This window comes from Tetrahymena thermophila, assembly GCF_000189635.1.
Source record: "Tetrahymena thermophila SB210 genomic scaffold scf_8254659, whole genome shotgun sequence".
Classification (NCBI taxonomy): domain Eukaryota; phylum Ciliophora; class Oligohymenophorea; order Hymenostomatida; family Tetrahymenidae; genus Tetrahymena; species Tetrahymena thermophila.
This window is the reverse complement of record NW_002476426.1, coordinates 1,245,425-1,532,192: the sequence shown is the minus strand read 5'-3', so window position 1 is coordinate 1,532,192 and position 286,768 is coordinate 1,245,425. Positions and strand designations below refer to the sequence as shown.

General features: G+C 23.5%; 77 protein-coding genes across 77 annotated transcripts in view; 36 read left to right on the top strand and 41 right to left on the bottom strand. All coding sequences in view use genetic code 6, as the record gives it.

The window, feature by feature from the left end:
• Window positions 1-1,189, bottom strand: part of TTHERM_00052680 (BRCA1 carboxy-terminus (BRCT) domain protein) — a gene marked incomplete at both ends in the record, with an annotated part of 3,254 nt that extends 2,065 nt beyond the window's left edge. Inside the window, 3 exons of the mRNA XM_001014964.2 lie at window positions 1-315; window positions 371-802; window positions 855-1,189. The exon at window positions 1-315 is cut by the window's left edge and continues 2,065 nt beyond it. Of these exons, the coding sequence (XP_001014964.2) occupies window positions 1-315; window positions 371-802; window positions 855-1,189 (1,082 nt within the window). The remainder of the gene's footprint in view (window positions 316-370; window positions 803-854) is intronic.
• Window positions 1,190-2,521: 1,332 nt separating this feature from the next.
• On the bottom strand, window positions 2,522-6,625 carry TTHERM_00052660 (kinase domain protein). The gene is made up of 9 exons (XM_001014962.2): window positions 6,133-6,625; window positions 6,021-6,067; window positions 5,886-5,975; window positions 5,744-5,833; window positions 5,605-5,694; window positions 5,474-5,563; window positions 5,335-5,424; window positions 5,180-5,275; window positions 2,522-5,126 (listed from the first exon to the last, which is right to left on the bottom strand). The coding sequence occupies exons 1-9, from the start codon at window positions 6,580-6,582 to the stop codon at window positions 5,042-5,044; spliced, it is 1,128 nt and encodes a 375-aa protein (XP_001014962.2). The 5' UTR covers window positions 6,583-6,625; the 3' UTR covers window positions 2,522-5,041.
• Window positions 2,594-4,861, top strand: TTHERM_00052670 (hypothetical protein; the record flags this gene model as incomplete). Its single annotated transcript, XM_001014963.1, has 1 exon — window positions 2,594-4,861. The coding sequence occupies one exon, from the start codon at window positions 2,594-2,596 to the stop codon at window positions 4,859-4,861; it is 2,268 nt and encodes a 755-aa protein (XP_001014963.1).
• Window positions 6,626-8,369: 1,744 nt separating the features above from the next.
• TTHERM_000052659 (hypothetical protein) lies at window positions 8,370-9,014 on the bottom strand (the record flags this gene model as incomplete). The annotated part of the gene is made up of 1 exon (XM_012797415.1): window positions 8,370-9,014. One exon carries the CDS (start codon window positions 9,012-9,014, stop codon window positions 8,370-8,372), a length of 645 nt encoding a protein of 214 aa, XP_012652869.1.
• Window positions 9,015-9,972: 958 nt separating this feature from the next.
• TTHERM_00052640 (cytochrome b5-like heme/steroid-binding domain protein) lies at window positions 9,973-10,598 on the top strand (the record flags this gene model as incomplete). The annotated part of the gene is made up of 3 exons (XM_001014960.1): window positions 9,973-10,120; window positions 10,173-10,304; window positions 10,363-10,598. The coding sequence occupies 3 exons, from the start codon at window positions 9,973-9,975 to the stop codon at window positions 10,596-10,598; spliced, it is 516 nt and encodes a 171-aa protein (XP_001014960.1).
• Window positions 10,599-11,210: 612 nt separating this feature from the next.
• TTHERM_00052630 (phosphatidylinositol 4-phosphate 5-kinase) lies at window positions 11,211-12,084 on the bottom strand (the record flags this gene model as incomplete). The annotated part of the gene is made up of 4 exons (XM_001014959.1): window positions 11,211-11,389; window positions 11,458-11,539; window positions 11,595-11,810; window positions 12,013-12,084. The coding sequence occupies 4 exons, from the start codon at window positions 12,082-12,084 to the stop codon at window positions 11,211-11,213; spliced, it is 549 nt and encodes a 182-aa protein (XP_001014959.1).
• Window positions 12,085-13,072: 988 nt separating this feature from the next.
• On the bottom strand, window positions 13,073-14,190 carry TTHERM_00052620 (fatty acid desaturase; the record flags this gene model as incomplete). The annotated part of the gene is made up of 2 exons (XM_001014958.1): window positions 13,073-13,410; window positions 13,593-14,190. 2 exons carry the CDS (start codon window positions 14,188-14,190, stop codon window positions 13,073-13,075), a joined length of 936 nt encoding a protein of 311 aa, XP_001014958.1.
• Window positions 14,191-15,716: 1,526 nt separating this feature from the next.
• TTHERM_00052610 (hypothetical protein) lies at window positions 15,717-17,936 on the bottom strand (the record flags this gene model as incomplete). The annotated part of the gene is made up of 1 exon (XM_001014957.1): window positions 15,717-17,936. One exon carries the CDS (start codon window positions 17,934-17,936, stop codon window positions 15,717-15,719), a length of 2,220 nt encoding a protein of 739 aa, XP_001014957.1.
• Window positions 17,937-18,631: 695 nt separating this feature from the next.
• TTHERM_00052600 (clathrin adaptor complex small chain) lies at window positions 18,632-19,603 on the top strand (the record flags this gene model as incomplete). The annotated part of the gene is made up of 5 exons (XM_001014956.2): window positions 18,632-18,649; window positions 18,741-18,963; window positions 19,062-19,209; window positions 19,275-19,352; window positions 19,411-19,603. 5 exons carry the CDS (start codon window positions 18,632-18,634, stop codon window positions 19,601-19,603), a joined length of 660 nt encoding a protein of 219 aa, XP_001014956.2.
• Window positions 19,604-19,951: 348 nt separating this feature from the next.
• Window positions 19,952-24,804, bottom strand: TTHERM_00052590 (hypothetical protein; the record flags this gene model as incomplete). The annotated part of the gene is made up of 5 exons (XM_001014955.1): window positions 19,952-21,065; window positions 21,127-21,560; window positions 21,615-22,793; window positions 22,850-23,676; window positions 23,733-24,804. The coding sequence occupies 5 exons, from the start codon at window positions 24,802-24,804 to the stop codon at window positions 19,952-19,954; spliced, it is 4,626 nt and encodes a 1,541-aa protein (XP_001014955.1).
• A 1,277-nt stretch (window positions 24,805-26,081) lies between these two features.
• TTHERM_00052580 (hypothetical protein) lies at window positions 26,082-30,398 on the bottom strand (the record flags this gene model as incomplete). The annotated part of the gene is made up of 1 exon (XM_001014954.3): window positions 26,082-30,398. The coding sequence occupies one exon, from the start codon at window positions 30,396-30,398 to the stop codon at window positions 26,082-26,084; it is 4,317 nt and encodes a 1,438-aa protein (XP_001014954.1).
• A 1,289-nt stretch (window positions 30,399-31,687) lies between these two features.
• TTHERM_000052579 (hypothetical protein) lies at window positions 31,688-32,221 on the bottom strand (the record flags this gene model as incomplete). Its single annotated transcript, XM_012797414.1, has 1 exon — window positions 31,688-32,221. The coding sequence occupies one exon, from the start codon at window positions 32,219-32,221 to the stop codon at window positions 31,688-31,690; it is 534 nt and encodes a 177-aa protein (XP_012652868.1).
• Window positions 32,222-33,702: 1,481 nt separating this feature from the next.
• On the top strand, window positions 33,703-34,047 carry TTHERM_000052578 (hypothetical protein; the record flags this gene model as incomplete). Its single annotated transcript, XM_012797413.1, has 1 exon — window positions 33,703-34,047. The coding sequence occupies one exon, from the start codon at window positions 33,703-33,705 to the stop codon at window positions 34,045-34,047; it is 345 nt and encodes a 114-aa protein (XP_012652867.1).
• A 2,110-nt stretch (window positions 34,048-36,157) lies between these two features.
• TTHERM_00052560 (hypothetical protein) lies at window positions 36,158-38,692 on the top strand (the record flags this gene model as incomplete). Its single annotated transcript, XM_001014952.2, has 2 exons — window positions 36,158-38,245; window positions 38,549-38,692. 2 exons carry the CDS (start codon window positions 36,158-36,160, stop codon window positions 38,690-38,692), a joined length of 2,232 nt encoding a protein of 743 aa, XP_001014952.2.
• A 2,198-nt stretch (window positions 38,693-40,890) lies between these two features.
• On the top strand, window positions 40,891-46,470 carry TTHERM_00052550 (hypothetical protein; the record flags this gene model as incomplete). The annotated part of the gene is made up of 1 exon (XM_001014951.1): window positions 40,891-46,470. The coding sequence occupies one exon, from the start codon at window positions 40,891-40,893 to the stop codon at window positions 46,468-46,470; it is 5,580 nt and encodes a 1,859-aa protein (XP_001014951.1).
• A 989-nt stretch (window positions 46,471-47,459) lies between these two features.
• TTHERM_00052540 (Serine/Threonine kinase domain protein) lies at window positions 47,460-50,304 on the bottom strand (the record flags this gene model as incomplete). Its single annotated transcript, XM_001014950.3, has 3 exons — window positions 47,460-48,149; window positions 48,207-48,606; window positions 48,743-50,304. The coding sequence occupies 3 exons, from the start codon at window positions 50,302-50,304 to the stop codon at window positions 47,460-47,462; spliced, it is 2,652 nt and encodes an 883-aa protein (XP_001014950.3).
• Window positions 50,305-52,027: 1,723 nt separating this feature from the next.
• On the bottom strand, window positions 52,028-53,422 carry TTHERM_000052539 (hypothetical protein; the record flags this gene model as incomplete). Its single annotated transcript, XM_012797412.1, has 1 exon — window positions 52,028-53,422. The coding sequence occupies one exon, from the start codon at window positions 53,420-53,422 to the stop codon at window positions 52,028-52,030; it is 1,395 nt and encodes a 464-aa protein (XP_012652866.1).
• A 451-nt stretch (window positions 53,423-53,873) lies between these two features.
• Window positions 53,874-56,870, bottom strand: TTHERM_00052530 (hypothetical protein; the record flags this gene model as incomplete). Its single annotated transcript, XM_001014949.2, has 4 exons — window positions 53,874-56,245; window positions 56,443-56,667; window positions 56,726-56,765; window positions 56,829-56,870. 4 exons carry the CDS (start codon window positions 56,868-56,870, stop codon window positions 53,874-53,876), a joined length of 2,679 nt encoding a protein of 892 aa, XP_001014949.2.
• Window positions 56,871-57,584: 714 nt separating this feature from the next.
• On the bottom strand, window positions 57,585-58,373 carry TTHERM_00052520 (transmembrane protein, putative; the record flags this gene model as incomplete). The annotated part of the gene is made up of 1 exon (XM_001014948.1): window positions 57,585-58,373. The coding sequence occupies one exon, from the start codon at window positions 58,371-58,373 to the stop codon at window positions 57,585-57,587; it is 789 nt and encodes a 262-aa protein (XP_001014948.1).
• An 870-nt stretch (window positions 58,374-59,243) lies between these two features.
• Window positions 59,244-60,881, top strand: TTHERM_00052510 (ribosomal protein L22/L17e; the record flags this gene model as incomplete). Its single annotated transcript, XM_001014947.3, has 2 exons — window positions 59,244-60,173; window positions 60,717-60,881. 2 exons carry the CDS (start codon window positions 59,244-59,246, stop codon window positions 60,879-60,881), a joined length of 1,095 nt encoding a protein of 364 aa, XP_001014947.1.
• A 995-nt stretch (window positions 60,882-61,876) lies between these two features.
• TTHERM_00052500 (EF hand protein) lies at window positions 61,877-62,503 on the bottom strand (the record flags this gene model as incomplete). The annotated part of the gene is made up of 1 exon (XM_001014946.3): window positions 61,877-62,503. The coding sequence occupies one exon, from the start codon at window positions 62,501-62,503 to the stop codon at window positions 61,877-61,879; it is 627 nt and encodes a 208-aa protein (XP_001014946.1).
• Window positions 62,504-63,197: 694 nt separating this feature from the next.
• Window positions 63,198-68,278, top strand: TTHERM_00052490 (WD repeat protein; the record flags this gene model as incomplete). Its single annotated transcript, XM_001014945.3, has 5 exons — window positions 63,198-64,051; window positions 64,557-65,916; window positions 65,984-66,613; window positions 66,679-67,353; window positions 67,406-68,278. 5 exons carry the CDS (start codon window positions 63,198-63,200, stop codon window positions 68,276-68,278), a joined length of 4,392 nt encoding a protein of 1,463 aa, XP_001014945.2.
• Window positions 68,279-69,569: 1,291 nt separating this feature from the next.
• On the bottom strand, window positions 69,570-72,661 carry TTHERM_00052480 (hypothetical protein; the record flags this gene model as incomplete). Its single annotated transcript, XM_001014944.1, has 2 exons — window positions 69,570-72,056; window positions 72,167-72,661. 2 exons carry the CDS (start codon window positions 72,659-72,661, stop codon window positions 69,570-69,572), a joined length of 2,982 nt encoding a protein of 993 aa, XP_001014944.1.
• An 828-nt stretch (window positions 72,662-73,489) lies between these two features.
• Window positions 73,490-76,035, bottom strand: TTHERM_00052470 (AMP-dependent synthetase/ligase; the record flags this gene model as incomplete). Its single annotated transcript, XM_001014943.1, has 5 exons — window positions 73,490-73,764; window positions 73,820-74,315; window positions 74,367-74,547; window positions 74,618-74,747; window positions 75,108-76,035. 5 exons carry the CDS (start codon window positions 76,033-76,035, stop codon window positions 73,490-73,492), a joined length of 2,010 nt encoding a protein of 669 aa, XP_001014943.1.
• Window positions 76,036-77,516: 1,481 nt separating this feature from the next.
• On the bottom strand, window positions 77,517-78,454 carry TTHERM_00052460 (V-type proton ATPase subunit G; the record flags this gene model as incomplete). The annotated part of the gene is made up of 3 exons (XM_001014942.3): window positions 78,213-78,454; window positions 77,956-78,052; window positions 77,517-77,705 (listed from the first exon to the last, which is right to left on the bottom strand). The coding sequence occupies exons 1-3, from the start codon at window positions 78,449-78,451 to the stop codon at window positions 77,517-77,519; spliced, it is 525 nt and encodes a 174-aa protein (XP_001014942.3). The 5' UTR covers window positions 78,452-78,454.
• Window positions 78,455-79,191: 737 nt separating this feature from the next.
• TTHERM_00052450 (hypothetical protein) lies at window positions 79,192-86,353 on the bottom strand (the record flags this gene model as incomplete). The annotated part of the gene is made up of 14 exons (XM_001014941.2): window positions 79,192-79,305; window positions 79,368-79,535; window positions 79,591-79,872; window positions 79,986-80,159; window positions 80,208-80,695; window positions 80,761-80,845; window positions 80,898-80,997; window positions 81,072-82,098; window positions 82,149-83,871; window positions 83,924-85,048; window positions 85,108-85,800; window positions 85,913-85,981; window positions 86,037-86,209; window positions 86,287-86,353. The coding sequence occupies 14 exons, from the start codon at window positions 86,351-86,353 to the stop codon at window positions 79,192-79,194; spliced, it is 6,288 nt and encodes a 2,095-aa protein (XP_001014941.2).
• Window positions 86,354-87,726: 1,373 nt separating this feature from the next.
• Window positions 87,727-90,894, bottom strand: TTHERM_00052440 (response regulator receiver domain protein; the record flags this gene model as incomplete). Its single annotated transcript, XM_001014940.2, has 2 exons — window positions 87,727-88,643; window positions 88,734-90,894. The coding sequence occupies 2 exons, from the start codon at window positions 90,892-90,894 to the stop codon at window positions 87,727-87,729; spliced, it is 3,078 nt and encodes a 1,025-aa protein (XP_001014940.2).
• A 1,145-nt stretch (window positions 90,895-92,039) lies between these two features.
• On the bottom strand, window positions 92,040-92,600 carry TTHERM_00052430 (pseudouridine synthase and archaeosine transglycosylase domain protein; the record flags this gene model as incomplete). Its single annotated transcript, XM_001014939.3, has 1 exon — window positions 92,040-92,600. One exon carries the CDS (start codon window positions 92,598-92,600, stop codon window positions 92,040-92,042), a length of 561 nt encoding a protein of 186 aa, XP_001014939.1.
• Window positions 92,601-95,131: 2,531 nt separating this feature from the next.
• On the top strand, window positions 95,132-98,012 carry TTHERM_00052420 (asparagine synthetase; the record flags this gene model as incomplete). Its single annotated transcript, XM_001014938.1, has 3 exons — window positions 95,132-95,254; window positions 95,481-95,919; window positions 96,817-98,012. 3 exons carry the CDS (start codon window positions 95,132-95,134, stop codon window positions 98,010-98,012), a joined length of 1,758 nt encoding a protein of 585 aa, XP_001014938.1.
• A 1,439-nt stretch (window positions 98,013-99,451) lies between these two features.
• TTHERM_00052410 (START domain protein) lies at window positions 99,452-102,961 on the top strand (the record flags this gene model as incomplete). Its single annotated transcript, XM_001014937.1, has 1 exon — window positions 99,452-102,961. The coding sequence occupies one exon, from the start codon at window positions 99,452-99,454 to the stop codon at window positions 102,959-102,961; it is 3,510 nt and encodes a 1,169-aa protein (XP_001014937.1).
• A 1,658-nt stretch (window positions 102,962-104,619) lies between these two features.
• TTHERM_00052400 (cystathionine beta-lyase/cystathionine gamma-synthase) lies at window positions 104,620-106,365 on the top strand (the record flags this gene model as incomplete). The annotated part of the gene is made up of 3 exons (XM_001014936.3): window positions 104,620-105,183; window positions 105,576-106,068; window positions 106,193-106,365. The coding sequence occupies 3 exons, from the start codon at window positions 104,620-104,622 to the stop codon at window positions 106,363-106,365; spliced, it is 1,230 nt and encodes a 409-aa protein (XP_001014936.1).
• Window positions 106,366-109,211: 2,846 nt separating this feature from the next.
• TTHERM_00052370 (PX-SNX-like domain protein) lies at window positions 109,212-110,096 on the bottom strand (the record flags this gene model as incomplete). The annotated part of the gene is made up of 1 exon (XM_001014933.2): window positions 109,212-110,096. The coding sequence occupies one exon, from the start codon at window positions 110,094-110,096 to the stop codon at window positions 109,212-109,214; it is 885 nt and encodes a 294-aa protein (XP_001014933.2).
• A 3,558-nt stretch (window positions 110,097-113,654) lies between these two features.
• On the bottom strand, window positions 113,655-116,923 carry TTHERM_00052360 (Myb-like DNA-binding domain protein; the record flags this gene model as incomplete). Its single annotated transcript, XM_001014932.3, has 2 exons — window positions 113,655-115,485; window positions 116,100-116,923. The coding sequence occupies 2 exons, from the start codon at window positions 116,921-116,923 to the stop codon at window positions 113,655-113,657; spliced, it is 2,655 nt and encodes an 884-aa protein (XP_001014932.1).
• A 1,802-nt stretch (window positions 116,924-118,725) lies between these two features.
• TTHERM_00052350 (poly(ADP-ribose) glycohydrolase) lies at window positions 118,726-120,254 on the top strand (the record flags this gene model as incomplete). The annotated part of the gene is made up of 2 exons (XM_001014931.1): window positions 118,726-119,657; window positions 119,717-120,254. 2 exons carry the CDS (start codon window positions 118,726-118,728, stop codon window positions 120,252-120,254), a joined length of 1,470 nt encoding a protein of 489 aa, XP_001014931.1.
• A 1,504-nt stretch (window positions 120,255-121,758) lies between these two features.
• Window positions 121,759-123,614, bottom strand: TTHERM_00052340 (flavin-binding monooxygenase-like protein; the record flags this gene model as incomplete). Its single annotated transcript, XM_001014930.3, has 2 exons — window positions 121,759-122,676; window positions 122,985-123,614. 2 exons carry the CDS (start codon window positions 123,612-123,614, stop codon window positions 121,759-121,761), a joined length of 1,548 nt encoding a protein of 515 aa, XP_001014930.1.
• A 4,181-nt stretch (window positions 123,615-127,795) lies between these two features.
• TTHERM_00052310 (ADP/ATP transporter on adenylate translocase) lies at window positions 127,796-128,725 on the bottom strand (the record flags this gene model as incomplete). The annotated part of the gene is made up of 1 exon (XM_001014927.3): window positions 127,796-128,725. One exon carries the CDS (start codon window positions 128,723-128,725, stop codon window positions 127,796-127,798), a length of 930 nt encoding a protein of 309 aa, XP_001014927.1.
• Window positions 128,726-132,109: 3,384 nt separating this feature from the next.
• On the top strand, window positions 132,110-132,436 carry TTHERM_000052309 (hypothetical protein; the record flags this gene model as incomplete). The annotated part of the gene is made up of 1 exon (XM_012797411.1): window positions 132,110-132,436. The coding sequence occupies one exon, from the start codon at window positions 132,110-132,112 to the stop codon at window positions 132,434-132,436; it is 327 nt and encodes a 108-aa protein (XP_012652865.1).
• Window positions 132,437-134,717: 2,281 nt separating this feature from the next.
• On the top strand, window positions 134,718-135,419 carry TTHERM_000052308 (hypothetical protein; the record flags this gene model as incomplete). The annotated part of the gene is made up of 4 exons (XM_012797410.1): window positions 134,718-134,789; window positions 134,875-135,019; window positions 135,075-135,174; window positions 135,218-135,419. 4 exons carry the CDS (start codon window positions 134,718-134,720, stop codon window positions 135,417-135,419), a joined length of 519 nt encoding a protein of 172 aa, XP_012652864.1.
• A 1,228-nt stretch (window positions 135,420-136,647) lies between these two features.
• TTHERM_00052280 (EF hand protein) lies at window positions 136,648-157,361 on the bottom strand (the record flags this gene model as incomplete). The annotated part of the gene is made up of 35 exons (XM_001014924.2): window positions 136,648-136,761; window positions 136,812-136,988; window positions 137,046-137,294; window positions 137,342-137,655; window positions 137,712-138,648; window positions 138,797-139,014; window positions 139,081-139,729; window positions 139,785-140,398; window positions 140,464-140,662; window positions 140,762-141,838; window positions 141,896-142,000; window positions 142,055-142,516; window positions 142,572-143,156; window positions 143,222-143,386; window positions 143,443-143,828; window positions 143,991-144,361; window positions 144,416-145,106; window positions 145,178-146,292; window positions 146,345-147,100; window positions 147,163-148,175; window positions 148,240-148,683; window positions 148,740-149,199; window positions 149,255-149,434; window positions 149,482-149,623; window positions 149,718-150,291; window positions 150,390-150,887; window positions 150,944-151,187; window positions 151,244-152,801; window positions 152,846-153,483; window positions 153,539-153,992; window positions 154,054-154,632; window positions 154,810-154,902; window positions 154,962-155,393; window positions 155,444-155,781; window positions 155,866-157,361. The coding sequence occupies 35 exons, from the start codon at window positions 157,359-157,361 to the stop codon at window positions 136,648-136,650; spliced, it is 18,327 nt and encodes a 6,108-aa protein (XP_001014924.2).
• A 619-nt stretch (window positions 157,362-157,980) lies between these two features.
• TTHERM_00052270 (hypothetical protein) lies at window positions 157,981-159,676 on the top strand (the record flags this gene model as incomplete). Its single annotated transcript, XM_001014923.2, has 3 exons — window positions 157,981-159,189; window positions 159,244-159,341; window positions 159,499-159,676. The coding sequence occupies exons 1-3, from the start codon at window positions 158,092-158,094 to the stop codon at window positions 159,674-159,676; spliced, it is 1,374 nt and encodes a 457-aa protein (XP_001014923.1). The 5' UTR covers window positions 157,981-158,091.
• A 908-nt stretch (window positions 159,677-160,584) lies between these two features.
• On the top strand, window positions 160,585-161,888 carry TTHERM_00052260 (cytoplasmic and cytosolic malate dehydrogenase family protein; the record flags this gene model as incomplete). The annotated part of the gene is made up of 2 exons (XM_001014922.3): window positions 160,585-161,308; window positions 161,515-161,888. 2 exons carry the CDS (start codon window positions 160,585-160,587, stop codon window positions 161,886-161,888), a joined length of 1,098 nt encoding a protein of 365 aa, XP_001014922.2.
• Window positions 161,889-162,324: 436 nt separating this feature from the next.
• On the bottom strand, window positions 162,325-162,923 carry TTHERM_00052250 (vesicle transporter SFT2B; the record flags this gene model as incomplete). Its single annotated transcript, XM_001014921.3, has 3 exons — window positions 162,325-162,589; window positions 162,643-162,748; window positions 162,806-162,923. 3 exons carry the CDS (start codon window positions 162,921-162,923, stop codon window positions 162,325-162,327), a joined length of 489 nt encoding a protein of 162 aa, XP_001014921.1.
• A 572-nt stretch (window positions 162,924-163,495) lies between these two features.
• On the bottom strand, window positions 163,496-164,404 carry TTHERM_00052240 (transmembrane protein, putative; the record flags this gene model as incomplete). Its single annotated transcript, XM_001014920.1, has 1 exon — window positions 163,496-164,404. One exon carries the CDS (start codon window positions 164,402-164,404, stop codon window positions 163,496-163,498), a length of 909 nt encoding a protein of 302 aa, XP_001014920.1.
• A 3,082-nt stretch (window positions 164,405-167,486) lies between these two features.
• On the bottom strand, window positions 167,487-169,067 carry TTHERM_00052220 (hypothetical protein; the record flags this gene model as incomplete). The annotated part of the gene is made up of 2 exons (XM_001014918.2): window positions 167,487-167,996; window positions 168,876-169,067. 2 exons carry the CDS (start codon window positions 169,065-169,067, stop codon window positions 167,487-167,489), a joined length of 702 nt encoding a protein of 233 aa, XP_001014918.2.
• A 4,572-nt stretch (window positions 169,068-173,639) lies between these two features.
• TTHERM_00052210 (hypothetical protein) lies at window positions 173,640-177,193 on the top strand (the record flags this gene model as incomplete). The annotated part of the gene is made up of 4 exons (XM_001014917.3): window positions 173,640-173,759; window positions 173,816-174,018; window positions 174,446-174,748; window positions 174,838-177,193. The coding sequence occupies 4 exons, from the start codon at window positions 173,640-173,642 to the stop codon at window positions 177,191-177,193; spliced, it is 2,982 nt and encodes a 993-aa protein (XP_001014917.3).
• A 918-nt stretch (window positions 177,194-178,111) lies between these two features.
• Window positions 178,112-180,433, top strand: TTHERM_000052209 (ubiquitin-like Rad60 SUMO-like protein; the record flags this gene model as incomplete). The annotated part of the gene is made up of 9 exons (XM_012797409.1): window positions 178,112-178,219; window positions 178,320-178,403; window positions 178,480-178,525; window positions 178,600-178,713; window positions 178,768-178,827; window positions 179,053-179,160; window positions 179,217-179,717; window positions 179,772-179,817; window positions 180,058-180,433. 9 exons carry the CDS (start codon window positions 178,112-178,114, stop codon window positions 180,431-180,433), a joined length of 1,443 nt encoding a protein of 480 aa, XP_012652863.1.
• Window positions 180,434-181,363: 930 nt separating this feature from the next.
• On the bottom strand, window positions 181,364-182,461 carry TTHERM_00052200 (zinc finger, C3HC4 type (RING finger) protein; the record flags this gene model as incomplete). Its single annotated transcript, XM_001014916.2, has 5 exons — window positions 181,364-181,668; window positions 181,728-181,872; window positions 182,055-182,114; window positions 182,169-182,259; window positions 182,337-182,461. The coding sequence occupies 5 exons, from the start codon at window positions 182,459-182,461 to the stop codon at window positions 181,364-181,366; spliced, it is 726 nt and encodes a 241-aa protein (XP_001014916.2).
• Window positions 182,462-183,082: 621 nt separating this feature from the next.
• Window positions 183,083-184,756, bottom strand: TTHERM_00052190 (eukaryotic aspartyl protease; the record flags this gene model as incomplete). Its single annotated transcript, XM_001014915.3, has 5 exons — window positions 183,083-183,204; window positions 183,296-183,453; window positions 183,509-183,566; window positions 183,621-183,981; window positions 184,082-184,756. 5 exons carry the CDS (start codon window positions 184,754-184,756, stop codon window positions 183,083-183,085), a joined length of 1,374 nt encoding a protein of 457 aa, XP_001014915.1.
• A 909-nt stretch (window positions 184,757-185,665) lies between these two features.
• Window positions 185,666-190,635, bottom strand: TTHERM_00052189 (hypothetical protein; the record flags this gene model as incomplete). Its single annotated transcript, XM_001471279.2, has 12 exons — window positions 190,525-190,635; window positions 190,217-190,347; window positions 190,066-190,148; window positions 189,889-189,961; window positions 189,623-189,776; window positions 189,396-189,557; window positions 188,485-189,286; window positions 187,903-188,427; window positions 187,717-187,841; window positions 187,608-187,656; window positions 187,263-187,547; window positions 185,666-186,903 (listed from the first exon to the last, which is right to left on the bottom strand). The coding sequence occupies exons 1-12, from the start codon at window positions 190,549-190,551 to the stop codon at window positions 185,666-185,668; spliced, it is 3,654 nt and encodes a 1,217-aa protein (XP_001471329.2). The 5' UTR covers window positions 190,552-190,635.
• Window positions 190,636-191,278: 643 nt separating this feature from the next.
• Window positions 191,279-195,412, bottom strand: TTHERM_00052180 (hypothetical protein; the record flags this gene model as incomplete). The annotated part of the gene is made up of 11 exons (XM_001014914.3): window positions 195,198-195,412; window positions 194,960-195,068; window positions 194,643-194,826; window positions 194,494-194,578; window positions 194,273-194,432; window positions 193,237-194,221; window positions 192,798-193,187; window positions 192,600-192,739; window positions 192,482-192,527; window positions 192,202-192,432; window positions 191,279-192,045 (listed from the first exon to the last, which is right to left on the bottom strand). The coding sequence occupies exons 1-11, from the start codon at window positions 195,308-195,310 to the stop codon at window positions 191,279-191,281; spliced, it is 3,210 nt and encodes a 1,069-aa protein (XP_001014914.3). The 5' UTR covers window positions 195,311-195,412.
• A 1,609-nt stretch (window positions 195,413-197,021) lies between these two features.
• TTHERM_00052170 (metallo-beta-lactamase superfamily protein) lies at window positions 197,022-197,987 on the bottom strand (the record flags this gene model as incomplete). The annotated part of the gene is made up of 1 exon (XM_001014913.1): window positions 197,022-197,987. One exon carries the CDS (start codon window positions 197,985-197,987, stop codon window positions 197,022-197,024), a length of 966 nt encoding a protein of 321 aa, XP_001014913.1.
• Window positions 197,988-200,155: 2,168 nt separating this feature from the next.
• TTHERM_00052160 (tetrin B) lies at window positions 200,156-203,436 on the top strand (the record flags this gene model as incomplete). The annotated part of the gene is made up of 5 exons (XM_001014912.2): window positions 200,156-200,414; window positions 200,731-201,386; window positions 202,044-202,403; window positions 202,466-202,870; window positions 202,921-203,436. The coding sequence occupies 5 exons, from the start codon at window positions 200,156-200,158 to the stop codon at window positions 203,434-203,436; spliced, it is 2,196 nt and encodes a 731-aa protein (XP_001014912.2).
• Window positions 203,437-205,178: 1,742 nt separating this feature from the next.
• On the top strand, window positions 205,179-206,864 carry TTHERM_00052150 (kinase domain protein; the record flags this gene model as incomplete). Its single annotated transcript, XM_001014911.2, has 1 exon — window positions 205,179-206,864. One exon carries the CDS (start codon window positions 205,179-205,181, stop codon window positions 206,862-206,864), a length of 1,686 nt encoding a protein of 561 aa, XP_001014911.2.
• A 736-nt stretch (window positions 206,865-207,600) lies between these two features.
• TTHERM_00052140 (hypothetical protein) lies at window positions 207,601-210,853 on the bottom strand (the record flags this gene model as incomplete). Its single annotated transcript, XM_001014910.2, has 5 exons — window positions 207,601-208,569; window positions 208,631-209,522; window positions 209,590-210,059; window positions 210,121-210,331; window positions 210,495-210,853. The coding sequence occupies 5 exons, from the start codon at window positions 210,851-210,853 to the stop codon at window positions 207,601-207,603; spliced, it is 2,901 nt and encodes a 966-aa protein (XP_001014910.2).
• Window positions 210,854-211,308: 455 nt separating this feature from the next.
• On the top strand, window positions 211,309-212,663 carry TTHERM_00052130 (enoyl-CoA hydratase/delta3,5-delta2,4-dienoyl-CoA isomerase; the record flags this gene model as incomplete). Its single annotated transcript, XM_001014909.2, has 7 exons — window positions 211,309-211,497; window positions 211,561-211,603; window positions 211,676-211,743; window positions 211,806-211,907; window positions 211,964-212,102; window positions 212,169-212,431; window positions 212,487-212,663. The coding sequence occupies 7 exons, from the start codon at window positions 211,309-211,311 to the stop codon at window positions 212,661-212,663; spliced, it is 981 nt and encodes a 326-aa protein (XP_001014909.2).
• Window positions 212,664-213,666: 1,003 nt separating this feature from the next.
• On the top strand, window positions 213,667-216,099 carry TTHERM_00052120 (transmembrane protein, putative; the record flags this gene model as incomplete). The annotated part of the gene is made up of 1 exon (XM_001014908.1): window positions 213,667-216,099. One exon carries the CDS (start codon window positions 213,667-213,669, stop codon window positions 216,097-216,099), a length of 2,433 nt encoding a protein of 810 aa, XP_001014908.1.
• A 550-nt stretch (window positions 216,100-216,649) lies between these two features.
• TTHERM_00052110 (transmembrane protein, putative) lies at window positions 216,650-219,109 on the top strand (the record flags this gene model as incomplete). Its single annotated transcript, XM_001014907.2, has 1 exon — window positions 216,650-219,109. The coding sequence occupies one exon, from the start codon at window positions 216,650-216,652 to the stop codon at window positions 219,107-219,109; it is 2,460 nt and encodes an 819-aa protein (XP_001014907.2).
• An 893-nt stretch (window positions 219,110-220,002) lies between these two features.
• Window positions 220,003-222,432, top strand: TTHERM_00052100 (transmembrane protein, putative; the record flags this gene model as incomplete). The annotated part of the gene is made up of 1 exon (XM_001014906.1): window positions 220,003-222,432. The coding sequence occupies one exon, from the start codon at window positions 220,003-220,005 to the stop codon at window positions 222,430-222,432; it is 2,430 nt and encodes an 809-aa protein (XP_001014906.1).
• A 768-nt stretch (window positions 222,433-223,200) lies between these two features.
• Window positions 223,201-225,639, top strand: TTHERM_000052099 (transmembrane protein, putative; the record flags this gene model as incomplete). Its single annotated transcript, XM_012797408.1, has 1 exon — window positions 223,201-225,639. One exon carries the CDS (start codon window positions 223,201-223,203, stop codon window positions 225,637-225,639), a length of 2,439 nt encoding a protein of 812 aa, XP_012652862.1.
• A 1,831-nt stretch (window positions 225,640-227,470) lies between these two features.
• TTHERM_00052090 (transmembrane protein, putative) lies at window positions 227,471-229,957 on the top strand (the record flags this gene model as incomplete). Its single annotated transcript, XM_001014905.2, has 1 exon — window positions 227,471-229,957. One exon carries the CDS (start codon window positions 227,471-227,473, stop codon window positions 229,955-229,957), a length of 2,487 nt encoding a protein of 828 aa, XP_001014905.2.
• A 1,064-nt stretch (window positions 229,958-231,021) lies between these two features.
• On the top strand, window positions 231,022-233,445 carry TTHERM_000052089 (transmembrane protein, putative; the record flags this gene model as incomplete). Its single annotated transcript, XM_012797407.1, has 1 exon — window positions 231,022-233,445. The coding sequence occupies one exon, from the start codon at window positions 231,022-231,024 to the stop codon at window positions 233,443-233,445; it is 2,424 nt and encodes an 807-aa protein (XP_012652861.1).
• A 417-nt stretch (window positions 233,446-233,862) lies between these two features.
• TTHERM_000052088 (transmembrane protein, putative) lies at window positions 233,863-235,037 on the top strand (the record flags this gene model as incomplete). The annotated part of the gene is made up of 2 exons (XM_012797406.1): window positions 233,863-234,896; window positions 235,013-235,037. 2 exons carry the CDS (start codon window positions 233,863-233,865, stop codon window positions 235,035-235,037), a joined length of 1,059 nt encoding a protein of 352 aa, XP_012652860.1.
• Window positions 235,038-235,613: 576 nt separating this feature from the next.
• On the bottom strand, window positions 235,614-238,055 carry TTHERM_00052080 (DNA topoisomerase II; the record flags this gene model as incomplete). The annotated part of the gene is made up of 1 exon (XM_001014904.2): window positions 235,614-238,055. The coding sequence occupies one exon, from the start codon at window positions 238,053-238,055 to the stop codon at window positions 235,614-235,616; it is 2,442 nt and encodes an 813-aa protein (XP_001014904.2).
• A 222-nt stretch (window positions 238,056-238,277) lies between these two features.
• Window positions 238,278-241,490, bottom strand: TTHERM_00052070 (hypothetical protein; the record flags this gene model as incomplete). The annotated part of the gene is made up of 2 exons (XM_001014903.2): window positions 238,278-240,985; window positions 241,043-241,490. The coding sequence occupies 2 exons, from the start codon at window positions 241,488-241,490 to the stop codon at window positions 238,278-238,280; spliced, it is 3,156 nt and encodes a 1,051-aa protein (XP_001014903.2).
• Window positions 241,491-243,380: 1,890 nt separating this feature from the next.
• Window positions 243,381-243,792, bottom strand: TTHERM_00052060 (50S ribosome-binding GTPase; the record flags this gene model as incomplete). Its single annotated transcript, XM_001014902.3, has 2 exons — window positions 243,381-243,415; window positions 243,513-243,792. 2 exons carry the CDS (start codon window positions 243,790-243,792, stop codon window positions 243,381-243,383), a joined length of 315 nt encoding a protein of 104 aa, XP_001014902.3.
• Window positions 243,793-244,326: 534 nt separating this feature from the next.
• On the bottom strand, window positions 244,327-246,715 carry TTHERM_00052050 (hypothetical protein; the record flags this gene model as incomplete). The annotated part of the gene is made up of 4 exons (XM_001014901.2): window positions 245,813-246,715; window positions 245,458-245,515; window positions 244,866-245,298; window positions 244,327-244,759 (listed from the first exon to the last, which is right to left on the bottom strand). Exons 1-4 carry the CDS (start codon window positions 246,617-246,619, stop codon window positions 244,327-244,329), a joined length of 1,731 nt encoding a protein of 576 aa, XP_001014901.1. The 5' UTR covers window positions 246,620-246,715.
• A 1,748-nt stretch (window positions 246,716-248,463) lies between these two features.
• TTHERM_00052040 (poly(ADP-ribose) glycohydrolase) lies at window positions 248,464-249,834 on the top strand (the record flags this gene model as incomplete). The annotated part of the gene is made up of 1 exon (XM_001014900.3): window positions 248,464-249,834. The coding sequence occupies one exon, from the start codon at window positions 248,464-248,466 to the stop codon at window positions 249,832-249,834; it is 1,371 nt and encodes a 456-aa protein (XP_001014900.1).
• A 1,549-nt stretch (window positions 249,835-251,383) lies between these two features.
• TTHERM_00052030 (zinc finger C-x8-C-x5-C-x3-H type protein) lies at window positions 251,384-253,493 on the bottom strand (the record flags this gene model as incomplete). The annotated part of the gene is made up of 6 exons (XM_001014899.3): window positions 251,384-251,495; window positions 251,562-251,678; window positions 251,866-252,020; window positions 252,507-252,554; window positions 252,714-252,825; window positions 253,381-253,493. 6 exons carry the CDS (start codon window positions 253,491-253,493, stop codon window positions 251,384-251,386), a joined length of 657 nt encoding a protein of 218 aa, XP_001014899.3.
• Window positions 253,494-257,047: 3,554 nt separating this feature from the next.
• On the top strand, window positions 257,048-258,362 carry TTHERM_00052020 (ROK family protein; the record flags this gene model as incomplete). The annotated part of the gene is made up of 4 exons (XM_001014898.2): window positions 257,048-257,594; window positions 257,726-257,878; window positions 257,948-258,241; window positions 258,295-258,362. 4 exons carry the CDS (start codon window positions 257,048-257,050, stop codon window positions 258,360-258,362), a joined length of 1,062 nt encoding a protein of 353 aa, XP_001014898.2.
• A 337-nt stretch (window positions 258,363-258,699) lies between these two features.
• Window positions 258,700-260,251, top strand: TTHERM_00052010 (hypothetical protein; the record flags this gene model as incomplete). The annotated part of the gene is made up of 6 exons (XM_001014897.3): window positions 258,700-258,767; window positions 258,889-259,006; window positions 259,068-259,201; window positions 259,398-259,947; window positions 259,999-260,079; window positions 260,135-260,251. 6 exons carry the CDS (start codon window positions 258,700-258,702, stop codon window positions 260,249-260,251), a joined length of 1,068 nt encoding a protein of 355 aa, XP_001014897.3.
• A 1,056-nt stretch (window positions 260,252-261,307) lies between these two features.
• TTHERM_00052000 (hypothetical protein) lies at window positions 261,308-261,910 on the top strand (the record flags this gene model as incomplete). The annotated part of the gene is made up of 1 exon (XM_001014896.3): window positions 261,308-261,910. The coding sequence occupies one exon, from the start codon at window positions 261,308-261,310 to the stop codon at window positions 261,908-261,910; it is 603 nt and encodes a 200-aa protein (XP_001014896.1).
• Window positions 261,911-263,283: 1,373 nt separating this feature from the next.
• Window positions 263,284-264,167, bottom strand: TTHERM_00051990 (peroxisomal biogenesis factor 11; the record flags this gene model as incomplete). The annotated part of the gene is made up of 3 exons (XM_001014895.2): window positions 263,284-263,858; window positions 263,959-264,069; window positions 264,125-264,167. The coding sequence occupies 3 exons, from the start codon at window positions 264,165-264,167 to the stop codon at window positions 263,284-263,286; spliced, it is 729 nt and encodes a 242-aa protein (XP_001014895.2).
• A 977-nt stretch (window positions 264,168-265,144) lies between these two features.
• On the top strand, window positions 265,145-266,845 carry TTHERM_00051980 (transmembrane protein, putative; the record flags this gene model as incomplete). The annotated part of the gene is made up of 4 exons (XM_001014894.2): window positions 265,145-265,514; window positions 265,573-265,936; window positions 266,087-266,729; window positions 266,783-266,845. The coding sequence occupies exons 1-4, from the start codon at window positions 265,241-265,243 to the stop codon at window positions 266,843-266,845; spliced, it is 1,344 nt and encodes a 447-aa protein (XP_001014894.2). The 5' UTR covers window positions 265,145-265,240.
• Window positions 266,846-267,090: 245 nt separating this feature from the next.
• TTHERM_000051979 (transmembrane protein, putative) lies at window positions 267,091-267,420 on the top strand (the record flags this gene model as incomplete). Its single annotated transcript, XM_012797405.1, has 1 exon — window positions 267,091-267,420. One exon carries the CDS (start codon window positions 267,091-267,093, stop codon window positions 267,418-267,420), a length of 330 nt encoding a protein of 109 aa, XP_012652859.1.
• A 1,889-nt stretch (window positions 267,421-269,309) lies between these two features.
• On the bottom strand, window positions 269,310-271,417 carry TTHERM_00051970 (methyltransferase domain protein; the record flags this gene model as incomplete). Its single annotated transcript, XM_001014893.2, has 2 exons — window positions 269,310-270,425; window positions 270,767-271,417. 2 exons carry the CDS (start codon window positions 271,415-271,417, stop codon window positions 269,310-269,312), a joined length of 1,767 nt encoding a protein of 588 aa, XP_001014893.2.
• Window positions 271,418-273,128: 1,711 nt separating this feature from the next.
• Window positions 273,129-278,028, top strand: TTHERM_000051969 (hypothetical protein). Its single transcript, XM_012797404.1, has 9 exons — window positions 273,129-273,255; window positions 273,306-273,634; window positions 273,815-273,896; window positions 273,992-274,166; window positions 274,412-274,841; window positions 274,991-275,362; window positions 275,406-276,019; window positions 276,084-276,995; window positions 277,053-278,028. The coding sequence occupies exons 1-9, from the start codon at window positions 273,197-273,199 to the stop codon at window positions 277,848-277,850; spliced, it is 3,771 nt and encodes a 1,256-aa protein (XP_012652858.1). The 5' UTR covers window positions 273,129-273,196; the 3' UTR covers window positions 277,851-278,028.
• A 279-nt stretch (window positions 278,029-278,307) lies between these two features.
• Window positions 278,308-285,936, top strand: TTHERM_00051950 (hypothetical protein; the record flags this gene model as incomplete). The annotated part of the gene is made up of 8 exons (XM_001014892.3): window positions 278,308-278,472; window positions 278,625-278,963; window positions 279,068-284,173; window positions 284,226-284,377; window positions 284,421-284,545; window positions 284,597-284,684; window positions 284,744-285,494; window positions 285,550-285,936. 8 exons carry the CDS (start codon window positions 278,308-278,310, stop codon window positions 285,934-285,936), a joined length of 7,113 nt encoding a protein of 2,370 aa, XP_001014892.3.
• Window positions 285,937-286,768: the final 832 nt, after the last annotated feature.

Below are 286,768 nucleotides of genomic sequence, written 5' to 3'. Positions count from 1 at the left end.
GCTAAATCATTAATAACCTTTCTTTATTCATTAATTTCAGAATTCTTTAACTTATCCTAAATTCTTTTTAAAAACTGTGAATCCAGCTTCATCGAATCCTCATCATGTTATTCTTATTAAGTTTAAATTCCATTATTCTTTTTATTACTTGCAGCTCTCTTTCTGGTAGCTTATTCTTCTTCATGGTTGTTGCTTTTTTTAAATGATTTAGGAAAGCTAAACTAAAAATCGCAGTCCTCTTCCTCTTCATCAGAAACTTTATAAAGCTGAGTATCTGTTATATCATAAATATCTTCTTTTTTTAAATTTGAATCCCTATTTATAATAAAATACTCATTATTTTGTTGTTTTTTAAATCATTATTTTTTACTCATCTTTTTAATCATTCTTAAAGGCTCCTTTTATTCCTTTAGCAAGTTATCCTTTTGATTTCACAAAATTTTTTTAGGTGTTTTGAGCTTTTTTTGATTATGCAGTGCTTGATGCTAAAGCAGTCTTACTATTATTAATCTTCTAAAAATGTTTTTCATCTTCCTCTTCATCAATATTTTCAGCTTCTAAGCGGTTTTAAATAATCTTAGAAGAGATTTAGTTTTTTTTGTGCTACTATTTAGAAGGTAAATCAGTATAATCTTCTATATCATCCTCATAGCTTTATATCTTTTTGGAACCTCTTTTGCTATTAGTTATTGCATTTTGAGGTGCAGAAGTGTTGCTATTATTCTTTTAACTATTCAATATGTCAGTTGGACTTAAAGAAAAGGCCATTGCTCTGCCAGGTTTAACTATTTAAAACTTACATCTAGATGATTATAATAAATGTGATTAAATAAAAACATTAAATATTTTTTTACTTGTATTTTCCAATGTAGAATATGTGGTTATTTGAAAGATCATAAGATTTATTGGGTTTCAGACGTATTAAACTATTATCAGACTTGATCTTAAAAGTACCCTTCTAAGAACCTAAATCTTCGATTGTATAATCGTCGTCTTCAATGCTTATTTTAGTGTGAACATCATCTATTTCATCTGTAAAGCGAAGCACTATTGAGCAAAGAGAGCTATTCTTTCCTATAATATTATCACCATATTTTAAATCAAATACTAAATACTATTAAGAATCCTTTTCGTTGCAGAAGATGATCAAATCTGCAACTTTGACAGAATCTTTTTACTTTCTAAACATTTCTTGGTAAATTTCTAACTAAAATTTTAGATTTTCTTATTAGAAATAATTTTTGATAAATATAAAAATTTGATTGATCTTCTTAAATTTCTTTTTTTTATTAAGATTTTATTAATTTATGATATTATTTAAAAGTAATGGTATTTCCCGCAAAATCTTTCTTTCTAATTGTTAAAAGAGCCAATATATAATAGAGTCTATTTTTCTATTAAATTACTATTCCAATCCCTCCAAAACTTCTTCTGATATTCATTTTTCAAATCAAAAATATCTTTTCAGCTCAATTAATAAAAAAATTTTTAATTATCAAATAAAATCAATCATTACAAATTTCTAAACTTTTATAATAAAATTTTTTATAAAATACCATTTAATTCACACATTTTTAAAATTATAAACTATTTATTTTAAATTTGATTTGGCTATATTAATAGCATTTTAATTATTTTATTCAAATTATAATATTAATTTTTATATTTACTAGAATAAAGTTTTATATCTAAACTTAATAAACAATTTTTATTTAGTTTAGAATAAATTTTAATCATAATAAATTTTACTTATTTAATTTTTGAAAAAAAGAGGATATTTGATAATTGAAATACAACATATTTTGTTAATAAAAACAAAAATGCTTTTTTTTTAAGGAGTTTTAATTAATCAATAACTAAAAATAAACTTATTTATTTATTTGGTTTAAATAATTTAAAAATATTTTATTCAATATTTTGACTAATTTTTAAATAATCTTGAAAAGAAAAAATAATTTCTAATATTTTCATGCTCTTAGAAATTAATTACACAATTTACTTTGTTTTATCAAAATTTGTAAAGAAAGCACTAAATTTTATCAGTTAATAAAAACTTGAAAGACAACCAAAAATTTTAACTCTTTCCTTGAAAAAATAAAACTCTGAAATTGATTTAAAAATTATTAATTGAAATTAATAAATATGATTAAATTTCAATTAAGAAAAAAAAGAATAAAAATTAAATACAAAGAAATATTGTCAAGCATACTTGTGTAAGCTGATGCATTATCTGCATATTTTATTCAACCTCACAAAAAAATGAATTTTATTTTTGAAATCTAAATACTGATGAAATAAATTTTATTATCGTTTTAATTCTCAATCAAAAAAATTAAATAAAATTTAATAAAAAAGCAGAATAAAAAGTAATTGACTGACTGACTAATTTTTTTTGTATTAGTAATAATTTATTTTATAATATTTAGAGTGATTGATTATATCTTCAATTTTACAATTAATAAATTTAATTAATATTTTTAACGATCAATATTTAATTTTTATAAGATAAGCAAAAATCATATGTAAGTGAAAATCCATAACAGCTCTATGCAAATAAAAACTAATTTCTTTATTAAAATTATAAAAAGTAGAAATGAGGGTATTAAAAAGTGCAGACAAAAAGAGAAATGCAGAGAACATAAACTTGATTCAATAGATTTGTGAGATTGATTAGCTATGCAAAAGCAAGCAATAGTAACTTTATATGAACACTATGCAGTCTCAAATAGCGACAAAAGTCAACTTTTCTAAAAAAAAATCAGCAAATTAATCTCCATTCACACTAATACAAGGAATAAATATTCCTAATTAGCATGGATTTTTGGCATAAAAAAGGATTTTACAAAATAATAAAAATGCTACCAATTAAACTATATACAGCTAAAGCGCTCAAAAATCTAATAGCAACTAAAATACTGAATAAAGAATTATGAATACATAATAAGATTTAGCTGTGACTGAAAACAATTTTCTTACTTAATCTTAAATTTTAAAAAGTATGGAAGATGAAAATTAAATAAGCATAACACCTTTTGTCCCTAATAATTATACAAGTCAAGAAGATAATGAAGGCATGAATTCATATAATTTGATTCACCATTTCGATAGTAGACCATAAACCAGCAGTAGCAGTAACACTAACACTACTAACTACACCTAAAAAAATGATACAGCAGTTCATATGTCAACATACTCATAAGAAATGCCACATTACAATATTGTTACTTAAATTCCTGAAGATGATTAAAATAATCTAAATAATAATAGTAATACTCTTTCTGCTAGTGTTATTGACATAAATAATTGCTTTTAAGATTGTTCTAAGTAAATGTCTTACTCTACAAACTAGAAGTCTACAGTGGGCTAAAATTCATTCAGAGCAGGAAAAAATCAATCTGAGACTTAGGAAAAAATCAAAAAATTGAGAATGAGGAGCCACTAATCCGCGATGAGAGGAACAAATACAAGCAGCTCTAAGAAGGGAAGTTAGATTTAAAATGCTAGTGGAAATAACAATTTTGTAAAGCTATTGAAAATGTCTGAAGAAGAAGTTAAGCAAAAGAGTAAATAAGCAATAGAATCTATTAAAAGTAAGTTAGCAATTAATTCTGAAAATGATTGTGTGTTAGTTTTAAAGACACAACCTCATGTTTATCAGGATGAAGATTATCTTAACAATTTAAGTGTTTATTAGCCTAATTAAACTAATTGCAATTTCCTAAGTAGAAAGAAGAATTCTTGTATCTTGAATGATTCTTCTTTACCTTTTAAGCCAATATCTCAAAATAATATGATGAGTAAAACATCAAATTAGTTTATGAATAACACACATACTCATGGATTTTCTGGTAGTGTAGAAAAACCAGCTTTTTCAATGGGCGGAGTTGATAATAATAAAAAAAGCATAAATTAAAATATTTCATCTTTATGTATCACTCCAAATAAATCTTACAAAGGAAAATCCTACAGTAAGCAGTTGAATAGATCTATAGATAATGAAAATGGCTTAAAATTTGACTAGAGAGGAAATAGAATAAATGATGAAAACAGAAATAATCTGTACAAGCGAATGTAAAACTACAATACATTTATGAGAGGAAAATTTGCATTTCACAAATTAAATAAACAGAAAAAAGAACTTTGCAACATTAGCAATGTACTCTACAATAGCCTTCTTGAAAATTATGAAGTTGAGGGAATGCTCAAGTCATTTAATCCTTCATTGCAAAATACTTAGCCAAAAAAAAGAATATACGACGCAGATGATGACAATGAAAATGATTCCCCAGATTTCAATCATATGAAAAAATATTACAACAAAAAGTATGGGCTTAAGCTTTAGCAAATCGAAAATGAGAAAATTGAAAATTAGACTGGTAAAAATCGTTCTTTCCACACAAATACTCATACTCCTATCAAGAGAAACAAACAACTTAAAATAATAAGAGCAAACGAGATAAGCAACACCTCACAGAGTAATTCAACAAATCAATACGAAAAATATTACAGCTAATCAGCTACAGTAAATGAAGAAAATAAATTCTCAAAAATCTATACAGAAAACCTTTTAAACTAGTCTTGCACTGATTTCCTAAATATTTGCAATTTAAATGATTTTTCATAGATGCAATAAGAACACATTTAAGACTTAGACAACGACAACACTTCATCTACTTAGAATTCTAAAAAACAGCAAAATATGACAAGCAGCTATAATCTTTAAAACTTTAGCTAATTTAGTTCTTCTGTCATCAACTAGTGCTAGTAAGCGAAGAGATATATAAGCGTGGGAAATAAGTAAAAAAAGAAAAATGACATAGATTTAGTACCTTGGGAAAATGATTACAATACAAAAGTATGAAAAAAATATATACAAAATAAATATTTATAAATATATAAGATAAGAGTTTGTTTTTATTTTTTAGTAAATTTTTTATATTTTATTTAGGTGTCTAAAATTTGTTTATATAATTTGATTATACTACCTATTTTTTTAATGCGAATGTCTGTAATTTCCTCAGCTCTCAGCTTTGACACTCATTCATTAAAAGATTTAAAATTTAATAAGACTATCCATTTTTTACAAAATAAATTGGGCTTATTAAAAAAGAGAAAACACCTATAAACTTAATCATTTTTTTTATTTGTTAAATTTTATTTTTCTAATAGTAAATTTTACTTCAGCATTATGTTAATCTCCAAAAATATAAGCTTTTTTAATTTTTAAATAGCGTACAAAAAGAAAATCATGCCCTTATCCCCAATTGAATTTGCACTATTTTTTATTAATTGTGTAATGTTAATTTAGCATGAGTAAATTTATAATTAGATTACTTCATATGTATTGTCAAATTAATTAAGTTTTTGCATTACGATATTCTTTATCCAAATTAGCTAAAAGCTTCTTATTCTATTTTATTCCAGCTTTTTTTAATAAAATTAAACAAGCTGAAAAATACAAAATTAAATTTACCCTAAAAATAAACTTAGATATTCCAGATTTTTACATTTTTGTAATTACTCGCCTAATTTCAGCAATCCAATATCCTCTATATTATTATTTCTAAATAATGGTTTTATTTCATTTCATATATTGGTAATTACGCTAGTTCAAGATTTAATTTTGTCAGATTAGGTAATTAAGCTAAAAAATAGGCTAAAGCATGGGTTCCTTAACTTTATACAGTATTTGCACTATTTATCCATTTAAATTAATAAAAAACTAAGATAAAATAATATTTACCCTAATAGTAATGTTATTTATTTCAACATGATGCATTTTGCTAGATTTTCTGAGAAACATTTTATATCTAAAGCCGATATTGAGTTGTTGCTATTAAAATACTAGTCATTATCTTATATCAATAAATAAAAAGGGAATTTACTATAGATCTAATCTTAATTTTTGCAAATGTATGCATTTAGATATTTCTAATCCCAATTCTTAAAACTCTTTTGATCCTATTTAGTTCCATCTATAAAAGAAAATTACTAGAATCAAATATTATAAAAATATTTACTTAAATTATCCTTCTAAAGTAAGAACTAAGTGATGATTTTCTTTGAACTTAATTTAATTAATCAAAAAATTAATTATTGCATTTTCAATCTTTTTGAAAATAATAATTATACCATTAGAAGTGTTTATGTTTCTTGAAAACACCTAGATTTTAGACATTCAATGTATTTATCATATATCATTTCCTCAACGTAAAATTTAGTCTTTTGTGTAATTTTAAATAATTGTCTCTACTTTATGAGAGGAAATTTACAAATGAGTATGCTGTTTTCTGCTACTTCTAAAGTACTGAAACATTAGCTCTTTGATTTTTCAGGGGTAAACTCAGAAATGCAGTTCAGAGAGCTAAAACACACTCTTAATGCTACTTTTTGTTTTATGTCCTTATTGTAAGCAGCTACAACTAATGAAGAGGAATCATTAGCAAGGTATTAGAGATTTAAATATTTTTTGTAGCTCATAAGTGATGCTACTATATATTTTAAATATGTTTTGAGCAAACATTGTTCTGATATTACAGAGATAAGATTATGAGTTATCAATTTACTTTGCCTTTTTCCCATCTCATAAATTTATTTATTTTTAATTTTATTTATTCTTATATATAATTTCTCTAATTAATGCAGACAAATTTATTAAAATGTTCTATTAGCATAGTTATTTAATTTTTAGTCATTAGAGAATCAGAAATCCATTAAAATTTCTAATCGTTTTTTATCAAAGATTTTTTAATTAATTTTTCACTCACAAATCTATTAAGTAAATTAATTGCTATTTTAATCATTCAAAATTAAAAATAACTCAAAAATAAATAAATAAATAAAATCTTACTTTAATTCTAATTTATTTCAAAAGATAATAAATAACTTAAATTATTAATTATCTTAGCAAAAATTGTTAGTCATCTTATCAATAATTTTAATTCATTAACTAAATCATATAATAAAAAAATTGGTTTTTTTTAAGGTAACTGAATAAAACTAGCTTTTTAGATTGCTAATTAAATAAACTATTTAGGAAATAAATGCATTCAGTCAATTTTGTTTAAGATTAATTTCTGTAAGTAATTAAATTGTGTTATAAAAATTAATAACTAATTCATCTAATAAAGCAATAATACTTATTATTAATTACTTCAATCAATTAATAATATTTATATATTTTATAATGATGAGTGGTAGCACCTAAAAATAATTAGTTGCAGAGGAGGGTGACTAAGAAAAAATCCATGAGGAACTCTTAACCTCTTAACATTACTAAAACAATTCATATAGAAGCAACGAGTAATCGAACGAGAATAAAATGAGTTCTAGAACACAAAACGAGAAAACAATTAGCAGAGAAGATTTTAATAATAATTCAGTAAATAAATCTCAAATCGAGCAAATATAAGCAGAACATAATCCTTAGTTTAAACAGATAGCAAATTAAGAATTAAATAGTTAGTAAGAATTATAATATAACAATTAATCGATTGTTAAGGGCAATACAGGATAGAGGAGAATATAGTCGTCTCAATAAAGGAGTATGCAACTTAATGATAGTTTTGTAAACTAACAATCTAAAAAAATAAAAACTTATCTCCTTACATAAAAGCTTGAAAAGCCTAAGATCATGCAAAAATTTCCCTTCAGTTCTGTTGGAATGTTTCCTCATAACTAGCAGAACTCAATGAATTTTTTCTTTTATGATGATTAACTTATAGATAATCTCTAATATAGCAACACTTAAAAGGAGCGCAAAGACATATAATTGCATCTTTAGCAACTCTAAAATAGAGTATAATTACTTTAAAAGGAAGATAAGAAAGCTCTGATAGAGTTTAAGAATACTTAAATATAAACTCAAAAGCTATTACTAGCAAAAAAAAATCATGAAGAAAGATTATAACTTAAGGAATACATAAGATAAAAGAAAGCAAGTGATCAGTAATAAAAATTAATTGAGAATAATATTCAAAAAAGCTACTCAAAGACTAATATCTAAAATAGAATGAGTGCTTCTAAATAGTTTGTAAGATAATAGGCAGATCTAGTCAAACAACAACTAAGCTAGCTGAAAGAAGAACAAAATCTTAATCATTAATAGATTTAAATTAACAATGTACAGGCTTCTAGTTTAATCAAACACTAGAGAAGTTAAGCAAGTAGTACTCGTTATGCTTAAAACGATGATAAAAAAAAGTTAGCTAACATGTATTATAATCATAGGATTAAATTAGAAGAAAAAATAAACAATTAAAAACTTTAAGAATACAGGGAATTAGAGGAACGTGAAAGGTAGCTGCTGGAAAGATTTTAAAGTACTTAAATGATGCTTAACAGTGCTGTAGAAGATATGCAAAAAGTAATCAATATAAAGGTTAACAAAAATGCCTATAATGAATAAATTGAATAGCTTAAAATGAATATTATAAATTAATCTAAAATTACTCCTGAAACATAAATCTATGCTTAAAAAATTGCAGATAGCTTTATTACCCAAGTTAATTCAAAATAAAATTTACTTAATATTCAATTTCCAGATATTTCTCAAGAAAATTAGTTAAATTAATAATAAGCTACTACTACTTCTGCTAGTAAATCTGCTGTTAATCCTAACAACTGTGCTTCATCAATTTATTCTTAAAACTCGCCATACCGAACACTTTCTACTCAGCAGCCTTTTACAAACAGAAGTGATAATATTTAAACTAAACATTAGAATTAAATTACCTTGGAACACTTTGAAGAAGATGTAGACTCATTTAAATTAAAAACTTAAAGATATTAACACAAAAGAAATATTTTTGTAAAAAATCATTAACTTTCTTAGTAATCACTATCGTAGACAGACAGTAAAGATCATTTGGCTTCGACAACTGGCTCATCTCAGTTTAGGTAGATTAATATAAATTTAGCCAACTCTTAATAATCTCTAACTAGGTATTCTTCTATGTAGCTTAATTATCCAACTTAATTAAATCAAAATATTAACCAAAAAAGTCATGTGGCATAAAATCTTTCTATGGGGAATATAGCTACTAATCTAATTATAGGTAAACCTTTTACACCTAAGTAATCTATAAAGAAAGCTATCAGATAGTCTGCTAAATGAGTATCCTTCTCTTATTGTTTTAATAAAATTGAAGGTGCTCATAATTTTATTTTTTTAAACTTGAATAAAAATTTGTTTGTTATAAATCCATTCATTAAAAAAAAATATATTCTAAAATGAAAAATAGTTTATGTTAAAAATATTATATAAATTTACTTTTTTTAAATATATTTTTTGTTACTGTTGTAACAAATAACACTTTACCAAAACCTTAAAGAATTTAAAAAACTTTAAATGAAACTTTATTAATTGAATAAATATTTTACAGATATAAGATGTTATTGTATTTACATATACTTTTTATAAATGGAGTTGCAAAAAAGAAAAAAAATTTTTTCATACTACCAATAGATTTTTTTAAATTTACAATAGGGTTATAATCACTTAAGAATTAAATATAATTTGTGATTTAAAATTAAAATAAAATTTTTATAAAAGGGAAGATTGTATAAAAGAGTGTTACAGATACCCCCTTTTAAATCAAGTTATTTTTTCATTGCTTAAAAATTATTTTTTACAATTAAAATATATATACAATTAATCTTAAACTGCTGAAGATTATTTAACAGTTTTAAGTTTATAATTTAATTATTTTAAAAAAAAAATGATTTATTTTTATATTATACCATTTAAAAAGAATAGCTCACAAATTTAATCTCGCTTTTGTAACTCAAATTTGAATAAACAACTTAATAAATTATTTAAAAATGCTTTAACATTTGTAATAAAGAGGAATCAAATAATTTCAAGCTGATATAACTAACTTTAAAAATAAACAAATTAATTAGTTGATCAAAAAATTAAAAGAAAAAAACTTTAATCAAAAGAATTTAAAAATATTAGAATAAATATATAGAATGGAGCACATATTTGAATCTTTTAATGCAACTTGGATTGCTTATGCAATAGCAGCAGTTGTGATTATTTGGTAGGTTTATGATTTCTTTAACCCTAAAAAACCTACTCCAAATGCATAACCTGAAATCTACTAAAGATTGGAAGAGAGTAAATCTAAATTTTTTTAGACATTTTAAAAATTATCAATAAAAAATAATAGTTAAGCGTTAAAGAAGAGAAAGAAATGAAAAAGGTGTTTTCAATTATAAAGACTTAACAAAATATAATGGTTTTAATAACCCCTAATTGTACATAGCAATAAAAAACGATGTTTTCGACGTTTCTAATTCAAGTAAATAAAAGCACTTAAAACTAGATGTTTAATTTTTATATTAATATTAAATTTTTAGCTGATTTTTAAGAAGGTGGCCCTTACTAACCTTTAGTTGGTAATGAAGTATCTGTTAATTTTGCAAAATGTGTAGGAGACCCAGAATATTTCTTTAAATATGGAGAAGTAGAATTAACCGAAGAAGAAACTAAGCAATTAGAAGCAACATATGCTGCATTTAAGGCTAATTATAAAAAAGTTGGAACACTTTATAAAAATTTACCCATGTCTGATAACGACAAAAAGCACATATGAGCATTTATTTGTAATCTGTTTATTTTTTATGCAATTTTGTTAGAGAAAATTTATTGAATTTTAAATACATTTTTATCTAAAATCTGTTATTATCCATTTAAATTTTGTAGAATTTAGCTATAATTTTTAACTCTTCTAAGCAATTATTATTAAAATAGGCTTAAAAAGTTTATTTAAAAAGCATTTTTAAAAATGTAATTTACAAATCTAATCATGATAAAAAGGTTTTTTTAGTAATTTAAATTAATTAAACAAAGTATTGAATGTATTATTTAAATTAAATTAAACTAATACATAATTCAATATTTTTTTGTAGATAGATAATTACAAAAGTATTACTAAAATAGTTGAGGAATTGTAAAAATACTATTTAAAGAACTTTATAAAAAAGTAAATTAATTAAAAGCAAACTTAATTTTTATTTAAAAAGTTATTTTTAAAATAAAAAAAATATTTTTAAATTCAATTGTTTATTTTTAAGCTGTAAAAGAATCATTAAAACAATTTAATTAAAGTTAAAAGACGTAATAAATATATATATTAGTGAGTATATATAATTATTTTGCTTTAATAATAACTAAATATGTGAAGCTTTTCAAAAATTTTAAATATTCAATCAAAGTGGCAAATTCTCCAATCTTTTTAATTGGTATCTGATTCTCTTCTTTCAAAAACATTAAATTTAGCCACTTCTTTACCTAAAAGCTTGTCATAATAAACGAATTTGCATGTAACTTAATGCCAAGTCTAATTTGGATTATTTGCATGTTTATGTTAGGAGTATATTCTAGCTATTAGTATTTGAAATGAAAATTATTTTTGGAATTAAATATAAACAAACAAATAAATAAATAAATACCCATGTAAAATTGAATATCTTTAACATCTTCATATAATGTGAAAGGAAGAGGTCTGTTTTATTTCATTGATAACTTGAAAATCTTTTTATTTATTAAAATATTTCATTAGCATTTGAACAAACATTTTGCTTTTTACATCATATAAAGGAATAGATAGGTGTTTCATCAAATCTACTTTATCCTTTCTTTTATAAGCAGTTAAAGTGTCAAAATATTTATCACGAGCAACTTCATGAAATGTACTTTTCTTAAAATCTAAAAAGATTGATTCAGTGGTGTTAAGGACAAGTTTATTTTTGAAAACATTTTTTATATTAGTCATGAAAGTTGGATTATGAACATCGATTAAATCCTAGTTAAATTTTTAATAAACAAGAGCTTAAAATATTTAATTTTTGTATTTTCATTATTTTTAAATTATATTTTAGCTTATTTGAAATTTTAGCTAATCTATTATAAAATGTTTATGAATTTTTAATTTCTTATGCACTGCTTAACTCCTATCTATAGATTGCTAGCTAAATTTTATAATAATTATTCTAAAATTTGTTTACAACTATGGTTCCTGATGATATATTGTGAGATATACGATCAGCGCTTTATTTCAAAATACTTCCACCCTTCATTGCTAGCTATTTATTAGTATTTCTTTCTACTTTTAATATAAATTAAAATCTCGATTTTTCTTTTCGTTATTAGAAATTGATTTTAAAGTATTGATTTTTCTGAAGAGTTCTTTTAGAAGATGTAAATTCAATTAAAAAGATATTTTAGTTTATTTTTAACTTAAAATAGTAATAATTCTACTGCTAAATTACTAAAATTTAATGTAAATTTAATTTCAAGCAATTAGTGTATTTTTTTTATGGAATGAATTAACAAAATTTTAATACAACCATTTTAAATAATTGTTTTAGAATATTTTTAGACAAAATCAAAACAAATAATACAAAAGTAACTGGTCAAGTTATATTTTAAAAAATTTTATATTTCTAAAGTATTTTAGAAGTAAGATTAAAATGATTAAATATTAAGATAAATAAATAAGCTATTTTAAAGATAATTTTATTTATTGATAAAAGATTAGCTTCTTTTTAAATAAAAAAAATAATTTTATTCTTAAAAAGAATTAGTTAGCAATTTAATTTTAATTATTTAAAATATTAAATAAAAAAAAAGATAATCAATTAATAATTATAAGTTTTTATTTTAATTTTTATGGTGTTTAATTAGCTAGTTAGCTAGATAACTAACTAAGTATCTAAAAACATATTATAAATATGTATAAGCGTAAATGATATAAAAGAAATAAGATTTATTATATAAAAGAAATTTTAGTTAATTATATCATTTATTATTTGTTTATTAATTAAAATCATCATTTGTAAAAAATTATTCATGTTAGTAAATAATTACGTACATTTTAGCAACAACCAACCATTCATTTTTAGTTAAATTTGTAATTTACTATTTACTTTTAATTGTAAATTAAATGTTTATTTTATTAAGATTAGTGTGTAAGTAAGAGATTCAATAAATTATTTACAAAACATATAAAATAAATGCTAATACTTATTATTATACCTTTACTTTTATTAAATTTTATATTTTTTTTCATTATGCCTTTTCCAAATGTGTATTTGCAAAGCCAAGTAATTCAGCAATTTATATAAACCAGCCATTAGGATTCCACTTATACCATTTGTTTTCGCAAGCTCTCCAGTCTCTAGGGTATTCATGGTGCCAATTATGCCATCCTTCACCGCAAGCAAAAATAGAAACAAACAAGTTTTCAGTAGGTAAAATATCAGGGTTGTAAGGTCTTGTTCCAAACATGTGGCAAACTGAATTTACACACCAAGTAACGTGGAGCATGAAAATATATCTAAAAACACCAGCAGTTAAGAATCCAAAAATAAGGCTTCCTCCAACAATAAAGTAGCTTAAAATGGCTTTTTATAAATTTAATTTGGGTTAATAAAGATATTTACATTATTTTTCAAGTAATTAAAAGTAATAATCTGTAAACAGTAAAAGTTGAATTTTAATTAATTTGTTTTTTATTTGTTTAACTCCTTTTTTTCTATATTTGGTTATGTGCAAGAAATTTAAAATGAATGGTAAAATATTTTACTTGGAATAATAAAACAAATTAATGTTGAGAGCTTGTAATAGTTTTTCTTTTGGAATTTAACAACAGGGTCATTTAAAAGATCCTAGACATCAATTTTGTAACCTTCATCTACTAAAGCTTTGCTCTTCTTAACCAAAAGCCACCCCATATGAGCAAAGAAGAATCCTCTATTCATAGAGTGAGGATCTAAATCAGTGTCTGAGAACTTGTGGTGCAATCTGTGATCTCTAGACCAATGGAAAATGCTCCCTTAAAATGCAAGTGATTGTAAAATCATCAACAAAACACGGTATGGAGTACTTGCTTTATAAGAACGATGAGCCCAAAGTCTGTGAACTCCAGATCCAATACCCAAGCAACTTAAGTAATGGAGAAAACCCATAAGGCACAAAGATCTAATTATTGTCTATTTATCATAGGTAAATAGTAGTATCAAACCAGCAAAAGCAAGAACATGCATGATTCCTAAAAAAATGCTCTCAGGAACTCTTATTTCTTCTTTTTCTTGAATTGGATCATTTTTAGTATTTTCTTTGTGAGCAAACTCCTTGATTTTGCCCTCAGTAGAGTTTTAGTGTTTTTTTACTGAAACTTGCATATTTACTATAATAAAATGCCGAGATTATTTAGTTAAATTAATGTGATTGATTTATTAATTTAGATGTTGTATCTTTTTAAGCTTTTATAATTTAATATTAGAATTTAGAATATTTAATATATCAAAAGTGTTAGTTTTTAAGCTATAATAGTAACAAAATAAAATGACATCATTTAGAAGCAGTTTTAGTTCTGTAACCAGAAAAAATGTGTTTATGATGTAATTTAAGAATTTAAATAGCGTCATTTATCTTTTAATTAAGAATTTTTGCTTTATTTTAATGTTAACTATATCACTTTATCAGGTTTTGTAAGTGTAATTTAAATTATTAAGACTCTAGCTTAAATCTATTAGTTTATTTGATTATTAATTAAAAGCAAGGTAAATAATACTATTAAAGTAATTTTTTTTAACTTACTTTAGTTATTCGTCAAAATTAATTGATTATTTAATACTTAGATTGTTTTAAGATTAAATATCGAATTGTTCTCTATAAATAAAATCACTTTTAAACTTATCAAAAATAATCAAAAAATTTTTTGGAATACCATATTTTTGGTTAAGCATTAGAAGATTTTTTAGTTACTTAAATGAAATTAATTTGATGAAGAGAAAAAATCTTTCACAATTATACCATCAATTAATTACAATAGTTCATGGTGATATTTTACTTTGATCTCCAGAATATATAGGTATTAAATAATCACTAATTTTTATAAATTGCGTCATTAAAACTCTACCTTTGATGAATAAATTAGAAATTTACTTATAAAAATGAAAAAAAAAATTAAATAAACCTTTTATCAATTAATAAATTACGAAATTAATGCTCCTAAATAATATTACATTTGGATAATCATTTTAAAGATAAAAGATTTTGTACTTAGAATAAGAAAAATGGAGCAGTTATTTTTTGCTAAATAAAACTAAAAAATGAAATTTTTTTTTGTGAATAAATTTTTTTATTTATTTTACATAATCTTAGTTTATTTTATATATTAATAAGATTGGAAATCCTAATTTCATTTATTGTATATCATAAAGAAATAGCATATAAAGTTAATAAAACAAAATAGAGATTAATATGTTATTCTAAATATTTTTATTTTATTTGAAAAAATTCATTTAGACTTACCTATTAATACATTATTTTTCCTACAATCACAAAAAATTATCTTGAAGTGTTTTGATATTTTTAAATTTTGTATTTTATGCTTTTTATCTGTGAATAATACAAATACAAAGTGTAAATTATTAATAAAATATTTATTAATTAAAATTTAAATTTAATATAAAAAATATAATTTTGTTGAAAAGTGATCAAGAGTTTTTTAAAGAAAAATTTGAATTTATTTTTCAAAAATCTAAGTAGCAAAATATTCATAGCAAAAATAAATAATAAACAAAATATAAATATATAGAATTAATTGCTATTTATTAAATATTTTATAATTTATTTTTTATAAATTATGAATTACTCACTAATCCTAAATTAAACCAAATTAATTAATTAATCAATCAATCAATCATTCTTCTAATATTTTAAAGTTTGAGAGAGCTTCTTTTAAATAATTCATATTTTTTAGTAATTTTTCATATTTAGCAGTTAATTCAGTATTTTTTCTCATTAAATTTCTGACTTCTTTAGCAAGTATCTTTAGATTATTATCAGATTTAATTTTACTTTTCTCGATGGATTGAATTTTCTATTATAAATTGTTATTATCGTCTTTAAGCTCTTGAATGAGTTTATTATTTTTTAAGAATATAGTATCGCTTTAAAGGTTTTTTTTCTCAGTCTCCTTAAGCTTTTAGCTCAGGTAATCTTTCATTTACTCGAGTGCTTATTTTGAAGTGGTGGTATCTTCAAGTTTGTTTTAAACATCTTGCAATTTCATCTTATTTTAAATTAGTTCATATGAAAGGTAAGATTACAAGTTGTAGAGGGCCTTACTTTCTTGGTACAAGAACTTGCTAAAAACATAAATATTACAAAAACTGCTTTCTAATGTTTCAAGAAAATAACTGATTTTTTTAGGATCTTAAGAGTATTTTACAGTGAGTGCTTAAATTTTTTAAATGACTTCATCCTATTCAATTTTTAATTACTTTAATACAATATCTTTTTCTTCTCTAAACAGCTACAACACTCTGTTATCAATTAATAGCTTTATATTCATATCCTGAATTAATTTATTAGCTATTTCCTCTGTGACATTTTCATTGCTTAAGAAAGTTTTTTCTAAAGTGTTTCTACTTACGTTTGTTATTGTTTGAGCTTTTTATGAATTATCAGCATTAGTCGGAGTTTCCTTTTTATCAAATAGTTTCTTCATAAAACTGATTGTCTTTTGTGTTTTGCTTTGCTTTGCTTAAGGAGTATTTTCTTAGGGCTAAGAACTTCCATTAACTTTGTTATTAGCAATAGATTATTTGTTTTATTCTTGCTGCAGCTGCTATTATTGATTTTCATTTATATTCACATTTTCCTCTCCAGTTAAGAATTCACTTAATAAATCGACATTTCCAGAATTTAATTATTATGCATCATTATTTGTACTATTTATAAAACTACTTTAAGGTGACTATGGAATAGAACCTCTAGTAGATAAATTTGAAGTAGATCCATTTGATTCACTTTCAGATTGGAATAGCAATCCTTCAATAATTAATTAAGCAGAGTTAAGTGAAGGTACCATTAAATCACCAACTTTATGGCGCTAGCATAGATACTTGAGTATCGAAACTTTAAGAACTTCATCTGGTATGTTTTCAGCTAGGCTCTAAAAGAAATTAGCTCTATTATATAATTCTCTAGTTTTTTGTGTAAAATTGAAAGCAATATTGTTAATTAGGAGGCGCTAGAGTTAGAAATCTCTCGTAATAATCAAGTTATACTCTCTATTTAGTAATCTTAGTTTAAGAATTTGCTTAAATGTTAGAAAAGACAAGATTCTGTGCTTTGTATTTTTACTAGTCATTATGCTCTTAAAACTTTTTTCATGCATTGTGTCAGAAACTTCTCCTTAATGAATTGCTTTAAGTTTAACCATCTCAATATTCAAAGTGTTTAAAGTGTTCTATAAGGAGTTGTTTTATAATGTTAGTTAATTAACGTGTTCTTTTACATTTATTAGAGCTACAATTTGCTCATCTTATAATTTCTTTTATAAGTTTTTCTCTTAAATCAGTATTTCTATTTATTTATTTAGTGCTTCTATTTCGTTTTAATATTGAACTTGCATTTCAATAAATTCCTTTTTATGTGAATTCTCATATTATATCATAGAATCATTAAATCCATCAATGACGCTTTTCAATTATTCATTTTCTTTTTTAAGTGATTAGTAATCTTGTTTGAATTATGCTACTTCTTCTCTTTCGTTTAGTGTAAACTAAACAAAATCTGCAACTCTTAACATCATAAATGAAATCTCTGAAAAAAGTTAATCGGATATTACTAATTCTCTTTATTCTGTATTGCTATTTATAAGCTTTTCTATGCTTTCAAGTAAATCTGCATTACACACATTATCAATTTTAAGCTAAAAATCTTCTTCATGAATAATTTATTATTGCTGACTTTATTTGAAATCACTTTAATTCTTTGTAGATGACTAATTAGATGGTGTGTTTTCAGCACTACCTTTAATTAATGGTATTTTAGACTTGACAAAACTAAATAATGCCTTTGTCTTTTGCAAAACTTTTTTATCTATAGTAATCTAAGTTGTTTTGGGATCCATATAACCTAACCTAATTTATTAAAATATATTGCTTATCTAAAATAGTAATATTTATCTTTCGCTGATTTTAAATAAATAAATTAATTAATTATCAGAATAAAATTGATAAGATCTTAAAAGACTCAATATTTCAATCAATGCCTTATGTCTTCCTGATATAATATATTATATTGAGATGGCTTCTAATTTTAATAAAATATCTTTAAATTCTTCTTTGTAAAATAATCAAATAGATTTAATATAATATTAATACATAATTTATTTATTTAATTTATTATTTTTTTAAGTTTAAACATTTTAAGCAAATCATTTTAATAAAATTATTAATAAAAAAGCAACAACAAAATACTTTACTTTAAAATGTCAGAGTTTAAAATAATAAAATCAAAATTTATCAGTGCTAAATTTTGATGTTTTCAGTTTTAATATTGTTTGAAAAATCAATTTGCAACAAAACATTGCTTGCTTTTATTGCTGCTTTATTTATGGTTTAAGTCATTTTTTTAATGTAAAAGCTATTAATTTCCTACACGTATTATTTAATAGATAGATATAGAGATCTCTTTCAATTCAATCATTCCTTTACACTCACTATTTATAAAAAAAATATCTTATCCAAATTAAGTTAAAAAAATAAATTTTGTTTACTTCAAATAAAATTCAAAACAAATATTTTTAGGATATAGCAAGTTAAAATGTCAACTAACAGCAAGGTATTACACAAATTAAATATACCGATTTTAATAGCTAAAATTATTAATAAATAAACAAAGAAATAATTTTTTTATTTTAATTCTAATAAAGCAACCTTTATCAAGCTCCATTTCAAAAGTTTTTAGCGTAGCTGTTTTAAGAAATGATGGATCAAGAATATATTCAAAATATTACAATTCATGCTTTCCTGATTATTTTAGCACTGTTAAAGAGGGTGATTTAAAAGATTTAAATGTATAAAAAGCTTTTGAAAAGAATATATTTGAAAAAAGTAGAAAATTGGTCAATATTAAAGCCATGAAACCTTCAGACAGTAATCAATATATAATATCATTAATTCATACTATAAAAATAGCAAGCAAAAGAAGTACATTTTTAAACTACTTTATTGATATAAATTATTAAAAATAGCTGAAATATTTGGATATGGTCGCTTTACCATACTTTTCAAGATTTTATCAGATGTGTAAATTTACATAATCGCTGATCCTGATGAAAATGAAGCACTTCTTGCAGCTGCATTAAAATGTTTGGTTGATAGTATGAGTAACTTTTCTAAGTAAATATTTTAAATAAACCTATGCATTCTATTAATTAATTATTCTTCATTTGATTTAAATTTAGGGAGTAAATCAATAATAAAATAGTATGCGAAAACTATGAAGGGTTGATACTAATCATTGATGAAATAATTGATTAAGGGTATGTTTTGAATTTGAAGGTCATAGAATATAATTAAAATTATTCTTACAAAAAATAGTATTATAGTCAATATTGAACCAGGTGTTATAATCTCCAGATATACTATGTTAGATTGCGATGATGCATTAAGTGCAGGAGTTGGATAATCTCAAGCTAATACAACAAGCAGTAGTTAAAATAGTTAAAGTTCATCAATATCTACCTAAGCCAGTAGCACAGTAGGTTTTTTAAAATCATTGTTTAACAGATGAATTATAATTAAAGTAATGAGATTATGTATAATAGAATATAAATTTGGCTTAAAATTTATCAAAATTAGTATATGTATTATATATTTTAATTAATTTAATGTCAATTAACTTTAGATCTTCATAAAAAAAACTAATTCTAATTTAAAAATCTTAATAATTTTTATAATTTGGATATATTTTTTTAATTTAAAAAATTTTTTTGGAAATCTTATTTTAATATGTTTATAGACAATATATAATATTTATTTATTTATTTGACAATAAAAAAACCGAATTTATGAATAATGTAAATTATTTTTATAAAATATATCCAATATTATTGGTTGGTTGACTGATTGATATTTATTTTCAATCAGAAAGATCATCAAAATCATCTTTTCTTACTGGTTAATCATTTTCATCACCAAAATCTTCATCATAATTTTCTTCAGCATGATCTTATTACTTTTATACTTAAGCTGCTGAGTTGTTTGATTTATCTATATTATTAGCTGATTGTTTGTTATCTTATTTTAACTATTCTTATATCTATTTTTATGAGTTTTCTTGTTATTAATTATTTTCTTAATCTTATACAGGAGGTTTCATTTTTCTATATTTATCCAAAGCACTAGAGCCATGAGATTTAGCTTCTGTAAGAAGTTATCTATTTTTAACTCTGCTCTCCATATCTTTTATTTATTGCTCATATTCTTATTTTTGTTATCTAGCTACTTCTTAGCGTTCTTTTAGTTTTTATTTTTCCATTTCCTCTTAAGCTTACTTGGCACTACGAGGATCTCCAAATTTATCTTTAACTTCACTAGCTCGTTCTTTTAGTTTTTTATCACGTTCCTCTTTCTCTTTCTTTCTTTAGTTTTCCTCTTCTTCTTTTTTCTTTCTCTCATCTTCTCTCTTCTTAATTAGCAGTTATTCAGCTTTAGTTGTACCCTTTGGTTTTCCATCATTATCGAGATTAGCGTTAGAGGTTTAGCTTTAAATCTTATTAGCACTACCTTCAATCTTAGATTTAGTCTTTTTAGGCATATCAAATACTTAATCTTCAGCTTAATCTTCATTTTTTTTTTATTGCTCTGCCTCTTCTTACTGTTATTACAAATTATCTAATTCATCTAACTATTACTCTGTATTTTCTTCTTATTCTTCAGGTTCTTTGACAGCTTTTTCTGATAATTTTTTCTTAGATAAAGGAACCAAACGAGACAATAGATTTTTGTGTTCTAACTTATCTGCTTTGATACTTTCATTATAAGAATCCATATACTCTCTACTAGCTTATTTCGGAACAGGAGGCTAAAAATTAAATGGCTTTTACTCTGTTGGTGGAATTTTATCTTTTAGTAAACCTGTAAAAGCTGAAACAGCCTTTAATTTTGCTTATGTAGCAGGAGCTGAAATTTAAGTTTCTGATTTTTTACTTGTATCTGGAATTTCCTTGTTTATCTTTGGTGCAAATGTGCATCTATTAATAATTAAACCATAAAAATTTTTAAAATGAATTTAAATAAAATAGCTTAAATTACTTCTCTTCTTCAGAAGTTTTTGCTGTTTCCCTTTTTTTTAGAGTTTCTTTCCATTTTTCAGAAGCGCCTGCGAGTCTTGTAAACTCTTAAACACTTTTTATCTACTCTTGTTTTCTTTCTTCAACTCTCTTTTTTCTATTCTCTTCTCTTTCTTATTCCATTTGTTTTAACATGTCAACCTTACTAGAAGCAGGCACTTCTTTGGCTTTAAAAGCTTTTTATTTGAATCCTGATACTTCCGTATTAACTGTCTCAACTATTTTTTATTTCTTTTCCTCTCTTTTTTAAATATCTTTTTCATAAAATGAGAAGGGATTCTGAGTCTCAAGAGTAATTTTCACAGACTCTTGTCTAATTTTTTCTCTTTTCTCTTTATTTTTTTCAATAATGTTATTGAACATAGGGATTTTTGTTGTAGTTGGTATAGGATTGGCCTAATAATTAAATAAAACATATTAATTTAAATTTCAATAAATAACAATAAATACTTTAAATCTTTTTTTCATTTCTTCTTCATCTCTGTTTAATACTTCATTTAAATATTGCTCTTTTTTTTGTTAATAAATGCTTTTCTATTTTGAAGTTTCTCTTTTTTCGAATGAAAAAGGCTTAGGTACAGTTATATCTACTTTTTCTTACTCGTTTAAGGCTTTGTTTTTAATCATTTTACCAAAATACTTATCATAATCAACAGCAGTATGCTTTAATATTCCATATTTAACGGGATCCTCTAATTATTCTTTTTGCTTCAAAGATTCAAGTGGCCCTAATTAGGCTTCCTTTTATCTTTGCAATAATTCCTTATAATATTTATCAAAGTCATTAATTTCTTCTTTTAGCTCTGTATCTTATTTTTAAGCTTAAACCACTCTTTTTTTAGTATAATGCTCTTAAATTGCTTCTTCAGCTGTTAATTTATTTTTTTAAGGTGCATCTCCTTTCATCATATAGTCTAATTATTTCAGTTAATTGTATTGCTCACCTTCGAAATCATCTTCATCAGAGTTTTGCTATATTTCCTTCATATAGTCATCGCTCATCTCTTCACCAGAATCATATTAACCTTAAAGTCTAAGATTTGCTATTTCTTCTTAGACAGTAGGTTTCCTTACTGGTACATGTTGTTGATACATATCATATTTTTTTGAATTTATAGTTTGCTCATCATAATATTAGTTATCATCATCATCATTATCATCATTAAATCCATTACTTTTTTTGATTGGAGAAGACTACTTTTGTGGAGAACTTTTTTCAATTTTGAATTATACTCCAGATTTCATTTCTTCAATCTAAACTTAAGATTTTTAACCTTAATCTACATTTTAATTTTCATCTTAGTTTCCAAATTCTTCCCCTATCGGTCTTCCTCTTTTAGAGAAAAAGAGTTTTACTTCATGCCATTAAATATACTCTCCTCCCTCTGCAATAATTCTATCTAAAACTTCGCTTAAAATTTCCTATGGTAGTCCAGTTTCTTCTGATTTAGTGCGAACTACTTCACTCTCTATTGATCTTATTTATGGATCTTTTTTAGCTGCAATTACAAAATCAGTTGTGCTAACATAATCTAAGGTTGTGGAAACTCTTGGGATCATATCAAATACATCTTAAATTAATAAAAGATAATCTTCGCTGATATCAAAAATTTTAGCCTCTTGAGAACTCTAATTTTAACAAAAATTATTTTATACATTTGAATTAATATAAAAAAACAAATTACACTTATTTCATGATCAAGAATAAAGCTGGGTTTTTAATAATTTTTAAAATACTCAAAAAATTGATTCCAACTTATATACTCTCTAGGTTTCTATTATTGCTCATCTGCTAAAGTGTACTCTTTCTCGACTTGCTCTAGGATATTTTGAAGAGATACTTTTCTATTAACGATAGGTATTTTTACAGCTGGATAAGTAAGTATTTTTTAAATTTTATTATTATTGAGCAATTCCTTAACTAAATCTAATCTTTTTACAATAAAATCATTGAAAGTATCCAATTCACTAAATACTTCTCTAAGCACATCCAACTTAGCTTCATTTAAAACGCATGTACCATAAGTATTCTTAGGATCTTTCTCATACAATAAAAATAGCTCATTTTTATCTTTTAATTTATCAATTTTATGTAAAAGGTTTTCTTCCTGCATAATTTGAGATTTAAGAGCCTCTTTTTCTGTTTGTAAAGTTTTCTTGCTCATTTAATTTTATTGGTTAACAAATGCTGAAAATTCTTCAATGTTGAAGAGACCTTTTCTCTGAGTCTTAAATTTATCTAAATCCGAATATAAAGTCTTAACACAAAGATCAAAATATACAATTGCATCTTTATTTTCCTTCAAAGAATCAAAAATTTCTTATGAAGAAACTAAACCACTTTTTTGAGTGTCAATTTGCATAAATAAAAACTTTAGAATGAAATCATCATCTTTTTGTTTTCTTTTTTATATACTTTGCTTGCTATCACTAATTATCCTTGTGTACAAATTTTTCATACGTTTTTCTTCTGTACTTCTCTTGCCCTATTCAATTTGCTATGAGTACTATTCTATTAATTATAATAAAAAATGAAACCTACATACAATCAAGATTTAATTTTCTTACAAATTTTGGCTTCGTCTTCATCTTTTATGATTTCCTCATAAGTTTTTTTAATCTCTATTGGGCGATCTGTGATTCCAAATTCTTGGTCAGATTCGGGATGAAGTTTTTTATATTTATCAAAAGATTTGGCACTCTTCATTCTTTCAAACTCAGGTCTTTATAACTTTTAAAAGTAATTGTCAGCTTGCTATTTAACTTTTTTATCAACAAGAAATTCTTCATATTTGTGTTAATATATTTTTTTCTCAATAGGAATATGAGTTGCATTTTCAATAGCTTTATCTGAAGGTTCAATATAAACTTTCTTTCTTTCAACACCTTTTTCTTGCATTAGCTTGTCGATTTGTTGCATTTCTTCACGTAAAATCTATAATTTCCTATTTCGCTCATTCATTAAAGTTTATTATTTTTTTATTTCAATACTATTACTCATATCTTTTTGCCCATACTACTTTATAGGGCTTTCGATTTGCTTTTCTTATTTAATAGGAATTTTAGGAGCTTACATTTTTTACTACTCTTGTTTATAATGAAATTGTTTTTCTTTTGGAGTATCTTTTTACTGATCATACTTTAAAAAGTTAATACTTTAAGTGGTATCAGATAAGAATCCTATTCCAACAGAAGGGCTTTAATCTTTATGCTAGTTCATCTTTGTATATTATTCATAATTTTCTTTTTATTTTGATTTTTTAGGAATTGCTATTTCGAAAGCATCTTCATTATCAATATTATCTCTTTATTGATTTAAATTCTTTTTAACTCTCTTGTTGCTATAACTTTCATAATCATATATATCTGCTTTTAGGCTAGTAATCTAATTCTTTTTGTCACCTAGAGTATTATTTTATTTTTTTAAATTTATTAACTCTTTCCCATCAGCTAAACTCACTAAAGTTTCATCTTCTAAATACAATGGTTGGCTTCTAATAATGTTTGAAGATGCCTCTGAAGTGAGTTTCTTTTTATAGTAAAGGTATTCAAGTTCTTTCATCTTTTCTCTATGTTTATCTATTTCTTTTTCTACCTATGAAATCGGGGAATTAGATTCCCCTTTAGTTTATTGTATCATTTTAAAAAATCAGATTTTAATAATAAAATTTGATTTTCAGTATTTTTTTTTCTTTGGTATATGTGAAAACTACTATAAATAAATAAATAAATAAATAAATAAATAATTGAACGGATTATTTATTGGATATATAAAATTTAAATTATAATTTTCAAGAAAAGTATAACAATACAAAAGCAATTGATTAATTAACTTGTTTATTTGTTTCAAAAGTTGTATTTAATAAAAATAAACAGTGAGGAGTATTTAAATAGTATCTTTATCAAATAATTAAGATTTTTATACATCTAATGATAAACTTATTAGAAGTTTGAGAAGCAAATAAATTCTTTGATTTGATTAAGGCTAAATAAATTGATAATAATTCAAAAATAGTTTAAAATAAATTTAATAAATGATTAAGGAAGCAAAATGAGGAATTTTTAAAATGTAGTGTGTGATTTAAAATTAGATCTACAAGATTTGATATAAAATAAAGAATTTAAAATACTAAATAGTGAAAGAATTAATATAATTATTTTTATAAAGAGTTAGCAAAAAAAGATAAGTTTATATAAATAAAATAAATTATAAAAAATTGAAATTAAAGAATTGTTTTTTTTTTAAGATTATTGTAATTTATTTTCTACCTGAGAAAAAGTAATTAATTATTTAGTGTATTAAATATAAGTATGAAATATATCAAAGATTTATTTCATAGCTTTTTCAATTAACATTTTTTTATAACAGCAGTTTTTTTTGTTTTGGATTAATAATATAAATAAATAATATTCGAGTCTTTACTTACAAGGATGGATGGAAGAAATGAGCTAGTTGATTAGTTAATTAAACAAGTTTTATTAATGAATAACAAATTAAGAAAGAGTTATGGAGATCTTTATTCTTTTTTGAAGAGTTTATTGGCATATTTAATTGTGTGAGTCTAAGTGAATGACAAATGAATTATTTGGTTCTATGGTTATTTACGATTCTTTATTAATCTTTTTATTTTAATATGATATTAAATATTTTTATGCAGTAACCAGCTAACCAATTATTCACTCACTAATTTTTTTAATTTGGTATAACCTTTTACTCTTATTTGAAGTAAAGTTGACGATTATTTATTTAATAATACGATTAGTTTTTTTTTTTTAATTGAATTATCCTTATCTCCATAAGATTTTAATTTTTAACTGGTTAATAAATATTTTGTTTTTTTAAATTAAAATAATAATTTTGGAGATTACAAAAATAAGAATAATTTGATGTATGTGTGTATGGTTGAATGTATATATTCAAACCTTCGAAGATACGTTATTCTTGGACTTTACAATTATTTATTCCAGGATGAGAGGTTTAATTAATAAAGGATTAATAAAGTACTAAATGATGTCACAATCTTGGTTATTTACTTCAATATCTTAGCTGTTACTCTTTTTAGAGCGAGATGTTTTCTTTTTAGGAGGCTATTTTTTGGAATCCTATATTTGGCTACTCATCGACTATTGCTTCGAAAGTTATTAACTTTTTTAACCTTTGATTACATTCATTTCCTAATCTTCCTTGATAAAATCCTCTTTCTCAATCAACTCTTATTTAACTTTTAAATGTTCTTCTGCAGATAATTCTAATTTATTGCCACCATCATTATCATTTTCATTAAATTATCTAAGCTAATTAGTTCCTCTCAGATCTGTTGGGTCTGAGCGAGTTTGGGGCTATTTATTCAACTTTAAAGGAGGCAAGCCAAATATCCTTTCTATGTCAGGCTCAACAACAATAAACATAGATTTCTATTTTTGATGGGAAGTTACTTACTTGATATGAATTTTTTTGAAAGTGCAAGATCCTTTAAGCAAATCTTAGCCTAAAATCCCTTTAATATAATCTGATTCAAAAATAGCAGGAGGATTGTTGTAATTATACATACGAAGACGGATGGGTATAGGCTGTAAATTACAAACTTCTCTTTTGCTCATAGAATCAATTAAAGAAACATCTATTACAAAATTTTTATCTTTAATAAGAGGTTCTTTGAAATCTCCTTCTTTCAGAACAATTTCATATTTAGAATAAAAGGATGTTTAAGAATCTAATTTAGAACCATCATAATCTTAAAGCATATCAGGGCGACTTCTTACATATTCTTTAAGTCTACCACGCATGAAGTCTAGCAAGCCTGACTAACCTTAAATATCTTGTGAATGAAGGATCATATCATCTACATCCTACCTGATACTTCTAACTGACTATACAGTATCAACTAATAGTTAACTTTGTAAATCAAACGTTTGATTCAAAGATTAATATTACTATTTATTAATATTAACATTTAATTGTACCGAGTCTAGTAAAAAGCTAATTAGTGAGACTTAGCCATTCAATAAATTTTGGTAGTTTTATTATCTATCTTGCTAAGTTGTTAGCGCAGTCTCTTCTTATATTTAGCTCTGTTAGCGCTATACTTACACATTACCTTGAAGTTCTTAAAAATTTTACTCATTTATATATTACTCGTTTTAATCATGAGTAATAAATTAGTTTGGTTACATAAATTAGAATGCTTGGTTAGAAATATTAATTTATTGACTATTTTATGATACTTGAGAATCCCCAATGTTCTAAGAAATGTTAAATTTTCTATTTTAATAGACTTATTAATGTAATTTTTTTGTAGTATTATTTTGGATAGTGAAATCAGCGGCTATTTCGATTCTTGAAGGTGATTCAGTTTACACTTTAAATAATTAGTTTTACTTTTAAAGAGATTGCTTTCCTTAATATTCTATTTCCGAATCATAAGTTAGATTTTCGTTTTCTGCAGCAATTAGCTGCTTATCATTAGGAATTTTTTAATAAAAGTTACTCTGGAAAAATTGTTTTGGTGCTTTTTCACTTTAACTAAATATTCCACTAAGATTTTTGCTTTAATCCTAATTTTAGCTTATAACATCTTTATTCATTTACTGTTATTAATAACTTCTCATTTCTCCAACTTACGTTATATTTGCGTAATTACATTATTAATTATATGATTTTTAAGGTATCTCCTACTAATCTTATTTATGAATTTCCTAATATTTCTCATTAGATATTTCGATTTGGTTGGCTATTTCTGCTTGATGAGGATTCAGTGTTTAAACAATTGCTTAATTTACCCTCATATCTAAATGTTGTTGAGCCTTAATTTTTTTATATCCTATCTACCCTTAAGTTTCTTCTTTCTTTGCTGACTCAATATCACTTTGATTAGCTTTTTGAGAGGATTATATGTGTCCTTCTATTGTTATCTGTGTTTGCATTTTGTACTTTTATTCTATTTTTTTATCTAAGGACGTTATATTTTGATTTGCAGGTGAATTTACACCTTATATCATCTATTACTAAATTTTTATTTATGCCTCAGTCGGCTTTACACTCAAAACACTGTTTTGAGATAACCCCTAAGATTTATCATCTGAAATTTACTCTAATTTTCTCTCTGCAATATTAACCTCTGAAATTATCGTTCCCTCGAATTCTCTAGCTTTCCTCTTTTTCTTGGCATTAGTGTGAAACATCTAAGCATTTTAGCTAGATACTTTTTCACTAGAAATTAAATTTTTTCTATCATTTGGTTTTATTTATTCATAAGATGTATCCTTTTAGTCTTAATTATTTTCTAAAATTGGGTCTTCAACCATCTGTAGAGAATCATACTTTCCTGTATTTAGGAGTTACTTCATAGATTATCTTGTTAGAGGATTTTATTCTTCTTAGAAAGATTAGAGATAAGTTGCTTGCGGATCTGAGAATTTCTGTAATTAATTATTTCCTTAATTTATAAATTTGTTATGAATAGATGACGATTGGTAATTATCTTCTTCTTGTTTAATTTTCTGATTTATTTGTTAAGAATCACTTTAATTGAAATTTTTTTGAAGGTTGTATACTTCGTTGGATTAAAGAACACTTTTTACAGTCTAATTTAGATTACTGGGCATGTTTTCATTTTCATTTATTTACTCGCTTATAGACCGCAATTTTTCGGAAAAAGCTGTATTTTGTTAAAAAGTAGGAAAATTTGATGAGCTAGAAAACGACTCTTGAAGATTTTTCTTTTCTATTGTATTTTAAGCGCATTTTTGAGGAATTCCAGCTTAGAAGCCAGAATTTTATTAAGGAAAACCTAATACGTTACTCAAAACTGCTGCGTTATTTTATTAATAACTGTAATGGATGTTATTTGGAAAACTCATCATCTACTAACGACCAGGGAGGCCAGATGGATGATTCTTAGAGACTGTACCAATAGATTGTTATTCCTAATACTAATAATTATTTGGAGGCCTTTCTTAGATTTTGTTGGAGAAAGAAGGATTTAAATTATTATATTATTAGTGTTATAGCTATTACTGTTATGTTACCTATTGCATGTAATGCTGTTATGAGTTGGCTTTCAGATTGCTAGCTATTTGCTAATTAAAGGATTATTTAATAGCGCTTTCTGTGTGCATTACATTTTAATTCTAATTTTGAACGATTCCTTATTAAAGCTGTTGCTGCTGTTGAGAAAGATGTTATTGTGAGGGTTATTACTAAATAACTTAATTTTAATTAGGAATTTATACAAAATTGTAGTTAGGCTAACTTAATAAAAATGATCCTTATGATTGTATTAAATGTGGGTATACGAACTGCATGTTGGCAGATATTTAAGGATATTAAGAGCTAATTATAGAAGGAATTTATTACTAGCCTAAGTAACTAATTTATGGATAAATTGGAGTTTATTGTAGCGCAACTGGGTTCAGCCCAGCTTATTAATTGCTTTGAAATTAAACAGGCGGGTTTAGAGGTAAATTGTAATTTATAGACTAGGCTGGGATATTGCTGTTATTTACACTTATTGGTGGATTAGCTGTCCCAATTAACGAATTACTATTAAAGCGAATGTTATTTGCCACATTATTAATATTGTTGCTATTATTTATATTATTCTACGTAAATATTTAATTTAAATTGTTCGATGATTAGCCCATTGTTTGGTCTGATAAAATTTTAGATTAAATTTTATTTTACACATCTAATTATTGTGAAACGTTATCCATTTTTTCTGTTAAACTAGGGATATTTTTCAAAGATTAAATGATAGGAAGAGTGTTCATTTAGCTCGTATTATGTGTGCTTTGGTAGTTAGCATCAGCCACTGATTTAGTACTTAATGAAAATCTATTATGATCCTCCTAAATTTATCCTGTAGATATTAACGAAACACTTATTTATTTTTCCTGATCACCAATAAATTAGACTTAGGATCCCATAGGGAGGACTCCTCCTCCCTATTTATAATTTTAGTTTTCATTTATATTTTTGTACTGCTAATGGACTTATGGCATAGATTCTTAAAAAGTCTGTTATTATTATTGGTTTATGAATTATCTTTAAAATTCTTAGTTATTATTTTAGACCTTTTGTGTTTTCTAAGCCTATAACTAGTGGAATTATTCATTTAGCGTTTATTCGTTTTACTGGGTGCTTTCTATTTCTTCCTTGTCTTAAGTACGATGCTGTGTTTGCAATTGCTCATTTATTTCATTACTTTGCACTGATTGCTAGCCTTTCTAATTCATTTTAGTTGCAAGCAAAAGTGCTTCTTTTTTTTGATCCTAAGGTCTTCTTACTTTTTTTGAATTTTGAACCAGGAAAATTATGCTCCAGAATGATTTATTTTAAATTTATCAATCAAAAGAGTTCTTTAATTTGGGAGAATGAAAATACTTTTGATATTTAGGATTATCAAAATTTTTATTTGATTTTGATTATTTTTAACAACGTAAGTCTATTCCTTAAGTAAGTATTTAAAATATGGATGTATATAGGGTCAAAGAATTAAGGAATCAAAAAATGAGCGAAGAAAAAGAAATTTTTTTATACTGACTTAGTCTTACTTTTTTCTTTTAATTCTTCTTATCTTTTTACTTAGTTTCAAAAATATTTTTAATAAGTATTTAAATTCATTAATTTTTTTCTTTTTTTTACAGAATCTCTTTTAAAGCTTTCCTTAAATTAGATAACAACGGATTAAATTCTCCTACCCCATAATTTTAATTTCGGTGATATATTGATTGATTAATTAATTAATTAATTCATAAATTCTTTGATTGATTGAAAGATAATTAGATTGATAGAGATATAGATGAATTGTAGATTTGACAGAAAGACCGGATAAATCAATAAATAAATAACTTGTATAAGGAGTAAAATATATAAATATGCCTGCTTTAATAAATAACATACATTTAATTTTAAATTTAAGGTAGTAAATAAAGTAGGAAATAAATTACACATGTATTTTTGAATATTTAGGACCAAATGGTCTGCATATCCCCAATTTATTTATCTGAAAGCCTGATTGTGTGCTTACACTATTTTAATAGTTCAAAGAGTTAAATTTTATAATTTACTCTTCGAAGTCTATTTCAACTCTTCTTAGAAAGTTTAAATTTTAATTTCTATTTGAAACTATTCGTGCATCAATTAGATTGGTTAGTATTATTTGAAAAATTAAATTTTCACCTCATTTTTCATTTTATATATATGCATTTTCAAACAGCACATACCTATCATTAATTAACGAAACTTTTTAAGTTAATTTTTTTATTGCAACGAGAAATAATTTAAATGAAGTAACTTTCTAAAAGTTGTCCTTTACCTGCAAATATTTAAAACAAATTTATTTAATATATACAAAAGACGTCTGTTAAATTATTTGGTAGCAAAAAAGATATATTAACAATATATTTTGTACTATTTGGCTTAAAAAAGAGCAACTTTATACAAAAATTTCAAATTAAATCTTTCAATAAAAGAAAAAAGCTATCACATTCCAACACAAACTTAGAAAAAGTAGTAAAATCTCTCACTATGATTGTTATATATATGAAGGTGCTTATTAAAATTTCAGAGCGCAAACGATTATTGATTACAATATTTTAAAAATTTGTTATTTTCTCTAAATCAATAACCTTGATTAGATAGAATTAACGTTAAAGAGCCTTCCAAAAATATAAACAAATAATAAATTTATTTAACTTTATTATATATATTTTATTATGTTAATAGCACATATTTTGAATCTTTATACATAAAAGGTAGTAAGAAATACTTTTTAATCTAAAGAATAATTAATTAGTTCTAATGACATAGAGTAAAGATATTAGATACTATGAAAAGAATATTATTTATTATTTTTAAAGAGTTAAGCTTATCTGTATGTTCTACACAATTCGACTACCAAGCGATATAGCTATTTATATTAGCTTCTAAGCATATATTTTAAAAAAATATTTATTTTAAAAACAGTAAAAAAACTAATTATTTCGCTAGCCAAATTTATTTTTACTTCTTTTATAAATAAATTGTTGAGAACATTGAATTTAATCTTAATTTACATTTTTTATCCGCTCAAATATTTTTTTTGCTTTTTCTTCTCTACTTAAGTAAAAATGACACTTTCTTAAATAGGTATACCACTTTGTTTCTTAATTCAAGCAAGCGCTTTCTTTTATTAGCTGCTTATGATATTGTAAAAATGCATTTTATGTGGGTAATTGTTTTAATTTATTCGATGTAATGATAGATTGCTTACTACATATTTTATTGAAAAATTTGATGTCAAATTATTAACATATTTAAAGAAAAAAAAATTTTTTTTCCCAATAAATCAAGAACAGTATTTTGATATTATTTTAACGTTCTTATTAACTAGCTTATATAAAATTGCAAAAAATATCAAAAAGAACAAAAGTAATATATTCTATCTATATATAGGTAGATGGATAATTAAAATACAATACTAAAATTCATTTTTCCTTATTTTTACAATTTTTGGGTTCTTAAAAAATTTTCCATAGCAAATTTAAAGCATTCATTAAATGTTAAAGGGCCCTATAAGTCTCAAGCTTGATAAAAAAATAGCAAAATAAATTAAAAATTAACTAGTGAGATAGCTTTATTTAAGCTCATACCTGTTCTTTGATTAAATTCGCCTTTGGCTGTTCCAAAATTTTAAACAGGATTTATCTCAAACTTCATAAAACATCTAAAGAAGCATTCTAAATAAATAAAAAAATCTATCTATTTAAATGTACTGAAAATGCTATTTTAATAAGACTGATAATTAAAACCTAACTAACTCAGTTTAAAATGTTATGACTCTGTCTTCAATTTTAAACAAGTAGCTAAATTAATTCAAAATTATTTCTAAACTTTTTCGAATTTTTAAAACTAAAAAAAAGTTCCCCTGATTGATTGATTGAATGATCAACAGATAGATGGAAATCTTGTTAATTTCAGCTAAAAATTTAAATGAATTTTTCTAATTTATTTGATTTGCACAATATTTATTTTAATGACTGAAAAATAACAAAAAAACAAAAAAGCAAAGAATGGCTAATAGTTAGAGAGATATACATTTTGAAATACACAATTATTTTCTTCAATTAAAACGTCACTTTATCTTCTATTTCTATTTATATTATATCCTTATAGATCAATTCCTTTTAATTTTTCACTCAAAAAATTTTTTTTATCTTGTTCAAGTAAATACAGAAATAGTAATTTAAGATTCATCCCAATTATTCAATCAAACTCTAATATCTAATGGGGCAGGGTATAAGTTTTTGAATGAATTAAAATAAATTACTGATATTTATAAGGAGTTGATTTCTTTGAATTTTTTTTATTAGTTTCTTATTATCAAGGCTGGCAGTAAAATTTAATAAACTAAAGAAAAAATATACAAGAAGTGGAGGATCTTACCTTAGAGATATGGCAAGTTTATTTGGTTATTTCTATAGTTACAAATTCTCACCTTGTATGTCCTGTACATTCTAAAGGTGATTTGGCAAGACGTAATGGTTATTGAGAAACTAAATGCTTATTGAAACAAAACATAATTTTTAAAAATATCAAAAAATTGCATGTTTTAAATTTTCATTAAAAAGATCTAATTATTTACAAATAAATGCATCTAAAAAGCCTTTTAGGCTTAATATGCTAGCTAAAATAAATATAGAGAATTTATCATTTAAAAATATTAACTTATTTTGTCCATTTATGACAAAAACTGTAGGTATTAATTGTAAGTATTGCAAAAAGTTAAATTCACCTAATTTAAGAGATTACATTCATCATTAAGTTATCAACTTTTTCAAAAAGATCTAAACAAAAAAATTCAAGAATGAAGAAAAATGTACATCAAAAATTAATTATTCTTGATAAATAAAATACTAGGTGAATACTTCTCAAGTATTTTTTAAATTTTAGCATTTTGTTTTTGTAGGGATAATCATAAGAATTAATTTATAAAATGAATTTATTAAGAAAATATTAGGGAGCAAATACTATCATATTTAAAAAAAAGAACAAAACATCATCTCCAATCTTTAAAAAATTTTCCCCCTTTTCGAAAATAAATCTTCATAGAAATCGCCTTTATAGAGAATTTACTAATATATAGCTTCTAAAATTAAAAAAAATATAATTTATTTCACTTTAATTAACGTAATTTTGTGAATAAGTAGCATTCTATTTCCTAATCTAAAATAATAATTTATATGCCTTCTTTAAAATACTTAATAAATTTAATTTAACCTTTTATAGCTATTAATTTTTGTTCGCCTAATTTTTTAGATATGCTTTAGAGCCAAAAATAGAACTTGTTTTTTTAATCTATGAATTTAATTAATATTACGAAGTTAATTAATAAATAAAAAATTCATCATTTAAAGTAGTTTTTTGGCAGATAACAAATATACTTTAAACAAACAATGTAAATCAATTAATAACGCTTTTTATTTGTAATTTCGCATCATTAATTATGATAAAATTAATTCTTTTTATTCAAAAAATAAATAACTACATATCATTTATTTATTAAATGCGCATATAAAAATAACAAATTTAATTAAAATTAAAAGAACTGCCCTTTCACTTAATTACAATATTAATTTAAAAGTGAATAATAAATTTTAACTTTTTTGACATATAATTTATTATTCTTTCGATAAGCTAAAAAGGTTTCTTTTGATAACAAATGCTATTAATTGATTTCTTCTAATTAATAAATAATATTTGTACATAAAAAATGTTAATTAAAAATATATTTCAATAATTATTTAAAGAATATGCCATATAATTATATATGAAAAGCATTATTATCAAATCAAAACAATTATTTTCAAATTAAAAATAAAGTATTTAATTTATTTATAGCAATGCGTAATTTGACAAATAATGCAATTATATATTGAATTTCTGTTATGAATTAAAGGACAAATGATCATTTTATTTATTTTTTTGGTTATTATTTTATTAAATTTAGAAGTAATAATAGGCATTTTTTATTTTTATCTAGTATTTTTCTAAGTTAGATTTGATAAATTTAAAATACTTTCTTAAAAATTAATTTTTTAAGTTGATTGATTATGAACTATTAATTTTTAGTTTAATTAATAAAAAAGAATTTATTTATTCATTTATGATTAAAAATGAATATTTAACAAATTTTTTAATTTGCATTTCTGCTTAAATTTTGTTTGAGTAAAAAGTAGTGATTTTTAAATTTAAAAAAAGCAATACAAAATTATGATTATTATATATTTTTATCTATCATTTATCAGTCAGAATATTTAAAATTTGAAAATTAAAGAGAAGAAATATATTTATCATTCAATTATCAAATTATCAGATGATAAAACTGTTTTTCTTAACAAAATAAATTTTAAAATAGCTTATTTGAACACAAACATTCATGAATGCATAGATTTTAACTGAATTAATTCTAATAAAAATCCTATTTGGAAATTAGAACTAAAATGATGAATTAAAAAATTATAATTAAGTATTTTCTCATTCATTACTTTAAAAATAATCTATATGGCTTATTAAAATAAGCATTTACTAAATTTTAAGAAAAATATTAATGTTATTTTATTACTGGCAAGATAATTTTATATTAATAATCAAAAAGTTTTATTGAAGCATAGGCTAATTTATTATGGAGATGGATAATCTATCAATAACCTTGGTCAATAGAATAGATAAAATATGTTATAAATAAATATAAATTTTAAATATAAATGAATGAATCAATTTAATTTAATTTAATTCAATTGGTTTTTTAGAATAAATTTTTGATCTTTTTTAAAGTATGCTTATGAGCTTCCTTATATTTATTTGATTTAGATATGAATAAATACTTATTAATATAACTCTGCCAAGCTTTATAAAATATAGAGAATACATAAATAATAAATTGACATATACATAGGTATACAAATTTGAACTTAAAGCTAAAAATTATAAAATATAAAGCAGAGTTTGTTGAATGTCTTTAGATCTAAGTAACTATTCCTAAATGTAGTAGTATTACATTTAGAAAAAACTACCTGAATTCTCTTCTATCCCTTAACACCCTAAATAAATTAAGAATCATCAGTATTACAATGATAACACAAATATTTGGAATAATAGAGCACAAACTGCAAATAAAAACTATGCATTTTACCATTAGTAGATAGATCAAGGAAAACCCATAATTTAAAAAATGAAGGATAAAGAAGTTGTGGATCGCTTGATTCAAGAAGAGTGCAGAAAGGATTTTATTATCACTTAAAAATAGATAGATAGACAAAGACTTTAATCTCGTAAATAAGAGAGGTTAGCTCTTCAATTAGAAAGTATGCAAGATATTGTTAATAAAGATGGGAAAGAGATAAATTCTTTTTTAGAGCTTACAACTCATCCTTCAAATATAAATTCTATGAGCATTAATAACATGGTTTATGTGAAAAGTAGTGCATAGTAGAATTAGAATCCTTTATTAGGAAGAGCTCCTTATCAGTGGAATAAGCTGAATTAAACGTCAGAAAAGTATATCAAATAAGCTATAAATCCTAAAATTATTTAAAAAGATGAAGAAGCCGTTCACAGCATAGCTAATCGTATTTAATAAGATAACGAAGTGGATATACTAAAATAGTAAAGCTTCTCCAAAATTCATTTACAAACCCGCTAAATGTTTCTCTAACAACACTAAAAAAATGTAGATTTTGAAAAGAAATGTGGCTTAATTCCACAAGAAAAACCTATAGTAATAATTCAATCTAAGATTAACAAACAAACACTTGCCCCTTTGGCTAAAAAATTGGTTAGCAGCATGAGTGCAAAATAACTGGTTGTCAGGTCACCTAATTTAAATGAGGGTTACAACTAAGAATATTAAATAGAAAAAGTTAATTAATAATAAGCATTTTCTTCAGAATAAGATTTGATTAAAGAAAATTAAAATTAAAGATAAAATATTGCAACTCCTGAAACTCTTAGAGAAGATGCTTAAAATAGTGCAAGAAAAAATGTTTATGTTCAATAGAAATCTCCAAACAAGTCTCAACCCATCCAAATTATGCTCAACTAAAATACAAATGATATACATAAAAATCTATAATACTCAACTTTACCGTATTAAGAAGAAACAGAAAACAGGTAAAACGACAGTATAATTATCTAATATAATGATAAAAATAATCAATAAACAAAACAGTAAGTAGATCAAATAAATTTTGGTGATGAAAAAGAATAAATTGCATTAAAAAATAGAAGAAAATCTTCAATGGCGAAGGAGAGCGATTAATCTGAGATTCACTCAATATTAAAAATGAATGTGCAGAATATGGCAGTAAATGCTAAATCGTAACGTGCAGGATCATTTTACTAAGAACAAAAACAGTTAAATAATAATAAAAATGTAGGTAATTAAATCGATTAATTTGCCACTGATAGAGAATTTTTGACAAGTGCAGAATCCCATAATAAAAAATAAGTAAATTTCTAAGCAAATGTAAATTAAGTTGTTTAGATAGATAACCAAAGAGAAACTCATAATAATGTTGTTTTTGCTTAAAAAAATCTTGATGATATCTAACAACCTGCAAACAATTACAAAACAAGAAGAATAGATGAATTGGCATAACCTAAAGTGGAATTCGCTCCTAAAGAATTTTTAGATAGATCAGAATATAAAGGATTGCTTACAACTGAATTAAATAATGTAAACGTTAATTCAGATACTGAATTCGCTAGAATGATGATGCTAAATAGTTAAATCGTTAATAGTCATATCAATAACTCATAAAGACCATCCACTCGCTAAAGCAAAATATCTCGAATTACTTAAACAAACACAAATACGTTCTCATTTGTGCGTCCATCTACAACAGCTAGTGGCACCAGATCAATAATTTATAAAAACCCTTAAAATATTTCCACATCTAATCTACAAGCTAATGATTTTTATTTTGCTTCTTCAAGTGTTCCCTATAATAGCTGTGTAAACAGCACAAGTAACAAAATTCATTCTACAAAAGATATCCACAAAATGAATGCCGAATCCACCCTTCTTATTGACCAAAAAAATGTAATTAACATTTTAAAAAAAAATAAATATTAACTTACTTGATGTTCTCTCTATTATATTAGATTATATTCTTGAATAAAAAATAGTGGTATTATTTTAATTTCTGGGAAATTTATGAATTAATGTCCTCTAGTTTATAATTATAGGATTTAATGCATATATTTTATTATTTCCATCACATTAATTATAATTTTTGTGAGAAAAAAAAATTCATTGTAAGCTAAATAAGCAAGCACTTAAATGCAAATCTATCTATTTTTTGTAAAATATATTTAAACTAAAATTTTTTCATTAAAAATAAAGGAGTTACTTTCAGAAATTAATAACTTTGAAAAGAAATATTAATTCGTTAAAGAAAATCGGGTAGGATTTTCTAAATCTAATTTGATGAAATTTTAATAGAAGGAGACTTTTATGAGTGCAAAATCTGCTCTAGGTTAAAAATGAATGCTACTGCAGGACTCACACACCAGAAGAAATAAGAATCTTTTTCCTAAAAAGACTAAATATGAAAGTATAAAAAAAAAATTATATATTAACCTCTTATAGGTATATTTATTTGTTTGTGTAAATTATTTTTATCATATATATTTTATAATTTACAATGAAAATACAATTAATATTTATAACCAAATTAATGAAAGCTCTATGCATATCAGTTTTCAACAAAAAGACAATTTAGATATTATAATTTTTTCATAATAATTGATAAAAGTACATTTTTTGTTAGCATCGAATAGATTTTTTAAATATTTAAATTAATTTTTCATTTGTTTCTACAGATTTGCCTAAAAAAATTAAATTTAAATTTACACTCAAAACTGAGTGTAAGCATGATTGCTTTTTTAATGTGATTCTTTACTTATTACTATTTCAATTTAAATTTTGTTCATTAAAAATTCCGTAATTAAAAACAATATAAAAAGATCTCACAATTATTTTATGGCAAGTATATTTAAAGATAATTAAATTATAATTTTTAAATATGATCCTTTGTTGTGAATACATGAAAAAGTCGAAAAATACATTTTACTATTATCTTATACAATTAAATAGTTAAATTATTCATATATTTTTTTAGTTTTTATAGAATAGAATATTCATAAAAATTATTGCAAAGAGAGTAAATAAATAAGAATCAATTTGTTACACCTAAATAAAATTGATTGATTTCTTAAAAATTGCAAATTATTTAATAATCACTGAAATGAAATAAGAAATATTATTTAAAACATATATTTTAATAAATAATTTTTAATATCATATATTAATTAAATAGTACTAAAAAAGGAAATTCAATTAAATATATGATATGATTAGTTAATTTCAAGGAAAACAAATACGTATTTAGACAACACTCAATAACATACTTAATTTTATTTATTTATATAACGAAGAAGTTATTATTTTATTTACTGATGTTAAGAAATCCAATTACTTTATAAATAAATAAATTTAATCAAACATTGCAGCCATTGTTTTTAAAGCTCAAAGTTATAGTTCCATCTTAATAGTTATCCTAAATACTATTTTTTATACTTAAATTCAAGATTTTAACTCAATTATTAATGAGAAACTAATATTGGCATAATTCTTGATCATTAAAAAATAAATATATATATATATATATTTAAATTTAAACTTCTTTATAGAAAGAAAAATTTCAATCAAAAAGTTTCTAGATAAATAGATAAATGAATAAATCAAACTATCTATCAAAATTATTATTTTTATTTACTCTTTTACTCTTTATTTTTTCAACATTAAATAGATTTTTTTATTTTATTTTTTATCAAATATATTTGAATTGTGAAAGACTAAAAAATTAATAAAAAATTTGTAAAACTTCATTATTTATTTTTTAGTAGTTAGAAATAAAATTGACTTTCTTTTTAAATGTTGCCTATTAAATTATTTTCTGCATTTATTAATAAAAAAATATTTTAAATACTTTAAATAACAAGTTCATTTTAATTATATTTGATGAATTAGATAATAATTTGCTTATGCATTAAAAAAATAAAAAATTATAATTTATTGAATAGTATCATATCAATTAATGTAAGCAGAAATTGAAAATGAATTTTTATAATTCATCTATTAATTTGTTTACTTTTTTTAATAAAATTTAAATAAATTATAATTAGCTTCATATAACAAATAGATTGATTTATGAAAATTGAATTTATAATACTAAAAAAACATGAATAGATTATAACTATTCATTCATAAGATTTAAAAATATATATTGATTAATGATAAATATCTTTATGCTTTATTTTAAAAAGATCTTTGAACTTAAAATCAAAAATTAATATGATTTGATTTGAACGTTTAATTTTTGATTATAAAAATCATTTGAATTTGTAATTTATATTGAAAATTAAATATGCATAATTAATTATTGTTATTCATTGATTGATTGATTCTTTTTACTTTGATCTGCAAAATTATTGAGTTGATGTATTTTTCAATATTATCTAATTGTACATTCGAATAATTAAAATTCAAACCAAAAACAAAGCATTTGATTGTTTGAACCTTTAATTTTCAAATAGTTTACATAAATAACATCAACCACATTTATATTTTAGCATATTATTTATAGCATATCCAAGCAGAATAAAATTAATTTAAAAACTATAATGTTCAATCACGGAGGAGGGTTTTTTACTCCTAAAAATTTCTAGTTTCCTTAGCATTTCACACCAAAAACTCTTATTGGTCACTCAACTACAACAAATGAAAGCTGTTCGCTAATGTTGGATTCTGATGTAAGATCAGTGACATATGCACTAAAAAGCTCAAAAGAAAGCACACTTCGCCAAGAAACGAACTCAACATAGGGAGAAAACAAAAATATTAGGATGATAGAATATGAAGAATTCGAAAAAAGCAACTCATCTTAAATTTAATATTCTCAAGAGTAAAATAATCACCATAATAATTTAATAGTAGATGTTAGCACTGGGCGCAGTGGCAAACTTATAGCTGAAGGAACACTTAGTCATGCAGATAGTGAAGAAAGAAACCAAGAATAGAATTTACAGTTTGATTTCAAACTCAAGTAATAATAATAATCAATTTCTTCTTCTTAATAGCTGCTTGATTCTTAAAATTTTACAGAAAACTAGCGCAATAATCTTCAATCTAATGATTTTTGGATATAAAATGTTAAGTTGGATTCAGAGTTACAATTTGTAAATAAAAGCCTTTAAAAATTAGATTTGATAGAAAACATCTAAAATATTTAAGATGAAAATAAGTTGTTAGGATTTAGACACGATGATTTATCTAGCAATAATATTTTATTATAAAATAATCAATAAGAAAATCATATGGATAATATTAACTAGATTATCTTAACTTAAGAAAAACCAAAAAATAGAATGCAAATTATAGAACTACAACAACAGCCAGAGTAATAATAATAAGAGTAGGTTATTAAAACAGCTTAAAGTGGCAAAGAAAAAAGCAAGATTTATGTGCAGGATAACAATTTTTAAGAGAGTATAATATATGAAGAAGAGGATAGTGAAAACTCTAAAAGCACTGATAGATAATATTACAAACTAAATAGAAGTATTTCAAATTAAATATTAGGTTAGATAAATTCTATGCCAAGGTGTCAATCTTCAGCAAGAAACGAAAGTCAGTAGAAAAATTGCTCCAATAAAAATCTTCACAACACATCTAAAAATAGCTAGGCATCATTCAATCAAAGTGTTTAAGCTTTCAATATTGAAGAAGAAAATAGTGGGTCTAAACAATAATAATAACAAATATTATTTTAATAGAATCAAATAAAAAGTTAAGAAAATTCTCAGCAAATGCAAGATATCAATCTTCCTAATTTATCAGAATAACTGATATATCAAGTAGAGCAATAAATCGAATAAAAAAATTAAAATAACATTAAATTTGTTACTTTTGATTCTTAATAGAATTAGAATTAGCAGACGAAGTAGAGCTATTAGTAATCTAAAGAGTAATTGAAAAATAGCTTTTTTTAGGCTAATAAATAGCATTTGTGTATTACTAATATCGATACTAATTTTTAAAATTAAGATTTCAATTAAAAGCCTTTTTCAAGCTTTTAGTAAAATAATGAAATTATTTATGAGTTTTTCGGAGCTGGTAAGAAAGATAATATAAAAGATTGCTAAGATGTCTATAAATAATAGCAGAACATAGATATTGAGGAGGTGTAATTGCAAGAAAATCAAATTTAGAATGATAATTTTAACTCAGATTTGATACAAATTACTTCATAAAACTAGAATTTAAAATAAAATTAAAGTGAATTAGATGAAGAATATAAGAAAGAGGCAGGGTCAGACAAACTTTTCTATCCTAATTCATCTAAATGCAATTAATCTTCTTTAGAAGAATGCTACAACAACTATTAGCAAGATAATGAAATCAAAGAAAATTAGATTAATGGCCCTATTCAGAAACTAAACTTTGATTAATGCTAAAGCAGTGAAGGATCTTAAAGCTCCAGAGATGACCTTAACAATGATTCTATAATATTGAAGCAGAACTTTTAAAATTTGATAACGAATTACAAAAAAAGAAACTCTAGCTTTCCTTAGTTAAGTAATAGTCACAACACAAGTAAAAATAGTAATTATAATACTAACAGTAATCCATAGATTGAAGTGTCTCAATCAATAAATCACATGAAAGGCACTTCAGTTAGTAATTCAAATAAAATAAACGAAAATAAAGTTTTACAAGATAATTTAGAAGAATAAGATAGTTAACAGTAGCCATTCAGGAGTGGACAATATAGTGTAATCTTAAAAAAGTTAGAAGAAACTCTTGACATGAATAGTGAGAGTGATTTTTATCTTATCAAGAAATTACAACTCTCGCATGGGCATGGCGTCTCTTAGTAACATTCAGAAATAGATAATTCATAAAATTAAATTTAACCCCAAATAACTTAATAATACAAGAAGATAAATCCAATCACAAATCAAACTTATATTTTAGAAGAAACAGGAGAAGATTTTATATTTAATTCTAAGGAAATTGAAAGATTAGAATAGATTGACAATAGCTTTTTTGCTAATAACAAAGAAAACATGGGTGGATAGAATTCTTCAATCAATTTTGATAGTAAAGTACTACTAGCAGATACTATTTATAGTAGCTGTAACACAAGTCATTTATATTTTATAAATTAATCTTCTGAAAAGAGAGGTTTTAAATCTCATTAAAAAGAAAGGAAATCTCATTTTATAAACATTCATGAAAATTCCTACAATTAATAATTATAAAATGGAACATCTTAATTAAATAAAGTAAAAAAGAATTGCTAAAATGAAAACTAAATTCCATGCTAAGCCTTGTCTAAAGCTTAACAGCAACAAATCAATAAAATTTGCTTAGATAACTAAAATAGCAAAAATTCTTTGCTTCATTTAAATTAGCAAAATGAAACAAACTAAATATAAATGTAAAACAGGAATTCGCAAGTATCTAATGAAAGCAGCAATTAAGAAATCAATTACATAAAAGAAATAGAGTATCTGAAGAGAGAAGTTATCAAATTAAATAAAGATTTAAAGAACATTGATATATAAAATTATAAGTATTAAGAAATTATTGACCAACAACAAGCTAATATCCTTCGACTTGAAGAAAAGTTAATTTATTACAAAGATGAGGTAAAGTCAAAGTAATAGTAAATAGAAAACAAAGACATGCAAATAAATAAACTTTTTGAAGAAAAAGAAGAGCTAAAATAGAAAAAGAAAAAACTGAAAGAATAAATCAAAGCAAAAAATTAAGAAATATATTAGCAGTAAAGAGTGAATTATACTGCAAAAAACGAAGCAATTCATAAGTTGCAATAACAAATTGATTAAAAAAATGGCATCTTAAATGAGAGAAATGAATAATTCTAAGTAATATAGCAATAAATTTCTGACACAAGCAGCTAGCTTGAAGCTAAATAATAAGAAATTCATTATCTTATTTAAGAAAATTTATAGTTGAAAGAATAAATAAAATTTTACTCTTATGATTAATCAAATAGCTACCTATAAACTTCAAACAAAAGCTTTACAGGTAATACTAGTTAGTTCAATTAGAATTGTGCTAGAAATAACAAAGTAGCTAACTCAGAGTATAATAACAAATATGAAAGTAATTTATAACCAAATTAAACAACTTCCTCTTCTTCTTCCTCTTCTACATAATATGTTTAATAATTTATTTAATCTGGAAATAATTCTCAAGATTAGAAATCGTCCAACCTATCAAATTAAAATGATAAACGAATTCGTTCATTTTCATAGAACGACACATGTAATTAAAACTAATTTTATGGCTAAAAAACTGCTTTAAATTTAGATCATATGATCTCTTCATAACCATATAACTTAACAGAGGAGTCCCAATAATTTTTAACAAAAAGTACTTAATAAGACATAATAAGTAGTTAAGAAATGCAGGGCTAATAAATATTTAGTCATCCTAGATCTTCTTTCCAAGGAAATTAAATGATTGGAGCAGATTAAAACTAGAATAGATTCTAAAATAGCTTGCAGGGAAATTAAGATAAGCTTAAAAATTAACAAGTTCGATACAGCTATGATAATTATAAAAACTACTAACAAAATCAGTAAAAGCCTACAAATTTACCTTAGCCGATGACATTAAATTCAGCTATCGCTTAATACAAAATTTAAGCATTAGAAGATAGAAAGTACACTGAAACAATCAATAATACTAATTCAAGCAATCCTATCCTAGTTAATTAATAATATAATCCACTTGAGTCTTCATTTAAGTAATCTAAAAGCCAAAAATAAATAGAAAATAACACTAATTCTAGTACTTCTTTTGGTTTTAATTGTAATGAATCAATTAGCTAATTAGGTAACAGAAGTTAAATTTCAACATCATGCAATAGCAGACACTATGAGTCTCATGCAAGTAACAGCTAAGTAGCTAGCAATAATAATTCATAAAAAAGTTTAATAAGTGTTAATTAAAAGAATTAGCAAAACTAATATTAATAGTAACAACAAAAGTAACAAATACATTAATAAAATAATTATTATGAAAAAAATGATCCTTAAAGCAATGTAAGATCGAGGACAGGTGATCACAGTAGCAAAAATCCTCAATATACCACTTTTAACGAAAAAGCAAGAAACAGTTCATCATAAACAAGCAAAGAAGTTTACTCATAAAACTCAAGATTGCATAATAATTACTCTAATAAAGAGAATTTGCAACAAAAATTTGAAAACACATAATAAAATAACTTAAATAAAAACTACTCAACTAAATTGCAAGAAAACACTGTGTTAAACTTATAAAATAATAAATAGCTAAATAATTTTAATCAAAATTAAATTAAGTTAAACTTTTAAGTTGGTGAAAGAGTTTCAACTTCTCCAAGCAGAAATTAAAAAGGAAATTAAATTATCCATGACGAACTAAACGAATATAACTCAGTACCTTCATACACTAATAATGAGCTGGTTTAAGAAAATAAATAACTTTTAGGAGAATATATTTACTAAAATTAATTAAATGGTAGAAAATAAATGTAAAATAACATAGACGTAGCTTCAATCAATAATAAAATTAATTCAAATAATAAGTTGATTTAAAATTTAAATCTCAATAAAAATAAGTAAAGCTCATGTTAAGGCAGTACACACTCAATAACTCAAAACAATTAAATAAATAGTAACTAAAATATCCAATAAAAAATAAAAAGAGAGCATTCCTATTCTTTAAATTCTTAGATTACTTAAATGGATTAAAATAATTAGTAAAATCCTTAACTAAGTTCATCCTTGATAGATTAGAATAAGTTTAAAAAGCCTCCGAGATCGACAAACGAAATGAGGTAATCATTATAAGGATCTTCACAACAGTAGATTTTGATTTCTACTCAGCAAATTAATGTAAACAACCATAACGAGAACATCAATTTTGGAAACATAGAAAATAGAAATTCATAAAAATAGGTTGCTTTTTCAATCCAAGCAAACCAAATAAATGAATTTTCTAAGTAAAACAACAACAACAATAACAACAACATCAACAACGAATTAAGTATGCAACAGAGTATTTAATTAAAATAATAATAACAATAGCAATATTATCATCATCAACAACAGTAATAACAACTGTAATCTTCTCAAAGATTTGAAAAATTCTAAAAGTGGAATAATCAAATAAACAGTTTGATTTGATAATCAAGTTGTAAGTAAAATATAATTTGTATAAAATATATATTAATAATTAAATGTAAATATTTTGAGTAACTCTATAATTTTGCTATATCTATCTATCTACCAGTATTATTCCTTTATATGTAAAAATACTAAATTATATTAGTAAAATCAAATTATTTTAAATTGTTTATTTACCTATTGATTTAAATTCAAAGAGCTTTTTAATTAATTCAAGTATTTCATAAAAAGAAAAATAGTTAAACATTTTGATAAAAAATATTTATTTATTTATTATTTTAAATCTTTTAAAAATAAGGTATATCTAAAAAATATTAAATAAGTTTGTAAGTTGATAAGAATATTATCTGATTGTTATATTTATTAATGTATAAAAGCTTTAAATTCTTTTTCCTAATTAAAATTTATTTAAATTTTAAATATTAATATTTCTTTATTAATTTTGTTTTAAAATATTAAAACACATAAAATTCTCGAACTTTTTCAGAATTTCTAATCAACCAAAATGCTTTGATTAATTTATTAATATTTAAGACAATATTCATTTATAAATAAAAATAAAAAAAACCCTTTACAATTTAAAAACCAAAAATTTATATTTTTTTCAAGTTTTCAAAATTTTTAAAATTAAAAAGTAAAAATAAATAGTTAAAATTAATAAAATTTAAGTAAAAATGAACGATTTAAATTTATTAAAAAGTAAGAAATACAACAAAATACTTTTTATCAACATACTCATATAAAAAATGTAACTTGGATTAATGAAGGTAAGCTGAAAATAAATAAAAAATAAATACAAATACTGAGTATGTAATATAGAATTTGAATTGAAAATAATGATAAATAAAGAATGTTATTATTTTAATTATAGAAGTTAGTTTTTTTGGTTAAGTTGTATTTTTAATTTATTTAAATTATTTTTATTTTTGGTTGGTTGAATGTATTTATTTATTTATGTATCTATGTATGCATGTAAGTAAGAAGGAAGATCAATAAACCTTATCCAAGTTCAAAGCTTTTTTTTTCCATTACATATAAGTTTTTCCTTGCAAAATTTATTCTATTGATGGTCTGTTTTATGGTTTTAAGCTTGTCATTTAAATAATAAGCTCACATGCATACTTTTAAGTTTTTTGCAAATTTTTAGGCAATTCCTAGGAACCTTTTAACTTTTTCACTATTTCAAGCTTTTCATGGTATGTATCCATTTTATGAATTATTTCTAACAAAATGATACCAAGAGAATACACATCGATCTTTTCATTGTATTTTCCTGATTTATCTTGCTATTCAGGTGGCATATAAAATGGAGTTCCTACGTTTCCTGTGTGAGCAACTGATATATCTTGTCCATCAATATTTTTTTATGATGGTAATTCTTAGTTAGCATTAATAAGTCCTAATTCCTATTAAATCGACAAACCGAAATCTGCAATTTTTGCAATTTTGTTTTCAAACAGAATATTAGAAGGTCTATTTTATATTTTTTATTATTTAAATTAAAAGTAAAGCAATAAATAAATTATTTACTTAAGATCTCTATGAATAATTTAGTTTTTATGAAGATAATTTACACCTTCTAACATTTAAGAAAATATTTGGAAGGCTTCTTTGCTGTCTAATCCATGAGTTTATTCATCAAGGTAATTTCTTAAAGTTTTTCCTGAGCAATATTCAAGCTTTTATAATAAAATTATTTTTTTTAAATTTAATTTAAATATACTGTATAAAAATACTTGTATGTATAAGGTTAGCAATTAAGAAGGTTCTTTTGTAAAATTAAAAGTCTTATGACTTTTATTTTATTCACGATATTCATTTATTGTTTGAGAGTCATCTAATTTCTTTTTTATCCCATCATTGTTAGAAATATTAGGGTTTTGATTTTCATTTTCTGACTATTCCCATTCTATACAAGAAAGATTATCATTATTGTAGCTTAAAACATAAGACTGAGTCTGGTTAGTTTGTTTTGAGAGTGCATAAGATCTGTTGTAGTCACTTTTATTTTTTTAATAAGCTTCAGAAACAGAAGGACTATTGTCATCAGAGTATAAATTATTATTTGTCTATAAGAATTCGTTGACTTAATTTACCATTTCGTCATCACAATTTTCCCACCAGCTTGTGTGATATCTAAAATTAATTTAAAAAAAAATATTTTCAAACTTATTAAAAAATTTAAGAAATTTAAAAGAATTAATATTTTATATAATCGTTGTCTCAAAGTTAGTTTTATTTACTAAAATATAGAATGAAAATATCAAATTACCTAACAATGTTGATGTGATTAAGACTCATAATACTCTTTACTTCTCTGAAATACTTATGCTCTTTTGGATTTGAAAATCCATCATAGGGAACAGCTATTTTTTTTATTGCATAGATTTTTTCTTCAACCATACTTTGCACCTTATAAACTCTTCCGAAACCTCCTCTTCCTAATTCATCTATTACTCTAAAGAATTTGTTGAATTTGCCATTATCTAAATATTGTTTGATATGACTTTGTTCATAAAGGGGTGAAATTCTTGTTTCAACTTCAAAAGGTGATTTCATATATAAAGCAAGTTGCTGTTCCTTCTCATAAGAATTAAATTGTCCACGCTAAGCGCTATCGTTTAGGTTATTTATTTCTGAAATACTTTAGCTTTTCATTTTTTCCAACATGGGAATAACTTATAAATTTTATTTCACAAGAGACATCTTAAAGCCGTTTACATTTTGATTCTCTTTAATTTAGAATTATGATGAGAAAGTCTACTTAATCTCTTCTATTTCTTTATGAATTTCTTTAGTTTATACATAGTCAGTAATAACTTAGTGTGTTTCTATCTTTCTATATACTCCCTTAGCATCATCTTACTCGAATTCAATTTTAAAATCTGCCTTCTTTCTCAATGGCGGATTCTTAAAGGTACACTACTCAAAAAGTAATTCTTCCTCACTTTCTTCACTTAAACCATACATTTTATTATGTCTAGCTTTTTTTTTGACCAAAGCACTTCCTATATCATTAAGCAACTTTCTTTGTAAAGGTTACTAGGCTTGACTTGAGCTCTTGTTATCACTGCAACTACCATTATCAATCATTAACTAATTTTACATATTGTGGATATTGTTATTGTAGTAATTTGAGTTTCCATTTTATTTAAAAGGAACTAATGCTAATTCACCTTAATAATGTTTATATTAATTTTCACTGCTTTAATTATCTGATCCAAACTTTATTTGCTAGCTTTACTATATCAGCTATTTTGAATTTTCATTTGAAACTTGACTTTCATTTTTCACTGCACTTTTTCCCTAAGAAGATAAATTATTGTCTTCAAAATGATCTTCTAAATAGCTATTTTTATGTGTATTTTTCACTTAATTTTCATTATTCTAAAAAGAAATATCAGAATTTGCAGAAGAAATATCTTCATTGTAATTTCCTCCACTCTAGTTTGAATATTTTCTAGATTCTATAACGCCTCTTTATGAAAAAGAATTTTAATCAAAGTTCAGACCTGTAAAATCTGATCTATTTTACTCAATATTAAATGTTTATTTTGTAGATGTAACTCCTTGTTATGATGAGTCGCTATTAAATATTTTATTTTATAATTCTTCATTTTAAATTTAAACTTCATCATTTTTTAAAGGCTTATTTCTCTTTCTTCTTCCAACAAAGTAGCCAATTAAAAATATTACCAATGCAATTAAATTTTATTCGCTAAAAATTATACTCAATAAATTTGATAATAAACTTCCTTAATTTTCTTCTACTCGCTAAGTTTAAGAATTCAGCTATTGATTATCAAATGCGATACTACCATTATTAAGCTACATTGTTTTTATTTTTCTATCCTGAAATTCCTAATTAGCTAGCTTATCAGTATGATGCCTTAAGGGAATTTATTAATTTCAGATTATTTTTCTATGTTTTTTAATATTTTTTTGAATAAAAAAATTACTAAATTATGTAAATTTTGTATTTAAAGTTTTTATATCAAAGCAAAAAGTAAAGAAAAGTTAACACCTTAAAAATTTAATCTTCTATTTTGCAAGAAATTGTTTTCTTCTTCTATCTATTTTACTTAAAATCAAATAAGCAAGATAACTAACTAACTACAATCAAATGATAATTTTGAAAATGTTTCTTAAAAATTAAAATGTAAAAAAAATTATTAACTAACCACCATTCAATTTTCTACTATATTATTACAAAAAAATTATAAATTCACACAACTATCATAAAAAAACAAAAATCTTAGCATAGTTACGTGTAATTAATTTAATTTAAAATTAAAAATGTTAAAAGAACATTAGCTCTTACTTTATTTTTCTATTTTAATTAAAGAGACACTTAAAATATTATATAAAACTAGAAAAAAAATATTTTCTTTATTTGTTTTAAATATTTTTAAAAGAACAAAACAATTTAAAAACTAATACATATGCCGAATATTCTAATTATTTCTAATTAGATCATAAATTTAAATTAATATCACTAACAGCGCTAAAATCAAATGAGCATATAATTAGTTGCTTAACTCCTCAATATTATATTATTATAAAATCAGAATTAGAAAGAAAAAGAATAACTAATATTATAATCATTAAATAGAGAAAGTTCAAGAATATTTCTTCTTTTAATAATCCTTTTTTACAGAATCAAACAGAATCAAAATAAAAATTCTAAAAAAATAGAAAATATAATGATAATAATTTTAATACTAGAATGATTTTTTTGATAAAATAAAAACCTAAATTCAATTTTTGATAGATTTTTCATTAAATTAATCTAAATGTATATTATTTCTATACAAAATAGAAAAAATCTTTTTATTTTGAAGTTAAAAAAAATTAAATAATTTTAATATTTTAATATTTTAAAATAATTAAATAGAATTTTAACAATGTTTTAATGTTTTGATGTAAAATACTTCATAGAATAAAAAGTATATTAGTTTTTTTTAATTTACTTATTGATCATGTAAGTAAGATCATATCTTTTTTCTTTAAAAATATTTAATAATTACAGAAAATTGAAGTAAAAAATGTTTTGTAATTTAGAAAATTAAATAATAAATTAATAATATTATTATTTTTAATTTAAATAAAAATGTTTCTTAGATTAAAATGATTAATTAGTTTTAAATTAATTTTAGACTTTAAAATTATGAAATTTTTTATATTTGATTTTATAAATTTATCACAAACTCAAACTTTAATTGAATGATCAACATTAAATTATAAATTATTTTCCTTTTTTAGAATAATAAAAGCTATTTTTGTTTAATTTTCTTTTTTTATTTTAATTTTAATTACTCAAATGGAATATGTTTTTTGTGAAAATATTATTTTCAAGTTAGTATTTTCTTTTAACAATCCTATCTTTCTTATATTCTATGGAATTTCTAAATAAGCGAATACAGCTAATAGGCTTGAAAATAAAAAAAGTAATTAAATAATGAAATTATTTATTTTTAAAAGAATAGATTAAAATACAAATATAAATTACTTAAATTAAAAAAATACAAATAAAACTAGAATTCAGAAATAAATAGTTTCAAATATACTATTCATTCATGCTTTTAAATAATTCTTTTATTTTTTATTGGTAAATAGGTTTTATTTTAGGTAACCAGCTTGATATTTCGAGCTTAGGATATGGATCATTTATCTGCATTTCAACTACTTCTCTAGTAAAAAGAAGAATCAATTTACGAATTTCTAATATTGTTTAAATATTGATGAAAATAACTTCTTCAAAGTCATCTACCAAATCATTAGGAGATTCATTCAGAAGAATTGGAAATTCATCTATTTCTTCTCTATAATTAGCCTCAAATTTAACTAGCATGTAGAAATACTCAAATAAGTTAAGAGAGACTACTTAATTGAACAGTTGATACAGACAAACATCTTATATATTTTTAGAAAACTCTAATTTGTGAGTTTCTACAAATTAAATAACTTGTTCTCCTTTTATCTTTAAATAATTAGGATTTTTCTCAGAAATATCTTTTATTTAAAGAGTGATCTTTTCAATTTAAGATTGCTAATAGTTGTACTTTTCAACAAACTTTTTCTAAGTATTTTAATATTCCAATTATTTTTCAGGTCTATCAAATTAAGTACTTAGTAAAATACCCCTTAAGAAATATTAGTTAAGCTTATTTAGTAATTTTTAGTTTTCTGTAGGAATTAAGAGCTTATCAGTTTCGCTAAATAGAATATCTAAATGATCAAAAACTTAGTCATGGTTTCTAGCTAACTGGCTCAATGAAACTCTTTCGCATTGGCTATCAATGTATTTTTCATAGTTTGCTTGCTTTACTTCCTATGAGCAATTCTCCTAAAGTCTTTTAAATACTTCAAATGATTGGCTATCTTTTTAGTGGGAAGTAAAAATTTGGTAAATCATAATGTAATTATCAAATTCAGTTTAAGCCGATTTAAATAGGAGATTGTCCTTAAATTAATCAAAGAATTCAACAAGATTATTAAGGGTGCTCATCATTTCATTTTTGAATTCTAATTCTTCATATGTGTAATAAAGCTCAGTTAATTCTTATAGAGCTAGAGCACTGCATCTGTTCTTTTCAACTTGTTCAGTTTAGAGATCTCTTTGCTTCAAATAGTAATCAACCAATCTTTTATGAAACTCTTATTTTAGAGAAATATCTATATTCTGTAAATTCAATCTAATTGTATTGGTTTTGCTTTCTATTTCATACAATTACTCTACAGCTTATCTCTCCTTATGTTAATTTAAAATTTAAGTTAAATTCTTAAGATCCCTTTCACCTAAATTGCTACTAAATCTGGAAATGCTGTTGAAATGAAAGCTTCTAAATTAAAAAACGCTTTGCTTGCTGGCGAATTTCAGACCTAACCTGGAAGATTAGCTGAAATTAGTCATTTAGCTAGATAAGAAGAGAACTTTAGAGAGGCTTTTCATATTTTTATTTGTAAAATTTTACTAATTTATTTTAATTAAAAATAACTAAAATATTCCTTGATAAATTAATTGGCTTTTGTTTGCTTAACTTAGATTTCTAGAATTGTTTACTAAAGATATGTGCCGTCAAATATAGACCAAATTTAGATAAATATTGACAAATCAGACAATCTACAAAAAATCTAGTTAAAAACTATTTCTAGCTAGATTCTTTTAGCTATTAATTAAACTTTACAAAATATTTAAACTAAAATTTTTCATAAAGAATAAAAGCTATCATAATTATTTAAAAAATTAATTAATTATTTTTATTTTAAATTTTTTTTTAAAGTTTTCTTTTTTTTTTAAATAAAAATTTATTTGAATACAAAACAAACAAGCAAATAAATAAAGAATAAAGTAATTAATATAATAATTTTATTATAAAATTTAAATAACTTTAAATTTATTCTCAACTATTTTAAAGAGTTTAGATGTTTTTTTTATGTTATTTATTTAAACTATTTAGTATTGGATTTTATTCCAAATTATTTTAGTTTATATTTTAATATTTTTTTATATTATTTCTAGGAGAAGTTAAAAGTAATGATTCTTTAGGATTATTTTAACATTTTGGAGTTAAAGATCCTAAATACGGGTGTAAGGGAGCTTTTGTAAAATACATGGAATTGCTGCTTGCATTATTAGAAACTCTATCTAGGAAGGCCAAACTATTTTTTTGACTGAGACTAAAGAAATTTTTACCTGAAGAATTTTTTGAAGAAGAGTCATGATAATGGAAATCATCAGGATTTAATAGCTTTTTAAGACTACAATCTCCCATTTTGCTACTCTTTTGACTTTTGCTTCTATTTTTGGATGTGTTATCCTACTAATAAGAATGCTGCTAGTTTGTTGGGCTAAATACATCTCTCAATAAGAATTTACAGTTATTAGTTGGGCTATAAGGTTTTATTATAGGGCTATAGTGTTTTATTTCTGGTTTATTAGGTTTTAATTCTGGGGTATATTTCACTTTATTATGAATAATTTCAGAATCTTTATCTTAAAAAAAATACGACTTAAAGCTAGTTTAAGCCCTTTCTCTCCCAGTTGTAGTGCTTTTAGATGTATTTTAATTGGAATCATTACATTATTTCTCATGTATGTACTTTTAAACTTTTTAGTTTAAATGTAGCTTATCTAATTAACTTATGAGCTTTACTTTGTCTTCCGGTGTGTTATAAATGTAAACTTTTCTTTTTTTTGGAGCACGAATTATTAAGGTTTTCTACTTATGCCTGTCTACTGGAGTAGCTAAAATATCATCAGCAAATTATGATAAATATTATATATTAGTATCAATAGTTAATTTGCCAATTAATTTGTAATAGTTTATAAGGAAAGATTTGTTACCTTTTACCTTATTTTATAGGGTAATCATATTTGTAGCGCTAATAAGAGCTTTTTTCAAATTTTCAGTTCTATTAGTAGGATTACTAGGACTATAGTTTAGATTATCAGTAGATCCTGGCTCTAAATATTCTTGTAAAACATCTTACAATTATTTGCTTTCTTATATTTTCTTAACATTGGTAATTAAAAAGCTACCTTTTTTTGCTTAGCATTCACCGTATTTGCTCATAAAAGCTTAGAGTTGGTCATTTTAAGCTTAACCATGCATTTTAGAATGCTATCTTTATAAAACTTACTACTGTAAAGTAGGAGCTATTGTATTAACAACACTGAATCTTTTGGAGTTGCTTCCAAAATTGATATTCAATTATTAGTTATTTCCAATATTTTTAAATTCATTAATTGAATTAGTTTTGTTTAATTCTCTATTTGAATCTTTTGAAAAAGAAAATCTTTCAATCATATTTTTTTTGTAATTTGTTTATTAGTTATTGTTAGCACGCTTTTAACTTTCACGTAGTTAGCCCTCATCATTATCATCTAAATCTACACTAGAATGAGACGAAAGGCTTTCCTATCCATTATATTTTTAGCCGCTTCCTTGTTGTTATAAATTTTACCTTTTTGTCTTGCCATTTTAAGTTTACTATTGATCATCTTCATCACAAAGGCTTTAATTATTCATTTTTTCTGGTTCTGATTTAAGCTAATTTAATGTATCAAATTCTAATTTGCTAATTTAAATTGGTTCACTCACGTCTTCTTAGCACCGAGAGTTTTATTGGATTTTATTAATTTCTTATAAACTTTCGTTGCCTTAGTACATTTAAATAGGCTGTGGCTATTATTGTAAGGGTTATGATGAATTTACGAATTCACTACTATTGTTTACTTTATTAAAATTGTTTGGCGATTTAGGAGAGAAAACATTTATTTGGTTTAAATTTATGCTTTTTCTATCATGAAGATCTGCGCCAAAAAAGCTGAATTTTGGTAATAAACTGCTTTACTATTATAAAGTTTGAAAGTTTTACTATTGATGGTATTAATTATTCTAAAATGATGTAAATTGTAAATTTGTGCCACTAGTCTGAGAATTAAATATAGATTTTCCAGAATATTGCTTAAAGGAAGGATTTTTTGATGCTTTAATATTTGGATTTGATTTTTTTTGCTATTTTAAAGCATTCTATTCCTTTTATAATCTCCTCTTTTCATTCTCATCAATGATTGTAACTATGTGCTATACTATTATTCCCAAAGGAAACTATTTTTCTCTTATAATAATTTAAGATGAAGGCTCGCCAAATATCCCTCCTTAACAGCTTTTTCTACGAGTATATTTTTTAATTGATTATTCCTTAAACTAGCTATTTGAAGATGTCTCATAAAGAACCTATTTCAGTTTTTCTTGAGGACTTAAGCATCCTAAATTATTATTATTATTATTAAAATAAATAATTTAATTTTTCACTTTAATATTGAGAGCCAGTAAGTAATCTAATTTGCAAACTAACAAGCATTACTTAATTACTTAATTAATTAATTAAGGCATAAGATTAAGAATTTTAATTTTATTTCTTTTTCAATAAAACATTTTTGAATATAAAAATGAAATGAATTACTTTTTGAAACTTTTTTGCTATTGACTTTGAATGCGTCAGCTTATTGGCAAGTGCTAATGAAGTAAGCGCTTTCATTAAAAGTTTCTTCGTTTATTTAAATCTTTCTAAAAAAGTTCATTTATTTAACTATTGGAGTTAAAGAAATAGGTATTTAGGTTTAGCTACAATTTGATTGGTGCCTAATTACTACTTCATCCTCAGTATATTGCCTATCTATCTGAATATCTTATAAATTATATTATTTAACATTTATAAATTAGAGAATTTGTTGTTAATTTTTTACTTTTAAATTTAAAATGCTATGATGCCTCATTATTTTACTCCTACTTATGAATTAGAAAAGATTTTTTAAAAATAAATAGACAAATTTTAAAAAATGAAAATACATTATTGCTATCCTATTAATCTTTAGCTAAAAGAGATGTCATATAATATCAATCTATATATTTATCTTACTTATTACCTAACTTTTTACTTTAGTATCTACTATCTTATTGTTTCTTTACCTTTTATTGGTAACTTTTTTGTGGTTTTTAATTATTTCTTTGGTAAAATAAATAATTTAATTTTTTAAAACTTTCTATCAAACGATGATATAATATTACTTAATATTTTTAATTGGTGATTTATCATCCAATGTTATCTAAACTATTTATACATGAATATATTCTTGAAAAACTCCTTAATTATAACTTTTTAAAGTTGATTAAAAATTGTGTGAATAAAATTGAATAGTCTGTTTTTTATTTCATATTAAATAAATAGCAGAAAAAGGAAAAATAATAATTAAAAAGTTAAATTATTGATTGAGCAAGGAGTTAAATTATCAAACTTTTAGATATCTTTGACGAACATCTTTTATATTTATGTGCTTTAATCAATAAACATTTTAATTTTTTAAGTGAAAATATTTAGTTGGTTTTTTATGAAATTTGATTCAGTAGTTTTTTAGTATAAATTGAAGAAAAAAAAAGTAAATTTAAAGAAGTTAATTTATAATAATATGCTTTAAAGTATTGAATAAAGTTGGAGGATTAGCCCATCAGTTTATTGATTTATTGGTTAATTTATTGTAAATATTAATTTAAATAAAGTAAATGAAAGTTAAGTTATATTCTAATATAAAATGACACTAATTGAATTCACATGAAAAATTACAAAATTTTGATTGAAGATGCTAATGAAAAGCCACCTACCAAACCATAAATGACATTATTTGGCAACTTAGTTTATATGAATACATCTAAAAAATTTTATTTTTTTTCCTGTAATTTTGGAATATTTGAAATATTATTTTATTCTGGTGGCTGGTTATTATTTTATTGAGTTACTTTGTCTTGTTAATTTGCTTATAATTGATTTTTATTTCTTGAATTGATAGAAAATTAATCATCAAATATTTTCTTTTTAAATACAGCTCCTAAAAAAAAAGCGCTAATAGGAAAACAAAGGCCAGATGTTATGTAAAGGGGCATGAATGAATTGAAATGAGCAGCCTTATTTTAATATGATAGTTTTCTCTATAAAAAGAGTTTTTAATCTTCATCAGGTAATTCTTCAAAGTAAACCCAATCTCCTTAATCAGGGTCTCCTCTTGGATGTATTGTTGATTGAGTATACTTTTGATTGATTTTACCATATTTTTCTTGCAATAATTTCCTATTCTATCCAAAGATTTATTACTTTTCTTCTCTATATTATTAATATGCTCTATATCTATCATAACATAAGTAAGTTGCTAAACCCATCCATGCAATATGCCTAAACTTAAGAGTAAATTGAAATTTGAAATATTCTAATTACTCCAATAAATTTTTAGCTTGCTGAGACTTAGGTTATTACAAAACTTCATTTTGAGGTACCTAACCTGCTTAACTTTCTACCACCTTCAATATTTTTTATATTTCTGGTCCTGGTTCATTGCTACTCATTGCTAAATAATATATTTTCGACTGTTGAAATCTCTATTACTTTGAATTTTATCTATAAAAAATATGAATAAAGTGGTTAAATAATTAAAAATAAATTAAGGAATTAGATTTATTAATTAATTAAATTTAGTTAAATACATATTTTTATTTAAAGTTAGCTTATAAATTAATCAATCACAAAAAAATCTGTAGAATATTCTTTAATTTGAAAATATTCAAATAAAACCCAACTATTTGAATAAACAAAAACTTCATTTACTTTACAATAATTAAAAGAAGTGATATGTGTAAAATATCCAAGCTTAAATTGGGTTTATAATATATAAAAACATTTTATTTACTAAAATAATTAATTTGTTTCAAATATCTTTCTAAAAAGATATTTTTTATTTGGTTAAAATACCCTAGAGTTGTTTGTTATAAGTATCAAATAAGAATATACAAAAGATAAAGAAATCATCATAATATAATTAATATTGCCTTTGTTTTGAATATTTTGGCTTATTTTTTTAATGATTTTTTAATGAAATTAACATATAAATTAAAGGATTAGTGTAGTGTAATAAACTAAGAAAAGATAATCTATATAGTAAAAATTAATTAATAGGCTAATAACAAGAAATTAATTAAAAAAAATAAGCCAAACAAAAGGAGAAACTAATAATTCAAGAAGGCAAAAAGTAGACTATAATTTAAACTAGATTTCATTTTAGAATTATAAATATAAAAAAATATAACTTTTAGCTTTCTATTTTACAACATAAACTAGCTTGCCCACTTTAACATTTTATTTATTTATTATTTATAAATATTGAATAGCTTGTCAAGTAGAAGAGAGGAGGAATACAATTACAATATATCAAATTAAAAATGATTACAAGAAGTTTAAAATAATTTAATAAATCAATGCTGCTAAGTTTTAGACCTATTTATTCTATGCGTTCTTATAATTAAACTATAGTAGAAAATTAAAAGGTCTTCAAAAACACTGTAAATGACAGAGAATACTATGAATTAAAGAACACATATGGAGACTACGAAGAAGCCAAAAAAGCTAAGGAATTAGAAAGAAAGAAAAACATCTCTTAACTCTAAATAAACAATCTTTCATAAAATGATAAGAATCCTGCCAATTTCTTAAAAGTTAAAATTAACTCTAATGTTTATACTAACGAAGAAAAGAATCAGCAAGTTATTTCTCAATATACATTTAAAAACCCATAGGAGTATACTGATCCAGTTGTTTTGAAAGTTCTTCCTCGTGAACCTCTTGTTACTGTCGAATCATATACAAAAAGTGTTGAAAACTCAATTAAGAGATTATTCTTACCTGCTCGTGCCATTCGTAAATAGCATGCTTACGATGCTCTTTCAATCCTTTCTAATATCCATTCAAAAGCTTCAGAATAGATTGCTTAAGCTATTGCTAAAACTATTTCTGTTGCCAAACTCAAAGAAATGGATCTCAATCGTCTTTTTATCCATGGTGTTATTATTGGTAGAAAGAAAAAAAGAATGGGTTTACGTTATCATGCTAGAGGTAGATTTGGTATCAAGCATAGATAAACTTCAACAATTAAAGTTATCCTTTATGAGAAGCCAGTTAAATAATTATACAGAGAAATGCTTGAAGGTAAGACTGCACCCGTTCTTGCTTATGCCATGCGTTAAAGAATGGTAAGCGAAAATGCTGACTATGACGAAATTAGAGAAAATCAATGGGTTTTAACATCCAAGGGTCGTCAACAAAGAAAGCTTATGTTGAAGAGAAAAGTTTTAATTTAATACTTATAATTCAAGGTAAAAATATTTTTTTTAATTTATTTAATTCATCCATTCATAAGATATAATAATCTAAAGTAGCTGCTATCACATTACAAAAGCAAACATGTTTAAAAATAATAATATTTTTTTCTAGAAAGGTTGCATGCAATTAGATAAAACTTAATTTTTTAAATAAATTTAATGAAAATATTTTATAAAACTATTAAATATTAAAATAGATAATATTAATTTAATTCAATTAATAGAAAGTATTTTGAGTGGCTTTTTTATTTTTTCAGTCTTTTCCAAATTTAAAGAATTTATTAGAAAAATCATTAAATTTAAAATTTTAATTGTGGGTAAATTTTAATGATGATTAATAGCTTAGGATATAATTAAATTATTAACTAAATAAATTTCTAAATATTAAAATAAATTAGCCATAAATTATACAGCAATCCGAGTATTTTGGAATATAAAAATTTATACATACCATCATCCATAATTATTATATTAAAAATAAACATAAATGCAATAAAACTTGTAATTTAAAATTTAATGACTTTTTTTTACAAATAGGCTAAGGGCTTTATAGTTGATAAAAATCTTATTAAACAAAGAATTTTAGAAAAAGAAGCTACTGCTTGGGCTTAAAAGTACGAAGACAAGAAAGCTTCTCAAGTCGATTCTTCCTTAGAAAAGAGAATGGCTATTTTCAAGAAAAACTAAGAAATAACTGGTTGATTTTGCTATACTTTAGCAAGAAAGTTTCCATATTCTCTAAGCATATAAGAAACATTCTATTTTTTAGTGGGTTTAAATAAATATTTTACTTATAATTTATGAAAAAATAAGTAAAAGTCATATTCTTAATATTTAAATGTAAAAATATTTTAATGCTCTAAAACACTTTTATGTTTAAAGTGATTTAAATTAATACTTTAATTTATAAAAAATCTTATCAATTGATTAAACAAAATTCTACATACTCTATATTAATTCTCAAATTTAAAGTTCATCATTGATGTTTTTTACTGTAATATTTATAACCTCTTTATTAATTTCTAATTTAAAATAATTTAGTATCAATACCTTAACATTATTTACTTATTTTTTATCTTGAAAGTATAGTTAGTGATTCAGCTTACATTTTAGCTAAATTAAGAAATTATAAAATAGTTATTCGATATTTTTAATATTAAGAAAATACTTTTACATTTATTTAAGATGAAAATAAATATCAGATGAAATAAATAATAAATATTTAAAAATGAAGTGAAGTTAATTTGATAAAGAGATCAATCAATAATTTGGCTAGTTAATTAAAAATAATTTAGTTAACAACAAATGATAAATAAATGAAGAAATAAAATAGATAATATTTATTTTAAATAAAATAATTAAGAATCAAAATAAAGGTTTATGAAAAAGTATAATGCTTGTACTTTTAATAAATATTCAATGAAATTATATTAATTCAAAGACTTTTAATAAAGAAATCAATCTATAATTGGTGAAAAAACAAACTGATTACATTTTTAATACATACTTTTCTAAGTATAATTTATTATAATATAAAGTTTTTAATTTATTAATTGAGTGAATGATTAGTTGATATTAAATGAAAATTTTTATTTTCTATTTTAAAATATTAAAATATTTTAAATTAAGAGCATATTTAATTATTTATTATTACCATTTATTTTTTCAATTAATATTTGTTATTATCCTAAAATGCTTCAAAATTCGCATCTCAAATTGAATTCAATAAACTTCTTCATAGACAGCTTTTCACTGTTTGGTTCTAATTTTTTTATAATTTTTACAGCATCTTCATACGATAATGTATCATTGCAACTTAAAGCCAGTTCCACTAAATCTTCTGGTGTTATTCCTTCATCTTAGTAATTTGATATTTATTAGAAAATATGTTTGACATCTTCAGCAGAGTCTTATTAGCAAGGTTTCATCCTCATCATTCTAACAAATTCTTCGAAATCAATTTTACCATCTAAGTTATTATCAAAATTTGATTGTATTTCATAAACTAATTGCAAACTTGCATTATAGTTGCCATATTTTTTCATTGCATTTCTAATCTTACCAGGATTTAAATACCCTTCTCCTGTTTAATCATAAAGGTCAAAAACCTATTTGTATATGTGAACTTCTTATTCAGTAAGACCATCTGTAGCATAATCTTTAGCATCAAAAACTTTATTTGAGAAAGCTTAACTTTCACTCAGTTAACTATTATATGATAAATCATTTTAGTTTACTACACCAAGATTATTAAAGTTGTTGTGATATATTGATGAGGGTCTTTCTCTCTTTAAAGGAGAGCTAAACATTGAACTTCGAGACATTGTTTATATTAAATGATTGTACTTCTTTAAAAAAATAAAAAACACTACTTTTTATTATTTGATAAATTAATTCTGTTAATTAGTTATCAAAAATTTAATCTTTAATTAATATACTTTGTAACATTAAAATTCCTTTCTACATACCTATTTAACAGAAAAAATATTTCAGAATATAAATTTTTAAACATCTTTGAAATTAAAAAGAGTCTTTTAAAATATCAAAAATTTCATCATTTATCAATCATAAATATTGTAAAGTTAGTAAATAAATTAGAAAAATTTAATTATAAAATTATTTTTCATAATAATACTCTTTTAAAAAAATAAATAAATAAATAAATAGATAAATATTGTTTAAGGAGATAAAAAGTATTTACTATATCTTCGTAAAGAAATTCAAAATTAATATTTAAAACTGTTACTATTATACATTATTATAATGCAAAATTAATAACTAATTAAATAATTTAGGTATTGGTGATTTATAGGTTTATATCTTAAATCATTTAACATTTCTTCCAACGAAGATTCAAAAAAAAATTAATTAATTAAAATATAGATAAGAAATTTAAGCTTTTCTATATTTTTAAGCAGTAAAAGTTTTTTAGTTTATTAATAAGCAAACAAATAGTTATTGATTTATTTATTTATTAGCAAGTTTGTATAATAGAGTAATTAATTAGTTGTTTTAAAAATGATTGATAAAAATAAAGATATAACAGGAAGACTTAAACTAGATTTACTTCATGGTTTTGGTTCACTTAGCAGCAAAGGCTATAGAAATTGTATTAGCATATTAGATCAAGAAAATTTTAGAAAAGTAGTATTTCCACTTGGTCAGTATTTGGCTGTCAAATAAATTGATTTTTAGGATATGAATTTCATTAAGTTAGATGAAAAAACTGAAAGCATTGTCAGCATGGCTATATGCACTAAAAAGATGGTTGCTGCAGTTTGTGAAAAATAATACTAGTAAGATGCTTCTGAACAATAATAAGACCAATACCATTATTAATCTAAATATTCAAGTCAGCCAAGACCATTTTTGGCAATTTATAGTTTATCAGATAAAAAAAATTAAATGGTTGAAAACAGGTCTTTTATATATGATAAGGATACACAAATGAGCTCATTTGTTGCTTTGAGCTTTTCATCAGATGGCAGGTACCTTGCTTGCCTTACTGGTCACCCAGAATATAAACTTATTTTCTTAGATTTAAATTCAAATAAAAGAGAAATTGAAATTGCATCAGCGTTTTTAGAAGAAAGGCTAAGAGATGTACCTTAAAAAGAGAATGAATTAAAAATAAATAAAATTTCAGTATCTCCTAAAGATTCTCATTAAGTTGCCCTTTTAGGTCCTGAAATTTTTATGATTGTTAGGATACAAGAATCTAGCTTTGTTCCTATAACTTAAGAAATAAAGAGAATGCCTAAAAAAAAAGATAACTGTATATACACTGATGCTGTTTGGTTTGATAATGATAAAATTGCTCTATCTACATCATATGGAGAAATATTTATTATACAAGACTCTGAAGTTAAACAGTAAATAATTATGCCCTAATTTCCTTCTATTAAAACGTCATCTTTATGACAAATACAAGATATTTTTGGATAAATTTTTTAATTCTATTTTAGAGTAGAGCCATGATTTTATCTAATAAATAATAGCTTCAATAAATTAAATTCATTTATCATAAATAAAAATGATCAATTTTGTAGATGATAGCTATTTATTACTCAAATAAATTTTAGCATCAATCCACCCATCATCATTCAAGTTAATTTAAAGTTGGTAGTAAATATTTATTATTCAAAGCTTTATCTATTTTTCAAATAAGAATTATGTTCATTTGAAAAGTTTAAAAGAGCTCACATTAGATTTTAAGATTCTAATAAAATATGAAAATTTAAGAATATGTTTAAATGAATTACTTAAACTGTTGCAATGATATCAAAATGTTTTAAGATTTTTTATAAATTTTTTGAAGACTCCTAATTTATTTTTATGATAGATATTTATTTTTTTGTTAAATTAAAAAAAAAATAGACATATATAGAGGGTTCTTGAAGATAGAGATGAAAGAATTCCTATAGACTGTATTACTCCTTTCTCAAAAGGTTTAATTGTTGGATGTGAAGCTGGTAATTTCGCTGTTTGGATGAAGGCAGAAGATCCTGACTTGCCTTACAGTGGAGCTTAAGGAAAGGAAAAAAATTAACTTATTGATTAATTGCATTATCTCAAAGAATGGAGTGATAAAAAAGCTAGTGGTGTGTCTGGAATGGACATAAGCTCAAATGAAGAATTGCTTGTAATTGCTTTTAAAAATAATCAAATAGCTACTTTAGATTTAACAAAAGTAATTCAGTAGGTTCCATAAAATATTAAAGCCCTCAAGAGAGATCATAATTAAAGAGACAGGAGAGATGTTTAATTCGATTATTTATATAAAGGATTTCATAATGGACCAATCTCTTCTATCGATGTTTGTATTCAGCGTCCTTTGCTTGTAACATGTTGCAGCTAAGATAATTCAATTATTATTTGGAACTATGCATCATATAAGTGTGAGCTTGCAAGAAAATTCCCAGTTAGCTTAAATAATGATGAAATAAACAGGTAGGTACTTTTATCTGTAGCTTTTCATCCAACTGGCTACTATTTAGCAGCTGGTTTTTTTGACAAACTGAGAATGTATCATGTCTTGAATGATAAACTTCGTACTTATAGAGAAATTTCTGTGAAAAATTGTACTATAATTAGATTTTCTAATGGTGGTTAATATATAGCTGCTGGTTCTCCTATATCTAAATTTAATAAAGGTGCAAATATGGGTGGAGCTGGCACTAGTACAAATTCTCAATTTTAAAACTCAAATGCCTTATAAACTGGAAAGAAAAGTGTGAATTATGTAATAAATATTTATAATGCTTACACCCTTGAAAACATAACATGCCTTAAAGGACACACTGGAGCAGTTACTGACTTAATTTGGACGAAAGGTGATAAAAAGCTTTATAGCTGTGGAGAAGATGGTCAAATTTATGTTTATACAACAGATTCATGGGAAAAGAAAGATATAAAGCTAAAAACACCTAATGTGAAGCTTTAGAGCATGTTATATAATGAGCCTCAAGGTATTCTCATGGTAACAGGTCCTGATGATGTAAATAAAGGAGGATATATTTAAACAGTTAGATTTAGAGATGATAGGGATGAAATCTGTGATACATAAATAATTAAAAATTATCATATATCTAGTTTTACTTTTAATAAATGCATTTACAACACAACTGGTATTATTGCAGGTACTTCTACTGGTTAAATTAGAGTTTATCCTAGCTTGTTTGCTTAGTAGCCATTTGATAGCATTCCTACCCACAACGGATAGGTTTCCCATATAATAGTAAATTATTTATTTCCTTAAAAATATATTGATTTAAAATACTATTTATTTAATTATTAATTTATAGGCTAGTAAAGATGGAAGATTTTTATTTACAGGAGGAAAAGATGGTAGTGTATTCATTTTTAAAGTTTCTGAATTAAACGCCGAAGGACATTCAATCAAAGCAGATTAAAATGATACTGCATTAGATAAAGATTTGAAGATAGCTGTCGACGAGAAATTAGCAGATGTTGTACTTGTTGAAAGATAAGAAATAGATGTTTACTTAGGAGAATAAAAAAAGCTTAAGGAAGAATATGAAAATTTAGAAAACAAGATGGAAATCTAGGCTTTAGAAGAAAAAAATAAAATGGAGAGAGAAATTAAAGAAATGGAAACAAAAATGAGAACAGAAATTAAATCGTATGAATAAAGATATGAGGATCTTAAATTCCAAAAGAACAGAAATGAAAAAGAGCATGGAGGATTATTAAAAGAACTGGAAAAGACACATTTAAAGGCTATTGAGGAATTAGAAAATTTATATGAAAAAAAACTAGCCTTCGAAAATGAAAAATTCTTATAATAAGAATAGGAGCTTATTGAAGAAAGAATGAAATTTGAGAAGAAGCTTAAAGAAATTGAAAGAAAGCATGATGATAATATAAATTCTTTAAAATATGAATTTAATGATAATTTTTAAAAAGCCTAAAAAGTAATTTCAATTTATTTTTAAATAAAAGTTAAAACTAGTTTAATCAACTTTATTTATTTAATTAGGTGTATGATTCAACTAAATAAACCGCTGATGATTTAAGAAAAATTTATGAGGAAAGACTAGCTCAGTAAGAAGAAGAACATGAACAAGAAATTAGAGATCTCAATGAAAATCATAAAAAAGAAATCACTAAACTTGTAAAAGACCTTGCATTGGCTGAGGAAAAGAAGAATAAATTTGATGAAGATAATAAAAAAGCTAAGGAAAATATAACTCGTTTAGATAAAAAAATTGAAGATTAGGATAATGAAATTTAATATTAAAAAAGTAGACTTACTGATGCCAGTAATCAAATAGAAGCTTTGAAGAAAGACATTATAAGCTTAGAAGATTTAGTGAAGAAGAAAGAGAAGAAAATACATGAATATAAATATAAAATTAATGATCTTTAAAAATCTAAGCATGTTCTATCTTTCCGTACAACAGAAATGAGAAAGTCTCTTGAACCAAAGGAAGAATAAATTGAGAAATAAAAAGAGTAGTTATGCAAGCTAGAAAGCGAGTTTGAAGGTCTCCTTAAGGTATCTGAAGCTAGAAATGATAAAATGAAAAAGATGCAAAGTTAGATTGAAAATCTTAACAAGAATCTTAAACTTCAAACAGAATTAACTAAGTAGAAGGAGAATATACTGAACAAAATAATTATGGAAATACATGATAGTGTTACCTACAAGCAAGTAAAAATATTTCTATTTTAATTCATCATTAAACTAATTCCAAACCAAATAGGATCCTAAAGAGCTGGCTCAAGAAATGCAAAAATTATATCAAACATATGTATTGAAGACAGAACACAAACAGAAGTAATATGATAACAAGGGTGTATAAGAAATGGGTAGACAAATTTAGCATTTAAATAAAACAATACAGTAGATTAGTGAATCTTCTAATAAACTTCTTGATAGACGTTACTAAGATATATTTAATAAAACTAAAGAAAATGCTGAGCTTATTTATGACTTAAATGACATGAGAAAATAAAATAAAGAGTTCTAAAGTTAGATTCTAAACTTAAGGATGAAAGAAGATAAATACATCAAGGAAATTGCTAATCTAAAGACAGAGATTTAAAAGTTAAAATTAGGGGGACCTGGAGGAAGTAGCAAAAAAAATAATAATATGATGTAATTGCCACCTGCCTAATAAATGCAATAACAGCAATATGACGAATAACGTTAAAATGTTAATTCAGTATAATAGACTCAAAGAAACAATTTCTTCTCACAATCATAGGGATAAGTTCAATCTAATTAACGTCCTCAAAGCATGAAAATAGGATAAAAAGGTACAATTTGCAGAGGAAAGAATTTCGATACTAAAACACTCGCTATATTTGACAAGGCTAAAATGATGGACATGACAGCTGAAATGGAATTAAATACTTAAAAACTGTTGCAACAAGAAGTGCTTATTAAGTCTATCCGTAGAAAGATACATAAGCATGTAATAGACAGAGCATGTAATGATATTGCTTTTGAAGAGGAGCTCATGGCTTTATAAGCTTAAGAACAGGGTGGTTTTATACCACTTTAACAATAAGATATTGATACAAGTGATGATAATATATATCAAGCAGAATAAAGATAATATTCAAGAAAGTGATTTTCTTTAATAAATAAAAGTATAATTAATCAAAGAAAATACTAATTAATACTAAATAAAATGTTTATTAAACTCATAAATTAAATAAAAATTAGTAATTATATTTTTAAAATATTTTGTTTGCATAATAAAAATTAATTAATTTTGTAAAAAAAATAATTTGTGTTGTCTGTCTTTTAAAGGAATTTATTTCTTTCAATTTTTTTTATAAGGCAAATATTGTTTTATATTTTTTTATAATTTACTTTTTTTTTTTAATTCAAAATTATTTTATAAATTACACTTGGATATTAAAAAAACTTGAATTTTTTTAAGATTAAAGTTATTTTTTTAAAAATAATGTGAGTCAGATTTTCTTTAATTGAAATAATTAAATTAATTTTTTAAAAACAGCTTTTAAATTTAAACATAAAATCTAATCAAGATTAATTAATGAGATTCCTATGCATATAAATACTTTTTGGACTGGTGTTAATTTGTGGATCCGCCTTCTAAAATCAAGATATTTGTAGCAAAGAAAACATGCAAATAATAAATGATTGTAACTAGTTATGTTGTAATTAATTTTAACTCTGCTCTGAGAATTAAAAGGAATGTTAATAATATTCATAAGATCATTGTATGAGTAAAGGATGTTTCTCATGCTCTATAAAATATTTAGATACAAGCACTGAGTAAAATTAAAATAAATAACATGCAAATGAAAATAGTTACTAATAAAGTAAGCAAGTTCATTAATGCTTGAAAGTAAATGAGAATCCTTTTTATCAAGAAATTATGTTGTGCTATTTATTATTTGGACTAACAATATTTTGCATCATATATAATTACATTATTAATAAACTAAGAAAGAGTTAATAAAAAAAAATTTAATAAATTTGAGTTATTAGAATTTGCTTAAAAATAAAATAGGTCGAAAATAAAATAATAATCTAAAAAAGATTGGTTTGTAATATATTTTTTCTAAAAAATGTTTTCAAAATGAATAAAGGTTAAGCGAAGTTAATTAAGTCATATTACTATATTACTGAATGTTTTATCATTATTTTTAATATTTAAATAAACAAGATAGCTGATGGTTATATAACAAAAGAAAAGAAATGTATTTGATACTTTAAGTTAAATATGCTTTTTTTAAAATGAAATTTTAATTAAAAGTGACAGAATAAATACAAAAATAGGTTAAAGATTTAATAAACATTTAAATATTTTATTTTATATTATTTATTTTTATTTTCTTATTTTTATAATTTTCAATTAAGAATATAATTATCTCTCAGTATTTTTTTATTCATTTGAAAGACTTAAAAATTTCTTCAATTTGATTTATAAATTCTGTTTTTTGCTCATCAAATTCTACTTTTTCAAATTATAGTTATGTACTATAATATACTTCTAAGAATTCTTAAATGATGGGTGACTGTTCGAAATCATCTTAAGGTCTAATTTGCATAAGAACTTAATCTACTTTTTTTAGCAACTTGTTATTGATTTTTGAATCTGAATCGTTTTTCTCTTAATGGAAAGTTATTTAGATTTACTTTTAAAAGCCCATTTTTTGTAATTGGCCTGCTGAAAACTTAATATTTCTGTATAAATTGAAAAACATAAAAACAACTCCAGCTAATTTAGAAGTATCACCTACTAGAGTTTCATGAGTGTCTCTATTAACACTTCTATCAATACAATTCAATAAGTAAGTAACTGAGAATGGGTAATCACTATTTCCTGTTGAGTGAGTTTGCAAAACTTTAGGAGTGAGAGCAATTATTTTATAGTTAACATTTTTAGGCATTGTTTCTTGAATGAATGGGATAGTGCTTTAAATAGCAGAAGGAGGATGATTTTTATCAAATATAACAATATGATTTTATGCTTCTTCATACTAAATTTAATCAATTAAATCTACTGCAGCACTTTAAAATCTTGATGTTGCTTTTTTTGATGATTTTTAAAATAATTCATCTTAAGTATAGTTTTGATTAGGATTTCCTTGCTAAATTTCATCCATTATCTATTTTCTAATAATATCGCTTGATTGGTAATGAATTTTTATATCTTTGTTCTCTTTTTCGAAATATTATATAATTTCATTAAAGAAAGTTGTTTTTCCAGTAGCAGGTATTGTGATAGGAACAATAATCAAAACATTCTTTTTTGTGGAATTCTATTTAGTATCAGTTGTCTTTTTAGCTTGTTTTTACTTTTTTTAACTATCCTTTTCTTTATTCTATTAATCGTCACTTTCTTCCTTCTTTTCTTCTTCATCTTCCTAATTTTCTTCCTCTTGGCTATCATTCTTTTGCAAATCATCGCTAACTTCAAACTTTTTGAGCTTGGCATTCATCATTTCATCTACTTTCTTTTAATATGCTTATGTAATAATCTACAAAAGCTTTTGGTTTGATTCTTCTTCATTAACAATACTTAGGTTATCGTCAGAATATTAATAGATATCATCAAGGAATAAAGAATTATTAGGAAGGAAGGTCTTTGAGTTCTATTTTATCTCCTTTAATTTTTAAGCATTTGTTGAGAATATATTTTTCAATGAATTTGCTTTAGTATAAGATAACTCTTCTTAACTTTCAGCTTTTATTTTAAGGACTTCAATTTAGTTTTTAAGGTAAACCATACGTTTTTCATTAAAACCAATGAAAACAAATATATTAAACTTATTCAATCTTTGTGCTGTGATTCTTGGAGGAATATGAATATTATCTACAGCAATTAAATCTACATTTGAGTGGCCTTCCCTCCATGAATTTCCTATTTTAGTAATATGTAAAGCCTCACATATATCCTTCTAAAACTTTTCAGTTAGGTAAAAAGGTGGTGATACAATAATAATTCTTGTGTTATTTAGAACACTACCGATATTCTTTTCACCCTCCTACATTGGAACAGACTCAAAGTATTCTTTCAAAAACTTCAAATTTATTTCAACCTTTTCATCAATAGATTTTTTAATCATATCTAAGAATGTTATGTATCTCGATGCAACCATGTTTCTATGCTTAGCACTTAAAGAAGATTCAATAAAGTCAAAAGCTGTTTTTGCTATAGTGTTATAATAGTCTAATTCGTGAGCTGGTTCACAGAATTCACAAAGCTCAAGAACTTCTTTTTCAAACTTTTTAAACCACTTTGATCCACTACCCTTCTTATCAACTAGGCAATTTTTGAGCTTTTCTCTTAATTTTCTAAATATTCTATAGTCTAGTGTCTTTAACTTGCACAAACTAATAACTTGCTATTCTTAAGTCTATCTATTTTCGCTAATGAAATAAAGTACAGCACCTTCACCATCTTATTCTATTGGTGAAGATCCAACTTCTTTGTATAACTTAAATACAATATCATTAAATTCTTTCCATGAATGAGCTGTTAACTTAGAAACCTATACTTTTGTAAGTCCAAACTTCTCAAAAATTTGGTATGCTATGTCAGTGGGAATACAAGTTTCACGACTATTATTTTCAACCACTGCATAAAAATGTAAGTCAATTTTATCATATTTGACGAGGTGCTAATAATCTTAATTACCACAATATTCACCAACAAAAGTTCTACCATCTAAATATTCTTTTAATTCTATTAATAATTGAGGGTTTTATTCCTCTAATCTTCTAACGAACTCAATCCAAACCTAAGAAATCAATCTGGTAAAACCGTATCTTTATTCATCAGGGATCTATACATTTTTGTTGCTCTAAATAAGCATGCTGACATTCTTAGAGGAAACAACCCAAGCATCGAATTTTTTAATATAACTAATCTATTTATTAACATAAAAATTTAATTAAATAATCTTATCTTTCCAAATTTAATATTTTTCGTTTTATTATAATAGCTTATAAAAAATTATAAAAACAAAGAAATAAATACTTGTGCATTTTCTCCGTTTGCTTTTCCAAGTTTATAAATATGCACATCAAATGCTTCTTTTCTAGAGAAGACTTCTTGAACTGGATCAATTGTTAAAGCTTTGAGCTTGCCAAAATGCTTGTTTTTATTGACCCAAGTTGAAACCTTTTCTACTTCATCTAAATCTAGATACTCTAAGTATACGTCAAAAAACTTTTTAAGACCCTTTCTGGCAATATATCTTTCTTCAACTTACTTGTCCTTATTCAAAACTTCTAAAACAGTATTACCTCTTCTAACATTTTTGTGCAAGAAATGGCTTTCTGCAAATATCTTATCTTCATCATCTCCCTTAGTTTTGATTGAAATATCTTTCAAAACAAGTAGATTATTAAAAGGTACATCGCTCGAGACTATTTTAATAGTATACTTTTCTTTCGAGCAGTATGAAATCAACTAGTCTGGATTTAAATATTATTTATCCACAACAATATCTTTTTCTTATTCTTTATCCATCAAAATATAATCTAGTAGTTAAAATATTGGCTATTTAATTTTTATTGTATAAATATTGTTTTTTTTTTTGATAATTTAATTTAGTTTATTATAATAAAAGATTCTTCTGATTTGCAAGTTAACTTAAACAATATAATCTAATTAAAAGCATCTACTTGTTTGGTATACCTTCAAAAGAATTATATATATTTTGATCATAATAAATCAAAATTTCATCTTACTCTATAAAATAGAAATTTATGATCAAAAATATTTGCTTATCTATGCTAATAAGATTTAATAGACATATAATTAATTATTTAATAAAATAGAAAATACTTAAAATACTTAGAAAATTTGATCGTAAATTTCATTGTTTGAAATAGATAGATAGAACATGTTATGTCAAATTAAATCAAATTTTCAATTTTTAAAAAGTTGATGAGTGTTTTTATTTATTCATTCATTCACTAAAACAACTATTCGTCGATTTAGTTGGATTAAATATATAAAATAATTTAAATCTTTATAATTTTATAATAAATATGTAGTTTTTTAAATTGTTTAATTGCTGTATATTGTGATATACAATTAAAAATTTATTATTTTTAATATATTAATATAGCAATTATTCGTTAATTTTGGTTAAAACTACTCTTTACTATTTTATAATTTTAAAATAAAATTTTTTTTAGTTTGATTGAACTATTTAATCGTTTTAAAATGCTAATTTACAATGTTTGAAATATAAAATATCAAGTATATATAAATACTATAAAAAAAAAATTAAACTATTGTTTTTTAAATGAGATAATTAATAATTATATTGAATAGACTGAGATTAATACATCAAATTTCTTCTTTGGTAAGTGTTGCAATATCATCAACAACATTATCTACCTAATCTCTAAATACTAAAGTATTGTTAGCATTATTAAGTAATCCATACTCTTTTACTCTTTCTTCAATCTTTTCAAGCACGCTTGCATCTTCGATAGTAGGGGGAATCTTATCGATTTTTTATCCATCTACTATTTTTTTAAGAGTATGTCTAAGTGTTTTACCACTTCTAGTTTTAGGTAACTTTTCAACAATAATGCAATGATGGAAAGAAGCAACTGGTCCTAATTATTTAAAAAAAAAAAATTATTGCCTAGAGCAATTGAAATAACTATTTACCAATATCTTTTCTTATGATTTCGATGCATTCTTTTTCAAGTTTCTTTTATTCTGGATTTCTGCCTTACTTAATCACAACAAATCCAATAGGAATTTCACCTTTGAAATCATCTACTTTTGAAACAACTGCAGCTTCAACTACATCATCATGGCCTAAGAGTGATTCTTCCATAGCAGCTGTAGATAATCTATGACCAGCAGTATTGATGATATCATCTAAACGAGTCATGACATTCAAGTAGCCATCAGAGTCAAAGTAACCGCAATCACCTGATTGGTAGTATCCAGGAGCATCGGCAAGATATTTTTTAATAAAGGCTTCATCGTTATTGTAGAGTGTTAACATAAATGAAGGTGGCATAGGTAGTTTAATACAAATTCTACCTAATTTTCCAGGTTCTTCAATAACATGATTGTCTTAATCTAGAATTTCAACCTTGAAACCAGGTGCAGGCTTAACTGCTGAGCCAGGTTTTACAGGGAAGGTATATAGATTCTAATTTTTTTTTGTATAGTTAATTATAATAAATATTTAAGTTAAAATTACCTTATAATTGCAAGAAATGATCCACCCTATTTCTGTTTGCCAATAGTTATCATTAATAAGAACGCCTAAATTTTTTTAAATCCACTCATAAGTAGGGACATCACATCTTTCACCAGCCATAGAAACATTCTACAAAGATGATGTATCGAATTTTCTAATCCAGTCACCGTTTAAATCATCTCTATTATTCGTAAATATTTAGAAATATATTTTTTTAAAAGTTATTAGGGTTAAAATATTCAAATAATTACCTTCTAATAGCTCTGAGTGCTGTGGGAGCTGTGTAGAGACCTTTGACTTTATATTTTTCAATCAATCTCCAGAAGCATCCAGGGTCAGGAGTACCAGTAGGCTTTCCTTCATAAAGGACAGTAGTAGCACCTATAAAAAAAAATAATTTAAACTATATATCATTTAAATTTAAAATTTATTTTATTATTTTAGATAAAATTTTTTTTCTTCAAATTTTTGTTAATTTCTTAATTTAACTTAATTGATGTTAAAATATTTTTCAGTTGTGATTTTGCTTAATCCTCTCTGATTAAAATTTCAACAAATGAAAAAATAAATTTTGAATTAGACTCTTTTTAATTTATTTATAGATATTTTTCAGACTTTTTAATCAGTGTAGTTTATATAAGTAATCTTTTAATTTAAGTTTAAAACGTAAAAATTCTATCATGTATATATTCAATTATTATGAATAAATCCACATAATTTATTAAAAAAATTCTTTGTTACCTCTTAGTAGCGGACCATAGACAATGAAATGATGACCAACAACCCAACCAATATCACTTCCAGAAAAGTAAACATCTCCTTTGTGAATATCCATGATATGTTTCATAGTCCAAGAAGTAGCAACACATGTACCACCTGTGTCTCTAACTATTCCTTTAGGTTGTCCAGTTGTACCTGATGTATAAAGGATATAGAGAGGATGATCTGCAGTAACTGAAACACAATCTATAGGCTTAGCAAATTGCATAGCAGTATGATAATCATAATCTCTGCCAATAGTTAAAAGATTAGTAGTTTAATGAGCTCTTTGCAAAAGAAGAACTTTTAGATCATTATGTCCTGATAGATGAATAGCCTCATCCAGAATAGTTTTATAATTAATTGTTTTATGAGGTTCAATACCACAAGAGGCACTCAATATTAACTTTGGCTTAGCATCAGTTATTCTTCCAGAAAGCTCTTTTGCTGCAAAACCACCAAATACAACAGAATGAATAGCACCAATACGTGCAGAAGCTAGCATACCAAATACAGCTTCTGGAACCATAGGCATATAAATTATAACTCTATCACCTTTAGTTACTCCTAACTTAGTATAAACATCAGCAAGTTTAGAAACTTATTCATGAAGATCTGCCCAAGTATAAGTTAACTCTTGTTTCAAGTATGCAGAGTACCAGTGAAGTGCTGGCTTTTTAGGCATTTCAATAACATGGCGATCAATAGCGTTATAGCATATATTTATCTCTCCGTCTTTGTACCAGCGCCAAAAACCTGGATTCTAATGAGATTTATCAAGTATAACAGATGGTTTCTTGAACCACTCTACAAGGTCTAATTACTCTTTCCAAAACTCTTCTCTTGTGTCTGGATTAGTTGCTCTATCGTAAGCTTCCTAATATGCGTTTTTTGTGTTTTCACAATCCATTTTTAAACTAAATCAATCAATCAATAGTATCTTATCTTAATAAATTTTGCTGACTTTACGAATATAATAAAATCGCTTCTTATTTTATATAGACAATATCAGGTTATCAATCTATATATTAATTTCTTAGGAAAGTAAATAGAAATTTAAATACAATCTATGATACACTTAACAATATAATTATTTGTAATACATAAATAATTTCATTTATTTTCTTTGAATTTTTATTTACTTGCTTACATGTTAAGAATCATATCTTTAATAAAAATCCGCTTAAAAATAAAGATATGATGATTTTGAATTGATCTAGAAAAATATCTAAAATTGTTTGTGTGTATTACTTTCTATGTGTTTATTATTTATTGATTGATAAAGGTAGGTGTGTTATTTTTCAAAGTATGTCTTTGTAATAGTAATCTTATCTATATTAGTAACATTATTATTACATTAAAAAGTTTATATAAAATAATATTTTTTGAATAATTTTATTCATTTAAAAAATAAAATTAAAATTATTTTAAATTAAAATTTTGACTTTTTAACAATATCAACTCAAATCAACATCTGTCTTTAAAAAATAAATTAACTTCTTTTTTTATAAAAATTTCAATATTTTTTTTATATTACTATAAATTCTCTAGTATTAGCACCTACCCCAGATTAAAGACTAAAAATAGGATTTATTTTAAAAATTGTATAATTAGATAAATTTTATAATTTGAATTAGATTTAATTTAAATATTTACCACAGTGAGTATTTGAGAGATTTATTAAACAATTTATCAATTATTAAATTGAAATTTAAAGATAGATAATTAGTAGTAAAATAATTAAATCTTAAATAAACAATAAAAATGTAATTATAGCTAAAAATTAAATTCATTTTTGAATTTGCTATTTAAATCAAGATATCTAATAAGTTTAATCATCACAAAACTTTAAATATTATTTTTGATTAATGTAAAAGATAATACTATCAAATCTTTCCTGATTCATAATTAATTAATTATTCAATTTATATTATAAATATATTTAGTTTATTAAATTTACTTGTTTGCTTGCTAGCTAAAGGTTTAATTGATAGAATTTATTTATTTCACATAATGTTTCATGTAAATTTTATATTTTAGACGTTTAAATTGATGAAAATATTTTTAAAGATGACATTTTTGATTGATTTTATTTCATTTTTATGATAGGTAGGATTTAGTTAGAGTTGATAAAAAACTGTATCTTATATACACTTGATTTTTAATTATCAGATGAAAAATGAATCGAATTATAAGAATTTACATTATAAAAAAATATTATATTTGAGACAAATAAAAAATAAGGATATTATATATTAAGCTATTTATTTCCTTAATAATATATTGATTTATGTATGTATGTTTGTCTTAAACTCATCCTTCATTGCATTCATTTTTCAAAAAAGATATTGCTATAGAAAAGCCTAACTTTTACACTCTTGCTTGATTAAATCACTTTTATTTCATTTTGCTGAAATCACCCTTAACGACTTCAGGGATTTCAATCTTGACGGTTAAAATTCTGTCGATAAGCATATTAATAACAGCATCTTTATTTCTATTATAATCGTCAGCAATCTTTTTGATTTCTTATTCAGTTTCTTTTCTAAGCTTTTCGGTTTCAGTGTCGTTTCCGTATTTCTTTATTTTACAAATTAAATATGTTTAGATATATGAAATAGGACGCAGCTTAAGGTAATTTATATTTTAATTAGATTTATTAAATTTCCAAACTGTTAAAATTTTTGCCATATTAAAATATCATAAAATAATTATTCTTGTTTATTTATTTTTTTTATTTGTAGAAATGGCATTTTGCTAAGAAAGAATGATCGGATTATAATCCATCAAATGGTCAAATTAGTGAATTATGAATATATAAATAATGTACAGTCTTCTTTTCTTCTTCGAATTTAGCTTCTTATTCAGCTCTGAACTTGTTAACTTCTTATTCAGCAGCAGTTCTAGCTTCCTTAAGCTTCTTTTCTCTATTTATTTTTAAAAAATAAACTTAATAAGTTGCTTGATATAAATGATAAAGTTTTCTGCCATCTATTTTTTACTGATAATTCAAATATTTATAAAAACAAATGGCCAAGGCCAACAAAGAGCTTATTTATTTATTTTATCGTTTTTATGACTTAATACCTTTGGGTTTAGGCTTATTTAATGATTTCATTGGCATCCTTTTCAGCTCTCATGAGATCATCAACGGCGTTAGAATTGCTCATCTTTAGATATTTTTTATTGCTTTTTCTTTAAGAGTTGCTATAAAGTAATTTATATTATAATTTGTGATTTTATTTATCTTTTATGATTTATTTTACTTTCCTTTTTATTTAATATTTTTATTTTCTTTAGACCTCAATAATCAACCCAACCAACATAACATAATACAATTCAATACTTTAAAAGAATTTAATTACAATTCATTGGATTCCAATCTATTTCTAAAGAACTTATCAAACTCTTTTATTAATCCAACTTTTTTATTCAGATCTTCATAAATTTATTATATTTTATTTATCATTTATTTATCTAATTAGATTTTTCTCCTAATAGAGCTATAGTTTGCTGCATTCTTCTCAAAATAAGAAATATCCTAAGAATTTTTGATAATTAATTTCTTAAACAAAAGTGTTTATATCTCCAAAATATGTCACATAAAATTTTATTTTGTATGAGTTTTTATATTTAAAATATTTAATTTAAGAAATATTCCATTTTTTACATTTAAATATTTTTCTAGCCAACAAAGATAAAATCTTTGATGGAAAATAAACAATTTAATTTATTTAATTATTTTTATTATTTAACATTTATTATTTTTAACTAAAATAAAATATTTTAGATTTTTCTAAAATAATTTTCAAGATACAAAAACTTAAGAGAAAAATATTTTAGTTATGATCAATTTTTAATTTAGAGTGGTCTTTAGAAATTTTTCTGCTGTATACCATTAATTAAGACAATTAATTAAATAAATCCTTACTATAAAATATATAATTGATGAACAGTTAAAATATAAATATTAATTATTGTTTGTGTTTTTAAATGATAAATAAATTAATTATTAATGAAATTTTTAATTAAAAAGTTTAGCAAGCAACGCAATGAAGAACATTCATCATTGCATAAGTTTCATTCCAGAAACTTTAGTTTGAGGTCTTACTAAATGGTTGGAAGCATCATTCTGAGTCTAAGGCTGCATTTGCAATTATGTTTTGCTTCCTCCTTCAACCTTGTTTAAAAATAATTAAATTAAAAATATCAAGTCAATTGTTTATTAAGGTTTTAATTTACTTTTCCTTCATTTGAGAAAATAACATTTTATTGCTATCTATCTTCGTTATATACAACAGGTTTTATTTTTTGAAGAATTTCTTAGTTTCTATTAAAAATAACTGTATTAAAAAGTGGTACAGAGTCTTTAGTGTATTATTCTTATGTGGGAGCCTTCTTCAGATAACCCTAGGTATCATTAATAATTTTAAATTAATTCAAAATTTTTTTGAATAAAATTTACTCTAAATAAAAGCTTGTCGTCCAAGAAAATTTCTATTTCTCTTACTCCACGAGAAGGTGTTTTGGAATAATTCCAAAAATTAATTGCAGAAATAATTACAGGTTTTTCAAAGAACAAATATATCGTATTCATTTTTAAATGAGGGCATATTACATTTTTGTCACTTCTTGAGTTTATAAAAGGAGCAAGCCACATATTTCTATCATCAAAGGTATCGTTTTAGCAATTTACTAATTTATCTATTGTTCTTATATCTCCTTAACAGCCTGGAAGTATATTAACCTAAAATTATTTTATAACAAAATGAATTAATGAATGTTTGATAAAAAAACTTTTATTTATTTATTTTTTTCACAAAATAAATAAAAAATTTCATTATTAAAATATAAAATTACAGATGCTGGTTCAGCTCCAAGCTTAAATTCGGCAAGTCTTTTTTAGATGATTGGATTACCAAATGAATCATAAAACTCTATTCCATTTAGGCCACAGTAGTGAGCATCTCCCCAAGTAGAGTGAATATTAAAACGAAAACAGAAACCTCTTGGTAAATAAAGAGTATCGTATTCCTTTTTATATTTACAAGTTTAATGTTGTTATTTAAAAATTAATTTTACTTAAATGATTTAGCTGTTGACTTAGGTAGGTAGTTGTAGACTCTATATTACTTCTTAAGTCCATCCACTTTCAAAAGGCAAAGCAATCATCTATCCATAATCAAACAAATCTCTTCCTGGTGCTTTTCTTAAAAGAATACCTTGCTAAGGCGTAATTTAGATATTTTCATCTGCTACTATAGAAATAATTTTTGCACCTCTATACTAATCTACAGATTTGCAGTCATTATAGCTTTGTTATTTGTTATAATTCCATATTTTTATTCCAGAAATGATTTTCTCTTCCATAAAATCAATTTATAAATAATTTTAAGGCTACTCTAAGAGTTATACAAGCCACATATGCTTTTCATTTGTGGTTAAATTTACACCGTCAATTAACTTATCCAAAGTCCTTTGATCACCATGGTATCCTGATATCTCATTCAAGTCCTTTGGTCTAGCTTTTAATTAGCTCTCCTTCAAAGGTATTTTTTAGCCATATTCATCTTTAAAATGAAATTTAAATGATAATTATTATCTTTGCTTGCTTAATTTTAATGTAATAATTTACCATATACTTCTATACCAGTCAAGCCGACATAAAATTTATCTTCCCATGATTTATGAATGAAAATTTTTATTTTTTGGCATTTAATCTTTTTATTAATTTAAATAAATTAGCTTTTATGATAAATTTCAATTAATTACTCCTCTTTTTAAAGATTTCTATGTCCCTTAATTCATTTGATACTCTATAATTTAATTTGCTTTTGTATTTAGTTTCTTATTCAAATCATCACCTTTTTATCTGAATTTAATCATACATTATAAAAAATAATTAATTTATTTTGGTTAAATGCAATCAATAAATAAATAACTTACTGATTTGTAATTTAATTTATCCCAGTCTTTGCTGATGTTATAGGACGCCCATCTTTGCCTGTTTAAGAACGAGGTTAAGAAGATAAACTTGTTTATGAGTTAGTATTGTAATTGTTTCCTGTAGTTGGTCTTTGAAGAGATTAAGTTTACATCATTTTATCAATAACATTTTATTCTTCTTCTATTTCAGTAAGCTAATATCTGTTAAGCCAATCATTGTTTTCTATCTACTATATGATAGACTCATTATCAGTAAACATAATATACTCACAGTCTTGAGGAGCATAGTATTATATACCTTATGCTCTTTATATTGATCCAGCAAATATGGGAACATCGTCAAGTAAAATTTTAATATCTCTAGCTCCTCTAAATGAATGAATACGTGATTTGTTATAGTTCCATATTCTTATCATAGATAGTTTTTGAACTGATAAAAAGTCTATATATAAGTAATTTATCTTCCCTTACTAGTAAGGGGCTAGCCACATATGCAAATCATCGCAAGTGAGGTAAACACCATCTACTAGCTTATCGCATGTACGTGGGTCTTCTCCATATTCTGGTAAAATATTAATATCACTAGGATCTGCTTTTACTTATTTCTTTGGATTGCTTATCTGAATTAAATTTCCTTTGCTATCGAAAAATTCTATTCCAGTCAACCCAACATAGTAATTATCACCCCATGTTGTATAAATTTCAATTTTTATACTTTTACCCTCAGGCAACATAGGAATTTAAAATTGCTATGTGTTTATTTATAAATTTTACTACTCAATTTACCTGTTTTCTTTTTGTACAGATTTTAATATATCTCCCATGAAAGGACTATTTTTACTTTCTAAAAGCTTATTCATTTCCCTTTCAAATTGACGAGTGTCATCTAAATTTGCTGAAATATCTTAGTTTTAAGTCTAGAGAGGTGCTTCAATTTACTTATTTTCTTAAAAGATGTTTGGTTTTTCCACTTGAGGGCTTTTTGGAGCAAATATTTTCTACTATTTTTGATAATCTTTTTCATCACCTATTTGAAAATAATAAATTTATTTTCTCATTATTAAATTTTTAAATTACTTTGGTTTTCTTCCCTCAGAATTTGATCTAAAAGAGAATCTTCATCTTGCAAAATAGGTTTAGATAATTTATTTTATTAAGATTGTCTTTCTTAATTGTTTCTTTAGATGCTTGCAGTTAGCTATTATTATAACTTTGAGCTCTATTTCATGAAAACATCGATTTTACTATAATCTCCACTGTCATCTTCTGATTTAAATTAAATATCATCCTCGATTCCCTTTTTGCCTAAATTTTATTAAAAGAATGGATTCAAACTCTAGAGCGTCTACTTAACAGCTTGTTAAACATCTTGTGCTTAATTTTAAAGTATTCTTTCCCTCTCAGCAGGCTAAAATCTACCTTGATGGGTTGCATTAAAAAATTTCACATTCTCCATAAAATCATCCACTTTGCCACTGCTGCTTTCATCGCTTGATTTTTTCTTTGGGTCTTTTAATTCATGATCTGTTTAATTTTAGTCAAGCTTTTTAAAAATTTAAATATCACTTTTTTCTTCGTTCAAATCAATTCTATCTTCTTTGAATTCAATTCTATTTGTTCTCTTTTATATAGGGCTTTCATTGTGATAAGGGTCTTTTAGAGAGCTTTAGGAGCTTATTTATTAACCTTTTTGCTTTTCCTCAAATACATTTAAAACCTTTGGACCTTTTTTAGTGATTTTACTTGTAGAAGCAGGGTCTACACTAGGTTCTGTAGATGTTTAATTAATTGAATTCAGCAAAGCATTTGAAGGAGTTGTCTTACCAGAACCTGTTTAAGATTTAGGAGTTTTATTATCATCAAGTTTAAGTTTATTCTTTGAAGTTTCGAAACTAGATGCTCCTATTAATTTAGATTATCCTGAAAGGCTTGTATTGCTACTGGTTACTGCAGTTTCATTTTTTGTTCTTGCAATTATAGAGCCAGATTTTTATACCTGATTCTTAGATTGCAGTGCTTTAGATAATGTATCTACTTCTGTGTCTTTAACAACACTCTTTTTTTAGGTTTTATCTTATTAAATTTACTGCTATGAATCAAGCTCATCGTTATCTTTAGATTACGAATTGGGCTATGGTTTTTGCTGAGCAGATCTGATTCTAGATGATGCTTAGGGAGTTGTACTTGAGGATTGTGAATTAAGATTACTTCCTCTATGTCTTCCTTGTTTGCTTACATCAGCATCGTCTTACAAAGGAGTAATTGTTTTCTTCTGAGGTAATTTGCTAAGTGATTCAGTCACAGGAGGTTTTTCTTCTTATTTACTACTTTTTATATCTTTAGGTATATTAGCACTAAGTTTTGTAGGAACCACGCCCTGCTATTAGCTTACTCGAAAAACTTTTTTTTCATCATCTAAAACAATATCTTCTTTAAATTTTATCAAGTCCCCATAATTTTCAGATTCTTTTCCAATTCCTTTTTTGATTTAGCCAACCCAGATTAAATTATTATTTCTCGTAATCTCAATTTCCTTAATACCTTTAACACTATCTATCAAACTTTTATTGTAATTCCAGACTCTAAGTGCACCTATGCCTTTACTGCTCTTGAATTTAATTCCTATTTCCATGCATTTAGGAGGGTCAGGCATAGTACCCAGCCACATATGTTCAGAATCAATTGTATCATAAACGCCATCACATATTCTATAAATATTTCTTGAACTAGTTTAAAGACCTCCTTCTATCATTAAATCCTCTGGCTTTATCTTTATATTGCAACCCTCTTCGTCATAAACCTTAATAAAATATTTTATTTCTTTAATTTAGATTTAAAATTTTTTAAATTACTTTTATTTCAGTTAAACCTACCAAATGAGCAGATCCCCAAGTAGATATTACTCTTATGATAATAAAAACTTCTCCCTTTTATTCTTTAATATCTTTTAGTTAAATTTATTAAATTTTATCCCTATTTTTAGATAAATTGTAAGTTTTATTATCTTAAGATTATTTTGATTCCTATTTCTTTAATGACCTTTCGCTATTTAATTCCTCATTAGGTTTTTTTTGATCACTTAACTGAATTATCTACTCCTTTTAATTCTTTAATTAGAGAGTATCTTTAAGCTTATTTTTGTTTAATTTATTGTAAAAATTCTAATTAATAGGTACATCATCTAAATCATCTTCATCAAAGTACTCATCTTCGCTTAAATTAGGTTCTTTAATCTTGATTTCTGATTTTTGCTATTTTCCAATATCGTTTTAATTTGTTTTATAGCTATAATCTTATTCATTCTATTAATAACGGCTATTATCGTCTTGATTTTAATATGATACTTAGTTTTTCTATTTTTAAGCTCTTACTGAGTTTTAAGTCTCTTCAAGTTTTTCAATAACTTTCTAAGGCTTTAACTTTACTTGCTAATTACTTTATTGATCTGTGAATGAAACTTTTTAAATTTATTTATTAGAATCATCATTGCCTAAATTAAGCGTCTTTTCTAATTCTTATGTATTTTGAAGGAGTCCTTTGGCAAGTGAAATGCTAAATTGATCTCTAGAAAATTTAATAGTTTCTGGCTTAGCTTCTTCCTCACCAAATAAATCCCTCTTAACACTTATATCGTCTTGATAATTTTTAAATTTATTTTATACTGGTTTTTATTAAGGAGGCTTTTCCTTTTAATCAGTTGATGATTAATAATTTTAAGACTAAACTCTGCCATGCTAACTTTGATCCTTAACGGATTAGCTCTTGTTTGTGTTGATAGATTAGTTAGAATTATTATTTTACATAAACAACAGACTTTTGATTGCACTTACATCTAATTCACCATTACCTATTTTATCAATCAAAGTTACTAACTCCTGTCTTGTACCTTAGTTCATTTTTGAAAGCTTCATAACAATATCTTCTAAATCTTTATCTCTATCTTAATTTTTAACTGTCTAAGCTTCTTTTTTTCTTTACTATACATAAATATTTTTACATTTTTTTTGCTTATTAATAAAATAAAATAGTAAGTTACTTGCTAATATACTATGTTTGTGTAGACTGGCTCATTTTAATCTTAAAAATCTTCTGTTTATTTTTTATTTTGATTTTAAAAATTTTCAGATAATCTCCTACCATCTGATTTCATACTAAATGGATTACTATTTAATTATTTTGTTTCTTCATTGTAAACTATTTCTCTCTAATTTGCCTTTTCATCTGACTGATTTCTTGAATCTCTAGTAACAAAATTACGATGAGATTCATAATTTTTTAAATTTTGATTTGGTTAAGAATTATATGTATTACTACTTGCTTATATTGCTGATATTGGTCTAGCTTTTTGACTTATTTACTTTTTATTATTTTAGTATTATGTGTGATATGATCTTTCATTAAAATTAGGTTAATATAATTCGCTTTAGTTTTCTCCTGTATTTTCTTCAATTTCTTCTTCAATATTATCATATCCTTCTTCTTTATATTTATCTAAATCTTCATATTCTTACTCATCATCTTAGCTATATTAATATTGCTTTAAAATTTCATCTTCTTCTACCATCATAGCTTTATTAGGTGAAGAGTGTTAATCTCCTTTTTTTTAATTTTTGTTATTTTGCACCACTAAACTTTATCTTAACATCTCTAATTCTGCTTTATCCATTGTTTAAAGATAATTCATTATTTACTCCCCATCGTTTTTATCAAACTACTATTAATGCTTTACCTTTTTAAATAATTATAAATTTCTATCCAATAATTTACAAATAAAACAAAATTTTAGGTCATAATACAAAATGAACATATTTTTTCATAAGCTAAAAATGTTTCTTAATTACTTTTGCCTCTTTCATGTATTCCTCTTTAGATGGAGGTATTTTATTCCATTTTTATCTTTGAGCATCGCCCTATTAATCATATTATAACTTTATTAAATTATTCTTCATGAATTATTTTTTCTACCTTAATTTACTACTATTGCTATTGTTGCTGTTAATTTTGCTTACTAGCTGCCTAATCCTATAAATCTTGCCATTTTTTTCTGTCTTTGCTTAAAGCCCTTTGGTCATTTTTTTCTATTTATTTTTTTTGCTATAACCTTTATTGATTAGCTCCTTAAAGAAAAGTTTCAAACCCTAATATATTAAAAATATCATTTATTTCACAAAATATATTAGATTCATCAATATTCAGTCTAAATTTATCAATATACCTCTCTCCTAATTGTATTATTCTTAAGCAGCTTGCCTTTTCTGGTTAGATCCTGAACGGAGAGACATTTTATGAGTCTGATTGATATTTTTATTCTTTTCTACTTAATTTATAATCTTATTAATACAAATTTTATAAATTGTAAATTTTAGAAATCAAAAAAACATATGTGATGATAATTAATTAAGTAAATTATTATGTAAATAGAAATATTCAATAATCAAATAGAGTCTATCTAGTATGTAATGAGCATCAATCAACTAAGATTTGAATCTTAAAAATATAAAAAAATTAAATAATCTCAAATTCTTATTTCAAGTTATCAAAAATAATTTAAAAAAAAAGACTCATATATTATAAGTATTTATGAATTATAATCTAATAAGCTATGCAAATTTTAAAGAATTTAATTAAACAGCAATAAATCAAATAATTAAATTATTTTATTTTCTTGTATTGAAGATTTTTTAAATTTAAATATTTATTTTTTCTTAAATTTAACTCTTTTTTTTTTTAAATTAATTTGTTTTAATTAAATAATTAATTGCTTATTAAAACTAATTTCAAATATTTTTTCAATCAAAATTAAAACAAATAATTTAAAAAATATGTTTGTTAATTTAAAATCTAATTTATAACAGGTGTACTGATTTTATGCTTAGAGCGTAAAACTCTTCTCTAAAATTTCTTGAATATGTATTGATTGAACTTATTAACACTTAAAATATTCAGAAATCGTTTTATTTATTTTTTTCTTCTTCTCCTCAAATGTTTTATTTAGTATTTAAACTTAAAATATTATATTATTTTTTACCCTTCATTATTTATTCATTTTAAAAGCATAAAAATAAATAAAATAATTAAAATATTTTTAAATGGAAAAGTAACTTTTGAAGTTAAAAAATGTTTAAATGTTTATGTTAAAGTTATAATTAATTCTTTAAATTTATAAAAAATGTAAGTTTTATTTGTTGAGAAATTAGATAATTAAATTTTTCAAACTAGGAAGCTTTTTGATTCTTTTTATAAATTAATTTTCTTACTTATATTTGATTAAAAATTAATTGCTCTTATTGACATTGTCTAACTTTATTTTGTATCTCAAATATTTTTGATAAAATTTTTTTAAAATTTTAGAAATAATTAAGTATTTATCTAACACCAAATATAAATTGATTTTAGTAGATTTTTAATATCTTTTTAACTTAAGCTTATTTTATTTGATAATAAATAAATATATAAACAAATTTAATTAATGATAAATAAGTATTATAATTATATTGAATAAATATTAAATATGTTTACTCCTTAATAAAATTTAATAAAAATATGATTGATTTAATCACATTTTATTATTTGAATTGTTAATTAATTAGTTTGCTTTTTATAATTTAAATAAATTATTTTGTAGCAGTTTTTATTTTTTATATCATTTTTAATTTCATAATTAGTTTTGAATTTGTTAATTTTTGCAGCAATCAAGTATTAGTTTTAATTATTCTTGCTTTAATGGCTTGGTTATATGGTAATTTGCACCTATATTTATACTATCTTATCTATCACATTCTTCTCCAAACGCTGTTACTACTGCTATGAAAGATGGGTATTCCATACCGCAGCTTTTTTCTAGGTTTCTTATTGTTGTAATTGCTTAGTATCCATCCATTATTGGCATATTTATATCCATAAAAATAGTATCGTAAGGGCTTTTTAAATTAAAATTTTCTTTTCTTCCTAATGAACTCATTTTTTTGTATCTTTCACAAATTTAGCTGTTCATTTCACTTGAACAATTGATATCATTTACAATATTATCAGATAAATAAGAATTTTCAAACTCACTTACATCACATTTATTATGAAGCTCAGATTCTTAAAATACAATTTATTAGAAGGGATGTTTCTTTCTTTACTCTTATAATCTTTTTTTATAAATATTGATAGCCTGCAGGCCGTTATAGGCAACATCAATTATACACTTTCCTTAAAGTATTTTTTGAATGTAATTCTGTAAAGCTATTATATTAAAACTAGTATCATCTACTATCATAATCTTTAAAGTAGTGTTTTGCTAAGTTTTATCAATAAATTTAGTATTAAACATTGGTACAAGATGATAGTTTGAATTTAAGGAAGCTGATTTTTCTGTTGAAATTTATACAGAAGAAATGATTGAGCTTTAATTATTTTATTCATTATTTGTGTTTAAAATTTATTTAGATACTGGATTTTCATAATTTAATAACATTTTAAATGTAATTGTTGTACCTAGATTTTACTCAGAATTAACACTTAAGCTATCTTCTTTAGTTATCAATCTAATTAATCTTTTGCTTACATCTAACCCAAGTCCGATTCCTATTAAATTAGATTCAATTTAATATTAAAAAAAGAAAAATTTCAAAAATATTAATTTAAAAAAATCACAATGAAAATTAAAAAAATTACCATGTCTCATATTTTTCTTTTCTGGCTACCTTGTTTCAAATTAAAAATTCTATGATTTGTCTTGTAAATTAATCTTAAGACTTTGAGGCATGCCGATACCTGTATCAACTACAGATATTTATAACTCATTTGGGCTTTAAACCTCAGTCTATAATTTAATATAACCTTAAAAAGTAAATTTAAGGGCATTTCCAACTAGATTTATTAAAATTTACTGAAATCGCTATTTATCGTTATGACTAATAAGTACAGGAAATTTTGTGCCTGGTGGCTATAAAATTAAATTTATATCATTAAAAAAGATATTTATTCCTTTTTTGCAAGCTGATTATTTATATAAAGATAAACAAAACAGTATCGACTCATTTATATCAAAGCTATCTATATTAACTTTAACATCTGATGAGTCTTCTACCGCATGCACTAATTTAGAGTAATCCAATAAATCATTTATTCGAGATTCTAGTAAATGACCTTGCACCAATGCATTTTTTATAGACTCTTTAAGCTCTTTCTTTTAAGTTTTGTTACCCTCAAGAGAACTTCCTAAAATAAGTTAAATTCCATTAAGTGGAGTCTTCAGATCATGAGTAATTGTATTCATGACTGAGTTTTTGTATGACATCATTTCTTATTTTCTTTCTGCCATGACTTGCTCAGAGACATCAGTGATTACTCCAATTATTGAATCCTTTCCGTTCCATGCAGCTTCAATTAGTCTTATATCATAGTATTGTATTTTTCTTTCTTTTTATTTATTACTTCCATTTTAAATAGAATTGATATAAGTAATGTACTTGCAATTCAGATACTAATGCTGCTTTAAATGAGGATTCTGATTTATTTGATTATCATATGTATTGGTCATATCTAGTTGATAATTATTACTATTATTTGCATGATGTATATTTTGTATTTAAAAAGTGTTGTTATTTGATTTACTGCTAATGCTATCAGCTTATAAATTTATTTTCATAGAATTTTATTAAACTGGCAGCTAAAGCTTTTACTTAGGATTTCTCAGTTATTCTATAATCTTAAATAAGTTTTTACTGTAAGTTTCTAAATCTTAAATATTTTTTCTGTAATTAAATGTTCTCAGGGAAATATCCTAACGGTATAAAGAATTTTATGAATTTGGACTTCTTTTAAATAGAGGACTCACAATCAATTAATTTTAATTTGATGGAGTTTCAATTTTGATATCCTTCAAGTTTATATGATGCTTTTATGTATATCGCTTTTTAACTAAAATTTTCCTCAATTTCTGTTAAAATTCTTCTTTTGATTATATATCGAAAGTCTTTAAGCAAGTTTTATTGATAAACTCTATGTTCATTTTACTTTACATTATAACTTAATCTAAATTGATATTTTATGGTATTATATTTGTTTAGCTTATTGGCTGAGTTGTAGTATTAGAATTTTAATTAATTTGAGAGGATTCTTTATTTACAACAAATACAGAGACTGGAACAATTTAATCAAGCATAAGCTTCCAACTTTCCAGTTCTTTTTTCTTCATCTACTTTCTATAATACATTTTTTTAGCCCTTTTCTCCTCAAAATAAAAGCTTGCTACTGCTATAAAAAATATTACTTGAATTTAGATGCAGTTGTTATAATAATTTATAATAAATTATCCAATGAATATGAATTGAGTAGAACTAGCAAGGATTGCTGTTCTATAGTACCATTCAGGAACACAGCTTAGAGCAACAATTACATGTGTCATTAAAATAATTCCTTTATTGTACACTACCCATAAATGTTCATAAATAAGATCTATATCCTTTATGTTATCATTTTATGATAAGTCTATAATTGTTATTGTGATGCATATTATCGTAATTATTAAACTAAAATATCTTAAAATGAATCTTTCAAATACAAAAAGGCAAATGCTGGCTACGATAAGAATACTACTAATTTGGATACTTTTGATTATATTCTAATCAATTAAAATATTATCTATAAAAAACCCTAACCCTATAAGGAAGAGACCACCTTTAAGGACTTTCCGATTTATTATTAGTTACCGTTCTTAATTTTTTTAGTAATGACTCTAAATGTTTTTATCAAAGAATCTAAGAGTGAAGACATTCATTACCTCATTTACCTCAAAATTCTTCTTAATTTTCTTATTACTTACATCCGCCATTTAAAGTAAAATGAATTTATAAATCCTGCCTATCTTGATCTGTATAATTATAGGTTGTATTAGATAGATAGAAAGACAAAGTATGCCTGTCTGCTTGCTTACTTACTTACTAATTATAAATTATATAAATTTTAATATTAATTATCAATCTGTTTAAGATATATTTTAGATTCAGTTATTCACTTCTTTTACAAATCAAAAGAACAAACAGCTGATTTGTATATATATATATATATATAATATAAAGTTAATTAATTATAATATAAAATACATTTGGTTTATATTTAACTAAAAAAAAATTCAAGATAACTCACCTATCTCTGTTTAAAAAAGATTACATCGAGAGTCTATATTTTTAGTTTTAATTATTTAATTACAGACTACTTATGATTATAATTAGTGTGTAATTAATGTAATTAACCTATTTCCATTTAACACTTGCATTATTTGTCTTGATAAATAATTAATTACTTTTACATCCAAAATAATTTTTTAAAGAATTCAAAAAATTCTTTATTAAGATAAATCAATGCAAATGGTGTAAAAATAATTTAAATATGATTCAGTTTTTTATAAATTGACTAAATTATTAGTTTACTTGGTTAAAATTACACTAAAATATTATTATCAGTAAGTAGTTATTTTTACCTTATCAAGATAATTTCTCTTTCTATTTTAAAAGAATAAAAAGAATGCAACAAATTTATAAAATTTTAAATAAAAACAAAAAAAACATAAATTTACCAATTTTATTTATTTTTTGTAAAATGTTGATAAACAGTTTAAGAAAAAATATTTTTTGAACGAATTTTAAATAAAATTATTTGCAGTAGATAAATAAATTTAAACAAATTTAAATGATATTGAATTTTTTAATATTGTTAAATTTTTAACAAGCAGTTTTTTCTAAAAGTTTAATTCAGAATTATGACTGACTACCTCTAATAAATAAAGATCAGATAATTTTATAAAATGTCAATTTATTTTTAGAAAAAAATATATTTTATGAATGATTTTAATATTGTTGTATAGCAAATCAAAATAAAATTTCATTTTAATAAAACAAAAATATTATATACAACTTTATTTATGTATTTTCCTTTTTTATATTTTTAAATATGGTTAATTATTGCAATTAATTTTATTCATTTCTTTTTAGGTTCCTATATTAACCAGAGACCATCACCAATTACGTGCTTTGTAACAATAGCTTCTCCCATAGCGGCTTCTTTAATTCCTTAGGCATTCAAGATAGCGACTCCAACACCCATAGCATGTTCTTTTCCATCGGCATATATAGCAACAACCTTACCATACTCAACACCTTCCTCAACATTAGAACCAGGAGTTTATAAACCTTTTGCCATAACATTAGATCCATTCAAAATAAATTTAACAGCACCAGAATCAGTTTAACATTTTAAAAGCATATCTGGATAAGTGTGTAATAATCTTAAAGTAGGGAAGAGTTCATCATCTTCTTTATCGTTCTTAAAGAAAATGGGGAACTTATCAACCCAAAACAATTCCCATTTATGTTCAGGAGTGTGGAATTTAGTGCTGCTAATTTGAGCCTTTTTGGGCATAAAATCTTCTAAAACACCTTCAATTTTAGGGAATTTTTCTAATATTTTTTCCCTGAGCTTTTTTTAAGCTGATTTATTTAAGGGAACTAAATTGCTAACTTCTTCTACTTTCTTGAACATTTCTTCTATTATTTATTTATGTTTGTTTGCTTGTCTAAAATCCAATATATATAATATAAGAATCAATCTATTTAATATATTTTTTGGTGATTTTCTCTAAAAACTCTTCTTATTGTCAAATTTTTAGGTATAAATCTTCTAAAATATATCTTGCTCATTTTGTCTAAAAGTATGTTTTCAATTATTATATTTATTTCTATTATAAATTTAAATTATCTGAATAAATAAAATATATTCAAAAATTAACTTTTTTAAACTAATTTATTTTAAATATTTATCTTTTAATTTTTATTTTTTTCTTTAAATTTATAAATATAAATTTAAGCTTTTCCTTGCTAATTACAAATTTTTTGCTTTGGATTTATTTTTAATTTGAAGTGTATAACGAAAGAAGAAAAAAATATCTAAATAAATAAAATATATTAAAAAGTTAATTTGTTCAAAAATGATTTATTTTATGTATTTTAAATTTTTATTTTTATTTTTTTCTTTAAATTATTTTTATATTTTTTTGTGTTTTTTTAAAAATTTAAAACTTTAATTTTATTTTAAGGTTTTAAATAAAGGAAAAAGCACTTAAATAAAATATATTAAACAGTTAATTTGGTGAGAATATTTTATTTTATGCATTTTAAATTGCTTCAACTACTTTTTGTTTAATAATTTTTTTTCAAGTTTTTTGCATTAATTTTTTTTGTTTTGATGCTTTATGATTTAATTTTATTTGAAGGTTTTATTGAAAGAAATAATTATTTAATGATTTTAATTAAAAAATATTTTTAAATAAAATTTCATTTAAATTAACTTTTTTAATTAGTAGTAAAATAAATTTAGTAGTAGTTAAGAGAATGAAAAATTTTGAAATTTTGAATCTTTTTAAATATTAAAATTTAAAAGAAAGCAATTAAGTACACAATCATAGGATTTATATCAAATAATTATGTTTAGATCAAACAATTATTTAATTAATTTTGTGAGACACGTTGTTTAATTATTAATCTTTTAATAATTGTCTTGTTTCTTCTAGTTATTTATTAATTGATTTGACAAGTAAATTTAATTTCATTAACTAAGTTTTTCTTTGATCCTAAAATAATTGATTGATAGTGATTAACTAGTAACTAGAATTTAAAGAGAAATTCAGAAGTAAAAATATGCGAACAGTATCAAATATATCTTCTACAGCATTTATTAAAATTTAATACTTTAATATTACCTTATTATTTATTTTCTTACAGTTCTATTAATGGTTTTTACTATTTTTTACCTGCTTTATAAAATTCAAAAATACTTGAGATGTAAGAATCTCCTTGAGTTACTTTTTGAAATTAATCACTAAAAGACTTATTTGCTTTTAATATGAAAGATAAATTCTACAATATATACATCGAATAAACTTAAATACGAGATTTCAAGAACCAAATTTTAATAAAATAAGCTTTTTTAGTAAAAAACTAGTGTTATTCATTAAAAAAAGCAACTCCAATTGTTAAAAAAAAGATAAAAAATCTATTTGTTAATTTTACATATCTTTTTAATATATCTAATTATTTTCAGTAAGTAAGTGAGGTAAAATGCATCATTATATTCAAATTATATTCAAACATGAAAACACAAAAAAATATTGAGAAATAAAAATTTATTTATTTCAGAGGTACTCTTTTTTCAATTAAAAGTCTTACAATTGTCCATAGGAATAACTGTAACTCTTCAATAAGGAAGAGAGGATTTAATTTTATTTTTATTTATTTGTTTATTAATTTAAAAATATTTAAAATCTACTTATCTTAAAATTAAAATTGGTTTACTAAATTGTTTTATGTCTGGCTTAACATTTTTTAACTGAATATAAATCATTTAAGAAATTAACTTTTATTAAAATTGAATATCGGAATATCATAAATATGTAGTCATAAATTGAGGATAAAAACAAAGTTACAAGTATTGTTTAGCTAATTTAAAAATTTTAGCTTTTAATTGGAAATATCTTTGCCAAACATGCGAATAATTGCACTCTATATTAGTCTGCGCTAAAAGAAATAATTAAATTTTAATAAAAGTCTTTAGTGAACACATATAAAAGATTTATAAGTTAAAATTAAATTCTGATCGTCACTATTGTATAAAAAATTATCTTTCTAAGACTTATACCTATTAATCAATTCTCTCTGTAGTTTGAGTTATTTTAACGTTAAATCAGATATCTTATGTTAATTTTTTGATATTTACTTTTTTGGGTATATAAACTTGTCAACAACTTGAATAAAATATAACTTTAATAGTTTTCTATTGTTTTTTCAATGATTCATGCTCCTCTAATCAAAAAGAAATCTTAATATGTAATATGTAATGATTGCGTAATTTAATTTGATTAATCGTCTTTAGTACTATTTCCCTAAACTAAGGTAGAGTTGCTTTAAAAACACTAAAATTTGAAAACAAAGATTTAAAAAAATTAAAATTAATTAACTAATTAGAATCCTTGTTCAAAAAAGATAAATAACTAAATAATTATAAACAAAAAAAGATAAATGTGCGGTATCCTCGGTATATTCAACATTGTTGGTAGATATGAACACGTTAGAAAGCTTGCCACTACCCTTTCTCGTAGACTTAGACACAGAGGTCCTGATGCCTGTGGTGTCTACATCTATGTAATTATTTTTTTTATTCTACTTAACTTTCATTTAATTTATGCGTTTTGTGAATTAACTGAGCTTAAATATTAAGAAAAATACATACAAAGCATAATAAAAATCAATTAATTTCCAAGATAACTTCTCCTATCATTCATTATAAATAAACTTTTCACTTCTATAATAATAAAATATTTATTTACCTATATCATAATTAACTGACTAACTTTCTAAATTTAAATAGGAAGTAGAACCTGGTGTTTGGAACATTATTTGCCACGAACGTCTCTCCATTTGTGACTTGAGTGACAATGGTAAATAGCCCTTCTTATTACAAAAGTAAGACTTAAAGCCTGTTGCTTTTGCTGCCAATGGTGAAATTTATAACTATCAAGAAATCAGAAAGAAATACGAAAACAAGTACCCTCTCCAAGGAACCAGTGATTGTGAAATTATTGGTGCTCTTTACTCTGAATTCGGTGGTAAAGAAATGTGGAACCATCTTGAAGGTATGTTTGGTGTTATCATCTACGATCCTAACACTAACGAATTCTTTGCCTCAAGAGACCACGTTGGTGTTATTCCTCTTTACTGGGGTGTTGGTAAACACGGTGAAGTCTACGTTACTTCTGAATTGAAGGCTATTGATGACTAATGCGTAGAATTATCCATTTTATTACCAGGTAATTAATCCGAACTAACATTCTTTGTTTATAATTGTCCCCAAAAATAATTCCTTTTTGGAATATGGACTGAGTAATAAGAAATAATCATTAGAACAAGTTGATACAAAAGAAAAAGTAGTTTTCGAAAATAGATTTTAGCAATCTAATTTGTCATTTGTACAAATTTTAAATAAAGAAAAGCTAATATTAAAAGGAATAAAAAGAGTAGAAAAGAAATTTTAGATATATTTAATGTCTAAATGAAAGAGTGAGATGCATGTATGAATGAATGAATGAATAAATGATTGTATTATATTAAAAGAAATAGATAGATAGTAAATTGGTGAGATTATTTATAAATAAATAAATAATATTAATAGAAGAATAAAAAAGCAAAATTTGAAAAAATAGAAAATTAGTTTTTAATTAAAGAGAAAACAAACAAACAAACAAACAATCAAATCATTCAATTAATACTAATCACTAAAAAATACTAAACATAGTATTTTTTTTAATTCAAATTGATTAGCAGATAAATTCTATCTCTCAAGATAAATTAATTAATTCTGTCTTTTTTATTTAATTAATTTAATCTTAAAATTTTATAAAAATTAATCATTCTCATTTTTTACCATAAATTTTGTAAACACACATTTCCTCAAATAATCAAAATATAAATACAAGTAAAGATAATTAAATAAACTCTTATTTCCTTTTGTTTCTTAAGGAAAAACACTCAGAAATTATTAAATTTGTGATTGAAGTCATAATTTAGATTATCTTAAATACTGATTATTTCTAATTAGCTCTGTCAAAGATTTTAAATTTTAACCTGACAATTTAAACATTACAAAGCAAATAATTTTAACTTTTTAAGACTTACTTTTATTAAAATTAATTTATAAAAATCAAAAGGTCATTACTTAGATAAGAACAAAACTCCTACATAATGGTACTAACCTTTATGGCACGATGAAGAATATTTCCCTAACAATTAAATCGACTACAAGGAGTTGAGAGAATAATTAACTTAGGCTGTTTATGAATAATTATAAGGTGATGCTCCTTTTGGTTTATTCATTTCTGGAGGTGTTGATAGCAGTATAGTTGCAGCCATCACTGTCCGTTTAGTCTAAGAAGGCAAGATCGATATCAAGAAGAGAGGTATGGATAAAGTCCACAGTTTCTGCATTGGTTTAAAGGGATCACCTGATATTGAATCTTCTCAAAAAGTTGCTGAATACTTAGGAACTGAACATCATGCCTTCATCTACACTCCTGAAGAAGGTATTGATGCTATTCCTGATGTTATCTATCACACTGAAACCTACAACAATACAACTATCCGTGCCTCCACTCCTATGTACATCCTCGCTAGAAAGATTAAAGCTTTGGGTATTAAGTATTGCTTGACTGGTGAAGGTGCTGATGAACTTTTTGGTGGTTACTTATATTTCCACAAAGCCCCAAACGCTGAAGAATTCCACAGAGAATGTGTCAGAAAAGTTAAGGATCTCTACAAATACGATTTACTCCGTGCAAACAAATCTACTATGGCTTGGGGTTTGGAGGTTCGTCCTCCTTTCCTCCACAAATCCTTTGTTGAATATGCTATGTCAATCGATCCCAACGATAAAATGCCTCGTAACTTCCCTAAAAACATTGAAAAGTACATTCTTAGAGCTGCTTTCGATGATAAGAGCAAGCCCTACTTACCCTCTGAAATTTTATGGAGACAAAAAGAACAATTCTCAGATGGTGTTGGTTATCTTTGGAGAGATTCTATTACCGCTTATTGCGAAACTGTCATCTCTGATAAAGACTTCAGTGACAGAGAAATCATTTATGAAATAAATACTCCTCGTAATAAAGAATAGTTCTGGTATAGATAATGCTTTGAACATCATTTCCCTTCTAAGGAAGCTGCCTTAACTGTCCCATATGCTTTGAGTATTGCTTGCTCAACTGAAAAGGCTCTTGAATGGTGTGAATCATTCAAGAAGAACACTGACGAATCAGGTCGTGCAGTTCTCGGTATCCATCAACAATCTGAATAACTTAAGGGCACCTTTAACGATGGTGAAAGTGCTGCTAAAACTGTTAAAAATTGAAAAGAAACAAGTAAACAAACAAAAACACTAAAATTTTGTAAATGAGAAAGATGACTTAATATATATCTATCTTACTTCTACACAAATTATATCAACCTATGAAAACCACCACTTAATTAATTTAAAATAAATGTGATTTAAGAAAACTAATAATAAATTGATAAATCACTAAATAAACTCAATCAATTCTACATAGTTTGTTAAAATAATTTAAATGTATCTAACATTTCATAATATATTTTAATATATCTTAAATATACATTTTTCTAGTTAGTTTAAAATAGCTTTTTATAAACTCTACTCTTTTAATTCTTATAATAGATTTTTTTTTTAAATTGTGTACATTCAAGTGTGACAAATGTAGTAAAATTTTCTTAAAAAAGTAATAATTAATTTTAAATATCGATTCTATGGCTATGATTGTAAAATAAATTACATTACATTACACTGCAATAAATAATCTTGCTTTTTACTTTCATAAATCGTCATCAACTAAAAAGAAATAAAATCAAATAATAAGTATTTTTTTTTACAATTTCAAAAATACCAGCAATTATTTTTTTAAAATAACTTTAAAATTTTACTTTTTAATTGGCAAAGAGATAATTGAAACAAAAAAATAATTTTAACTGTCCAATTAATTTGAATTGTAAAAAGTTATCACTGGTTGCTATTTTTTTATTCATTAACATTATAAACATTTATAGAACTATATTTTGAGTATTTATAAATAAAAATATAAAAATTAAAACTAATTGCTAGCTATTTTCTAAATAAAGCACACTAAATTTTTAATCTTAAAATATTTTTATTTTTTTATAATAAAAATGGAATAAAATAATTTAATAAAATAAAAATAAAAGAAAAAAAAATTGAACACACAATTTTAAATAATTTTTATGAATCTCTCTCTCAATATATCTATTTCATTCTAGGAAAATTTCTATATTATTTTTCACAAAAAGGAAGTATTGGATATTTATTTTGAAAGATCTATATAATATTATTAATTTAATATAAAGACTTTGTGATTTATTGAATCTGTCAAAAATTTTTTTAAGTCGCATTCTTCTAGTTGTACTGAGAGTTGTTAATTAAATTAAATAAAATAAAAGGATGGTGTTTTGGCTATTTAATTATTAATAATTATGTTTTTACTTTAAATATTTTTATATGATGCTTAAGAGATGTTAGTTACTTAGGTTTCATGTGTACTCTTTTTTACATTTAACTTGTTTGTTTGGAGTTTTGATATTACTCTACAAATAAATTAGATTCAAAAAGTTTTAAATAAAAAACAATCAAACTACTGAAAAATTATTATAAATATTGAAAAATACTACTATCAACAGACTTTTCAAAAAAATCATTAAAAGTAGTATCGCATAAAGCTAATCTAATTCCCTTCATCTTATTAAATTTTAAAGGTTTACCATAGAATGATACAATAAAAGGAAATAACTATTAAATAAGATGAGCCTGGTGATTAATAAAAAGAGTAAATGATTTTTTAAAAGGAATTAGATGCTGCATAAAATAAGCAATCTGAAAATCAAGACTTATAGATACCTTAAATTCAACCATTTAAAAACATTTCATAGATTAGTGTTAACAAATAAGAGAGCACTTTAAAAAAGTAAAAGGTAAAAAGTAATAAATGGGTTTTAAAAAACCGCAGCTAAGGACAGAATAAGCAGAATAATATGTCCAACTTTAATTCTTCAATTTAAAAATCTATGATTAAAAGTGTTTAGATTGAAGACCAAGAAAATCAAATTAAGGCAAACTCCAGGAAAGCAAGTCTAGGACTAGAAGCAATACAGATAGATGTGAATAGAGGTTATCAAATGAAATCACTTGATAACTCTCTCTAAGTGAATACTCAAAAAATTAATATTTAAAATTAAAAGCCAGAGAACGGCAGCAAGTAAGATTTTATTTTGGAGAACTAATAATAAAATAATGACTAAGAGAATAGAAATTCAGGTCCTAATACCAAGAAATAAGGCAAAACAGAAAATATACAAAAAAAATATGCCGTTATAGAGAAAGGGATTGAATGCAGTCCAGAAATAGAGACTGATGAATAAATGCTAAATAAACTTTTAGAAGAAAATAAATATCGCCCCACAAAAGAGTGGAAAGAATAGTTTGAAAAGGATATGTCAGAGTTGCTTTTAGGAAGCGAAGTTTAAGACAAGAGAGCAGTAGGCAGTCTTTTAGGTATTACTGTATTTGGTATTGTAGGATTTGTAGCTTCTGGGCTAAATCCTATAGGTCTTGTTGCAGGTGCTGTTGCAGGCGGAGTTATTGGATAGTACGCTGGAAGAAAAATCAAAAAGAAACTACTACGTACCAAAAAGCTTCTTTAATTTGATTTATTCACACTTAAGCTTAATTGCTATATTAAATTTGGGTAAGAGCTTATAAAGCCTTGTAAATTAGATATAAACACATATCGCTTTTACATTGAAAAGGTGGTAGAAGAAATGAAAGTTGCCATCCAATATCGTCGCTTCAGATAGAAATTTCACAAGGACATTAAAAAAATTTTAGAAAAATTCTTAAAGCTCTTAAAGAAAGACTTTTGTTTTAAAGCTATATTGCTTAGCTATAAACTGACTAAAGAGATAATTAAAAGAAAAAAATATCAATCAAATAATTAACCTGAATTTACATTAGCAGAAGAGGAATAAATAGTAGATTGTGTAATGAATGTTTTAATTCCATGCCTTAACATCTTAAGTGACAACTAAGAAAATCTTACACCAATTCTGAAGACATTTTAATTTAAACTTGAAAAACTTTCAAAAGACTATGTGATTCTCAGTCTTATAGAAAAAGGAAATCATGTTACTTCAAATAAAAACAAAACATTTAAATAAATAGAAGAATTGGATTAATAATTAGATTAAGAAATTAATATTGAAGCATTTGAAAGAATATTTAACCCTGAGCATATTAAGCAATTCATTATCAAAGGGGAAAGTGGTGTTCATAATCAACAAAGCCACGGTAAAAACGATAATAACATCTAGAAGCTTGCTGAGAGTGGAAATAAACATAAAAATGTTATTAACTCATAATAAAAAAAGCCTAAGTTATCTCAAGGAAAGGATGCTGATTTATATTAGGAGTAGTCAAGTTTAAACTCAAATTATTAAAATAACAACGATTTAAATAGAAATGCTGAAGATGAGCAGCGTTCTGCAACTTCAAATTAAACTGAGAAGAAATAGCAACGTATCATAGATTTGTATATTTAAGCAATTGAACAAAGAAATAAAAACTAAGTATCTCAAAAGAAGGATGATGAAAACGACATAGGAGATGATGAAAGTGGAATGTAATAAAACATGATGTTTGGTGATGATGTAAACAAAAAAAGAGTCAATACCAATAATAACCCAAGTTAATATCCTGCATTCTCTAAATAGCATCTCAGTAAGATTGCATAAAAAGAAAATATAATTCTCTCGCCTGGTACCGGATTTTCTAACTAGCAAGATGAGCTTTAAGAAATGGATCTTATTAATTAAAAATAAAACAGCATGCTCTAAGATGTAAAGTTACTTTAATAAAACAGCTACACTTCTACTATTAATTAAGACACCTCATAGATAAAAAGAAAAATATCAAACATATAAATTTAATTTAACTAACTTCCTAAGAAATAGCTTGATGTAGATTAAGAAAGCATAAAATCAAACAAGCAGGATGAAAACGTTGCTAAAAAAACTAATAATTAAATGTAAGATATTGAATCGTAAAATAACCAAGCTTTAAACAGAGATAATATTGAACTTAACAGTAATGAAGATTCTCGTTAAAGCAATTACAAAGAAAATTAATAAAATTTAAAAAGTGGAAACAATTTCAATATTCATTTTAATAAGGAATAATCTCGTTCATTTGCTAGGAATGATAATAGAACATTTTTAAAAATGAATTCCGATGAAAGCATATTTTCTAAGAATAATCCGTCTCCAAAGTATGATAAGTAAATACAGCTATAAGGAGATCATGATCAGCCTATGAAAGATTCGATTGTTGGAGATTAGGTCATAGAGCTTCCATAAAAAATGAGTGTATAAAGGGGAAGTATTTTTAAGTAGGCTAATAATTAAAACAATAATAATCCTTCAATTTAATAAAAGGGATAACCAAATTTTAGATAGAGTATAGTTTTATCAAGAGATGATAATTTTAAAGAAGAAGTGGTAGTTGTTAATATTCCTGAAATCTAAAAAGAAGAAAAAATGTCTCAATCAACTTCGAAAGAAGAAAAAAATAAACTTGACCCTTAAACATAAGAAAAGTTTGATCGTTTAATATCATTAGTTTAAGAAGACCCTGAAAAAACATGGGAATGCGTAATCAAAAAAGATGATATTATGTTTATTTATAAGAAAATGATTCCAGGAAATCCTTGTGTCCTTGTTCGTGCAGAAAGCTTGATTAAAGATTGCAATGCCGAAGAGGTGTTTGTTTAGATATATAATGCAGAGTTAAGGAGTTAGTGGGATAAAGTTACTCAAGGATTCACTGTTATTGACAAATTATAAGATGGAGTTGATATTATTTACTTCTTTGTAGATCCTGGTTTAGGTGTAACAAAAAGAGATTTCTGTTAAACAAGAGTACTCAAAAAAGATTACCCTCAGAAAGGCTAAACAACTATAGTTTTTTATAGTATTTAACACCCAAGCTGTCCAGAACGTAAAGGATATATTCGTGCGTTTTCACATATAGCTGGATATGTTATTCGTCCTCAAGGAAAAGACACATCTTTAACAATTATGACACAAAGTGATGTAAAAGGTATTGTCCCTAAATATGTTGTCAATTATATGGCTGCTAGAGCTCCTCCTAAATGGATAGAAAGCATGAAAAAAGGATGTATAGATTACAGAAACAGTTTATTAGGAATTACTAAAAAAAAGAAATGAGAAGTTAAATGAATTAAATTATTTTAATTTATATAAAAAAATATTAATTTATTATGCTCATATTTCAAATGTTAATTATCCTTTTTACTTATGCTCTTTCATTAATTTTTTATTCAATTAATTATATTTATTAGGATTTTCTTTTATGACTTTAAATGTTTAAGCAAATAAAAAATTCAAAAACAATTTACTTAAAAATAAATTCAAACATTTTTTATTTTTATTTTCTTTTTATTACAATAATATAAATTTAATGTCTTTTAAATCATAAATCTTTTTATTTTAAAATATTTATTAGTAAAATATGATATTATCCTCTAAATTACCAAACAAATGAATATTTTTTTTAAATTAACTAAAATCATTAGCAATAGCTATGAGAATGAAAAAAATTGATATCCATTTATCTTTAATTAACATTTTTTAGTGTTAATTTTTATTTAAATTATATTCAAGAACAAATTAGCTTTAGCAGCTTTCTCTCTAGTTTTTTAAACAAAATAAGAAAAGAGTGTTAGATGTCTCCCGCATATATTTTGTAATCAATTATCTAATTAATCGATATAATATTAGAAAAGTCAATTTTTTTGATTACTCAATCGTTTATTTGTTTAAAATAATAAATTTTTAAATTACATAAAACCTAGATTTTAGGGCTAGCTAATAGTTTTTACTTAAAAATACTTTGAGCTTAATTTAATTCTTTAACAAAATCTTTTGTTTTTTCCATAAAAACATAAAAGATTTGTTAAAATTAAAAGATATTTATTAGTTCATTGAACTCAAATTTTAGATAAAAACAGTATTATAAGGATGAAATCTAATTTATAAAGTTTAAACTAATTTATTTTATAAACGCAAAATAGGTTTTCCATATTAAAAATTGACTGAAAATCTGTAATAAATATCTTATGAGAACAAAAGAAAAATACTTTAATAAAAGAAAAAGCTTAACATATTTCTTAATTTAATCTATAAACTTTCTAGAAAATTTACAGAAAAAATATTTAAAAGTAATAAGCTTATTTATTCTTGCATAGGAATAGTTAAATTCTACATACTTTAAGCATCCATTTTCTACTCTTAAATAGAATGATATTATTTCTTACTGTATCCTGCTACTGTATAATTATTTTAAATAATTTTTTTTTTAAGTATTGAAATACAATTTCCATATTTTTAGGTTAGAAAATATAAAACTAAAAATTTAGATTTAATTCCTTCTGGATTTATAAAAACAATTGTCTGTCATTCTCAGATAGACAAATTGATTTTTTCGATTTATTGATTTGATATTTGTATAAAAGAAATAACTATTTTATCCTATGATTTGATACTACTAAATCTTGCTGTAAGAAACATAGAAAAGTTTTCATACAATTTTAAAGATTTTAAGCATAATGAAATGATTCTATGATTATTATGAATTGAAAATAATAACAACATCTACTACCGCCAGATATCTTTATAATGTGAAAAAGATATCCAAATTTAATAAAAAATATTACGGTGAGCTCTTAATTACTTATTTAATTATCAAAAAATCTTATTTAAAACTAACACTATCTGGAACAATTTTAGTTAATAAATTATAAACTCATAGATTTACAATTTTCATAATTAAAGGAAAACATAAAAAAATAATAAAACATTTAGTCATGGCTGATTATTCTTAATTCACTAACTACCCTGAATCTGCTTACTTATATAAAAAGAACAAAGGTTTTGCTACCAAGGCTATTCATGCTGGATAAGACCCTGATTAAGTTCACGGTTCTGTCAATGTCCCTATACATTTGAGCACAACCTTCGCATAAAAGGCCCCTACTGATTTTTATTCCTAATACGAATATGCTAGAGGTGGTACTCCCACTAGACACGCCTTTGAAGAATGCATCGCAGCTTGTGAAAATGGTGAATACGCTATTGCCTTCTCTTCTGGTTGCGCTGCCATGACTTGCGTCCTCCATTCTCTTCCTAAGGAATCCCACATTATTGTTTCTGATGATGTTTATGGTGGTACCAACAGATACATGAGAAGATTTGCAGTTGAAAAGTTCAATTTCAATGTTGAATTTGTTGATTTAACTGATACTGAAGCCTTCAAGAATGCCTTCAAGGAAAACACTGCTTTAGTCTGGATTGAAACTCCCACAAATCCCCTTATTAAGCTTGTTGATATCGAAGCTCTCGTCAACATTACCCGTGAAAAGAAGAAAGATGTAAAAAATTAATTCTTAAAAAAATTAAAAACTTTCAAATTTAAGAGACAAACTTGACGTAATAGCATGTATATTAGATATTTAAGAAGAAAAATCCCAAAAAATGATAATACAAAAATGAATTTTGAATAAAGATAAAAATATAATAGCAATAATTAAAATAATTATGATTTATACAATCAAATTATTTTTAACAAAAGTTTAAAATAAAAATAAAATATAAATAATGATATAATCTTAGTTAATTAGCTAGTAAGTAAGTATCATATTTTTGTATTTTATTAAAATATGAAATGGATTATACAAAGTATGTTTGTCATAAAGATTTACTTTTTTTAATAAAAAACATATTAAATAAACATTTAAAAAAATTATTTTTAATTATTTATTAGACTTGGGTTTTGGTAGATAACACTTTTGCCAGTCCCTACTTGTAAAATCCTATGGACTTAGGTGTTGATATTACCCTTCACTCTGTTTCTAAGTACATCGGTGGCCACTCTGATGTTATCATGGGTGCTTTAGTTTTTAACGGAAAGGAAATGAAGGATAAGCTCTTCTACTCTTCAATTTCATTCGGTGGTTGTCCTTCTACTTTTGACTGCTATTTAGCTGTTAGAGGTCTTAAGACACTCGAATCTAGAATGAAAATTCACTGCAGAAACGCCTACTCTGTTGCTAAATGGCTCGAATAACACCCTTTAATTGAAAAGGTCATCTTCCCTGGTCTTGAATCTCACCCTCAACACGAACTTGCTAAGAAATAACAAAGAGGTTTTGGTGGTATGATTTCCTTCTTACTTAAGGGAGGAAAAGCTGAAGCCTTCAAGTTCTTGTCATCTTGCAAGCTTGCTACTCTTGCTGAATCTCTTGGTGGTGTTGAAAGTAAAAAATTTTAATTTATAATAAATAAAATTTATTTTTATTCAAACATTATATTTAAAAACCAAATAAAAATTTAATTATTTATTTATTATTTTAAATGTCTAAAATTATTTATTAATAATAGCTTTAATTGAACATCCTGCCTCCATGACTCATGCTTCTGTTCCTGCTGAAGTTAGAGCTAAGTTAGGTATTACCGATAACTTTATTAGATTATCTTGTGGTGTTGAAGATGTTGAAGATATTATGGCTGATATTGATCAAGCTCTTGAAAAGGCTTGCAAAAAGGAATAATGAGTGAATTATGCATATTAAAATGATTAATTGTGTTTTATTAAATATGAGTGAAGATTTGCTTATTAATTTTTTTTATTTGTATTTCTTTTTAAAAAATTGAAAAGGAAAATTAATAATTTATTTTTGATCAAAAATCATTAAAAAATATAAAAAACACTGAATATCTTTGTTGAAAAATAAATAAATAAATAAATAAAAAAGGCTGAAATTTTATCTTTAATTTTTTCAATATAAAGTATTCAGTGATTAAAATAAGTTTAAAATTTTTTAAATCAATATTTTTTCAGTAAAAAGAAAAATTATGATAGACATTGACAAAATTTGATAAAAATAGTAATGTAAATATTTTATTTGTAACTTTTCAAGTAGATGCTATTTGAATATCTATTTTAGATGAAAGAAGTGTCTGTAAATTTGCATCTCTTTTTATAAACTTGCTATTCAGATTTTCTTTTAAAGAAAGAGTCTACATTTTAGTTTGCAGAATAAATCTTCCTTCTATTTCTTTAGAGTGTAGTAAAATCAAATGTAAACAAATCAAGCAAATATAGATAAAAAATAAAAAAGATTTTGATTAAAACCTAAATATAATTGATTGAATTTTTTTTTTTTAATAAATGATACTCATGATTATTCTTATTTTAAACGTTGTTATGATAATTTCTCAAAATTGTTGTTTATTAATGAATCTTCACTTAAAATTTATTTTATATTCTTATCTGTTATAAAAAATTTTAGTGGTATATTTTTAAATTCAAAATGATTACAATCCAGAGAGAAAGTATTTTTGTTTCAACTTCTAAAATAATTAGAATCAAAATATATTAAAAAGATCAATTTTATAAATTATCTATTACATGTTTATTTAAAATTGAATGAATTTATTTATTATAATTTAGAATTTTTTTTGTTAAAACATATCTAAGAAATAAAATTTTATTGACTTTTGAATATTTATTTGCTTGTTCCTTTGTTTATAATAGTTATGAAAATTTGTTTAAAAGTTTTTTTGAAAATATTAAAAAATTTAGATAAAAGTTGTTCTAGTAAAAAAATAAGAATAAAATTGAATAAATTTCAGAAGAGAAAATCTATCGTTTTTATATAAAATATATAGAAAAATTTATAAAAAGACAATCAAAAGTTTCACCAAAGATCAGACTATATCGACAAATAATAAATAAATAAATAATTTAAAAGCAAAATAAAGGAAATTAGTAAGAGTCAATAAAATAAGTTAAAGTAAATTTTAATAGTAATTAAGAAAAGTAGTTCAATCTATAATTTAAAATTGCTCTCACTTTTTTTCCAAAAGGAAAATTAAATAAGTTAGTGATTTAGTGAGTTATTTTTTTTTTTTAATTAATTTGTTAAATGTGAAATAATTTAGTGGATCAATTAAATTCCTTTCTTCAAAATAATATTCAAGAAAAGAAAATAAAATCCGTTAAATCAGACCTCTTTTTCTATCTCTCTGTTATCTTTTAACTTGCTCTTCCTCCAAATAATGAGAAACCATTAATAAACGGTTTCTGATTTAGTATGGAAAGAAGAAGGGTTAAATAGATCTAAAAATCCCCTATAAAATTTAATTAGTTTTAAATATAATATTATTAGATATGTTTTTTGAGTAACATCATTCCAATCATTATTTTTTTTTTAAGAATTTTTTAAAAGTAATGTGCCAAATAAATGAAAGTTAGTTTTATATTAAAGTTGTAAAAGTTTGAATCCACAAACCTTCCATTGAATAGAATTTTTACATCTCTTCAACCCTTCCTTAACCTCCTTCTCCTCCAAGTATGAATGTGTTTATTTGTTTGTTTTCTTATAACACAGAGCATAGGTCAGATAGAGAGAAGGCAGGTCGGTAGGTGGTGGTGGTCATTAATTAATAACAACTATTAATTAAAAGGTGGTAATCTTTGAGATTGATTATTAGTCAATGCTTCCTCATCTGGGAGGGGTTAGGGCCAGATGAGAGATTAGCACGCTAGGGTTATTGTAAATATAAAATTGTATATATTAAGGTAATTAAAAATGATTTTATCAACGAAAACATATAAAAGATAATCACAATATTAGTTAGTTTAAACATATATAGAATATAGTCTCAAGGCTAAAAAGATGGGGGGTTGTTAAAGAGAAGATTATTTGCGACTCAGAAAAATAAGCCATAAGGAGGGGAGGAGAAGAAGCATGCTAAAGGCAGCTGCTCTTTCTATTTTATAAATCAATTTTTCTTACCTCAATTTATAAAATACTTCCTTTTTTCTATGCTCTAAGTAAGGATGGATTATGATGAAAAAAAGGAAGGAGATGAAAGATATAGAAAAAAATAATCTAAAATTCTAAAGTTCTAAAATTCAATGTTAATCAATCAATAATAAAGGAGTAAGTAACTAATAGGGCCAATCATTTAGTAAGCTAATGCAATGAGCCTTCTGCTAGTAAGTAAGTAAAGAAGTATGTATTAAAGTTATTCCTTGGTCATATTTTCTGTCCCTTTTGCACCTATTTAGTTTGAGTAAAATCATCAAGGTTTAAATATAATTAAGATTTGTTGATTTTTAATATATAGATAGATATAGGGGATATAAATGTTTCGCAGCTTTATTCGTTTCTAAGAAAAGAGGTAGATTATAAGCTAGATCGATGCTTTTAGATATAGATAGATATAGGTAGAGATATAAATTGGATTGGTTGGATTGGGTTATATTTGTTGGTTGGTTAAATTTATATATAAATCAAATTAAGATAATTAATAGCATCATCTAGGTAAAGGGTGTAATAGATAGATAGATAGATTGGATGATAATTTATTTGGTTTATCAATGACTTTTATTTCACAATCTAAATTCTTCATCAGCAAGTTCTCTAGATTCAGTAATCAATTCTTAGACGGTTTTAGATTACATGGCAACTTTGCATTTGGAGAGAGCACTGAAAAAGATTTACAAATCTCTCTTTCTCTCACTTAAGAACTTTTCATCGGTATTACCAAACCACTTTTTACCAGGGAATTTGGGTAAATTAAGACTTGAGAAGTCACTAATTTCCTTCTTAAGGCTATGGTACAACTCACGGAGCATTGAGTAACGAGATGTGAAGTTCCAAGATTCTTTGCTGAGAATTTTTTTTCCTCTTCTTTTAGTTTCGACAGCTTCAATTTAATAAACTACGAATTTTTTCTGTCCGCTCTTCTGTTGATAAACTTAATTTGCATTTTCCTAACCACCGTTTTCGTTTGAAGCAGTGCATTCATCTTCACTGCCCTCTTCTTCAGATACGAATTCATGATCCTTGATATTGAAATGAATGGAACTGATAATTTGCTATGATTATTAGCATTGAACGCAGCTTACCTTACTGGGGACGACTGCACTTTGGATGTTAATATTGTTATTATTAGTATTATTATTGTTGTTGTTTTCTTAGACTTTCATAGCATTTTTCAATTAAATTTTTCTTTCAAGGAAACCGAAAATAGTTCTGGGCATAGGCATAGGTGGTACTTCCTCTTATTCTAATTAATTCACTACTGAACTCTTCTTGACTGAAGGTCTGTTGATGTTGCGAGGAAGGGAAATGTCGCTCTAGGGGCTGAGGTGCAAATTAAGTTCATCATCAGTAGAGCAGACAGAACTATATTCAATTTTTTCGGCTTTCTTTAACTCATGTTAAGACTCTGAAGAAGAGTCAGAAATCTCTAAACTGTCCATTATGAACATATGAATTCAACGTTACAATGTGTTGTGTAGCGGATAAATCTAGTCAATTTTCCTACTTTTTTTTAAAATATGGGTTTTAAAAAAAGGTGGCTCTAAGGTCTGAGGGTTATTTTTATGATGTGGTATAAACCGCGATCTTGATTGTTGTTAGAAGCTTAAGCGATGCTTTGCTTTGTTTGTTGTTGTTTTTTGTTTTGAAAAAATTAATTATTTTCTTTTAGCTTTCCTTGCTTTGCTATTTCAATCTCTCTGCCCCCAATTAAAAATTTTCATTAATTCATTTATTCGCTTTCTTTCAATTAAACACTTAGCTAATTTTCCATTCTAGTTTATAGTTTGCTTTTATCAAATAGAAACCAATAAAAAACACAATTTATATATATCTTTCCCCAATTTTCTTGTAAAAAAAACTATCAGCCCACTAAGGTTTTCCAATCAGTGTATAATACTTTTTTTAAAAGGTGTATCTTCTAATTGTTTCTTCAAAGTAAAATGCGAATAACTCCACTTTTTTTTGTTTGTTTGTTTAACTCTTAAATTTTAATGAATTCAATTAATTTAATTTGAGTTTTTCTACTCAAAAATACGTAATTCAATCAAACAAAACACCCTTTTTACTATAGATTGCTTACCTATTGTTTTGTACTTATTATCTATATTATCAAACCATTTAAATATTTTTCTTTTTAAATCATGTTACTCTGATACATAAAAATTCAAAGTAGACATAAATAACTTCAATAATAAATGTCAGACATAAATCTATTTTTTTTTATAAATTATATATAATCCTTATAGTTTTTTTTTAGTAATAATTATAAAATAGATAGAAAAATCGGTTATGAAATTTGATTGATAAGTAAAATTTCTTAGCCTACTTTGCATTAATTTTAAAACAATAAAAAATATATTTAGAAATTTGACAGTGTATAGAATGACATCAGTCAGTCATCCTGTTGAATTAAATAATATAAAAAATTTCTATTAAAAATATATTAAACACACGTTATTATGGAATTAATTATTTGTTCGTTTTTACTAATAATCTCTTTAGACTAACTAAATTTGAAATCAAAACAATTCACCAGAAAATTAGACTTTCAATATTTCTTTCAAGTGACATTAATTACTATTTATAGCTTGAAGAAATATATTTAGCCGAATGTATGATTGATTATATTCATAGAAAAATAATAATTATATCTTGAGATGCTAAATTTATATTCGATTTCTTTACTTATCTATAAAAAAAGTTTTTGTTTTTCACCCTAAATTTTCTGTCTATGATCTGTTAATATTTTAATGCAATAAATAAAAATATACTTACATTGATAATAGGTTTATCATATCAAAATAAAAGAATTTGTTTTTATATATTAAATAATTTTTAGAAGATTTTCGAAAAATATTTATTGGTTTTAGTAAGTGTATTATGAAGTCAGTACACATAATTTATTATTATCTCATCCATTCATGCGTTATTACCCAGCCTATATAAAATATGTTATGTCACATTTAGTCCAATAAACTGATTAATAAAAATAAGTAAAATTTTATCTAAGTAAAAAGATAAACAATACTTTTGTTAATATTATTTATTGATTAATAAATAACAAAAGAATTTTAAAAAGAAGTAAATTCTTTTATTTATCATGAATTAATTCATATATTTTTAATATTTAAATTTAATTATTTTTTTACAAAAATACATTCACAATTAACAAATAAAAATTATAAGTAAAACTTAGTAAGAGCCTGAAATTTTAAGTTGAATTAAATTGATTTGATTGATTTAGATAGTTATTAGACACGAAGTAAGAGTCTATGCTAAACCAACAATCTTAAATTTTACAATTTAATAGTGGTAAAAAATGAATAAATGAATAAAAGTCTTACATAACAAAAAATAGAAAATTAATTTATAAAAGAAAGTAAATTGAATTAGAAATAATAAGATTTACTTTTCATATAAAAATATTCTTTATTTTATTCATAATGAAAGATACACATACAGAATTAGTTTACATATCTTCAAATCTAAAATCCTTTAAAATAGATGCTAAGCAAATAAAAGTGAAATATTGTTTTTCTTTTTTTGATTTGAAATTATCTAGTCCATTTTAACAATTTTCACTGTCACTAAACAAGAATCAATAAAATATTCTACATTAGTAAAGTAATATTATTTTGGTAAATAAATTAATATTTATTATTATTAAACAATTTTCTTTCTCACAAACACTTTTAATAAACATATAAAAATCACACATTTTTCATGAGGAAAACAGCTCTTTTTAAAGAATAAAATTCTTAATTTATATTTTTTCATAATGATTATGTGAGATTTATGATTAGATTCCTAAAAAATAATAAATTATGAATAAAAACCTTTAAAATTAAATTTTTAGATTTTTCAATTATTTTTTGTTTGTTTTTGAATAACCTTTGCACCACAAAAAAAACAAATATTTGTTTGATTAAATTTATGTATAAAAATTAAAATTGTCAAAATTTACACAAAAAATCAATCAATCAATATTTTATTATTTGTCAAAATTAAAGTAACCTTTATTTATCTGTTTAAATAAAAAAGATCTTTTTGTTTTTCTTGAAATAAATTTTTCAAAAATCTTTACACATTCATATAATTTTATTGAAAACTCCTTTATAGTATTTGTAACTTTATTTAAATTTTTTTGATGCTTTTGCTTATTTTGATTTGATTTTTTAATGGACCAAATCTTCGATATTTTTAGGTAAAGACTTCTGCTTAGAAAATATCATTTTTATTAAAGGATTTCTTAATAAATTATTATAATAATCTTTCAATTTTTATTTGAGTCGAACACATTGCTTTATTCGAAAATTATAAAGGTAAAAGATATGATATGTAAAATAAAAATTTAAGTTAAAAAAGTGATAAAATAAATAAATATGAAAAGATTAATCTTCATATTAATAATTTTTATTTTATTTTTTAGATTACTATTCGATTTAACAAAAAATTTTATTTAAAAAAATTACAATCTTTGAACATGGAAACCAATATATTATAAAATATAATGAAATTAAAAATTTATTTATCTTTCTAATTATTTTTCTTAATTTAAAAATTTAAAAGAGGATATGTAGGTAGGTAGGTAGGTAATCAATTTAATTTTTTATTGTAAAAAACTTCTCATGGTTTTCCCTTCCTTTTCTTTTCTCAAAAATTAGTAAGTAAGTAATACAGCATAACGATACTAGTGATTACAAGAGATTATTTTTTCAAGATATTTAATAATAGTGAATGAGTGATTAAATGTTTAGATTTTAATAAATTAGTAAACTTGATTTTAAGTTTTAATAATTAAGTGAATGAAGAACAGCAACCTCAATTTGATAAAAAATAATTTTAATTAGTTTATATATAATTAATTATATATTTATATATCTTTTTTTTTAAACTATGAATCCTCTAAATAATTTTAGAAGAAGTCAAAAAATTAAAATGAGAAACTGTTATACTAATTTAAATAGTAAATGATAAAGTGCTTGCTTGTTTGATTGTGTTCCATATCAATTTGAATCTTCATCATTCAAGAATTGTTATTATACTTTAAGAAGTTAAAGTTAAGATTCAAGATCTACTATCATATTTTTTAGTTGCTTTCTATCAATTTTAGGTGTAGCTAATGGGATTAGATTGTTAGTGTTATTATTACTTTGTTAAGGATCCTCTAACTTTTAACGATTATCTGTACAAGATATATCTAGCCTTAGTTCTTCACGATTGCTTTAATTTCTATTTAAATTATTTTGCTAATATTGCTGATTTTATTAAAATTACTATTAAGTCATTTATTGATCACCTCCTTGCTAAAAGTACATAGGCTGAGAGTATTCATTTAAATTTTATCCTTGGGGAATATTAGGTAAGTAGTAGTTTCCATGAGGATTTTGTTGAGAACCTTATCCAAAGTTATTATTATTATAATAATTATTGTTATTAACATTATTATTATTATTATTATTATTATTATTTGTGTTAATGTTCAAATGATCAAAGGTATCTTCTATTTTTTCTTTTAATTGGTTAGGATTATTCACTTAATTGTTGTGATTCTAAAAACTAAAGATTTACTAGTTGAGACCAGTAGAATCCATCATTTAGCTTTATGATGACATTTACTGCTAATATTGCTAATTGGTTTGATTTTATATATAATTTTAATTATAATTGTTGTTTTGATATTAGGGTTAAGATGACTAATTGCCTAATTAATAGTTAGGAGTAGATGCTATGTTATTGAAATTGAAATGAACATTATTTTGTTGAGAGCTTATGTTATTTGTATAAGGAGTATTAGAATTTGAAACCAAAAACCTTCTTCCTGGAGTATTTGAAGTAAAAGAAAATTACTCTGTTTTCATTTAAGCAGGACTTAAAAGAATAAGAGGAGAAGGAGATGTGTTGAAAAAGTTGTTTCCCAATGATTATTAGCCATTTGAATTCATGATTTCGTCTTGCTAAAGCTTTTATTACTAAATGAAGATATCAGAAGGGAAGAAAGAAGAGTTGTTAGCAAGAGCCAAACGAGGAGTGTGAAACATCTCCTCAACTTTTTCATTCTCAATCTTCTTGTATTAATTGTTTCTTTTGATGTAATCTTAGCTGCTAACCATTGTTTAAGGTAAATTATGCTTATTTTAGTTCTAGTACTAGTTCATACCTGATTATTGGTTTTCTTAGTTAAGCATATAGAACTATTACTAATTTTGCTATTGGCTATTTTACTAATTATTCTAAATCAAAATATTATTTTATTATTATATTGGCATGTTCTAAAAAAACTGATTATTTTATTGCTATGACTAAAAATACATTGGATCTTGTTGCTTATAAATATCATCTTAGTACTTATTCATATTATTGTTAAAACTATTCATCACTTTTTTATCATCTACTAAACCTAATCCTTAATTATTTATTGCTAATCCTTATTAGTTGAAACCTAATTAAAATTAATTGTATTATTCGCCTTCTGAGGAGCTTTCTTCACTTTCAATATTTCCGCTGTTTATGGAAGGATCTAAATCGTTGTATAAAGAAGAAGCATAGCTGCTTGCTCTATCATTTTCATTATTTAACCTAGGAGAAGAATTCATATCATACAATTAACCATTATCAGAGCGAACACCGTTACTTCCTTGCAAAGAATTGATTGCATAGGTCTTTTTAATATATGAGTAAAAACGATTCTTGACCATGTTCTCTGATCTTCCTTATAAAAATTTTGCAATTTCACTCCACTTAGGACCAATCTTGTAGTATTTATCAATGATTATTCTGTCTTCTTCTTCGTTGAACTAGCCATTATTTAATTCTGGATCTAGTTTGTTTATATATCTAAATTATATAAAAATAAATTTATTATCCGTTTATTAAATTAATTTAATTCATTTAAAAATTCATATTTTAAATTTTAACTCTTCTTTTACTGATGTAATATAAATTTTCTAATGTTTAGTTCGAAATAAGCAATTAAGTATTTTCCCTTTCCATAAATAAATTTCACCAATTTAATAATATTTATTTTAAAAATACAAATAATGTTTTTTAAAATAAATTGAAAGTATGAGAATCTTTAAAAAATTAGATTTATGAGAAAGAATTATTCCCTTTGAACCAATTGCTAAACTAATTCCTTTTTATTTTGGAATCTTAAATATTCGTTTTAAATTGATAGCATAAAACGAACTTATTTTCTCACAACTTGAAATTTGCTATGACCAAATTTTCACTAAACTTAATCCAAATTTGCTTTTAAGGCAAATTCACTCATTTTAATGAAAAGTATCAAACAAATTTTTAATTTAGTAGAGCACAATATTACTTTAAAATCCAAATGATAGGAGATAAAGTGAGAATATGTTGGTGAAGAAAGAAGAGTATAAATCTTTATAAAAAGGTAAGTTTTTATATATTAAAGAATTTGTTAGTAAGGCTTGATAAATAATTACCTTTCACGAACCTATTTACCACTTCTATTATCCATTTGTGATGATATCAATCCCCAGTTTTTACCATGTTATTTAATAAGAGCTAAAACCATATTATCCTCTTCAGGAGTCCATGGCCTTCTGATTTTCGAAGGCTTAATTCTTCTCCATCTCTAGGAACATTAGGAGGCATTTCTATCTGCCATCTCATTAGCAATAGCTGGCCACTTGCCATTATGCTTACTATAATAGAAACGAAGAAGTCTATCTTCTTCCTCAGTCCATGCTTTAGTACTACGCTTTGATTGCTTTTCTAAACGTGACTAGCTACCACCATCTTAAGAATGGGATGAACTGTTACGAGATCTCATTGAAGCTTTATAAGACATATCATTTCCGCTTCCACTTGCTCCATGAAGTTAATCGTTTCTTCTTTTAGATTTTTTTATTGGCAAAGAAACAAATTCTTGATAAACTTAACTTGTTTCTTTTTGTGAGTTCCTGGAAGAAGATGAAGATTGCCTAGAACTTGTATTAACCTCTTAAATTATCTCACAATAATCCTCTTCAACCTCAGAGCCTGATCCAGATCCAGATTTTGGACCATTAAAAATGGGGGTAATTTCAATAAATCCGTCTGGATCTTCTATGTTTTAGGCTGTATTTTAATTATTTGCATAAGTTCCGCTATTTGTAAGATTATTTTGCCTTTAGCTTTCTAAAATCAGCTACCTGACACGGTCAGGATTTGAATTTTGAGAATTGCTGAGGTTTTGTTACTATTCTCGCTTGTCTTCACTGTTGCAGCAGATTCCACAACTAGCGAAAATACCAAATAGTGACATTATTTTAAATTTTTATTACTAAAGTTGACTTAATTCAAAAAACCAATAATCTTTGAAATGGAACTTAACTTGATTCTTTAATATAATTTAGCTTACAATGTTTCTTTATTATCAATAAATCTAAGATTTATTTTTAAATTTTGTTAGCCTTTTTTTCAATTTTATTCTCTGTGTTTCTTCTATTGGCAATTTTTATTTTCTTTTACTTTATTTCCTAGGCTTTATTTGAATAATATTTTTCACTTTTTTCTTTACTAAAATAAATTAATTATTATTTTTACAATTAGAATCACTATTTATCATTGTTAAATATCAAATAAACTTTTCATGCAATTACAAAATAATTCACGCATATATGCATGCATATTCTTCTCATTTTTTTATCTCTATTTGTTTATTGAAAATTTCAAATCCCATTTAACATAATGCATTCAAAATTAGATGTGAATTATACTCATTAGCTATTACAAACATACTAAATAAATCTGATTTTCAATCTTAAATTTTACTATTTGCTATTAGAATAATAAGCAATGAATGATATGATAATCCTCAAATATATATATATTTGCTACTTTTTAGGAAATGTATAAAAGTTAAATAACTATTTTAATCAATTATTTTATGCCACTAAAAAATACATCAATATTTAAAATTAAATTGATGAGTTTTTATATGTTAATTGAATTCCAAAAATGTTTAACCATACAATAACATTTTATTTAAAGTTTTGTAATTTTTTACAGAAATATGAGTAGAATAATATAACTTTTATCTATTTTAAAAAACAAAATATAATGCTTTTTAGCAATTAAAGATTCATGAATTCAATCTAATTCTTTAAGATAAATTAAGTAAGTGAATAATTAAACTTTTACTTAGATATAAAACATTGTATAGAAAAAAATAGTCAATGAATATTACATTTTTATACTTTATTTTAGCTAAAAGTTTAATCTTTTCTCATAAAAAAAATATTTTCAAACAAAATATTTTTTTTTTTACTTTAGTAGATAATTTAAGATTTTTCTTTTTAAAATCAAATCTGGTTAAAACCTAAAAATATCTTAAATTTATCTATATTTCTATATGCGTTATAACTCATTAAGTTGGGCATGTTTAACTTACAAGAATTGGCAGATTCGAGTCATTAAGTAATTTTAAAAATTTGTGTAATTATTTTTTATTTATTTTTAATATGGTCTTTACAATTCAGTCAAGGCTGAGTCTTCAATTCATATCTTGATCCAAGTTATCTCTTTATAACATTTATTCATTGAGTGTCTTTGAGATTTTTTTTAAAGGCATTACTTAAGACATCAAATTGATATTAGAATATTTTTTAGTTTTCTCGTTAGTAAAATAGAATTAATCCAAAAATATTTCCAATTTTTTTGTTTTATTCATAATAATTTCTATTCTAAAAATCTAAAATTTCATTTAAAAATAAGAAAATAATTTTTTTTCATTTTTTTTACTTACAAACACAAAAATTTCATCTAAAATATCTATTTAGAGAAGCATATCATCTTATTTAGCTTGGTTAGTTAATAATATTTTATAATAATTGATATGCCTGGTCAAATATAATATCTTTCCGCTATAAACAAACTATTTGTAAATAAATAAATAATTATCTTATTTCATTCCTATTCAAAATTTTATTAAAAAGCTATTGATTGATTTTGATTATAATTAAGCATCTAATTTGCAAAATAATAAATATTTACTCATTGTTTAATTTTTAAGATACAGATTAAATATTTATTTCAAATTTTTTTAGTAAGCAGAGGCTAAGCACTATGAGCACTTTAACAAAATATTAAGATGATGATTAAAACTCTAATACAGATATAGAATTAGAAATAGATGAACCTAAAAAGCGTTTATATGTTTACATATAGCCTAATGATATTTTAAGTCTTTGGGCAATAGTTGAGGATTAGCTTAAAAGTATAAAAGCAAAACACCATACTATGAACGAAATTGTGGGGATGATATAAAAAATTATTAATGCTCATTTCACAAATAAGAAGAATATTTCAACACAAATTCTTTCAGAATATTTAGATGAGCTTTCAATGAAGAAACAGCAATTATATTAAAATGAATTAATTCCATATATGGCTAAATTAGCTCTAGATATTAGTAATGCTTTTTAGTAAGAACCAATAAAATTGCTTCTTTAAGGAGAGAAGGAGGAATAAAAATTTACTAAATACTAAATAGCTGTGCTTCTAAGCAATATGTTTTTTTGTACTCTACATAAATAGCCTGATTTAGATAATTTTCCACTTTGCTTTGATTTTAGTAAATTATACATGAAAGGGACTGATGCCTCACTAAACAATTTAAAAAAGGAAAAACTAAAATTCCTATTTAACTATTTTGAGCAAGTTTATAATGATAAAATTAATTTAGATCTTTGTGTGTCATTTGAAAGAGTAAATTATAGCTATGGATAACAAGCTTCTATTAATGATTTAAAAAAGAGTAATATTACAAAAAAATCTTTAGTGGAAGTATATTCAGATAAGAGTATAGAATCAGGAAGGAATTTAATTTAAGTTACTTTTGCTAATAAGTTAATTGGAGGAGGGGTATTAAACAGAGGAGCTTTGCAAGAAGAAATTAGATATCTTATTTCACCTGAATGTTTAGTTGGAATTCTATTATTTTCTGAGCTTTAAGATAATGAGGCTATTGTAATTTAGGGAGCTTAGCAAGTTTCTGAGTAAAGTTTTTTATTTTTTAAATTATTCATCAAACAAATATTTGTAAATTATTAAACAGCTATGAAGGTTATGGATGCAATCTTACATTTAAAGGCCCATATTATGATGATTAATTAGAAGTTTAGGAAGAAAACAATATGTTAAATGTAGTTATAGTAGGAATGGATGCTATAGATTTTAGTAAAGTTGAAATAGAAAATGAAAAATACGAACATAATTATTAGTTCGAATAAAATAACGTTATGAGAGATATTGCTAAAGCTTATACTGCTTTTAGGTGTGATAACGTCTTAAAATATAATAACCGTAGATAAGGAATAATTACAGGTAATTGGGGTTGTGGTGATTTTAAAGGAGACAAGGAGTTAAAATTTCTAATTTAATGGATAGCCGCCTCTTGGTGTAAAAGAGAACTTTACTATTGCACACATAATGATTAATTATTGAAAGCAAAAATAGAAGAAATATATTAATATCTTAAAAGCACTGAGTACACTTTATATTAGATACTTTAATTTATTGGCAGTTACTAAGTTAGAAATAAAATTTATAGTGAAATATCTTTGTTTGACTATATCTGCCTATTAATAAATTGAAAAAAGTCTTGCATATAATTAATATCAATAATTTATCATTCTGATATGTTTTATTTTGATTTTATTTATTTTAAATTCATTTTTATTTTTTCAAGTAAAATATTAATGATAATTATTTTTGTTAAATTTATTAATATAAAGCAATTGTCATCTAAAATCATATTTAAATCAATTTATATTTGATTTGCAAATATTCAAAAAATTTTAATTAAACAATGTTTTTTTTTCTAAAAAAATAATTGCGAAATAACTAAATAAAAATAAATATTATCAAATATGTGTTTGTACATTTTTAAGTTAATTTTGGTTATACTAAAGCTTAATTAATTATTTTTTTTGATATAATTTTATTAGATTTTATAATATTTTTCTGAATATTTAATGCCTTTTCTTATATATTTTTTCGAAAAAAAATTTTTAATGTAGAATATTATTATTTTTTTCACTTTAATAATCTAAATTATTTTTTCAAAACCAAATTTTTCTAATTATCTAATTAATTTTAATTTTTCATATTTCTAATTTTTTTATTTATTTATTTATATCTTGTTATTTATATAGTCTTATAAAGATTAGTTGGCTTAAATCATTATATATTATAGAGTGCTTTATTTTTCTTATTAATCTATTTTAGAAAATTATTGATTAAAAAAGGCAAAAAAAGACTTAGAAAGTGAAAAATCAATTTTGGAATTTACCACATATTTATATTACCAAAATTTTAATTTGAAATTTAAAATAAAAAACTAATTAAATTAATATCAACTAAGATAAGTATATTTAAACAACCTTTCTTTATATAAGTTAGATTATAATTTTAATAAAACTAAAAAAAAATTTATTAAACTTAAATAAAAAGATTTAAGTTAAATCATTTGCAATGATAAAATTGATGAAATTATTAAGAAGTCAAACAAAATTTTTTATTGATTGTTATAATTTTATTGTGCTACTTCCTAAAAAACTGCTATATGCTATTAATTATATAGAAAAGTGATTTCTTCATTATTAAATAGTCAATAATTATTTTTAAATGACTAATTATATTTTAAACTTTTATAATCTAAAATAAAAAAACAAAAAAATAAGCACAGCCAACTAATCATACTTAAAATAAATAAATAATTCATCAATCTCGTTAAGTGTTGATCAGTAACTAAAATAGATTTGATAACTTAATAGTAGAATTTTATAAATTCATAAATTAAAACAAACAATTAAAAATAAAATACAAGCTAAAGTAATTGTTATAATTATGAAAATATAAAGTGATTTAAATATTAAAATTATCAAATATAGAATAAATTGAAAAGGCGATGCCAGTAATTGTAGAAAAGTATTTATACAATATGTATTTGATAAATTTCAAATAAAAATGTGGTTTTTTAGAGCTTTGTTACTCAAATTTAATAAATTTTTATCAGAAATAAAATAAAATGTAGTACATAATTAGTGTAAATAAATTATTTATATACTATTTATATAATTAGTCTATTTATTTTTTTCAAAATAAACTTGGATTAGGACTATAGTTTTCAGGATATAATGAACCAAAATCATGCTTCTTCATAAAAGCATAGTTTCCTTATGCCATGTAGCTATCCATTATTGGTCCGCATACTTCAAATGCAATTTTTTAAAATTCCTCATCAATAGGTATTTAAGCGATCTCTTAACACATTTTAATATAATTCAATTCTTATACAGAGCCTACACCTTCTCTATTGGAAATTTTGAAGAAATTTTTGAAATCTTTAGAGTATTTTTATATTTCATCATATTCCAACTTGAATTCACGCAACATATCTTCTTTAGATGGTAGAAGAACATCTCCATCAAGGACTCTTTTAGCAACAATAGCCTATCTTTCATACATAGCTTCTATAGTGAGTTGTCCAGCTATTAAACCCAAAAATACAAGGTTTGGTTCTCTAATAGAGAAAATACGACGATAAAGAGGACCAAATGCGTTACAACGAGATTCTTTATTGTATGTTTCGATCAAGTTATCACCAGTATCCTCCAAAAAAGGATATCTGTACTAGTAACCTGTTGCATAGATTATATTATCTATTTTGTCAATAACAGTTTCATCTTCAAGGATGATAGATTACTTTCCTAAATAATTGCGGATAACTCCAACTCTCATTTCAAGAATACCTTCATCAATTTCCTTTTTATAAGCTTTTGTTTTTTCAAATTAAGAAATTAATTATTTATTTCCGAGGACAGTAACTTTTGAGGCTCTTTTATCTTTATCAGTTATCATAAATTAGACTAGATCCTATGCTGACATGTTAGCTCCATAAATCAATACATGAGTATTTTTGTATTAATCTAATTTATGTTTTCTAAAATTGTGCATATGGATGACATCTCCTTCAAAGACTTCTCTATTTTCAATTTTTGGGTAATTTGGAACCTATTTTGATTAATTATTTTTATATTTTTAAACAACCAAATAATTTAATAATTTGTTTTGGATATTAAGCACAGTGTAAATATTCAATTAATTAATTGATAATCGAAGAGGGTAAATACAAAATCTAAATATTAACTCTTTTTTTCAAAAACATCTCTACTTAGGTTAAATTAGAATAAAACCTGAGACACTCTTACACTTCAAAAGAAGAGCAATAATTAATTTATTTTTTAAAATGTGCAACAAAATTTCACATTCATTTGCTCATGATTTTTTTTTTTAAAACAAAAAATATGAAATTATTTTACACTGTCGTGGCCTGAGCATACTACTACTGAGTCTACTTCGATATAACTTATATTAGATTTATCAGCTTTATAGCTTTCTGAAGGGCAAAGAGAAGCAACAAATCTTTTAGTTACATTGAAACCTACTTTTTAAAGTTCCTCTTCTGTCATATTAGCTGCTAATCTAACTTTTACTACAAAGGTATTAAATTTCATGCATTTTTATATGTCGAAATGAGCAGTATAACAATTTAAGTAGTCATTGAATTCGGCGGTAGTCATAAATTAATTATATTCCTTTTTAGGAGGAAAACCCTTGTAAGTCATCAAACATTTAGGGAAGTTGCTTACCATATCTTCATAAAGAGAGCTTTATAGTACTCCGTAGTTTTAGTAATAGGCATTTTAGTTTAAATTTGGATGATTGTTTTCATCATGCTTGTCATAGTGCCATAACCCACCCAAGCCTTCCTTAGAGTCAACACAAATAACATCATTATTAATGCTCAAATGCTTAGTAGCCAATATACCACAAGGACCAGCGCCAATAACCAATATTTTTTTCTTTTCTACTTATTAACTTTAAGGAGCTTAAGGAGCACCTTGTTCTTGGTTTGGATTAGCAGGCTCAGCTAATTATTCTTCAATCATTTTAGAAGTTTTATAAAAGTTGAATTATAAATTAAGTTTTTGTATTTTTATTATTATAATTTCTTACAATTAACATTTCGGACTATTATTAAATACCAATAAATCTTAAAAAGAATAGTGTTAGCATTCAAACTGGTACAATTGATCAAAAAAAACTTATTTGGTGTTAAAGTTAGATAATATTAATTCATTTATTGATTAATTTACCTATTCCCCAAAAAAAACAAAAACAAAAATAACATTTATTTCAAATCAATTTTATCTTTCTTTGTAAAAGGCCATTCGAGTATAATTTAATGTAATTTTTATGGAGTAAAATATATAGTTAAAAATAATCCATACATTCATACATCTAAAAATATTGTGGTTTATGAAAATAATACCAGCTTTGCAAATATTTAAGCAAATTTATTTTATACTTTCTAATGTTATATAAAATATTGATTAAACTACTAGACTCAAGTTAATACACTTACGAGCCTTCTATGTGTTAAGTTATCCGTTTTCATTTATTTTTTCTAGTCTCCTAATACTTTAAATCTGAATTTCTCTTGTTTGACAAATAATAACTGGGGAATTTATAAATAATACAATTTTCTAATCTAAAAATTAGGGTAAGTAAAAAGTATATTTGGTATTATTTATTGTTGATCCAAGAAAAACAAAATAAATCATTCAAGCTTCTGATCAAATTATTGGTTATGATATCTCAAAACTTGGATCCAGCTTTCGAATGTAAACTGAGCATTATGAATTGTAAAAAATATAAATATTTTTCATTTCTAAGTTAACGAACAAATAACTAAAAAATTAATGACTGAAATATAAAAACATGATAAGTTATATTGATTGAATTTGTTTGGAATTTGCCTAAACAGTTTTAAAAAAATTGATTTCTAATTATAATAATTTGATGAGATGAAAAAATTCTATTTAAATTAATAAACAGAATAACAAAGAAACAAGTAGAAAAGAAGAGAAGCTGACTTACACTTTTTTTTGCAAAGATTATTGAATAGATTCTAAAAAGCGTTTAACTCAAAATTAAATTTCTTATAAATGATTGAAAAGTACTTCAAAAAATTCTATAAAAATAACACCCACAAATTTAACAAATGATTGGTACTACTCAAAGTATTTAAAAACCTGAATTTAAAAATATTCAATTAAAAAATGAAATTTTTAAGTTAAATATGGTACTAGCTAGCTGACTAAATTGATTTTCTATACTAAATTTAATTGATTAGAAAAGATATTTAGCATTTGATATTAAAGTTAATTAAAAATTTTACCTTATAAAAGTAATTAAAATTGGATCTAAATATTTTCTATGATATATGATTTATCTATTTATCATCTATTTCTCAATAATTTAATTTATTGTTTTCATAAAAGATACATAGTAAAAAGATTCAATTCACTTTTTTTAGCAAAGGACATTATACAATTCAAATTAAAATAATCTATTAAAAAAATTCTTGTTTTATTCTAAATCAAATACCATGCAAATAAATTTTAGTTTAATTCGTAATGTATTTAAAAAGTTCTATATAATGATTCACCTTTTTCCATTTTTACTTTAGCTTAGCAAATTAAATAATATTTATAGTAGAAATTTTAATTAATTATTATAAAATCGAAAAAAATTTTAATTTTTTCAAAATTTTCTGATAACTTATTTTTGTGAACAAATTTAGTTGAAATTTTTTCTTTTAAATAAATTGATACTATTTTTTTAATTTAAAAGTTACTTTGGTATTTGGAGAGGTTTTCATTATAATATGTTTGCATAGCTTCTTTTGAAAACCAAAATAATTAGATTAAATTCAAATTACAAAGAGAATTTTAATAAATAAAGCTATCAAATCCAAAATTTTAAGAAAAAATATTTAACTGCTTGAGTAGATTTTATGAATTATTAATATTTTTTTATATCAAATGAAAAAATATTGAAAAAAGAAAATAATAGTAACATGAAAAATAAAAAAATTCTTATGAATTAAATTAAATCTGTCTGTTTAATTAATAAAACGATTTTTATATCACTATTAATTCTTTTATTTACTTTTAAAATATTAAAGTAGAAATAAAATGAAATGTTTAGTATTATATGAATTGGATATAATTAAAAATCAAAGATATATATATATATTTTAATCACAATCTAAATTTAATTTATTTTAACACTATTCAACTAATTTTTTGAATAGTTTTTATTAATTTTATATTAACAGAATCCATTTTAATAAAAAATGCATTTTATTTTAAACCTTTGAAAAAATTTATTAGTTGTAAAATAAGCTTTTAGAATTTTTAATATTCTTTCTTTAACTTTTTTGCTTCATTTTCCAGGTTTTCATTCTAATTAAAATTTATTTTTATCATGTTTTAATACCATTTTAGCTATAAAGTCATTTTTACAATAAAAAAGTTTTAAGCTATTTTAGGATATAAAATATATTTTTAATTTATCTTAAAGTAGTAAAATAAGAATTAATTATAGCAGTAAATGCTTTTAAATAAGATAACTTTTATAGTGATAGAATTAAATTTTCCATGTAATAGAAGTAAAAAAAATTGATAGTTATTAGTGTGTGTAAATTAAACTTTTTACATTTAAAAAACTATAAACACTTTTTTCATCTTTAGTAATTATATTCCAATAAATATTTTATTTAAAGTAAAGATAGCCAGTTATTTTTAACAAATAAATAAATATAGCACTGACAATAAAATCAAATACTATTTATTTAGGATAATTTTTTATGTAAAAATTTTTAAATCATTTTCCATGTATTTTAAATTGTAAATAAATCTTAATTAAATCTATATATAAAAATAACAATTTAAGCTTTTATTGCCAGATCAGCTGCTTAGAAGACAAAAATGTTTTCTTTTATCTAATATATAATGAAGATTAATTCTTAAAAAATTGAAAAATTAGAGAAATCGCTTTAATAAATTAAAGATACATTAGTTGAAGAAATGGTAAAAACTAATTATTGAAAGAAATAGCCAAAATTAATTTAAACTATTTTGATAAAAATATTAAAAATTTCTTGAGTATTTAAAGAAAAAAATGAATTTATCATAAAATTGAAAACAAAAAAAATAAAATTATTGGAGTTTAAGGTTGAGGAGTTAATATGGTAATAATATATAAATTATTATCAAGATAAGTTGTTGGAGGATGGAATATTTAATTAAATTTTTTATTCATTTCAAATTTATTATAAAAAAGTAAATAGTTTTTTTTACTTGAGTGGTTTTTTTTAATGAATCATTTAATCGATCTACTGCATAAAATAAATAAAAAAATAAATATTTCAATTAAATAAATAAATTTTTATTCTTAATCGACAAATTCTTTCATATTAAAAAGTAACTCAAATGAAACATTCACACACATATAAAATAAAAATATAGCTTATAAAATTTACTAATATCGTTTCATATTTTCCAAAAATTAAGTTGTTTGTTTTGTTTGTTTTTATAATCACTTGATCACTTTTCTCTTTATTTTTTTTGCTTCTTTATTTGTATTTGCTAAAACTTATTAAAAAACTTAAATTTTTTAATATCTATTCCGAAAAATTTTAAATATAGTTTTCTAAAAGAAATTTATTGAACAAATAAGAAAAATCCAAAATTTTATTTTGGAAAAACAATTTTTAGAGAGCTTAACAATAAAAAATTAAATAAAATTTACTATTAATAGCAAATGAATCTTTTCTAATTTTTGCACAAAATCTATTATTTCTTTTCTAAACTAAAACTATTTAAATTTATATCAATCCTATTTGTATAAAGTACGCTTAAATTTTCTTATGGCTCTTCTCTCATCTAGATTTAATAATATTATGGAGCACTCTATTGCTTATTATTTATCTATTTATTTATTTATTTGTTTATTTTTTTTTGGTTTTTATAGTCCTTAATTTTGTTTAATTTATACCAACTCTAAGTTGATATTTTGAAGATTTTAAATGTTGATTAGTTAATATAATAAATAAAAATGTCAGGGAAGTGTTGAGTTAAGGTTGGAATGAAATGCTTAGAGATGAATACAACATAAGATAAACATAAACATTTTCGATGTAAACAATAAATGAGTTTTTGTAAGAAATAATATTTTTTTGTAGCTACTTGTGAAAAAGGGAAGATATATTTTAAAAAGGTTCTCACTCAGAAGAGGGCTTGGCATTGGGGTCGATCTTTCTTTGGATCCAGTCGTAACCAGAGATAGCACCAGCACCAGCAACACCTCTAAGAATGTTAGCACCAGCACCCTTGAATAAGGAGAGGGCACCTTCCTTGGCAACAATTTGTTAGAAACAGTCAATAGAACCGTTGTACTTGACGGCTTGACCGGAGGTCATCATCATTCTTCTTCTGATGGTATCGATGGGGTAAGAGGCCAAACCGGCGAGGACGGTAACGGTCCAACCAACACCGAAGTTAACGTAGAAGTTGTTCTTAATGTTACTGGGGAGTAAGGGCTTGACGGTATCGTAGAGACCGAAGTAAAGACCTCTGTAAATAACAATACCAACGCAAGAAATAACGAAACCTCTGTAGAGACCAGCAACACCGTCGGTAGCAAGAGTTTTCTTATAAACATCAACTAAACCGCTGTATTACTTTTGACCACCTTTCTTGGAGGATTTTAAATCGTTGGTTAACTTAGTTCTGGCGTAGTCCAAAGAGTAGACGAAAGCGAGAGAGACGGAACCAGCTAAACCACCGGAAGCCATGTTAGCAGCGAACCAGATAGCATAACCGTCTTCTTTCTTTTTATTGAACATTCTCTTGAAGGTATCCTTGAAGGCGAAGTTCAAGGCTTGAGTGGGGAAATATCTTAAGACGTTAGTCCAGTTACCCTTCCAGAAAGCCTTAGCACCTTCTTCATTGAGGATTCTCTTGGAACAGTCAACAATACCGTTGTATCTCTTGTCCAAGGCACCTTGCTTGATCATTTCATCTTGATTTTAAACTCTCATCTTGATGACTTCGATGGGGGAAGCGATAGTCTTGGAAATGGAGGCGGAGACACCACCAGTCAAGAAATCCTTGATGAAATCTAAGGGAGTAGTTTGCTTCTTTTGAGACATTTTAACTAAATTAAGAGAATGATCTTTTTTTATTTTTAGCTTTTTTTTTTAAATTAAATTATTACTTTTTTTCTTGCTATTCCCCCTCAAATTAATTTTATTTTAAGGCGAATATTGATCCTTATTACCTACTCATTCTTTTACTTTAGTAATTAAATAATTGCATATTATCATTATCTTAGTCATATCCCAAAAACTTATCTGTTGGAAATTGACTCTACTTCTTTTGTTTATTCACTGATTTGCTTGCTTATTTTTTAAATCTATTATTTCATCTACTATCTATCCTCTTTAAAATGCATATTATTTGTCTGTCCAGCTAGTTATTAAAATTTTATTTGTTAAGATAAGCCTTTTTCAGTACATTTTAATTTTCAAATTTATTCTTCCTGTTAGTAACTAAATATTTTCATCCAATATCTTTCTGATTCTTTGGTCTTTTCTTTAAAAAATTTCGATTAATGTCTTCGTAATATTAATAATTAAATTTTGATTTTTATCGTCTTTTTACTAAATATCTTGTTTCCATATAATTCAGTGAAGGGGGATCATTAAAGTGCGTAAATTACTAAGCAAAATCTTATAAGATTTTCTCTTTATTGAAAGTACCTATTTATCACTAATAAATAAAAACCCGCTCATACATTCTTATTATAATTTAAAATATCTATCTTTTGAGAAAAATAACAAAAAGATGCATTTGATTTTATTAAAAGTAAATAAATAGTTTTAACAATAAGCTTATCGATCAATTGATCGGCATTATGAATTCCTATATTTAAACACAATAAATAGATTTAACTTGTTATTTTAAATTTAATTGTTAGCCATATAAATACAAGCAGAATTCAAATGATCTGAAATATTTTAAAACTCCTATTTTATAATGACAGCAGACATATATGTTAATTATCCATTAATGGTACTTCTATTAGGAAGAAAAAGGGTTAAATTTTAGTTTGTGGTAAATCATTAAAAAAAGTAATAGCATCATCTTTTTTGACGCAAGTAACTGCTCTCTTTTAATTAATTAATAGTTAATTTTAAACATATCTTTAAATAAATATACAAATAATTTTTATCCTCATCAAATATATTTTTAATTAGCCTTTGTTTTTATCCACTTTTCCCCTTAAAACGCTTCTCTTAAATCTTTTTCAAGATACATGTTTTAATTACATTTCACTAGATATTTTATTTGTTTTTTCTCAGTCAACTTTCTCTTCTCCAATAAAATAAAGGCATGTTTTACTATATAAAAATTAGATGGTATTTTTTAAATTTATCCATTTTTAAAGTTTTCTCCTCATTCTAAACAGTAGGATGATACTAAAAAAGACTGAAATTAATTAGATGTTGATTAAATAATTCAAATAGGAGTATAATTGATCATTTTGCATCCCAATAAATAAGATAATTACAGCTTTAGAAGTTTACAAAATACTCCATATACAATTACCCCTTACATAAATTGTTCTCATTAAAATATAATATAAATTAGTTAGCTTTTCGAGCTACGTGATAGATAAATAAATTTCTATCAAAAATATGGCTCTCCTTAGGACACCTTTGAAAGTTTCAATGATTTTACAATATAATTTTATATTTTTAAATTTACCTATATTACCATTTAAAAGTTAATTTCTTAGGCTGATTCACTTTAATTTTTCTCTCACACGAATATCTAATTTTAATAACTTACTATCTTAGCCTCACAATTTCTTGTTAATTTAGGCGTTTAAATTTACCTTTTTTTAAAACAAAATGGTTAAATAATTTTTTTATTTAAAATACATTTAACCAAGCAAAGCAAATAAGAGAGGCCATATAAAATAAAAATATCTAAAGCATTTATTTGTAAAAATCTATTCGCAGAATTTACTAAAGCCCATTAAGCAGAAGGAAATTACTCATTTAAATTTTTCAAATCAGTCTTCACTAATTTATTTATATAAATTTATTTTAAAAGCCCATTAAGAAAACTTTTAATCTAATATTTGAGGATTAAGTAACTTAATAAGTAGATGTAGTAAAAAAACAGCTTTCCTTTATTTTTATTTACAGATTACATCTATAAAAAGAGGATTTCCTAAAATAAATTTTTTGCATAAAAACAAGCATATATTAAAAAATTAAAATAAGCAAACTTCATAACTTGAGCTGAATAAAATATTATTTTAATATCGTATTGTATTTATTTGTAAATAAGATAGAAGTTATATTCAATTTTACAAATTTGGACTAAAATTTACATTGTTAGTAATGGTTAATATGTTTTTTTGAAGAAAAAAAAATCATTATTAATAAAAGGGAATTAAAAACTTAAAGTATGTCATGTAAAAAGAGTTTTTTTGTAAATAAAAAAGTAAAATAAAAAATATTGAAATATTTTGTATGTTAGAATAAAATAGATTTATATGCAAAGATATTTTTTTAGTTAAATGTTAAAAGATAAATGATAAAAGAATTCAAAATAGTGGAAAAAACTCTAATAAATGGTTAAATTATAAATTTAAATCCTTCTATTTACTAATTACAATGCAAATTTATCAAATAAATATGAAATGCTTTAAGCTTTTTTATTGATAAAAAATATAAGCTTTATTAAAATCTTTGATATTAATTAAAAATACCAAAATTTATCTTAAAAAAATAAGAGTTAGTTAGACACAAGTTTTATTTTATTCATAGTTTTTGAAAAAATTTACATTTAGATATCTTTTTAATAAATAAAATGATAATTTTAGTTTTTCAATTAAAATAAATAAAACTATTCTTAATTTTCATTATTTTATTTGCTAAAATATTAACTTAAAAAATTAATTTATTTTAGGATAAAAAATTTATTAATTTTAAAAATGAAAAAAGCCATAAAAAAATAACAAATCATTGAAATTCTGTTAATTGACTAAGTGAAAAGATAAAATAAATTTACAAATTTTAAAAATCCTTTTAAAAAAAATATTTTGGATTTATTTATAATGTAATTAATATTATCCATTGTTTTGATTTTATTTTTTAATCAAAAATTTATTAATTACCACTTTAAATCATTATTTTGGATAGGATTGTAAAAAGAAAAAAATTAAACAACAAAATTTAAATAGCTAAATCAGCAACCAGCATCTGAGTGAAAAGTTCCTCCAAATCGAATGAAAAATAATTTTCATTTAGAAAGATACAACTATTACTATCAAGTTTATATTGATGAAGATAATATTGAAGACTTTCATCTAAAATTAAAGAATTGCACTGGAAAAAGCTTAGCAATCAGCTGCGAAGTTATGGGATAAAAAAATATATAATTTATGTTCAATACACTCAAAATGTTTCCTTAGTTTTTATAACTCAAACTATAGTGTTCTTTTAAGTAAATGAAAGATAATGGTGTAATAGAATTAAGCAAAGCTGTCAAGTCTATGCCTAATTTATCAATAATTCGCTTTCATCTTTGCTCAAATTCAATAACAGATAAAGGCATTAATGAATTATCAAAAGTGGTAAAGTGTCTTGAGAGTATTTAGCATTTAGAACTAGATTTCTCTCAAAACAAAATTGAAGGAAGTAATTGCCTAAAAAATTTGGCCTAGTCTTTAGAAAATAAACAATACCTTGTAGAATTTAATCTAGATATTTCAGATAATTCCCTTTCAAAAAAGACAAATATAAAACCTCTTTGGAATCTAATAACATCAGAACACCTTCAAATGATAAATATCAACATATCACAGAATAAAATTTGTGAAAATCTTTTTTAGTAAATTGTATACATTTTTTCGAAATTGAAGGGTCTACAGAAGTATTCCTTAGATCTAAATTTAAGCAAAAGACAAAAAGTCAACAAAAAAATGTGTTTGGAAATGAGTGAATAATTTAAGTCTAATCAATTTCAAAGTTAATATTTCAAAATGAATTTAGATTAATTAGAATTTAATGATTAAAACTCTTTCATAAAATTGATATAATAATTCATTAATACTAGAATAAATTCCATTTATTACTAAATTATTTTTGCAGAAGATCAGTCAAACAAAATATTAGAAGGAATTGAAATATTTAAAAGCTATTAAAAGTCTTTTTAGAGATAAATTTATACAATTTCAGCATACAAAAAGCTAATATCTGAACATTTAATATTTTGTCAACACTAGCATTTGTATGATCTATATTCATGATACCTTTTTTTTAAATTAACATTTTAAGATTAAAAAATAAATTAAAGAGTATGTTATTAAAAAACTTTGACTTCTTTAAAATTCTAAAAATAGTTAATAAATTAGCTTCAAAAGTAAACTACTAAGAACTAAACATTTTAATTATTTAGAAAAGTTCAAAATACTCAAACATTTTATTTTGTATGATATTTTTAATTTATTTGAAAAAAAATTTGAAATTATAAAAAATTTATTGATGATAAGTTAGTTTCAATTTTTACTTTCTCTGTTAAATGTATAAACTTTCGATTCACAAGTTAATTTGTTCTAAAAAATTTAAGCTGTCAATACAAACAATTTTTTTTTCATTTCTTTATTGATAAATAAGTTATACCATAATTTTAAATATTAATGTAAAAAATTATTGATCATTTTTGTTTTAAAAATTCATTTTTGTAAATAAATAAAAAAAGATATTTTAAATAATAATTTTAATTATTAAACAAAATCAAAAATCAAATTATCACTATTTCTCAGGTTATACCATTCTGATAATATTCAATCTAATTTTTCTTAAATTAATTAACTAAAGATAGAATCATAAATTTAATAAAAACTATGATTAGTCATTTATATATAAATATTTTAAAACCGGAACGGCTTATGCGTAAATAAAAAATTTAATTCAAAATTAAATGTTTGATAAAAAAATTTAGATTTCTTCATCCAAAAATTAAATCTTTGATTCAACATTTTATATTATTTTCTTTTTCCAGGTTCAAAACCTGTTTCAAAACATTTTATTTATTTTTTTAATTTTCTTTTATTTTTAAAAAAAATATTTATTATTCCACTTAATATATATTTCTTACTAATAAAAAAATTATTCTAGAATAGCTATAATTAGATAAAAAAAACAAATACTTACGATAGATTCAACATAGGTTTCGATTAGATACAAATTAGAAAAAAGGAATTTAATGAATCTGATACTATAAACTTAAGAAGTTGCAAAGAAGAATTAAGATCTAATTTATGTTAATACTATTCAATAGCTAAATAAAATTATTATTATAATATCCAATAAATATAACAAAAAAGATTTATTCGATTTATTATTATAAAAATTAATAAATAAGGTTTGCTCCTTCTAGAAAAGAAACTGTCTTTCTAAAAATTTTCTTCAATAAATTCTTTTTTTAGAAATTGTGTATTTAAAAATTATCTTGAAACATAAAATGATTAGGAAATATCTGAGTCAGCTCTTGAGGTGTATTTATGTTATTTTAAGAATAAATTAAATGATATATTAATCATGATAAAAAATAAATTTAATAATATTGTTTTTATTAAAAAATAAAAAAAATTGAAATATTTTAAAGATAAATATTTATTTTCTATTCTTTTTTTTTGAAATTTATTTTGTTTAATTTTTATATTCAATTTTTAAAAATTTTTAAAGTCTAAAGTTAAAATCATAAAATAACATCATATTTTCGTTAAAATAGCTGTTTTGCATTTAAATTATTTTAAGAAAAATTATTCTGCTATTTACTTTTTATCTGTTATTTAATCTCCTTTTAATTTTGATTAATTTGGATAAAAATCAATTTTAATTACCTTTAGAAATCTTTTCTAATTAATTTAAACCAAGAGATAATCAGAAATCAAGTATTGACTGAATAATTCCGCTGTTATTATTAGTTAAAATATTAATCATTAATAATTTAAAATAAAAAATTTATATTGTAGTGTTTATTAAACAGTAAATAGAGTAAAATATCTTTTTATAATAAATAGCATCAATTTTTTGCTCCTTTAAATTAGTTGATAGTGGAATGAAGTTAAGCTAAAAGCATATTCAAGAATAAATTTAGGGCATTTTTGATAGCATTCATCAAAAAAAAAGCGTATTTAATACATTATTTACTTTTTTTTATTACTTGATGCTATTTCTACATAAAAGATAAAAAATGATAAATTTAAAAAAAAAAGATAAAAGAATAAATTATTAAACTTAGCGATATTGGTAAATTATATGGGTTTGGGGATGATAATAACATTCGTCTGAAAGCCTATCAGATACTGCTAGGAATTTCAGATGAAGAAATAAACTAGACATTTACATACACAAAAAATGGTAAATAAATCAACTTCAGGTATCTAATTATATTTAATAAGTATAATTTATTTAGATAATTTTGAGGATGGAGATTGTTACAAATAAATATTAAGAGATTGCAATGGGTCTTTTAAGCTATTAGACGTTTGTCTAGATAAGGATGAATAATAAATGTAATTTCCATTATTACTCAATTTGTATTTATGAATTTTTTAGATAAAATCTTAGAAATTAACTTATTTTGATGGTTAGTAAACTATTTAAAGAAAATACTTCTTATTCATATTATAGAGGATATGAAAATTTTTGTAGCATATTCTTATGGAATTTTGGTATAGATAAGGGATATAAATTGATAGAAAGACTTTCAGCTTCTCTTTTAAGATAAATTTTTTATTTTTCAAAGAAATTTATTTGAAATTTTTTAAATAAACACAGATGCTTTATAAGTAGATATAGATAAAAGCGTATCGATTTAGGTTAATAACATATTTGAGATCATTAAATAAGAAGATTAGCAAGTAGCTTAAATATTTTCTGTTACCCATTTTTTAGCATTTTGTGTGGGATGGGTTTTGACTTGGTTTGCATTTAATATAAGAAAAAATAAAGACCTACTGAGAATATATGACTTTTTAATAAGTAGCCCACCAGAAAATGTAGTTATTTTAGGTGTAGCATTTATATTAGGAACTAAAGATATTTTAAAAGAGCATATTTAAGAATCTTAAGATGGAGGAGAAGTAAAAATTATTTATAATTTTCTAATAGATGATTATATTTGCATTTTTTATAAAGATTGGGGTACTTTATGGGATATATTAAAATATTTGGCAAGTGGATTATGATTTAGAGCATATAATTTCAGTAGCTATGCAGTTGTATAAAAAAAAAGTATTCACTGGCTAAATGAGATCAGAATACTCAAAAGAGTAACTTTGTTTGTTTTTTTTAATTATTTTTAAAAAAAATGTAATATTATTTAAAATAAATAGAAGTATAATTCATAAAGATGTTCACACAAAATTAATTCCTATTAGATAATATTTATATGGAAGAGATTATAAAACATTAAAAAATACAATAATTTTAGCAATATTAATTATAATCATATCGTATAAAATTTAATTATCCTTTAATGAATGATGCATCAACCAACTAACCAATCTCATATTTATTTATGTTTAAAAGTTATATAATAATAAAATTTAACATATCTATCTATCTTAATAAGTATTTAAAATATTATTCAAATTTTTTGTTTCAAAAGCATTGTATTGTAGTATTCATTTTCAATAGATAAATTAATAAATATCTAATATATCTTTATTCTTCATATATTAAGGTCATTATCTAAAAAAAAATTTTGAAAATAAATTGTAATTTTTTTTTTTTTGAATTGAAAATATTTTGATAAATTAAAATTAAAGTTGTGAGATATCATGATATACATTAATTACTTTTTAAGAATAAAAATATAATTTTATAAAGTAAATAAATTCAATATTTATTATGTACACATTATCATATAAATTATATATCTGGTTTTAGTTTTAAATTCAACAATTAATTTTATATTTTTTAGATTAATTTAAAAAATTTTTTAAAAACAATTTAGCTTATTTTATTTTCAAGTTAAATGATTTTCAAACATTTAAATATTGCTTCCTTACTGTAGCATACAAAATAGGGAAATATTTTTTAAATTCAGGATTATTTTCAAAGAATTCGCTAAGGAAGTCAAATACTTTTTCAAATTTCTAATTTTATATAAAATTTTGAATATTGAAAATTATTAAATAAAATTTACCATTAAGAAAATGAGCTTATCTTCATTAGTATTTACAAGTATAGTGAAAAAGTATAAAGCGGTAAGGAAAGGATTGCTCTTTTGATTATTCTTTTTAAGATTTGCACACTCTCTCTTAATGAGTTGCTCATTAGAAATTTAAATTAGAAGATCTTTGTATAGCTTCTGTGATTAGTTCTTAAAATTAAATAATATTATAATTACTTTAATTTATAAAAATAAGTAATTAGTTACTTGTTGCCAAACTATTGCAGTCATCATTGAAAGAGCTTCGTTACGGAGTGGAGCAAAGTTTCTAAATGGTAAAAATTTAAGAGAAGAGCGATAGAGGCCAACTTAAAATTCGGTTTCGTTTTAGAAAGCTGAGCAGCAAATATATTTAACAAAGTCATTTTCCATAATAAAGTCTTTGAGTTCTTCATTTGAGCTGTTAAGGATATTCTCAAAAACAACAATTCTAAAGTTGGTTTCTTCTACATAATACTAAAAATAATTTTTAATATTTTTTTTAAATGTATCAAAAAATTTACTTGAAGCACATGAAGATTTTCTGTGTTAGTGTTGATGAAAGCTAATACAAGCTTATGTTATTTCTTCACTATATCAAGATAGAATTTTCCAAAGCCACTATCATTAAGTAATTACTTCATGTACTATTTATCCACTTCTGTCAAAGTTATTAAAATACGCATAAATATGTGTGCGATAGGAGTTAGCTAGTTTTCTTAATATTTCTTTAAACTCTCCTCTTAAGAGAGATATTCTATATCTTCGTGATAGCTGTAAGCATAGTTAATAAAGTTTTACATCCAGGTAATAAGAGCTTTTGAATTGTCAAGATCATCTAATTAATATTTATAAAATTTACTAAATCAAAATATTTTTTAATAATTAATTTACTTTTGTTAAAGATAACATAGTAAAGACCCATGTTAGAAATATTTTCTATGAAAACTGAGTAGAGAGTTATTATTTCAAGAGCAATAGGATTGAATTAAGCATATTCCTTCAGATTTTAAATAACAGATCTTGCTATGCTTGTGGCGAAGTCAACTAATCGCTTCGCTTCAACAATAATCTGTAAATCCTTGCAAGTAAAGAAGTAGTGCTTAAACCAACTTAGAATATGCTCTAAACAAATCAAAGATTATGAATGAAGATACTTTAAATTCGACAAAGAGTCTTTGAACCTGATAGTAGAAGGATTAACGTAGCATTATTTAATTTCATGAATTATTTATTCTTTTTCTTTTTTATAAAATTCTTTAATACCTTTAATTTAAATAGAAAGAGTGCTGAGGTTAAGCTTCTAGGGGATAGTTAAGTCTGCTTCTTTTAATAAACTGCGAATGCCAGGAGTGTACTCTAAGATGTCGATAATTTCGCTTCTAGCATGCTTTACTATTTCTTTGAATACCTCCTAAACTACAGGAGAAAGTATTTTATTTGTTTTCTATTCTTGTGTAGTCCCGCCTTGCTTTGGCTTAATTAAAAGCTTTAATATACTAGGGAATACATCTATAGAAGAGATGTTTAACATTTTGACTACGCTTTCAGGGCCATTTACTAAGTTTTGGAATATTCTTATAACTAAAATTTTTGAATTGATTAACTCAGCCTTAGTCTTAAATGTCTAAAATAGATTAGTTATCATATTAGGAGTTTCAAAGCAGAAAGCTAATTAGTAAAGATATTGCTTATTAATCTATTGTTTTAGGTAATAGTAATTATTGGCACATTCGATATATCTCTTTCTATCTAATTTATCCTCATAAACTTAATTCATATGAGCAACAATACCAAAGTTTTTGTTTATTTCTTCTGATTTGAGTTCTCTCTATTTTAATTACAATATTAGAAAAATATTCATATGATTATTTTTGATGAAATATTTATATTAAAGGAGTTTTTCAAATGAATATTTTGATGATATATATTTTTTTAAAGAGAATATATTTAAAAAGTATTAAAGAGAAATTAAATACCTATCCTGCATATGATAGATTTATGTTAGCAAATCCATGAGAGATTTCTAGGAAAATTTCGAGTAAATTAGCTCTGACATGAACATCATCTGTATTGAGATAAGGTATTAAATATACAGGAGCTCTGCAGTCGAGAAGAAGTTTTATTTTATCTGTATTGTTACTTCTTAACATGCTCTTGAAGTAGTTAAGAACAATCTTCAAGCTAGCAGAAGTACCTAAAATTATATTAATGAATTTTTAATATGGCTATTTTAAAACATATAAGACATGATGATTTTTACCTGCAATTTTTTCTGAGGAATAAAGGATGTTTAGGTTTTCAGCCATGTTGATTAAATCGTTATAATAATCAGCGCTCTTAGGTAGACGTGAATATATTTAATCATTTAATATTTTCTTCTTTTTGTCAATGTCAAACTCTGAGTAGTTATATTTATCACTGCAGAAACGGATGTAATCTTGCAATACTGGATAGTTACTTTTACCAACACCTGCCTCTCCTACTGTAGATTTATATAAACTTCCAACAACGTTATATAAAATAGGAGTCCAATTTTTGCTTAAAAAGATATATGGACGATGAAGACTTTTTTCTTTCCAGAGTTTATCAGCATCATCTAAGACAGCTGAATCAACATTTCTTTAGAAAAATCTTTCGAAAATAGCAGGATTTTATTTGGTGTTTTCGTATTCTGAGTGTAAGTTTCTGTCTGGTAGACTTCCAACAGATCTATTAAGAATATCAATCATATTTGATTGTAACTAATACTCTTCACCTATAAAGAACTTAACTAGATTTTCTAATAGTTTGTGTACGAAAGGAGCAACTGCAGACTTATAAGAATCAAGCTAATAAATAAGTGATTTCATTAACTCTCTCAAAGCAGTTAATATTCTAATTGATTTTTCTCTTTGCACCAACATATATTCCTAATAATTTTTTGTAACACTTTAAAAAGAATTAAAGAATTTTAAGATATTTTACGTGATTAAGATTAGCTTTGGTGAGAGAGGTCTTTTGAGTGGTTTCAATTTCCTCTAAAGTTATTTATTTATGGTGACGAAGTGAAAGGAAGACAAGCATATCTAAGACATCATTATCAAATAAAAACTAGACTAATACTGAATTTGCATGCTTATTTCTCTATTCCTCTGAATCTTTAAGTAGTGCTTTCATCTTTTTAGGAAGCATAGAGCTGTAAAAGCTATTAGTAGTAATTCCCTGGCTAAATCCATAAAATCCTAAATTACTTTCTTATTTAATGTGGTCAATTTTGCTATTAGGCTAAACTGAAATTGTGGCATGTACATAATCTATAATTCTGATTATATCCATGAAATATAAATCTAATTTGTCTGGATTTTTTATAGCAAGAGCACACAATTATCTTAATGGATCAAAAGCCCTTTCTCTTAATGTGGTTGAAGGAGACTTGTAGAAGAAAACAGTTTCAAATAGCTAAATGGATCTCTAAACTTCATAGTTATCCTGTTAAAAGACAGGAGATTAAAGTAATCCCTCAACTGTTGGTCTCTTTGAAGGAGTGTACTGCAAACAAGCAGAAATTAAATCAAGCACCTCACTAAGTTATTAAAACTCTAAAATAATTATAATAAAAATTTAATGCATTATATTTATAACAACTCATTAATTAATTAATTACCTCTTTCATATTCTTTTCCAGCTGTTGGGAATATTTTGTTAAAGATATTGCCAAAAGTTGATTTATCTATTGCTTTGACCATAGCAATATCAGAAGGAGGAATATATTTTAAGTTAATCTTACTATCAGGATTATCGTTATAATCAACTCTAAGTACTTCTTGAGCTAATTCATCAGAATAAATATCATAGTGGAAGAACTTATTATTTTAAAAAATGATTAATCAAACAAGTAAATTTAGATATTAGTAAATTAAAAATAAAAATTTTTATGTGAATAATGAAACTAAATATATTACTGTGCTAGGTTCAGTAAATTCTTCTTTATCAATATCACCGTATCTATCGATCAATGATTAGTAGAAACTTTTTGGGGGTTAACCGAATAAAATGTGATAAAGCAAGCAGCCAAATCCCCAAATATCAGAGTAGGCATTCCAATCAGCTGTCTTTCTTAAAATTTATTCTGGTGCTAAATAAGGTTATAAGAAGAGCTGTTCTCTATAAAAATGTTTAAATTCTGACTCTGCATTAAAGTATTCTTGGTAATCTAACTAAGTATCGACTACTGCAAGTGGTCCTACTCTTTAGACAAGATTAAATTCTAAATCGGGAATCATGCTCACTTTAGAGAATAAATCATATTTTGCCACACCACGAACATTAGCTAATTTTATTTCATAGGTGTGACGATTTATGAATATGTTTTCAGGGCGAAGAATATTGAGGAAACAAGCTTCGTTATTTATTGCCTGCAAGATCTATAAAATCTATCTAGCTATATATTTGAGAAGATATGTAACAGAGCGCAATTTGACAAGAACTGGAATACGGAAGAGACCACCATTTTGCTGAATTAAATCATACAAGCTAATGTACTCAGCAGGATCAATAGCTTCATTCATCACCATATATTCAATATCACCAAGTTCATGACCAACACGCTTTAGGAATACTCCAATATTCTTAAACATAAATGAGTATTTATTTTAAAGTACGTTATGCAGTTTAAGTTCAAAATCAAGTATTTTAACAAAATTATTGCCATCTGCACAAGTGAAATTTAGAACATCTTTAGTATATACAAATATGTCAACAGGGTAATTATTTTAAATGAGGAAGCCGCTGTAATATTTTATGTAAGGAGTAAAAAAGCGGAGACTTCCTTCATCTTTTTAGAACATGCCGTCATCCATCAATATCCTATAATTAGTTATTTCTAACTCAGTCTATGCACCCATTATCTTTTGTTTGTCAACAACAGCATAGTTATTTTTCTCTGGATCTAAAGAGCCTTAACAAATCTAATCATTAATATATTCTTGAGCTTATCTTCTTAAACCATAAATACCATTCTTGAGGCTTTCCTTAATTTGCTATATAAATTAAAATTTACTAAAAATTCAACTTATTTAGTAAAGTTAAAAATTTACGTTGAATATTTTGTGGATGTCGAGAAGAGAGTTTTATTTAGAAATAAGTTAAAATCCTCTTATTTTTTGTTTCTTTCCAGACAAGAATTTCTTCATTTAGAGATACTTAAAAAATAATATAATTTTTAAAAATTAAATTATTAAAAAAAATAAAATTACTGATGATTTAATATTAACCAACTTGTTGAAAACACTTGAAAATCCATCAAAGTGAAGGAGGATATGTTAAAATACAGGCTTATCTACTGAAATAAAATTGGAATACAAGTCTTCTTGGTTTTGAGTAACTGTCATTTATAATTCTGTTTCATGTATAAGCTTCAAGAGATATTCGCACATATCACCAATGTGGATTTTACCTTAATGATAACTCTTTTAGCTTGCTAATTTATGACTTAATCTTTATATTGCGCTATCTAATACTCCCATGTCCTAACTAATGTATTTAAAGGCATTGTAGAATTCGTTCGGAGTTAAGAATCCATCGTAGTCAGAGTCATACTCTGAGAAGAAATCCTCTAAATTTTGAGATTTAGCTAAATGTTTGCTCATAGCTACAACTGATAAAGTCAAAGGTTTATCAATCCATTCAATTTATTCAACTTGTCCTTTAGTATGTATCTATGATTATAATAATCAATAAATAAATAATTAAATTAATTTGGTTTAAATTTACATGTAGACCATATTTGGAAAGACGTGATTCTAATGCTGATAGGTGAACTGATTCCCCAAATTATTTAGGATCTATGACTCTCATTAATTAGATAAGCTTAGTTTCTGTTTCCACTCTAACACCTATCTTTTAGAGGAAATCATTAAATTACTACTTAGTTAAGTAACCTTTCTATTCTTCATCAAAGAATTTGAAGCAATCCCATAAAGAAATTTCTCTTTAATTAATCACTTTACAAATATGCTCTAAAATACTTTCTTCCAAATCAAGTATGTAGTTGTGGCCTCCTCCAAAGCTCTCACTACCTTCAATTACATCAGTGGACCCATTTAATAACTTAGACTCTCCTCCAATCCAAAAATCAACAAATTCAAGGTATTTTACAACACTATCTGAGTCTGTATCAATGAAATTAAAAGCAGATTTTAACTCTTCCCTTGTGAGGTATACTCCCATTTAGACAAGTGCGTGTCTGAAGTCTTCAATTTCAAATAAACCTATCTTACGTTGGTCTAAAATGGCCCATGCTCTTTCCATTTTTCCTTTAGTAAACTCTCTCAAAGTTAAATAAATGTACATTAAAATCTATTTTATAAAAAAACAAAAACCATTAATAATTAATTTATTTATGATAGCTAAATATGAATTACTTTTTTCTTATTTGCTTTTAAATCATCAATACGAGGGTTGATGACCTTGTTGATTTCTGTTCTTCCATATCTGATGTAGGCCTCCCAGAATTTATTTTTGAATGCACTTAAACTTATTGTACCTTAGTCCTCTCCATTAAAATATCCTTTAATGAGAGATTAAATCTATTTAAAATGGTCAAAAAAAATTTAAACCTACTAAAATTAAATAAAAAATTTACTTTAATTTCACTTAAATCTAGATCTAGAGATTCTATAAATCTTCTAAACTCAGAAGAAGAGATTAGTCCACTGCTATCTTGGTCAATTTTCTTGAAAGCCTCTTCAACATTCAAATTATGCTTCCTTAAATACTCTGCAATTTTTCTGTAAACATCTTACTCCCAAATATTAGAGACATTTTCACTTTCAAGGAAAATTTTACTCTTTTACATATTTTATTTTCTTTAGTACATAATAGTGTCAATCATATCATAAATCTATTCTAAATCGTAGTACTCTGTGTTCATGCTCATGACAAACATATTTTTGATTTCATCTTTTTCATTGTCGCTTAATTTGATTCCATGATTTTTCAGAACTTTATGGAAGTCAAAAATTTAAATACCTAATATTAAATATTAATTAAATATCATTAATAAAATAAATAAAAAGACTCATTTTAATTAAATTTCTAATTAGTTTTAATTATTTAGCCTATTTTTATTTTTGACTGAAATGAGAAATTAAGAAATGAATTAGATAAAAAAGACAGATATCAATTTTTTACCAGTTTTGATCTTATAGATTGCAATATTTTCTTCAGTAGGTCTCACATTTCTTTCATATTAGACCAAATCTTACAATAAATTAGCAGTGTGATTGGTTAGTTTTGAGACAATGTCATTCATTATTTTAATTACATTTCCATGAGTGTACATTTTTTTATACTATTAGGGAATACTTTCAAAAATATCTTAAATAAAAGTATCTATTTCTATTCTTCCACTTTCATCCCTGTCTATGTAGTCAAGTAAGATTCTTGCCTTATCTATTGGTATACCCAAATTTAGAAGTTTTAATGCTTCTAAAAATTCTTCTCTACTTAAGATTCCGTTACCATTTCTGTCGAACACTGCTTTTAACTGTTTTTTGTTGTATCTATTTTTATTTTTTATCGTTTGAGAAAAATTTCAAAAAAAAATTGAAAAATACCTTTTTTCTTGCATGAAAAAGAAAATTTTTTGCATCACTCCTTAAACTTACTGCTTAATTGACATTTTTATTTTTTAGAGATTATGGCTATTGTCTTCTTCTTTGCTTCCAACTCCACTCTTTTAAGCATCTTAAATTTCTTTTTCGTTTTATTTATTTAATTTAGTGAGAGATGTAAAAGCTATGTATTCAAATTTCTCTACAAAACCATCTTAAATGATTTCTCCATAATTCTTTTCATCAAAGTATTAATAAATAAGTAATAGTTCATCAACAGTAAAGTTTTTATCAACTGCCTAGAAAATTTTAAGGAACTCTTTTCTAGAAATAGATTACTGACCTGCTTTGCATAAATATTTAAATCCTTATGCAGCATCAATTTCAAGACGCTTAAAGAGCTAGCCAACCTTATCTATACAAACAGCAACTGTAGGGTGTATAAAATTAACAGTTTCATCAAATGTGATCTGCTCAATTTGTTAACGAATTGCGAAATCCAAGAAGCTCTAAAAGCTCAAATTGCCTACTGCTTAAGCTTACTATGACTTAATAATCTATCTATAAAAGAAATTAATGTCACTCTTTTTAAGTACAACTTCAATCGAAGTAAGTAAACTTTCCAGATTTTTTTCATTTAAAGCTTCATTTTCATTAAAGCCTAATTCGTTTATTTCTTAGCTCAAAGTTTTTTCTATTTATTTTGATAATAATATTAAATAAAATTTACATAATGTTATTTTTTTTCTATTAATTTTAAATTACATCTTTAAGTAAGCTTTATTTTAATTTGTCCCTTAATTTCTTCAAGCTTAGCTGCATCTTTTCTTTCTTGCAATGAAAGAACTTATTCTTCTTAGTCTTTTTTCTATTATTATTGGCTTTTGCTTTTGTAGAAAGCAGTGTCAGCAAGAGCATTGTTCAGTTCACTAAGTGTAATGTATTCTTTGCCATCAATATCAATAGTATTAAATAGTAGCTTGATAGAGTGAATATTTGAATCAATTTACATAAATCTAACTATATTGTTAAATTCGGATAATCTCAATTTACCAAGTTCAATATTATTGAAGTCCTTAAATATTTGAGCCATTTTTACACGGTTCTTTTCTAGGTAATCATTTATTCCAGTAACTATAGTTTAGAGCTAACTATTTTTTTCGTATTCTATATCTTCAAGCTTTTGAGCAGCTTTTAAAGTTTTATCCATGAAATTATTATATGATATAGTAATAGTATCAAAAGAGTTGACTACTACATCAATTTCTTCGAAAGTCAAACCAAGTTTTAGTTACGTGAGCATATTCTTGCATTAAGTCAAAGAGATATCAGGGACCTAATCGACAGCATTAGGCTTCTTTTGTTATTAAGTTTTACTTGTCCTTAATCCTCCTGAGCTCATTTGTTAGAAAGTTAGCTTCCAATTGATTTTTCTTTCCTAACTTTTTTTAAACAATTTATATAAAATTTACTCACTTTAAGCCTTGCTTGTGAATTGATTCAATAGCTTAACAAAATGTCTGTATCTTATTGTCTTAGCATTTTCTTTACCTCCCATCATCAAATCAACTGTCAAGTTATCATCTTTTTCCATTTCATCTCCAGTTCTTAAACCATAGTTTTTTTTAAAGTTCAAGTTATCTGCGTTTAATAGAGATTTAAAAACCATTTCAATCTCTTCATGTTTGAGTCCTAAAGAAAGCCTTTTGCAAGATTCCTTAAATTCGAAGATGCTTAGCTAACCATTACCATTAATATCTAACTTATTGAAAGCTTACTCAAAGTTTCCAAGCTTAGTTGTTATTTTTGCAAATTTTTTAATTGTATTTTCAAGTGTATCGTCGAACTTAATTATTTATAGAGCTCCTGCTTCAATAAATCTTTTTCAAAAAGTTTTTATTTAAACAATTATAACTAATATTAACAAAATACCTATTAAAGAATGCATTAAATGTGATTTTTCCTTGGGGAGTCTTTTCAAAAGATTTGAACACACGATCAAAATCATCGTTGGGGAAATTTACATCCATATTCTTCAATCCAACTCTTAGCTCTAACTATGAAATTGTGTTTGTAGAATTTACATCAAAGTATGCAAATGCTTCAAAAAGTGTGACTCTCTTTTACTCAAGTATTTTATAGAGCTTACGTAACAAATCATTTGTAATCTCCTATGAGCTCTTAGCTTACATCTCTACAGCAGCAAGTATTTTCTTGCAAAGCTCTTTATAATCTATCTTTTCATCTGCAATTTATGCTTGATCAATTTCATCTCCTATAAACGAAATAGATTGTAGTTCAGTTATTTAATCCATCTATTGCTACTCAATTTCTTTATTTCCAAGTCTAGATGGCTTCATAGGGGATAGAGAATAATTATCTTTAAAATTAGATTTTTTTAAGCTGCTCTTCATTTGAGAATCCTTCAACTATTCTTTTGGTTTTGGCTTAGATAAATAAATTTTGTAAAGAGTCAAAATGTGATAACTCTTAACATTAGAAATGCCAAATCTAAGCAAACAGTCTTTCAATTATTTGAAGTAAATAAATCCTCTTTATTGTGTATCTACTTCTTCAAAGGCTTAAAGCAAATCTGCACCTTTTAAGTTAATCATATTTCTGATTTTAGTGAGTAAACTGAGGGAGAAGTCCTTGAGTGGATCTATGTTAAATGCTTGATTCTTTTCACTTTTATTAATAATTAAAACAATTTTTTTGATGAAAATAACAAAAAATAATTTATAAAATACCTCAAAACTTTGATAAATTCTTGCTTAGAGATTTACTCATTTCCATCAATATCAATAATCTTCATGAGTTTCTTAATCTCAAAAATACTCAAACCTAGATTGAGTTATTTCATGCCAATAACAAATTCTTATTAGGATATAACGCCATCGCCATCTTCATCAAATAAATTAAAAGCTCTATGGAGAGACATGTCATTATAAAAAAGTGCTGTGGAAAACTTTTCTAAAATTAAATGCCTAGCATGGTCAGTTATCTCTTCCTCACTCTCAATCTTTTTAATGATAAGTTAAATATCACACTTACCAGTCTCCTCAGGATCAGCAATACGAATCAACAAAAGCTTTTCACGTAAAGTTAATTTTAAATTTAAAGAATTAATGATAAACTTGAATTCATTGATGGGAACTTTAGAATTCTCTGTTATAGAAAGATGTGTACTAAGTAAGGCATCCCACAAAGAAACTCCGTTATCTTTTAGAGTGCCTTTAATCTTAGATATTAAATATTAAATTTATTTGTTTTACTCTTCCAAAACACGGTTAGCAGCAAATGATTAGTTGAGAGATTAATTATTAGACTCTATTTTTGTATTTGTGGCTATTGATTGCTAAGATTTCAGTGATTATAAATTATTTTTCTTCATTGATTACTAGTAGTTAAACATTTCAACCAAACCTTTACTGAATAATTACATATTTATGATTTCTTTTTTAATATCGAATTCACTTTAGTGCATATCTTATATTTTATTTTTAGCTTCTTGTTCAGTTAATTATGAACCTACTATAGCAAACGCGAGTATTTCACCCTATTATTTGTTATCAAAATCATGCTGCAATTACTCTGATAATGCAAGGCTGAAGGTATCACCCCAAACCAAAGGGTATCTGAGCTCACTCCTTTCTTTATCTTTAACGAGTTTGCTATTTTCAAGTTGTTAATGTTTCTATTTAACAAAACGTTCTATGTAGATTTAGTTTTGTTTTGCACTATCGAGGGTATATTAGTCGATCTAATTATAAGTAATAAAATAATAATTTTTATGAAATAATTTATGATAAAATAAAGTTGTTTACTTGTGTTGATGCGATCTTCCAAATTTCTTAGTTAAATTGGTTTGCTACTCCTTTCTTGCAAATATATATTTAATCTAAGAAAAACTAAGAACGTACAAAAGAATTGCCTTGTTTTTCACCTAAAAAGTCAATCAAAACTTCTTTTTCATTTTCATTAAGAGGCACTTTAACCAAATCTAAGAATTAGTAAAGTTCATCAATCGGTATTTGTCCTGCATCATTTTAGATAAACTTTAAGGCATAATTTACATTTACATTAGAGTCAGAAATAGCATAAACAATTCTCTTAATTAACATATTAACATCAATGTTTTCTTTACTTGGATTCAATAATGATTCGTATTACATTTAAGAAAGTTTCTAAATTTCTTCCTTGGATGCATACTTATTGAAGAAATCTTGGTATTCTATCATGTTCGAATCATTTTCGAGAATGTATTCACGCTTAATTATTACAAAAATATTCTATGAAAATACTTTAATAAAATTAAACATTTTACTTAGAAGTTAATCAACAAATCTTCAGAAATATCTTGAATAGTAAAGCGGATTATATTACAGAATTCAGATATTTCAATCTCTAACTTTTTATCAGTATCTCTTGATTCGCAAGCTTAATTAAGAGGTTCTATCATCTCAGGTGCTTTTGTTCTGATGTAATTTACAAGTTATTGTAAATATTATCGTTTCTTGATAATTACAGAGCGGACTGGCTATCCTTTAGGAGAGAAAATGAGCTCACCTAGAGTAATTTACTGATTAATAACGCCCTCGGCATTCTCACTATTAGTGTCTAAAATTTCTAATTATTTCTAGTTTTTAAGCATAGGTTTTTCATTAATATAATCTTAAAATCTGGTGAAAAGGTCTTCTAAAGATATTTAATTCTTATCTGAAACAAATTAAATAATGATTTCATCAATATAATCTCCTGATACATCACTTTTACCTAGAATATATCTTTTTGTAATAGATTTAAAATAAGTAAAATAGCAAAAAATTAGTTTAAATTTACCTTAATTCAGCAGAGTTAAATAATTCTTTTCTATATTTATCCTTCCATTAAAGAAGATCTTCTTACTTATTCAAAAGTGAGTTAATTTCATTGTAAATATTTTTGTGCTCTTAAACTAGTAAGTATTAACTTTTTGTGTTAATCTTTCTCATATAATGCAAGTAATGTGAAAGTGTAACTCTATTTAAAAAAATATTAAAAATTAAGAATTTAAATTAATCATTTACGTAGGTGATTAAGTTTGATCATCTGATATACTTAGAAAATCTGCCAAAGATTTTATTTCTCTAGAGGATATATTAGCAATTTAAAGTTACTCGATTCTATTTATAAACATCTATACACCAATTTACATCAAAGGGTTTGCGACTATTTATTATTAATACATAAACGATTTATAATTACGAAAATATAGATAAATTTTATTCGTATATTAAAATTTCTCAAAATCAAAATAAAATACCAGGTGATTTTTTTACTCCACTTTCCTAAAAATTCTTTTTACGAGATGCGAGTTAAATGCTCTAAGCTTCAGAATAATTATCACTGAAATTTTTGTTTGCTTAGCTGACAGCATTAGGGTCTGCCTCTTCTTTTGTCATAGGTCTATAAATATATTCTAGAGGATATCCTTAATCCAATAGACAAGACTTAATTTTTCCTAAAGAATGTAAGTATTTAAGCATTCCAAGATTTTCATTGGCTGAAAATAGCTTTTTTGTAATGTACTTTACAGATAGTACTTTTGTTGGATCTTCTTCAGAGAATTTCTCAGCATAAAATTAAAATATCTCCTCAATCAGAGATTTATTTACTGTAAGTCCAGCATAATCAAAAGCAAATAAGAAATCTTTTTGTGAAAGATAGCCATCAGCAATACTGTCAACAGCAGATAAGCTAAACATAAGCTTCACTCTTTATTTCTAATTAAACTTATTCATTAATTATTCAATTAATTCTTTAGGTCTTTATATTTAACTCAACTTATATTCTATGATATCTGAAGAAAATTTATCTATTAAAACATTTGATGAAACCTATTTTTAAAAAAAAAATAGTTTTTTTATAATTAGTTAAAATTCAATTGATTAATGGATTGATAACTCGATAGAAATTAATTAAATTTTAATATTACCTTATTACTGAATAAAGGATCAACCTGTGCCATAAATATGACAAAATCTTATTCTGTTGTATATAAACTAAGTTTATGAAGCATCTATAAGAAATCATCTTTAGATATAATTATATTCTCTTAGGTCAAGCCTTTAGCTTCCTCGTATTCAGCAGAGGATGCTTTGGAAAATTCATCATAAAAATTTAGACCTTTTTTACGTATTTAGTGAGAAATCTACTTTTCTAAGTCATTTTAATCTGAAGAATTTGTATTGAATAAACCTTTTTTGCTTCTTGACTTGAACTGCTTACATAAATCAAAGAATTTATCTCTTTAAATATTTAGAGGATGTAAATTATTGAATTTTTTGAGATAATAGAAAAGCTCGTTTGCGGTTATTTTATTTTTTACATCATAATCAGACATAAAGGCAGAGAATGCTTACCTAGAAGGTAATTTAATAAATACTTAGAAAAGAGTTTCAACATCTTCATCTACAACATACTTTTATAGATCCTTTATTTTAAAAAATTTTAATTTGCAATCAAGTTAATATTTTAATTTAATTTTACATCAAATCTGGTCAAGCTTATTTTTTTAAGTAAATGAATCATTTTTTTTAAAGCAGCTTATTAAAGTGTTTTTTTAGATTTCATGACTTCTAATTAAGTAGGTAAAAACATTTAATAATTAACGTATGCTTTTTTTCTTCTTTCTATTGACAGGCTTTCAAGTTGCTCATAAAATTTCCTTGGAATCACTTCATCATGACGATTACAAGGAACTTCTATTTGCATTTTATCTACTGAATATATCCTATTTTATAAAAATTTATAGTTTAGCTATGGTCGGTCAATTTAATGTTTTTTTACCTAACTGAACAAGGATTTCTGGGTTTTTTATTTATTAACTCAGTTTTTTGTATGTTGCAGGTTATTAGAACTTCGATAATATTCATTCTCTTTCCTGGTTGATCACCTGCTATTTCTGGATTAGAAAGGACAGGAATTCTTGCTGTAAAAGAAGATATACCATAGCAAGTTTAATCACCAGTATATATTCTTCTTACTTCACAGAATGGTTCATTTGTTATGGTATATTCTTATTTGCGCTTTTTGTAGTAACCAGGTTTTATCTCAACGCTAGCTTCGCCATCTTAATTTACAAGTGAGTAAGGACGAGCTATTGGATTCCAAAGTTTAATGGTATTATCAGCAGAAGATGATGCAACTAACTAGCAGTATGGAAGATATGTAAAACTTATAATTGAGTCATAGTGAGCCGATTCAATAACTCGAGTTGGTTGGATAACCCAAGGAGGGTTTGTTTCAAACTTAGAAAAGAGCTCTTTTTAAATGTTCCAAATAAGAATGTCAGCTGATCTATTTTTATCGAATTCAATAATTTTTTCATCTTTTTCAAATTAGAACTGACTGAAGGCGTTGTTGAGGAGATGAGGATTCTCATCTTTTTCTTTATAAATATTTCTATGTAATTTTTCACCTGATATTAAGCAACCACTCTGAGGCACATATGCTATTGATGGTGCATTGCAGGTTTTGTGACCCTAAAGCTTAGCTAGCAATTTATTTGTAAATAATTCAACATCACTTTTTGGCTATTAAATTTTTTTATTTTTTGATTTTAAGTCACTTTGTTAGGCAGGAGCTCTATTTGATTTGGAAACAAATATGATTGATGTACGAGGACAAGCAGTTGTGTAGACAATTAAATCAAAATCATCTAAATAGAGGACACTCTCTATGATAACTTTCTAGGTTACTAGATCTAACTCACGCTTTTCTTGAGTATTTACTTCATTATATTCCACAAAGCTTTTTTAAGAAGCAAAAGATTTCTTAAATCTATACTACTCTTTTATACTCTTAAATTGAGTACTGGTGAGTAACTTAATATAATTAACAGATCCGTTATCTGAATATGTGATAGATGTTTTCATAATACTGTCTAGCTCTTCTTCGTTAATACCAACAGGTAACCATTTCAAAATATTTCTGAAGTGTTAAGTACTAATAGTACCTTCTTAATATGGATCTTCTTTTATTAACATCTCTTCAACATCTATTCCAGCTTCATAAGCCTTTTAAAAGCAAAGCATTAAATTTTTTCTGTTATTAAACTGTATTCCTTGAGTATGATTCTCAGAAGCAATACCCAAAATTAAAGAGAACTCTTAAAAGTCTATCATACCGTTTTTATCTCTATCAATAAACTAAATCAATTCGTTAGAGTATTTTAAGTTATCGTCTCCCTTGCACACTCTTTGAAGTATATATTCAAATTCTTAGCAAGAAATAGTTCCAAGCCCATCACTATCAAAAGCCTTAAAGGCATCTTCAATACTTTTTCTCTATCTTTGTAAGAACCTGGCCAAGGAGTTGAGTAAATTGAAAGCTCCCTCAGAAATACCTTTAAAAAAATATTAATAAATTTTTTTAAAAAATAAACTTTACCTGCTAACTTGATGAGCTATTCGGTTTAATCAGGGATTTTAACAGAATGATATTTAATCATTTCATATAAAAATTCAAATTCTTCTTTATCAATAAAGCCTGAGTTATTTTAATCTAAAAATTCAACTAAGTCATTCCAATCATTGCGGCTGTAGTCTTCCAAATCTTTACCAAATATGTTAAACATTGTATCCTTAAAGTCATCAATATTGACAGCTAACGAGTCTTCTGATTCTTTTTTAATTTTACCTTAGAAAATATCTTCAAAAGTAACACCCTTTTGCTAGCACTCTAGCAATTTGAGAGAAATTTTGCTAATCATATCACTGAGTTTATGAGACATGCGGAAATCAGATGGAGAAATGTAGAGAATATTAAAAACACATAATGAAATAGGATCAACAAAGATTAAAGAGTTATTGATGCAAGTACTGTTAACTACAATTACTTGATGAGAATGTTAACTTAATTAGATAAAATCAGGGAAAGCATTTTAAAATCTTCTTCCGTAGCAGGTATTAATAGCTTTTTGAGTGTCAGTATTAGCAGAGAATAAAACTATCTACCCTAAAGGACTACTGTTGTCTTATCCTAATTCCCATACTTCGATATTCCATTTATCAGTTAAAATATAAAGTCTTATTTTTACAAATGATTTTTAAGTTATGTAAAGTTATCACATAAAAAAATTACCTTCCACTATTTTGATCAAAAGTAGCATCAAGAGCATAAGCTTCACAAAGAGGAACTTTGACACTTAAGTCGAGCTCAATTAATTTCTTCTTGCTACACATGTCATATTAATGCAAATGGGATTGCTTATCAAGTACCATAACTCTTCCTGTTTATGTACTAGTGAATATACATTTAGGAAGTATATCAATATTTTCTGCTTCAAAATCTTTCAAGCATACAAATACATCTTTTAAAACAGGACGTTCTTCATACTTCTTTTGTATTTCTTTAGATAAAACTAAACTTTCACCAAATCCTACTGCCTTCTCAATTAGGTCTTCCAAAATATTTTAGCACATCTCAATATTTTTATTTTTTTATTATTGCTAAAATTGTTGCTCGCTTGTACCTGTACCTTTCTTATCAGGGATGGCTTCTTCTAGTTATTTGCTAAGAGGATTCTTTTCTGGAGCTATAAATTAATTAATTAATTTTTTTGAGTAAAAAGTAAAACAAAATTTCAAAAAAAATACCTTTTCCCTTTTTACCAGTTCCCTTTATAGAACTAGTTCCTGCTTTTGCCTAAGCTTGATCGCTTTCTTATTTTTTAACTTGAGATGAAGCTATCTAATCGTCTTAAAAGAAGTCAGTTAATTCTTTAGGACGCATAAATTCTCCAACTCTTTTCAAATCATTAACTTCTTCATGTGCCTCTTCTTTAATAGCATTAATTCCAGATTTTTTTAAATTCCCTGAAGGTCCTTTAGATGTAGATTTACGATCTTTAGCACCACCTTTAGAACTTTTTCCAAATGTAAGTCTTTTATTATCTTTTGCACCACCTTTTTTCTAAGCTGCTTTTTGCTTTTCAAGTTCTTCTTGCATTTATTTTCTTTATTTCTTTAACTTAAACAGCTTGAAAAACCTTGTAATAGTCTTTGAATGACGAGCAAATATGTCTTATTATATTTATGTATTAGAGGGGAAAATAATAGGGAGTAGTTTTTTATAATTGACATATATGTTATTCTCAACTTATTGTAATACTTTGTCTTTTATAAGTTGTTTTTCATCAGTAGATGTGAATGGAATCTAATTCAACTCTAAAATTTCTATATTTTTTCAATTTAAAAAAAATTATAAATTTAAATAGACTCATTTTATTTTTTTGAATAAATTATTTTTAAATCTAAAAAATTAAACTCTTATTTCAATCTCTATTGGCATATAAAAATTTAATCATTCAATGCTTTTTATTTAAAATAAATATATTTTAATATAAAATATACTTTTAAAATCATCGAATGTAATCATCCATTGGCCTTAAGAAACATCTAATCTCTAGAAATCCTCAATAATTTTCTTTTTGAGCCTGTCTAACTCTATATAATTATTAGAAAAATAATAAATTATGGTTTTATTCAAAAGCAAAAAAAATTACTATTTCCAAATCTAAACTTAAATTTCAAATAAAGAGTGTTTAAATTTTATCCATTTTCGATTAGTTTTTCAAATAATTTAAAGCTTAATTTTTTTGAATAATAATTAGCAAATAAGAAGAATAATGCTTTGACAACATCCTCTCCTAATTTAGTCTGCTTGCACATAAAATTTATTAATATTATAAACTCTTCTTGGTCTAGGTAGCCGAATTATTTTTAACTAAAAATATTAAACAAATCTCTTAGGGTTTTATTAGTTTTTTCAAGTTTATCATGAACTTAATCGCTTAAAACCTTCATTACATTTTCAAGTTCTTATTATCTTTTTAAAAATATTTATGTTCTAGCTCTTGCTTCTTTGGCTTATTTTCTTCTTTCCTAAGTGGATATTTCTTCTTCTATTTATTCTTAAGATTGAGTCATCAATTTTTCTAATTTTTATAATATTTATCAACTTGCATTTATTTTAAATTATATTTACTTATCAGATTTTTCTTAAATTTCTCATCAGCCTAACCCTAGTAATCTTCATTTGCTTAAGAGTGGAGCTTTGTCAAATATTCTACTCTTGACAATTATGATTTATCAACATTTTACTCATAAAAAGATTTAGCTTCGTTTTCGAATTCCTCTTCTTCTTATTGTTCTCTTAGCTTTTTCTCTCTTTCTTTTTTTTGCTATTCAATAAGTAAATTTTAATTGATCTCTTCTTTCTAAACTTAATGCTCATAAATTTCTAAAAATTCTTCTTGCTTTAAATTTCTTTTTCCATCTCTATCTAAATAGCTGAATACAGTTTTCATTTAAATTCTGCTAAATCTATTTTATTAAAAAAAAATTTATTTATTTATTCATTTGCACTTTTACAATATTGTTATTTGATTTATGTATTTATCAATTTACTCGTTATTTGTGAACTATGATACGAAAGCACAAAACTCATCTTCAGTAATTTTATTGAAATTTCTTGCTGAAACACTTTCTAAGAAGAGTCTACGATTGTTAAAACGACTAAGCATTATTTTCCTGATTTCAGTTATGACATCTTCTGCAACACTTTAGAGTTAAAATGCATTAGTTACTACTTTCTTTTCCTAACCTAAAATTACATTCAAGAATTCATTAAAACTAACTTTATCGTCTTTATTGAAATCAAAACGAAAATAGGCTTCATCAAGAATTTGCTCTTCTACTTTTATATTAGCTTTTTTGAAAGCTAGCTTGAACTCTTCTTTACTTATGTAAGAATCATTATCACTATCAAGCATACGGAAAATATCTTTAAGAGAACGATGAGATTGAGCAATTTTTTCTCTCAAGATACCAATTAAATTGTCAGCACTTTAGTTCATGGATAATTTCAATTTATCTGTTTCTGATAAAGGCTCATCCAACTTTTTTAATTTTTTTTCCTCTTCTTATTTGCGTTTTTATTCTGCTTTAAATGCTAATCTAGCACGATATTCTCTATATTTTTATAAAATTAAAATACCTGCTGCAGCTTCATCATACTTTCTAAAAGTACGAACTCTCTTATTTCCGTTTTTTAAGTCAATCATTAAAAATTTCTTTGTTAAGTGAGAAATAGAACTTTTGTAGCGAGTCACACTTGCAATCAATCTAACATAGTTAATCCAATTATATTTTCTATCAAGGCATTTAACTTTTTCTATGTACTGATCAAATATTCTTGGTGAAACAGCTTCAAAAAATCCAAAGTTTTTCATGACTGAATATAAATCTTCTTTTCTAACAAAACCTCTCCAAGCATTGGCTCTCTTAAGTTTTAAAGACTCAAACAGTTCATCTGACATTCCAATTTTGAAAGTTACATTTAGTGCAGGTTAGCGGCTATTCTTTTCGTAGTTGAGCAACATAGCTGCAATTTTAAATCTATGAATCTTGATTAAACCATGAAAATTAATGAAACATTCTTCTAATAATGTCTTGTCATCTAATTTAAGTCCGCCTAAAGATTTATCTCCTATTTCTTCAGTGGGATTTGAAGTTTCAGGATAGATCTCCTTCTAACTAATCCTATCAATTATTTTTTTACTATTTGCCTCTTGTTTCTTTTCTTATTATGTAAACATCAAACTTTATTTAAGCTATGAGTTTAATTCCTTATGAGGATCATCACTTTAGATAAAGCGTTTCAAGCTTTAAGTTTTTTGACTTTAGACTAATTCCTTAGCTATGATGCTAGATTCATTATCTTCTAACTGCTAAAATCGTTTACTGCTGTTACTATACGACATCTAAGAGTTTTATAAATGATCAAATATTTTTCCTGAAGGTACTTAAGAGTCACGAAGATCATCAATATATTCGGACTTAATAGTGGCTGCAGGATCAAATTTGACGGATTTTTATAATTTATTAAATCCTTTAGAGTTCATAGTGTATTTTGCTTCTTAGCTTATATTATAAAATTTACTGTTCTAATGATTGTTTTGAGTAGTTAATGTATCCCTATTTACTTCCTATATATCTTTTTGAATTAATAATTAATACTTTCTCTAAAAATATTAATTTCTTAACCAGTTTTTTTTTATATAATTTGTTATTTATTATTCAATAAAAATAGTTGAATCTAAACTTATATGTTATCTTTTTTTAAATTTTTATGACTTTTATTATAATAAATTATATGTATGAATATATATAAAGTATTTGGTCTCTTATCAAATTTCAAATCCTTAATGTTGCGCCTACTAAATAAAAATTTATTTCAATTAATTAATATTTTTTAAATTTAAAACAGTGGTAAGGAAGAATCTAAAATATGTTCATGCAATTATTTACACAAATATCCAGTACTTATTTATATATTTTTTTAAATGCAATCTTTAATTAAATTTACTATTTCTCTCTTCATTTTAATCACTTTTGAAAATAATTATTAATAATTTCTAAAAAAATCATTTTTTGATTAGATTTATTAACCAATTTAAAATTACATAATTAAAATTAAATTATGCTTTTATTGATTAATTGGCTAAAAACCTTAAAAGCAATAATCTCTAAATTGATAATTACTTTAACAGAAAAAGTAGTTCTTCAAAATAATCCATCAGATTTTAGTTTCAGATTTTAAATTCTTTATTATAAAAATTAGATATTTAGGAAATGTATATTGAGAAATTTCATAAATCTAATAGAAGTTTCTCTAAAGGTTCTGCTCATTAGTCAAATACAAACTAACTGAAATAACTAAAATCAAATAGGCTGAATAACTCATTAAACAAAATTAGTTAGTATGATAAAGATGATAAAGCTCTTAAAGATTTATAAAACTCGTTGATTGGTTAATATGACCACTTTGAATTACAAGAAATATAAAATAAAAATATCAATGAAAGTAATCTTAGATAGCTATTTTACTCATAAAATGCAAGGGGAAAATCTGATTCGATTTAAAAACCTGCAAAACCTCCTCTAGATAATTCTAAAACTTCTAAAGAAAAATAAAGATTACAGTAGATTTATACTAACTTAAATAGTAAAGGCCATCGCAGAATAGATTAAAAGCAACATAATATCAAATAGGATACAAAATAAAATACACATGAACACGAAATATAGAAACATAATTTAAACTAAGAGTAGCAGATAAAACAGTAGTTAAATTTAAATTTATAAAATGATAAAAAGTATTGTTTTTATGATGCTAGCTACTATTAAAATTATATTAGAAACTCTCCTTAAGATTTTGATGGCAAAAACTCTAGTTAAAATTCTTCATTTTACTCTCAAATGGGAGGTAAATCTAACTAATAAGATGAATAAGCTCAAGTAGTTGTTGATTCAATTTAAGCAGATAATTTGAACAACATTAAAACTATAACATCATCAAATAATATAAGTAAATAAGATATAACAACGTTAAATCCATCATTTTATAACAACAAATAGAAATTTATATCAAAATTCTAAAACTAAAGTCAAAACTAAAACTCACAAGTTATTAATTAAAGTAATTTATAAAAACATGCAGTTACTTAGGATCAAATTTAACAACAATAATCTGCATATAAGTAGTCAACTCAACATTCATCAAATAATCATATGCTTACACAAAGCACGGATTAGAGCAAATAAATAAAAAATATTTCATTATTAAAATTAGAATAAGCACAATAAAAAAATGACCCTTTAGCATAAATAGATGAACTTAAGTAAATCATGATGATTGAGCAATAAAATATATCAAAAATACTAAATAAGGTAAATTTAATGTAAATAAATGTAAGTAAAAATTAAAAAATAAAATAAAAATAGGGAAACTAAGTACTCTAACCTAAATTAACTAACAGTAGTATTAAAGAATAAAAGACAAGTTTTTATAAGAAGTCAGATATCTCAATATCTGATATAAAGTAATTAAATTAACTAAAAAAAACAATATTTTAAATGTTATAGTTTTCTTTTTTTACTCAAATATAATCTAAGTACAAATTCAATAATTTAATAAAATTATTTCTTTAATAAATTTTAATTTTATTATATCCTTTTCTTATTTTATCTTCATAAAAGTAAAGAGGGATTATTAGGAGCTTATGAAGAATACAATAAACTGAGTAAACATGAAATAATTGAAAAACTATTAGTCTCTGAACATATAATGAAGCAACTTTATAAAAAAACTAAATAGTATTAAGAATTGATCTTGCAAATAAGCTAATAAAAGTAAGAAGAATAATCTTAAAAATGATATCTTAGGTCTTAAAATTTTTGAATTCTAAATAACAAAATCACCATAAGATTATAATTAAAAATAAAATAATTGCATAACTAACTAGATCATTTTAATTTATATATTTATTACTATATTTTAATTATTTTTCCTTATTTTATACATAGAAGTTAGAATACATTAATTAATACTTGCAAATTATCATAAGAAATAATATATTCTATTAAACTAAAAAATTTTATGTACAATAATTTAATTTGTAAGTTGATAATTTTATAAGTACTTACCTTTATTACTTATGTTTGTAATTATTAAAATTTATAATTTTAAAAAGCATATTATTGGTCTAATTATTAATAAAAAATTGAATAATAAATATTTTATTAAATCAATTTTACATTAGATTTTCTTTAAAATTCAAAATTAATGTTAAATTTTTAACTAATTATTTTATATCATGCAATAAATAATAATAAAAAATATATTTACTTACAAAAAAAATGTTGTATAGCTCTAATAATCAATCAAATTATATCACTAAAATTTATTTATTTAGAATTTTAAGTAACGTTTCTTCTAGTATTTTTAATACTTTTTATTTAATTTGCTCGTTACATAATAAAAATAAATCAAAAGTGCATTTAATTTGGAGTAAAATGACGTTTTTGTTGATAGAAAACCTAAAGAATTTAGATGAAAAGAATAAATCCATAGTATGCAATCTTTTGATATATATGTCAAAGATGTGAAGATTTTTTTTTAGTTAAGCGCTTTTTGCTTAAAATAAATTATCTTATCTTAATAAAATAATCAGAAAAGATATTCAAAAATACCAATAAAGTTGAAAAAGTAATTTAATTATTATCAAAAAAAGTTTATTTTTACAAAATTAAATAGGAGTAGGTCAAGCAAGAATTATAAAATAAATGTTCTCTAAATTTAGTTAATATTTTACAAAAAAGACTTTTGGTTATGGAAGTTTATCTTTGTTGAGCTTAGTAGGAATCAACCACTAACTCTAAAAGAGTAAGACCACTGTTTATTCTAAGGAAAATGATGAAATTAACGTATGTGTTACAGGAGCTGCTGGTCAAATTGGATATGCTTTCTTACCTCTCCTTCTTACAGGATAATGCTTTGGAGATAAAAAAATAAATCTTCGTTTGCTTGATGTTCCATAAGCAGAATCGATTTTGTAGGGAGTTGAGCTTGAACTTTAAGATGGAGCTTACCCTCTCCTTAAAAGTATTAAAACTGGCTCTAATGAAAGTATATTGTTTTAAGATGTTGATGTAGCTGTCTTCATAGGAGGTTTCCCAAGAAAGCCAGGCATGGAAAGAAAAGATTTACTCACTATAAACGGAAATATTTTCAAGAAATAAGGTTAAGCTTTAGATACAGTTGCTAAAAAAACCTGCAAATCTTTAGTAGTAGCCAATCCTGCCAACACAAACTGTCTCATTTTAGCAGAAACTGCTAAGAGCATTCCAAAATAGAATTTCTCTGCATTGACAAGATTAGACCACAATAGAGCTATTAGTTAAATTGCTCTTAAAGCTGGCTGCTCAATAACTGATGTAAAAAATGTTATCATTTGGGGTAATCACTCAACAACTCAATATCCAGATGTAAATCATGGAACTGTCTTAGGTAAAAATTACAATTATATAAACAGCTTACAATTAAATTAATTAAAAAGATTTCATATACATAAAATAAAAAACTAACTTATTCCAAAATACAAGATAGATAATATCAATATTTGAGAGAGAATATGAGTTAATGTATGTTTATCAAAATCTTATTTTCAAATAATAAGTATGATAATTTTTTAAAAAATAAATTTTATAAAAAAGGAAAGAGAATCAGATAATTTATTAACGATGAAGCCTATTTAAATAATGCATTTATTGAAAGAGTGTAAAAAAGAGGTGGTGAAGTTCTTGCAGCTAGAAAAAATTCCTCTGTTATGAGTGCTGCTAATGCTGTCAAAGATCACTTGCATGACTGGTATTTTGGAACTAAGTCAGGAGAGTTTGTATCAATGGCTGTTTACTCAGATGGCTCATATGGTGTTCCAAAAGGACTCATTTTTTCTTATCCAGTAACTTGTTCTAACTTTAACTATAAGATCGTATAAGGATTAAACATTGATGAATTCTCTAAAGAGAAGATAAGAATTACAACTGAAGAACTTCTTTCAGAAAAGGCTGATGCATTTTCTGCTTGAAGAAATAAATATAAATTCTAATTAATAATAAAGTTTTTTTATTTTATAACCAAATTAAATGTTAATTATAGATCAATAAATAATTTAGTTTGATAAAATAATCATTAAAAAAATTATTTCACAAATTTAAAAATTCTCATTTTAACAATCTTAAAAAATTAACTAAATAAAGTTGGTAAAATACTTTCATAATCAATTTTACTTTTTATTAATATCTTCTTAAACTACATTTATGATGTTTTTATATTATTAGCTTAGTTGTATCTTGTATGTATGTATGAAAATATATTTTTGTAAAGTATTTGTAAAATTAATTATTTTTTTTAATAAACAAATATTTTTTATATTTTTTATAAATCATAAGAAATAAATATTATTAACTTTAAAATATATTCTCAAAATTTTTTTTTGTTTAGCTTCATTCATTTTTATTAGTTCAAGAGCTTTAAGACTCAGGATCACAGCAAGAGCAGCAAACTTTCTTTACTATTCTTTGTCCAAAAGGTATAAAACTCAAAGTATACCATATATAGGAGAGGAATTGGAGAACTATGAAAGCAATACATAAAGGTATAATTTTAACAGCTAGGGCGAATACTAAAGTTCCTGCCATAGATAATATGAAAACAATTGTAGTGATAATACGAGATTTATGTTTCATAGCTTTCACCTAAGATTTAGGTCCTGAAAGAAAACATGTACTATTTATAGTAAAAACTATTTAAATATTGATTTTGTTGAATAGTAAAAATACCCCATGATGCAGACTATATTTCCGAGGGTATAAAGTACTGCGAAAAATGCAATATCTTTGTTTCTACTAAAGAAAACGCCCATAGCTAATATAGAGATTATCCAACCTAATATGAATTGAATATTTATTTACTCACATTTAGTTGTTTGAAAAACGAAATTACCTATCGCACTACATACAATGAAACCTATCAGTCTTTATTTATAGGATAGTTTGGGACAACAAGAATCTAATAATTCATCAGATTTACTTTTTTTTGTAAAGAAGAGCTTGTCAGACATTATTGCTTTATTAATTTTACTATTATCTTACTTTAACTATTTTCAAAATCAATCAAATTAAAAAAAATTTTAATGTTATAATTTGTTTAAAGATATGAGAAAAAAAATATATAATTAATTAATGAATACATCTTTTAATAATCATCAGCAAGTATGCCAAAATTTCTGATAGTAATGAATTTAAATAATTCTAACTATAATAAAATAATATATTGCTTTCAGCTCAACATTCATTTAAATGTAAGATTGGTATTAATTAAAAACAAAGGATTAAAATAGGTTGCAAATAAATGAAGATTTTGTAATGTATTTGTTATGTTATAAAATTGTCCATTTACAAATTATAAAAGAAGAAATAAATATGTTTGTTTGTTTATAGTTTGAGATTTGAAATTTGAGTTGATTTACTACAATATAAGCAAGCGTGTATTAATGTTTGTGTGTATGCATGTATATCTGTTTGGTGTTTTTAATTAAATTTTTGAATTAAATCAAAGATTTCTACTTTATATACAAAATATCTCTTTAATCAATTTTATCTTCTTTTTTTGTCAATTAAAAATTTTTGTTAATCATGCAGATGTTGATCCATTAGGTGTTTTTTTGTTTTTTTTTCTCTTTGCGAAAGAAAATTTATTTAATCTTGAATTCCAAATAGCACCTGCTATAATTAATACATTTCCAGTGTATGTTAAGTAGTTATGGATTTCGAAAATCATATCGCTGCAAATCATTAAGCTTCCAATTGCACTAATTATAAATGGCGGGTATTTACAAGTGTTATTGACAGAGTAAAGGGAAATAAGTGAAATTCCAATGAAGAAAAAGGCAATGAAATTTAAGTAATGAATATATTCAACTATAGGAATGCCAAATGCACTAAAAAATGCAGAGACAGTTGAAAAATAAATACTATTGCATGCACCTCCTGAGCATATTGTCATAGTATTACCCATTAGTGATAAAATACTATTGATAATTAACTAAGTAAAAGAAACTTTCTTCTCATCTTCATCAGAATTATCTTTGAATGGAAGATATTAATCTTCAATTATGTTTTTGCATGCTACTGAGTATCCCCAATAAGAAAAAAATATCACTGCTATAGCTGCTAAGATGTGCTTTAAAGACTCATTGACTTGCTCAGGCGTCTCTGAATCATCTATTTTTTATAAATACTAGCTTAAGAAAAGTGCAATTACTATACAACTACTAAGAATAATAATTTATGTGAATTTCCAAATCATTATAAGTTTTATATCTTAAAAATTTTATATTTTGCTAGCCATTGACTATGTTTTTGTAAGGAATATCAATACTTTTAATAAGCTATAAATGAAAAATATATTTGTAGGAAGGAATACGATCCACCATTTTACATAGAGATTTTTTTCTACTTTTGCATAAAATATGGCTAAACTCAATAAATTAAGAAATCCAAAGCTAGTTGAAGGAGGAGATACAATAACCTTCTGTTCCATTTTAAATAAATTATTATCCTAAATTATAATTTTGAATGATTTGAAACCTATTTTTATTACTTAATTGACTGTTTTTCTAACAATTTTAAGCTTAAATATTTGATATATAACTTTTAGCTTATTTAGAATGTAAACAACATTAAGAAAAAGTCTTAAGTCCATATAAATACATTTTTAATAATTTAATAATTGAGAAATTGAGGTGTAATAGTTTTAATTCTGAATTAGAAACATTCAAAAAATCATTTTTTATTTAAACTTTTATCATAATAAATTAAAAGTAAAATTTGAAAGCTGTTAATTAAATATATAAAATTTAATCATTAATTTAGATTTATAATATCATTTTTTATCTCACTTTTTTAATTAATCATTAACTAAAATAATATTTAAGCTAAGATTTTAACGTTTTGATTACTGAAAAATTACGGTTCTTCATATTTTTAATCACAAAAAAAGAAATAGTTTTAATAAAAATGTAAATAAATTCTTTATATTTTTCTTTGAATGAGTTATTTAAATATATTTTTTTATTATTTTAATAAAGATCTATGAGAAACGGTACAAAAATTTGTTTATTTTATAAAAATGAGTAGGTTAATATTTTACCATAATTTAAGAAAAAAAATAAATGTGGTTTTTTTTAATTGTAAGTTAACAAAATAATGAGTAGATTCGCAACAAATGATAAATTTATTAGCAGTTATTTACTGCTTATCTGAGTAATTTAATCAATTTTTTGGAATTTAGCTTACTTTATTTATATTTAATGATTCTAATTTTACTTATGTATTTTAAAGCAAGAATAACTAACATTAGGAAAAAATAAGAATCTTTATTTGTGATAAGTATTTTCAGATATATCGATGGGAAAATTTTTCTAATTAGTAATTATTGCTTATTTACTTTAAATTCTGGGGAGAATTAAAATCTATTTAGATAATTATGTGTATTTACATTGCAGCGAAAAACGATATTTAAAAGATATTGAAAATATTCTACTTCTACAGATGTAATTTAAATTAAGAATTACCATACGTTTTTTTTTCTGCTATAGATGCAATTATCCATAATTGATTTTTAAAATTGTGGAAAAACTCTCAACATTTTAAAGTACGCTTTTTTGTGTTTCTAGTAAAGATATAGTTTTAAATTTAAATGCAATAATTTTGGAAAAATTGAATGTAACACAAGTACAAGATAATGATTCTTTGCATAAGAGAGACTGTAAATTTAATTCATTAAAAATACTTTCTTAAATAAATTTTTATTATTTTTGATTAAATTTGACTAAAAATCAACATATCTATGATTATATTGATAAAATTATCTAATTATGTTTAATTTATAATTAATTCACCAGCAGCTTTCCTTATTCGTGGATATAAATTGATTAATTATAATGAGGAGCGACCAAAAAAGTACAATATGATTTTTGAATTTTAAAACAAAAACTTCAAATTATTGGATTTGAAGTACTTGAAGTAGAAGAGCCAAAATTTTTACTTCCTAATGAGTTACCAAAATTTAGATTTTATAAATAACTTAATTTTAAAGTATCTCAGCTCAGACCTCAAAAGATTTTAATTAAATTCTTAACTTACTAGTTAGAGTCCTGCTTAAGCTTGAACATAATGATGTAAGCTAAGGTGTGCTAAATATTATTTGAGTGCACTAGAAAATAATAACTTTTATTTTAAAAAACTTTGTTAAATGAGAGAAAAATAGTTTTAGACATTTCTTTGTTCAGCAGCGAAAAAGAAAACAGATTAGCTAAAATACTAAAATTAGCTGAGTTTAAATTTGTAAACTGCAAGCGATATAAGTACTATAAATTATTTAGCAAAAATGTTAGTTTATTTATGCTGAATGAAAGAGTAAATTACTAGTGAAAGTAAAATTAAGATTATTTGCTGGCTAAAATTTTGAAATGAAAAGCTAGGTATTTGTCTCTATTAAGATTAAATTTGAGCTAATATTTTTTATCAAGCTAATTTGAAAAGAAAAAAGTTAATACTTTAAGCAAAATTAAGAAAAATAAGAATGAAAACTTAAAATTTATTTTTGTTAAAGAATTTTATTATTGAGTTATAGATATTACATTTTTTTAAAAGTGTTTAATTGTTGTATTATGGAAGTTAGGGTAATTTGTGAAATATTCACTACCGCTTAGCTGTAAATACTTTACTATAAGTATAGTAACTTGAATTACTATACAAGAAATTTAAATAAATTAAATAGTGTAACATTAAATAGTTTAAATTAAGTTGATTGATATAGAATGATTATTACAAGCAAACGAGAAAAACTAGAATAGTATTACACATCTGATAAAATATAAATATATATATATAATATAGTAATTTATTATATTTGCTGTGACTTTTATTATCCTTTTTGTCAGCATAAAATTAATTAAAAAATTAGCTTATATCCATCCGCAGAACCCCTAGCCATTAGTTTTATTTTATCGACTATTTATTAGTTTTTTCAAATTGATTGCCATTTGCTTGAGCGGTATATTGGTTAAGTAAAATAGTAATAATTTTATTTATTTTTGTTATATTGAAATTTTGAAATAATTTGAAAGAATTTTGTATATGAACATTCAAGCTGTTGGCAATCGGGTTGATTGATCAAATAAATATGTTCTTAAAAAGAATTCGATAAAATATTATCAAATGAACGGCAAAGGAAGGATGGAGGGATATGAAAGCTTAATTGCTTATTTATACAGGAGGATTTTAAAATAGCTTGACAGGATGTTATTAGCATCTAGCTAGCTAACCAGTTAGGTTGGTATGAATGAATTGAATGAAGCTGACTCATTAGAAATAGGAAGTAAAGTTTTACATAGCAAATTGTTAACTAAATTGTTTATAGAGTTTAAAGTGATAGTTGGTTATTATATTGTAAGAGTTTGTTATTTATTTATTTATTAATGATGATATTTTTTTTTTAGTATTATTTTATAAAAGAAGAAATAGATTGATTGATTATAAATGAAAAAGTCTCTGGAGAGGAAAAATCTTTTTTAAATTAATTTAAAAGCAAATTTTTGATTCGAAATTCAATTATTTTCTCAAAGGAGTACTTGTTCTAAGACAATAGCATCTTACTTGGGAACGTTTCTGATGTTTTTGGTTAAGATCAATTTGTAGAGAAAGCCTTGGACTTAGCTGCTGGTTTTGTTAAATCTTCTGTTGACAGTTTAATTAGTTTAATTGAATTAGTTGTAGAAACCTTAGTAGGGAATGTCAAGGCTTTCATACTTGAAAATTGAGGGTTTCTTAGAGTGAGTTTTGATCTTTTCCTATTCTTCAGCAAGTATTTAGTTTACTGCTTGTTACTCGCTGAATTAACGTTATTATTCAGAGGTGGGATATCCTACTTGTACTAATTGGGGAATACCGAGCTCTAAGAGTTTCATGTACCAGAGTTATGCTTCAGCTGAATTTAAGAATAGGAAAGTAGTTGACAATTCATTTTTGCTGAATATTATCTTTGAGTTGACGTATTATCCATTTTATTCAGAAAATATAGCAAACTTTACAAGACCATCGAAAATCAATGTGCTTTTTGCAAGTCTATCCTAATTATTTATTAAAAGATATATTTAGTTTTATGAAATATTAAGAGAATGAATAAATTAATATATAAAAAAGATTTAATCTTCTGTTTAAATTGTTAAAATCAACTCTTATTTTTGTTTAGTCTGTTATGATTTGATAAATATCAAGTAACAAAACTTAAGCTTCTTTATTTTATTTTCAAAAATTTAGTTCTATAATTAATTCAGAGTAATCTTGTAAGCACAAAAAAAAAAGAGAGAGAGTAAAAAAATTAATTAATTTCTTCTCCAAATATTGTTATCACCCTGTTAGATAAATTATCGAATGCGTTACTAATAAATACTGTAAATTGCTTTTTTGAATTATCACTGTTTTAATATAACACTTTTTGATTTAATAGATTATTATTTGGTGGATTTACGTTATCAAATATCAAAGACTCCAATACTTACTTTTTTGTAATTTTCATTATGATTGTATAAAATGGAGAGTAATATTTATTGATGAATAGCGCTTTTATTATTTGATTCAAAATCGCTTTTACATTTGTAAAGGATTTATGTTTTGTGTAACAAGTTTTATGTATCCATTTAAATCAAATTTATGATTTTAGAAGGAAAATTAATATCTTCAGTAAAAATTAGCAACGATCGATTGAGTTTCTGAATTAAATATTTCAAAAAATAAAAAGAGCTGTTCAACTAAGCAAAATTAATTAAAAATCAGGAGATTTAGTTAGCTCTTATTGTTATTAAATTAATTGCGGGTTAAGTATGAGTTATTTAGTATTCTTTTTGCGAGAATCAAAAATAATTTTAACAATAAAACAATTTTTATGAATTAAATCATTTAATGAATGAATTATATATTGTGTTATCGTAAAGTAAAAAGCAAATTACCTATGCAATAACAACTTAGTCTTGAAATAAGCATAAATTAAGGTAAGTCTAAGAGGATTGTTCAATAAAACTGCTATATAAAATAGGAGGACATTAAGGAATAGTGATGTAAGATTGTGCCTAATGTTATTAAGCTTGAGCATTATATTGAGCAGTAAAATCTTAGGTTTCTTGAACGCAACAGTCAGCCATTTATGTATATGCGTTGTTTACTTGATTGTATATTTGTAATAAATAGGTAGGTGTTATAAAGATATATTGTGATTTTAAGATAGTAAAATCTTTGTTTGTTTTTTAATTTTTTTGTTTTTTTTGATTTTTTGATTAATTATTAAATTTTTTCTGAATTATTTATTATTATTAATAATTTAATTTCAATTTTTTATTTTTAAATTTACTGTATAAAAGATAAAAGTGAAAATTGAAAGGATTGATTCAGTCAATCAGTCAATCAATTGATCTCTAAATATATATTAAGGGGGTAAAAGTGCAATTATAAAATAAAAAAGATTCTTTGTTCATTTATTAAAAAAAAGTAATTAAGGAAAATCAGGCTTTTCCTATACAACTTATTCAATTCCTATCATTCATTTTAATATTGTGTCAGTTTAACAATCATAGAAATCATTTAAGCTACAGAAGTTATAAGTATATCAACTTTTTTACCTTAGTCCTTCTTTTAATTTCACTTGGAACATACATAATTAAATAATAAGATCAACTCTTAGCTGTTAAGCTTAGCAAGTACTTAAAGAGGAAAGGCCGCACTGTTTGTTAATTTCCCTACAATCAATTATAATGAAGAAACTTTTCTTCTTTGCTTCTCCATCTCTTTTTTAACAAATTTTGCATTTCTATCTATCTATCTCTCAATCTGTCTATTTATTTATTAGATCTATCATAGACTAATATTAACTTAATTCTTTTAATATTTATTTAGCAGTATTAGAATAGATCAAACAAAGTAATAAATTCAAAAATTATCCTTCATAACTCCATTTATGTGCAAAACAAATTAAAAAGCAAGAGAATGAATATTATCAAGCCATATCTGTTTAAGAAAAGAAAGTGCTTCTTCAAAGAGAGGAATAAAATTAGTTCATTAAAAAAATAAGGCTTTTATCTTAACAAAAGAACTATTTACATTCAATTTACAAATAGAAAATCAAAATTGGCTGACTTCATTTTCAAAAGCTCCAAATAATAACATTCAGCAAAATAGCAAAAGTGCTTTTTATTTGTCTTTTAGTCTATTACAACTAAATTAAATTAGTTTTTTAGTTGGTTTAGTTTGGAGTACCATGCATTTAAGTATCTTAAATTAAACAGGTCAGTAAAATATATTCTCTGCAATAACTTTTCATTTAATTTAATAAAGATATTAAAATTTACACTCAATTAATCAGTTTAGCATTTATTTAATTTTGTAATCTGATATATATGCGTAACAGAAATTTTGAAATATTTCCAAAATTAGCCTAATTAATTTGATACGGAATATTGCGTATAAAAATATATTCTATTTATAAATATAAATTTATTTATTTATTTATGCCACTCTACTCTCTTATTCTCAGTATACTGGCAATATTTATTTCTGCTTTTAATGAAACTTCTGTGAAGTAAATTTAGTACATATTTTAAGCTTTTATTTTAAAGATTTTGAAGAAATCCTGTATACAAATATACAAATATATAACTAGCTTAAGAAGAGGAAGATAATTATGATAAAAATTAATTGAATCTTATATATAAATGCTTAAAAGGCATTCAGTGAAAAATAAAAATTAAATGCTGGCGAGCATTTTGAAAAGAATCAAGGGGTAATAATATTTATTATTTATTTATTTATTATTACTTTTAAGAGAATAAATTTTTTTTTTTCCAATATAAAAACTCTATTCAATATGTAAGAACTTATTATGATGAGAAAAAGCATGCTGATGTAAGAAAAGTGCGCTTATTGAAAAATCTATAAAATAATTTTAATCCCTTTGAAAAAGTTTATTTAAAAGTAAGCGTTTAAAATTTGATTTGAAAAAATTATCTGTAAGGAAGGGTTGTTTGGCAAATAATGTTTGAATTCATAGAATATTTTTCATCATACAACTTTACTTTGAATATATTAATAAAAGTACTATGAAATAAATATTTTGTCAAATTTAATTTTTTGATTTTGCAAAACACCTCCAACGAAATCCATGTGTTTTGATTGAAATTTTTACAATCTGGAATTTAAAATTTTTAATGAGGAGTTTATTTCCCAACAATCAAATGAGCAATTTTACTGACTCAACATTTGAAATAAATATATTATTTTGTAATACAGTAAAAATCAAATTATTTTCAAATTAGATCAAAATATTTCAGATGGCGCATCCAATCTAAATGAATTTTTTTTATTTCATTATTAAAGTAAGAAGTTTTGTTTGATTAATCCATTCCGCTTATGATTATATTAATATTTATAATATTTAGTGATTTTACTTCTAAGATATTAGTAATTATATTATCGTAATGTTATTTTAATATGACAAGGATATTAAATACAAAAGTGGGAGAAAAATAAATAACAAAATAAATGCCTTTCTTTCTTTGCCTTTATTTTTAATCAAATAGACAACTTAGCTCTTAATTTTCAGATATGTGAAAGCTTCTTACTCGCTTCCCGTAACTAATACATTTTTGATAAAAACAGTAATAAGACTAAATAAAAGTGATAAATAAATTAAGATAATAAGATAAATTGAATAATGATAGCAACAGACATACCGTTCATTGTTTTTCAGTGAAAAAATAAAAATCATCAAATAAGAATTTTATTCTATAAAAATCTATATCTACAACAAAAATATTATCAATTTTTATAAATCTTTATATTTTTTCAGACATCTAGGGTATGATTGTTTACCTACCCTTTATTGAATTATCTTTTTGGATTAATATCAAAAAAAGTTATAATATCTCTGTGGAACGATTAATTCTGGTATCATATTAAATATTTGATATACAAAACTAATTTCTTTTCTTCAATTTAGTGTGTGCAGAAATTGATTATTTTAAAATTATTAGTCATTTAATTTTCTTTTAACTTAAATATTCACTGTAGCGAATTAAAGATAGTGTTCCTTGAATAATAATAGTTTACTTTCGTCTACATATGTAAATTGAAATAAAAGATATACAAAAATACATAATATATTCTGAAACTAAATAACATAAAAGAATAATTAAATTTTACCTTTCATCATTTTATTAATTTTAATACAATTTTATGCACAAAATTTTTGCCAAAAGCTTAAATTTTTCATAACAAACTTCTTCTATTGACATTGAACAAAGAAGTAATGCAAAATATTTGAATAAAGGAAGTAGGGATTTTATAAGTTCGCATATTTTCTTAACTAAATTTTAATCAAGCAAGTAAGAAAGCTTGAACGCACTAAAAAATTAAAAAGGTTGAATTAAAAACAACTAACAAACTATTTCATTAATTTTTTTCTTGATTATTTGAGTTAAATAAAAAAATATAAAGGTATTAAGGCATAATAATAAGCCTAAAAGTTTATGAATAATGAATCAAATTTTTCTTTTATTTTCTTTTTTTTGATTCATGTTGAATAGTTCTGATGGAATTTAAGCATGGAGGTTTTTTAAGGAAGTATTCATAAATAAATTAAAAATTCCATTTAAATTATAATTTACAAAAAATAATATAGCTCATTTAAATAGATAATTTTTAACTACTAAAAAGCAAACATCTCTTTGCTTTACAAATGCAAAGAGCCTTGAATTTCATTTCTCTAACTAATCTTTATTTCTAAATTTAGGTTTATTTTTAAAATGTTAAATATAAATATTATTTAATGTAAAAGTGATCAAAATTTTCACTCATACTATTATAAAATATTGTTCCATTAAATACTTTCATCTATCTACAATCTATTTGAAGCTAAGTTATTGCCTAACCCTCTCTTTCATCACGATATTTAAAAGTAATAAATAATTATAATTTTTAACATCATTAAATTATAAAATTTTTCTAATTTACTCAAAGTATAGGAAAAGCAATAATTTTTAGATTTAAAAATAGAAAATTAATAAAAAGCTCTAAAAATAAGATTATCTTATATAACAGTGCTTGAACAAGTTGTATGCATTTAAATACAGAGTAATTGTTGTAATATAAATGTTGGAGATATTAATTAAATATACTTACACACACACGCACATTTATTCACTCATTTAAATTTATTTACTCTCCTGTTTATATTTTGTTGAAATTTAATTATTTGCTTTTTAAACAAAAAAAAAAAAATTAACTAAAAAAATCTTCTTCTATAAGCAAAGATATAAACAAATGATATTTTATTACATCCTATTTATATTATCGAAAGAAATTATAGAAAACTACCCTCTATTAACAAAAATTTTATTTCTTATTACTAATTTAAGTATTAAATTTGCATAATAATTTACCTGAATTGTTTCTGTTTATTCATGCATGTTTTTTGAAGCAGATTTATTCTAGTTCTATTTTATAGAAAGAAAATTATAATTTTATATTTGGAATTTATCTTTTTATCATTTTTTATTTAAAGGAGGGTTTTTTGAGTTTAAAAAACACATTAAACAAACATTATTTTGGTAAAATATTGGAAAGATATTTTCATTTTTAAAGTGCTTTTGAGATTCGAAATTGTTCTTGAATATAAGATTTATTTGTTAATTAAGTTAGTTGTTAAGATATAAAACCTATTGAAAATGAGAATTATCACAATTAAAAAGAGTGGAAATCCTATTTTGTAAATAAAGAAGCAGATAAAAAAAATACTCAAGCATACAAATTTTGATGGATATTCAAAATAACCTATTAATTAATAAGTAAATTTATAAACAAATTTATAGTGTTTCGTAAGTAAACTATTTCATATATAAAGAAAATCATTAAAACTGAATTGTCATAGGCCTTGAATAGGCAATCTTTAGATTCCGTAATTCAAAGTAAGCACTCGAAATAACATGAAATTCTACCTGATGTGTTTGAATAATTTAAAATTTTGAACCACACACTACTTGAATATTGCTTTGTAGAATAATATCTTCCTGAGATGAAAAGAATTTTATAAAAAGATATACTAAGGTATTTAATATTTTCAAATATTTATTTTTTTATTTATTTATATAATCTTACTGACCTAATTTAGCAAAGATGCTAGAGAGCTAATTTAATCTTTTCATTAAAATTACTAAATAAACAGGATTAAAAAATAAATTATTTGAATTTATTTAAGTATTTTTAATATCACTCTAATTTATTTTGGTGAAAAATATTCTATTTCTATAAGCTTGAAATTATCCATTCAGTCAAAAAAAAAAATTTTTTTTTTAATTTTATTTTAATGCGCGTTATAAAAGAAATATAACCAGTAGTTACCAGTTAGCTATAGCTATCTATTTACTAAGTCTTACTGGATACATTTAAGTTTAAAAAATCACAAATCTTACTTACGAATAAAGTTGTATTATTTTATTACTGTTTTGATTTTTCTAATTTATAATATTAACAGTAAATATGCTAGTGTAGCAGACTGTATAAACAAGGTAACTGAAAAAGAATTTTTAGAAGAAGGTTTAAAAGTCTTTTTTGACTCTCTCAATAAAGTCAATCAAATAGTCTAAAATAAGTATGATGAAATTGTAGAGTTGTGCAGAAAGGGACATAAAGATACTTTAAAATCAGTTTAATAAATGCTAAATATTTTGAGTTCAGTAAATTCATTTTTGGGCAAAAAGCTGAAACATGTGAAATTTTCTTTAAATTAAAAACTGGAATGTACCTTCGAATTCATAATTTAATCAAATCTTAGGAGGTAATAATGAATTAATTAATTTTATTTTATTTCATTTTTTATTTTATTTTACATTTATGTTAATTACTGATTTTTGTTGTTAATTATAGAATTTCTCTCATGTTAGATGATTTTGTGTACTTTAAAGAAATACAGCAAGTGTTATTACTGGAAAACCGAAATTAATCTCTAAGAATAGAATATTACTAATACTATGAATAAAAATTACTTGAGTCTAAATAAGCAAAAATCCTACCCTGTATTATCGAAAAAAGTAAAAAAAAAGACATTTCAAATTAATAATTGTTAGAGCAAAATGAAAAGCGATTTTAATAGAACCAAAATCTTTAATCTAAAAATTTGCAAGTAAATAGAAGTAATAATATGTAAATTAAATTTAGTGGTAATTAATAGAACACTTTCTATCTAACTGGCAATTAAGTAAATAAAGTGTAAAATAAAGTCAATTTACAGCACTTTTCAGCTCTATATTTACAAATGTAGTAGCAAGATCATGAAAATCAGGGAAAATAATAAATGGAAACATTTGAAGATAAAGACAATAAATTAAAATAGAGCTTTAATACAAATATGAATTCAAGCACAATTTCTACAAATTTTAATTAAATAAAAGAGTTTGAGCCTTAGATATTCACAAAAAGCCAGAACTTGAAATTGTAAACTGATTTTGATGAATTACAATAGGAATAACAAGAAAAAATTAATGAAGTAACAATTACTCAAAATCAATAAGGTTAAACTTACTGTAAAAAGCTCAATACTCTTGATAGTACTACTAAGTAAAAGGACTTAAAAATTGGAGATAAGAATTATTAGCTTTAGCAAAATCCGCCATCAAAATAACTAAAAATAGTTAATCCTTAGGTGATAAATTTAAATAACCTTCTAGATAATGAAAAAGTTGACTGTTAAGAAAAAGACCATTTAATTAATTTAGATAAGTCAAGCAAGCCTAAAAGTACTATTTCCAAAAAATACAGCTTATAAGAAAGTATAAAAACTAAAAAAATAGATGAAAACACCTCAAATCTAATATAAACAGTCTAAAAAGAAAATGATAATATCAATTTTTAAAAAAATCATAGCTCAGTAGAAGAGGAAATCTAAAACATAAGTTTTGAAGAAAAGTTATTCAAACAAAATGAAGAGAATAATAAAAAAATTTTACTTGAATTTCAAAAACATTAAAGGGAAAAAATACTATAAAAGTAATTAAAAATTATAACTTAGTTCAAAAAATTTAGGCAGTTAAAGAAAATTGAAGAAAAAAAATGTTAACAAGAATAAATAGAGGAAGATATCAGTGAATTTTAAGAAGAATTCACAGACAGCTGCTTCAAAGTTGGAGGTGTATTGTTTTCGTTGCAAACATAATTTGTGGGAAAAATACATACAGTATCAATCAACGAATTAGTTTTTTTTAATTCTTGTAATCACATGAGTATCTCTTGTGATATGAAAGCGTATATTACAAAACTAAATAACTTTTTTTTACTAGATGAATTTACCAAGGTTAAAGAAAACAGCCAGTAAGTTGATGAATAAAAAATACTAAAGGATAATTTGATAGAAAAAATAGATTTTGGGGAGGAATCTATTTCTTAAGTCAGTTTTATCACTTCTAAATCTTTATTAATTTTTTTGAATAATAATAATTAATTAGTAGTCTGTAAATACTCTGAATAAGAATAGTAAATTACCTTAGAATAAATTATAAAAAACTAGTAGTACTTGGCCATTGACTGTTGGAGTTATTTAAGTACATTAGACATAATCGTAACAGATGGCCATAACAAGCTCTTATTTTGGTAGTACAAATTGAAAGATAAAGATTTTTGTCAAAGTGAAGAAAATTTTCACAATATTGTTTAAGAAAATCCTGTATATACAATAGATCACATTCTTAGTGACACTGATCTTTGCTTTTATGAAGAAAAAAGTATTCTTTTCTAGGCAGGCTTTAAAAGCATAAATTCATATCTTGTTAAAATTAATGATGAGACTAGTAAAATAACCCATTAATTTCTCTAGACTTTAAATTGTTAAACTTTAGGTCATATAAATTCTATCTAAATTGTAAAAAGAAACTAATTTTTACATTTTCTGCTCAGCTTACACTGCAAAAATAAAATAATTTTGTGGAACATACATCATCTCACTTAGTAATATGTTTACTCAATCAGTTTATCTGATTAAATTAATTAAATAATATTTAATCCAAAGATTAATTCATTTTTCGTTCTTATTGATAATAATTTCTCTTCTGATGTTGTAATACTAGATTAAAATTTGCAAAATGTCAATTTTCCTAAAAATCACTAATAACTCAAATCCTAAAATTGTAAAATTACTAAATTATCACTATCTCCTGAAATGAATAAGTTGTCAATAGGCTATGAAAATGGCTTTTTACAGTTTGTTGAGATTATAAACCCATCAAGATGAACAAAATTGCTAAATAAATTTTATATAACAAATAGTTTTTTAATTATTTTAGATACTAATGTAAGAGATTATAGTAGTTGCATACATATTTCGTATGTTTTTGCATTTCAAAAATATTTTTTTTTTTAAATTATTAAAATTGATGTTTGTAGATTGATATAGGTTTTAGATTAAATCATTTTGTATATTATATAGTTTATCACTTAAATTAAAAAATTAAAAATTAAAAAAGTATTTTATTCAGTTTTGAAAATAAATATTTAAATTTATTAAGTTTCCTTAGCAAAGACTAAAAAAAATCTTTCTTAAATTAACTTTTAAAGACTTATTGCTATTTGTTAGAAATAATAATTTTTTTTTGTGTTGAAATAGTAGAAATTTTACATATTTTTTTAAATTTATTAGATATTTATTTTTTTATTTTATGCGTTTTGAAAAAAGAAGAAAATAGTTAAGTTTTACTAAAAAAGAATTTATAATTTTAAAATAAGAATTATTTGTAAAATAAATATTTAAAGTAATTTTTAAAACAAATTGAATTCAATTGAATTGGTTTAATAAATTAAAATTTTTGTGCTTGGCTGTAAATTAATAGTTTAAAATGAATAAATTTATTCTATTCAAAATTGTGTCATGAAAATAATTTTCATCTTTATTCACTTAAAAATTTTTTGAGTAAAATAAAATATTTGTAATTTTGGTGCTTGAGATTTTATATTTTTTTTAAGTAAATAGAATATATATTCCATTTCAAAAAAAAAAAAAAACTTTTAAAAAACTTTTCTTAAGAGAAAAACTAGAATCATTCGATTAGTAAGTATTATTTTATAATAAAATTTGATAAATTCCATCTATTCAAAAAGTTGTACTTAAAAAATCAATCTAGCTAAAGAAAGAGAACAAACAATAGGAAATCAAATGGAAGAGAAAATAGAAATTAAACTGAAGCTTTTAGACAATTCAATGCATAAATTAAATATGCGTGCTTCAGACACCATCAAATATTTAAAGGAAGAAGTAGAATAAGTAATAAATAGATTTATAAGCATTTTAGTTTAAGATACTAATCAATCCGTCCTTTCAAAATAGCAACAATAATCAATAATTTTAAATTATAAAACAAAAGGCACTAAATATTCCAATCGATAAATAAAGACTCATATTCTCTGGTAGATACCTGCGTGATGATTAAACTCTTAAAGATAATTAGGTATATGGATTAACAAATTAATTTAGTTCTTTTAAGTAATAATTTTGTAATTTATTTAAATCAATATAATTTAAAGATTGAAAATGGGCACGTAATTCATTTAATTGCAAGACCTAACATTAGTAAATAATTTTTCAATTTAAAATGAGCAACCAGGAGTATTTTAAATGTGAAATTATTTTTAAATTAAAACTAGATTCTGAAGATGAGACTTAATCCCAATCTCATCAATCAAACCAACCTGACAATTAAGATGAAGGGAGCGTTTTATCTGATTTAGAAGTCTTGTAGGATATTATTAGGCAATTTAGTAAAATATTATTATTAGAATAGAATATCAGATAAAAATACATTTTTTTATTAGACCATATCTAGCTTGTGTAGTAGAATTAGAGAAAAAGATACTTGCAATAGAGAACATAAGGTAAACAAACAAACAAAAAAATAAAGATTATACATTTAATTGCTTTAATTTAATTACTTTTAAATTTTAGAAATTCAGCAATTATTAATAATTTTTGCATAAATACCTAATGTTTTTTACTGATTAATTGATTGATTGATTAAGCAAGTATAATAGAAAATTAAAGCAATATTATTTATATATGGAAATAAAGCAAAGTTAAAATATCTTTTTGTATATACAAAGGCTACATCTACTTGTAAAAAGATTAAATGCAAGAATCAATACAGTAAAATTAAGAGTCTATTGAGGTGCTAATGAATACGATGAATAACAATGAATCTTAAATTTAAAGTAAGCCTTTAAAAGCTTTTAAATATCAAAATAAACTTGATAAAATTAATGAATAGAGCAATAGTATGTAGAATCTTTTGATTTTTCAAAGAGATAATTCAAAATCGGCTAATGGGTCGATGTTAAAGATACTATCAATCAATGGCTTGAAGCATAAATCATTAAAATTAATGAGGCTGAATAAAAAGTATATATCCACTATAATGGATGGGGAACAAGATGGGATGAATGGATAGACATAAAAAGTGATAGAATTGCCTTATTTAGGACTCATACTGTTCAAAGCTAAGGAAGTCTATCAATGAGTCCGTACCCTATAAGTGATATAGATGGAGATAAAAGCGAAATACCTGAGAGATTAAATTTTGATGACATTTTACTTAACACATGTTCTCTTTTAAATAATGTTAATTCTAAGCTGATTGAATTAAATAGGCATAATAACAACGTAAGATTTTCTAATGAGAAATAAGAAGTAGATTATTCTACTAAAATGAGAAATGTAATGAGTTCTCAGCTAGCTCCTATTTTAGATAGAGCAGGAAGGATGCTGATGGGTAAAATTACATATCAAAATAATAATCTATTTCATTACTTTAAATAAAACTAAGACATAGGAATGATGCTTGGGGATATAGGCAGCGACACCTAAAAAGTGTAAAGATTTTAATTAGTTATATAAAAATTCATTCATTTTATTTATTCCAAGAACATTTGTATTAAAATTAAACCACTCTTTATAAATCATCTAATATTTAAACGAAAATACATTTTTTTTGAACTAACTTTTAAAATAATTTTTACATTTAAATGACAAAAAATGAAAATCATAATTGAATTAATTATTGGAATATCATATTTATATAAAAATAAAAATTTTATTGGAATTTTACAAAGATATCATGAAGATGAGGAAGATGAAGAAGAAAAAAGTTAGACAGATGATTAAAACGATTAGTAAAATATGCAAGGAATTGATATATTAAGTAATAGAAGCAATAGTAGTTTAGGAAGGTATAGTAATATTTAAAGTGATAATAATTATTTTCATAATGAAAGAGAAGGGAGTTAGACATCTAATCTAAATAGGTATAGGTTAAGAAATAATTATAGATTCCAGTAGCCAGTGATGCTCAATCCTGGAGAATTATATAAAATCAATAAAATGAATTCAGATAGAGTTCACATTTAAAGAATTGTTTTCCCATCTAATCAATCTACAAATATGTCATCAAACTTTAACAATAGTAACTCATTTAATTAATCTGGCTGATTAGGTAATTAATAGGTAAATTGAATAATAGAAAATCCTAATTAATTAATTATCCAAAATCCTATATCTACTTGAAGCATTTAATTCTGAAGCATTGAAACTTTAATCATCTTACTTAGTGCATACATAAATACATGCATGCATGTATCCTATTAATTTTAAATTATATTAAAACCTAAATTATCTAAAATAAATAAATAAATATATCGATAGATATTTAAATTCCTCACACTATTATTAAATAAATAAATAAATAAATTCATTCAATACTCACTTTTATTAGCATGAGTATGCATGACAAAAATTTAATTACTTGCAAATTCTTAACCTCACTCTACTCTCTCTCTCTAGAAATAATACTCCAAATAAATTTAAAAAGTAAAAGAGCTATTGTTTAATCAAACAATTATTTTTATTAATTATCATCTAAAAGTTCTCTTTATATTTAAAAATTCACTTTTGAAATATTCTTCACACCTTTAGGTCCAATAATCATAAAGCAAAATATAAGTAAATAGACCCTTAAAAGCAAATCATGATACAAAACTAAATTGTGAAAATGTTTCATCTGCCTCTCATCCTTTATAAAATTATATTATAAAGCCAATCTAATTAATGGATTAACTTGATGAATTCAAAATTATGAATTTAAAAAAATCTTATAATTAAAAATTGACTTTAACTGACTCAATTAATGTACTTATAAAATAACCATTTTATTATATGATAAGATATAACTAAATAAGCTATATAAAATAATATATAATTAAGTATATAAGCATATAAATGAAAAAATAATGTTTCATGTTAAAATATAAACATTTATCTTATATAAAATATAAACAAACCATTTATTTATTTACTCTTTTTTTTACAGAGATTATTTTAAAAGAATTAATTGAAAATTTATTTAGTTTTTTGATTAGTTTTTCATGATACTCCGATTGGCAATGAAAGTCTTATGTAGTTAGTAAATAAGTATTTTATTAATTTAGAAAATATTAAGTTTTAGAAGTCTATTGCATTTCCAGTACTTTTACTATTTCCATCAACAGGAGGAGTATCAATCTTGAGTTCTGTGTTTGGTTATGGTTTTAATTCTTTTGTTAAATTATTTGTGCTTTTAATCAAACTAAAGATTTTATTAAGTTGTTGAGTGTATGTTGCTTCTATCTTTCTTATATTTATCTTTCCAAGTTGGTATTTAATAAGATAGAGCAAAAATATAGCAAAACCTTTTATATTTATAAAATAAATAAATTTTTTCATAATTCACATATATTTTAGATATTACCTAGAGTGATAAAAGGTATACATTTTCTGATATATGTAACTATGATTATAAGCTTTTTGCCTAGTTTATGAAGAAATTTGTAGAATTTGTTTTGTTTCTTCTATTTAAGATATTCATAATAAGTGTTTCGTCTATGCTAATATTCCTTTAATTATAAAATAATAATTTAATTATTTGACAATTCCACTCACTTATTTATAATTGTAATCTAATTTAGTTTTTTAACTTCATATTTTTAAATTTGTATTAAAATTCAATCAAATAAAAATTATATGAGATTTTAAGTAAAATTTTTATTAAGAACTTCCATCAATTTTAATATCTTACTTTGTTGAATTTGTGATATTCCCTTATAAATAAGTCTAAGACTAAATTTACTTTAATAATCTATATTTTTAAAGATTCTTTAAATGTTATGTTGTTAAATGATTAAAAATTTACTCTTAAACTAACTAAAATGAATTTTCTGCACACAGGACATTATTATTTAAGATTTGAGAAATACTCATTCTTAATACACTACTCACAAAAACTTTTATTTCATTAAAAAATAATTAGAATCTAATAATTAAATGAGATTATTATTTTAAATTAAAAAAAGATATTTACTTGTGTCCACAAACTAAAGTTACAGGTCTGAGAAGTATATTTAGACATATTGGGCAATCAAATGATGATTCAGTAAAACTATTATTTTCTTTATCATCATCCTTCATAAAAGGAACCAGATCCATTTTTGCTTTCTAGTAGTTTTGTCAATATTTTGCGAACAGCTACTTTAATAAATTAATTATTTTTACAAGTTTAAAATTTCTATTTGTAATTTAGATGGTATTTATTAATTTAATAATTCTTTTTTGATTAAAGAATCTATTTTAATGATATACATTACGCAATATTAACTATCTAATCATTTCACATTTTATTTACAGTTTTTATATTTAATGTTAGCTTACAAAATTAAAAAATTCAGTTTAAAATATAATTCACCATTTATTAGGATTTTACAATTAATATAAAAATTATTTTAAATTTAATAATTTTACATTAAATTTTCAAATATTTTTTTTAATAAATAAAACTTAAATTTTTATTTATCATAAATAATTTTAATATCTTTTTATGAGAAAATTTATTTTTTGATTTTTTTTACATTTTAACTACTTTCAATAAGTAGATTACTTAACTAACTAATTAGTTTTTTAGGATATTATAAGGCCAAAATAAAGTAATTAATTAAATTGTTTTTATGTGTAAACATTTTTTCTTACTAATATAAAATATTTATTTTTAGCAAATATTTTAAGAAATATAAACAGATAAAATATGATCATGTATGTCTATTAGTCAAACTCTCAGTGAATATAAGATGCATAGTTTATAGATTTAGCTAATCCTATTCTTTTATTTTCACTATCAAAAACAGTATAATATTTACCCATAAAAACATCTCCAAGAATCCAAGTATTTTAACTTTCTAAATTAGAATAGAGAATAAAAATTGAAATTAATTTAATAAATAATTAGTTTTTATTTTAAAATTTTTAAAGAATAAATGAAATAATTACCTCCTTGATCATTAACTTAAAGCCCATAAAATGAAACCATGCACTCAACTATTATATCAATATCTGAATGCTCATAAAAAGGATCGCTATGGGTGATTGTAGAAGTTATTATGTATTCATTAGGATAAACTGTGTATTCAGAGTCTTCAACAACAAAGCTTTTTTCATAAAATGAGGTTAATTTAAATATTTTAATTGATTTTTATTGTTTACGTAATTGTAGGCAAATCATACAAATTTTTACAACCTTCTTCATTTTTATTTAACTTATCTAAATTAAAATATTATAAATATAAGAAAGAAAGAAATATATTAATTTATTTACTCAAGAGAACTGCAACTGAATCATGAGGACCAGTGAACAAAGAAGTACCAGAGTCTACAATTAATCTGCAAATGTTGCTTTCAGAGCATAAACCTGTATCCTCATTACCAACCTTAATTTATTTGCAAGGGAGAGTCCAAAAATTAGTCTCATCAATTCTTGGATGGTACTAAATTTCACCATCATATTTGTCTTTGTCTACTCCTCCTAGAATTATTTAAGAACCAGTTTCGTCTCTTTCTAAGAAGAATGAAACTACATTATGTTCTAGTTGTCCAGAATTATTTAATTATGATAGTAAAGAAGGGGATTCTTCAGATAAATCTAGGGCAGATAAACCAACAATACCATCAAAATGAGACTAATTATATATTTTTAAAATTTATTACAAAACTAAATATTTTGAATATATTTAATAATTGAATATTCATAAATTTAGTATTGAAACTTTAAAGTATTACTTTAAATAAGCTTCCATCTTGCTAAGTAATCTATGCGAAAACACCTTTTTCTAATTCTATTTCTCCTAGACTTATTATATCTTTGCTTAAAAGACCTGATAACTAACCAGTACCAAATTAAACAGTGATGTCTAAATTAGTTTCTTCCAAAGTTTTTGTTTCAGTGTAATAGTGATGATCTTGCATGCATTCTGCACAATAGTCGCTATTTATAAAAACAAAAGCACTTCCAGTATCGAAAATAACATCAAAAGGCTATTTTCCTACTTCTATTCTTCCAGTAAAAAAAGAATTATCTCTATTTCTAAGCTCTAAAGATTGCTTTTATTTTAGCATTTTCAAATCTGTTTGCAAAAAACTGTTGAATTGCTTTTATTTTTTTACTATTTGCTTATTAGAATCCATTTCTAAATAAGAAAATGTTTTCATTTACAAAAGTAAAGCTTGATGCTCTTTCAAAATATTTAGAGTCTCGATTTGATATTCTTATGAGGGAAGCTTTTTAGTTAAAGGAATTGAGTAAATTTTTTTTTTTAAGACATTCTTCTACTAAATGAAAGATTTTTGAGTTTTATGCTTCCCATTGTTATTTTTTGATTCTACAATTCCAATCAAATAAAAAATGAGAATCAAACCAATCAATACAAAGTTTAATTTATTCTTGAACTTAATCATTATTAGAATAAAATCAATGTTCTTTAAATATATGCTAAAGGTTTATTAGTATTATCTTGCGTAGCGTTTGATAGTTTATAGTATAAAATAAGTAAATTGTTTCTTGTTTATAACCACAAGCAATATCTTAGATTTTGATCAAATTGTTTGCCAAAAATACTATATAAATTATTGAATGAAATATGTTTGTTCATTTCGTTTTTCAATATTTTTAATTATTCAATTAATTAATTTATAAGAATGTCATTCTGAAAAACGGTATAAAAATATGATGGATGCGACTATACTATCAGTAAAAGAAAAAATTAAATCATTTTAATAAATAATAATTTTTTTTTTTTGAAAATTAAAACCTTTCAAACTATAAATTCAGTTTATTTATTTAAATAAAATTTTTGTTCATCTTAATTATATACCTTATTTTTTAAACTAACTTAAAAATTTTTCTGATTTTTTTATTTTTATAAAAATAAATATTTAAGTAATTTGAAACCTAAAAAAGAAAAATTTTAAATATGTTAATATGTAAACTTAAGGTAATATTTATTTTTTGAAAAATTTGAAGGTATTGTGTTCATTTTTATCAATTATTTATTTATTTATTTATTTATTTATTTTGAAGTAAATAAAATACTTAGTTATTTTGAGTTGAATTTTTTTTAAAAATATTATACTTTCATTAATTTGATAATATGGATAGAATACAATCAGAATGTTTAGGGATAAGAAGATTTAAAAGTATAAATATTTGCTGATTTATTTAAACTAAATTATTTATTCTCATTTACATTTATAGAATAATTAAGTAAAGAAAGATATGAAGATTTGGGAAATATAATCATATAACTAATTTATGAAAAAAATTTTTTAAATAGGTTTTTAAAATTTTTGGATTGTTTCTCATCTTTTTCAATAGTTTTATGGTGCTATGGGATGATTAGATCTGCCTATCATACCTGAAGGCTGATGTTATTAATAGGCATTAGGTCCTATGTTAGGATCAAATGAAGGTGAGGGCTATATATTTTATTAAGGATTGTTTATTTATGGCTAGATTCCTCCTCCTGATATAGGTGGTTATTAATGAGGAATATTTTGAATTTAATGTGTATGTATTCCCCCACTTGGAGGCATTGGCATTTATTATTACTATTGTATTCCGCCACTCATATATTAATTATATTATGGGTTTTGTATGTGTGGCTATATATTAGGGTGATTTGAATTACTATTTTATGTGATTAAAGAAGGTTATTAAACTTATTAGTGAGGTAGATTTAAATTATTATTATGATTTTATATTTGTTAGTCTTATTTTTATAGGTGAGGAGGAAGAATAGGGACTTGCTAGTGCATTTAAGGGACATGTGGTTAAACTATTGCTCCTGGTTAAGGAGCTTATTAATGGGCTGAGCGAGGAGGGACTATTAAATTTGGATTAGAATTTTATTATGAAGGAATTTGATTCATAGAGCCAGACTAAGAACTTTATCTAATTCTATGATTTTATACTGGGGGTACTAAAGTTTGGTTTTGAGGATGCAAAGGTTGCTATGAGTTTTACCTAGGGATTTGTTGGTTTACTGGAGGGTTTAAAGTGTGATTAGGTTATAAGTGTTGTTATTATTGGTAAAGCTAATTTTTTTATATTGGGCGATTTTAGGAGGGATTTATTTAAGGTATGGGGTTCATTCCAGCATTATTTACCATTTATTATGGCAGATATGGACGAGGTTATGACTGTTGTTACTGTAATGTTAAATTTTCATATGGATTACCTGATTGATTGCGCTGATTAGATTGGTTAGGAGACCTTGCATATGGAATTTAATTTTAAGCATAAGCTCTTTAAAAATTTCTAACAGTACCACTAAGCTTTTAATTTTGCTGATGCTATAAATTAAAATGTTATGGTAAGGGTATCTACATTTGTGGAAAATACTTATCTTTCACCACATTATCCAGTTCTGGAATTTTTTTCAAATCAGATTCATCAATGTTAATAAGCTTTTAAATTTCATGTCTATAATATTAAGTATCATCTGTATACATCATTTATGTTCTTTCATGGATACTTTCTAGAGTATCTTAGAGGAAGAGTTCTATCAGTTATAGAACCCATGTTTCGAATTAGTTTTCTTTAAGAACTAAATTTAAACAAAAAATATTTTCAATTCACTTATTAAATCATTTAAATATTTATTTATTTTTTTTGTTTATTAAAATTTGAAAAATGTAAAATTAAATAGGTAATAAAAATTTAAATTGATTAAACAAAATGATTTTATTTAATTTTCTTTAATAAAATAATTAATATTCTAAAATCCTCATTAATTAGCATCCCTTTAATCCATTAATATAAATTAATTATTTATAAAATATTTGTGATTTTTGCATTTTAGATAATCAAATAAATCATGGGAATTCGAACTAAATCTTGGTTAATAATTTATTCAAATTAAGGTTTTAAACTAAGAGAGAGAAAATAGTAAAACTAATTAATTACCTTTAAAATATTGTATAATATGGCTTTCTGTTGGTGGTTCGAGAGAATCTTTTACTATTATGTTATTGAATTAAATGTCGAAAGGTATTTCAGGATCTACTTTAATTTCAATTTAAAATTCTTTCTGCTGCTTGATCATTTTAATTAAAGATGAGATGCACAAGCTAAATTCATAAGATTTATTTTAATTTTAAACTAAATTTCTTTAAAAAGACATAAATTTAAATGATGTTTTTAGCAAGGAATTTTGTATAACACTGCTAATCATGATAGAATGGAGGAGATCTTTTTTAACATTAAAAATAGATTAATCTTTTTAACCTATTGAACGATTTAAAAATTTACTTAGAAGCTACTACTTGGAGTGATAATTGAAATCTTAGAGAATTTATAGCTATAATTAATAGAAAAACAACCAATCAATATAACGTTCTGAAATTAGCAATTAAATTACCAAATATGCATTATCTTCCATGGAAAGTTAATGCTGAATTTTATGGTGAGTTATGTAAATATGAAATTGAATTTTGCCACTTTTTATGATAGGAACTAAAAGCAAGTATTCAACAGGTTTTGCCTCTATATTAATTAGTTAAAATAATTAGGTTATTTATTTATTAATTGAAATTCTTTTTATTACTTATTAATGATATTATTACTCTCTCAATGTAATCGTTTTCCAAAGATCTAAGGCAAATAATAAAAGGTACTCTACATTTTTTTTTGTTCAAAAGTTGATTTATTTCAAGCAAAAATGTTTTTAAGATGGTTTTTGATTATTCTTCTTTTAAGTTTTGTATATTTTAATAAGGTATATGATGATGATTTTGAGAAGTCTTTGATATCTAGTTTTAAGAAAAGTCATGCTACAATTTTGTAAAAAATAATAGCTATCTTTTATATTAAGGTAAAGGGGAGAAATTTTCTGGAGATCCCCATTCAGTGTCTAAAGTTTTGTATGTAGGATAATCGTTGTCTTTGTTGTTTGCAAAAAATAAATACATGAATTAAGTAGCTTAATATTCCTACATTTTTTTAAGGCAAGATTTTGGATTAAAGACTACATGAGAAGATAAACTGTATAAATGATATTTTTATTGTATTGCTTTTTTAGCATCGATTTCTTACTCTAAGGAACTCTCTGCCACATATTAATAGCTTTATTCTAAAAAAATATTAAAAAATAAAATAATTTTATATAAATAGATATTTATTTATTTACCTTCTAAACTCAAAGAGGAGCTTTAATTTTAATTTTCTCCATTTGTAACTGAAAATATTGCATTTTCGTTTATTTTTTATGGATCATAGTTTTCCAGTTTTAAAAAGGGAGTGAATTTAGCCTTTAAATATTATTGCTTAACTAACAAATCTTCAGACTGTATGTTATTTGATTAAGGCGCATTAAAAGATGTGTAGCCATTTTTAATGCTTTCAAACTCTGTAAAATTCAAATCGCTCCATACATCAATGATGTCTACAGGAGACCTGAAAAAATGTAATGGGTATTTTAGTTTAGCATTTTATGAAAGTTCTATAGTTTTTTAAAGATGCTGTTGCTACTCAGTTAGATGGAGAGGATTAAATGAACTCATAATTTACTCGTAATCAAGTAGTCTTTTATAATCTCTTTCTATATCTTGTATCTATTCTTTTCTCCTTATAAATTAATAGCTCGAAAAAGATATTTTCCTTTCATTTCCATAAACAAAATTTTTATTGAAAAATTCCTTCTATAATCTATTTAATTTTTCTTGTAATGCCTGATAGCTATTACTTTTATGATCTCTTTCAATTCTTTCAATAAATTAACTGTAGTGCTGAGTGTTGTAAATAACGTACTCATAATGGATAGTGATATATTATTAATTGCTTTAATTTCTAAGTTTTACTAAATTCTATTGAAATTCCATTAAGCATTATACCTTTATACTTAATCTTCTAATTAACTAATTATTTTCTTCAAGCTAACCTAAGAATACATCTAAAATTCCTTTTTTGCCTAAAAGTATTTATTGCTTAAACTATTTTATTAAAAAAATCAGTCAGTATTTTCCTAACAACCCTCAAAAACATAAGAAATATAATTCTTTCAGAATATAAAATATGCATTTTAAATAGATAGATAGATACCTTTTCTTCTAATTGTTAAAGTATTTATGCAGAAAACTAAGCCCTGATTAGGTAATCTAAATAGCATAGGTAATAATTTTCAAAATTGCTTTTATAATTACTGTAAATAAGTGGCTCTATTTCAGTAAGGCAAATATGTGTCACATCACTAATAAGCTATTACTTTATTTAATAAAAAATACGAGATAGATGTTTTATACTATACTTAAATCAAGAGAAAAATATACATAATTGAACTAAATTTGGGCTAAATATCCCCTCTTCTTAAGCTAAATCCCATTTTAAATTAATGTCATTAAAATAATCTTGCCATTATCATAAAATTTTAATCCAATTCTGATTTTATATATATCGGAGGAGAACACTATTTACTAGTCTTTTCTTTTAGTTATAATTAAAAAGCATGATCTTTTAGACAGTTAATTTTATTAAATTTAATGTATTCTTTAGCTGTAAAATAGCAATATCAATATCCATTTAAATTATAAATTACATTTGCACTTTTGTATAGTCAGGCAATTTCAAAGAAAGTAGTTTTTTTCTTAATAAATGTTCTTAGTTGTTTTCTATATCATAAAATAATATTATTCAAAAATCTAAGCTTTTGCTTAATTAAAGGAATTAATATGTTAATTTGCTAATCAGCTTAATAATTGTAAAAAGAGTTTACTATGTGGCTACTCATACTCTTGACCTGTTGTAAAAGGGTAATCCCTTCTCCCTATGCAAAGATTTGCTACCTCTAAATTTAAACTATTTAAGAATTTACATAAAAAAGTTTTAGCTTATCCTTAAGTGTCTAACATTTATTTTAATATTACATTGGCGATGCTTATTATTAGCCTTTGGCTGACTCATCTTGGTAATTTTACTGCTACTGAACATTTAATGGGTTCCTCTAAGGATTGCTAAACAAAAGTGATTGACTAAAATAGGAAAGTAAATCGCTATTCTATTTTTAGAAAATTTATTAGCTTTTTAGAATAAAATTATTTTCCAATATTATGCTATTTATTTGATTTTGGATGCACAAAATGAAAAATAATAATTTTTTTATTTGATATGAACTTAGTGTATGTCTGCATATGAAATAAAGTGAGCAAAAGCTTATTGATAAAGTATTATTTACATTTCTCAAATCTCCTCTATATTGCATAGTCCTCCTTTACTAAAAAACGCTATTATAAATACTCACCTAAACTTTAATTCTAAAAATGCTCCTAATTTATATTGTGTATTTATTATTATTGAGCAATTATCCTAAAAAATTTCTATCTAAATTCTTTACTTTGAATTTAATTGATTACTTTTTTAAGTATATATGTTTATAGGTATATCTTACCAATTTCCTTTTTAAAAAGAAAGAAAATAAGAAAAGAAGACAAATCTTATTTTAACATCAAATAAAAATAAAAAGCGAGCGGCATTTTTGAATCCTTTATACCAATTTATAATGTTTTTAATAAAATGTATGAAAATCCATTTTTAAAAAAGATACATTATTACCAAATACAATTAAATATCAATAATATCTCTCCTTATTTTTAAAATACTAAAATGCTTATTCTTCAAGATCAATTTTAATATGTAAGCAATATATAAGCAAAGAAACAAGTATACTCTTTAATATAAATAAACAAATGCTGAAATAAGAAAAAAAAAATAGAAAATTAGATGATCTAATAAATAAATAATTGATTTGATGCAATTTGGTATTTATTTAAAAAATAAATTATTAACAGATAGATAGATATAAAATTAAATAAGTAATTTTATTATTTATTTAATTAAAATAGTTATATAAATCTTTTCACATTTTAAAAAATTATTAATTGCTATCTTTCAAAATTCATATTTTATTTCTCATATTTTCCGCATTCATTTCAATTAGGTCTGTTACTATTTGGTTGGTAATTTTAATATTATTACTAGTTATACGAAGAGTTCTAAGCTCCATTCATGTGAGCATAATTATTTGCACCAGATTACTAGCCAACACCTTATTAGTTAGGATTTTATTGCTATTATGCTTAATTATTGTAATTATTATTTCCATACTATTATTAATTTTAGTAATACTGTTAAGGATTTCTTTAGGTAGATTATCCTGTTTGCTAACCATAACTATTATTCATAGCTCCATTTTATTAAACTTATGTCCCAGGTTATGACTATTAGGGTTATTATTATTGATTAAAATTAGAATTCTAAGCATATGGGCGTTATTGATTTCCAGATTATTAATGATTTCCTTAACCCACTACTTACTGATTTGCTGGTAAACCCTAAGAGTTATTTTATTACTATATAGAATTATTTTAGAATTGGTTTTAATTTGGCCTTTATTGATTATAATGATTTAAACCATTCTATTAACCGTTAATTCCTTGTTATATACCTTAATTACTTCCTGTGTGTTGCTAATTAGGGTGATGTACAATAGTTTCAGGTCTAGTTTTCAAATTGTGTTGAGTAAACCATTCATCATTTGAAATTTTCAATTTGAGGAATTCTTTTATAATCCTTGTTCTATCATCACTCAAGTAATTATACCTGGAATATATATCTTTCAATGATTTTTAGATATTTAAATCTAAATTAAAAGTGAATTGTTTGTAGAAGCTAGATAAACTTTAGTTTCTCGGTATTTCTGCAATTTGTTTTTAAAAAAAAAATAAATATTTTAAAAAACCAATTTAATTTTTTTATAAATTAAAAATATGAAAGTAAATATTAATTGAAATAAATGATTAAATAAATTAAAAAATAAATAATCAAGAATGCAGCAAATATTATATTTATTTACCCTCTGTTTTGCATTAGTTTCTCAATTCACCAAAGTTATATTCCAAATTTATATGAAAGTTTTTTTATATGTAAATTTTAATTGGCTTATCTGAATTTAACTCATCTTTTAATCTACACTCAATAGTAATTTAACTGTAGTCGCTGTTTTATTCCTAACTTATTGCTCTAAATTAGGAGTGCAAAATATTTTTTTAAACAGCTTGTGCTATATAAACAGTGTTTACAAAATCTTTTAATTAAAATAAAACTTAAATAAAAATATTTTTGGAATAAAATACTCTAAATAATATGCTCTTTTCTTTGCAAATCCTATATCAATTCATCCTTTTTATTTAATAGTAAAGATAAATAAATATGTTTTTTATTTTACTTTATTTTATAAAAATTAATCATTACTAATTCTTGCTCCTTTTATGAATCTAATTCAATAATATCTTCGTTTAAACTATTATAAATTATGTAGTGCTGCTTATCTGTCAGATATGGTATTATTATTTAGTATATCTCCTTATCGTCTTTACTGTCTAGGTCATCACCTTTACAATACATAAATAGTTAAAACATTTATTTAGCATAATAATTAACCAAAATTACAGGTTATCCTAACACAAATCAAGACCTAGTAGATTATGTTTTTTATTAGAGGATGATTTTAAAGCTAAAATACAGCTTGGGTTAAATACTTGCTTTATATTTTGTTTATACTAATTTATTTAATGTCCTCATCATATAACTATCTTTTTTGTCTAATTAGTAAAACCATGTTGCTAGCTTACTATTCATCATAAACTTCTAAATGCATTGAATTTTCATCATGCAGACTCTAGCTTAGCTTATAGTTTGAAATAAAAAATTGCTAAAGCATGATTACTCTGTACTACTAGAGTATAATTTCTAAATCTATTTTATCTCCTATCACAACTCTTAAATAACTCACGTTATCAGAGTTTGAAGGATTATCTACATTTTCTGGTTAAATTATTACTATTATTTATTGATTGATTTATAAAAGAAAAACAAAATTAAAATTTACATTCTTTGGGTTTATGAATTAAAAATAAAGAATCCACCTAAATTTAATTTTAGTCCTCCAAATTTATGAAAGGCCTCAGTAGAGTAGAGTCAATTTAGCTGAGGGTAATATTAGATTTAATGTAAATAGTATCGAACGGTGTTAAAGAGAAACTTTATTTAGGAAGCAAATCATTTTTGATAGCTTCTTAAATAATTAAATTCTTATAGTTAATTTTTTCCTTAATTAATTGGCTTGGTTTATAATATTGTATTTTTTCAATAATTTCCTTTTGCTCTTAATGAGATTTAGCTCTAATTTAACGATAAAAATTAATTTTCTCTTAGGAAAGTATAAATTAATAGTAGGTATTAGTGTCGTAAGAAATGTGTTCTATGAAAATTGATGTTTATGTGATATTATTTTCTGCTTTGTTTTTGATCAAATTCTCCTATTTTAAGACAGTTTAAAGCATCGCAGTTTAAGGCTTGAAACGAATCTATACGTAGTTGAATTTCAATTCATCTTTAATGTCAGATTTTTTTTGAAGATAAACAACCTCTGGCCCAAATTTTTTTTGTAAGTTTTCTTTGTCCTATTTCTATAAAATCTCCAAAACTTAATCTGAGAATAAGGTTTTAATTTTCTAATCTATAAAGCAAAATACATAAGAAACCATCATCTCATATTTATTGCAAAGTATCTAGTAGTTGTATTCTTCTTCAATATTACTATCTTCAGCTAAAGCATCATTTCCTTTATATTCGGATTTCACATTCATAGGTTACGAATAATGTTCTAATTTTACATTTTAAGATTATGCCTCTTATTTAACATTGAAGTGCTCTGTTTTAATAAGGTCTTCCTACACCTCCTTCTTAGCTTCAAACAATTACTAGCGCTTCTTTCTTTCTTTAGTCTAAGCAATTATTTCTTTTTTTAATTGAATTATAGATTTGTTAACCTGATCCAAAGCAGTTTAAATATCCTTTTTACTTTTTTCATCCTTAAAAAAAGAGAAGAAATCAATATTTTTTTTGTCAAACATAAAATTTACTTTTAGGAAGTTTTACAAATATGATAAACCATTATCAGATATCTAAATATCCTTTGTTCTAGGGATTTTCCAATTGAAAGTATCAGTTTCTTAGTCATAAATTAAATCATAGTTTATTTAGTATATATCTGTTTTCACAATACATCTATCATCTTTAAGCCTGCATTTAATTAAATACATTAAAATGTTTACGTTTTCAGATTGCAAAAACAAAAAACTACTTTATTTTATCTACTTTTGGAGGTTTTTTCATGCTTAAAAGCTTTTTTCTCATTAAATGTTTTTTCTCCTATTGTTTAGTTTTGTCTTTTTAAATGTTATAAATAAAAATAATTAAGATATCTTTTAAGCCTAAAAGAATTAAAATTACAGTCCATCCCTAAATTATACCCATCCAATAACTCCATTTTAACTTAACCATTTCTTCCATACATTAAATTAACACTTTCCATATTTACCCAAGGACTATTAATGAATTCGTGATGCAGTTTATTTAAATTTTCACCACAATTCCAAATTTCATTTTGATGTTCTTAAATCTATCTCTCAATATCCTTTTAAAATAAAATAAAAAAGCTAGTTTAAATGCTCTATCTGCATTATAAACATGCAAACAATATATTTTATTTTATTTCGCTCATAGTACTTTTATTTAAATCAATTAAAATAAACTATCGAATAGTATACTATCATTTTCTTCTCTTCAGGCTAATCGTATTGCAAATATTAAACAATATTTGTTAATCTATCGAAAAGCTGATCGAATTCATTAAATTTTAGCATAACGGAATCACATCTTTTTTCATAAAAATACCACTAATGAGTTTATCATATTAATACAATTATATTTTGTTAAATGTAGCATTTTTAATTATCTATTTAGTCTCTTTTTGAACTTAAAATAATTTAAATAATAGATTAATACAAATCTTTTGCTTAAGTATTGTCGTGAACATTTTGCTAAGTTGGGAGTTCATTTTGAGTATGTGCAATGATTTTAGAACAAACTTTATAAAGTGAGTACTCAATTTTATCCATTCGCTTAAACTAACGTAAGTAAAATTAAGTCTAAAACTATGAATTAATAAAATATTGTTTAAATAAATAAAAACTTTTTCTTCTAGAAATTAATATATTAAAGAATTGATAATAATTTATTTTAGGAATATATATAAAATAGAGAGACAAAAAACTAATTAATTAATTAATTAATTAATAATCAAAAAGAATGTAAATCTAATATCGAAATTGCTAAGATATTTTTAATGCTTTTATTTATTTTATCATTTGCAATTACCAAAAAACAAATAATCTTAATTTTTATTAACAATTTAATTTTATATATTATACACTGACACTTCTGACTTTAACCTAATTTAACCATTTTATAAAAAGATTTTAAAAGATTATAAAGATTTTGATAGAAATGTAAATCAAATTTTTAAATTCAACCGCGATTTACCTTAATCTAATAAATTCAAATATTGTAAAAATGAAAAATTTATAACTTAAAATAATAAATTATATTTGAATATAAAATTTTAAGAAATTACTTGGATGATTTAATTTTTATTATTCTGATATATTTAAAAAAAAGATGAATCACTTTTTTTAAGTTAATTTAATATTTAACATTTTAAATAACTTTAAAAGGTATTGCTTTTAACTAAGTATATTCTTATAATTAATACAAAAATAATAATATATAATGTCCGAACGAATTGCAAGCATTATTTAAAGTTATTTTTTTACAAATAGATTTATAAATATTTATTAGGATGATATTTTTCATAATTTATGAAGCTCTATGCTTAAAGGGATTATTATTATATATATCAAAAATAGAATATTTACTGCATAGCATATTAAGTAACCTTTCTCATAATAAAACGCAATCATTTAAATAAATAGAAATAATTTTTATTCTCTTGTATAAGTTTTTTCCTACATGTATTAAATAGTTAAAATGCGACTATTGTAAAATAATTATGATAACGATTTCATATTTAAAACAAAGTTTCATTTAAAATTTGTGAATTTCAATTTTCAACTAAATATTGTTTACTAGAGTTATCTATTTTTATTGTTTCACTATTAGGGCATTATATTTAATTAAAAAGCAGTACCTATAATCGTATCTCATGAGAATTCTTTAAATTCTTATATACTTAAATTTTAATTAGAAATATTTTAGAATTTTGACTAAATAAAGCTATAAAAAATTACTTTCTATCTACATAATATGTTAATTTATGCAGAGATTATGCCTACCAACCACAGATATAAAATGAAATCTTATTATTTTTTTAATTTCATAAATAATTTTTATATTTATTTAACTTTTATATTTGAAAAACACCATTTATTTTTTATTGGTTTATTAAATTTTTGAAGACAATTTTCTTTTAATTGATTTATGATAATAAATAATTATTATTTATTTGTTAAACAAAATGATAATTGATCAAATCATGCATTGAATTTTTGATAAGAATGATAATTTTTTATCAATAATAATATCTGTTTTAGTAATAATGATAAATCATTTTCTATTTTTTAATATAAATTTAAATGATAATTATTTCTATCCTTATCTTTTATCTAAGTATTATTTTTTTTAAATATTTGTTAGTTTAGTAAAAATGATTATAACAAACAAATACATAATAAAATATTTCTAAAATTATTACTAGTTTAATTTTTAACATAAATTAATTGACTTTATTTTTAATTGATAATTTAATTTCCTTCATAAATTCATATTTTAGGGAATATCAATAATGTTAGAATTTTTCATCGCTCTTAGGGTTTCCATTATTTAAGTAGGATCTCTTTAGAATATTTCTTAAAGGTTTTGAGTACGGCATCTCATAAAAACATTTGTTTGGAGCTCTTTCTAAAGAGTAGATGGAATAGTCTAAATACCGCTAGATGTCATTTACAATACTTCCTGATACCATTATTTAAGTACTTCATTATTTTATTCTACTTATGAAGACCATTCTAGATTTGATTTTGTGTATTCGTGTCCACAAAAGATCTTTATATTTTTATTTTGTATTGAGGATATTTTATCCATATTTGATAACATTTATGCTGCATTGCCTTCAAAGAATCTTCCACAACCACCAATGAAAAGTGTATCGCCAGTAAAAAGACATTCATCTACAGAATATAAATTATAACCTGTAACTTCTTATCTTTCAAAATTTACAGACTCCTCAGTTGAAATAGTTTTATTATGTGGTTTAAAATGATAAAGAACATGGCCTGTTGTATGACAAGGAACATATAAGAAATCTATTTAAAATTCTCCTTCAATACTTGTTTCGTTTTTGGTTTCTTTATCGTTTGGATTATCAAAAACAGAATGAGTTAAAGTAGGAATATGGCTTCCATCTAATTTTGATGCTATTACTCTGTAGTCTTCCATGAGTCTAGCATTTTGTTTCAACTAATCTAATAATTATTATGGATTTCCTATATGATCCCAATGCTTGTGAGTATAAAGTATACGAGAAACTTATAAATCAGGAAAGACGTCTAAAAATTATAATATTTTTTAAGAGTCAGCAGGATCAACAAGATAACAAGGTATTTTGGATTTAACTCCAGTTTGTTTCTCAGCATATTGCTTAGCTGAAAAAAGAGCATATGAATAATTATCATTGAAGAGAGGTATAGAAATTACTTTAAAAAGCTAATTCTAAATCATTTTTGAATATTAAATCAAATTTTTTATAGAAACTATATTTGAAAAGATTATTATAAAGTTATTATTTTCAAGTTTTTATTTAGAAAAGTTAATTATTAAAAGATATTTTATAATTCTAGATATATTCTTTACAAATTTTCAATTGTAATCTTTCTAAAAAAGTTGTCAGAAAATTTAAAGAATAAATCAAGAATATTTCCAAAATTAAATATGTTTTCATTTCAACTTATTTATACTAATTAGATTAGAATATTAAAAATTCATCTTTATAATTATAGCATTAATTTTTTCTAAAAATAATTTGAAAATTTAACATTTTATTGATTTTATTTTATTGAATTTTTTAATATTTTAATTAAACATTTTAAGCTTAAAACCTAAAATATATTAATTCAAAATCAATAATAAAATCTAAAATAGAAAAATTGAAAATAAAAGATCAAATCAATATAAATAAGTAGGCATTTCACATTTTTTATGGTCGACTTTTGGTAAAATATTTAGCTTTTTACAAAATCAGCATAGATTTTTTTTTTAAGATATAAAAATAAAATGTTTTCAATATTATTAATTTGCTAATTTTTTAAATAAAAATCATTTTAATTTTTATAAATTCTTTGTTATTTATTTCATATTTTATTTTTTTTGGCTTTCTCCTTCTATTAATTTAATTCACATTTTTTACTTCTGCTTACAAAATTAAAATTAAATCAAGCTCTATTGAAGAAAATATTATTTTTTATTTGGTCAAAAGTTATCTTAGTAAATAAATCAGTAATTTTCTTAATAAATAAATTAATAATAAGATTATAAAAGTGGATGTCAAAACAAAATATTTAATCAAATGAGTGGCTTTTAAACTTAAAGATAATTATATTTAACTAAATAATTAAATAATTATTTCCCCACTGACTGCTGCTTTTATCAGCCTAAATTTTTTATTAAGGAAAAAAAAGATATAAATATTGAATAAAAGTATAAATTCATCTCTCACGCTTAAATGATCTATAAAATTGCTACTTAGAATTAAATAGATTTTTATTTTTTTATTTGAAATAAAATGAGTAAATAATTTACATTTTTTTATTGGTTAACATATTTTTTAAATAAAGATAATTTTATAATATATGATCATACAAATTCAAAGAGTAAGTAAGCACAATGATTTCAAACGGAATGATTGGTTTTAAAAATATTCTTTTTGGTGTAAATAAATTTTCTCTAAATTATTGAACAGAAAAATTTTAGCCATAAAATCATAATTATAATTGTTAACCCTTAATTTTTTAATTTTGAGCATTCAATTTATACGATAGAGTTGGTTAAAAATCTTTTGGCAACTATTTTTGTTTATTTAGTATTTAACAAATAACAATGGTTCTCTCTTTAAAATTCCTTTATTTGTAAGCTAAAAAAGGGCAGTACTAGCATCTAATCCTATAAGATAAAATATTAAATAATATTAAACTATGAGGGTTCAATATTGAAAATTATATATCAATAAAAAATAATTGAGGACCTTAGCTTTTATTTTATTTGAATTTGATAAAAAATTTTGCACTGAAATGTGCATGCAAAATAAAGGGGTAATATTATGAATTGACATTAAATGAAAAAAGAGGATAGTATAGTTGAAAATAAGTAAATATTATAAAGAATTGTCTGTCTGCATTGCTAATAAAAAGAAAAATAGTGGTGAAGAAAGTGGAGAGTAAAAAAATATAAAATATGCATCTTAAATAAATAAAAAAACAATTTGATTTTAAGAGAGTGTGGTTTTCAGTGATGAAATAAATTTTATTTAGCTGTGAATTTATTAAGTGCCTTTATTTTAATAATAAGATAATAATTATATATGTATGAGTGTGTGAGTGTGTGTGTGAATGCTTTTTGATGACAACTCTTTAATTGAAAAAAAACTAAAAATATTTAGATAAAGAAAAGAATAATAAATAATTAAATCATAACCAATTTCTCCTACTATTAATCGTTGATTGATTAATATAAAAACTTAACCATCAAAACAATTTGATTTAATCTTTATTCACCTTTGATTAAAAAATAATAATACTGCTTAAAGAGGATTATAAATCAAAAAAAACAAAAACATTAATCATTAAAACAAACTATTAATTTTCAAAGAAAAAAAGAAATAAGAAGATTATTAAATGAGCACCACTGATTATAAATCTTACTCTCCTTCTAAGACATTCTCTTAAAGATACACTACTAAGACTCCTCCCAAGTATGCTGAGCACAGAGATGCAACTTACAACACCACATTGAGTCCTTATTAAACTCCTAATAGAGATACTTATTCTAGAGCTGGAGATGAAACTGATATCAGCGAAAACCTTAGTGCTTCAAAGATCAGACTTGACAACTAAGTTAGAGACATTAAAACACTTCTTGACACAAAATACAATCGTAAGTTTATTCAAATACTTTTACCTATCACTTCACTTTGGAATACTTTTACTTAAAGTTATATTATTGCATATGGCAATTTAGCATAATCTTATTGGATATAATCAGTCAAAGCAATCTCATATTTTTTGTATTGAAGATTTTCTTTATTTAAATGAAAATATTACGCTCAAGGCAAACTATTAAATTCTTTAATAAGAGTAAACTATCCATAAGCAATTAGCTTTATCGATGCTAATATGTGCAATAAAATATTTCAATTAAGTTTAGCATTATATAAAACTGATTGATTAAATTATTTTATTAAAAAATAAAGCTGAAATTGATTCATGGAGAAGCAAATGGTAAGAATGTGAAGTTAGAAGAAACTTCTTGGAAACCGAAAACCAAAGATTAATCAGAGAAATTGAGTTCTGGAAGAGCAAGAGCAGTACTGCTGACATTGAAAAGGCTTAGTAATTAATTCAGTCAGAACAATTAAAAAACAGCTAATTAGAAACCATTCGTTAGACAGCTGACAATAGGAGCTACAGTCTCTTAATGGAAGCTGATAGATTACGTAGCCTTCTTGCTACTAAGATTGAAGAATGCAATGAAATCAAGGCTAACTACAGCAAGTTAGAATTATTCTATGCTGAAAATGCCGACAAGGATGAAGTTGCAAGAGACTATGAACAACGTATCCAACGTCTTAAGAATGAATACTCAGATAGATTGAGAGAAGTTGACGACTTAAAGCAATAAAGAAACTAACTCGAGTTAGAAAGTTACGAATTAGAAAAGGTTCAAAGAGAGCAAGAAAGTCTCAAGAACCTCCTCGAATCAAAGAGAGAAGAAAACACCAGATTGAGAAGAGAAAAGACTGAATTAGAAGTTGAAAATTACAAGTCAAAGAAGGCCGAAAACGCCCTCCTTGAAAAGGAAGCCCTCCTCAAGAGCTAAATTGAAGAACTTGAAAACGAACACGTTAATGTAAGAAATTTTATTTTAAGATTATTTAGTAAAAGATATTCGAATAAGGAAGTTTAGAAGCCATGTTTTTTTAGTTATAGTTAGTAAATTTCATATAGATCTATCAAACAAATTATTAATTAGCTTTTTTAGTTAACTTCGCGCAAGCATACAAACGAAGGGAAAAAAACATTACAATAGAAATATAATGAATAAGTCCATGCTATCAAAACAATCTTTTTCCTTAATTTTTCTCAAAATTAAATGATATTTTAATTTTTGATTATTTCCCACCCAAGCAAGATTAACCATAAAAGCTAACACTCTTATGAATGGTTTATAATAATTAATTCATTTGCAATAAAATTAATTAATTTATAGTCAAAAAATTAAATTTTATTCTGCTGCTTCTCGTCCAATCAAAAATATTTATTTGGCTTCAAAGATATTTTATCCAGCCCCCAAATCTATCTTTTACTTAATGCTGTTTTATTTTGAATTTCACTACAAATTAATTAATTAAAAAATCAATCAATCAATCAATATTCGTTAAGAATAAAAATCAATTCAAAATTTGAGATTAATCAAAATCTTTCTCTTTAACTGCAAAATTTATATCAAATAATTCTAAATGAATATTAAACCTTGTAACTCACCATTATTTTATTTATTAATTAGGCTGAAGAACTTAGAAAATCTAACTTCTTGCAAAAGAGTATGGTTCACTCTAATGTTCATGATGAATTAAGAAAATCCTTCCACGCTGAAAAAACCTAATTAGAAGACGAAGTTGAAGAACATCAAAAACTTGCTGGATAGAAGATTAATGAACATGATGAACTTAGAAGATCTTACCACGACCTCACTACAGAACTCGCAAAGGCTGAAGATGATGACAAGATGGCTGAAGCTGAACTCCAAATTTGGAAGGAAAAGGCTGCTGAAGCTGAAAAATTGAAGGAAGCTGAAATTGCTCGTGCTAATCGTTTAAAAGAAGCCTCCATTTAATTAACTATTTCTGAAAATCTTAAAGAAAAAGTAAAATAATTAATTTAAGTTAGCTATTGATCATATATTAATTTTATTTTAAATTTATTTAGAAACAATTAGAAGAGAGAATGGATACCTTAAACAAAGTCCTCACTTACAAGGAATAAGATTTGAGCAAGGTCTAATAAGAAGCTCTCCTCACTGAAGTTGAAAAGAGACAATTAGAAGAAGAAAGAGCTAAATTACAATTCTAAATTGATGAACTTATCAAAAAGCAAGACGAAAATGATAAGAGATTCTAAATTTAATTGAAATCAAGAGACAATATCCACTCTTACTCAGTAGAAAAGGCTAGAAAGGAACACGAAAATGAAAAAAGAAGAATTAGCAACTAAATTTAAGCCCTCAGAAACGTCATTGATACTAAGAGAGACGAAGCTGAAAGAGCCAGACGTGAAGCTAATGATTTCTGTTTAAGACTTGTCAATTGTGAAAACAAAGCAAAACAAGCTGAAGTAATTTTGATTATTTTTTAACTTTTAAACTAACTAACCTTTAACATTAGGCTGAATAATTATACTGGAAGAACTAAACTGACAGAGTTGTTAGACAAAAGAGCATCGAATATCAAGTTGAAAAGGAGTTAACTAACTCATAATTAAGAGACCTTGAAAGAAGTTAATCAATTGAAAAAATATAAAAACTCAGAGAAAGTGACTCCATTCGCAATATCATTGACTATAAAGATAGAGAAGCTCAAGAATTGAGATTAAACTAATCAAGAGCAATTAGCGACCTTGCCCGTGAAAGATATGAAAAGATTAGAAACTAAACAGAAGCTGAAATCAACAGATCTCGTGCCCTCGAAGCAGAGAGAGCTAAATATATTGATTTAACTATAAAAGATCAAGTTCATCGTGATAACGTTGATTCATTGAGAAGATCTGGTCATTTCTAAAGCAGTGTCTTAAAATCTGAGGCTAATATTTTAACTGACTAATTAATTAGAAAAGATATAGAAGCTAGAGACTGGAGAGATAACTACACTCGTCTTGCCACTTCTCCTTACAGAAAATATTGAAAAACTTGACTGTTGATCTCAAACAAAAACTCTTTTCTAACTAAAATAATAATATATAAATTTCTATCACCTATCCATAAAATGTAAAGAAAAGAAAAATAATAAAATTACTTGCTATAAATTATATATCACACAAAATAAAAAAGAATAAAATATCTACAGAATAATTTGTAAATCAATCAATAAGCAAGCTTATGTAGTTGACTAACTGACTGACTATTGAGGAATTGAGTAAGAAAGACTGATCGATCGATCAATTCAAATAAATAATAAATATATTAATAAGATTTAATTTCAAATTTATTCTTTAGTTCATCTTCAAATCTATCTAGCTCATATCCACAATTTTTCTTTATAGCAAGCAAATAAGAAACCTATATAAATAATACAAATATATTAAGACTTTATAAATATCAAAACCATTCTTATCACTAATATAATGAAGAGAGCAAAAAATGTTTATACTATCAAACTAAATAATAATGAACGAAGCAGCTCCATCTCACTATCAATCTATCTACATAATTTACTTAGTTTAACATTATCAAAATGAAGCCACAGTAGATAAAATTATTTTAATTATTATGCTTACTGAAAAACTTCATTTTTTAAACTTTATTATTTTTTGTACCTTCATTTTTATCTTTGTATTATTATTGTATCCATTTTTCCTAATCTTTTTCTAGCATTTATTAAAAATGTCTGCTTAGAATGATTTTATAATCATTAAACCATATTGTAAAAATGATGACATAAATATTTATTCTTAAAAATCAACTTTTAAACTTAAATTATTAGCTTTGAATTATTAATAAAAACTCACAAAAAAAAACTAAATTGTAATTTTATTTATAAAAATAAAAAAGTATTTTTAAAAATTTTATTTTAAGAAAATAAAAAGGAATAATGTGTAAATGAGCATAGAAAATATTTATCCCATTTGTAATACAAAAATTTTGAGTTTAATCTAATAATAATAATTTAAATGATATTTGAATTATCAAACAAATTAATTTTTAAATTAAAATAATTTTTAATTTATTGTTGATATATAAAAAAATGTATTTAATATTAATTTGTTAATATATTTCTTTTGTTCGTTCAATAATTTATTAAAAAAAGTCATTCTAGAATTAAATTAATCAAAAGCATTTTCAAAAAAAAAAAAAAATTTTTTTTTGTTATTATATTTTATTAAAGAAGAGAAAATAATATTCATTATACAAATGGAATTTTTTTCAAATTCATTTGATTAAACTATGTTTTTAAACAAATTATTTTAAAAATTATGTTAATATTTTATATTCCAGTTAAAGCATAAATAAATTAAACTAATATGAGCTTTATTTGAATTATTTCAAGTCTATTAGAGTTTTATTATCCAAAGGATCATAAAAATGATCAATTTAATATTTGATTGATATATCTCTTCTGTTGAACCTAAAAATTAATTCAAAAAACTAATAAATTGATTAAATTATTTTATTTACTTTTAGGTTTTTATTGTTTAAAATTGAAAAGTTATTAAGGATAAATATTTTTGATCTAGAGATAGTTAATAAATACTAACTTTTGTTACAGATTAATGGTCTATAATCTTTATAAGAAATGTAGTTTTATATAAATCTAAGGTAAGTGATTGTTTAATGTGTATAATATAATTAAAAATTTTGAAAAAAAAAAGTTAAAATATTTCTATAAGATTAATAATAAGCACAATTTTTGATTAAATAGTAGATATTATGGAAGAGCAAAAGTCCTAAAGTAGCTATCAACAAATATTAAGCAATGACCCTAAGCTAATTTAGGAGATATGTATTTCATAAAGATTAGAGAGTAAATAAATAGAGATTATGCTTAAAAAACTATATGAACTTTCTAATCTCAAAAGCTTTATTGTTAATTTATAAAATAGTTCTACTTGTAAGTCTATAACTCAATAAATTATATTAGAAATATAGAAATGCCCATCTTTAAGCTCTATAAATCTAAACTTTTCATAAAACCAGTAAATAAATGAGTTATTACCTTTACTAAATATGAATGTTTTTAGAAAACTAGAATCCCTCTCATTATATTTATAATAGACTTCTCTTTAAGATGAATAAATACAGCTACTAGCAAAGTCAATAACATAAGTAACATCTCTGATGTAATTGGTGATAAATCTATCGGAAAATTAAATAGGAGAAAATGGTGCCAATGAAATAAGTAGATGCATATAAAATTTATTAAGTCTATAGACTTTATCATTAGATTTAGAGAACAGTAATTTAGGATTATTTGCTCAATAAATAGGAACTAGCTTATCAAAATGTACTTCTATCACATCTCTTAATTTAAACTTATCCTAGAATAAGATAGGAAACATAGTAGCATCAGGTATAGGATCTGGTTTATCTTCTTGTATAAATCTCTAAAAGTTATGCTTAATACTAAACAATAATTAAATAGGAGATAAAGGACTGTCTTCTATTAGTGATGGTATTAGTAAGTGCTAGAGTATAACTTAATTGGCAATAGAGTTAGCTAATAATTTGATTGAACATACAGCGTCAGTTGATCTAGGATAAAGTATTTCTAATTGCTTGCTGTTAAATTAGTTATGTCTTAAGCTTTCTGCAAACTGCATTGGGCATTATGGTACTGAAGTAATCTGCTAAAAAATTTCATTATGTAGAAATTTAAAAGAATTAGATCTGGATTTATCTCAAAATCAAGTGAAAGACAAAGGAGCTATAGCTGTTGGTTAATACATTCCATAATGTAATCTCAACAAAATTAAAATAAATTTAAATTTAAATAGAATAACCTGCTTAGGAGCATAAAAATTAGTGTAGTTTTTGGGAAATTGTTAAAATTTAAATGAAATAGAAATATAGCTTGCTAATAATTTAATAAAAGATAGAGGTGCTACTGACATATGGTAAGGATTATCTAAATGCTCTAATACCACCAGCTTAAGAATAAATCTAGAAAAAAATCAAATAGATGATTAAGGGTTGGTAGCAATAGGAAATATACTCTCTTTATGTAACAAATTAGTTTCTTTAAGAATAAATTTAAGTATGAATAAGATAAGAAATAAATTAGTAATAGGACTGGGTTAAGAACTTTCGAAATTTGTTGATCTTTAGGATTTAAATTTAGATTTATCAAGAAATTAAATAAAAGATTAAGGAGCATCTGAAATTGGAATAGGATTATCGAAATGTGTTAATCTAAAAACCCTCATTCTTGATTTAAAAGAAAACTAAATAGGTGAGTTAGGTGGTAACGAACTAGGATAAGGACTTTCATAATGCCTAAATTTAAAGTAACTTACTTTGACTCTTTGGGAAGTAAAAAATGCAGAATAAAGTGTTTAGGCCTTAAAGTTGAAGTTTAAATAATCAAAAAGTTTGGATATCTGTAAATTAATAGAATGATCCATAGCTTAAATATTAACAATTTTATCTTGTTACTAATTGTAATTCACCTATATATATATATAAATATGTATTTTATTCTAACTATAATTTTTAAAAATAAAAAAAAACAAACTTTAGGATAAATAATAGATTATTTTTCATTAGTTAGAAGTATTTATTTAAAATCAATTAAAAGCATCAATTTTTAATAATTTAATATTTAGATTTTGATGAATGTTATTTTATATCATACCTTAGTTTCTCATATATTAAGGACATATTCAGATAAAAACTTTTGATCAAATTTAGTCCTATAAAGGGCCACAGAATACCCCTCCAAAATGACGAGAGTATCTCCAATTAATGAGGAGTTAGAGTATATTAAAAATTACTTATGTTTAATTATCGAAATAAACATCTTAATTTCTAATAATAACTACTTCTAATTAAAAAAAAATATTTTTTTTTCAAAAAAAAGACTCATTTGTAAATTAGATAATTTTCTTAACTAACAAATTAATATTTAAAATAATCCAAGAGTTAAATATTTTTAAAATCAAGCAAACATTTTTTTTAAAAATTAATAAAACTTAAATAATAATAATATGTTTGAAATTTATGTAAATTTTAAGTAGTTTTGTATAAAATTTAAAAATACATCATTAATTCATTATAAATAAGATAAATAGAATAAACAATAGGATTGTTTATTATTTTTTCATTAAAATATTTTCCTTTTATTTAAAAACTATGCTCATCTATACATTAATTATAGTTCAAGTTTAAATCCTTCCATATCCGACTAGTGGCAAGATAAGGCATATAGAGCAGTTGCTACTTTTTTAACATTCGCCAAGTTATTAGTTTTGGCTACTTTTAATAATTCTTCTGCAATATATTTTTTTTCATCTTCAGTTTATTCAGGTAGATCAAGATTTTAATAAATAACTAGGGCAGAGACTTGATCATTATTGTTTTTTAGGATAGATTATATAAGGATCAAAGCGAGATTATTAATTTGAACTCTTTAAAGTAAGTTAATAGCTTTAACTATGTTAGCTAAGATTTATGTGTAGTCTATGGTATGATTTTTTTGTACCAATTAACTTAAAAATTTAAGTATTTCTCTAGTCATGTTGAAGTTTTCAACATGAGTTAAGGTGTGGAAAATAAATTAAAGTGTTTGCTCAAAGTTTGTTTGCAAAAGAATTTATTCAAAATGTAATTGCATATTTTTGCATAGCTCGAAATAGTATTTCATTAAGTCTGGATCTTAGTTCTTTGCATCTGATATTAGAGTATTGTAGATTAAAACATTCAAGCCACCATAGTTAGTTACTAACCAATTGTGCAATACTTAGCTTTAAGAAGAGAGCTCTTCAATTAATTTATTGAGTAATTTGAGAGAGGCATAATATTTAACTGGATTCTATTAGAAAATTTCTAAAGAAATATTTAAAAAGTTTACAAATTAATCTGGAAGATCTTTTCCACAAGACTTGATAATGAAGACATATAAAGTGATAAAACGCTCATAGAAAGCTTTGAAGCGAATAGTTGAGAATTACTTGAACATACTGTCAATAATATGCAAATTTTAGGCTGCAAATTAACTAACTAGCTTTTACGAAGTCTTTCTGTATTTTATTTCAAGAAGATCAAATCCCTAAAAGATGCTTTTCATAATATCGAGCAATCTTTCTAAATCCTACCTGTTAAGTGTCTTTGATTTATGTAAATTAATTTTCTTAAATTAAAAAGTTATGAAAAAAAAAAAAAATTACCTAAGCAATGACTTTGGTGTTTTCTTGTTCTAAATAAATTTGAAAGATTTAAAGGAAACTAAATATTGCATTCTTTTTTTATTCTTCGTTATTGAGTTTAACAGTAAATACTAAAACAGCCTAGATTAGAGATTCAAGAGTTGGGAATGAAATCAGGTTTTAGTTTTAAAAGGCCTTTGTAAAGAATTCTCCTAGTAACTGAAGAGATTCAAAGTGAGAATGAGATTCAGATAATTCTATAATTGATCTTAAAGACTCCGCAGCCTGTGAGCTTAGTTTTGGGTTATTAAATTAAGTAAGGATAAACTATATAGTAGGGTGAAAGAGACTAGGGTTATTCTTAAATTGATGACTAGCATCGTAAATGTATTGTAAAGCAGTTTAGACAGTTATGTCAGAAATAGGCAATTAAGTGATAATAAATGTTATAATTTTATCAATATTAGTATTGTTTTTATGCTAAGACTCAAGCTCAGTAAAATTAATGGATGCATAAATTGCTACTTCTGTTGTTAAACAATACTATTCGAAGCGAGTTTACTCATTAGCAATACTCACATAAGATTAAGGATCAAGTAATGAAAAAATATATTCATAAACTTATTAAATACCATTCTCTTATAGCAAATCTCTGAGAGCTTTAAAAATATTGTAGAATGCATCTTAGCAAGACTCTCTGTATTCATGTAGTGTCATTTTCTTTTCTTCAAGATTTAGATCATCGTCGCTTTCATCTGCATTTGGATTGTAATGAGTTTCTTCTCCTGTTTCAGTATCAATTATTATGACAGGTTTTTCAGCCTTTGTTATTTTATCTATTTTTTTCTTCTTGCATTTTTCAATCAGTATTTTTAAAGATTGCGAGAAAAATTCTATATAATGAGGCTAAATGCTGATTTAAATTAAAAAGTAGACATTAAAAAAGTTGAACAAATAAATTATTTATTTATTATAGTTACTTCTAAAGGCTGTATTATTTGATATTATTTAGCCAATCTTCTATGTATGTAATAGCATTAGCTGATATCTTAGGCTCGTTGCTGTTAAGAAAAGAGAAATACATATTAAAAAGACCTTGGCACATTTCAGTGCTATTTAGCAGTATAATAGGGAACTATTGCATGAGATTAATTAATAAATCGCATGTATAAATAGATTGAGGTAATTCATTGATCAATCTGATTATATTTTGAATATTTAAATATTCTGATTCAGGAATGCTTTCATTGCTGCCAGACAATTAATTACGAGCTAATAGATCTGTATTTTCAGAATTTTTAAGCATTTTTATTAAAATATCACAAACAAGTTATGTATATCTCTATCCGTTTTTTATTACATTTGAAACTAGTGTATTATTTTAAAGCATCTTCATTTCAAATCCAGCCCAGCTTTCAAGGCACTCCAAACTTTTTTTTACTATATCAATCTATATATTTTTAAAATATAAATTTTATAAATAATCATGCATTCAAATAGAGTGTTTTTACATCATCAAGAGTCAGCAGTGAATTGAAAATTTCAATAACGGAATTTGATTTTTAAATGAGGATTTTCTTGATATTAGAAACAACATTATTTCCTAGTATCATATCATCCTTATTTTCTACTAAACTCTGCATAACTTGCAATCCAATCCAAAGCTATTTTTTTCCTTTCTACATAAATGGAATCAAATCTTCTACTAATGTTTGCCAGTTGCTATTTTTTGATATAAAAAATTATCAATCAAATAGAGCTTCCAAATACTATTTTTAATAGTCTACACAAATTCATTTTTATTTCATTAACTGATTCAATATCTTGATATAAAACAAGGCTTTTTAGATTTAAATAAAAAATTTATTTCTAAATAAATAAATACCCGAATCCTAGACCAACAAGAGCCAATGCAGATAAAGCAGAGCATAAACGTTAAAGTGTAGGGACGCTAAAATCTTCTCTATTCTCAACTTAGTTAAAAAGAAATGCTCTTAATTCTAATTATGCTTCGTTGCTTAGTTAAAGAAAGTTTTGTTTTGTTTTCATCAAAATAATTTAAGCAGCAATAAACTAAATTTGCTAATCTTTAGTGTCCAATAATTCTTTGCATACTCTCCAAGCTTCATTTGATTTCTAAAAGTTCATGATAAATAAATTTGCTTTCTACTTGACTACTTAGTCAGGATGAGTACACAAGTTGTTATACTCATAAATAAATTTTTCCTTAGTAAATGCTTCCATTTTAATTTATTTGCTTTTATGCTTGCTTGCTTAGTTATATTTGTCTACTATCAAATCCTCTGTTTGTTTTCCTCTAAATTTAATAATTTTAATTTTTTATAACAAAATAAATGGATATTTTCTTTTTATAAAGGTACACACATTTTATTCATCTTTGTATCCTATAAATTAGTAATAAAATAAATATATTGCAATAAATTCGCGCAAGATATTCTTAACTTTTATTACGTCCTTACAATTTAGAAAAAATTCAGCTTCAATACCTAATCTCAACTTTTGAAAATAGAATTTATGATTATCAATTCAAAACATAAATGAAATCATCATTAATTATTGTGTAATTATAAAGATGTAAAAAATTATTTCGTCATGAAAAAATAAAAAAGAATAATTTAATATTTAGCTTAAAGTAAAGCACTAGAAAAATTACTACAACTTTTTAGGTAAAGTCAATTATGACTACAGAAAATTCGGATAAATAAGATAAAGATACGCAAAATCAATTATTTTTAATTGATAAATTAGATACGTTTAACAATTAAAATTAAATTAAAAATTATTAAAAACTTTAACTCATAATATATAAAAAGAAAAGAAAGCAGATGCTAAACAGGGTCTTAAGAAAGTTCTTCTCATCTGGTGTGGTAATAATCAGATTAGATTTAGCCATTTTTAAATATTAAATTCATAAAAATTATAAATGATAGGAGAGATAATGCACAATTTCATATCTTGATGGTAAAAACTAAGGTAGAATATAATATTTCTAAATGAAAATATAAATTAATTTTAGAAAGCTTAATTAATTTTATTTTAAAACAGGAGTTGCATTAGTTGAACTCAATAACCCTTCCAAGAGAAATGCATTATCAAATAAGCTTGTTGCTGATGTATTTATTGATTTTCTTTTGATAAATGTATTTTTTAAAAAGTTTAAAATAATATCAAATAGTTAAAGGAAATTATCCATGAATTAAATTCAAACTCCAATATTAGAGTTGGTATTTTGAGAAGCAAAACACCTGGAATGTTCTGTGCAGGTGCAGACTTAAAAGTAAAATATTTTTTAAAGAGTAATAAAAATTCATATTAAGCTAACTTTGAAAAAAGGAAAGACTCGGTTTATCAAACTTCTAAACTGAACTTTTGGTTGAAAATTTAAGAAACACTTTTGATGCATTATACCGCGTTCCCGTTCCTATGATAGCTGCTATTGATGGTCCTGCTCTTGGAGGTGGTTTAGAAATGGGTAATAATTAATTTAATCTCTATAATTTCAAATAGAATTTTATTTTTATAAACTTTTATTTTATAGCTATATCATGTGATATTAGAATTGCAACAAAGAAGAGTTTACTTGGCTTACCTGAAACTGCCTTAGCTATAATTCCAGGAGCTGGTGGTACTTAAAAATTACCAAGATTAATTGGAGTAGCAAAAGCTAAAGAACTTATTTTTACTGCTGCTAAATTATCACCTTAAGAGGCTTTAGAATTAGGAATCTTGAATTATGTAGAAGAAGATTATGATTCTGCTTATAACAAAGCTTTAACAATTGCTGAGTTAATTCTTAAAAACGTAATTTACCTAGCAAATTAATATATAGTAAAGCATAAATAACATTTAACAATAGGGTCCTATTGGAGTACGTGCTGCAAAGGCTGCTATTAATTTAGGAAGTGAAGTTGATTTAAAAACAGGTTTAGAAATTGAAAAAATGCAGTACACAAAAGTAGCAAACAGTGAAGATAGAATTGAAGGTCTTAAGGCTTTCGCTGAAAAGAGATCTCCTGTTTACAAAGGAATTTGATATATTTTATGTGTAATTTGTTATACTTTTTTAAAAATTATCTGTTAAACATAGAAAAATTATATAATTTTGATAAAAATAAGCTTTAAAGTTACAATTTATAACAAATTTATCAAGTAAATTTAAGATGTAAGTTTAAAGTATATAACAAAAATCAAATAAATAAAAATATCACAAAAGGCTATGATTTTAAAAAATGAATTCAAATAACTTTACATCACAAATCTCTTTAATACAAAGTATTTTTATTTTTAAATAAATTTTTTAATTTACCATAAAATTAATTTAATTTTAATAATTATAAAACTTTAACATTTTTACTTATCTTTACATTTTTTTTAACATAAAAGTATTAATTAGGTATATATAAGATTTTGTTCTTGAAAATTAAAGAACTTAAGTTAAATTTACTAAATTAATTAAAGCTTAAAAAACAAATAATAATCATAAATTTGAATATTTGGTAGAAAGTTAAGCAAATTTGAATTCAAATTTGTATAAATTTACATTTTTTAAAACAAAAATGTGACTATAAAAAATCTTTTACACATATGTAAATATATGAAGAGTAACAAAATAAAATTAATTAAATAAACAATGAAAATATTAAATAATCACAATTTAATTAACATATTTATTTTCACTGACAATATTTAGATTAAATATCTAAATTTTAATATGATATTACTTAATCTGAAATCAAAATTAAAAGTAATGTAAAAGTATTATTACTCTAACCTTTAATAATATTCTACATGAAAAAAAAATAGTTTAAGTTAATTAATAGTCATGGTACTATTAAAAAGTATTTATTAAATTTTCGTATTTTTTAGATTTAGCTTGAGTTAATCATAACTTATTTAATAGTGATAATTAATAAATTAAAGATAATTATTTTTTTGAATTAAAATCAGATATATAAGATAAATAGTTATAATATTAAGTAAGTAAGCAAAGAAAGAAAAAAATATAAATAAATAAATATACAAATTAGATCTTAAAAATGGTGTTTGGAGAAAAACTAATAAAAGAATTCGATTTATTTTCTAGACCGTTTGCGTTTTTTGTTGGGACTTAAAAGAGCAGGACAACATGTATAGGTGGTTTTCTATCTCTGACAATAATTTCTGTTTCTTTAGTTTACTTTTACTACCTTATGAATCTTTACTTTTCTGATAAAGTTGAACCTAAAATAACTTAAAGCATGAAAATTGAAAGTGATTTAAGAACTATTTAAATCAACGATAGTTTTTTTATTATGGAGATGCTCATAAATGGTTAGCCCTTAAAGTAATACGAAAAATAGGTCAACAAAGTTTTCTTAAACTATAATGTATATTATGAATAATACTTTTAAAATGGTTCAAGCAATTACACTAATTTAAAATTTACAAAATGTACTGATCCGCAATTTTCAGGATATCAATGCTTAGACTAGTCTAATTTTCAATACAATATGGATATTTACAATAGCCCATTGCAAAATGTATCTTCAGATTACTCAATACAAATCACACCATGTGATAATACTACTATTTCAAACTGTGCAACATTGGATGAAATAAATAACTTGATTTTTCAACCTTCTAACTATTTTTAGATTTATACAAAAATACGTCAGTATGATTCTTCAGAAAGAAAGTACAAAGATTCCTACAAATCTGAATATTTTTATTTTGATCCAAATATGATTACTTACTCACGCTTTGATTTATTTGCAGCTACGACTAAAGTTACTGAAGGTCTTATTGTCTAGTCTACTTAAATTTAGAATAATATCTTTGATTACTAAAGGATAGATACATATTTTACATAATAAGGAATTTAATAAAGAATGAACATAAGTGGTTTAGCCTATATTGTTTTTGAACTAAACTAAGCTAGAAATTACATAAATATTTAGCATGCTATGATAACTGAAGTCCTTGCGTAATTTATGAGCATTTTTAACTCGCTCCTAACAATAGGAATTTTAGCCAGATTACTAGCTGAGTCCTACATAGTAGAAGATATGAATAATATTTTGCTCAAAGAATATTATAAAAAAACTGCTCTTAGATTAGTTTAGAGGAAAGAAATAAAATAAGCTCTTGTGAAATTTGGTAAAGCAGATGCTGCAAACAAAGCCTAGATATTTTCTAGTCTAAATATAATTGGAAAAATACCTTCCTTAAGGGAAACATCTGCTGAGAAATAAAAATCCAAAATTATTGTTGAGGTTTAAAAAAAAATAAATGAAACAAATTTTTCAGAAAAGCAAAGATAATATTTCAGTATCAGTTTCTTTGAGAGGGTAAGATTGTTTATTAAAAAGATAGTTGGGCATAATCACAAAGTAGATACAAAAAAAGATACAAACTCAGATCCTATTTTGTATAGCAATCTTTTAAAATAGTCAATGAAGAGGATAAATATCTTTGAAGTGTATAAGGATTTGATTAAAATGAAAATGGCAATTAAATTAATGCTGACAAAAGATTAATTTGCAGCGATACAATTTTGTGGTTCTGATATCTGCTAAGAATAAAATTGCTAACAAGAATAAAATTAATAAATTAATTAATTAAAAGCCACCAATTAAGATAAATAATAAATTGATCTAATTAATTAAATAAATCCTATTTGCTCAAATGAAAATAGACTTAGTAAAAATTTAATACCTTCTCAATAATCTTAATCTAACGTAAAAGTCCACAGTAATTTTTATAAAGAAAAACATCATTAAAACAATAATGATGAGCCAGAAAAATAGTTAAATGTATCTATTTAAATTATTAAGGAATCAAATAATGAATAAAGTAAGAAATCAAAATCTGAAAATCTAATAGTCATTGATTAATTTTAAGATCAAAAAGAATTAACATATTTTGGGGCTGCTTCTAGCAATCAAAGTTAAAAGGCTGATAAAGAAAATAATTTATTTACAAGCAGACATTTAATCAGCAAATTGAATTCAGAAAATACTATACAATTAAATTCCCCTACAAAATTTAATTTTTAGCTAAAAGAAAGAGATAATATTCAAAGCTTGCAAATAAAAGGTGATTAAAATGGTCTTTTTGCTATCTCAAGTCCATCACTCGATTGCTCAATCGAACAAAATTAAAATAATAAAGAACCAAATCAAAATAATATTTAAGTATAATTCTTATAATTAAAGTCGCATTTAGATGATATGGACATGATTGAAGAAAATGAATAAGAACAAGAAAAATATTTAAAATAATTTTTGGTAAAGATGAAAGAACAAAATAATGAAATCAGTTATATTGACAAATAAATTTATCAGAGTTTGATAATTAATGAATAACAAGTCAGAATGATAGAAAATTTATGCGATTTCTAGAATAATTCAGAAAGGAAAATATCATTAGAATAGCATGATTTACCAAAAATGTTAATAGAACTTTAAAAGAACTAATAAAATAATAACTGATTCTATTCTATCTATTTCATTTGAGTTATTTGTTATTTTTATTATTTATTTGTTATTCTATTAATCTATTCTGAAATTATATTATACACCTGATTAAATTTGAAATTTAAAAAAATTATTTAAATACAATAATAAATAGCTAAATATTTTAACAAATAATATACCTGCATATAAAAATTTACCTAAAAATTAAAAAATCTAACCAAAATAGGGTGTATTATATATATAATTCTATTTTGATAAAAATATATTTTTGGAAATAAAGTATTTTTCATTTTAAAATTAAATAATTATAGAAGATCAATCAATGTTTATCTAATCTAAAAATTAATTTCTAATAATAAGATTATTTGAGAAGTTCTAAAAAAGGATTATTGATTGATAAGAAATGCCATTTATTTACATTTAAAAATTTTTTTTTATATATTTAAATAATATTTAAAAACATAATAAATAAATAGATCAGAAAAATTTGTGTTCGAACTACAAAAATTGATACTAATAAAAAAATAACAAATAGAAGAATTTATAGATTAAAGTTAGAAGAAAAATGAAATCCTAAATTCAAAATACAATAAAATAATTTGATTTATTTTCAAAACCCTTTGCTTTCTTTGTAGGAAATAAAAAAACTAAGAGTACCTTAGTTGGTGGATTTCTCTCTTTATCTGTAATAACGGTGTCAATTGTTTATTTTTACTATCTAATGGATCTTTACTTCTCCAATTAGATTTAACCTAAAATAACATAATAAGTTCAAATATAAAGTAATTTAAGTTAAATTCATATTTAAGATAGTTTTTTCATCATGGAAATGTTAGTTAATGGGTAACCTCTAAAGCAATATGAGAAATCAGTGAATTAAGTATATTTAAATTATACTGTATCTTATGAAGTTTATTATCCTAATGGCACAAGTAATTCTACAAACATTTCACTTGTAGAATGTGTTGATCCAACTTTTAAAGGGTATTTATGTATTGATGAGTAAGCTTTTGAATAGAATATTGATATCTTTAACAACCCTATTTAGCAATTATCTTCAGATTTTGCTATTTAAATTAGTTTATGCGATCCTACAGTTACAACTAACTGCGCCCCTCCTGATGAAATAGCAAATTTCATTTTTCAGCCCTAAAATTATTTCTAGCTTTTCACAAAAATAAAATAATATAACCCTAATTAAAGATAATACGAAACAGCTTATAAATCTGAATATTTCTACTTTGATCCAAATATGATTACCTATACTAGATTAGATTTAATTTTAGCAACTACTAGTGTTAGCAATGGATATTTTATTTAAAAAACCAGTACAGACGTTAATATTTATGATTATTAAAGGATAGATACTTTTTTTTCAACTGTAAATGTTGAACAAAGAATGGGAATAAGTGGATTAGGCTATATAGTTTATGAGCTAAACCAAGTTCATAATTAAATATCAATTTAAAATGCTATGGTGACTGAAGTTTTAGCACAGTTTATGAGCATATTTAATGCCATGCTTTTTGTTGGTTTTCTAGCTAGATATCTTGCTGAATCATACATAATAGAAGACATGAATAACATCATGTTATAAGAGTATTACAAAAAAACTGCATTAAAACTAGTTTAAAAAAAGGAAATTAAAAACGCATTACAAAAATTTGGAAAGGCTGATGCAGCAGCTCAATCATAATTAGCTTCCAGTTATAATATATTAAATATATTTTCTAATTCTAAAGATTCGTCACCAGAAAAGCAAAAATCTAAAGTTTTATGTGAAGTTTAGAAAAAGATTTATGAAACTGATTTTTCTGAGCAGCAAAAACAATATTTTGAAATCAGTTTTTGCTAAAGGATAAAAAGTTTTTTTAATAAAATTTTAGGTTTTGATTAGAGTTCAAATATATAAAAAGATCCTAATTCCGATCCTACTCTGTATAGTAATTTATTGAAATAATCCATGAAAAGAATCAATATCTTTGAGGTTTACAAAGATTTGATTAAATTAAAGATGGCAATTAAATTGATACTAACCAAAGACTAATATGCTGCAATGTTATTTTGTGGATCAGATTTATGTATTTAGGAAACATAAAAAGAATCACAGACAAATGAAGGTAAATCTTAAAAGGTAGAAGATTAAATAAAATCTGGCAATAATAAAGATAACCTTCTAGCTTCAACAGAAAAAAATTAGCCCATTAATAATGAATACTTATCTAAGAATTAGAAATCAAATACTAAAATAGCAAGTATTTTTTTTTAAGAAAGATAGTCTCCAAATTGCTAAGATGAGGATAGAGGACAAATAAAAAATGAAGTTTCTCTTGAAAAAATTTGTTAAGTTAAAAGCAATTATGCAATAGAAAATGTTCCCCAAGATTAATTAGAATAAATTAAATCTGATAGAAGCATATTTTAAGATTTTCAATAAAATTAGGCTTTGTCTAAAGACGAGTAGTTAAATATTTTTGAAACTAATGATAACCTTATGAGATAAATTAAGAGCTAGATACTTCTTAACTAAACCTCACCAAATAATTAAATTCATCAGGTTTCGTTAAATAAAAAAGATGATATTTAGAATCTTAAAATTAATGGAGATCAAAATGTATTAAATTAATCAGATCTTTCTATTGAAATTTCAAACACAGCTTAAGATGCTAAAGATAATATATAGTAGAAAGATATTTAAAATTTACAAACTATATTTGGGCTAAGCTGTCATCTTGCTGAAATGGATTAAATTGAAGAAAATGAGGAAGAAAAAGAAAAATATTTAAAAGAATTCTTTGTAAAAATGAAGAATCCCTGTTAAAGTAAAGTAAACCACATTGATTAGTAAATATATTAGAGCTTAATTATAAACGAAAAATAAGTAAAAGAATTCAATAAATACGTTGATTAATAAATAGTTACGAATAGAAGAATTACTCTCGATTCAAAAAAAAATTAAATTTCTAAATTGATAATAGAGTTAAATAATAACAGTTAGTAAAATGTTAATTAAAAAATGTAGTGAAAATAATCTATCTAATAAAATTTAAATAGATATTTCAAATAAACTAATCATGCATTTTTTATGTTGAATATGTTATGCAAAATATTTCATTCAAAAATAGTAAGCCAATTAGCATAAACTGTAAAGGTTCATATACTAAGGCCCCCACTATTTTTGTTTAAAACCTCTAATAAGGGTCAAGAAAATAAACTATAAAATTACTATTTTCTTTTATACTTATCTTAAATAAAGAAAAATTACAATAAATAGAAAAGTGATTAATGTTTAATCAATTTAAATTAAGAATTATTGAAAAATATTATTTACATATTTAGTAATACAAAAGATATTGATTAAAAATAATATGCTGTCTTCTTTTTCTAGATTAATTGGGTTAATTTTTTATCATATCTGAAGTATAAATATATAATTTTGAAATAGTAATTTTATTTAAGTATCAATAAAAAAATTCAGTTAAAATAATATTTTTTGTTAAAAATAGATACATATTTAATTAATGAATAGTGTAATAAATTTGTTTATTAAAGAAATAAGTAAATATTTGTTTGTTTTTTTTGTTACAGAGGACTATTAGTAAAATGAAAAAGATTACTTTTACAGCTAATACTTTATCATTAAATAGAATTAATCATTATAGAAATGAAATAAAAAATAAGCTAGCTTTTTATTAATTCTAATGCAGTAAGATTAAATAAAAAATACAAACCTAATTTTATTACTCTTTACTTAAATCTAGTAAAGAAAATTGAACCAGCAATCAATTAATTGACCAATACTATATATATATCCATAGCTAGAAAAAAATCACTCCTTTATTATTAAAATGTAATTATATAAAAGAATATACTTTAATCTAACATTATACTTGAAAAATTAAAACAAAAATCTGAAGTATGAAAAAATTTGGAAGAAATTTCATTAAAGATTTCGATTTATTTGCAAAACCTTTCTCCTTTTTTGTAGGCAATAAAAAAAGTAAGAGTACTCTTATTGGAGGATTTCTTTCATTAATGATTATAGGAGTATCAATATATTACTTTTATTATCTGATGGACTTGTATTTTTCAAATAAAATTGAACCCAAGATTACAGAAAATTTTAAGATAGAAAGCAATTTAAGTAGCATTCATATTCAAGAAAGTTTTTTTATCATAGAGATGCTTATCAATGGTTAACCTCTTAAGTAATATGAATAATAGGTAAACAAAGTATATCTCAACTATTCTATCAATTATGAGTAGTATTACGCAAATGGTACAAGTTAAATCACTTCTTTACCTATATCTTAGTGCACTGATTCTAACTTCACAGGATATCTTTGTATCGATTAAAGTGCATTCTAACAAAGCTTAGACATTTACAACAACCCAGTCGCATAGGTTTCATCTGATTATGCTATAAATATAAATCCTTGTGATAATTCTACCATCCCAAATTGTGCTACTTATGATGAAATATATGAATTAATCTTTCAACCCTAGAATTATTTTTAGATTTTTACAAAAATAAAGCAATATAATACAAACACAAGATAGTTTGAAGATGGATATAAGTCTGAATATTTTTATTTCGATCCATATATGGTAACTTACACTAGAATGGATTTAGTAATAGCAACAACAACTCTAACTCAAGGTATAGTGTTTTAAACTACTACAAAAAATGATAACATTTATAACTATTAAAGGTTAGATACATATTTTACTAAATAAGGAATATAATAAAGGATGGCTATTAGTGGATTAGCCTATATTGTTTATGAATTAAACTAAGTTCATAATTACTTTTAGATTTAAGAACCTATGGTAACTGAATTATTAGCATAGTTTATGAGTATTTTTAATACACTCCTTATTATTGGATTCTTAGCTAGGTTACTTGCAGAGTCTCATATTGTTGAGGATATGAATAATATTTTACTCAAAGAATATTATAAAAGAACAGCTCTTAGGCTTGTTTAGAGACAATAGCTTAAAAAGGCATTTCAAGCTATTGAAAAAGCAGAGCCATCAGCTTAAGCATAAATAATACAAAGCTTTAATTCAATGAGCAAAGTTCAGGTATTGAAAGAGCCGTCACCAGAATAGTAAAAATCAAAATTATTTGTAGAAATTAACAAAGAAATATCAGATACTAATTTTTCTGAATAGTTATCAAAATACTTTAATTTAGGTATAAAAGATAGAATTAAGCATTTTATTTGTTCAATTTTCGCCAGAAATCATAAAGTAGATGAAAAAAAAGATCCTAATTCTGACTCGATATTGTATGCTAATTTGTTAAAATAGTCATTAAAAAGGATTAATATATTCGAAGTATACAAAGATTTGATAAAAATAAAAATGGCAATAAAGCTGATAATGACAAAAGAGTAGTATGCAGCTATGCAATTTTGTGGTTCTGATATGTGTTCAGAAGATTAGGAAATTAAGGTGGATTAAAATAAGGAATAAACTAAAATACAAGAAAATGAAAATATAGGCCAACGCAAAATTTCAATAAATAATATAAATTTATCATAGAAAAATTTTAATTGTGTTTTGTCTCCAGATATAAGATAAAGTAAGAAAATATTGAGTGCATTTTCTAAAGAAAAAAATAATGAAAATAGCTCATAAACAATATAAAAGAATAAAATGACTAAATTTTCTTTAAATAGCAATTAGAGTTTACATCAAAATTGCTAATCTTAAAACCAAGTAGGAAAGCAATTTTTTTCTAAATAAAATTAAAATAGATCTAAGAATTTTTCTGACTCAGAAATAATATTATTTTCCAGAAGAGATTAATAAACGATTGCAAGTAAGAATTAAGTGTTAGATAGTATTAATAATTTACCTTTTATTTTACCCACTTCACCAAAAAAGTAAACATCTAACTATTAAGAAAGAGATAACATTTAAAATTTAAAATGTTAAGGTGATTAAAATGTAATTAATAATGATAATTTATCTTCAAATACTAGCTTAGAAGAGTAACAAAAAACAAAAGAAATATTTTAGCAAAATGAAATATAAAATTTGAAATCTCATTTAGTTGAAATGGACAAAATAGAATCTGACTTGAAAGAATAAGAAAAATATTTAAATTAGTTTTTGATAAAAATGAAAAATTAGAATTAAAATACAATTAATCCTGTTGACTAGCACATATTTTAAAGCTTGCTTATAAATGATTAGCAACAAAATAAAATTTTTAACTTTAGCAATTTATAAAATGTTAATTTAGAGAAAAATTTATCAATAGATTTCCAGCCAAGGTTATCTAAATTATTAATAGATTTCTAAAAAAATTAAAATAAAACTCGCTCATAAATCATTTGAAGATTTTGCTTGAAGAATTTAATAATTTATCAATTGAATATATGTAGAGTAGTCTTTTGAATGTCAAAAATTTATGTTACATAAAGACTATCTTATAATATAACTTAAAATTAAAAGCAATAAATTAAGATATATAAAGTATTCAAAAATTTCAAAATCTAATGATACATAAATTGTTTTTTTCTTTTGGAAATTTATTTAAAAAAATTTTTAGAACAGGTTTTTGTTGAAAAATTGAGGCTGAGTTTGTGTACCTAATACATACTATATTTTTGGTATATTGTTTATATTTTTTTACTATATTAAAAACCATTTATTTTATTAAAAACATATTATAATTTTATACAAGTTTAGAAAAATAATTTTTAATTTATTTAATAAATTAAACATATTATCAAATTTTTAATTGCTCAATTTTACTGCAGTTTAAATTAGAATGAAAGGTTTAAAATTTCTAATTTATTTTATAACTGTATGTAATATAGTTTAAATTAAGAAAGATCAAATATGTGAATAGGAACTGTTCGTTTTTTTATGTATTAAATTTAAATTAATCCATAAAAGTGAGCTGTAATTGATTATTATAATTATTATTAAAAAAAAATAAAAGTTAATAAGAAAAAAGAACTTTTTTATAAAAAAATAAGAAATTAATAATTATTTTTTTAAGACGCTTTTATTTGATAAACAAAAAAAATTATTTTTCAAAAAGAAAGTCGATTTAAAAATAGTTAATAGCAAAAATAAAAAGATATTAGCTTAATTATCATGAGTTCCTTAATACATAATACTATAAAATAATTTGATTTATTTTCAAAGCCTTTCTCATTCTTTGTAGGAAATAAAAAAGCTAAAAGTACTTTCGTTGGAGGATTCCTTTCTTTATCTATAATAGCTGTTGCTGTTATTTATTTCTATTATCTGATGAATCTTTACTTTACTAACCAAGTTGAGCCAAAAATAACTTAAAGTTTTCAAATTCAAAGTAGTTTAAGCACAATCCATATTTAAGATAGCTTCTTCATTATAGAAATGCTTATCAATGGATAACCTTTGAAATAATATGAAAAATAAGTGAATTAAGTTTATTTAAACTATACTGTACTTTACGAAATTTATTATCCTAATGGAACATATATTACTAAAGTACTTTAGCTTTCAGAATGTACTGATTCATAGTTTATAGGGTATTAATGTATTGATTAAAGCGCTTTTGAATAGAGCATTGATATCTTTAACAACCCTATTGAGCAATTCTCTTCTGATATTTCAATTTAAATTAACTTTTGTGACCCTAAAATCACAAGTAATTGTGCTTCACCTAACGATATAAGCAATCTAATTTTTTAGCAATAAAATTATTTCTAAGTATTCACAAAAATAAAGTAATATAACTAGAAATTAAAAAACTACTAATCTTCTTACAAATCTGAGTATTTTTACTTTGATCCAAATTTGATAACTTATACCAGATTAGACTTAATATTAGCTACAACAACCATAACCGAAGGATTATTGCTTTAAAAATCATCTTCTGAAGTTAACATTTATGATTATTAAAGAATAGATACGTTTTTTTCATAAATAAATATATAACAAAGAATGGGAATTACTGGATTAGGCTATTTAGTTTACGAGCTAAATCAAATGCATAACTCTATAGAAATTTAAAATGCTATGATAACTGAAATCTTAGCTTAATTTATGAGTATATTGAATTCAATGCTTTTAGTAGGTCTTTTAGCAAAATATCTTGCTTAATCTTACATTGTAGAAGACATGAATAATATCTTACTTTAAGAATACTACAAAAAAACTGCTCTAAAATTAGTTTAAAAAAAGGAAATTAAAAATGCTTTTTAAAAATTTGGTAATGTTGATTCAGCAGCAAAAAACCAATTTGCCTCAAACAAAAATATATTTAATAGTTTACATAATACTAAGGATTAATAAGCAGAAAAGTAAAAGTCAAAAATTCTTTGTGAAATTTAGAAAAGAATTAATGAGACCAATTTTTCTAAGGAGTAAAAGTAGTATTTTGAAATAAGTTTAGGGGAGAGATTGAAGAATTTTTTTAAAAAAATATTGAGTTTTAATCAGAAGTTAGAAATTCATAAAGATCCTAATTCTGATCTTATATTATATGATAATCTACTAAAATAATCAATGAAAAGAATCAATATCTTTGAAGTTTACAAAGATTTGATTAAATTAAAGATGGCAATCAAACTTATTCTAACCAAAGATCAATACGCTGCTATACAGTTTTGTGGATCAGAATTATGTCCTGAATAAACTCAAATAAAATCTAATGATAATAAAGAAATACCTGTAGCTGTAATAGAAAATAAATCATAAAATAACACTGATATCAGTCCTGAGGTAAAATAATAAAAAGCAAAAATATCTAATCTTTTTTTCAAAGAAAATGTGTTACCAATTATCTAAGATGGAGATTTTAGTTAATTATAATAAAGCTGCATTACTTCAAAAAAATACTAAGGAATTTATAAAGATTTAATTATAGAAAATTTTCCTGAAACTTAGAAAGAATAAGTTAAATTAAGTAAAGTCAATAATGATTCGTATTAATTTAAAAGTAACATGATTTCAGAGATCCAGTAAAATTAAGATGTATATAAAAACGAATAGCAAAGTATCTATGAAACAAATGATAATTTAATAAGAAAAAAATTAGGCTAAACAATTCCAACCTCAAGCTTATCAAGTAACAAATATCATAATACAGTTATAGATAAAAAGGATAAAATTTAAGGTCTCAGGATAAATGGAGATTAGAATGAGTTAAATTAATCAGATCTTTCAATAGAGATACCCATTTAAGCTCAAGAAGGTAGAGATAATATACATTTAGAAAGTAAAAATTTATAAACATTCCTAGGGTTAGGTTGTCATCTTATTGAAATGGATAAAATCGAAGAAAATGAAGAGGACAGAGAAAATTATCTAAAATAATTCTTCGTAAAAATGAATAGTTCTAATCAAAGTGAAATCAATTATATAGATTAATAGATTTATTAGAGTCTAATTATTAACGAAAAATAAGTAAAAGCAATTAATGATTATTTTGATTAGCAAGTTGTAAAAAACAGGACAATTTCTTTACATAAAAAAACCTAAATAACTAATTTGAATGAAGAGCAGAGTAATAAAAATAAATAAAGCAATAATTTAAAAATTTAGTGAAATTATTGGATTGTTTTCATAGCAAATTTTTTTTAAGTGTTTTTCCCATTTTAAAAATGCATAAATTTGCAAATATTTATTTATCCTAAACAAAATAGTTATTTTAAAAAATATTTTCTATTTTTTTGATATTTATAAAATATGTCTATTTGATTTTTTTAAAATTATTTTTAACTTTTAAAGCTAATACATCAGTTTATATAACTATATTTTATGGATGAAAATTTACTTATATTTTTTAAATATAAAGTGTAAATAAAGAAAAAACAATTAACTAACTATTAAATTTTTCATCAAAATTGATGATTTATAATGCTCAATTAATGTACTTATTTAATATTTTTTTTAATTATTATTTAATTTTTAACAGTGAATAGCCTTTCAAATTATTTCTTTTTTCTTCTGTTCTTATCATTTTAAATGTATTTTTAAATTCATAAGTTTATTTAATCTGTAAAGAGATAATATATTTTTTTTTATAGTTTATATATTAATAATACCTTTGAGATTATTGAAAAAAATGTATTAATAGGACTAAATAAAAAATATTATAAATTTATAATTCTTATTTAAAAGAATAATCAGTAAATAAAATTTTTATAAATTATTAGAGTGATTTAAAAAAGATTAATTGAGTTATTTGACAAGTGTATTTTTTTTCTAATTATTATTTATAAAATAAGATTATTTTGAGGAATTTATGTAAAACTATAAATCAAAATTTTTATAGGCAATGAGTGGTTTTTTAAAAGTATACTTTTATTTTTTAGTACTTTTAATAGTAATATATTTCTCATTACTAAAAAAAACTGGATTCTTATTATTTTTAAGAATTTATACTTATCCTCATGAAATAAATAATTATCTAGCTAGTGATAGTTTTTAATTTAATTTTTATGAATTAAAATCATGCAGAAACTACAAATTAAATTGTGCACGTACCTCTTATATTAAGAGTAAACAAATTAAACCAGTGAACACTATTAATAGATCATCAAAATTTTTTGAAAGCAATCTACTAATCTTTTTTTGTGGTAAATTATAAAAATTTACATTGAAATTGAAATAATTTTAATTGTTTTCTAATATCATGCAGAACTCCAATCAAGTTTGCCATTGTTTTGATATTTTGGCTATGAGTTTTTTTTTGAAAATATAATAATTATCAAAATCTTTAATAATATATTTTTTATATCAAACATTAAGGAGCAATATAAAAATAATAAAAAATTTCATAGTATGAAAAAATTTGAAAGAAATTTCATTTAAGATTTTGATTTACTTGTAAATCGTTTATAAAAAGTATAATGAAAATGCTAACTCACTAGAATAGAAATAAATTTTGGGCATAATTTTGTGTATAAATATAATTAAATATGTAAAAAATTTATTTATATTTTAGTAAGTTCGCATTATCATTATCTATTATATAACATATTCTCAAATTTTTAAACACTCAATTAACTAATATTAAATTAGAACGAGAGATTTGAAATTTCTAATTTATTTTATAACTGTATGAAATATAGTTTAAATTCAGAAAGATCAAATATGTGAATAGGAACTGTTCGTTTTTTTATGTACTAAATATAATTAGTCCATATAAGTGAGATGTTATTGATTATTATTTTATTAATATTAAAAAAAATTTTTTTTGAAAAAAATTAAAGTTAATAAGAAATAAGAACTTTTATTTAAAAAAAATTTAGATATTCATCATTAATTTTTTTAGACATTTATATTTGATAATTTATAATATATTATTTTTTAAAAAAAAAACTGATTTATTAATAGTTAATAGCAAGAAAAAAGATATTAGCATTTAGTTTTCATGAGTTCCTTGATACATAAAACGATAAAATAATTTGATATATTTTCAAAACCTTTTACATTCTTTGTAGGAAATAAAAAATCTAAAAGTACTATTGTTGGAGGATTCCTTTCTTTATCTGTAATAGCTGTTGCTGTTATTTATTTCTATTATCTGATGAATCTTTACTTTACTAACCAAGTTGAGCCAAAAATAACTTAAAGTTTTCAAATTCAAAGCAGTTTAAGCACAATCCATATTTAAGATAGTTTCTTCATTATAGAAATGCTTATCAATGGATAACCTTTGAAATAATATGAAAAATAAGTGAATTAAGTTTATTTAAACTATACAGTACTTTACGAAATTTATTATCCTAATGGAACATATATTACTAAAGTACTTTAGCTTTCAGAATGTACTGATTCATAGTTTATAGGGTATTAATGTATTGATTAAAGCGCTTTTGAATAGAGCATTGATATCTTTAACAACCCTATTGAACAATTCTCTTCTGATATTTCAATTTAAATTAACTTTTGTGACCCTAAAATCACAAGTAATTGTGCTTCACCTAACGATATAAGCAATCTAATTTTTTAGCAATAAAATTATTTCTAAGTATTCACAAAAATAAAGTAATATAGCTAGAAATTAAAAAACTACTAATCTTCTTACAAAACTGAATATTTTTACTTTGATCCAAATTTGATAACTTATACCAGATTAGACTTAATATTAGCTACAACAACCATAACCGAAGGATTATTGCTTTAAAAATCATCTTCTGATGTTAACATTTATGATTATTAAAGGATAGATACATTTTTTTCATAGATAAATATATAACAAAGAATGGGAATTAGTGGATTAGGCTATTTAGTTTACGAGCTAAATCAAATGCATAACTCTATAGAAATTTAAAATGCTATGATAACTGAAATCTTAGCTTAATTTATGAGTATATTGAATACAATGCTTTTAGTAGGTTTTTTGGCAAGATATCTTGCTGAGTCATACATTGTAGAAGACATAAATAATATCTTGCTTTAAGAATATTATAAAAAAACTGCTCTAAAATTAGTTTAAAAAAAGGAAATTAGAAATGCCTTTGAAAAGTTTGGTAATGGCGATGCAGCAGCATAATCGTAATTTCCCTCAAGCTATAATATATTAAATAGGTTGTATTATACTAAAGATTTATCAGCAGAAAAGTAGTAGTCAAAAATTCTTTGTGAAATTTAGAAGAGAATTAATGAGACCAATTTTTCTGAGTAGTAAAAGTAGTATTTTGAAATGAGTTTTTGGGAAAGATTTAAGAATTTTTTTTAAAAAATATTGGGTTTTAATTAGAAGTTAGAAATTCATAAAGATCCTAATTCTGATCCTATTTTGTATGATAATCTACTAAAATAATCAATGAAAAGAATCAATATTTTTGAAGTTTACAAAGATTTGATTAAATTAAAGATGGCAATTAAACTTATTCTAACCAAAGATCAATACGCTGCTATACAATACTGTGGATCAGAATTATGCCCTGTATAGACTCAAATTTAATAGTAATTAAAAGAAATATAATCATAAAGATTGATAAATTAAATAAAATCTAATGATAATAAAGAAATGCCTGCAGCTTTAGCAGTAAATAAATTGCCTAATAGCAATGATATCAATCCTTAGGTTTAGTAATAAAAAGCAAAAATATCTAATATTTTTTTAAAACAAAACATATTACCAATTATCTAAGATAGAGATATTAGTTAATAATAGTAAAACTAAGTTACTTAAAAAGCATGCTAAGGAATTTATAAAAATTAAATAATAGAAATTTTTCCTCAAACGTTTTAAGAATAAATTAAATAAAGTCAAGTCAATGATGATTAATATTAATTCAAAAGTAGCATGATTTCAGAGATCCAGTAAAGTATAGATGTATATAAAGAGGAATAGTAAAATATCTTTGAAACAAATGATAATTTAATAAGAAAACAACGAGATTAAACAACTCCTACCTCAATATTATCAAGTAACCAACACCATAAAATTATTATTGATAAAAAGGATAAAATTTAATGTCTCAGGATAAATGGGGATTAGAATGAGTTAAATTAATCAGATCTTTCCATAGAGATACCTATTTAAGCTCAAGAAGATATAGATGATCTACATTTAGAAAATAAAAATTTATAAACATTCCTAGGGTTAGGTTGTCATCTTATTGAAATGGATAAAATTGAAGAAAATGAAGAGGAAAGGGAAAATTATCTAAAATAATTCTTTGTAAAAATGAATAGTTCTAATGATAATTAAAAAAATTATATAGATTAATAGATTTATTAGAGTCTAATTATTAATGAAAAGCAAGTAAAAGCAATTAATGATTATTTTGATTAGCAAGTTGTTATAAACAGGAGAATCTCTTTACATAGAAAAGCTTAAATAACTAATTTGATTGAAGAGCTAAGTAATAAGAATAAATAAAGTAATAATTTAAAAATGTAATGAAAATATTGGATTTCTTTCAAAGTGTATTTATTTTTTATGTCCTTTTTCATTTTAAAAATGAAAAAAATTTTTTTTTGGATATGTATAAATATGTTTATTTGATTTATTTAAAATGATCTTTAGCTTTACAGTTAATTACACTAGAAACTATATTTTATGGATGAAAATTTACTTAAAATTTTTATAAAAAAAAGTGTAAATAAAAAATAAACAATTAATATTAAATTTACACATAAAAATTATGATATTCCCAGTTTATGGACTTATTTAATATTTTTATTTTAAATTATTATTTAATTTAGGAGCTATCAGTAAATTACCTTTCAAATTATTCCTTTTTTCTCTTTGTTTTTTGATTATAAATGTACTTTACTATTCATATGAATGTTTACTCAACTAAGAGATGATATTTACAGGCTTTTTTTATAGTCTGAATATAAATAATACCTTTGGGATTATTGAAAAGAATAAATCAATAGAAAAATATACAAAATATGATAAATTTATGATTATTGTTTAAAGAATAATGAATAGATTCAATTTTTATAAATTACTAAAGTCATTTAAAAAAGCTACATAAAATTTATTGGTAAATGTTTTTTTACTAATTATTTTTTAAAAAATAAGGATATTTTGAGGAATTTGTTAAAAATTATATTTCGAAGTTTTTTAAGCAAATTAATTGTTATAACAAGTATGATTTTATTTATAGTACTATTAATAGTTGTAGAATTTTCATTACAAAAAAAAAAGCTGCATTTCTATTAATTTTAAGAATTAATAATTAGACTCATGAAATTAGTAAATTTGCTTGCTATAACTTTTTACTTGATTTTGATATTTAAAATCAAGCAAAAAATACAAATTAAATTTTGGAACTCTTATAGTAAAAGTTAAAAAAAATTGAACCAGTGAGCACTATTATTAGGTTGAGATCATCAAAATTATTCTCTTGTGTTAAAAATTGGTTATGAGTTTTTTTTGAAAATATAATAATTATCAAAATCTTTAATAATATATTTTTTTATAGCAAACTTTAAGAAACAAAAAAAAAAATTCAAAATATGAAAAAATTTGGAAGAAATTTCATTTAAAATTTTGATTTATTTGCAAAACCTTTTTCCTTTTTTGTTGGCGATAAAAAAAATAGGAGTACGCTTGTTGGGGGAATACTCTCTTTGGTAGTAATGGGAATATCAATTTACTACTTTTATTATCTTATGAATCTCTATTTTTCAAATAAAATATAACCCAAGATAACAGAAAATTTTAAGATTGAAAACAATTTTAATAATGTTCAAATTCGTGAAGGATTTATAATTATGGAGATGCTTGTTAATGGTCAACCTCTTAAGTAGTATGAATAATAGGTTAATAAAATATATCTTAACTATACTATCAATTATGAATAGTATTACACAAATGGAACTAGCTAATAAGTAAGTTTACCAATATCTTAATGTACAGATTTTGATTTTTCAGGTTATCTTTGTATTGATTAAAGCGCATTTTAAGAAAATTTAGATATTTATAGTAACCCTATTTCTCAGCTTTCATCTGATTATGCTGTATAAATTAATCTTTGTGATAATACTACTGTTTCAAATTGTGCTACTTAAGAAGAAATATATGAATTAATCTTTCAACCCCAGAATTATTTTTAGATTTTCACAAAAATAAAATAATATAATTCAAACACAAGATAGTTTGAAGATGGGTATAAGTCTGAATATTTTTACTTCGATCCATATTTGATTACTTATACCAGAATGGATTTAGTAGTAGCAACAACAACTCTAACTCAAGGTATGGTGTTTTAAGCTAATACTCAGAGTGATAATATTTATAACTATTAAAGAGTAGATACATATTTTACTAAATAAGGAATATAATAAAGGATGGGTATTGATGGATTAGCTTATATAGTTTATGAATTAAACTAAGTTCATAATTATTTTTAAATTTAAGAACCTATGTTAACTGAAGTTTTAGCATAGTTTATGAGTATTTTTAATACACTGCTTATTATTGGATTCTTAGCTAGGTTACTTGCAGAGTCTCATATTGTTGAGGATATGAATAATATTTTACTAAAAGAATATTATAAAAGAACAGCTCTAAGACTTGTTTAGAGACAATAGCTTAAATAAGTATTTCAAACTATTGAAAAAGCAGAGCCTTCAGCTTAAGCATAAATAATACAAAGTTTCAATTCACAGAGTAAAGTACATGTATTGAAAGAGCCATCACCTGAATAATAAAAATCAAAATTATTTGTAGAAATGAATAAAAAAATAGCAGAAACTAATTTTTCTGAATAGTTATCAAAGTATTTCAATTTAAGTATAAAAGATAGAATTAAGCATTTTATTTGTTCTATTTTTGCCAGAAATCATAAAGTAGATGAAAAAAAAGATCCTAATTCTGACCCAATTTTGTACTCAAATCTTTAAAAATAGTCATTAAAGAGGATTAACATATTCGAAGTATACAAAGACCTTATAAAAATAAAAATGGCAATTAAGCTAATTATGACAAAAGAATAATATGCTGCCATGCAATTTTGTGGTTCTGAAATGTGTTCAGAAGAATAGGAAACTAAAGTGGATTAAAATAAAGAATAATTAAAAATAATAGAAAAGTCAAATGCTACTTTAATCAAACCTTCACCTAATAATACTTTAAATATTTTATAAAAATCTTCTAGTGTTAATTAGTTTTAAGAAGCAAGATAAAGTAAGAGAATATTAAGCGCATTTTCTAAAGAAAAAAATTATGAAAATAACCCAGAAGCAATATAAAAGAATAAAACGAGCAGATTGAATGTTGAAAGCCATTTATATTTACCATAAAATTGTTAGTAGCATAAAACGGTAGTTAATCATAAATTTTCAAATAAAAACTAACAAATATCTAAACATTTATCTGATTCAGAAATTTTTTTGTGTTTCCCAAATGATTAATAAACTCGTTCAAGTAAGAATTCAATTATTACTACAATAAACACTTTACGTTCTATTTAGTAAAAATCCCCAAAAAAGTAAATATCAGCCACTGAAGAGAAAGTAAATATTTAAAATTTGAAGATTTTTGGAGATTAAAATGTTTTTGAAAATGGTAATTTATCTTCAGATAGTTTAGAAGAGTAACAATAAAATATGTTTTAACAAAATGATTTATAAAATTTGTAATCTCATTTAGTTGAAATGGACAAAATAGAATCAGATTTATAAGAACAAGAAAAATATTTAAATTAGTTTTTGATAAAAATTAAAAACCAAAAACCAAATGCCATGAATCCTATTGACAAACATATATTTTAGAGCTTGCTTGTAAATGATTAACAGCCAAATAAAATCAACAATTTTAGGGATTTATAAAACATTACTTTAGATAAAAAACTTTCAATAGATCTCTAGCCAAGGTTATCAAAATTATTAATAGATTTCCAAATAAAATAAAATAAAGATCACCCATAAATCATTTGAAGATAATTGTTAGCACTAATGACTAAAGTCTCAAAACTCTATGAACCATAATATATTTTTATAATAATTATTATTTCATCGTTTTATTATTACTTTTAATACTTTATTATTATTTAAAATTCAGCCTAATTTAAACTAAAATTTCTTGTTTGTAAAAAAAATATTTTATTAAAATTATAAAAACTAAAAAATTTTTTTAACTCCATATTTTTACAAAAAATATATCTTCACTATTTTAAATTCACAATTAATAATCAATTATTTTGATCAAATATTTCTTTTCAATTATTTTTATTAAAATTAATTATTAGAATCAAAATAAATTTTTTATCAAAATAGTAGAATCAAGTGGCTAAAATTTTAATTGCTTTTATATTTAAAAAAATTAGTAGAAATAATTAATAAAAATCAAATTAAATGGGGTTATTTGATAAAGGTCTACTAAAATGCTTTGATTTATTTTCTAGACCTTTTACTTTCTTTGTAGGAGATAAAAAGAATAAAAGTACAATTTTTGGAGGTTTACTATCTGTACTTATTATAGGAGCCTCTATTTATTACTTATACTACTTAATGCATTTATATTTTACTGGTAAAATATCACCAAAAATTACATCAAGCTTCTAAATAGAAAGTAACAACAGTACAATTAATGTTAACGAGAATTTCTTTTTTATGGAAATGATGATAAATGGAATACCTCTAAAATAGTATGAAAAGAAGGTTAGCAAAGTTTATCTCACTTACACAGTGAGCTATGAGCAGTATTATTAAAATGGTACCTATTCTGTAATAAATTTGATCTTGTCTGAATGCACTGATCAATAATTCTAAGGATATTAGTGTCTGGATTAAACAAATTTCTATTAGAATATAGATATTTACAGCAATCCAATATTGTAATTGTCTTCTGATTATGCAATACAAATAAGCCCATGCGATCCTACTATAATACCTAATTGTGCTTCTCCTACAGAAATTTATGATCTGATTTTTTAGTCTTAAAATTACTTTTAGCTGTATACTAAGATTTAGTAATATAACACGAATGAAGGTAGATATTAGATTGGATATAAATCTGAATATATTTACTTCGATCCTCAAATCATGAGTTATACACGAATTGATTTAATTGCTGCAACTACCTAATTGACCTAAGGACTAATATTTTAACAATCTTAAACAAATAATACTGTATATGATTATTAGAGAATAGATACATACTTTTCCTAAAATGGAATAGAACAAAGAATGGAGATAAGCGGTTATGCTTATTTAGTTTATGAGCTAAACTAAATCCATAACTATATTTAAATTGAAGAACCAATGATTACTGAGATTCTAGCTTAGTTTATTAGCATTTTTAATGCATTATTGTTTATAGGTTTCTTAGCAAAGCTTGTAGCAGAATCTCATATTATATATGATATGAATAACATTTTATTAACAGAGTATTATAAAAAAACTGCTTTTATGCTAATTTAAAGTTAAGAGGCTAAAGATTCTCTCAAGAAATAATCGAAGAAAAGGAACAAAATCAAAAATTTAAATAATAAAATTTAATAAGACAATTCAACTCATATTATAAATGACTCACAAGAAGCTTAAAAATGCAGATTTATTTTAGAATGTTAAAATAAAATAAATTAAACAAATTTTTCTGAGTAATTATCAAAGTATATTAAATTAGGATTACTTGATAAGATAATTAATTTTTTTTGTTAAATTTTTGGCAGAGCTCATAAAATATAGAGTAAAGATGATTCAAACTAAGATAAAACTTTTTTTAGAAATTTAATGAAACAATCTCTTAAGAGAATCAACATATTTGAAGTCTACAAAGACCTTATAAAAATCAAAATGGCAATCAAATTAATTTTGACAAAAGAACAATATGCTGCCATACAATTTTGTGGTACTGAAATCTTGTTTGAAGATCAATAAAAATAATAAAAATCTTAAAATGATTAAATTTATACTAGGCAAGATAAAAATACTATACAAAAAGAAAGCAAAAAACCTATCTTTTAAATTAAAAGAGTAGAAAAAGCATTTGTAAATAATCTTATGCCTGATAAAAATAGTGAACTTTTTAGTAGCTTAAAAAGGTATAAAAAATAGTTTAGTAGATTTAAAAATAATAAAAAATTAAACAATACTTCATCAACTCAATATAGAGATTAGTCTGAAAATTTAAGCAACAATTTCTTTCTTTAGTAAGAAAAATAATTTACTGAAGAAATTGAGAACAACAATATAAGAGGAAAAGTGAGGTCTGGAGCAATATTTTTTAGACTAGCTTTTTAAAACAAATTTATAACTTCAAAGTCTTTGAAATATTCTTTAGCTTCTTTATCTGTATTAGTACCTAAACCTTTATAATATTTTATATTGTATTTATTTTATATATTTTCAATTCCACCATTTTATTATACCCACTTAGTATACTAATCAAAATTATAGAATTATTATTCTTTTAATTTTTTTGATTCTGTTTTAGGTTTTAGTTTGATAACTTGTGTCTTTAAAGTTTTTACCCTGCCATCAATTAATAACTATGGCCAGTACTTCATTATTATATTTAAAAATAATCCTTTAATATGAAATCCATCATAATCTTAATCTGTAATAATTATAATATTTTTATATCTCATTATATCAAATTCTTTTAATTGTTGTAAATAACTTTTATTAATCTGATCCATAAATATTTTTGCATTTTCTTCAATGAATATTCTTCTGTTTAATTTAGATTCATCTATTTTAAATTATTTTAGTAATTATTTTTATTATTTTTTGATTTTGATTTCATCGTTATTTTTTTTAGTTTTAGTTTTAGATTTAGATTATTTTTTTTCAGTTTCATCCTAAGTTTCACTCTAAGGTAAAGTTTCACTTTAAGGTAAAGTTTCACTCTAAGGTAAAGTTTCACTTTACATTAAATTTTTCATAAATTCCACTTTCATTTCTTAAATTTTATTCTCTCTCCAATTTTTATACAATTAATTGTTAAAATCATTTTCAGAATCTAAACTTTCAGTAAAATATCTATTTAATGACCTCTATAATTATGATAAAATTTCATTCTCACCAATTTATCTATCAGTTTTACTATTGACATTCATCAATTTACCTTTAAGCGGAAATCTACCATAAATTTATTTTTGTTATTCTGTTAACCCAGATCTTATAAAACTCATAGCAGAATCACCTTCAGCACACAATAAACTACACTCTGTTCTTCTATCTCTTATTTTAATAGCATCTTATAATTTTTTGACTGAATTTATATTCATCTTTTTTATTTAATCTTTCTATTTTAAAACTTATTATTTTTTAGTTTATTATTAAATCTCAATTTTTAATTCTTATAACAATGAAGATTATTGAATTTATTATTAAATATATTTTTCTAATTCTACAGTATCAAACCAATCTTTTTTATTAGTCTTCAATTAATCTTTACTCTAAGAAGTATAACTAGGTTAGTGAACAAGTAAAGAAAAAATAATAAACACATTTTACCTATATTATTTTCCCAATTATTTCATAACTTCTAATTCATCTTAATCTTAAACATTTAAATTCTTAATCAATTAATCTTATTTTATGATCTAATTAATAAAATTCACATGAGTACCTCCATTTTATGGTAATCCATTAACAAATGAAATTATATCCTTTTATAATTACTAACCTGGAATTATAATATTATTTTTATCTTCTAGAATTATGAGTTAATAATATTAATCAACAAAATTAATAATATTTAAATTCTATTATTTATGTTCTTCGTTAATAAACATATATAAGTAATCTAATAAATTATTTACATTTATAATTTATCTGTCTAAAAATAATCTTGTATTATTATCTTGTTTACAATAAATTATAGTAGATGAATAAATTCCAATCATTTATGCATATAAAATTTATTTTAATAATGGTAATTAATCTTTTTCAAACTTGAAAAAATTATAATCTATTTTAAATTTTATTTACACATAATCATCCTCTTATTATTGTATTAATTATTATTTATTGTTTATTTTTACATGAGTTATTTAAGGTTCACTATGTTTGGTATTTCCTTCATAATGTAATTATTTGAAAATTAAATTATCATATTTAGTTTCTACTTCAAAATATTCAGATAATACATTTGTTAATTTTGCACCATAACCATTCTTTCCTCCAGTTAATTTTGGATCATTTAAATTTGTATTTTAATAATTTGATGAAGTTCTTTCATGTGAAAATATTAATTCTGGAATAAATATATTATCTTATTTTTCAATAGGAATACCTTTTCCAACAGTTTTCAAAACAATTTCACCTTCAATTTCATCAAAATCTAAATATATTTATATTCCTTTTTTTTATTTTCTCTATTGAAACATAACATCTCTTGCATTGGTTAAAATTTCTCCTATTACAGTTAGTAATCCTGGAATTATTTTAACTTTTTTATACTCTAATGTTATTTAATTCTCTTAATTTTTAGAGTAAATTGGAGTCATAATTTCTTCAGGTTGTATAGAACCTATGTACATATCAGCACATTATCTAACATGTAATTCAAATTTCATTTATTTGTATTGATTTTGCATTTTTTTTATTTATTTATTTCAATTTATCGATTTTAATTATCTAATGATATATAAATTTCTATTATTTCTTATTTATTTGTTTTTCAATTTTTCATAAAAATATAATTTTTATTTTTGTTTTGTTTTAGTTTTTATTTTTTTTTTCTTTTTATTGATTTTTTTTTTTTGTTTTTAAATTATATATTTTAATTTTCGGTTATAAAAAAAGTATTTAAGAATCTATCAATCGTATTTATTATCACCATCCAAAAAATTTAGTGGATTGAATTCGAATTAAGAAATGCATAAATTATTTTATTATTATAATTCGTTATTATAATTATAATTCGTAGTTCTGTCTTGATACGAGGTCATTTGATTTTGATAATTTTCATTATTATAAGGGGTACCGTAAATAATTTATGTATGGAAATCATTGTCGAAGTTATATTGAACTTCGTATTTTTCTTCTTCTTCTTCTTCCATTTACGGAGCCTAATTACCCTATTCAGTTTGTTAAATTTACTGTAATTATATTTATTATGATTCCTCATGTTGATCATCAATTTCTTATTCATCGAGGAATTATAATTCATAAACCCAATATTATTATTAGCCTTCAGGAACGATATTTTCTACAGGCGCAATTCCATAGATATTAACCTACTACTGTTATTAGAAATTTTCAGGGAATTACATCTCATAAATCCATTCTTGTTATTATCCATCAGGAGCAATGTCTAAATCACTGAATCCATAAGCCATATTTATATTTTATATATTTTGTGGTTGTTATTGGTTGTTTGGTTATTCATCTTGATTATTGTTTGGCTAATCATTCTAAGCATTGCCTAATTGTTCCTACTGTAGAGGTAAATTTTCTAGGAATTATGTTTATTATAATTAAATTTAATTGTTTACATCCAAATCATTATCAATCTAATTCATTGTTGTACCCTGATCGTTATCAATTACAAACCTTTTAAAATTTTTATATACTGATTTTATTTTTTCATCTTTCTTGATGACCTTGTTTATTGGAAGAGGTTTTTATTTTTTAGAATCTTTATCAACTTAGATTTCTTTTTCAACTTAATTTTTAGGCTTTTTTTAATTTTCCTTACTTTCGATTTCTTATTTTTTCTCAAATTCGATACCTAAATATTCTTCCGGACCATAAAATTTCATTTTTTTAATAAAACTACGATTTAACCACTCTAATTTTCTGGTTTATTAAACTAATAAATGATTCCATTATAATAAAATATTTTGTCTCATGTTAATTTCATATATATTTTAGTTATCTATAAAATTTATGTCTATATCGTTTTAAACTATCTAGTTTATTCTTTTCTAAATAAATTAAATTTCTTTCAACAATTTACTTTTATCAACATCAACATTTATTTCAGGATATTTAAAGAGAGAAATTTTATTCTCATTTATAACAATTTTTTCAAGCAAATATTTGATAATGAGGGAAAATATTTAAGCATTTCCATATTTTGATTATTTACATTGTTAAATAAAAAATTTTGCTTGTTCATAAAGCATAAAATTTTATATTTTTCTACATTAGTTAAATACTTCCAAATCTTAGTTTTCTTAGCTATCTGTGTCATGATTCATTCTATATTATTAATTTTTAAATTGAATATCTTTGCAATAATTTTAAAATAAGTATATTTGGGGTTCTAATATATTCCCATGTATAGTGGTTAAAAAATTATTCCAAAATAAACTGTAAAAAAGCCCTCCATATGTGAAATTTATGTTAGAAGGTAAAACTAACTATTATCCCTTCTTGATATTGTCCATGATTTCTTTCTATTTATATTAGATTCCAACAATATCTTTTTTCATACTTAATTAACAGTTTTAATTGGAATATTTTTTGTTTCCTTATTATTCTTCTTTGTAAAATTTTTAGAAAAAAATCATATTGAATTTTTTTTCAGATTCTTAATTTTAATCTTAATTAGTGTTTTATGACTACATACAATCTTCATCTTATTCACCAATTCTTATATAGGGAACAATGACAGGTAGTATTTAAGTTTTTTTAGTTTTTTCATCATAAATTATATCAATAAAAATTCCAGTGTTTTTTTATTATCTTTCAAAAACTTCCAAAAAATTAAAGCGATCTTAATTTTGTAAATTTTACATTTCATTTTAAAATTTAATAAAAAAACCATCTTTCTCTAAATACTTAATATTTAGATAATGGATTGCATTTCCCAAATAATACTATAAATAAATTATTTCTTAAAATATGCGTTTAAATTAGACATTTCTGTTCAATTTCATTTAATTTATTGAATCTGATTATTAAAATAATATATTTATCCCTAATAAGTAGTAATCTATTTAAGTTTTCATCTTTATCTATATATTATTTTCATCTTATTATTGATATTATTATTATAATTCGTTTAAATATTAAAATAGCTGTTCATTAGCCATCATTTCATATTAAAGATTATTTTATACTTTCTTATGATGAATATTCTAATCATAAATATATCTATGCATATTTTTGAAGTATGTATTCTTCGATTTTTATTCCTAATCAGATTCTTATTATGATGTTTCAGATCTTCTTCCTGTTTTAATCAATTCTTCTATTTATTGCAATTTTTATGAAAAATGGAATGCGTATCCTATTAAAAATGCTATATAATATGATCTTTTTTAAATCTAGCCCTCTGAATAACTATAACAAACATTGGCCTGAAGAAAAACAGAATATGTGGAGTGAAACATATATTAGAGAAGAGTCAGATCTTCTAAATTTATTCTCTTGGATTTATTTTCAATATCTTCCAGAGAATCTATTATTTTTTATCCGATGTCAACAATTTCACCGTCTAACTTCATTTAGTTTAAAAATTTTTCATTAAATTTTTCAGAGATTTTTTCAAATTCATTCTATTGTTTATCTTTATCAACTATATTCATATATTAGATGAAAAAATTTTTAAGTTTTTAAAATTCAATTTAATTACCGGCGCTTTTTTTTTTAATGTAGTCAAGATTTTGAATTATTTTTCCAAAAACTTTTTATTACACCAAATAATTTAAACCGATTTTTGGAAAAATATATAATATTATTTTGATTTATACATATATATATTTATATGAATTATTTAATTTAAGCTTAATATATTATTGAATTAAGCTGGTAATATGAAGTTATAATAATTTTATAATTGAAAAATTTTGACAAAAGTTTAAATGTTGAACAAAATCTAAAATAAATTTTTGTTAATTGAAATTTGATAAATTAGATTTATCTATCAAAAGTTTTTTAATATAAATTATTTGAATTTATTATTAGTTTTTTATATATTTGAATTAATTCTATTTTAGTGTTCTCCCTATCACTTAGTGATTATAAGTTAATTATTTTAAAATATTCAACCTTTTTTCAATTAAATATGAATATGTTATCATTTTGTTAGATATTTTATCTTTGTATAATGTCCTAAACTTATAATATTCTTTATTCTACATCTATTTACTAAATCTATTAGGGTTACTATATACCATTATTGTTTTTTTCATCAGTAAACTCTCTTCCTGACTCTGCATATTCTTAAGAATCTATAAAAGTAGGCTTATTTTCGTCGTCCCAATCACTAGTAATAGATTAACTTAATATGCTTCCTGTAAGTTATGCTCCAGTAATAGCTAATCCTACTACTCCTGAAATTAATCTAAAACCCACAGACGCTCCTAAGCCAAGTAACCTCATACCCATCCCTGCTATTCCTATACTAAAACTACCAACTGACGCCGCTTAGCTTCCTCTAGTAACTATATTGTGATTATATTTTTTTTCATGATTTACATTCTTAATTCTTCTTATAGTAGGAAACATATATTCTTCTCTATAGACACCTACGATATGATTTCCTGTTTTTCCACCACTTCCTGGCTAGCCACCAATGCCATGTTACGCAATTTTTAAAATTCTTTAAATATTTACTTACTAATTAATATTATTTTCATCTATTAGTATACTATTAATAATGATTTGTGCAAATCCATGATTTCCTTATATTCCACCGTGTCCTCCTCTTCCTGCATCAGTACCTTTTTTACCTTCTTTACCACGAGAATAATAAAACTCCTCAAAAACGGAATTAAAAGAAAGGAATTCTTTTGTTTTGGAAGTTATTTTTATTCTTTCAACTAAAAATTATTTTTTTTTACTAAAGAAATCTGGTATACTTGCATGTTCACCATCTTCTCCGTTTTAACCATTTTTTCCATTTTATCCATCTCCACCTTGTCCGCCAGAAACATCAATAATTAACTGAGATTAATTTGAATCAAAGCTAAAATCCTCATTTAAATCTATAATTACTGTACCTCCGTTTTCTCCTGGTAAACCAGGTAATCCATCTTGAATACCTTCATCAATTGAAGTGTTTTAACTTCCTTTATTACCTTCAACAGAAATCTTTCTCTTACCAAAGCAAATAAATTTTTTTGACTTAATATAAATACTCTTTCCATAGTGGCTGATATCGTTATCAAGAATAAATTTTTTAGCAATCACCAGAAAATCGCATTATTAATTTTTATTAATATAATTTTAAACATTTTTGCTCATAACAATATTTCCAATAATTAAAAATATATTATTTTCTTCTAGTTAATTTGCTTAAATATGGGTAAAATTTTTTATTTTTTTACTTAAACTATTTTAGCCAAAAAAATTATTTATGTATGGTAGTTATATGAATTCGTACATCATCTATAATTCTTTCATTTTTTTCTTTTAATTTTAGCTTTAGTTGGACAGTTTATTGCATCCAAAGATAAATTAAAATAATTAACTTAAAACAGTATTATTATATTTAATATTTTCATTCAGAAAATAAGATAAACCCCAGTTATTGTTTGTATTTAAAAATATTTATTACATTAAATTGTTAATAAATTCATCAATTCTTACAATATCTTTCTCTAATTAAATCTTTTAGTTTTATATTTATGCTTAACTTTCTGGATCGAGGGATTAAAATAAGCTAAACTCATGATTAATTTTCAATCCATGTAAATTTTAAATTTAATTAACAATTTCTTATCTAAGATCAAATTTAAATGGGGAACCTATTTCACTTCTATTTGCTTATTCAAATAAAAATACTCGACGCATTTCAAATAAGTGATTAAAAAAATCCCTGTATTAAATTCTATTTTATTCTTAGAGTAAATCAATAATATGTTCTTTCAACTCATCTAGAAATTATTCATTCACTATTCCTTAATCATATTTATTAAAAATGATAATAGTTGAATTCATAATATTATGTAATCCCCCAAAAATATGATTCAGTCTATCTAGCCTATTAGCAAATTCAGCACCTCTTGTCTGAATTAGATTTATAAATTCTTCAATCAGTAATAATTTTATTTTCTTATTAGAATAAAAGAATTCAACAAATGATTTAAAATTTTATATACGAATTTCTATTCCTCTTGTATCATATAAACCAGGAAAATCAGCTAATTTTAGTAGACCATTTTATTTAATTTAGATATTTTAAGTTGTAGATTTAACTGAATGGCCAATTTAAAAACTTTCTGGATCATCACAACAAAGGCGAGCTTATAAATTTAAATATTTAATAATTAATGTCTTTTCAAGTAGATAATTCAGAATTGTAGATTTTCCGCATCCTGTAGAGCCAAAAGCAACAACAACACTCTAATCTTCATTTAAATTTTTATCTAAATTCTGCATTTTCTTCCAAAACAAGCAAATTTTTGTATTTATTTTTTAAATTAATTATTTATTCTTTTTAATTATGTTTATTGATTTAATTATTTAAATGATATTTTTTTATTTTAATTTTAAAGGAGAAAAAAATAAATTATAAAAGAAATTATATTTATAATTAAATAGAATAATTAATTTTAATAAAAGAAATATCAAATCTTTAATAAAATACATATTTGTAATTCAAATACCGAATAAGATATTTTATTTATAAACATAGATAGTAAATTTAAGTTTAAGATTAATTTAATTAAAAGATATATTTTTTTGTTTGTTTATTTATTTATTTGCTTATATTGTTATATATATTTTTTAGAGGAGGATTTGTAATAATTATTAATGTTAATTTTTCATTTCAAGCTTTATCTTTGTTTTATTAATAATATCAGAAAACAAAATTTTTGTGTGTGGTAGAATCATATTCCTTATTATATACTTTGAGGGGATTTTTATAGAATATAAGATAGATCATTATTAAGCTTACACGAATATACTTTATCATTATTACTTGGAATTTGTGTTTGCAATTGAAAGTAATTTATTTTTATTGTTACTATTGTTTATACCCTAAACTAGTTGTTATTGAATTTGGGAAGCCATAGTGTTTGAAGGTTAAGAATTTATTGAATCCTTTCTTTATCCTTATCTGCTCATCAAATTGTTATGCTTTATTGAGAATGAAAATATTTGTGCCTTCTTTACAAAAAAGGTATTTGACTGTTATAGGTTTTTTATCTATTCATTTCTATAGTAATTATGGAAAAAGGGTATTTTTGATTATTATTTCAGAGGGATAGATGATAGCAGTTAGTTATTATATGTATTTTAATTACTTTATTTATAATTATTGGCGAAGAGCTCATAAAAATTATTCGAAGTTGACTTAAAGTTATTTTACTTAATTTACATCTAAATATTTTTTACCCTAGATCTTTTATTTAGTTTATTAAAAATGAAGTTAAATTTCAAAATTTATTTTGAGGCTTCAGCGAAATTTGAATAAGTTTAATCAAATAAAATAATAAAATATTTCTTACACATTATTTTAAGAAGTGATAGGGCGAGATATCTTGCTTTCTTAGTTTTATTAGTTCAAGTTAATAAATTATATATTGTTTTCTTTTGAGTTATTTATATTCATGAAATTTTATAAGCTTGCTGTTCCTTAATGAATGCTAGGTATTGTTTCATCTCGCTGTTCAGATAGCTTTGATTGTGTAAAATTATATTAGTTTGTGCTCCCATTTTTTTAGCTTTTTTGAAGACTTGAAAATCTCTTTGCATCAGTATTATTTGTATCTGAATTATCATATGAATCTACAGGCAATTTAGTCTTAGTTACTTAATTCTTTTCGCTTATTGTGGGCATCTATGGTTGACTGAGTGATGAAATGAATTTTTATTTAGGTGATCTGGTTTATTAAAGTTCTTCTCTAAAAGCAGTTAAATCAAATCCGCTCGTAGCTAATTCTATTTAATAATTATAAATTTGATGATTTAGATATTTTAAATAGATTTTGTATAATGAATCAACTAGTATAATACAACTTAAATAAAAGTATGCTTTAAGATTTTTTAGTTTCTTAACAACTATTAAATTAGAATTTAATTAATTAAATCATTATTTACCCTATATATCATTCATAGAATCTTCAAAATTGTTGTTCTCCTCTTTAATCCTTATTTCCTGAATAACAATAAAAATTATTTTAAATATTTACATCGTACGCATTTCAAATTAAACAATGAAAGCAAACTTCCATAAAAATTATTAAAAAAATGGTCTTTTATTTATTTGCTTATCAAAAGATTAATAAAACATTAATTTTTAAAATTTAGATTTATTGTTTTTTTGTTTGTTTGTTTGATTGATTGATTGATTGATTGATAAGTTTTCAATTTTGGAATTTAGACAATCAATATTGGTATTATAACTCTATTATATACAATCTATTTATATTTATTAATATAGTTTTTAAATTACAGAGAGTTATTCTTGTTCGTTATCTTCTTTGCTCTCACTAAAACTATCATCTTCCCTTTGATTTTTTTCATTTTAATATTCTCCATCTTTTTATTTAATATCTTTTGGTTTAACTTCACTTATGTCATCTTCAAATGGCATTTCTTGGTTATTTGTTGGTTACTTTTCTGCTACTTGATTGTTATTAAATTTATTCATATTTCGAGAGCTTGGAGATTATATATGAGAATATCCTCCTTTTGAAGAGTAAACATGATCTCTTTTATTTTCATCAGAAAAAGGATTTTAATACTTTATTTCCTCTTATGTATTATGCTTGTTGATGCGATACTAAGACTGCAGCTGACCTTAAGTAGGTGAATTTTTTTGTGAAAAGTTTTAGTTATTTTGAATGTTATTCCTAGAATTGATTTAAGTATTACCACTTAAAGAATTCCCTTAAAAAACTTTATGCTTAACTAAAATACGAAAGTCATCTTAAATATTTTTTGAGACTGCATATTCTGTATTTGGGTATGTTTATCTTTTACTATTCAGAGCCTCGCTTTTTGTCATTAGAGGTATAATCTATTCCTGCTAATCTTAATTATTATTGCTTTATTACTGTGTAGATTTAAATCCATAGCTATTTACTTAAAAAAGCACATTATTACTGCCATTAGCTTGTAAAAGCTAATTGATATTTTTTAAATCTCTGTTAGAAGTATTCTCTCTCTTTTCTACTGAAAATGCTCCCTTGCTCCCTACTCCAGTAGTGGGCCTTATATAAAAATTCTTTAAAGATTTCTAACTGCGTATCTTCTGCATTTAAAAAATTCTTTCTTATCCTAATCTATTTATGTATACTAATCTCTTTATTTTTTCTTATTTTCTTTGAGTCAGAAATTAATAATCAATGAAATTTTAATCAATTATTGATAAAATTATTAAATTATTGTTCATTCAATTTTTTAGTATGCCAATTTGGCATATTAAATTTCAAACAAATTAAATACAAGATCTAAGTCGTATATAATAAATAAATAATCTATCCCTTATAAAGTATTAACTTGCATGTTCATTTAATTTAACTAAAATTAAACAGAATACTTCAAGCCAAAGCTTTCTTTATAAGGAATTTTACAATGTTACTTTGCAAGAATTATGACCATTAACTTAATTTATAAAAAAAATATAAATAGAGCATAGATATAGAATAAATATTTAAGAAAAAATACTATAAAATAATTTAATAATAATGAAACCTGATTTTAAAAAAATGCCCAAAAAAATTAAAAACAAATATATAATTGAAAATTTAAATTGTTAATTCAAATTTATTCTTACTTAACTTTCTTTGAAAATTTTAACTTAATATATATGCTTACTATTTAAAATTCTTTCTCTAAATTTCATTAAACAAATTTATTTAAAATCTATGTGAAATCAATTAATAAAAATATTTAAAAAAATGTTATTTTTTACTAATTTCTAAAACAAATTTAATATTTATAAAATTCTTTTTAAAGAAAAATTTTAGATAGATTTTTTAAGATCTTAAATCTTTTATACAAACAAACAATTATTGCAAATTAAGAAATAAATATATATGTTTTTTAATTTAAAATAAAGAAAATAATATTTAATTGTGATAAACAAATTAAAAATAAACAAATATTATGTTATTTTATAAATGTTAATTTAAGTTGAAATTTTAAATAGATTTTTATTTTAATTTATTTAATATTAACAATTATCGTATAAAATAACTAATAAATTAATAAATATTCATAACTTCTATTATAAACTAAAGATAAAATTATTTATTTGTTATTAAGTAATTTTAAAAAACATTTAATTGAAAAATTTTTAAATAAATGATACCTAATAGGAGTTTAAGTTATTAATTATTTAAGATTTTATTATTGTCAATAAAATATTTAAATGTTAGAAATTAATAAAATGAATCAAATAATAATAAATTATTAGAGTTGTTTCGATATATCAAACTTTGAATATAGAATTTTAAAATATTGATATTGATGAATATTAAGTTATATTTTTTTCTAATTCATATTTTGAGTAAAGAGTATGAAAATTTAATATATCAAGCATCAATAAAAATAATAATAATTTAATATTATGTTATTAATATTGATTGTTTTACTTAAAAATTAAAATAATTTAGTAAATAAAAGAAATTTAATTGTAAAAAAATGTATTCTCCCATTTTTAAGAATTAAAAGATAAATCATGTAAAGGTTTATTATTTAAAACTAGGGTTTTCATTTAATTATTAACTTTTAAAAAGTTTTTTTCATATTCTTGTTAAAATACTGACTCTTACTTTATCTAACATACTGTAGGTACTCATTTTTAAGAAGGGTCCAAAAATAACTTAATTTCCAAATTTTACTCTCCATTGTTTATCCTGAAAATTTTTCTTCCTTTTTCAAAAATCATCCTTATAGATGAGCACCTATGGTAGAAACAATAATAGATTCATTTAATTATTAAAAACATTAAAAATATATACTAATTAATTATGATCATATGCATCTATAAGATCAATTATTTTAATTACTTGAATTTTTTAAAGAATTTGTTGTAAATAAATTAATAAATACTATTAACAAATCATATTTTATTAAATAAATTAGAGTGGAAAGTAAATGAAAATAGATTTAACTTGTGACTTAAAAGAATATTGCTTCATCAGCGTTTGCTTAAATAAGATACTTAATTCTAATTATGGACTAAATGAGTCATTATTTATCTAAGATTTACAAATACTGTTTAATTACTAAAACTTCTAAAGCCTAAAGTGCATTACTGACTTGTAGAACTTAAGAGAGTATATTTAGAATTTAGATAATGCAGAGAAGCAATTCTTCCTTAACGATTTAATAAAATTTATTGCTGAATAAGCTCTTAAAATGACTAGATTCCAAAATGAAGATAAAAAAATAAAATACTTAGGTGCTAATTAATAAGATAAAGTTAGTTTAACTAAGGAAGAAGTTAGCATATTGCTTGCAAATATGTTTCTTTTATCTACTCCTAGAAGAATGGAAAATAATAGTTTAGAACAATCACTACCTAAATGTTGTTCGAAGATATGCTATGAATTTATATTTAACATCTCTTCTGGTAAAGCTATGAAGTCTAAATTAAGATGTATCCACAATTACTTTAAAAGGATTTACTAAAGAAGACATGATTAAAAATATCTCAATTTGGTTGTTGAATTTTAGAGAATTTAATATCAAAATAATAGCCTTAGATTAGATTAAGATATTTTGTTAGGGGAAATTTAGTTTGAGGAAGATAAGAAAATAGAAGATTTCAAAGATTAAAATTACATACATGTGGATTTCGCAAATAAATATATAGGAGGAGGATCTCTATATGATGGTGATGTATAGGAAGAAATCTTGTTTAACACATGTCCTGAAATGCTTGTGAGCACCATCTTTTGTTAGAAAATGGAAGAAAAAGAAGCTATTTTAATTATTGGAGCAGAAAGATTTAATAGTTACATAGGCTATGGTTATGATTTCTAAGTGACAGGAGAGTATTTTGATAAATCTAGCATTAACAAAGAAAAGAACTACATAAATACTTACGTTGCATGTATAGATGCTATAGCATTTTTACCCTAAGATACTTATTATCAATAATATGAATAAAAAAATATCTACAGAGAGTTGTTTAAAAGTCTTGCTGGATTTCAAGGGCCTCTTAAAGAAGAAAAACAAAATAAATATGATAAAACACCAGTTGTTACTGGTAATTGGGGATGTGGAATATTTAATGGAGATCCATAGCTAAAGCTTCTGATATAATGGATTTCTTGCTCTCTTTTATAAAAAAAAATGATCTATTGTTCTTTTAAAGACCGTAGATTAGCTAATCAGCAATAATTTATTGAAGGATTGAAAGGAAAAAGCATTAAGTCTATTTTTGGCTTGTTAGATCAATACTCAATAACAAATAAAAGTTAAACTCTTTTTAGTTTTCTAAAGAGTTAAAAAATTAATTGATTCTTAACAAGAGAGAGTAAATATTTTGGTAATTCAATCACACAAAATAAATTACGTTTGCATTAAATTTTATTTTTTATTAATAAAATTTATTTAAAAGTAAAAATACTTTTCATACTAAAAAAAATTGACAATATTTTAAAGATAATGTTGTCAAAATAAAATTATTATTTTCATAAATAAAATTTAATTGATGATATTTATATATGAATGTATATGTTGTAAGTAATCAATCACAAAATTGAATCATTATTTACCATAAATTAGAAAAATAACTTCAACTCTTTCAAAATAAATAAACTTAGTTCTTTTATAAGAGTTATAATTGTTTCATTATTAATTAATTTTTTTTTTTGGATTTCATTTTTAAATTATTGTTTTTTAAATAAAAAAAATATGATGAATTTTTGTTTAAATATTAATTTGTTGTTTCACTTTTTAAAGAATTCGGTAAAGTTAGAAAATTAAAGAGTATTTAATTTACATTTCATTTGGAATATACTTTAATAATTACAACTGTGAATATAATTATAAAATAAAGCATTATCAACTGTAGATATTTCTTAACATTTTCCTTTTAATAATATAAATTAATCAATTAATTTTTTAGAAATTTTTAATTAAAAAAGTATGACATTCTAAGCAACTTTTTAAAATAGATAATTAATTGATTATTTAAATGTTATTATTATTATTATCAGATTATTGATAATTTATTTGAATTCTAATTAAATTAAAACTAAATACTAAAATTTTTTAAAATATCAGTTTCTTTAAAAAAAAATATTTGTGAATTAAATAATTAGTTTATAAAATTTTTTGTTTTAAATTAAGAAATGAAATTCAGATAAAATGAATATACAAATATATATATAATATATGTACTAGATTTTATAAATAAAATAAGTGTTTAAATATTTTATATATTTTATAGATTAAATATTGTTTTTTATTATAAGGTATGGTTGGTATTTATTTTATAGGCAAACTTTCAATACATTAATTTTTAGATTTTGCAAAATGATTGCCTTATAAAGTATATTTTATAGTGTATCTATTAATGAACAAATTTTTAGATTTTAAGCAAATGAAGTGGATTGATATAAAGATTATAGTTTCAACATCAGAATGAAAATTTACTTATTTAATAAAAAAACAAGCAATATTTGAATCAAAAATCTTGTAGAAGCTTATTTTCAAGGATTATAAAAGATCGAATGCTTTTTCATCTATTTTGAATCTTATATCTTTAACTGGACAAAACTGAATGCAAAGATATTTTATAAATATCTTTGCTTACCTCTGATTTAGAGATATTAAAATAAGGGAAAGAATGAAGGGTTTAAATAATGTTGCATGTTAATTAGTTTTAATTATTTTTTAGGGATAAATGATTTTGTTAATCATTTTAACTATATTATAGAAGTTCTATTAAAATTGATGTTGTTAGTATAATCTTTTTATTGTATAAGATGGCTGAGATATAGTTTTAAATAATCTTTAGGATGTTTATGTTATTATCGCGAAGGATATTAATATTTATTTTTTATCAAATATCTGAAGAAGTATCAGAAACACTCTTGTTTGTGTAGTATTCACTCAAAGCTTCTTCGAAATCTTCATAGCCAGAAGTTAGCAACTCAAATGTTTTAAGTCTTTAACTTTTGAATTTATAATAAAATTTTGGATTAATATATGGCTATATTTTGATTGTTAAAACTATTTACATTGAGTGAGATGGTGAAAGAGAACCAGTCTACTCATTCCAGTGTTCTGAAATGTTTTCAAGTACATTTGCATATTTAGAAGATGTAGAAGAAAATGATAGGTTCAACTTAGCAAAACTAATTTATAGATTTAAATAGTTGATTAACTTAAAAATTAAAAACTCTTGTCAAATCAATAAAAATATAATTTTTGTTAAAGAATTTAAATTTTTCAGAAAGCAATCAAAAAAATATATTTAAATTTATTATTTTTAATCAATCGTAGATTATTCTAAGATTAATAAAAATTCTTGTTAAAAATTACTTATTTGGTTTCTTATGTACTGTGTGAAGGAATTGGCAGCGCTCGCCATATAGGCAAAATCCTATTTCGTGAAAATTTTTGCACTTTTTAGTTCGGTAGTTGTTGGGGAGATGAGTTTTTTCTCTTACTTCGTGATATCCATGAGCAAAGGCGCACTATTTTATTAGTAAAAATTATTGATTTATTAATTGGTTAATTTTTTAAATGAAAATATGTTGTAATATAAATAATTGTAAATGATGTAAGTTATGCATTCATTTATCTATTTATAGATCTAAATTATTTTTTTATTTTCGAGCTGCGTAATAATTATATTTGTCATAACTGCCAATTACTAGCTAAAGATAAAAAAAAATCAAAGCTCATGATGGTGAAATAAAAGAGAAACAAAAAATTATGAAGTTTGTTTTAAGAATATCTTTAATGGGTTTTTTAAGGATAAGAGCTTGTTTTATTTAGATCAACATTTTTTAATATTTATTTTTAATATAAATCCTCTTTTATTTTATTGAAAATTAAGTAGCTAGTACAGTAGTTGATACTTGGGAGTAAATAGAAAGAGTTGTAGTAGTAAGAGAAGTAAAAAGTTATTGTATGTTTTAAAAACCATAAAAATAATTAAAAAATAGCAATAAAATTACACTATCGCTAAAGTGGCAATGGCCTGTGTTCTTCCAGTATTTACAAATCTAATGTTTGGAAAATAAAAAATGATTAAAATTTATTTGAAAAATAAATTGCTGAGATTGCGTGGTATTCTTAAATTTTATTGATTAATCATCAAAATTTGATTTTTTATTGAATTTATTATAACATGACGGTATATTGAAATTAAAAATTTTTCTTACCTCAGTTTTGAACTTAACTCTAAAATCGATTGGCTCACAAGAATATTTGCGAAGATTGTTGTTTCCTGATGAATTGACACTATCCGTCGGGCTGCTGCAATAAGGATGATCGCTTTTAATTCAAAAATAAATATGTTAATCTATTAACAAAGGAGTGTGTGAAGATAAAATAATTTAAAATTTTGAAAAGTTAATTCTATCATATTAAAAATAAGCTTAATGTTGAAATCCAAGCATATTCAAGAAGAAATAACCATTAAATTTATCAGAAAATTTCTCACTTCAATTAATTTTATAAAAGATTTAGAAAAATGATGACATCTTTTACAAAAAGAATAATTTATAAAATTTATTCAGCTCTAAATTGTTTTCAAGCAACTCATTTTGTATAAAATAAAATTAGAATTATTTGAGTTTTATAAGTTTTTTGTCTAAAAAAGATAGTTTTTTTATAGGTTCACTTTAGATTTGTTTAATTTTTAATATTTAATTGGAATGGATCTATCTATATTTGAAGCGAATAAATAAATAATATTAATTAGTAGAAGAAATTTTTAAGTAACAATGTGGAGCACTCAATCAATTTTATAATGATTAAATGAAAGAAATATGGGTTGTGGTAAGTTTATAGTAATCAAATAGAAAAATAAAGCAGCAAATAGCTTACCTTTACTTGCGTTGTTTGTCACCACTAAGTTAGTGTCTCAAAATGGGCTGATTATCGTTGAAAAAATAAGTTTCAGCACAAATTAAAGTATTCCCAGAGAAATTCTTACTCATATTGATGAATTTTGAATTTATTTTTTTGATATTGATTTGATGAAATAGTTAAAGTAAAGCCTGTTAATAAATAACTTTCACTTAAGCAAGTGGGGAATTCAATTATTTTATTGAATAATTGATAAATAGGTTGGTTATTAGGTATTATGTATGTATGAATCAAATTAAATTGTTAAGAGTCTTTATTATTTATTATTATTATTATTAATATTCTTTCAGAATTTGATTTTTGTTTTGAAAAATGATTTGTTATTTGTCAGTAAATTTCAAATTTTAATTAAATTGAAGTTTTGAAATTATTTAATTAATATATTTATATATATATAATAGTTATTATGGCAGGGACTGACAAATGAAAGATTTTTGTTTATTGGAATGTCTGTTTATATGTTTTTGTGTTTGATCAAGGAATGACGAGAAACAAACTGATATTTTAATAAGCAGCTGTTTTATTAATTTTATATATCAAGCTATTAATTCAGATAGAACTGTGTAAGAAAATACAATGATATAAGAACCACGACTAAGGAATATGATTTTATTTTTAACCTACTAACAGAGGTCAAGAAGATTTGCAGATTTAACTATAAAATGTGCTAATTTAAGATGCAGATCTTGAGACTTATATTTCAGTTTTTCTTTCTGATACAGCAGTAGAAGTAGTAGTAGCCAAACCTTAATTTTCTTTTAATCAGTTATTGCCTGCTTTCCTTACTTGATAACTAACTAACTTTCTTTACCAAAACACCTTTTTTCAAATTTTTTTTAATTTTTAATAATTTAGAGATACTCATATTCCCATCGAATTGAATTTATATATTCCAATGCAATCTGCAGCTGGTCACCCCCCACCTTTTTTGAAAATGACTTATTATCACTGGGAGTCAGTCATTCCTCAATTAATTATCTTTTTTGAGATTGTTAATTTTTTCCAGCTTCAAATCTTAACAAATAGTTTGATGATGCATTCTTCAATTTCATACAGAATTAGAAATAGCACTTTACGCACATATTTCAAAATCTCTTTATTTTTTTATTCCACTTAAAGCTCATTTATTTGAATATTCACAAACTCTATGCGCGAGTATATTCATTTTGAATTTTCTTATTTAACTGACTGTCTGGGTCTATCAATCAAAATATATCCATAGGTTTAATTTTTTCATTTGAGAGCTATGAAATAAAGCTATCTAATTACTTATAAAAAACATATAAAAAAATAAGTCATTTTATTTGATTTGTATTTTTGATAAGACATAGGCTCTGAAGGTATTTATTTATTGATTGTACTTTTCGGATAAAAACTGCTTAATAATTGAAAACGAATACTATTCCTGGTATTTACAATTTTAAGTTAAAATTATCAATTTAAAATCTGATGACATTAACATAATTTCTTTGCATTAACTATTTTTGAAGCATATTTGATTATTGAATCATGTTTAATAATCCTTAAACGTTTGTATTTTGTATTTAATTTTACTTTCATTTCTCTATTCTATCTCTATTAAATTTGATGTCAACTTATATGGACCCCCTCCACAATCTAATAAATTTAAAAAAATAAGATTATAATGCCACAAAATTATCACTATTCCAAATTTATATAGGCAATTACCCTATTTATTACTTTACTTAATTGATTAAATATAATGTAGAAATTTTTATTGGTACGCAATAATTATTACTAAAAACATTATTTAACTAACTTTTCCATCAAAAGCACGTTACAAAATTAAAAAAACCATTTTTTAAATCTTTGCATTAATTGTTTAACTCTTTTCAGCCAAATCCTAATATTATTTCAGTAAAATTTATCTTTATACTGCATTTGCAACAACAAAAAATGTGAAAAAAGGTTAAGTTTGCATCGTTATTTTTAGCAATCATTAAAGTTAAATTAATTTATCAATAAAGTAAATTAGGATATGTGTTTAAAGGATAGCGATAAGTAATTGAAACATTCGTCCCCCCTTACTTACAAGCTTATCCTATAGTGCCCTCTCCTAAAAATTAATTATGGTGATATAAATACTTCTTAAGAATATTAGAATCTTTCCTTTACGAAAAGATATTAAAATTTAATTACTGCATCTGCTGCTTATCTATTAGAAAAGAAGAGCTTTACCAAATAAATAATTATAATTCAAGTAAATCTTTCTGATACTTATTGTAAAACGATAAATTGTATCAAAAATGATAAATTTCATATTTCAGAAGTTAGTTTATTATTAAATTCTAGGGTAAATAAAATGAAGAGGAGCCAATTTATGTTTGAGCAATTTGAATTTGAAACTATTCCATGATAAATGTTTAGAAACTAAGTATTTTTGATAATTTTCTTTTATTCTAAAATAAATTGCTCAAATCAAGTTAAAAATAACTCAGAAATAATTTGATTTTTCATAGTAAATTGATATCTGACGAGTGATAAATTTTAAGATGATACAAAATGTTAATTTATATATTCTTCATGCGCCCACAATATTTTAAGAATGTAAATTCTCAAAATTATGTGAAGAAAAAAGAAAGTGAAAAATTTTGTAATTAATTTGAAAAAGAATAATAGAATAATTTGTATCAAATAAAAAAATTTTTTTTTTTTGATTTATAGTGATTGATACATTAGCAGATTACTTTTAAATTAAAATATTTTCAAAGAAAAATAACCAAAATAAAAATATACTTCATTAGTAGCATTCATATTTATAGGTTATTTCTTCCAAAACAATTCTTTTATAAATTAAAATAATAAATTAAGCGGTCTTTAATCCTTTAAAAGGTGTGTATTTAAATAATCTTCTTACACTCAAATTCATTTGATTAGAGTCTTTTTTTTATTATAAATAAATAAAGTCAAGAAATTAAAAAGAAACATTTCACAACTTAAATTTTTACTTTAATTTTCTCTGTAAATTAAAGATTAAGATGATAGTATAATTAATATCAAAAAGTTAACTTTAGTTTTAAAGTTTGTTTTGTTTGAAAGTTTGTATTTGATTAAGAGTATTGTTTTGATAAGATATTTACTGATCTCTAAATTTAAAAGAAGAAATTTAAGGATGAAGATTTAAGAAATAATTAATTGACAAAAAAATCTTTGAATTGAAAAAACATGTTCATTAATTTGTATGATAAAATATTATTTATATTTATTTTTGAAAGACTAACTAAATAAGATATAATTACTTTATTTACTAGTATTTGTTAAAGAACAAAGTCATTAAATTAAATATATAGTTAGATTTATAGCAATTATTAAGCTATCAGATCAAAAGAAGCGATTAAATTAGAGTTTACTTGCTTGTTAATAATAATTCATAAAAAATATAAAACAAATACATTTGATAGAAAAGAATTTTTAGAAAATGATAATTATTTTTACTTAACTTTTGTGTTTTTGTAGGTATTTAATTATTTAGTTTTAAAATGTTGAAAAAATTTAAGTAACTTGATTGATAAAGATTTTTATTTCTAAAAAATACTTCTAAAGATATTTCAGATTTATATATTTTTTAATAAAAATAATTAACAAATTAACATCACTTTTTAGTATGAGCACAGAACTTCACTCTAATTAAAAATTATTAGCATTCACCTTGGGTGGCTTTTTAGCAGGAGCAGGCAGTCTTTTATTATTCAAGAAATTAGTTTGCAGACCAAGAAATAAACCATCTAAGTGCCCATTTACTGGTAAAACAAAAGTAGTTACTCAGAGAATTGCTTGCATTGAATTAGGTGGTACTTCAATTAGATTAGCTATTGGAATCAAAGAAACTCACTCTGATGGAACTTAAACATGCAAATTTGATTAAGAAACATTTAAGACTATTGAAACAAAAGAACCTGAAGATAACATTTAATAAATTAAAGAGTATTTTGAAAATCAAAATATTGATAGTGTTGGAATTGCTAGCTTTGGGCCTATTTGCTTAGATGAAACTTCAGAATAATATGGATTTATCACAACCACTCCCAAAGTATCTTGGAAGAACTTCCCTCTTTTGAAGAGAGTTTCAGAGGTCATTCCTCACAGAAAAACCCAACGCATTGGTTTTGACACAGATGTTAACGCAGCTGCTTGTGCTGAATATAATTTTGGTAAAAAAATATTACAAATAGAATTTTCTTACTTAATAAATACATGAGTCATTTAATAATTTTTAATTTAATTTTTTAGATATTAAGCATAAACTTTAAATACTAAAAAATTGATGTATTTTATTTAACAGGTAATCATAAAGCTAAAAAGTCTCTAGCTTACATCACAGTTGGAACTGGTGTTGGAGTTGGCTTAATTGTAGATGGAAAATGTGTTCATGGTTTAACTCATCCTGAGGGTGGTCACGTTTTAATTAAACCAGCACAAGGCGAAACATTTTAAGGTATTTTTTTTATTGCAAATAAATAATTCAGTTTTTTAATTTACAAAAACTAATTAAAAAATATTTTAGGAGTTTGCAAAAGCCATGGAAATTGTGTTGAAGGTATGGTAACCAATCATGCCTTAGCTGAAAAATTATAGACAACCATTAATGAGCTTTCTAAAATCGAGGATTCTCATGAAATATGGAATAGTGTTGCTTATTATCTTGCTCAATTATGTCTTAATTTAACTCTCATTTCATCTCCAGAAGTTATTGTGATTGGTGGTGGAATCATGAACAGATAACCTTTATTAGGTTTGATAAAATAAAATTTCATAAAACTACTCAATTAGTATGTTGATCATCCCAGATTAAGCTCAAGTAGTTTTAATTATATTAAATTTTATTATTCTAATTTTTATCTTTCATTTTAGATATTGATGACTATATCGTTAAGCCATTCTTCACTGATTCTGGTTTGGTAGGATCTATGGTTGTTTGAGTTTTGTAATATAATCAGATTACATAATCTTAAAATTAAAAAATTGAATTTATTTATAAAAATATTACTATTTATACAGTTTATAAGTTTGTAAATAAATAGTATATATAATTAATCTTTGTTTAGTTAGATTCGCGGCGAAAATATAAAAAATTAACTTGGATGATTGTAATTTACCAAAATCTATATTTTGATCATTCATTCATATATTAATAATAAATTTATTAAAAGTGCAAATTCTATATAAATATTATTTTGAGCACATCAAATTTAATCAAACTTTATTTATAAAAAAAAAATAATAATAATAATAATAATTCGTTAATTTTATTAAAGGATGTTTAAAAAAGATTAAGATAGCAGCAGAGTATAGTATGTAAGATAGGCATCGGCAGATGTAGCATCGTACTACTTTTTGAAATAGAATATTTAAGCTAAATAAATGATGCTATTTTAAACATAAAAATTATAAAATTAAAACAAATATTATAATAAAATGTATAATATTATTTGCAATAAAAATTAGGAATAGAGGCAGAAAGAAAAAAGCAACTCCAGATATTTCAACACTGAGCTAAAGTTTCGTACAAAAAACTAAAAAGTAACCAGTTGTGCAATCAGTTACCTTTTAAATACCTGAAAAAGTAATTTAAAATTGAATGAGTGGGAATTTAGTAAATAAATTGTATGAATACAAATGTGTAGATTTAAGGAGATGATGATGCTTCGATTCAATACCTCACTGAGTAATTAACGCTTGTCAATCGCGAATTAGAAAAGTTACTTTCCAAGAAACAATAAATTTAGGATTTATTGATTGATTTAGATAAGAAAAAGAGGTAAAAATTTAACAAAAATAAATAAATATTTTCTTATCTTGCCCATAATTAAATACTGTTGTTTATTATTTGGTGATAATAGTATTTGGATGGCTAATAAATAACTTTATTATAAATAAAATTTGATAAAATTGTATATTCAACCAAATTATCAACAAAAACAGTAAGCATGTCATTTAAATTATTTTTTTAATAGAAAAAGGTAATATTAAGATATGCGAGATGAAAACGATGAGTACGATGAAACTAACAAATATTCATTTAATTAATCTCGAATTAGAAGTTCAAGTTAGTATGGTTCAGATAAAAAAAGTAATATCACTTCAAGTTTGTATCAGTTAGCAATCTAATAAAATTGGAATATAGATATGACAAGATTTAGAGATGATCCCTACCATAATGATGAAGATTCATATCATAGTAACTACAGTTAAAGAAGTAATAAAAAAACAGATGACGTATCTAATATTCTAAATGAGTTATAAACAAGTAAATCAATGATAAAATCCAAAATTATGGATAAAAGTGCTTTCAACAACAGTAGCATAAATAACAATAACACCAGCGTTCTGTCGCATACTCTGAATGCTCAAGTTGCTAACGATACAAGTAATTTATACTAAAGTTTCATGTATCGCGAAAGCAGTTAATAAAATCTTGGGTCTAAAGAAAAATTGTAAGAGTATAATAGGTTGAAAGATAGGTGCTTATGGGAGCACTTTAACTATAAAGAAAATATTCAAGATGTAAATTATATTTTCTGATTTAATTTTATATTTATCCCTGTGTTAAATTAGAAACTGTCCAAAATAGATAACCTAGATGAAAATGAACTTAAAGAGTTAGCAAAAAATTTTGGAGTTAAATCAAAAGATTCAGTAAGATATTTACAATATTAGCAACCTGTTTAAGTTTTATAAAATATAATAATAGAAACTACTCAAAGAAAATTTAAAAAATATTTATTTCTTCTTAGCAAGAAATAAATTCCCAGAGGACTATTTAAGAGAATTCAAGACATGCATTCATGAAAAAATAGATGTTTTGTGAGTTTGAATAGAAATAAACAAATAAATAAATAGTATATATTTTAAAAGTTACTAAAGTAAAAAAATACAAAATATTAAATAAAAAGAAGAAAATAAAATCTAAGCACAAATAAATAAATAAAATATTAACAAAATCTTATAATTAAATTAATGTTTAAATTATTCTTTTTTTCTTAAAATGTAATAAAAATATATATTAGCTACTTATTGTTTTATAGTTAATTCAAAATTATTCAACAAAAAAAAATCAACTTAGTTATTTTTTATTCATTTATTTTTATATTGAAAAATATTTAGTTCTTGCAAATAACCTACCTACATTCACATTAATTATTATCATTATTAGAAAATCTTTTAAGAATCTTTATCCAAAAAATAGGTTTTCTGGAGTTTTTAGGTGGAATTGATGTTAATTAATTAGAATTTATGGTTTTTTCCTTTGTTCTAAAATATAACAATTTCATTTTTATGAAAATATTTTTTTGAATCAAATTTTTGAAAATAATCTTTCTCTTTAAAAAAAAAATGAATAAATGATTTATTTAATTTTCTTTTAAATTAATGAAAATACTTACATTTTTTAAAGTTAACTTTCATAATTTAAAGATATTGCATATTTTTATTAATTAATTTTGAATATATTAATATCATTTATTTCCTTTATTTTAAGAATATTTAAGTTATAAGAAAATCAAAATAATAAAATTTTATTTTTTTTTATTTGATTTCTTCTTTTTTCTTAGATAGTAATATATATTTTAATTATTTTATGACAATATTTGATATTTAATATGAATAGAATTTATTGTTTTAGAAATTATTTTTTAGGTTATAAATTAATATTTTTGCTGCTTTTAACTGGAAATGTTTATAACTAAAGTTAAAAATTATGTATTTGCTTCCTCGAAATCTAAAACAATTATTTAATTATTTTATAATTAGAATCATTAAGATTATTGAATTGAAAAAAAAATAGATAACTTGAAAAAATAAAATTGGTATTATAAGAAAAATTATAAATTTTAACAGATATTCCTGTTGATTAGTATTTAAAATTATGAACAACTAATTCTATTTGCCTCCAATTTCATAGAATTAATCGTTTGCTTATTCACCGTCTAAATAATAAATGCCTATGCCAATACCGTATGGCAATAATTTAGATGTAATGGCTCCACCTCTGTAAATGCCTAGATCTTTAAGCTAACCTGTTATGGGATCTGATAGTTACGCATCTTTTAAATTATATGAAAAAATGAGAGAGGAAAAGATAATGGCTGTACTAGAAAGATAGGCTGAGTACTTGGCTAAAATAGCCACAAAATTCAAAATTTTCTAGGATAATACAAATCAGCGTTTAAGAGATAGAATTTATGAGCTAGAAAAAGAAAATGAAATACTATAAAGAAGAAGAAGGGAAGAGCATCTTCTTAACTAAATAAATAGTAGTCTTGATTAAAAATTTAGGAATTACAACGAAAGTTAACTTAAAAGCTTTTTAGAAGGAAGCGGTGGAGGCTAATTTATGTAGCCAATGAATTTAGATCCAAGCGAATTTGCAAAAATATTTAAATCACCTCATGAATAAGAAGAGGATATGGAAGAAAGAAAGAAAAAAAAGAAAAAGCGTTCTAAAAATAAAAAGAAAAAATAGGAATGATCATAATTAATGCATTAATTTAAAAATAATTCATCTTTTAAATAATAAATTCTGTCTTTATTTTATTATGCTTGAATAAGTTTTTACAGAAGACTGATTGACTAAATAATAAGAGTGATTTAATTACATATATATGCAAATAGATAGTTATCTATTATATTAACATACTTCCTGTCATCTATCTATCTATCTATCAATCAATCAATGAATCAATTATTTATAAATTAATTAGTTAATCATAAAAATATAATGCAAAAGTTCATTAAAAGAATGAATATTTGTGATATTTTTTTTGATTTTATTTTAACTTATTAAGCAGATAAGCAAATGTATATATAATTTATAATCTAGTTTAAATAAAATATCTATCTTTTTAATACAATTTAAAAAAACCATTTTCTAACTTAATTTATTCTCAAAATTAATATTTTAAACATCTTTTAATTAATTCTAATTTTAAAAAACCAAGTAATAATAATTTATGCTATTAAAATTTTTTAAAATTGAATTTAAAAAAGTAGTAAATAAAACAAGAAATATTTGAGAATTATTTTTTGATTAAGAACTTTAAATATGAAAAAAATATCAAACCTTTTAAATTATACCAAATTATATATTTATATAATTTTATGATATTTTTTATTTAAATATAATTAATTTTAGAATATTAGTTTACCACGAGTAATAAATTCTTTCTTTTAATTCTTTTTACTTTTGTATTTTAATCTTAGAATTATTTTATAGTTAATTTCTAGTTCACAAGTTTCTTTCTTAAAATTATGTTTACAGTTTATTTTAACTTATCATGCAAATAAGGAAGTGTAACATAATTTATATGCTTGTTTAAATAAAATAATCTTTAATTCATTTTATAAAATTTATTTGCTTTTTTTATTTATTCACAAAATTGACAAAATAAATTAATTCAAATTTTAAACATCCATATAACAATTTTAATTTCTTAAAATACATTTAAAATAATTTATGCAATTGTAAATTTTAAAAATTTAATTGAGAATAAATTGTAAAATAAATAATGAATATTTAAAAATTATATTTTTAAATGAAGAATTTTCAATAATTGAGAAAAAATAAATAAATCTCTTAATAAATTAATCAAATTATTTATTCATTTTTTATATTATTTAAAAGCATTTTTTATTATTATATTAATTTTAGAATATTAAAATTATTTTTTCCATGCTTATAAAATATGTATTTTTCTTTTGATTATTTTCCTTTTAAACTTTTAGAATTATTTTAATAAAACTTATTTAATTTACGGTTTCGCTAACCAATTAAGATTTAGATATATCTACTTCACTGATTGATTTTATATAAAAGTATGGATCAAGTAATATTAAATATTATTATCAATACAATTAATAGCAAGCTAAAATTGCAGATAATAGACCACCAAACCAAGTAACGGTGTCATTAACTTAAATTTTTAACAATTTGATTGCTAATTCGGATCCTTTAAAACTAACTAACATATCACCACAAGTTCTTAATAACCAAAGAAAATTTTCTACTTTTTACTTTTTAATTTTTTATAACTCTTCTTAAGCTTCTATATTTTCTTATTCATTTTTTAAATAAGGTAGTTTTTATCTTACTTTTATTTCACTATAGTGAATACGTAACAAGCTTCTCAATTGTAAAACTAATCTCAGAACAAGTCCGATAAACCAAAAATTCATTGCTTTTTAAAAAGAATCTTTAGAGTTTCCTTTATCTCCAATAAATTTGCATTTTTAGAGAATGTAAATGTTATCAAAGAGGTAATACATGGCATAAAAACTACGGATTAAAATAGAAAATAATCTATTAAATTCATCTATTTTGTTTGATTCGTTTGACTATAGTTTGATCAGCTTAACAATGTAATTTATTTCAGATAAACTCTTAAACAATCTACAAAAACGTCTAGTATCAGCACAAGCCTCTAATTTAGTTAAAAAAAGAATAAGATTAAAAGATGCTAGTTAAGTAGATTCTTAAAAGAATAAGTTGCTTTTTAAAAGAAATAAAATTAATTTAGTTACCTGATAATCCTTTAAGTTTAATTAGTTTTTCCTAATATTTCTTCAAAATTACTGCGCTATTTAAGAATCTTCCTCCATATACTATAACTTTTGTTAATTTATCTCTCCCTTCTAATTAATTTATAAAGCGATTTTTTTAACTAATTCTTAAAGTAAATAAATTTACCATATTGATTTATCATCCTAACGTATCTATCTATGCTACTCATTTTCAGTTCACTTTAAACTATTATATTTTCCTTTTTTTTGCTAAAACTTTGTCAATACTTTTGTTTTTCTTACTTTTTTTAATACCCAAAACTCTTTGTTAATAATAATTTAAAAATTTATGACTCCTATTGACGTCATTCAAAGATTTTGCGCGAATCAAAGACTCTCAGATAAACTTTTTTTTAATTTAATTTGGAATCAAAAAGAGTATTTGTTAAAATAGCTAATAATCAATTTATTGACTTTAAAATCACATGTACTGTACTCACTGTGTTTTAATGTAAGAATAATAATATAAATAAATAAAATCATAAAAGTAGTTTTAATTTACTCTAAGTAATCAAAATCATATCTTAGAAAATAAATTTATTTTTTGTATTAAATTCAATTATTAATTGAATTAATAGAAATTTAAATAAAAAATTTAAAACAAATTTATTTTGAAAATATTTAAAATAAAAAGATTATTTTTTTAAATATAAAAAATTATTATTTTATTTTAAATTAATCTAATTGCTATTTATTATAAAAATCTTTGAAAATTCTGTTTAAAAAATTTAATTGAAATTGGAAATTAATTAACATAAAAATAAAATTTTAGCTTATGGTTATTTTTTATTTGGAAAGTATTTGAACAATTTATTAAAAATAAAATTAAAAAAATTTATTAAAGCTAAAAAAACTCGAAATTAAATGAAATATTCTCGATTTTAAAGATAACTAACCCTATAACTTTATCCTATACTGAAAGAGAAATTTTAAAGCTAAAGCAAATTTTTTAAAATTGTTAAAAAAAACCTAAGATAGCTCATATTTAGAAGATTCTGAAATTATTCATTATAACTTAAAAATTAAATAAGTAAAATTATAACTTCAAAGTTGAAAAATTTTACTTTTAAAACCTCATTTTCTAAATCAACCAACCAAGTAAAAATCTTTTCGTTTACTTTTTTATTCAATTAGAATTATTAATATTTAAGATCAAAAGTAATTAACATCAATAATAATTATTATTATAATATTTTTTTAGAGTTTGATTAATAAGTTATTATTAAGTTTTAGTAACTCAAGAATGTATTATTGTTGTAAAGGTTGTAAAAACTGCTGCAAAAATTGTGGCTAATGTTGTGATGACTGTTGTAGTGGCTTTTGGGATTGTTGTGGATCTTTTTGTGAAGGAATTATAAATTGTATTTCTAAATGCTTTTCCAAACCTTTTTCTTTTTGTACTTTTTTAGCTCTGTTTATTACATTCTTGCCAACTATTTTAATGATTGTTGCAGAAATTAAAGCCAAAGATTATATCTGTTCTGAAAGCATGACTAAAACAGCTTTAGCTGTATAAGGTAACACTCAATCATGCAGTTTAGATATTTATTTATCTATTTTTAAAATTCTTTATAGGTGTGAACAATCTTGTGAACTTTTGCTTTTGTCTTTACCTTATGTTTTCGTATAGCAAAAAATACACAGGATAAGGCAAAGAAGGAAGTGAAGAAAAGAATATATTATAAAGAACTATGAATTTAATTTGTTATGATTTTGTTGTATGCTTTTACATAATAGCTTTAATTTTTTTCATAGCATGGGTAATTGTAGGCCATCACTATTATTCATAAGAAAACTCTAAAAGCTAATGCTCTCAAAACGACAATGGATTTTTCATGGAAATATTCTTATACAATTTGATTTCCATGGATATTTATTTAATAGGAGGAGGTTTAATATTTATTTGGTGCTTGATAATTGCTGCATGTGATGAAGGAAGGTACAATTTATTTATTAATTTTTATAAAATATTATTTTTTAGTATTATTTTCTAATAAAATTGGTGTTAAGCAATTCCTTAAAATACTAAAAATAAAAGTTAAACAAACTCTTGTTTTAACTAAAAATAATATTTTTAATTGTTAATCAGTTGTACATTTTATGATGTTTGCAGATGCTAAGTACTATGCTGTACTTGTGGATTGTGTGACATAGGAAAGCGTTAAAAAAAAACAAATCAAGAGTATAACCCAAATAGATATCAGTATGCCTAATAAAATAGATAGTAATACTCAGAATAAAGAAACACTTGGCTCGATAAAAGTAAACGCTTATTAGCAGGATTTGGTTTGCTCTCAAAAAAGCACGAGATTGTTTAGCCTTAGCAGAACAATTAAAACAAACTTTATTAGCCAAATTAAAATGCATAGTTCAACAACCAGCATCACTAAAATTATTAATATAATAATATTTAGCAGAATAACAATTTATAGAATAACCCTTATTTGTAAAATAGTCCTTACCAGTAAAATAATCCTTATCAGCAAAATAATCCTTATTAATAAAATAACCCATTTTAACCATAAAACCCTTTTGTACCTTAGAATAATATGGTTTAGCAAAATTAAATAAACTATAATTATCCTTAATAGGTAAACTATTAAATGCCACCACCTCCTCCTCCTGCTTAATAAAATAACTTAAGCCAACCTTAAAATCCATAGCATTTAAATTATGACTCTAACTAAAATCAAAATCCATTTGCTAACTAACCTTAGGAAGAAAAAAAAGAGGTATTAACTGAAATCAATTTTAAAATATTTATTTTTTAAACTAAAAAAATTAGAAAGGATTTATAGAAAAAGCAAAAGATGCAGCAACAGGATTAAAGAATAAATTATTTAAATGAAAAATTCGATAACTTTATATATTAAAATGTTTTTATTAAACTAATATTTTATTTTAAATTAATTTATAATTGTTCAATTTATATTAAGTTAATTTGTATTTTTTTTGATCAATTTGTAGAAAGAGCTAGAAAAATAATTATTGATTGCTATTTTAATGTTATTACTTAATTTATGTAATAAAGATATTTTTTTAATTTAATAAATAACAAATAAATAATAAGCTTAAAAATTTATCAAAGTAGATATGAAGGAAGATATAGCTGAAAAGTTGCAAAAAGAAAGAGAAATATAGTTAAAAATTTAGGCTCCTTTGTAGCCCATAACAGAAGTCGATCCTGATAAAGAATGGGAAAAGCTTATGAGAAAAATGTCATATAAAATGCCATAAACATTTAAATATTCGTTTGTCTTATTTTTAAGTCTTGGTTTTATTGTAGCAGTTGGTGCTAAAAAAGCAAGTAGATTTTTTTTATATCCAATGATAGGCACTCCTGTTTTAGGATTGGGCTTATGCTACAATGATTTTTACAAGATGTATGATATAAAATTTAATATGTAAAAGAGGAAAGATTGAATTTAGTTATTCAGTAATTGAAAAAAACTGCAAACTTTAATAACAAAATGAATGATTAGTTAATTCAATATTTAGCATGATTAATATACAATGTATGAAATCCTTTTTATCAAAAGATTAAAAATATTTTTATAAAATTATGATTAAATAAGAATATTTTAATTTTAATATAGTATGTATTTATTATCTCTAATTATTTATTTTGTAAAATGCAATTTATAATATCGAATTTTCATTTGTACATCAGCAGCTAATTAATTTTTTTATTTTACTCTATAACCTATTGCAGATATTTACTATCAGAAATTTATTTATTTTTACTTAAAGAAGCTAGCTGAAGCATGGCTTTTTACTTAATTAGACCAACTAATTACTTTATTTCTAACTGATTACAAATTTAAGAGGAGTAGATTATCAAAAAAGACATTATAAAAGTATTCACACTGCAAATTACATTCAGATTTTATATTTTTAAAATGATTGTTAAAACAGGTAGAATTTCAATCAGTTATTCATAAATTTTTATTGAAAATTTACTCAAAATGCATCTTTCAAAATAAAGCAATAGGATATGCTAAATAGTTGATAATTCTACAAATTTATCTATCAATTAGTTAACTATGGATAAATTAAAACATTGATCATAAAATTCCTCATTTAACTGTGCTAATAAAGTTACAGCATTTGTAAGTAGTATTCCGATCTCTAGTTCATTATCGCTTTTTTAACTTTCATTAAATTTGTTTTGTTAAAATAGGAATTCTAGCCTATCATTTATCAATTTGATTTCAATGATTACTTAAAAAGGTTTAATTTTGTTAACTTTCCCAGGATTTTGCTATCCTTAATTCTAAATCATGTTTTTTATAGCTTTTGTAAATATTTTCCAATTCAAATTTTTAATTTTTAGTGGAACTTTTGCTGTTAATTGTTTTTTAGCATAATAATAATAAAATAAAAAACACATAAAATTTAAAATACTAGATAAATAAATATGCATGATTTGGTTGTCTTTATTTATTTATTTAAGAAATCCACAAGTTTTTCTATGATATAAATATGTATTTACATGTAATCAAATATTAACCTATAATTCTTTAATTTTATTAATATTTATGAGATTTAAATAGATCAAACCAACTTCATATCTTCTAGAGATAAGAATAGTTAATGTTTTATGCAATTATTTTTAAGATTTTGTAAGTATGAATGTATGTATGTATGTTTAAGTGAATGTTTTTTTGTTTGTTGATGTGTTTGTGATAATAATAATAATAGGACAATCTGACTCCATCCATTATTACTGCAAAGATACTCTACAACATTGATGTCTGTAAAGAGACTGACAGTAATTAGCAGTTAGAATTAGAATTATAATTAATAGGAATTAAAAGAAGATTTTTCAATAAAAATTTATTAATCTTGAAAGAGACTTTAAAATAAATAGTATGAATAATATAAATAATAAACCACCAACTAGACTTCCTGAAACTTCATATTAAGAGTGAGAGAAAGTGAGTGAAGTTTTCTTCTTTTTTGATCAATACACACTTACAGTTATTTTATTTACTTACGTACGTATATATGAATGCTCTTATTTCTCTATCAAGAGTAAGGAAACAAAGCATCATTTATTTTAGTTTCAATGCTTTTATACAGCAATAATTTATTTATATATTCAGTCAGTCAGTATTTCGTTCAAATTTTTTGTTTTTAAGGATTTCAGATTTCTTTCTTTTGAATTAAATTTAGTTTTTAAAGGAAAGATCTTATTTTATTTGATAATTAATAGAGGATTTTAAATAATTAATATAGTTTTAAAAAAAATATGAGAGTGAAGGAATGAGTGAGTAAAATATTTTATTGTTTTGTTTCAGATCACTCTTTCTTCACTGAGCTTAAGTTTATTGTTATTATTATTATTATTATTAATCTGTTTAATTTTAAAATTAATTTTATTCGTTCATCTCATCTAGATTCTTGTATCCTGCTTCTTCTAAAAATTCCTTAACTGATTTGTTCTTTTGAAGTGTTACCAAAATTCTACTTTTCTTTTCGCTTAGGGGATTCTCTGAATAATCAACGAGAGTGAAGTTTGGATAGTTTAATTTTTCTATGCCTGTTGAATTGTAATGTTCTCTTTCAATAGGATATAGGAATACTAATCTACCTCCAGGAGCTAGGACTCTGTTAGCTAATCTAACGAGACCATTCACAATGTAATCAACTGATACTGTAAGAGTTGGTGCGTATGAATGTCTTTCTTCGCCGTTTTCATTATTTTTTTTTTCTTCTTCTTCATTTTTAGGTTGAGTGTTTTTTCCTTCAATATCTAATCCATTCATTTAATTTGATATTTCTTCTACTATTTTAGCTTACTCAGTCTGCTTTAGAAGAGGAGATCCAGTTTATTAATCATCTTCTTCATGTTAAGCTTCATCTTCTTAAGTATTAGCATTGGTGCTTTGCTTATCTTTTCTATTTCTCTTCTTCTCTTTCTTTCCTGCAGTTCTAGTCATGGCACGGAAACCGTAAGGAGGATCGCAAATGATTGCATCAAATATTTCAACTTCTCTTAAATTTGTATTTATGCAATCCATACGAATAATATTTGGCTTATTTAATTCATACTATTCGAAATTAAGCATAATTTTTGGCTTCATTTCCTTGCAATATTCCTCATTTTTTTAGTAGAATTATGACTTTTTGTTTAAGCGTCCTACTCCAAATCCATGAAGCACTCTAGGATCTAAATCACCACCAAAGCAAATAGCGCCAAAGTGGGAGGGTGGAATAATAAGTGATCCACTGCCTACAAAAGGATCTAAGATCATATCTCCAGATCTAGTAAGACCCTAGTTGCACATTAAGAAGGAAAGAATGTTATCTGTAGAAGTAGGTCCAAGATAGGCTCTCTATCTCAAGTCATATTTGTTAGTTTAGTTTTCTTTTTGAGAGATACGAGTGCAAGATTTAGATCTTCCAATTTCAACACCAAAGTAAATCTATTTAAAAAAAATAGTTTTAAATATACTATCAATGAATATTTAGGTATTAAACATTCCTTTCTCTACTGCATAACTGCAAATGAGAAAGATAAACTACTAAATGAAATTGCATTTAAATACTAAGATTTTCTTGAACTTAAAAAAAAAATACTATTTTTAGGTAAAAATAAATTTTATGTTAAAAATATTTGCTTATGAAGCTTTTGCTTTTAGGAGTAAAATAAATTTATTTGGGCTCTGTAATCTCCAAAGAGAATAAATTTAACTTATTCATTGTTATAAAAAGTAGTTTATTAATCTTGAAGCTAGGGAAAATACAACAAAAAGTAGTTAATTACGTCAAGCAAAGTGTTAGTAATCGAGCTATCAGTCTATTTAGTAAAAGGATCAACATGTCTTTCCATGATCCAGAATTTCTTTTAGGGGTTTTTAAGGTCGATTTTACCCCTCATGTTAAGAGATTCTGTAATGATTTCAATACGATCTATAATTTCCTATTATGTAAGATGGGAATTATAGGGATCAACTTCGAATAGAATCTTTTAATCTTCCTAATTGTGCTTAAATAGAATTTCCTTGTCTGCAAATTTAACTATATCTTCATAATTAGTTGCTTCAGAAATTATTTCTATGAAAACATCAATCAAAATTGAACGCTAAATAATCTATTGGCATATTTCTACATTAGGGAATTCCAAATACACGAAAGGAAAACGTCTGAAGCTTGTATGACGAATTTCAGAGGCGCTAATGGGTAATAACTATTTCTTTTGGTTTAATTTCTTGTTCTAGTGGTACATGTAAGGGTAGTAGGGACTTGTGTTAATCAAGTCATTATTGTTAGTTAAGTTTTCTTGACCTTCTTATACAAATTCGTGCTTAAAAACCTCTCTCCAATCGAGATTGTGCATAGCAATCAAGGATTTTAATTCTGGCAAACAGAAATCAACATAATTAGGGATTGTCTTAAACTGTGCTAAAACCTTCATAATTTGTGTTTTTAGTAACTTTAAATTTTAGATATGTAGTTTTTCAATTTAGTTTTGATGGAGTCTGAGAGAGCTTGTCTGTCTGAGTATACAGCTAACTAATTAAATATATTTTGCTTTCCTAAACTTATATTAATGATTTGAAGAAAGATGATTATTAATTATCCTTCGTCTATTTTTCCTTTAACTTTGATTTTTTCTTGAAAATTTTTACTTTTAATTATTTTTTTGCTTTCTTTTTTGTATTTTTTTTTAGTGATAACTTTCTTTATTCGTGATTTGTTTTGTTATTTTCAGTACTCTTTTTTGTTTATCTCAAATACTTGTATTTTGCTTGAAAAGAATTAAAATTAACTATACAAACAAAGAAACTTAAATTGAATGCCTTCCTTCTTTGCTTGCTTGATTGATTGATTTTCTAAATAGCTTGCGATAATGCCAAGAGGTTGCTTTTAAATTCAATCTATTAAGTCTATTAATGAATCAGAATGTTTGATACTTTGATGTATATATTGTATTATGTTGGTATACACTTAAAAGCTTTTATTTTGATTGATTACTGTGTCTTAATGAATTTATTTTATTTGTTAAATATGTAGGAAGTACGTATATATTTGTTAGCTTTTTTTTCAAATCTCTTCACTACTAGTGATCAATTGCGAACTATTGAATTAATTTATCCTTGTTTCTTGAATTTTGGTTTTAATTTTATTTATTGATTTTTTTTTTAATAAACTAATTTTAAACCTTTAATTTATTTTTTATATCACAAATTTTACGAGACTCTTTAAACAATTATTAATTTCTATTTCAAAATTTGTCAGATCTACTAAATAATAATTCTTACAATAGCTCGTTTTATTTTCATAAGTCACTTTAGATTTGATAAAATTAAATAATCTCACAACTTTTTTTTTTTCAAATTTAAGATTGTAAAATAATTAATGTATTTAAAAATTAGTATTTTAAATACAAAATTTTATTAGATTTTTTTTATAAATTTTCTTACTTTTGATTTACTTAATTTATAATTTTGTCAAATTTAATTCAATAATTTGTTAATTATCCAAATAATGGTTAAGCTTTTTTAACGATTAGTTTTTTTATATCAGATATTTTTAGTAGTAGAAATAATTAAAAGATAGATATCCTTTTAACTTCAACATTTTTTAAAATTAAAAACTTAATCAACAAATAGGAGGTGGGGGACCATTTTGATAAATAAATAATCTTATCTTTTGTTGATTTGAAATCAAGAATTTTAATTTTAACCAATAAATAATTTATAAATATATTTTCTACTAAAAATTTTAATCCTAGAATAAGACCTTGCTTTATTTTCTGTTTACAAAAATTATAATTAAAAAAAATTTTTAAATAAATAAATTTTATTTAGCAAATTTAAATACTTTTTATATCATTTTTATAAATTTCAGATTATTTATTCATTTATTATTTAATTATTTAATATAAATGTGTTAATAAAATGTTATATTTTGAAATTATAAAAATATTTAATTTAATTTTTATATTTAAAATGATTTTTTGTTTTAATCGATCTCAATTTTTGCTTATTTTTAATTTCTTTTAATATTAAATTTTGTATTTGCAGGTTAGAAAAAGAGTTAAGAAAAAACAAAAAAGAAATAAAGTTCATAAAAATTTGATTCAATATCTATCTGCATAATACTTTCTTTATTTCATTAATCAACGAATAATAATTAATTTAGCAATATATTAAAAGACAAAATATTTTGCGCATAAATTACACTATTTTTCATGATTTTCAATCAGTATGAACAGGATTCCTCACCTTCGGTCTTTAACGAAAGGAGAAAGTAATTTAATATGCCTTAAAACTTGGCTAAAAGAAATTTAAATAATATAGCAGGGAAATGAAGTAGAAGATAATTCATAAAATTCTTGAAAGCTCATCTACAAAATAGTATCAGTAATTAGCAAATCCAAGGAACAGAATATCTTCATTAGATGCAGAAAATGTTAAAATTAATTAATATCACTAATATAGTGAGAAGAAACCTGCTCAGCCTACTGATTCATAGAGTATTATAAAGTCTCTTTAAGAAGAGCTAAAAAATTTAAATTCGCAAATTTCATAAAGCTAAAAGCAAACTAATGAAATGTTTCAGTTAGAAATGAAAAACAATTAAGATAACGTAATTTATGGAAGTGCTAATAAAGAAAATATTTTATAAGGTAATTAATTTAAAAGACTTATTTTTTTAAATGAACAAATTATTAGAAAAAAATTACTCAAAAAAAATTAAAATGATTATTTTATTTGATGAGTTTTTAAAGAGAGACATTTATAAATTTATTTTGAAATTGATTGTTTGTTTTATTTAATTTTAATTATTAAATATTCATAAAAACTAGATATTAAATTATAATCTAATTCCAAAGAGATGTTAGAATACAAACAAGTCAGCATAGATAAGTATAAATAGCTGTTAAACTAGTAATAATTATAATTATACTTCAGGAATATATCACTTGATATATTAATTCTCACAACAAAAAGACTTTAACTTTTATATTGAATATTCTATTTAGGTTGAAAGACCTTCTGCAAATGGAAAGAGTAGATATCATAAAGGAAATACAAAATAATATGGATTAAGACTATGAAAAAGGAATAAAAATAATCAAGGACTAGCTAGAAAACATTTAATCTAAAAAAAGCATAGCTTAACAAACATACAATCTATAAAAGAGTGAAATTGATAATGTAAATAAAAATAGATTAATTTTGCTTATAATCAAGTTGAAAAAAATATTATTTTTGATATCAATTAATTTTTTGATCAAATTATTAACTTTTTTGTTTCTATTAGCAAAATAGCAAAAAATTATTTTAAAAGTGAAATTGGAGATATTTTTTATAAAGTTATATTTAAACAATATGATAAATATCCTATCTAATAACATTAAATTCATAATGTAAAATCTAACTGTTTTTTATTTAACCCAAAGCTTAGTGAAAGAAAATCTATGTTAAAAGAAGATCTAAATGGTAAATTAATGCAAAGAGCTGAATTAGTTGCATAAAGAGAGTATTTAGATGAAATTTTAGAAGAGTTCAGATAGAAATATAAACAGGAAATAGAATTTATTGAGGAAGAAAGTAAATTATAGTATGTTATAAATAACTAAAACTAAGTATTATAGCAGCTAACTAATCTGAAAAAGTAAAAATAATAGATATCTTAGTCATAACTTTCTTAGATATACTAAAAAAACGATTAACTATTTGATTTGTATCAAGTTTTGTGCAATTCATATTTGGCTAAATTTGAATAAATTACTCAGTATAATAACTCAGCCAAAAACTTAGAGACTTCGATTAGCAATTTGCTTAATAAATTTAACATGCCAACTTTTAACGAAAGTGCAGAAAAAAAAGGTATTTGTTTTCTTTTTCTGTTTTCTTTAAGCAAATTCTTCTTAGCTACTTACTATTTTTAATATTTAATTTTATTTTTGCTAAGAGATTATTATAAGTTTTCTTAATTTTTTCTTAACTTCTATTAAATAAATTTTTTCTAAATTTAGCGAATCGATAAGCTCTTAATCAAATGATTGATGATTCTCATCGAAATTGGGTAGGATTTCAACATCTTAATTTCACTGATAAAAAAAAATTTAAAGACGAATACTTTAAGCTTAAAAATTAACACAAGTAAAGGCTTAAAATATTTTATGAATGGTGTGAAAATATTTACAAGTTAGATACTTCCTTAAAGTTATAAATTTCTTTAGTTAAAAAAATATAAACTTCTCCTCCATAAAAGCTTTCTAATGAGTCTTTTCCTTCTATTTTGAAGTCATTCTGCCAAGACAAATGTGTACCAGAAACAGAGAGAGAAGAGATCATTACACAGATTAACTAGTACCAAAAAATCATACTAGAACAAAATTATTTATGTAAATTTTATTCTAAAAACTGTCAATATTAATTTAATATTAGTGGAATAAGATAGAGACAGAGATTAAGAATAAATGGACACAATAAATGAAATCGAATAGGAAATACTACTTATTTAGGATAAAAAAAAATAAACAGAAAAAGAACTATTTATTATTGAGGAAGAATATTAATAAGCTTTGATTAGCCTAAAATAAAATCAGTAAATTTTATAATAAAAAAAGGCAATATTAGAACATACCTTATATCTGCAAGCAGATTAAGCGTTTGGAGAATACCTTACAAACGAAAAGCAAATTTTTTAAACTTTAGAAAAGACCTACGGCATTAAAGCTGCATCATAGATTAAGAAAGAACATCACAAGCAATTTGTTGAAAAAATAAAGGAGACTCAAAATAAAAGGATAAATTAGCTCAAAAAAATATTTTCAGACTTAACTTAGCTAAATAAAAGCATAGAAATAAATCTTTCTTATGTTGAAAATACTTTATTTATTGAATTAAATAGTATTGAGTCATAACTAATCACTTTTAGAAAATCATTACAGATTAAACAAAAAGAACTTTAGAATATCTAAAGTTAAGAACACGAATTTAAGTTAAAATTAGGTATCATAAATGAAGCTAAAAACATATTTATTGACAACATTTCAAAAGTAATTATTCAAATACAATATTTTTTTTCATCACTTTTTTTAATAATCAAAATAATTATTATAGGTTGAATCTTTTAATGGATCACAAATCATTCTAACTTAAAATAACGAACAAAATAATAATTTAAAATCTATATTTTAGGATGTTTCTAACAGAGTAAATTATCAAGCAGATAATTCAAGCAGAATTCTTCAACCTTAAATATAAAATTATATGCCAACTGAGAGGACATATTATCTCGGTAATAAAATAAGCGAACGTTAAAGTATAGAAAAAGGAAGATAATACAACACAATAGATTAAATAGGTCACAAAGAAAGTATTGACACCGAGTCATACAGAATTACAGATATCAGAAATTTGAGTCAGAATCACTCTTTTATTGAGGGTAATAAGATTAAGTCAAGAAGTATGTTCAGCACAATAGATTGCACTTCAATTGATGAATAGAACTATGAAGGATATATGAGCAACAATTAAAGAAATTAACTCCAAAAATAGAATTACTAAAATTACAAAACTTGCAGAAATTCAGGGAATGAAGTAATTCAAACTAAGTCCTTGGATCACTCGAGAAGAAATAGTATGATGCCAATTAGTTATAATAGTAAGAGATAGTCTCTAAATGCAATCTTACAAAATTAAAATTCTTATCATCAACAAAATAAATCTATTAATAATCAATAGAATTATAATATTCTCTAATATAGCATCAATGGATAAAGCCAATACTAAAATTCAAATTCTAACTATTCTTAGAATACCACTAAGTAGAATAAAATAAGTAATCCAGTACACCAATAAAATAATATTTTGCAGGCAAGATCAAATAATTTGTAAAACATTTTGATAACTAAAGAAGTAGAAGAAAATAACTCCCACAATCTAAAAGAGCAGCTAAATCGCTTTTAACATAAAATTGTTAAATTTAATTTGAGCAACACATAACTGAAACACATTTCAATATTAGAAATAGTAAAATTCTAATTTTATAATATTATTTTAGCAAATAAATATATTTTTTAAAAATAGATAAAACCTCTTTTAGAAGGCAGAGAAATATATAAACGTATTGGAGGAAATCAGCACGGTAGTGGATAAAGTTCGATTAACTAATATAAAAATTAATACAACCCTTTCTCTATGGAAAATTTAACTCCTGAATAATGTGGATATGTTTTAAGAGTTGCTCATCTTAACAGACATTTAACTAAGATAGAATTTAAGAACTATCAATTTGGATAAAAAGGTTAAAAGTAAGCTGTTCATTCCCTTGATACATGTATCAGTGTTGATCATATGTTAAGAATAGTAGTACCACCAACAACTATTGATTTAATTAAATTCCAAAAACATTTTGATGTTATAAAAAACAACAACAACAGTAATAATTAAGTGAACAAAACCTCAGTAGACACTAATTCAAGCTAATTATATGCATCTACTACTATGAACACCTACAATACTTTAAAATAAAATGACTAATCGTTTGTTAATAACACAAATATATCCTTTAGTAATAACGTCTAATCTAATAATTATTTCACAACTAACTCTAATTTCGTAAGCAACAATGGAAATAATCCAAACACAACTATGACAAATTACTCCAATCTTTCAATGATACATGACTAAAATTTGAAGATGGAAAAAATATTTAACGGAAATTTATATCCGTTTTAGATAATAATGGATAAAGGTAACAGATTAGACCTCATAGCTGAAGGATACGACACATACAAAGTATGGATTAACTGTATCAATACTCTAATTAAGCATAGAAAGGCATTAAATCAAGTAAAGACAAAAATAGAATTTATAGTTCTATGAACTAAATCATATAAAATACACACAAAATTTTCCAAAATGAATATTGATTTATATATATATTTGATAAACAAGCAAATAAAAATAATCAAACTAAACAAATAAATAAATAAGTAATAATAAGCTAACTATTTTATATTAAAAAAGTATAATTATATAATTCTTTGTCTATACAATTTTATTATATTATATAGAGTGTTTAATTTTTTTATATTAAATAAATAAATAAATAAAAATCAATTCTCATACAAATTTAAAAAAATTTAATATATATAAATTTAAGTTATTTTTGAATTTTATAAAGCTTTTACAGTTTTTAAGGTATTTAAAAATGGGATTAATTAAAAATTTATTTATACATAGCTAAATATTAGTTATTCTTATTGTATTAATGTTTTTAAATAAAATAATTATAAAATAAATAAGTAATATATTGAAAAAGTAAAAAAAATTTAAAAAAATGGATTATTAGCTTTTGATTAGCCCGCCTAGCTCAGTCGGTAGAGCGCAAGACTCTTAATCTTGTGGTCGTGGGTTCGAGCCCCACGGCGGGCTATAACCCTTTTTTTTAATATTATTGATAGGATTAAGAAAAATAAATTTTTTTAAAAGTAAACAAGTCTTAGTTATTATAATTAAAATAAAATTTATGAATTGATTAATAAATGCTTATGTAGTATGCATTCATATTTATTATCTGAATTCAATAAAATTTTATCTTCCTAAGTTTTCTTATAATTTTTGATTTGTATAATTTTCAAAAATTTTTTGATAAAGTTGAATAAAAAGGATTTGAGCAGTATGAGCTAAGTAGAAAAAGACCAAGATTTAAATAAAAAAGAACAAGAATAGGAAGACGATTTGTTCGGTGATTTCAACGTTTCTAGCTAAAATGAGTAGAATAAGCTAGAAAATACTTAGAGTTAAGCATTGAGCAATCATATTAATCAAGAAGAAGATTTATTTGGAGATTTTTAAGAATAGAACAATAATAACAACTAAATAAACTAGTAAACAATTTAAATTAATTAAAATGAAGGCCTATCTAATGAAGGATAAACGAGCAAACCAAATTAAATTGAAGAAGAGGATTTGTTTGGAGATTTTGAATAACCAGTAATATTAATATATTCTTTTTTTATTCATAAATCTTAGCATCAATTAATTAATATAATTTGTATTAAAAGTGAATATTTTTCAAAAATGATATTATTAATTAGGCATTTTAGGATAAATTAGTCAGTAATAGCCAAGCTGCACAAGAAAATAGTGTTTAAGATGTTTAAGAAATAATTTAGAATGAGTAAAAAGAGGATGATTTATTTGAAGATTTTAATAAAGGTAATTAAGAAAACACAGCAAAAGAAATACAAAAGTAATATTCATAATCTCAGCATGCTAATAAATAAGATGATATTCAAGCTAATTAAGAAGACGATTTATTTGGTGATTTTGCTTAAAATGTTTAAGTTGTTTAAGAAGGTTCTTAAGACTAAAAAAGCGATTCGAATTAGGATCATAATACTTTGAGTAATAAGCAAATTGCAATCCCTGATTTTTAGTAAAAAGAACCAGAACAGATTGACTAAAATGTAGTTTAAGAAGATATTTCTTAAAGTTCAGGATTACAAAATGAATTAAATAATTTAAATCAATAAAACACAATTAATCAAAATAAAGATTTTGATTTATTTGAAGATTTTTAACAAGGTGGTGATAAGATTGAAGAAAAACTTCAAGAATAACAAAAAACAGTAGATAGTTAATCTATAAGCAAATAAGAATAGGTTTAAAGTCAAGAACAATAAAAAGATGACTTATTTGGAGGTGATGAAGATAGAGATATTAAAATTAATTAAATCTAAGACAATGAGAACACATAATAGGAAGTTTAAGAAAATGAAATTAAAAATTAAGAAATTTAACAATAGGATTAATAAGTTAACGATTAAAAAGACGATAAAGATTTATTAGATAATTTGGGATAAGATATTGTAGAAAGTGAGTTGAAGTAGTAGCCAAGATAATAATAAATTGATAATGAAATTCATTAAAATTAAAATGAAGAAAATTAATAAAATATTTAAACATAAGATCAACCTTTACACTAATAGATATAGCATTAAATTCATGATTAAAAAATAGAAGAAAAGGATACAGAAAATATTTAATTAAATCCTAGTTAAGTACTTAATGTTAATGAAAAGTAAAATGTTTAATAACAAAACTAAAATGAAGAAGATTTATTTGGTGATTTTAGTGAAACACATCAAAAATAAGATATTATTATTTTAGATAAATAAAACAATGAATCAAATAATGTTGTTAACTCTAATTAAATTACTAATGATAATTAAATTTTACATTAAAATATGACTGAAAATAATGAAGATAATGAAATCTTAACAAATAATTAAAATACAAACTAAGTGACTCAAGCTTTAAAAAACAACGAAAATATTTTCGAAAATTAAAGTGAAAATAAAGATATTAAGAATTAAGATTTATTTGATAGTGATATAAATGAAGATAATGATAAATAAAATATTGATTAACCAACAGTAGAAATAAAATAAACTTTAGAAAATTAAGATAAACTAGAATAAAATTTGTTACCTAATTAAGAGTTGGCTGAAAGTTAATAAAATTAGGTTAATGATTAAATTGAAAATCGTAATGATGACCTCTTTGGTGATGATTCAAAAAACTTAGAATAATAATAAGACTAATAAAAGCAATTTGTAGGAGATAAATAGGAGGACTTATTTGAGGATTTTAGTTAAACTGAAAATTAAAATTAGACTGAGAGTAAGGATATTCAATCAGAATTAGGATTAGATAATTAGGTTAATAAAACTTCGAATTAAGTAAATGAAGATAAAGCTTAATCAGAGTAAAATTAATTACCAAAAGGAGATGATAATCTTTTTGGAGATTTTGATGAAATTAATTAGATTTAGTAGTAAGATAAGAACGAAATGTAAATTTAAAATCATAAAACTCAAGAAAATGATGAATTAACATAAAAAAATTAAGAAAATCAAGATCTATTTGATTAAATTGATTAAAGTCAATAAAATAATGATGAAAATATAGATTTTACTTAAAATTAGTAATAAATAGTGAAGGAAGCTTCACAAACAGAAAAAAAAGAAGAAGAAAATAATATTGAAAAGCAACAAAGCGTTTTAAATTAAGGTGATTAAACAACCTCTAAGGAATAAATAAATTTTACAGATAAATAATAAGAAGACTTATTTGGTGAATTTGAAAATTTAAATTCAATATAAGAATAAAAATAAGAATAAAACTAACATTAAGAAAGTAACCAAAGTACAGCTTTATAAGAAATAAAAAAAGATTAAAATAATGGAGATCTTTTTGGGGTTTTAGGATAATAGGATAATTCAAATTCAAGTTAATAAAAAGATTCAGAGTAAGTTGAATAATTAAATCAGGAAAATAAAAATAAAGATGACTTATTTGATTCCTTTGATGATGCAAACTAAAATTAAAAATAGATTTAATAATAATCTGATGTTTTATAAAATGCTGTAAATATAAACTAAGTTTAAAATTAAAAAGAAAAAGTTGATTTATAAGAATAAAAAAATCATGAAAATAAAGAAAGCGATGATCTGTTTGGAGACTTTGAAAATAACAACTAAAACTAGTAAAAAATATAAGAATAGCCAGTTGCAGATAATAGCCAAAATATAGTTTAGATTGATGAATAAAAAGATATTAATAATGAAAATATTTTGGGAAAAGTACACGAAATTAAATAATAGTATAATGAATAAGTCTAAGCTTAAGAAAATGCAAAAAAAGAGAGTGATGATTTATTTGATGACTTTGAAAATACAAATACCAATTAAATTTAGAAATAGCATTAAGAATAGAATTTGGTTTAAGAAAATGATTAAAATGAAGTTAAATAAAAAGAAGAAGGAGACGATGATAATTTATTTGGAGGTTTTGATTAAGTTAATTCAAATTAATAATAATAAAAATAGAATACCTAAGATTAAGTAAAAATTTAAGAATAATAAGAATAGCAGTTAAGCCATTCAAAACAAGAAAATGAAGATCTATTTGGTGATTTTGAAAATACAAACACTCATTAAATTTAGGAATAAATTTAAGAATAATCTCATGCTGATGATTCAGATAATAACCAAAAACTTGTTTAATAAAAACCACAATAAAATAATAACGATGATGATCTGTTTGGTGATTTTGAAAATACAAATACTCAGTAAACTTAGTAGTAAATTTAAGAGTAAACTCATACTTAGGATTCAGATAATAAATAAAAAATTGATTAATAATAACCAGAATAAAATAATAATGATGATGATCTTTTTGGTGATTTTGATAATCCAAAAACTCATTAAACTTAGTAATAAATTTAAGAATAGTCTGATGCTTAGGATTAAGATAATAACCAAAAAATTGATTAATAATAACCCGAATAAAATAATAAAGATGAAGATCTATTTGGTGATTTTGAAAATAAAAATACTGATTAATCTAATTAGTAAATTCAAGAGTAAACTCAAGCTTAGGATTCAGATAATAAATAAAAAATCGATTAATAATAACTAGGATAAAAAAACAACGATGATGACCTTTTTGGAGATTTTGAGAATATAAACACACAGTAAACTTAATAATAAATTCAAGAGTAAACTCATGCTGCTTAGCATTCTGATAATAAATAAGAAATGGATTAATAATAACCAGAAAAAAATAATAATGATGATGATCTTTTTGGAGATTTTGAGAATACAAATACTCAATAAACTTAATAATATATTCAAGAGTAAACTCATGCTGCTTAGCATTCTGATAATAAATAAGAAATGGATTAATAATAACCAGAAAAAAATAATGATGATGATGATCTTTTTGGAGATTTTGAGAATACAAACACTCATTAAACTTAATAATAAGTTTAAGAATAATCTCATGCTTAGAATTAAGATAATAACCAAAAAATTGATTAATAATAGCAGGAATAAAATAATAATGATGATGATGATCTATTTGGTGATTTTGAAAAATCTGATATAAACTAGAATTAAAATTCATAGAATTAATAAAAGCAATAAGATAATAATGATTTAAATGATTTTGAAATAGTCCAAAGCAGTAATTATAAAGAAAATCATGAAGGATTAGAAAAAAATACAAGTTAGCCAATAAATTCAATAGCTTGTAAGGATGTGAGTGCATAATCTAGTAATCAACTAGGATAATTAAATATAAGAAATGGATAAAATAACAACGAGGATTTTTTTGGAGAATCTGAAGAAAACTAAGATAAATAAGAAGTTAAAAATTAAGTTATTAACAGTGGTAATTAAAATTAAGAAGACTAATTTGATGACTTTGAAATATAAGCAAGTGAATAAAGAGCAGAAAAGGAACTTAGAAACGAAATTAAGAATGATGAAGATGATTTTGGTGATTTTAATAACGTTTAAAACTAAAGCAATAATTAAGAAATTCAAAAATAAGAAATTTCTGAATAAGATGATATTGGAGACTTTGAATAAGTTGAAAATATCAATAACAAAGAATAAAACAACAATGGTCTAATTAATTAAATTGATAGCCAAAATATTGATAAAATTCATTAAGCTAATGATGAAGATGATTAATTTGGAGATTTTGATGAAGGTAAAAATTAACAAAAAATTTAAATTGATAGCGAATAAAAAAGAGAATAAGAAAAACCTGAGATTGATGAGGATGAATTTGGTGAGTTCAATAATACTTAAAATGAATAAGTTAAAGAAGCTGCTAATTAAAATAAAGCTGATAAAAGTGAAAGCTAAGATGATGATTTTGGTGATTTTGAAGGAGATTAACCAGTTTCTTAATAATAAAATAATTAACCATAGCAATCTTAAGCAATTAATATCTAAAAAACAGAATAGATAAATAATAATGAAGATGAGGATGATGATGAATTTGGTGATTTCAAAGAAAATACACCAGCTTCCTAACAATAAAATATCTCAATATAATAATAGTAATAAATAACTCAGCCAGTAAATAATAATTAAAATCAAAACGATGATGAGGATGATGAATTTGGAGATTTCGATAATCCTCCTGCTCCTGCTTCATAACAATAGAAAATTTAAGAAGACCAAAAAGTCTAATAAGTTAATTAGGTTTAAAAACAATAATAAAATGAAGATGATGATGATGATTTTGGCGATTTTGATTAGAGTGTGCCTTAAAATAGTAAGCCTATAAATTCTAGTGCCCTACAATCTTTTAATTATTAACTACCACCTAATGAAAACGATTTTGTAAACTAAAATAAATTTGGCAATTTAAAATATATTAAATAATTTTAAATAGAGTATAGTTGGAAGAGATAATGATTACCTCAGATTTTTAAATTACAGACTGAGCGAATAAATAGGATGTAAGTCTACAAATTATGTAATGAATTTTAATGTTGATGAAAAATAAAAGATCAATATGTAATCTGTTAGCTCAACTATGGATGAGTAAATTTTATGTTATAAAACCTTATTTCATATTTTTTTAAAGGTTTAATAAAAAGTTTTAGCAAATTAATCAAAAATCAGTTGGAAATGAGAATTTAAAAATTATAAGTCATCTTTATTTAGATAAAAAAACCACTATAGGCAAAAATAGGTTTAAACATGAAAAGAGTAAATTTATACAACTGGTATTATAATAATAACATTTTATATTTTTTATAGGAATAATTGAAGATCCAATGAAGACATGCCAAGTTAATTTTTTAAAAAGAACTAAATAAGTTTGGAAAGATTCTGATCTAAAAAAGAAGTCAGTTTTTAATTTTCTTTTTAATAAATCAGATATTTGATCATATTTAATCATTTTAGGTTGTTTTAAAGCTTAAGATTGAAAGAAGATGATGAAGTTAAAATAGGTTATGAAGAAGAACTTTAGTCTCCAACTATTCAAAAGGAAAATAGCTAACAGTAAAGTGGAAGTTTTGAAATATAAATGAAATCAGCTAACTCCAATTCAGAGATGTCAAATAAAGATTAATAGCAATAACCAAATGAAAGATAAAAGCTTGAATAGCAAAAATCCTAAGAATAAGCAGATAAAAAGAAATAAAAAGAAGAAGAAAGTGCATAAATAGCCAAAAAACTTTAAGAAGAGTAAGCATAGAAAGAAAAAATGCAAAGAGAGTAGAAATAGAAAGAAGAAGATGCCAAAAGAAAATAACTTGAAGAAGAAGCAAAGAGAAAATAGATAGCTGAAGAGTAAGAAAGAAAATCTAAGCTAGAAATTGAACAATTAGAGAAAAAGAAGAAATAATTAGAAGAAGAAGAAATATAAAAAAAGGAAAAATAAAGTATCTTAGAACAGCAGCAAAAATAATAAGAATAGCTTGAAAAGTAAAAGAAAGAAGAAGAGGAACTAAAACAAAGATAGATATAATAACAGAGTTCATCATAGTAACATGAAGATGAGTTTGAGCTTGAGTTCGATGATTTCTAAAGTAGTAGTGCTCAGCCACAATAGGCTTAGGATCAGATAGCTTAACAATAGTAAGCTGATATATCTAAATCTTAAAATTAAGTAAGCTAACCTATAAATAGTTAATAATAGCCATAAAATTAAGTATTTTTATTTATTTATTCAGATTTATTAATTGAAAAACTTTTTTTGATTAAAGAATAATTTATAAGACGATGATGACTTTGATATATTTTAAGGAACTTCGACTAATTAAACTAGTGCTTAGCCATAATAAGTAAGTAATCAATAATCAATTGGGGTGAATTTGTTGGCTTTCAATGATGATAATGAGACTGAAATTAATCAAGCTAAACCAATATAATAAATAGCAGAAGAGGTTCCAAGCCTTTATGCCTTAGCGAATAGAAATAATAATTTATAGAATAAGAACGATAATGATGATTTTGAATAGTTTGATGAATTTGTTGAGGCTAAGCCTTAAGTTTAACTAGATCCTTAAGCAGAGGAGTTTTTGAAATCACTTCCTAACTATGATTTTGTCCTTTCAAAAAATATTCACTATCCTAAAGATTTATTTATGTGATGATAAAATTACATATTAATTTCATTTTTAAATTTTGATTTGTTTATTAAATTCAAATCAAAAAATTAAATAAAAAAAATACTTTTCAAATTACTTAATTAATTTCTAAAAAAAAAATTAATTTATTTTAAATCATCTAAACTTTTAATTTAAAACTTGTATTTTCACAATTATTTTTATATTGTTCAAAAGTAGATTAATACAAAATGAAATTTTTGCATATAAAATTAAGTGTTTGGTGTTGTTGAAAATAGCTTAAGTTAAAATATTGAGATTTAAGAGTTTATTTTTTGAATGATTAAGAAGATAATGTTATTTTAATATTGATTGGAAGTATGCTAGAAAATACTACTAATTATAGAACTATTTATTTAAATAGTATATAATTATTTATTTATCTCAATAAAAAATTTTGATTTGTGTATTGAATACAAATCAAAAAATTATAAATCAATTATAAAAGCTATATTTAAAAAAATATTTTACAAATTTCTCCATAAAACAAATTTATTTTGAATTAATTGCCTGAATTCTTAATTTAAAGCTTGCATTTTTACAAATTTTTTTTATTTTTCAAAAGTTGATTAATAAAAAATTGCAATTTAATCCTATAAAATTAAGGAGATTGTGTATACACAAATTTTCAGAGTTGGTATGTTGAGATTTAAGAGTTTATATTGAATGGTTAGACAGGTTATTGCTTTAAATTTTGATTCGAAGTATCTTAAAAAATATTTCAAATTATAGAATTGTTTATTTAAAAATATTAAATTGAGAAACATAGACTTTGATTTAAGGCTTTTTTATTGATATTAATTAAGAAAAGTGATAA